Source organism: Nelumbo nucifera, chromosome 6, assembly GCF_055504915.1.
Source record: "Nelumbo nucifera cultivar China Antique chromosome 6, China Antique-T2T, whole genome shotgun sequence".
Lineage (NCBI taxonomy): Eukaryota > Viridiplantae > Streptophyta > Magnoliopsida > Proteales > Nelumbonaceae > Nelumbo > Nelumbo nucifera.
In genome coordinates, this window is record NC_142654.1 from 29,180,768 (window position 1) to 29,459,633 (window position 278,866).

General features: G+C 38.9%; 7 protein-coding genes and 2 pseudogenes across 29 annotated transcripts; 2 read left to right on the forward strand and 7 right to left on the reverse strand.

Annotated features, from left to right (window-relative positions):
• Positions 1-8,062: 8,062 nt before the first annotated feature.
• On the reverse strand, positions 8,063-10,465 carry LOC104598495 (squamosa promoter-binding-like protein 8). Its single transcript, XM_010260589.3, has 4 exons — positions 10,122-10,465; positions 9,167-9,884; positions 8,737-8,900; positions 8,063-8,603 (listed from the first exon to the last, which is right to left on the reverse strand). The coding sequence occupies exons 2-4, from the start codon at positions 9,757-9,759 to the stop codon at positions 8,446-8,448; spliced, it is 915 nt and encodes a 304-aa protein (XP_010258891.1). The 5' UTR covers positions 9,760-9,884; positions 10,122-10,465; the 3' UTR covers positions 8,063-8,445.
• Positions 10,466-44,404: 33,939 nt separating this feature from the next.
• Positions 44,405-57,177, reverse strand: LOC104598494 (P53/DNA damage-regulated protein). Of its 3 annotated transcripts, none has more exons than XM_010260585.3 (5): positions 56,645-57,177; positions 56,405-56,549; positions 52,561-52,653; positions 52,202-52,469; positions 44,405-44,903 (listed from the first exon to the last, which is right to left on the reverse strand). In XM_010260585.3, exons 3-5 carry the CDS (start codon positions 52,642-52,644, stop codon positions 44,755-44,757), a joined length of 501 nt encoding a protein of 166 aa, XP_010258887.1. In that variant the 5' UTR covers positions 52,645-52,653; positions 56,405-56,549; positions 56,645-57,177; the 3' UTR covers positions 44,405-44,754. The 3 variants fall into 3 exon arrangements, with proteins under 3 accessions (XP_010258887.1, XP_010258889.1, XP_010258890.1); XM_010260587.3 differs by having other exon boundaries at positions 56,444-56,549; positions 56,645-57,175; XM_010260588.3 differs by lacking the exon at positions 56,405-56,549 and having other exon boundaries at positions 56,645-56,785.
• A 9,732-nt stretch (positions 57,178-66,909) lies between these two features.
• On the forward strand, positions 66,910-129,023 carry LOC104598493 (O-fucosyltransferase 29-like). 2 transcript variants are annotated; one of them, XM_088889666.1, is made up of 10 exons: positions 66,910-67,163; positions 67,540-67,904; positions 69,780-69,870; positions 97,771-97,847; positions 98,684-98,772; positions 99,871-100,060; positions 101,213-101,394; positions 123,756-123,858; positions 124,227-124,555; positions 128,498-129,023. In XM_088889666.1, the coding sequence occupies exons 2-10, from the start codon at positions 67,656-67,658 to the stop codon at positions 128,775-128,777; spliced, it is 1,590 nt and encodes a 529-aa protein (XP_088745792.1). In that variant the 5' UTR covers positions 66,910-67,163; positions 67,540-67,655; the 3' UTR covers positions 128,778-129,023. The 2 variants fall into 2 exon arrangements, with proteins under 2 accessions (XP_088745792.1, XP_088745791.1); XM_088889665.1 differs by lacking the exon at positions 66,910-67,163 and adding an exon at positions 67,182-67,424.
• On the reverse strand, positions 79,367-81,266 carry LOC104598682 (NADH dehydrogenase [ubiquinone] flavoprotein 1, mitochondrial pseudogene; annotated as a pseudogene).
• A 665-nt stretch (positions 129,024-129,688) lies between the features above and the next one.
• Positions 129,689-171,651, reverse strand: LOC104598491 (protein SWOLLEN 1-like). Of its 14 annotated transcripts, none has more exons than XM_088889658.1 (18): positions 170,924-171,071; positions 167,102-169,014; positions 166,295-166,702; positions 165,876-166,034; positions 160,334-160,722; positions 159,744-160,222; positions 159,262-159,314; positions 159,050-159,172; positions 157,181-158,964; positions 156,868-156,976; positions 154,703-154,883; positions 146,407-146,474; positions 145,928-146,043; positions 144,960-145,823; positions 141,781-141,883; positions 141,326-141,671; positions 130,802-130,857; positions 129,689-130,295 (listed from the first exon to the last, which is right to left on the reverse strand). In XM_088889658.1, exons 1-16 carry the CDS (start codon positions 170,944-170,946, stop codon positions 141,655-141,657), a joined length of 6,789 nt encoding a protein of 2,262 aa, XP_088745784.1. In that variant the 5' UTR covers positions 170,947-171,071; the 3' UTR covers positions 129,689-130,295; positions 130,802-130,857; positions 141,326-141,654. The 14 variants fall into 14 exon arrangements, with proteins under 14 accessions (XP_088745784.1, XP_088745783.1, XP_088745785.1 ...); XM_088889657.1 differs by lacking the exon at positions 130,802-130,857 and adding an exon at positions 141,005-141,209; XM_088889659.1 differs by lacking the exons at positions 130,802-130,857; positions 170,924-171,071 and adding an exon at positions 171,113-171,651 and having other exon boundaries at positions 159,050-159,157.
• A 12,246-nt stretch (positions 171,652-183,897) lies between these two features.
• On the reverse strand, positions 183,898-241,158 carry LOC104598490 (electron transporter, putative (Protein of unknown function, DUF547)). 4 transcript variants are annotated; one of them, XM_010260577.3, is made up of 12 exons: positions 240,906-241,158; positions 240,534-240,618; positions 239,590-239,665; positions 239,347-239,448; positions 206,047-206,163; positions 196,044-196,406; positions 188,790-189,112; positions 188,217-188,316; positions 188,056-188,115; positions 187,801-187,887; positions 185,873-186,013; positions 183,898-184,333 (listed from the first exon to the last, which is right to left on the reverse strand). In XM_010260577.3, the coding sequence occupies exons 3-12, from the start codon at positions 239,653-239,655 to the stop codon at positions 184,004-184,006; spliced, it is 1,689 nt and encodes a 562-aa protein (XP_010258879.1). In that variant the 5' UTR covers positions 239,656-239,665; positions 240,534-240,618; positions 240,906-241,158; the 3' UTR covers positions 183,898-184,003. The 4 variants fall into 4 exon arrangements, 3 of the variants coding, with proteins under 3 accessions (XP_010258879.1, XP_010258878.1, XP_088746070.1); XM_010260576.3 differs by lacking the exon at positions 240,906-241,158 and having other exon boundaries at positions 240,534-240,857; XM_088889944.1 differs by lacking the exons at positions 239,590-239,665; positions 240,534-240,618; positions 240,906-241,158 and adding an exon at positions 228,091-228,298 and having other exon boundaries at positions 239,347-239,435.
• Positions 241,159-253,984: 12,826 nt separating this feature from the next.
• LOC104598489 (putative aquaporin TIP-type RB7-5A) lies at positions 253,985-255,670 on the forward strand. The gene is made up of 3 exons (XM_010260575.3): positions 253,985-254,212; positions 254,328-254,578; positions 255,081-255,670. Exons 1-3 carry the CDS (start codon positions 254,086-254,088, stop codon positions 255,453-255,455), a joined length of 753 nt encoding a protein of 250 aa, XP_010258877.1. The 5' UTR covers positions 253,985-254,085; the 3' UTR covers positions 255,456-255,670.
• A 146-nt stretch (positions 255,671-255,816) lies between these two features.
• LOC104598703 (putative aquaporin TIP5-1) lies at positions 255,817-259,793 on the reverse strand. Its single transcript, XM_010260883.2, has 3 exons — positions 257,736-259,793; positions 257,382-257,632; positions 255,817-257,278 (listed from the first exon to the last, which is right to left on the reverse strand). The coding sequence occupies exons 1-3, from the start codon at positions 257,863-257,865 to the stop codon at positions 256,886-256,888; spliced, it is 774 nt and encodes a 257-aa protein (XP_010259185.1). The 5' UTR covers positions 257,866-259,793; the 3' UTR covers positions 255,817-256,885.
• Positions 259,794-259,937: 144 nt separating this feature from the next.
• LOC104598488 (eukaryotic peptide chain release factor subunit 1-3 pseudogene) lies at positions 259,938-267,892 on the reverse strand (annotated as a pseudogene). Of its 3 annotated transcripts, XR_016077382.1 has the most exons (4): positions 267,690-267,892; positions 260,997-262,463; positions 260,762-260,885; positions 259,938-260,427 (listed from the first exon to the last, which is right to left on the reverse strand). The product of XR_016077382.1 is annotated as a eukaryotic peptide chain release factor subunit 1-3 pseudogene, transcript variant X2 (transcript). The 3 variants fall into 3 exon arrangements; XR_016077381.1 differs by lacking the exon at positions 259,938-260,427 and having other exon boundaries at positions 260,479-260,885; XR_016077383.1 differs by lacking the exon at positions 259,938-260,427 and having other exon boundaries at positions 260,479-260,888.
• Positions 267,893-278,866: the final 10,974 nt, after the last annotated feature.

The following is a 278,866-nucleotide window of genomic DNA, read 5'->3' on the forward strand; positions in this document are numbered from 1 at the left end:
CGTGTATCATGAGACTTGAAATCCAAACTTCAAGGAAGTAGAAAATTTTCAGATGATTCAGAAAGAAATTCCAATAAATTATGACTATGTTTGGATATACTTTTACTTTTATACTTTTAATAGTACCAAAGTACACTGTACATAAACTGTTTTTACTTTGGTATTTTTGTTGTGAAAACTGTTTGGGTAAAAAATTTTGTAAAGTATGCTTTCCAAAATAGAATCATTTCCTATTTGCTAAAACCACATTAGCAGTCATGTGATTCAATTGATCTTACATGTGACAAATACCATAGTACCCATGATTATCCACCTGTATGCATTGAAGATACACACACAGGCCACGTGTGCATATCATGCACACAAAAAACTGCATGAAAACCATGATCATGTTAACTATATAGGAAAGGGAATGCCATAGGAAAATAACAGATAGTATAGCAATGCAGCTGTTAAGTAATGGGAAATAACAATCAATAACGAGAATGCCAAAAAATAGGGGAATCACAATATGCTGATTGATGAAGATAGTCCATTGAATAGTGGAACAAATGGAGAAAAAACATTCAAAAAGGGGAGAACATGAAACCAGGAACCCATACCTGCAAGTTTTCTACCGTTCATGGCGATTCTAGCGAAGAAGTAGCAGTGCCACAAACATACTATGCTTCCAGCGACAATTTCCGATGGGTTTGTGGTTGGAGATAGGCGACGGCGGAGCAAGAACTCACGGTGACAAGAAGATCTAAGGCATGAAGACAACATGCAAATGACGACTCTTCGACCGAGCGGTTTTATCGAAGGGTGGTCACACATGACCACCGCTCACACAAAAATGGAAGCACAATTTCACCAAAAACACGAAGTAATAAAAGCCAACTTTGTGCTTTGGTGGGTTTTCATGCTTTTAAGAAATATGAAAGCACAAGTAGAAAGTATGCCATCCAAACGACATGTAGTGATTTTTGTACTTTTATACTTTCAAAAGCATGAAAGTACTTTATAAAAATCTATTCAAGCAGAGCCTATCTTTCTCCTGATCACTCTTTCATCTTTCTCTCATCTCTCTCTTATTATTTCTCAACTTTCCCCTAACAAAACTACAAAACTGAAGTTAATGGAAAATAGAGGAAGATGATCTTTATTTGTTCATGGAGTGCTACTTTTTGGGTGCAACAAAATAAGTAGCTTTGAAGCCCAGAGATGGTAGAACTAGAGTGAAAGAGTTTTGCTGGGATGGAACTCCCTTTGGATTGATTGTTCATCCTTGTGTTTGAAAGTTCTAGGGGATTGATTCCAATGGTTCTCTTGACTCATTGCACTAGTGAACAGAGAATCTTGAGAGAGAGGTTGCAAGCTTTATACTCCATTTAACTGCCTTGGATTTAGAGGAAAGCTCTACTTTCCATTTAACTACCTTAGATTCAGAGGGTAGATCTCTATATCTAGAGATCCAAAGGGAAGATCATGGTAACCATTGATTCTTAAGAAGGTGGAGAGAGAAATGGAGAGGAGTTGTATTTGGAAGATAAACAGGAGAGAGAGAGGTCGTGGTAGGGTGGGGATAGAGACACTCAGGATCTGCTACCCACAAATTGTTTCCACATCCCTACCCCCATAGCACCACCATCATGTATTGGGAACATCTCCCCATGAATGACAAGGGAGATATTTCCAATGCGACATTGTAATGTCTCATGGGTAGAGATGTTGGAACAGCTTGTGGGTAGCAGATCTTGAGTTCGGATCTACTCCTCACAAAGCATGCCTAACACCAACCTCACACCACATTTCAGCCATGCATCTGGAGCATCTTTGTAATTGTAAATTTTTATTCACAAGAGGATGTTCTCAATGCACAACTGAAACATGTTGTAAGGTCAATGTGAGACGCGCTCTATGAGGAGCATATTCAAGCCCAGATAGAGATGCCAGTAATAAATAGCATCAAGCCAACACCCTGAATAGAAATCAAAGAGAGAGTGAAAAGGTAATTTGGAAATTTTAAAATGTTAAATAAGCACATGGCAGTCATGTGAGAATCTTTTCAAAGTTAACTTACATAATACTATTGGAAGGGGCAAAGTGTTAGAATGATGGAATTTGAAAGTTTAGGGGGCCTTTATCTCTACCCCAAAGTACATAGTACTAATCCTTAATTAACCCAGGAGTTTGCTCTGGCCACGTGACAAGAATTTTTAGACTCTAATTTGGTCCATCAAGAGAAAATTCAGGACAAATTTGTGGGGCTATTTTCAGCCACATGCCGATTAAACCCTTGCTTTGTTCACCTTATTTATTGATGTTTTCTAATCCGATGTGTTTTGAACCGAGGACATACTCAGAAAGTCCCACCAACTAGACAAGGTCGCGGTGAAAGAACGAAGCTGCGCACCGAGACCTACAACCAGGAGAAAGGTCAGAGGCCCGATGAGTTATTCCCTGAGTAGGTACTCCGATGGTCAAGTCAATAGGATTGAGAAGGACATGGCCAGGTCGAGCAAGTTGAAATAGCATTGATCCAGGCCGAAGAGATAGTGCAAAGAGGTATTCAAAGAGTGTAGTTTCAAAAGTCATTTACCTTAAGTGGGGAATACCTATTTATAGTTGGGCGTTTGTGTCCTAGATGGATAGAGTTTCTGGGGTTGTCAAGATGAGGGTGTCCATCGAGTTCTTTGGGAGGTTTCCTCTTCCCTAGTGGAGTTCGCATCCTTGTTTATGCAGGATACTCTTTCTTAGTCGTGCCCTTCCATTACGTATGGCGTCGACGTGGCCTAAGAGGGAGGCAACCACGAAGATAGCCACATGGCATCCTTGGCCAACTCAACCATCACCTCAACACCAATACCCCAATTCTGAAGTCGAGGAGTGTAGTGCTCAGTTCCAGCTAGGTGTGGAAGAGTTCTACGGTCTTCGACTGAGGAACTTTAGTTTCTTCGAGTTGGTTGGCCTGGGTAAGACTGGTTCGCTGAGTGGACCAACTGGTTCAACGCTAGTGCATTTCTGTTACAGGTCAGCAGATGCATCATTTCGTCTTCCCAAGGTCACGCATGTGCAAAGTGCAGCATCAAATCAGCGTCATTGATCTGGTTTGATTTAGACTGTTGGTTGCCTTTATAAACAAGGGGTAGGCAAGCCATTTCAGTTTATCATTTGGGAAGAGTGTGCACCTTGGAGTTCGGATGATGTTCCTTGCTCGATATCTCAGGTGTCCTGATCTTTTTTTTCTTCAATAAGATATTTTCCACTACGTCCTCCCTGTCTTCCCTTTTCACTAAGTATACTTTGGGGGATAAGAGTGAGGGTAGTCCTCGGCACGAGGTGACTGAGGTTAGGGTACCAGAGACCGATGCCAATGCAGCTGAGGTCGGTGACGAGGGTAACACTGAGGTCTGAGAGGAGATTGGTGTCAAGGAAGCGGATGTGGAGTCGGAAGAGCAAGCCTTGAGAGGAGATTTGGGGAGTGGTTTGCCTCAGCTTCATAAAGCCTTTCTCCACCCAACCTGGCTCAAATCAGGGAAGTGTATCGCATTCCTGAGGAGTATGAACTAAGGTGTCCTAGGATAAGGGAGAGGGCCACTTCAGCCTGTCCCGTAGAGATTAATGTGTACGTCCACAGTTTGATTGGCGACCTCAGGTTCCCTTTTGATCCTGGGGTAGTGGTCGTCTTAAGGTGGTATTGGTTTCTCCTATTCAATTGATGTCAAACTCGTTTTGGTACCTGGTTGAGCTACTTTGTTACTACACTCTCAAAGGCTATTGAAATTACCCTGTCGATGTTTAGATACTTGGTGTTCGGCCTAGCCATCAAATCATGGCAGTATGTTTGGCTTTACTTATTCTTCTTTGTTTCTCTTATTTTGTACTAGCTATTCGGTGCCCTTCAGTTGGTTTGTTCAGTTGGGGGCCTTGTCGACCACCTCCACGGGCTACCACGATTTATGAGTCGCAAGAGATCGAGAATGCTCAGCTGAAGGCAGAATTGGCTGAGCTGAAGTGCGGCGTCAAGGAGAGGGACGACACTGTTTTCAAGCTAAAGTGTCGCGTCCATGATCTCAAAGAGGCACGGGAGGTGCTGAGGAAAGAGCTTGAGGAGGCCAAGGCAAAGATAGCTCGAATGAAGGAGGAGGGCATCACTGAGTATAGAGATTCGAAGGCTCATTAGAACGAGTTGGATGACTATGCTACCGACTCTTAGCAGGAGGGATTCACTCTCTGTCAGTAGCAGCTGATGCGTCAGTTCCTAGAGGTGGACGGTGTTGTTCAGGGGTTTGGCCCATTCAATACTGAAGAGTTCGATCATGGAGATACTATCGTTGCCAACGCCCAAGAGCATGCCAAGGACCTCTAACGGAAAATCGATAGGGTTCACAGGCTGTGCTCTTATGCTTGTTCTCAAGCTAGTCGAGGTCTCAGACTTCTTGTCAGATGGTTGGGGCGTTTGACTTCGTCGCCTCAGTCTTTAGTTGGCCAAGGTGCTTAGCTTGATGCTCACCAATCGAGGTCTTCAGCTTCATGGTCTCATTCTTGCATTGGCTGAGATCTTTAGCCTAGTGTCCTCAGTCTTACGCTGGCAAAGGTGCTTGGCTTGATGCTCACCAGCCGAGGTCTTCGGCTTCGTGGCTCGGAGTTCGATGGTGCACGGAGTTCGATGGTCGTCCTCTTGCCATTCTGTGGCAAGGACGTCATTCCCACGGTACCCATCGATGGTTTGTCCTTGACTTAAACCATTTGTGGTCTGTTGGGTCTCGTAATGGTTGTTAGGCCTCAGCCGTTATAGGTCGGTCGAGTCTTTGATGAGGATGTCATCATGTTGCGACCATTAGTCAACACGGAGTTCGGCCACTGGAGATTGGTCAGACCGTGTGCAGGCATTTGGTCATCTATGCTTGAAGGAAAATTCTTTATCCATTGAGTTTGTACAGCTCAATCACCGTTAGTGCTCGGCACCTATTGTCGTCACTGCATTTGAATTCCTAACACTCTTGCTCTTTAGTGTGGGTCCTCCATGCTTAGTTGTTCTCCTCTCTAGTGGCCTTCCCGCCCGAGATGATGGCGATGACCCCGACGGGTGGAGCTCAGGCTGGGGGCTTGTTAGTGAGGTGTGGCTCTTCTCTAGGTTTATTCTCTTTGATGTGAATGAAGCCACGAAGGTATCCACGTCGGATGAGCTCTTCCAGGTGGTGAAGAAAGGTAATGGAAGCTTTTAGTCTCATGGTTGTGGTCTCGGTGGAAATCGCAATACTTGTCTTGATTTCTATTGTTGCCCAGGGTTTTCATCTTCTCATGCCACATAACAAAGTTGTGATTGCGGATTTGCATTAGTATCTCGGCCCGTAGAGCATTAAGTGGAGTGAAGTTGTGATACGTTGAGGGCGAGGTCCTCGGTCTGTTGTTAGGTCGGCAATCCTACTTCTTGGCATCTCGGTCCAGTCTTCGGCCGTCGTGGTTACTATGCTTTCAATCATTCATATACTTCTACACGTGCTTCATGAGCACGTTCAGGTTGGGTGGAGGGTTCTTTTGCAAAGCGAAGTTGAATATTAAGGAGCACAGCTTGCTCATAACGGCAGTCACAACCACCGACTGGTCTATAGATGGCTACTGAGCATTGAGGGCCTCGACCTTGAACCTTGCCAAGTATTCATTCCCTTAGGGTCTCTTCCTCCCTCTGTCGTAATTGCATGAGGATAGTCGATGTCTTCAAATGCCTTTGGCTAGCGATGTACTATGCCAGGAACTATGTCTCCAACTACACCCAGGAGGATATGGACTTCGGCAGAAGGGAGGCATACTAGGTTCTGCTGACAAAGGCCTTGCACATGATACCCTCGGAGGTGTCATGCAGCACCATTATCGCCTTGAACCCTTCAATGCGGTCTTTTGGGTATGAGGCCCCATCATACTTCTCGAACTGAGGAGACCACCATCCGCCTAGGGGAAGTTTGTTGACAATCTCTTGGACGAAGATGGGCTCTTTTGCGGGCTGCTGACCGTGACGTTGCTCTATTGGTTGGGCCATTGGAGGGGCTGCATTTCAATCCATTTGGCTGCTTTCCAACTCGGCCAGTCGTTGTCGTAGGTCCTTGGCTTTAGTGTCTCTTCCCGCTAGTGCCACGTTGATGGACTTCTTTGCTTTCGGAGATGCTTGCCGATCTTGGATTAAGCTGGATTCGGCTATTGATATTGGGGGCTATTGCACACATTGGCAGTCATTCTCACATCAGCATTCTTGTGCCGAAGCAATGTGATTTATTGCAGGCATCGCATGCATGAGGTCGATCTGGGGGGTTGGACCTCTAAGATGGTTGCGAACACTCATGGTCGGACTGGGCCCCATTCCAACCTGTGTGGCACCTTTTGGAGTCCTCGGTGCGAGGATCGACTGTGGCAGGCGCCTATGCGGCAGGGCAAGTGGCTTGGGGGTGTGCGCCGGTTGTCCCAATGTCTCCACCATGGTGAGGATATGGTCAACTTTGTACTACATGGCAAGGAACTGTTTAGGGTCAACCATTATCTGATGTTGGGGATCCCAAGGCGGAGAGCTACGAAGTAAGCGGGATCCCCGAGATGGGTAACAGGCTCCAAAGTGGTCGGATGTGTTTTTAGGCATGGTTGCTTTTAGTGCACAAAAAGGGGTTTGGGAAATGACTTTTTGTACATTTTCCACAGACGGCACCAATCTAATGCTATATGATCCAAGGTGTTCTGAACCGATGACATAGTCAGATAGTCTGCCAACTGGACAAGGCTAAGGTGGAAGAACGAAGCCACACACTGAGATCTACAATCAGGAGAAAGGTCAAATACCCAAGGAGTTATTTCCCGTGTAAGTACTCCAATGCTTTAAGTCAGTAAAATCGAGAAGGATGTGGCCAGGCTAAGCAAGTTGAAATAACGCTGGTTCGGGCCAAAGGGATAGTGGAAAGAGGTATTCAAAGTGTGCAGTTCCAAAAGTTCCTTATCTGGAACAGGGAATACCTATTTATAGTTGGCATTTGTGTCCTAAATGGATAGGGTTTCTGGGGTTGTTTTGATGAGGGCATCCGTCGAGGTCTTCGAGAGGTTTCATCTTCCCCAATGGAGTTCGCTTCCTTATCCATGCAGGATAATCCTTTTTAGTCATGCTCTTCTGTTACGTGTAACGTCAACGTGGCCTAAAAGAGGGGCAACTGTGAAAATAACCACGTGGCATTCTTGGGCAGCTCAACCATCACCCGAACAGTTATCTCCCATATTCCACATTAAACCATGCATACACTATAATGACAAAACCGATACTCCTTAGTCGTGTTTATCCATTATGCTTAACGTCAACGTAGCCTGAAAGAGAGGCAATCATGGAGATAGCCACGTGGCATTCTTGGCCAGCTCAACCATCACCCGAACAGTTATCTCCCATATTCCACATAAAGCCATGCATACACTATAATGACAAAACCTAGATATCTTCTCTTAATCAATGGAGTCACGTTGTGGATTACACTAAAGTTTGAGATTGCGTTTGGTTTGATAAGAAGCTAACGAATTCCACAGTGCCTTATTTAGTTATTTTTCTATCAAAACCCAAATACAACCTTAAGATCAGTGAGTACTAGAAGCAAGAGCAAGATCCGCTCTATGGGCCTACAGGGGCCTGGATTTGTGTCTGTGGACCGTGTAACCCGTCACGTGTTTTAAGGATTGAGAAGTCCGAACCACAAACTGTGTGGTGTAGGTCCCGTCTTAGTTCACCAATGGAAAATCAGAGTAAACACATAATTCTGCTCCTTGTTTGGAGCTTTTCTTTAAAAGGCATTTTAGGAGCTTTAATTGTTTTTTGAGCTTCCATGGGAACCTCTTTTCCTGTCCTTCTCCCACAACCATGCATTTTTAGTTAAAAGGGGAAACTAAGGGATGGATGGCGATGATCTCGATGATCTACATGGGCCGATTATGGGCCCGTTGATTAATTTTATGGGATTAGGCCCATTTAATTTTATGTCATCCTGATCGTCTCAAAATGGGCCAAACTCCCAGGAGGTCCCTCACGTTGAGTCCACGACATTGCCATATCCAAAGATATCGAGAAAAATCAACAAGAAGAAAGGAAAAGATACGTTGCAGACACATGAGTAATTCCTGCAACTACACAAAATTCACTCAATCACTCAAACAAGAAAAATAAAAACTAAAAAAAGATTAAATATTTGCAACCCCCCTCACCCACCAACCAGAGACTGAAATCCTGAAATCAAATTTCTTAACAACAGAAGGAGATCTGCTGCATTGATGTTTTCTGTAAGACCATCTTCATCAACGTTAAATCTAGCATTTCAGGAAAAGAAAAAAAGAAGTAGATCGATGATAAGTAGAAAGAACCAGGTGCAATTCCTCCCTCACTGCTTCTCTATCTCTTGCTCACTGCTCGGCCTCTTCATCCCAGCTTCAACCCTGAACATGACGCTAGTACATTCTAAAGTCGCCCAGTTGCGTGAACAAAGAGGTTGACGACGACGCCGGAGCTTGGTGTCTCGGCCTGAAACAGTCCAACGACATTCGGGGTGGCGACACCGCAACCGTCACTGTTGAGGATGACTGTGCTCCGGACTCCGGCGAGGACTCTAAATTCATGAGTAACAACCGACAAACAAAACCCAGAAATTATATATTTCAGTTCTTATGTGAACTGTGAAAATGATACAAATCTAAATTGGGAAAATGAAGACGAACGAAAGAAACCCAGTTAAAGCTCACTGGCAGGATTTTCCGGTGGAGGAACGTTAGCAGTTTCCAGCTGGGACTGTTGCTGCTGTTGAGTCTGTGGCTGGGGTTGTGATTTTCTCCTCCGACGGTTGTGATCGGCCAACCGTTTTCTGCAACTTCGCTTCCCTTGATCGAACTCCGACAGAAGATGAAACCTGATCTCAGTACAGAATACTTAAATATTTAAGTAACTGAATAAACTAAAATTATCCTTCTCTTTGGCGATTCCCAGTATAAGAAACAGAAGGAACAGTACGTCGATGGACATTACGAAAAATTTCCTGGACTCAAATGCCCTCGGGATTCCCCTACGTACGGCAACGCCAATCATTAGCTCAACACAGGAGCTCCCGAGGGCATTATCGTCTTTCTAAGTGTATAATGCAAGATGAACGAGAAGGGTAATTTTGGCATTTCGAACCTGCTACATTGTTGGCAGAAGCGCTGAGTCAACCCGGCTGCTAAAACAGTAGAGGCCTTTGAGTGAAACTCGCAGACCTTGTGACGCCGGTGATAATGCTTCGCGTGCGTCAAGTCGGCGTTGCATCCCTCGGCCTGACATCTCGGGGAGTTGGACGCACCCGCTTCGATGGGCCTCGACCGGCGGTACAACCTGTTGACGAAATCGTCTTCCGCCGACGAGAAATACGTCCGACCACCCAAATTCAGCCCGATTCTGGCTGGAAAATCTATTCCCCTCGGGCCGCAGACCTCCTCGGTCTTCGGCATGACCAGGAAGCTAGTGGGTCCAGCGACATGTTCCGGTGGCGGAGGCTGCTGCGGGTAAGCGAGGGAGTAAGGTCGTGAGTCGTAGAGGGACTGGAGATGGGTTTGGTTCTGTTGCTGCGGTTGTTGGAAGGGATGAGAAGAGAACGAAGTCGCATGAGAGAGGAAGCTCCCCGCGAGTGTCTGGTTGTACTGGTCGAAAATCTGGCGCGTTTGGTCGGAATCCTGTGCTGGCTCCTCCCCAGACAGTAGCATTGCAGATGGATTACCCCACTGGTAGTCCAGCATTTCTGCTTTTCGTTTCTTCGTCCGAGGAGAAAAAGTGCAGAAAAAAAAACGTACCCTCTGCAGAAACGTAGCACTTCCGGCCAGCTAAGACGTCATTTTCCGGTCGTCAGACGGGACTGTTCAAACTGTACATGAAAACACCAGGGATAGAGTTAAACTGGAAAAAGGGTTTGAGCAGAAGATGTGTCAGCTTTCCTAGGGAGATTATTGAGCAAAGAAAGAAGCTTCATTTTCTCGATCTTGGGTCGACCTTTTTACGATTTTTTTAATGGGTTTACTTCCATTCTGGGTTTCAATCGCTTTTACGGGCATGTCGGTATTTCAGTTATCTTTTATTATTTTTATGGATAAAATGTTCATACCTGGTGGTGCAGACTCCCAGAGAAGAAAACCAAGCCATAACTGAAACCCTGTTCGCCATTAGAGCTTCTTCCCTATTCAGTAATGGCGTGTGCGTCAAGGCAAGAAAGAAAATACATTAAATAAAAAAATCTTTGTTCTTGTGGATCTCTTTCTATTCCTAGATAGAAAAGAAAGCTCTGATCTGAGAGGATCAAAACCGATCCCTTTGACAGAAACAGAATAGCTCAGCTCAGCTCAGCTCAAAATCGCCACCATTAAAACACTCCCCCGCTCAGTCGCTCACTCTCCTCTCTCTCTTACCCTAGGGAACTGAGGCATTAGGCGGCTCGAACACAGCTCCGTCCTTTTATTGTTTATATAGAAGATTAAATTACGACAGTGACCCCTGATAGTAAAAAGTTTACCTGGAAGCCATTTGCCGGAAATAAAGCTCGCAGTACCTCTCCCAACTTTCCAAGACGACCCGTCCAGGGTCCAGACGGATGAAGTGGCTGAACTGAAGACTGAACGACCAAAATCTATCAACAGTACTTAAATTATTATAATATCTCTTATTAAGTAGCCCTACTAAAGGACAAAACAATAAATCAGTGAGTTCAGCCACTTCAGCCATTATCGAAGGGACCATTTAAGTGTGTTTGACTGGAACAGGACAGCTGCCAAAGGACGAGACGAAATGGTATCGCTACCGACCGACCGCCCACCCAATTTTATAGCGTCGGTTGACGAAACTGTCCTTGACGGAAATGAAATTTACCTTTTCAGTTCGGTCATTCGAGTTCCAGGGGAGGACAGTACGGTCATTCGAGGCCTTAACGTAGGCGGTACAAAGCGAGGGAGGAGTCTCTCCGAGTCCGGGTTAGAGCTACAGCCTACAGCCAGCAGAGGCTTTACGGGGAAGCCAGCTGGCACTTCCATTCAAACGATAACAACGAGACGTAGGTTTTTCTGAGTTTACGAAAGCCTACCATGTTTAACGTTCTTTTCACCTTGCTGCTTCCCAAAATTTACTGAATGCCCACCCACCTAAGTTATGTTTTTACTAAAATACCCCTATCTGTCCTTACTCCTTGCCATGCCTATTAATGCGTGCATTGATGATTCACCAATATAAGGGTTTTCATATTTTCCAAACTGAACCGGAACTACTTGTTTTTAAAAAACCATGAATTGACATTAAATCGAAGTCAACCGGTTAATCGATTCATCGGTTTGGTTTATATTATAAAGAAATATATATATAAATACATATAATATATTATATTATAAACAAAAATCTATACCAAAAAGAGTTTTTACCAAGGTTTTTAAAATCGAACCGGCAAACGAACTGGTCAGGGTCCGGTTCCTAGGTCGATCAGTCCAATCGTTTAAATCGAACAGTCAGCCTGTTCTGACAAAAAAAAATTAAAAACGGTCAAAACCGTTGAATGGTTCAACCACCTGGATCAACAGTTTACCGACCAAATCAATGTTTTTTTGGTGAAATAACAGCTCTGGGGTAAAACGGAATTGGTCACCTGACTTGATTTGACCGATTTCCGATTTTTCCAGTTCAGTCCGGTTTTGAAAACCATGATTTTGACCGATTAAAGCATCGCCATGAATTTTAATTAATATCACGATATCATGTTTTTCCGGTTTCATAGTTGAAACAAAAATAATATATTATATATTATAAACATAAATATAAATATAGATACTGATTGATTCGGTTAACCATTGGTGTTTTATATTAATTGACCAAAATCGAATCAATATCTTTGGTTTTTCATGCCAAATAGAATCCGAACCAACTGGTTTGATTAACCAGACTTTTGAGTTCAGTTTCATTAATTAGATTCGCTTTTTCAGTTTTTGATGATCACCCCTAACCAATAATAATACTATTAGAGTAACATCAATGGTTATTTACAAATTTGAAACTGTTGTAGACCCAGGCAGTTGAACCACGCTGATCCAAACAAAGCTAACCAGTTCACTGGTTTTGTACGGTTTTGATTGTTTGGTTGAGTTGAACCGTTCAAACCACTTTCGAGGTAGTTTTCAGGAGGTGGGTTTTGGAAACATTGTCAAAAACATGTCGATGATAGCCTCAGTCGGGAGATCTCCTTGAATATACGAGAGAACTCACAGACTGAGTACTTTGAGACTACATTGGTCCACAACTCTCTCTCTCTCTCTGATTTATTATAAATTATAAGAATCCATATGTAAACAGTTGGTATGGAGCTCACTTACTAAACACTTAGTAGCAGAGGGATGGTTCGAGGAAGTGTCTCAAACAAGGCTGGAAAAGACTCTCAACATCTTTCAACTAGCTATGATACAATTTGTTGATGGCGAACTCTGTTTGTCTGGCCCAAACTAATGATGTTGATAGACGGGTTGTGTCTAAATTGTCCTTCTTCTAGTTGAGTGATGAAGAGTAGATTCGAAACCCCCCCCCCCCCCAAAAAAAAAAAAAAAAATGAAAATTTACAACAGTGCATTAGAACTCCTCACCACGTCTTGTTTGTATCAATGAATTTGAAGTTGAGATCTCCTGCCAACAAATGTGATCCGATGAATCTCTCTATAAGACTGGGATCCATAAAAGTGGAACCCGCTGCGTATGATATGTGCAGTGTCGAATCATGTTGGTAGGTTTTTGGGACGTGTTTTCTTGATAGGAGATCCAGCTAATTAACCTAAGATTTCTACTACCGTGCAAAAATGAACAATTGTGACACATTAGATTCTAGTATCAATCAATCACATTAAAGATTATTTATTTTTTTATTAATTCACATTTTACAAGATGTATTTATCAATCACATTAAAAATAACAACCGTGATGTCTTACTTTATAATTGATTAATGTTTTTTGTTTTATAGTGCATTTTTTGTACCATATCATCTGTCTTGATATATTAATAACATGAAAGGGATAAGAACAAGATTGCTTTCTTGATTCCCAGTAACAAATTTCTTGAACAGTGAAGAAAATGCTGAGTAGATTCTCAATTGAAATAATCAAAATCTCCTTAATCTGCTTCATGATATTACAATGCTACTCTGTGCTTGTTTTTAACTACAAATGTAGATCTATCCACTATAGTATTTAGACCTGGGCCTTGCTAAATTTTCAAACTAATTGGGTATTATGTAGAATTAAGAATTTGATAAAATCCTAGGCTATGCTGGGTTTGATGGTAAATAAAAGAAAAACAAAAAGTTAGGGAAAGTTCTTAATAAATTTTGTGAAGTTTCTTGATAACTTTTTTGTCTTTTTCATGTTTTCTATCAAATCAAATACAGCCCTAATAAATAATACTAAAATCTAAGACCTTGTTCATTTGTAACTAAGTTATTTACCTTACTTGGGTATAGGAATGGCAACAGGGCGGACAGGAACAGGGAGTTTTTCCCCATCCCCATCCCACAAAAATCTCTATTGCTTTTCCATCTCCATCCTTGCGAGGATCCCTATTCCCTTTGATTTTTTATGATATCAATCATGTTTTTGTTTTTACTTTTTATTTCATCTAAAAAATTAAAAATAAAATAATTGAAATTTACAATCTTATTAAATAAGATCAAAATATATTAAAACATGTTCAATGATATATTTTAAAAATATTATATAAGCGAGGATCCCTATGGGACGGGGATCATGGGCCCGCTGGGCAGGGAATACTCTACCTATCTCCTCTAATGGGGATATAAATTTATTCATTTATGTTTCCACAGGAGGAAAATATCCCATCCCACCTGATTTGGGGTTGGTCCCCACAGGATTGGGGAAATGGTAAAAATTGCCATCCCTACTTGGATAAGTATTATCTGATGAAGCATATTTATCTGTGTTCTTTTGTGAAAAAAAATGTTAATTGGGTGGGTGAGAATTTTCTCTTGATTATATGATGGTATAGGCATTTTAATCCCACCAAGCTCAGCCAATTTTCCCCCTCCATGGATAAATAACTTACCCATTTGGATGATAAGTAAGCCTTTCCCAGATAAGGTGCCAAAACACACACTTGGGGGAAAGTTGACTTTTGGGACTCATACTTAGGCCTTGTTAAGGCAAGTGTTTCTTAGGTCAAATCTGCCCAAGTAAGCAAATTTTCTGCCCAAGACCTTATTAAGGGGTTCTTATTGTTTAATCCATTCCTAAAAATTCTAGCTCCACCGTACAGGTGGGATGAATCATGACCATGAATCGCTTGGGATTTTTATTATTCAGTCCACCTTTAAAAATCTTAGTCCATCGTACAGGTGGGATGAATCCTGACCATGGATCGATGTCAAATCCGTGGGCAGAATACAGTTTATAGGGGGGCTATTAATAGACTAGTAAGAGGCTGTAATTTCATATTTCTGAGGTGGATTGCGGTCTACTTATCCCAATTTTTTTAATGCATATATGCAATTAATAATAAAATGAAAATGATGTATTTTTTTATTTCTCTAAATGGTCCGGTATTTACAAACTGAATCTATGATTATCCATTTCCATACCTAGAAAGCCGAGTTGGACCCGGTTCAGCTATTTTTGAACCCAACCCCTATTGAATAGCCCCAATGCAAGGTATCAGGGCAAAAGATACCTTTTTGCCACACCTGCAAAATAGTAAAATTTATGGAAAACAGGGAAAAACCTTAAATTGACTGAAACTCTTCAGTCTTCAACCAAGCGTAAAAGATCATGCAACTATGACCTTGAGATTTGAAAACCTTAAAATAATATAGAAAAAAAAAATTACTGAAGTGGTAAGTAGGACAAGAATTACCGACCTTCAGCCCTAGAAATAGCCTTTTTGACTTTGGCTCAGATACCTTATGGGCCTTTTAACAACCCCAACCCCTAACCTAAGACTAAGGGGCTTGTCAATGTGACTCCAAGTTTCCAACTAAGTACTTGAGCGTCCTGAAACGATACCCAAATCAAAAGTTATGACCACTTTTCAGTTTTCACCTCAAAGAGTTACCCCAATTAGACTTAAAATTTTTTTTTTCTCTTAGTTGCCAACACTCTAATGATTTGTGCTTCAAATTTTGTATTTATATGTTCACTTAAGAGCCTAGACCTTAAAAGGCAAAGGCAAAGGCAAAGGCAAAGGCAAAAGCAGCAACCTTCCACATTGTAGTTGGATATTGAATAGTATAGATAAATTAAATTAAAAATGAATTATTATTATTATTATTATTGTTATTATTATTATTATTAAATTAATTAAAAGTGATTTTTAAAAATAAATAAAAAATTAATTGTGTGAAACTTGAAACTATGACAAACAGAGAATAACTAAATTTTGGTCTTCCATGTTTTTAAAAACTCGAAAAGACCGTACAAAAAGATTTGCCAAACACCCCCTTAGTAAAAATACAACATTCAAACTAACTTTACTAATTGGCACAATATACATTCCAAATATATATGAACATATATATTTAACTTGATAACTTGAATTGGTTTGGGTAGGGATAGATCTATATCTGATCAAATTATAAATGAATTTAGACAATTAAATACCATTTGCAGCCCTAAATTACATACCTATATGACTAGAGTTGTTTGAACCATAATAAATTTTAGTTGATATTTTTGTGATTCCTTTTAATCCAGTATAATTACTAGACAGATTTGACTCCTAACCAAATAATTGGGATTAAGGTTCTGTTTAATTTAGTTAATCTGTATTTTTTTATTACTACCTTGAACTATGAGATTCAATGCCAATGACTCAGTTGTCAAGATCACCACTTGGCACCCTATAAATAGGATGAAATACGCGAAATTGCATGCTCTCCATGGTATGGTTAGACTCCGGATCATCTGCCTACGAGTACTTTGACCACGTCTACTCACAACACACTATCCCCGTAAATTGGAAATATCTCTCCCTGTATAATATCATGTTGGAGGATGAGATGTTCTCCATGTATGGCTGCGATATTATGGACTCGGTTAGTTAGTGGGTCTCATGTGCACCTGCTTTGCCCCACCCCGGATTCCCCTTGTTGTATGGTATGTAATAGTAGTACTCAAAAAAAACAAATTAAATTTCAATTATTTTATTAATTAAATTAGTTTTTTAATTGTTTATGTTACCATTTTGGAATACTAGTATCATTCATTTAAACAGGTAAACAACTCCTTGTTAAGCTTTTAAATCAAAGAAAGAAAAGAAAATCCACTTTAATAATATTTATTGATAAAAAATAAAAATGACTTATAAATAACTTCTATAATGATTCTTTGGTTCACATACGTACATCACTAAAGCTAACTTTAATAATTAATAAATTTTAAGTTTATGGAGATATAATTGTCATAATGAGATAACCCATTTTAAATCCAATTATAAACGTATGGAATTCAAATCGCTTTAATTGAATTGAATCCGAATCCGAATTTGTAGAAGCAGACAATGTTCAATATATCAATACGATATGTATCGTATCGTATCTTTTGCTAAAAGATACACCTGTAAAATTTTGGGAAAAATTAAAAATAAAATACAAGTCTCAAATTATCGATACACCCATTTTTTGTGCGTATAAGGATGTATCGATATTTTGAACCTTGAAAGTAGATGGCATTCGGAGGTATAGGAGTATTTCAAACAAAAACTCTGCACACGCTCTGAAAGTAAAGACATCCAGCCACACTTTGGGAACATCCTCCATGAAGAAGAGGAGTTTTTAATTGCTTGAAGGAGATATATCCAGGCTCTCATTTGACTTAGCAAGGAAGAAGTACGAAGTTCTTGTTTTAGGCTTTTTTGTGAAAAGTCTTAAAAGCCTAAATCAGCTCTTAGTCATGGTTTAAAGTATCGATATTACACGTCCTATATTGGGTGTATTGTATTGTATCTTTTGAAAAAGATACGTTCTGAAATACCTGTTTCTAAGCGTTTCGGAACTCCAATTTTTTAATACATATTTTTAGATTCCCAAAAAACCAAAATTTGAAAAAAAAAACTAAAAAAAAGTAGAGTCTCGGTCGTTTCTAAGTACCAACACGATATTGCCTATATGCATATCATATCTACCATTTTTGCATGGCGCTTTGCCTCTTGATAAGTTGATATGGTCATTAGGAAGGTGTTCATTTGGCTTCAAAGTGTAACTGTTGTGGTCAGCCTTGTATAGAAAGCTTAAGTCATGTTTTTGTCAATGGAGTTGTTGCTAACCAGATTTAGTGTCATTTGAGTAACATCTTTAATATTCCCCTCATTTCAGGAAGTAGACATGTATTTGGTAAATGGATTGCTTAGAAGTCGGTTTAACTCTATGAGAATCAAATTTTCTCATACACTTCGGGAAGGGAATAGATGTGCAGACTTCCTTGTTAATCTAGGAATTATGAAAAGAAGTAGACATGTGTTTCACTCTTCTCAGGATCTTTCTCGGGATCTCTTGAACTTCATGATAGGAAGATTATATGCAGCTCCCAGTCCTTCGATTACGCGGGCTACATCCTCCCCTATAATTCTATTTCCTTTTGAGAATGACTGATCAATAAAATTCCTAGTCAACCATTTTTTTAGGTTGCCCATTTCAGTCTCGTTAGCTTATCCAGAGCATGCCAAAGCAGTTAAAACAGCTTAGCTAATTGCCTAGGGCCCATTTGAGAGGGCTTCTGCATGAATTGAGCTGCATCGAGTGAGCTCTTCTAAGAGGTTACTTGAGAATTGAGATAGCTTCCCTGGAAAGTCGATTTTATGGGTCATCTAAGCCTATTTTCAACTTTTAGATTTTTACCAATCATATCTTAATAGTGTTCTAGGTTCCTAAGTTCCTGTAATGCAAAAAGCCGCTACATGAAAGCCCTTCCATTCCAAACAGGCATCTATTCGAAAGAAAAATTCAGGGAGCCCAATTGGTTGTGTTCTTGTTCATCCTCTTTGAATAACTTATCCAGAACACCTTGCCAACATTATCTGTATCTAGGCACCTAGTGGTAGATTTTGAACAAACATACATAGCTTATACAAGGTTTAAAATGTCATCATGTACCATACCAAAAAATTGGGTATCATGTGTCAATTGTCTAATACTCCTTTGTTCGATTTATTATTTAAAAATAGGTTTGTTAGGAGGGAAAATTAGAGCTCAAAATCTCAAACTATTAATATTCCTTAATTGTTGATATTTTTCATTTTTGGGTTGATCAATAAAAAATAATACAAGTTTTTACACTTCACAAATATATAAATTATCTTGTCATATAATCATAAGTATTTTGGGTTTATCAATATAATATAAATTGATGTTGTTACATGAAATGTCAAATTTGATGTTTCAACACAATCTCCCACATTATCTTTTCAGTTGAAATGATAAGGTCTTTCTTAAAAAACGACAATGATGCTAAATGCAACCTTAGTCTTCGAGCTTTATATTATGAATGCAGCTGAGCCAAATAGCTTTATAGCAGCTGGACCAAAGCTTATCATTCAACTCAGCTTTCCCAAACGATTTTGGGTTCAAAGTTCAAAAGCTGATGGGGGAGACATTGCATGAAGTATGTACCATGTATTATTTGGGTCGGAACTAGTATGAGGACTAGTAAGGGTAATAGGAATTTTTATATATTTTGTAGAGCAGGAATTCTGGAAAAGCCTGACACAGATGCTGACCTGCTTTGCACGGAATGCTTTTATTTCATTATTAAGAGAGAGAAATAATACAGCGACGACTTTCCGGCACTTCTCAGAGAAAGCTGCTAAACAACGAATATGTGCAACTCTTGGACTTTTTTCGCCCTACAGACAAGGGTGGACCCACATGAAGACCAACTTTGTCTTCTAACGTGTCTTTTCTACGGGTCCCACATCGTCTGTGTGTTTAGAGAGAAGTTTCCCAAAGTTGCATCACTCGTTGTTTTTACTTAAAAACTCTAATCTTAGAGATCAGGTGGTTAAATGTCCTCTGATCGTTCCGGTTCTCTGTGAGGATCATCTGTTACGATGTGGGCCCGGGTTGCTGCACAAGTGGCGAGGTGGCGAAGCACACCGAAAATGCCCATTCCTCCTTTTTGTTCTTTCTACTGCGTCTATCAAACGGGTCGGGTCTGGGTCGGGAAAGAGTAGGATTGGAATCAATCCAATAAGAAATAAGCCTTGATTCTGTTTGATACTAATTTTCAAGGGTCAGTTATTTTTGTATTAGAGTTATTATTCAATGTTAAATTAGATGTTATGTCATCTTCAAAAATTCAAAAATTAATTAAAAATCAGAAAATCATCAAAAAAGGATGACCCCTAAAAAGGGTTGATTTAAAGAATTGATTTTTGGCCATTTTCTGAAATTCACCAAAATCAACTAACCAGACAGAAATTTCAAAGCTGATTCCTCTAATGCTGACATGGGTTTGATATGGTAGTGATTTTTAAGAAATCTTCATTGATGTGAAACATTACCTGTATCGGTGGTTTTTAAAACCGGACAGTTGGATCAAAAAAACTGGAAACTAGTCAGGTAATTGGTTCCGTTTTTCATCAAAACCAGATTTTTGCCAAAAAAACATTGATTTAATCAATAAACCGTTGACCCGAGCAGTTGAACTGTTTTTTAATTTTTTTATTTTATAATCAGAACGAACCAATTATTCAACCCAGAAACGAAGCCCCTGACCGTTTCGTTATCCAGGTCAGTTTTAAAAACCCTGCCTGGATCACTGTTATATCCAAAAATGGAACTAATAAGACAATTAGGCTTGACTTGATAAACCCAATTATAATAAACTTACTCAAAACGACAACTGACCCAATTATAATAAACCTTAGATGATTTGAGTCAAATCTGAACTGATCTAAAACCGGTAATAATCGAAACAATAGATTAAAAACGGCAACTGACCCATCGGTACAGATTCTAGGACCAAAACCAGCTCAATCTATTCGGATCCATCAGACCCGACCTATTGACCCAGATATCGAAGTACTTAACCACCTATGTGTTTTGATCTCACTCCTTTTGTATCGAACCATTCATGGTCCAGGTCCCACTCTCTGACATCACTAGATGGACGATTACTTTTCGTTTGACTTCAGTCTACTATGGTCCACGTGTACGGTAGACAGGTATTGCATCCAATCGGGGGCAAAAAACTTCGTTTATTTTCTAATATTAAATTAAATTCATTTTTGCAAAAGAAAAAATTAAAAAAACAAAAAACAAAAAGCCGTAGAGCCGATAGAGGGCTGGAGGCCCATCCTTCGATAACAGATGAATGGTGTCAGAGGCTCAGAGACTCAGAGGTGGTCCGTGGTCCGTGGGCACGAGCGCAGGGGGACGTCCTGTACCCCTGGTCACCTGTGAGGAAAGAAACGCGCCACGCCCACTGATCCTCGCCTCTCCATATCGTCCGTCCACGTTGTCGACCAGGATTAGCTCCACTCGGGCCACTGTATAAACGTACGATTTTAATTCCCACGTGTGTCCTTTTTCTCATCAGATTTAAATGCAAGACGCCACATTATGTTGACACGTGGCGTCCGATTTTGGACTCTTGGTATGCTAACTCCGACTAAGAAAATGTCGATCATAATGTCAATCCGACTAAGTAATTTAACAAGGAAAAGCAAGTAACATTAATTTCAGAGACAAGACTGTTTTAGTACGTAACTTCTTGTTACCTAATTACCTCTACAGGACGGTTGACAAAAAGTTTTGACCGTAGTCAACGGCTTTTAATATTTTTAGTCAAAAATACCCTTTGGTTAAGTTTGATGTGTTTAGGTGTTGTTTGGCAATTTTTTGAAAGATCTCAAAGCCAAAAGACATAGTGAACTTTTACATAAAGATGTTGGTAGCCTACAGCCTGTTTGGTTGGAGGTGTATTTTTTTGTACATCTTTATGCATGATAAGGCGAAATAAGTGGAAAAGCTCCATTTGGAGCTTCTCAAAAATAGCCCAAATGGATTTCTCACATTTTTTTCAAGGATGTATCTTTCGACAGCTAGATCTTTTCCCGATCAAATGGGAAAAGACGAAAACATGGGTTGCCAGGCTTCTAAAAAGCCGACAGCCCACGTGAAAATACGTGGCAAACCGGGCTTTAGTTATTTGTTAAATGTTTAAGTAATTGTATTCGTCAATTAATTAGTTATTTAGTAATTAATAGTAATTATTTAGTATTATTAATAAATAATATTTATTAATATTAATAATTTATAATATTGTTGAACTAATTAATACTATTCAATAATCATCATTTCATAATATTAAATTTATTATTTATAACTATTCATTCAATTGTAAGAGCAATAATTAATAGTATTAATTAATTAATAGTTGTGATAATTAATGAATTTTCTATTATTTATTATTAAATAATTAATAATTCTTAATTATTAAATTATATTAATATTTTAATTTTAAATTAATTGTTCTGTCAACGAGGTGGGCCAAGATTTATTTGTTTGAAACAGGGGTGCTCACAATAAACAAGGATACATATTTGAAACCAAACCAGTCCTTTGGCCTTAGGGTTTTGAGAATTGCCGAATGAAAAAGAACCAAATCAATCGGTTAACAACCAGTTTATTGGTTTGGTTTTTCGATTTTCATTTGTTTATATTTATATTAATATTTTATAAATGGGAAAATCTATGATGCAGAAAATATATGGTATGGAAAGAGTTTTGACCAATCAAAACCCACCCAATTTTGATAAATAATATCTTATTCATTACCATCGTTTATGATTCCAATTTATTGGCCAAATAGTGTTTGGATATCATATCTTTTCTATATCATAGTCGAACCCTTTATAAATATACTATATATGGATTATATATAACATATGTAAAAATGTTTTACATATATACACACACTGGTCAGTTAGTCCAATCAGAATTTTTCAATTTGGATTAATAGTTTCCATTTGGTTTTCGATTTTTCGGTTTTTATGAGTACCCCTAAACTTGTGTTGCCCCCTTAAAACCTTAGGATTATATAGTAATTTAATTAATAATATCTAAATATAGAGTATCTACGTAAACATTACTTCAGTGTGGATATAGGTACAAATATGAGGTTAACAAGTCAAACGTCAAAGTATAGCTTTACAACAACAAACCAAAACTAGAAAAAATAATTAAACCAGAGCTTACTAAATTAAAATCAATTAAAGTAACAAAGCACCAACCACATCCAAAGTGAGATGTTTTACTTAAGAAAACTAGGGTTGTGTCGGAGGCCCTTTGTAGAAACATCAAATTGACCTTTCAGTTGAAAGCAATAATGGCACTAATTATTCTAGTTGAAGTGAATGTCATAGTCGTTGATGTGACAAAACATATCTTTCACCAATTTGTAAAATTAATTAAGGTTGTGTTTTAATGCAATGTAAATATTTATCGATCTAAAATTATTCTTTCTCTCTTTATTTACTTCAATTCTTCATTCTCTTTGACTCTCTCTCCTCTCCCCCTTCCCACTACTCCCAATTTGCTATCCCAGCACCTCTCTCTTCATTCATCTTCCTTTTCATTGGTTTCTCTCTCCCCCACAACTCATGTCTCTCACTCTCTATAACAACCTAACTTCTCTCCTTAATTAGTACAATATTTGTTTTATTCTCTCCTTCACTTCTATTTTTAATTCCCCTCTATTCTCTCCATTTTCCAATAAAAATAGGGTCATAATTTATAAATATTTAGTTTTCCAAATCAAACAATATTTATATCTATAGGCATGATTTCAAGCAAATTAAAGAGAATTTGTTGTTTCCTATATATTCATGGCATTTTCCAATAGTTAAATAATCTATTCTTAAATAATAATCTATTGTTAAATAATTCATTAGTTATAAAAATTATGAAATAATTGTTTCAGAAATAATCCATTGTTTAACAAATATTAAATAATTTAATAATCTACAAAAATTAATAAATAACCCATTATTTAGTAGTTTTTTGTTATTAATAAATGTTCAAAATTTCAACGTTTACCATAACTTACATTAATCATTGCAATTTAATAAATTTTTACAATAATAATTTATTGATAAAAGATATTACTAATTAGCACAATTTACTAATTTTTATACAATAAATAACTATAGTTAACAACTATCAAATAATTTAGGGTAACTCTTTAACTAATTGTAGGTGCATAGTGCCCACCCAGTCCTTCAAGGTACAGTAAACATTGGATTGATACCACATGGGCGCCGTCTATTAGTCTATAGCCAATCTTTCCTCTACAATGTACCTATAGTGCATCTGAGGTTTGCGATGAGCCCACAGCGCATTGCAGGACTACGATAAACCTGCGGTTCATCGCATGCTCACGATGAACCTATTCTTAGCTCAAGCCAAAGCAAACCCGGGTTGAACCTGCAATGAGGTTCACACGCACTCGCCCCTACGATAAACCCTTAATTGCTACATAGGTCTAATAAGACGTCGTCCGCCAGACGGTAACGTCACTAGCACCACGTCAGTCAAGTGAGACGCACAAAGGGTAGTAACACACGTGGGTTATGAGGATCTCCAAGTGAAAGAAAAGTCAATCCTCGGAAAGATCCCCATAGGGACATGTGCTGAAACCCCAATAGTGCCCTTAATGATTAATAGCAAATCCAATATTTCATTTCCTAGTAGAAAACCAACACCTCTAACTCCTTCCTTTCAAAATCTCGGGATCTCCCCCATAAATAGAGATCCTTCTCATAATGAAATTCATTCAATCTCCGGGTATCCTCATCATTGATCTCCCATCATGTCACTCTCCCTTTGTGCCCTAGCCTCTGGATTAACTCCCATGCTTTCGGTCTTTCTCTGTTTTTCAAAGAAACCACCTCCCTAGCCTATTCGCCACTATGCCTACACTAATAATCCATAATTATTTTTTAAATGATTAATTAAAAATTAAGAAATCAATCTATGAAAAAATATTCTCCAAAACTATTTAAATAATAATCCATTATTATTATTCAACTAAATAATTATTAAAAAATTAGGAAAATTAAATTAGGAAGTTAATCTATCAAAAATTGTTTTATAATTATTTAAATAATAATCCATTACTATTATTTCAACAAATAATTATTAAATAATTTAGGAAAGTTATTAAGTCTATCCACATTGATCTAGACCACTTGGTTGACTTCAATCATACCTGGTTTTACATTAATTAACAACAAATGGTTTACTTTTAATTTAAAATAATATAATTTACCATAATTACCTTGGTTTACTATAATTACATTTGCTTTGATTAATAGTAAATAATTTAGGCTTAAAAAGTAAATAATTTTCATTATTTATTATTATTGTAAATAATTAATTTACTATACATTACTATTAGTCAATAGAAATTTTAATAATTTTTTGGAAATTATCATAAAATAGTGTAATTTATTGTTATTTAATTTACTTTTAGTTAATTAGTTATAGAAAATTATTAGAATTGTAAGGATGAAAACTTTTCTTGTAAAACTGGGGCCCTACCCCACCCCGAACGAGGAAAGTTTTCTCAAATATTAAACGGGGACAAGGCATAGACGAGATGGGGACAAGGAAAATATTTTTTCCCCAAACTAGGGATGGGGTTTGCATATAATTCCTCGAACCTGATGGTAAATTAGTAAAATATTCATAGATTTAATATTGATTTTTAAAATATCTCTAAGTTTTCCTCATATCCTTATAATCCTAGGATCCTATAATCCTATTTATAAAATATCCATAAATTAGATTTTTTAGGTGGTTATCTCAAGGTGGGAAAAATTTGGGGATCCCCATCTCCATAGGGGATTGGGTGCCTCGCCCTAAACCCTTCCCACCACTGGGGTCAAGGCAGGGGTAGAATAGAGTGTCTTAACTTACGAGGGCAAGGGACAAAGAGGGGTGCCCCATCCCATGCATCCCACAAGACCCTGCTAGTTTCACATAGAGGGTAAGTGGATAACAGCTTATATTCGAAGTGGAACCTTCATTTTCCTTATCCATTGCAAGACACAATTGTTGTGAATCTGATAAAAGATTGAATGTGGGAGGTCTTTCGTAGAAACATCAAGTTGATATTTCAGGTATAAACATCAATGACATTAATTATTCTTAGTTGAAGTGAATCTCATGATCATATTGATATTGATGTGACAATACATATCTTTAACCAATTTATATTAATCAATAAAAATGTACCAATCACAAAACTACTTAACAAAGGTGCATTAAAGAATACTTGTGATACATTAAATCAAGATTTCAACTAATCATTATATAAAGGGAAAATCTATGATGTGGGAAAAAAACGTGTAAGAGAAGGACACGTCAATTAAATGGAGTCATTTTTTTTCATAATTGCCCCCACTCAAATAAAATAATAGCATGTCAATTAAAATTTGGCTACTTAAATGGGATAATTTTTTTAGAAACGAGTAGGAAAGAAATAAATAAAATATATACAAGAATGACACCTATGTTCCTATTCCATGTAGACCAAGAGATTTGGGATTTAGGGTTTTAACTTTATGTTTTGTTGTCCTTTTGTTTTTTTTTTCATCCTTTACAGCTCAATCCCATCACTCTATTTCGTTCCCCTCAAGGTTCAAAATATCGATATGTATTGGTTGATATGTATTGTATCAGTAACCTCCCAATACATCCCTATAGTGGGTGTTTTAGAGTCTAACATGGTTCAGGGAGTAGACGGGCCTTAAACCAACCCCTCTAAACTGGTTTAAAAACTAAAAAAAAATAAAAGCATAGGTTGATGCAGGCCAATATGCTCCAACTGGCATATCAGCTTGTATTGATATTTTGTATTCTACCACTCAAACCTAGCAATTTTCCTTGTCCCCATTAGGTATCCATCCTCCACACCGGATACCCTACCCCCACTGATCAAAGGTCTTGGATCCGCCACTGGCCAAATATAACATCAAATACCTTCTATGTAGCTAGAACACAACTAGTAGAGATCTCGGGTATTTCCTCGAGCATCCATTAAGGAGATTGAGAGCATGTCAAGAAATTGGCATTGGCTACTGAAAATCCATTGATGATCATAATCACTCATCAAAAGTTCAAAACCAGGTCATGAACACCAATCTAAATACTAAACTAGAGAAGTACAACTTAATTAACAAACAATCAGAATCACAAAATTGAATTACATTAGAATCCAATCAAAATCCAAAAATGAATATTTTTTAAACAATTCTCTGGTGTTTAACATATGCAAGCTATAACTTTTTGTTTTCTTTTTTGGCATGAATGCAAGTGCTAACTTTTGGTTTTGAAATAAAGACTGCTTCAGCAACTTTTCCTTGATGGCGCTCTCATCTTCGTTTGCCTCTGTTGGGCTTGGCCTCTAGGGGGTCATAGGATTTGACTTCTTTTCTGTCTCACCTCCATTGACTAATAACATGAACCAAATATCAAGGGCTTTAGCCTTCAATACTCAAGCCCAATATTCTTTTCTTCTTTCAAAAATAGAGTTGTCTTCTCTTCTGTAACCCAAAGATTGTGTATGTATTGGTCACAGTTGAAGTATTTATACATGCTAAATACATAGGGATAGTTAGAATGAAATACAGATACAAAGTTTGAAATGAAAATATAGTTTTCTTTTCTATTTGATTTTCAACTTCAGTTTTTATAATTTAAACATGTCATAGATTTCATCCTTAGTTCTCATAAGGTAAATATAGGTATATCTTGAAAAATTATCAATAAAGGTTATGAAATATCACTTATCTCATCTAGTTAATACACCATTGAATTCATAAATATCAGAATGAATTAGTTCTAGAAGTTAAAAATTTCTCTCAACACTTGAAAAAGGTTTCTTGGTCATTTTAGATTTTATACATATCTCACGATTTTTATTTAATTCATTACTATAAGCAATTAAACCAATTTTGCTCATGTTTTTTATGGATCTAAAACTAAAGTGTGCTAATCTATCTTGCAATAAAGAAAAAGAATCAACAAAATAAGTAGGACATTTTCTTTCATTAATACTAAATTTGAATAGATCATTACAACCATATCCCTTTCCAACAATCATCCCATTGGACAGTATTAGTTTGTCGGATTCAAATACAACTTTGAATCCTCTCTTACAAACAAGATTTACTGAAACCAAGTTTTTTCTAATGTCAGGAACATAGAGAACATTTAGGAGAGAGAGTGTCTTTCTAGATGTGAAGTTCAATTCCACGTTGCTCCATCCTGCAACTTTGGCACATGTTTGGTTTCCCATCTGTACCTCCTAGCCATCAGTCACTTCTTCATATGTCTTGAACAAGGACTTGTCTTTGCAAACATGAACCGTAGCGCCTGAATCAAACCACCATCCAGAAGATGATTCTGTCATATTGACTTCAATAATCATGGCCACTAGATTGTCTTCCACCATGTTTGCAGACTTGGTTCCACCTTTTCGATGTCGGCAAACTCGGGCATAGTGCCCCTTCTTTCCACAAACATAGTAGGATCCTTTGTTATTGTTATTCTTCTTGAAGTTCTCGTCCTTCTTCTTTACTTGTAATGTAGGATTAGCCTTCTTCAATCCATTTTCCACAAAATTAACCTTAGAGTTCAGCATACCGGTCAATGTCTTATCCCTACTTTCTCTAATCCGGGACTCTTCTTCAATGTGAAGGTGTTGTTGAATTTACTCTAAGGTAAGTTCTTCTGCCTTATGCAGAAGCTTCTTCTTATAATCCTTCCAAGAGAGTGGAAGTTTGGCAATTATTTCTCCAACTTGGAAAGATTCAGGAATGATGATATCAAGGGATCGAATTCTATTGACTATCACCTGTAGTTCGTGAACTTGCTCCAGTATGGGCGTATGGTCATTCATGGTGATGAGAGTTCATTGTAGAATTTGTAAATCCGATTTAATAAGGCATTCAATATATTTTCTCAGCACAAAAGTAAATTATCTTTTCGTTTTGCTCTTTCCTTCTTTAGCATTCAATGTCATTTTCGGTGGGTTCAAGAAGTTGTTGCAAATTTGGATCCATGAGAAAGTATAGTTTCAATGTGGTCAGAAAGAATATCATCTTGTCTTGCCATCGAATAAAATTTGCTCCATCAAATTGGTCAAGTTAAACAAGGTCTTGATTCATCATCTTGATCGAATTCGTGCTTCCTTCTACCTCCACTACAAATTAACATTCTAAAATGGTTAGGAAATTGGGGTCATTGAAATTTTGAGGAGAAGCTTTGAGGCATGTCTAAAGACACTGTCTTTAAAACGTTATTTTCCCCCACTCAACTCCATTGAATTTGTTGTTGGGTTATAAGCAAATCCATTCTCAGTATACAACAGAGCCTTGGGCAAGAGTCTGCAACCAGCAAAGTTAAAAATTCTCCAAAGAAACCTTCTATTAGATAGTAGTAGATCGAACAAAGAGGGACAAGAATGATTTTCGAAAAGCTTGGGTGTGCATTTGCTTGATTCACACTCCTTAAATAATTTCTAAAGAATCATGGAGCAGAGGAAGGTATTAGTTCAAAAAAGTTCCTCTTGATCACACCTGATCGAATCGTGACCATTGAAACATCAACAGCCAGCCTCACACCAAAAGTCAAAGCCGCTCTAACTAAAGCGCCTCATTGTGCCACACACACACGCACGTGTGTTGCATAGTAGCAAGCCTTCATAAGGACTGTAAATAAGCTCCTATTTAAAAACTCAAAACAAGTTTTGTAATTTTCCAATGTGGGACAAGTTGAAAACTGGTTTTAATAAAAGAATAAATTATTTTCCAAGACATGTGTGCAGGTGTGTTTTTCATGTAATTGATCAACCAAACCCCATTGGATTTAATCTCTAATGAGATTAAAATCCAACAAATTCTTCTGATAGGATCATGATAGCAACGATACCCCTTGTGTTCACTGTTGTAACCAATGAATGTACAAAGAGTTGATCGAAAATCCATCTTGTGTTTGGCGTAAGGGCGGAGGTAAGGGTAGAAATTAAGCACACCCAAAAATCTGTAAAATAGGATAATCTAGTTCCTTGTTAAAAAGTTTATGCATAGAAGAGTCACCATGAAGAGACGCAATTGGAAGCCTATTAATTAAGTAAATTGTTGTATTGACAGCATCATCCCAAAAGGATTATAGGAGAGAAGCCATGCATGGAAAGTAAGGCAAGTGTCGATTCAATAATATGGCGGTGATGACGTTCACCCGTGCCATTCTATTCATGTGTGTAGGGGCATGCACGTCGATGAACTATTCCTTGGCCTTGTAATTAGAAAGGGAGTGGTATTCACCTCCCCAATCTGAAGATGCCAAGAACATGACTTGCTAAAATCATCCGAGAAGACCACATAATATCAATATCTATTATTTGATAATACGAGAGTCAGGCCCCAAACATATAATGGTCCTGAAGATACTAATGCAGATGATAAAAAGGGTAACTTATGGCTTTTAGCCATTTGACATGACTCACAAATATAACTAGAATGGTTGTTACCATGAACAGGAAGCCCAAATCATGTGATAACTTGGCGAAGAGCTGCATGACCAAGACGTACATGCCGAGCTCGGATCTCCTGCCCACAGAAACTCTGTCCACATTTACCGCTGCCACACATGGAGAGCATCTCATCCTCTACATAGTATTATGCAGGGGGAGATGTTCCTAGTTCACGAGGGGTAGTGTGTTGTGGGTAGACGTGGGCAGAAAATCTAGATGCAAAGCAGTACTATCCCCGACTGATCCTTAATCAAGAAGCAATCTTTATGAAACTCAAAAGTAACAGCATTATCTTTAATTTGGTGAATTGACTCACTAATAGCAAGTTCTTGGAAATATGGGGAACATGATATATTGTTCAAAGAGAGAGGATGATTTTTGTATGATAAAGCTAATGAATCAACATGATGAATAGATAAGGAGTTACCATTGCCAACTTTCCATCTGAATCTGGATAGCAATTCAGATCAACGGTAGAAGTGCTATTGTTTGTATTAGTCCCAGTGTGATATGCTGCTATTGTTGGATGTTCTTTGGGCTATTCTCCATGGTATGCTAGGTCATCATATCGATGTCTGCATTGCAATGCTCCATGGCCTTCCTTGCTACAAAACTGGAATATAATGGATGAATGAGTCCATCCACCACGATCAGATGAAGAGGGTCCATCACGTTCCCCTCTTCCCCATCCACAACCTCTGTAGCCATGTTGTCACGGGGGTAGTTCTACAGTGGAAGAAACCCGTGTGGCGTCCTGGCCAAGGCAAGCCAGGACAAGCCTTTTTGCGCTTAGAGGCTAGGAGTTGCCCGATGGGATGGCTCCACCAAAGTCAGTAGCACTGGATCATGACCTCAAGTCCAATGGCCGGGGCACTCTCCTGGCTCAGACCGATCCATGGGAGGCGTCGCTTACGTGCTAAAGGGGGACAACCATAATGGAAGGCGACCATGCGCCGATGAGGTGACTTGGCACCGATGTAAAGGGTCTCCTGTATGCCTATGATGACAGGCACCTGTGTGCCATGATGATAGGCGACCGCTTGGGCCGGAACACACCCGTGCGCTAGGGGCAACGGGATAGCTCAATCAAATTGGGCAAGGGGCTGGCGAGGTGAAGGGACATGCTTGAGCCAAGCCCGCATGCCAAGCCTCCCTTGAGTATCGGTAAAGCAGTGCCGGTCCAACACTATCCCCATGAGCAAGTGTGCGCCCATGAGGAACCCTGGTAGCCATGCTAGCCGTTAACCAGGGCCGCCCCGCAAGGGGATGAAGGTCTAGGAGTGCCAAGGTTAGGCACCCAAGGAGGTCGACCACCCCTACTCAAAGAGTACGTTAAGCTTTTGGTGGTCTGCCTGAAGATGACATCAGTTCTCCCAAAAATCTTACAAGCAAAAATGACAGGCATGTCCCTAACGTAAGCCTGCCAAGCGTAGGCAAGGCTAAGCCTGCTTTGAACCGTAATAGGCTCCCCCACTCAATTCATTGTCGTCCTCGACAATGACTCCTTCCGTGAATGGGCGTTTGAGTCCCGCGCCATCCACTCTTCAGCCAGTTCCAGGGCTCGCCTGGCCAACCCGGGTCTTGCCTATATTGGTGTCCATTTATGGGGACGGAACCATTTCACCATGCCGGCCTGCCTGGACTTCACCCCCAGTGTCGAGGTTACTCAAACCGCGCAATGGCTATGCCGTTGAACTGTGAAAGAAGGGCCCTCAAAGAAATGTGTGTGGTGCTTCGCGGAGGTCCGTCCCATGTATCATCTTACCTCAAGGCTCAACCGTCTTCTTGGTAGCTTTTCGGTGATGCTACCGAACACGTTGATAGGTCTACTCCTCATGTTGGCGATGACCTGGGTACCCTTTCACCATGCTGGCCTGCAGACTTCACCTCGCCGATTCCGGTTACTCAAACCTAGCCGTGGCTTATGCTCTCTGGGCCCTCGAAACTACGCTTCGCCTCGCCGACTCGGGCTACATCTTCACTCCGAGGGGGCCCCACTAATACTGCTTCAAGGAGACCTGACCGCTTCAAACGCGAGAGTGGCAACTTTTACCCATGAGTTGCCAAACATGCACTCGCCTTGTGATAAGCTTCTGCTGCTGCAAGTGTTCAACTTGAAAACTGAGCATGTCCACCTGATACTTTGCTGGTGTAGGGCCGCCATGCTCCAACGGCTAGCGTAACCACATTCCTAACAAGGCCCACGCGTCTGCCCCCGCATGAGGACAACAACCAATGCGTCTGCAACCGCAAGGGAAGCTGTTTTAGGGTCATTGGAATGGGAACGCGAACATTGAATGGCCTCTTGATAGGCCGGATAAGTAATCTGCTCGGGCAGTGTACCCACATTCCTATCAAGGCTCACACGTCTGCCACCGCATGAGGACAACAACCAAAGCGTCTGCAACCGCAAGGGAAGCTGTTTTAGTGTCATTGGAATGGGGACACGAACTATGAAATGGCCTCTTGCCAGGCCTGATCTGAAATATGCTCGATCCTGGGTGGAAGTGCCTAGGGACCGCACCCCACAAAATGCTGCTTGTCGAAATGACCGCTTCAACTGGCTCTGGGCTAATCTGCTGAAAACCAACTGTTGTTGCAATTAGCCAACTTGCTCTGATACCAACTGTCACGGGGGTAGTTCTACAGCGGAAGAAACCCGTGCGGCGTCCTGGCCAAGGCAGGCCAGGACAAGCCTTTATGCGCTTAGAGGCTAGGAGTTGCCCGATGGGATGGCTCCACCAAAGTCAGTAGCACTGGATCATGACCTCAAGTCCAATGGCCGGGGCACTCTCCTGGCTTAGACCGGTCCATGGGAGGCGCCGCTTACGTGCTAAAGGGGGACAACCATAATGGAAGGCGACCATGCGCCGATGAGGTGACTTGGCACCGATGTGAAGGGTCTCCTGTATGCCGATGATGACAGGCACCTGTGTGCCATGATGATAGGCAACCACTTGGGCCGGAACACACCCGTGCGCTAGGGGCAACGGGATAGCTCAATCAAATTGGGCAAGGGGCTGACGAGGTGAAGGGACATGCTTGAGCCAGGCCCGCATGCCAAGCCTCCCTTGAGTATCGGTAGCGCAGTGCCGGTCCAACACTGTCCCCATGAGCAAGTGTGCGCCCATGAGGAACCCTGGTAGCCATGCTAGCCGTTAACCAGGGCCGCCCCGCAAGGGGATGAAGGTCTAGGAGTGCCAAGGTTAGGCACCCAAGGAGGTCGACCACCCCTCCTCAAAGAGTACGTTAAGCTTTTGGTGGTCTGCCTGAAGATGACATCAGTTCTCCCAAAAATCTTACAGGCGAAAATGACGGGCATGTCCCTAACGTAAGCCTGCCAAGCGTAGGCAAGGCTAAGCCTGCTTTGAACCGTAACAATGTTGTGGTTTTCCTTGGGACTGATTGTTGTTGGGAGAAAATTTAGAACCTGCATGCATGAGTGATGTTAGTACCAATGTTTAGAAAACCGGATCAGACCGGTCAGTCAAACTAGTTGAGCCATGACCCGGGGTTTTGACTGGTTCGGTCATACTCCAATAAGCGGATTTGCTCAAAACCTATTAAAAATCGTTTAACCAACCGGTTTAACCAAAAAACCGGTGAACCGATCCCAATTTCATGAAACCGCCCGAATCCATACATAAGTGAAATTTTAAAATGTTATTAATAAGATTTGAACTAAGACGTCTTATTTTTACAAATTACTTAATTACCACTAATCCACCTCTTTACTTATACTAATTAATGACTATTTATTATACATATTACGTTATTATACACGTATTTTAAAGAAAATGTAAGTTAAAAGGCTTGGACCCTAATCATTTGTTTTAAAAATTAAGAAGCTTTTCATCCATCCATCATATTTTTAAGTACATTAAAAATCATAAAATATATTATATATAATATTTATATGATCCATAATATATATATGCCACATCATCACAGTTTGACCTACAATTCGATCCCATTTGAACCTCTCCCTTCTCCGATTCTATGCCCGGTCTGATTCTCTGGACATTGGTTAGCACTAAGAGCAGTAGTATCATAAAGTTGTATATGTTGTTCCAACCAAGATTCATGATTAAGCAGAAAACCAATGAGATCATCAATTGTTAAGGAATCAATGTCTGGGCAATTTGCCATTGTTGTAACTAGTGATTCATAGTCACTAGTTAATCCTGCAAGGATACATAAAATGAGATCATGTTGAGGAAATAAATCAGAGATGGCTGAGAGCTTGTCTGCAATGGCTCGATTTGCACATAGTCAGTAACAGATAGAGATCCTTTGCGCATGGTTTGTAACTGACGACGAAGTTAAAGAATCTGGCACAGGACTGAGTGGAGGACTTATTGAGAGCACTCCACACGTCTGTTGCTGTCTTGAGACCAACTACTTGATTGAGAATAGTCTCCATGAGTGAAGAAATCGCGTTGCACCCAATTTTCATATGTTGGGTTTGGTTTCTTCGTTCTTGGAGTGTTCTCATCATCAAATTCCTGTGGTGGAGCTTTTTCTATTCCTTCAACGATCCCCATTAATTTGTGGATCTTGAGAATTGGTGTAATTTGTGCTTTCCAAGCTAGAAAGTTCTCACCCATTAGTTTGACCGGGATGCAATGGGTTATGTTTGAGAACTGAAATGAAGAGGCCATAGTGGATTGTATAATTGAATCATTGCTAGTGGCAGATGAGGATGATGATCTGTTGAAGGAGCTCGTGGTGACTTTACGACCTTTAGTTCTAATACCTCTCAAAGAATCATTCAACCTAAAAGCTTAACCTGTTAAGTGAGGTTCTTGAATAGATTTTATTCTCTAGCATTCCCCCTCATCCGAAAGCCCATTAGACTTGAAGTATGGATAGCATAGACCCTCCCATACTTTATGCTGAAACTTAATTAATTATAATGGGGTGACGAGAATCAAATACGAGACGACTTGATCAAAATGACTCTGATACCATATAAAGTATTTATATATATGCTAAGTACATAGAGGTAGAGTTTGAATGAAATACAAATATGAATGAAAACATAGTTCTCTATACAATAGATTAAAACTCATCAGTTAACCGTATAGTAGATAATGCTTATCTTTTAGTGCTCTTGAGGTGTACAACTCTATCCTTGTGACGTGGCGATAGAGTCTTTATTAAGAAAAGATAAAGACAAACAAAACAATGGAGAAAGGCAACTAAACCGGACCTCAGCACAAGGAATCAGAAATAAGGGGTTTTATCATTGAAAGTTGAAACCAAGGAAATAGGTAAAAATCATGGACCAGTCTGATTCACATAAACAGGGGTTTAGAATCAGAATTGAAATGGACCATTCTGATTCCAACTGTTTGATTGGGTGGAAAAGGAATCTCATTCCCAAGTGAGGGGGAGGGAATAGTCATTCCCTCAAATCAGGGAATGTCTTTCCACTAAGAATGGAAATAGGATTCTGACTCTGCCCATCCAAACGGTTGAAATCAGAATGGACCATTCTTATTCCAATTTCAGACCCCTATTCCCACGAACCAACAAGCCTAAGCTCTTGACTTTTTTTTTATATTCACTCATTTTTTTAATGGGTACGTAGTAGACTGAATGTGATGGAAGATGAATTAGATCTTGAGGTGGTGGGGAGATGCTAATACTAGAAGATTGATGGGGCATGAAACGCAATTGATAAATGGATGATAGATGATGGCAATGTGGGGATGATAACAAATGAAAAGTGATGAATATGAAGAAAGAAAGATGAGTGGATAGGTATTCGTTCATGCACGTATGTATGTATGTATTTTTGTTAGTCCACATTCACATAATCATGTATTTGATGATGAGAAAAATCATTCTTAGCTTGGATTAAATTGATCAATGATCATATCATAGGGTTCTTTCACGGCATACTTTATGGCAATACCCTTTGATGTGCGTACTGTTTGTCAAGGCTGTAAAAAATGCTTTCAAGATTAGCTTAGATCGTTGAGGGCATGAACGAGTGAAGAACGATGCAACACTATCAAGTTGCAATCGTCTACAGTTCTATTCATGGTATATATTGGGCCAATCATGATGCACCACATCAGTTCTGTACACATGGGTCCTGTTCCCACATCAGGCTGACATGGGATATAACTAAGAATTGGGATCTGCTCCTCATCTAGGGCGTTTCACAATAATCTCACAGGCACATCCACCGTTTTACGGGAGATGTTCCCAATGCATGGTGGTATGTGCTCGTGAGGTAGGTGTGAGGCACCATGTGTGAGGAGCAGATCCGGTCCCTATAGCCAAGGTTTAAAATATCAACATGAAGGATATGTAACCCTTTTTCTATTTTTATTCACATGAACAAAAGGAGCAACTCAATGCATAACGTTCCGGTCAATATGGAATTTGGGGAGAAACAGATATGTGCAGCCTTACCCTACGAGTTCGGCTTCTATTAGGGCAAAGTTGGTACTTGCACCATTCAAACAGCCCTTTGCAACATTGTATGGGAATATCTCCCATAAAATAAATGACATAAATATGGAAATATTCCCAATGCAAGGCTGTAAAACCTGTTGGAACGGACTTTTCCCAAACCAAAGCCGGACTCTACCCGTATTGCCCTGCACATACAAAAGATGATGTTTCCAAGATTTGAACTCTACACATATACAGATGAATAAAAGTATATAATATTTTAAACCATTAAGGAGGGAAAGGGGGTTTCACAACATCATTTTTGCCATATCAACAAAAACAATACAATTTTTCTGATGTAGCAGTTATTTTTATTTTCAAAAACAAAATCAACCATTTTACTGAATACCTCTAAAATGTTCAAACTTGGTATTTTTCATATTCAATAGTCATACAATGTGATACCTATCAATACTTTAAGCCTTGACCGGCTTTAATTCCTTAATTAGCACCCAGAGGGCTTATAACCAAAGAAACTATTCGGCTTTAGAAGCATGTTCATGTTTCATTTTCAATATAGAATATGCATGGAAATGGGTGCATTATCATCTGGGTCCCATTTCCCAAAGTCAGAGCCATCCAGAAGCAAGAACAGACCATTCTTTGATTTTCATTCCTTTTCAAGTCTGAGATGTGACCGCGTGGGTGTATGTCTGTTTTGAATAGGCTTTATTCACTCAAACGTTTTGAACGGTTTTGATGCTTTCTTCCACTGCTTTCAAAATCGGACCCGACCGGATGGTCAGACCAGAAAAACTGGGAATTGGTCACTTGATCGGTTCTATTTTCTTCCAAAATCGCTTTTTTCCCTAAAACCGTTGATTTTGATCAGTAAACCATTGAATCGGCCAATTAATTGTTCGAATAGTTTGAATGGTTTTGACCATTTTCCATTTTCTTTTTATCAGAACGGGCCGGCCATTCGGGTCGAACGATCGAACCGTTCAAACCGATAACCGGACCCCTGACCGATTCGATCACCGGTTCGTTTTTAAAAACCATGCTTTCTTCCATCAGACTATCTGTCCACGTCCTATTCACAATCAGAATCCTAGCTCTTGCACCTCAAAAGTAGAGAGTAGCCTTTACTGTTTTCTTGATGAATTCCAAATTTCCTATACTTCTTTTCACTGAAAAAACAGAGAAAGGGTTTGAAATTATCTATATATCTTATCAAAATAAGGCAAATCATGAATTTGGTGCAATACGGCCTACAAGAACTGGCTGGAGCACTTATAATTGTTCAGATCCACAAGGAGTCAAGGACCCACGCACTTATTTGAATGGGAGACGATATAACAGGCCAAAAATAATTGGAGGGGACAGTATCTTCCTGCTTTATTTGTTCAGATTGTAGAATACAAGTTCTCAGAAGGCTGCAAAAAGAATGCTCATCTGTTATCAGTTGATTAAATAGTGTGATCAACTGGGATCTAAGTCCATCTCTAGCACAGTTTTAATCAGTTAAGTGGTCGTGGGGGAACTGGGGATTGATGCATTCAATTCATCAACTCAGTGGGAGGAGCCATGCATTAATCCTCTCAACCCAAGACAAATGGAAAATTGTACCTCATAGAATGGACTCAGATACGACCCTGCAGCCCTTACAACAAAGAGGATTCATTAGGTAAACACTACACAATTACTTCTGCTTCGTGCTGAGTCTGCTGACTTCAATGCAGCAATACTTTTTTTTTTTTCTATGCGGCTTTTCCTCGAAAACTTGGAGGGCCCAATTACCCTCCAAAACATTGAATGTGAAAGGTAACTCATCCAAGCATGGGCTGGGAAGATGGTTGCATATATGCATCTCTTTAGCTTTACTGTACAAATTGGATAATGCATGGGAGAGAAAAAGCTTGCATGCAGCTCTTAGAAAGCTACAAAAATTAAGAAATAGAGCATGCATGATATAAATTTTTAGGCTCTTTGTTTATAGTGTAAATCTGAATCAGGTACAACTTAAGCTCAGTTTAGAAAGTGTATAAATACAAATATGTAGAATGCAAAATCTTACATTTTGTATTATTTTGTATGTATTTATATTTGTACTTCTTCCAAACTGAGCCTTAGCTTTTGTCCATTTATTTGTAACTATGATTTGTACTCTTACCTAATATAAAATTTGTACTTTTTGACTCATTACATTCATTTGAAAATGAAAATTTTATATCCCAAAAACCGATGCAAAATTTGCACCACCCTCCTGTTACTTCAATTTTCCCTCTTACAAAATGGAGACTATATTATCTTAGTTTTTACTCACTCCAAAAGAAATAATCCTCCTCCTACCTCTATTCTATTTCATATTAGTGGAAATCACATCATTTGGATTCCTATATTTTACTTCTCATGAACAAATAAGACAAATGAAATCTGAAGCAAAAATGAACTAGAATTCACATTCAACCTATTTGCACTTTCATGCATTTACTACAACAGTACAAATAAAATTGGCACTTCAAACTAACTGGGTATTATGTACTAGTCCAAGCTCAAAGTGAGATTATGCCTCCATAGGAAAAAAAAAAACATGTACAATTACCAAATAAAAAGTATAAATAATGTTTCAACCCAAAATCTCTTCATGGACGAAAAATCAATGGTACCAAACACAACCTAAAATAGTCTCTAACCAAATAGAAAATCGGCGGTTGATGCCAGGATGGCACCATTAATTTCTCAATCCGAATTTCCTGCCCACAACTCTCTAAACATCACCATTTTGTATTGTGAGACGTGCAATTGCACTAGTGCAGTATACTATCGATAGAGAAAGTGAGTCCCTTTGTCACCATTTCTCCATCTACCTCAGAGTTTTCTCAATTGTCAGAATATCTGTTCATCAGATCATTGGTCATTTCCTGCCACGAAATTCCACCACAAAACAAAGAAATCTATGTCATTGCCATATTTGATTTCAAATCTCAGAAATTGTCCTTCTGATTTCAATTTACAAGCTGAAAAAGAAACTTTCAACTCTGAAAACAAGGTACCACCTCAGTAGGCCATGCTTCTTATTTTTTTTATTTGTATACTTCTGCCAATGTATTATGTGGACTCTCACTCTTTAAATTTGAAAATAGATTCCACTATTTTCAGACTGTGATAATGGTGGAAATACATTAATTTGTGTGGGGTCTGTTAGAGAAAATACTGACGAACACCACCTAAATTGATAAGACTGACAATCATGAATCTTGGACCCCTTTTCACCTTTTAACCACCATACACTGGTAGGTATCTCCTACACATTCATAAGCATACAGAATTGTACCAGATTTTGTTGCCCAAGGCCACAGCCAAACCAAGGCTGTGTTTGGCAACATTTAATCAGTGACCTAGAATTAATGAATTATATCTTTTTCCCTTTATTAATTGACATGATATGGGATGGACTCAAGGACATGATAAATTTTCAAGGCAAACCCTATGATGGGGCCCTCTATTGATAAAGTAATTGGCAAGTGGTTGGGCGGGCCATAACCCAAGAGTGTACCATGCAAGGTCTCTACCCATCTTAACTTTCCAATTTATCAAAAAAAATATATATATATTCAGCCATGGCCATTAAAAGGGAAGAAACACAGTCAGACAGAAAAAAAAAAATTGGGTGAAAGTAATAAGAAATGATTTAAAGAATCACAATTTTATAATATAAATTAAATTAGATGAATTCATATCTATTGTTACTTCGTGTTTTGTATTCTAACAAAGGACCAACTTGTCCATGTTTAATTATGGCTCATAGAAAAGTATTGCAACCGCAGTTGCAATCCCTTAGGTTATGTTTGGTTTGAAGGAAAAGGTAGGGAAAAGAAGAGAAAAGTAGAGAAACTCATATAAGGTTTGTAAAGGTTTCCCTACCTTTCCCTTTCTTTCCCTACTCTTTCCTTCAAATCAAACACAGCCTTAATTAAACATGGACACACCAGTGATGGAAAATAAAAATAAGGCAGATCAAGTGATGTTTTGAGTTTATTTCCATCTCCAGTGTATCCATTTTCTCATCAGATAAATGGTTTATTTCCCTCAATTTGCTGAGAGCTGTTAGCTGACAAAAGATAGAAAACCCATTACTTCCTCTTGCAAGAATACATAGAGACAGGATCCCGAATTTTGGATATTGAGCCATATTTGTAGATGTAAATTAGAAGATTTCACATCTGCAGTGACTTCCCTACGACCCTCCAATTAAATACAGATGTCTGATGTTTTGAATTCTATCAAAAGGACTGGCTTGTCCATGTTTAATTATGGCTCACAAGACAGTAGGTTGCAGAAGCAGCAGCAGCAGATGATGATGAACCAACATTGACCCCCTAAAATGGGAGAGAGTACGGTCTCAATACTACCTTGCTGCCCTCAATGAAACATGGAATAGCACATCAGATGATGTTTTGAAATTGTTTCCATCTCCAATGAATCCCATTTTCTCAGAAGCAGCAGATTAATGGTTTATTTCCTTCAATTTGGTGAGGACTCTTGGCAGACAAAAGATGAAAACCGGATTAATTACTCTCTTGCAATATCCATATCAGTCCTTGACTATCACCATGTGATGGGCTGTTTGCGTCCTCCTAGCTCCTTGGTTTTCTCCTTGCACAAGTAACTCAGCTTTTCCATTAATGCACAATAGCCCAAAGTCGGTGTCATTTACTCCCAACAGCATTTTTTTTCTTCCTGCTCAGTCAATATCTCAAATTCTGATCATTGAATGATTGACATATACATAAATTGAACAGATATTGCACGGTGACTCTGTTTGGTGGACCCTCTCCACTCCTTTTCTTCCTGTATTTCCCATAGCTGACCATTAACCATTAAATAGCTAAGGCCCATCTTACTTCCGCAGTCTAGGATTCCTTTTCCACTAGAGTAACTGCTTAGATGCATCTCTGCACCTCACCTTATGGAAATAGAAAGATCAATTTCTCCTTTCTGGGTAGAAAGAGTCAAAACATCCAACAAATATGTAGAAGATCCTGATCACAAAGGAAATGTGTCTTAATTACTCACGTACAGATGCTTTGAATAGAGCAACCGCAATTCAGTATATATGCAACACGTTAGTTGGTAACAGGGGTGGATTCGAGCCAAATATTTGGCTATTCGAGCTCTTCTCGTTGAAATTGTCTTAAGCTCGAGCTTGATCTTGATTCAAGTTAGAGGCTTGAGCTCGAGTTCGGCTCGGTTCAAAGCTCACAAGTCCAAGCTCGGCTCGACTCCAGCTCGACTGCAAGTCAAGTTTTTTTTTAAATAATTAAAATTATACAGATAAAAATATTTTTTATTTTACATACAAAAAATTATAAATTATAAAATTTATTTACTATTATACCTATAAAAAATAAAATTATATATACATATAAAAAATGCTTTTGTTTTACATACGAAAAATAAGAATTATAAAAATTTACTATTATACATAAAAATAAAAATAAAAAAATATACATATATGTATATGTATATGTATACATATATGTACATGTACATGTATGTATGTATAATAAACGAGCCTATATATCAGGCTCGAGCTCAGTTTACCGGTTCGTGGCCACCCCTAGTTGGTAAAACAGGTTTCTTATTACAAAGTAAGCATGTGCAAAATTGTTTGTTACGCCAGATATCTAAACTGGTAAGAGACTATTCATCAAACAATCTTCTTTAATCGTTATAGTTAAAAGTTCAATGTTGAATATCTACACCAGTAATGGTTATGGCTATGACTAGGGGTGTCAATGGACCGGGTTTGGGTTGGATCCTATCCAAATCAAAACTAATTTGAACAGGTTGGACAGTCCAACAAGATATATATTGAATTGGACCAGTCCAGACTAAATGGTCCAAAGTATTTATTGGATTAGATTAGACCTAGTCCATCTGTAATGGATTTATATTGGATTAGGTTGGGTTAAACCAATATCTGGTCCATTGATAAGAGATAAGAGTAGGGGTGTCAAGTTTGGATTAGACACAATCCAAATTAAAACCAATTTGAACGGTCTAATAAGAAATTAAATTGGACCAATCCAGTCCAAAATATTTAACAATTTGGATTGGACCTCATCCATCTATAATGGACTCATATTGGACTAGATTAGGGTGGACCAATATCCGGTTCATTGACAACCCTAGCTATGATTTAAGCATCTCTCCTCCAAGAAGGCAAGCACTCTACTGACAGACACCTAATCAAGTTGTCCATCAACTTGGAAATAAAGGTTCAAAATTTGAATATAATACGGATTACATATTCTTCAGTGATGTCCATTTGTGTTCACCTCTACCTTCAAGAGTAGAGAGCCTCCGCATAAGATTCAAAATATCAGTATCATGTATCTTTATGGGTAAGTTTGAAAAAGATACATATAGTGATGCGCTTTGGATATACATAAATATAAATATGGTGAAAGATATGGATATCTTAAATAATTGGATATCACACAATAATTTTACTAATGATAAATTGTTACTTATTTAATGTTTTTCTATAAATAAGAACTTTTTTTCTTCAAATGATCAATATATTTTGATTACTTGGTTAATGAGAACGAAATGATTAATTAATAACTTACAGAAAAATATAATTTTCATTTAAAAATATAAGGTCCATCAGAATTTCTAAAAAAAACATAATATGTACTTCAGAATTTTCAATTAGTAGTCACTAAATATTCATATAATTATTTTATTATTTTTTATTTATGTGAATAACAAAAATTAAGAAAAAACATCATTTTGACAAATTGTTGTTGGACCAATGGGTTTAATAAATAAATGATAGAAATCATTTAAGACATAAAATAAATTGTTTTTGTAACTTTCATATTTTTCTTTTTTGGAAAATCCATAAATCTACTAATATCATAAATCTAACCACAAATCACCATAATTTTGCAATTGAAATACCAAAATACATGGATCTACTAAACATACTCTTCTTGACTATGCAATTGGGAGTCTTGGGACTCTCTCCAATGAGCTTAGGAGACAATAATGTAGAATATAGGACATAGGAGACAATGACATGACCAAAAGCTCCAACACATGTTAAAGACTAAAAACACAAATTCCACCAACTCGGACAATGTCATACACTGGGGAAAAAAATAAAGATTCTATCAAATAAAACTCAATTTAACATTTTATCGGCCAATACAATGCCATACATGTGATACTATACAGTATCACATTATATCGGCCAATACAATCTAATACATGCAATATCATGCGGGCACAGATGGAATGCTTGGCACCTTGTCCAATCCACCCATGCCACAGCTCTTGGCTTGGATAGCAATACAGTATTCCCTGTATCAAGCATAACCTATCAATATATTGAACCTTGCCTCTACCATATTCATTATTCAGTAATCAATTTATGAAGAAAATACTTAGGGTTAGATAACAGCTGAAGTGGCTGATAGGTTATGCTTGTTTGTTTGTCTTTTGAATGAGTTTTGGAGGTTGTACACCCCTTAATGGCTGAAGCTGAAATTTGATAGATAAATATACCATTGATGATTATTTTATCCATTAAAAGACAGCAATAAATCTTTCAATTTAGCAACTTCAACTATTATCAAATGACCCCTAAAACTGCTTTTGATTTGATAGAAAATAAGAGAGATATAGAGAATTGAGGAAAGTTTTCAAGGAATTTTGCAAAAATTTCTTAATAAAATTTTGGTGTCTAAATTTAACAACCTGGACCATTAATAGGGCTCTCTGCTGCATGTCACCTTGGTTCATACAAATTCCTTGTAACAGTATTAGTGCTGATTGCTGAATGAATTGTTGAGCCCAGTTTTTTTTTTTTTTTGATAAATGAGAGGAATTGTTGAGCCCAGTCGACAGTCCAATTATCAACCATGGACAGCCAAAGTTAGTAAAATTCCTTAAAAACTTTCCCTCAACTGTTTGTTGAGGCCCATAATATAGTTACTTTCCGATCAAATCAAATATAGCCTATGTCACTCATATTACTTTTAGGGTAAATTTTCAATTAATACATGTACTTTGGGCCTAGTGTCATTTTGATTTCCAAACTTTAAAATGTGACAATTTAGTATCCAAATTTTAAAACATGTCAATCCTGGCATTTGAAAAGATACTACATTTTGCATTGGGTTGCATGCATGGGGTGTTGGGGAAACATTAAAAAGCGTTCTCAGAAGGTATTTCCATACGGTGTTTAATGCACTGTGTTCAAAATTATATAGTAAATTATTGTATAAGTGTTTTTTGTGCTCAACCATCTTATTTTATTCCTGATATCATGATTCAACTTTAAAGCTTGAAACGCAGCAGAAACAAACACCATGTCAGTTTGCAATTTAGATATAGAAGCAAACCAAATATTAAGAATAAATTAGACAAATGTATTAATGGGTAAAACATATAATTGGGTTCTCCACACAAAAGATTTGGATGATCCCTAATCAAACAACAATATATACAATTAAATTCATGGTTCATAAAAATGATGGAAGATGCATTAAAGCAAAAACTATCATATTTCATTTCTGGAATCCCCTGACACACAAGAAAAAGAAAAGCTAAGGTTTGCACAAGAACATGCGTTCCTCTCCCTTCTCCGAGTACAGACTACAGAATGGTAATATACCAATAAAATGTGCAGAAATACTTCAATCTAGAAAAAGAAGGCTACCAGGACCAAGGAGGAACTATCAAATTTTGGTACAGATTTACTTGGATTTATCACTTAGGGTCACTAGAGATCTAAGCACACCTGGACTGATCCTGTCAGCAAGAAGCCCTTTTTCTGAAATCCATAAGGATTTCTCCTTCATGTAGCTCTGTAGTTTCTTCGTGTCATAATCAAGATGTGCTTGATCTGCATTACACCATAAGGGAGAGATCTAAGAAATCCACAATCTATAAATAGCTTAGAGAAAATGCATATAGGTCAAGTTTTCTCTAACTAGGCTTGTGACCTTAACATAACTGTCGGAAAGAAAGTTACTCCCTTTTTTTTTCGGATATTTAAAGAGTAATTGTATATTTGTATTTTTATTCATTAGTAGAAGAGACATGAAACCATATGTATGTATACCCACATCACACCCACCCACCCTCACAGACACACACACATACGAGGGATTGAATCCAGAAATAACAGATTGTAGAGTGTAGACAATCTTCTTCAAATGTTATTTAGTACATTGACCTTTTTTGTTGTTGTTTAATACATTGGCCTTACTAACTTAAGAGTTTCAGAGTCATTTTCCCAGCTATGGCCATAAAAGTCACAGGAGATTTCAGAAAATGTTGCCCTCCCCCTCTTTTTTTTTCTGATCAACAACTAGCAACTTTCATTATATAAAGGAGAAAAAGATACAGAGATACAGATTGTTGCCCCCACATTTCTAAGCAATGTTGTAAGACTTGGACCAGACTGGCTGGTCAGACCGTGAGACCCAGGAACCAAAGACCACTCCAATTTTTCAAATTGGTCAAAATCCGGTGGAACCATTGAAAACCAGCCAGGCTCCAACGATCCAGCTGGTTTTCATGACCCACCCAGGTCACTAAATTGTTACAAACTTGAAAATGATAATGGAAAGATTCTAACTTGAAACCCCTTAATCATGTATACATGCTACCATCAGTCCAAGAGATGCAAGTCAGACCAAGTTAGGTTTTGCTGAATGCAATAGCTTTTCAGTAGGCTGTGGAACCAATAATAACGCTCCACACCAGTTATAAAATACATGGGACCAACAAACATTCAACCCCTCATTATGGGCCCCATGTATTTTATCACTAATGTGGGGCATTATCATTGGTTCCACAGCCTGCTGAGCAGCCAAAGCATTCAGCTAATCCGGATTCCCAAAAACTTTGGGCTGGGTTAGGATTGAGTTGGGTTCAGGTCAGGCTCAAGTTGGGTTCAAGTTTGGGTTGGCCTGACTTCTCAACCTCCTTTTGTCAGATTTAATTATTTCCTCAATTCTAAGGGTTTATGTTAATTCAATATTTAGCATTATATGTGTAAAAGAACATTGTAATCAGGTTTTAGGGGAAAAATTTCCCTTTTGAATTTAAAATTTTTGACATATAATGTACGTGCATACATATATGGATAGATAAAAAGTATATGCATCAATATATACATACATAAAATACTTGCAGCAAAAAAGAAAAAAACATAAAGATGCATGGTTGCATATACAATACATGCATGACACATAATATACACAAGTACTTGCATAAATAAACACATTTATATAATATTTATACATGCAAATATGAAGTTAAGTCGGGTTGGTCAAGGCCTCAACCCTAACAGCTTCAAACCACCTTACAATGAAGCTCATCTATCTGATCGGCTGAAGAGTCGAGGAAGAATATGGTGTCATCAGCAAACTGGAGCAAGGGAATTTGGTCTCTGCCCCCCCCCCCCCCCCCCCCCCCTCACTTTAAACCCTTGAATGAAAGTATGAAACCACCATCTGCAGCCTGATAATTGAGTTTGCTTAGGAATCTCATGCTGACAATACAACTTTTTTAGCTAATCTCCAACCTTAAAGTGAATTTTAATAAAAGTAGTGTTGTGGCTGTTAATATGGAGGAAAAAAAGGACCATAGAATTAGCTGAGAAATGGTGAGTAGAAGCAAGAAGCTTGGTGGGTTAGGACTGGGCAATTTACAAAAGAGGAATGCGGCTTTGCTCGGAAAGTGGCTTTGGAGACTGCCTATGGATAAGGATAAACTTTGGGCTAAGATAGTGGTAGGCATTCATGGGCTTGCAGCTAATGGTTGGGATGTTGGAATACTGACTACTGGGGCTACCAAAGCCTCCCCTTGAAAGTCCATCCATGCTATTCTCCCCTCTTTCCTACCTTTTGTCAAGTATGACCTTTGTTTTGGTAATCTTATAAAATTTTGGGAAAATGTTTGGGTAGGTAACCTCTCCTTGAAAGATAAATTCCCCTTTGTATTTGCCCTATCAAGAAAAGATAAACTTGTATCCTCTTTTCTAGTTCCTTCAAGTTCAAGAAATGGCTTTGATTGGGATCTAAGATTGAGAAGGGGTGTGAGGGATTCGGAACTAAATGATGTTTTCGACTTGCTTCATATCCTTGATGGAGTCTATTTGGACTCTTCAAAACCTGGCAGTCGTATTTGGACCCTTTCCTCCTCTGGTGTCTATTCATGTGCTTCTTTCTTCAAGCCTCTTATTCAACCTTTTAAATCATTGGGGTTACCTTTTCTGATGAAGGAGGTATGGGGCATTCCCATCCTTCCATGAGTTGGAGGTTTTTGTTGGGAAGTCTTCCTGAAAAGAATTAATACTTGTGATTTACTCCAAAGGAAAACAACTAAGTGGTGTTTACCCCTCATTATTAGTGTGTTATGTGTAAGGCTAATGGAGAAACTTGTTTTCACTTATTAACCTCTTGCCCCTTTGTAACTTTTATTTGGAAGTTGTTATTCTCGTAGTTTGGGTGCAGGGGGTCTCCCCCAACTAATGTGCAAAGCTTGTTTGGTTCTACTCTTTTGAAGTGGCTAAAGAAAAGGGGTCAAGTGTTATGGAAATATGTAAGGGCTGCAGTGAGCTGGACCATTTGGGAAGAAAAGAATTCAAGAATGGTTTTAGGCAAGGAAAGAACTAGAGGCTGATAGAAACCATCATGGTGAGAGTGGTTCATTGGGTAAAGTCTATGGAGTTGTTTGCAGATTTATCAACAGGTGGCATCATGGAAAATTGGAAGGAAGTGGCTAGTTCTGATTGTCATAAGTCCAATACAAGCCCTACTTGATCTCCACCAATGATTGATTACATCAAGCTGAACTTTGATGGAGTAATACAGGTAGCCCAGGTCCCTCTAGTATTAGAGGGGTGTTTAGAGATGGTGAAGGCAGAATTATTGGACTATTTTCAGGCCCAATTGGAGTAGGTGACTCCTTAAGGGCTGAGGTTATGGCTGTTAGAGGGACTACAAAAGGCAAAGGACATGAACGTAAGAAAACTAAGGTGATTCAAAGCTAGTAGTGAAGTGGTTGCAAAAGGAAGAAAAGGGATTCTGGGTTTTTAGTGCACAATCTTGAGCTTTCTTAGAGGGTGATGTGTGTCAGTACGGCACTCAAGCCGGTCATGGTTTCCCTGGGAACTAATCATGTGTCTGACACCCTTAGAGCAACCTCTGTAGTCGCGCTCTATGCTCCTGATTCGGTCTCATGAAGTCTGATTAATAGGGTTTGATATGCCTCATGAGGTGAAACTAGTCTAACCTCGTAGGGCTTAGTTCACAAGGTTGAACTAATATAGCCTCCCAAGACTTGATTCACAAGGTGGAACTAGTCTAGCCTCATGAGGCTTGACTCACGAGGTTGAACTAGTCTAGACTCGTGATGCTTGATTCACAAGGTCAAACTAGTCTAGCCTTGTGAGGCTTGACCCGCAAGGTCAAATTAGTCTAGCCTCACGATGTGGTTCACAAGGTCGAATTGATATGCCCTCATGAGGCTTGATTCACGAGGTCAAGCTGGTCTAGCCTCATGAGGTTTAATTACCACTCTTATGAGGTTTTGTAAGGCTCTCTCCGACCTCGCAAGGTTGCATTCTTCTGCATCTTGATGCACCACTAGGCATCAGTTCTGCTATTTTATCATGAATCTCGTTGTACATGTTGATGAGGTTTTACCTTTTTTACTATTAAACATATATCGATTGTCTCACGACTAACACTTTTGTTGTTGGTCTTGGGAAGTGGCTCCCACTTCAAAACCAACAACTTCATTCTGTGGTTGTGAACCATCTAAATCCTCCATTAATCTCCCGCTCTCTAAGTTGCATCCTCCCATTTTCCCCCACCAGCTTCTTCCATGTGCCTAACATTAAAAGTATTTTTTCCCCTTCCAAAATTACATTTTTGCCCTTAGAACACACCCCTCCATCATCTTCCTCTTTCGAATGACCCTCCAACTTCCCCTATTCACCAAAGCAACAGACCTAAAGCTCCAAACCAGACATCTCTTTCTCCCATCTTTCTTCTCTATCGTCAAAGCTTGCCCTGAAGTAGGTGTTATCCTCTCCTTCTACATAAATCCTCTGGTTATATTTCTCACCTGCAAAAACCAAGACCAAGGCATTTGGAATGTCAGAGGTCACCTCAGTCTCCATAAGAATCCTTGCAGCATCAACTTTCTCCCAATTCATGTTTCTTTCGTCGACACTCAAAAATTTACCACAGGAATCCCCAATCACCATGAAAGTGTCAAGGTTCCACACATGTAGAGAAATTCCCAAGACGTCAATCCACGTTGCTCTCCTTCCGCCATCTTAAATAAGTCCTACCGCTGGGAGCCACCAACTTAAAAGTATGTCATAGATAAACAGAAACAGACCCCCATTAAACCTTCTTACTCCTGACACTCTTTTTTTAAGATAAATAAAGAAAAAAATTATTGCTAAAAGGAAAAAACATTACATCATAACTAGGTGACAAGATGTCACCGCCACCAGATTACAGTAACGCAAGACCACAAAAAAGCAACAAAAAAAAAACATTTCAGTATCAAAACAGATAGCAGCATTCCTTTTAAGATTTCAGAGAAGTCCAAAAATCAGTACTGAAGTCATTTTTCCGCAGTCTTTGAAACTCTGGAAGCAAAAGCACCCAACCAATAACTGTCGAACTAATAGCTGCTACCTTCTCCTCCATACTTTTCTTTTTCTCCTCAAAGATCCCTCTATTTCTTTGCTTCCATATTTCCCAGAAAACAGCAAAGGGAATATATGTCCAAAGGATCTTAACTTTAACTCCACCTCGGATTCTTGGCCAACAACTAAAATTTTCAGTCGGATCTGCCAGAGGGCTTCTGTCCACCTTGAATAACTTGAAGAAATAGGACCAAACTGGATATGAAAAGCTGCTATGAAGCAAAATGTGAGACACATCTTCCTCATCAGCACAACACAGCACGCATCTACTTGGAAACTGCAGACCTCTGAATTTTAGGTTATCCTGGGTTAGAATGCAACCTCTCACAATTAACCAAGCTTCAGCCCTAGGTGGGACAGGCTTACCCCAAACACCCCTAACTGGATCAGCCTCCACCTGATTTCTGATCAGTTCCGAGTACATTGACTTGACTGTAAACTTCCCATCCTTACACTCTTTCCATAAACTGACATCTGTAACTGAGGGATTGATCTCCAAAAAGGGGTCCTCTGAGATTTGATCTCCAGACCACAGCATCATTTACTACTACGTAGCAAACTGAAATTGACACTCCTTTCTTACTCAGATTATATAACCTTGGGCATAATTCAGAAAATTTCCCCACCCCTGACCAGTCATCTTCCCAAAACCTTATACTCAACCCACTTCCTACTTTCCAAGTATAGAAAGGGATAATCAAAGGGTTAAAACTCATGATACCTTTCCATACAACAACTCCAAACGAGTGTCTCACCTCCTTTGAATTCCACCCAAAGTTCATCACCCCATACTTACAAGTCACCACTCTCCTCCAAAGATCCTCCCTCTCTCTTCCAAACCTCCAAACCCACTTCCCAAATAAAGCTTTGTTGAAGATTCCAACCCTTTTCACTCCTAAACCCCCATCTTTTTTGGATCTATAAACCAACTCCCACTTAACCAAGTGTAACTTCTTTCTCTCAACCCTAGCATTCCACAGAAATTCTCTTTCTAACCTTTCAATCTCTCCCACCACTGCAGCAGGAGCTTTAAGTAAAGATAAATAGTAAACCAGCAGGGAGCTTCACCAATGTTAAGGAGGTATTTCCTGACAGTCTTTTTTCTGCCCCATTCAAACTCAACCCAAGCTGCCACTTTCTCCTCCTCCAGCTCCACACCAACAAACCTTCCAACCAAACTTGCTCTTAAGATCTTCATCCTCTCGTTGAGCCTCCCAGCTTGATTAATGAGCAGTTAAGAGTGGTTTAGCATGGTTAAATGGTGGTTTTGACTTTTGGGGGGGTTTCTAATTTTGTGAATTTTATAAATGAATTTTTACAAAGTTTTGTGGATCGCTAGGGGTTATGCATGAGATTCAATAAAGAAAATGGTTGAAGTTGAAATTCAACTAGGAGGGAATTTTCCTATCCATTGGTTGAAATTTTTTTCTTGCTCATTAAGAAAAACAAGGATTTATAGAAATACCACTCTTTCTAGATATTTCCAAAAAGGGTAATCTCTGTGCAGTCCTATATATTCCTTGCACATGAACTGCACAATCAGCATTGAGGGGGAAGTGGCCAGTTCCAGCAAACTATCTCCCCCAGATTTAATGTGTTGAGTTGTGTTGTGGGGTTGGATTTCTCATCTGATATCTAGATCATGAGTTATTTCAAGGAGTATTTGACAGAGTGTGTTTGACATAGGATGTAGGGGTTGATTATAGGTTTGGTTTCCTTCTTTTCATTTTAGAGTTTTGTAGGGATGATTTGTTATTGAAGTGGAGTAGGATCATGTATTCTGGTGCCCAGTCATATGGCTCCCAAAATCATCTAAAAGGAGTATTCTTTAAGTTAACGGCCAAATGGTAAAAATCAAGTAGGGTCTGATCACATCCCTAGAGTCTCCATGTCTATATTTTCAGAATGGCATAATTCAAGCCAAATAGGATTGACAGTAAATTTTCTTTTATTTTTTTGATAAAAAAAGGTATTGTATTACTCATATCAAAAAACAAAAGGTTACAACCCCCTGCACAACAAGGCACTGTGCAGTGCTCATGTCCCTTCAATTAATTTGATAATTATTAGCATTCAATTTATATAGTAAAAAGGTAATAAAAATATTTAAAGTAGGTTAACAAAGTATCAAATAAGATTTGTAATGTAAGAAGTCCTTTTATGAGAATTTGTAACATAAGTTGGCAGACAACAAAAATAAAAAATAAAATTTCAGCTATGTAAGGGCCGTTCCCCAATGTTGGTCCCAACTATTCGGGGTCTTAGGAGGAGGCATTTTTTTGGACAAAGTGACCACTCTCAAACTCAAACCACATTCTCATGCTTGTTAGCCTAAGATTTTCCCATTGAACCAAGCAACAGCCCATAGTTCAGCTACATAAAAACAAATAATTTTGAAAATAGTAGCTTAGTTATTTAAACAGTGAACCTAAAATTCCTTTAAGTGATAAAATGCCAAAAGATACCTTTCTCCAAGATGGTATGAGCTGCATGAAATGGAATCCGTGCAAAGACATCTGTCCCTGGGAACATCATCCAAGTACGCTCCGTCGCATCATGGTTACCACATGTGGTGCATACCTCCTTCACCAATGGCCTTGACTGTAGTCCCTCAATCTCCCTCATTATTGATTCAAAAGGAGATGGAACACTGGTTTTGGTAGTTCGAGCTCTCTTACGAAGTGCTGTTAGTGCTTCTCTGTTTCCATTCCTCACTCTATCATTCTCAACTAGCTGCAATTTCCATGCCAAAATACTTAAGGACAAGACAATCAATTGGTATGCAAACAAGGATTTATATTTATAACGCAATATTTTGCTAAACCTGGTGTCGGGCCAAAAGAAGATTTTCAGCTTCAATCTCAACCTCAGTTAACTTCTGTTGTAGTTGCTTCATATCATCATCCATTTTAACCGTCTGTATAATAAAAATAAAGAACATAAGAACAGATGTGTCATATGTAAGCAGCAAAGGAAGATACATGTCATTTATTCATTCAATGTCATGCAGCATTGTTTGTTTGGCCTTTCTTTTCTGCATTATTTAAGGTGTTGTCAGTGTGAAAGTGTGTCCAGTTCAACCAAAGGAGATCATCACTAAATGGACAAGATTGACAAGCAGCAGGAAAGCTAAAACATTTTTAACAAATCATTCTTTTTGCAGTCTGTTGGGGATTTGGAGAGAATGGAACAAATGGATTTTTGAAGAAGGCAAGAGATGAGGTCAAGTTAATGGTGGATATTGCGTCATCATTTGTTGTGTGGGTTTTTGCTCATTCTGAATTTCAAAATATGAACAGATTTGATTTTGGGGAGAAGTTGTGGGAGACATCAGAGTTCTATAGTCAGTAGCTAAAACAGTGTGTCCAGTTCAACCAAAGGAGACCTTCACTAAATGGACAAGATTGACAGACAGGCAGCAGAAAAGCTAAAACATTTTTAACACAATTCTTTTTGCAGTCTGTTGGGGATTTGGAGAGAATGGAAGAAGTGGACTTTTGAAGAAGGCAAGAGATGAGATTAACTTAGTGGTCGATATTGGGTCATCAATTGTTGTGTGGGTCCTTGCTCATTCTGAATTTAAAAATATGAACAGATTTGATTTTGGAGAGAAGTTGTGGGAGACATTAGAGTTCTATAGTCAGTAGCTCTTTGTTTGTGCTCTGTTGTTTGTTGTCCCTTTTTTCTGGTGCTTGGGAATCTTTTGATATATCGACACTTATTTGTATCCATTTTCTTTTTTTTCACTGTCAATAATATAATAAAAATGTGGAACTTGAATGAACAGAGAAAAGAATAATCTTTTCTGTAAAATAAAGTGTTGAAAATCAAGATTTGATTAAAGAGATCTTAGGCCAACACAAGCATTATCATCTGCACACAGAGAGAGAGTAACAAATGATATTTTCCACAAAGTACTTCATAAGCTTTTTTTTTTTTGAGATAAGGTAAAGTATATTTGTATTAAATAAAAGGTCCTTGTACAATGAGAAACTGTACAAAATACATCCAGAAGGACCTCAAAAAAGTATAATCAAAAGTATCTTCTTTAAAATCAGTATGTATAGACATCCAACTCCTAATAGCCTCTACAGTCAAATTGATGACATCGGCTTCTGTAGCATTTTTGTGCTCAAAAATCCTTTTGTTCATTTCTGACCACACAGCTCACAGAACTGCCAAAGAGATGGAGGACCAGCAGATTTTCCCTTTATTAGTTAACCCAAGTAGATGCCACTCCTCCAACAGAGCTCTAACTGAGACTGGCATGCACCAATTTAGATTCAGGGATTTCAAAAAGTGATTCCACACTGCTGTGCTGAACTTGCAGTGTATGAAAAGATGCCTAGAGGACTCCACCTCCATATTGCATAGGCAGCACACTAAATCTGAAATATTAAAGCCTTTTTTTTCAGTAACTTCTCTTTGGACAGACACCTCTCCAAAGCTGTCACCCAAACAAAAAACTTGACTTTTGATGGGGCCATATTCCCTCAAATGGCCTGACTGGGGAAAGGGAGTTCATTCTTCCCCTATAGAAAATTGTAAAAGGGTTTGTAGAAGGATTTGACTGTGAAAATTCCTGACTTATTCCATTTTCAAATTCTTGTATCCTGCATCCGAAGATTTAGCTACTGGTTTTGTAACAAAGCAAGGAGGTCTGCTATCTGCTGAAGCTCTCAATCATTAAACCAGCAGTCTACTTTCATTCATCATGAAGGAATCAGCCACTAAGGCTTCTGTTTTTGTTGCCACATTGTACAATGCAGGGAATAACACTTTTAGAGTGCTATCACCAATCCAATTATCTAACCAGAATCTGATTCTTCTTCCGTCTCCAACTCTAAAGCTGATGCATATATTGAACTGCCTGGAAGCTCTACAGATTCCTTTCCACACACCACAACCGTAAGTCAAGGAGGGCAAACCAGCATCCCACCCATTTGTTCCTTAAGCCATATTTCTCCTCTATGACCTCCCTCCAAAGCTTGTTTTGCTCAGTTGAAAATCTCCACAGCCAGCTGCCCAACAAGGCTAAGTTGAAAAACTTTATAAGTCTTATTTCCAAACCTCCTTGTGACTGGGGCTGAACAGTGAATACTAGTGCAAGGTTCCTCATTTCGGCTCAATTTTTTGGGGTAAAAGTTGTTAAGTGGCCAGGACCCCTCGGCCCATGACAAGTAAACACGAGCACCTCGCCAAACAGGAAGGGCATAACATCCTTGGCCAAGCACGCCTCGATAATGTTGGCCGCCCAAAGGACAGTCCCCAGGGCACCCCTATAAAAGTCAGCCAGGTCGGCCAACGTATACCCTTCGCCCCGAGCACCTCAGCGGCATAAGGCCAGCTTGACCCCTCGCCTCGAGCACCTCGGCGGCATAGGGCCAACTCAGCCCTTCGCCCCAAGCACCTCGATGGCATCAAGCCAACTCGGCCCTTCGCCCCATACACCTCAGCGACTACCAACCACCTCGGCTCCACAACACTTAGCGCGGTAAGCCAGGAATACAATGACCGCCTCGGTGGTTCACCTCGGCCTCGCCTAGTTGATCCTCGAAAGGTCAAAGCCGAGTGTGAATGTTGGAAAACGGGCTCACTTGCCACTTGGGCTGGAAATGGAGTCACCACCCATCAAGTAAATGAAGGGGAGGTGATAGGACCTCCGAGATTTACATCAAGAAGCACTTTTGATTTATTAGTAACTCCATTGCCTGAGGTACTGGCTAACCAATGACTTGGATGGGAGAGGGAAGGGGTTAGGCACCCCTCTCCCGGGTCCAATAGGTGGGGCCCACATGAAAAACCCAAACAAGCATAAACACAAAAAAGCAATTCTTCAATCAGATAAATAACAAGAACAATCAATAACCAACATAGGAAAAACCACACCACAATATTTTTTATATATTTGTTTATTTATTTTTTATTTGAATGTTCTTGTATTTTTATTTTATGATGTTATTTTTATTATTTTATTTTTTTTATTTTTCATGTTTGTATGATTTTTATATTTTATTATTATTTATTTTTCCTTTTTTTCGTTATTACCATTTCTACTGAATTATTCTCCCTTGCAAACGCATCCTATCAGTTAAGCTAACATACCCGGACTTTGATTACAGCTGTTATCATAAATCTTCACTTTTATTGTATTTTTTGTCGCAACTTTTATTATTATTTTTTAGTACTATCCCTTTTTTTTTGTTTCAACTCTGGTTTGTTTTCTTGCAACCGATACCCCTCTTCGTTCTAACTTAAGAATCCTATCCACTCCCTTATCTGCTACCCCATCTCTTCCCTTATTCTCTCTTTTTATTTATTTATTTTTTTCGGATGTAGGATCTATTTACTTACAAATTATTATTTATTTCTTCTTTTTTTATTACTATAACAAGAAATCTTTGTGGGAGGAATCGAGCCAGTCGTCTTCTCCAACTTCGGCATCAAAGATATTGAAGAATAAAAGAAAGGGAAAGGGGGGGTCTCCGGTCTTGAACTCTAGAGACCGGATTCAACGTTTGTTCAGTCTGAACTCAGGTAAAATGAAGAGAAAAACAAAACCAATAGCCTGCATGGGTCAAACCTCAGCTATACTAATCGAGCATTGAATTTAACATTGTCTTGAATATAAGGAATAAAAGAAAAGAAAACGGAAATTAAGAACTTACTGCTAAACAAACGGATGCTTCGTTATTGGAGAAATTTACCAATGAAAGAAATCAGCAACAGAGAAAGTTAAACGAAACAAGATGATTAAAACGCTGATCCATCCACAAGATGGCAAAGGATGATGCGGAGGATGACTCTGTAGAGCTTCATTGTCGTCCCCAAAACCAGCAGAGAAATGGAGTAAATACGACAATAAAAAGAAATAAAGAACGAAGAATCGCAAGTAAAACGGGATTTACCTGAGTTGAGATGTTGGCCAGAATTCAAATGATGCAACAGGGAGTATCGTGGTCTGATTCGATCTGCTATTGTGTATCCTCTAGTCTGAGAATGAAACGGAACAGAAGATTAGGTAGGTGAAAGCTAGAGGAGCTGAGTCAGAATGGGGAAGGATGCCTTGCTGCTGCAACTGATTCGAGCTGTTCAGTCGCCGCCTCTCTGTTTTCGTCGAAGAAGGAAGACGATGAACTGTAACTTTCTCACTTTGCACGATTTCGGTCGATGAGAGCAAGGGAGCAAGGAGCAAGAGAGAGGAGCACAGAGAATAATGAAATGGAAGAGAAAGGCCGGCGGGGAGGGAATCACCGCTGATTCACCGCATCTGTCGAGGGGTGGAAGACGATGAACAGTTCTTGTCTGATTTATTTCATTGGAAAGAGAGAATGAGAGAGATGAAGAGTGAATGGCCGGGAGCGGGAGATATTGCCGCCGCTGGTTGTCTTCGTTCGAACGGGGAAGAAGAAAAGACCCTCCCTCCAGTTCTCCGGACTAGGGCGAATGAAGAGCTTCGGTTGAATTTACATGGGACGCAGGGGCATTTTCATAATTTTTGGGAATCCGAGGGGCCTTTTAATAATTTCGTAAAAGTCTGGTCGAATCGGGTCAATTGATGGTCAACCCGGGGTTCTGGATGGATGGCTGAGATTTTGGTTCAAAATGGAGGGCTGAGATGGGTTTGACCATAGAGACTGGGTTTGTGTGTGTGGGCTAGCAAAATTTGGCCCAAATGGAATCTTTTTGGATGAAGGGGTAAATGAAGGTATTTTTGGCTGAAATTTTATAGGATGGGGTTTTCAGACATTTTGAGTTGGTTGGTGGGATCAGATTGGCCTAACTGGGCCTGAATTGGGCAAATCTAGAAATGGCTCAATTCAGTTAATCAAGGGGCTCGAAATGGAATCTTTATGCGATGAAGTGGCAAACAAATGAAGCTTTGGGTGAAATTTCACAGGGTAGGGTTTTTAGGCAATTTGAGGTGATTGGAAAGGTTTGATTGGTTTAAATGTGTTCGGACCAAGTGGATACAGGTTATGGGTGTAAGAAGGGTCGATATGGAATCTTTGTTTGATAGACGGGTGAACGAAGGAATCTTGAGTTCAAATTTCATGGGTAGGTATTTTGGGAGGTTTTGGGCCTAATGGTTGGGTGTCGATTGAGGGCCATCGGATAGGTATTGGGTAGGTTTAACAATGGATCTGGGGGGTTTGGTGGTGAAAGTTGGGGTTTTTGGGGTTTTGGGCGTTTAGGAAGGATCAGAAGGGTCTGATCGGAGGTTCGGGGTGAATTGGAGGTTTAAGAGACCGACTGAGCAAAAATCAGGTGTTGACACCAGGAGAGCTAATGGCAACCCCCTTCCCCGACAAGGAGATGGGCCCAAACCAGCTCGGCCTCGGCCAATGCCCTCTAACTTCCTAAAGCAAGCAGCCAAGTAACAAGCCACTTCGAGCAACAAATTTTACTACTTGTGACCTCTCAAAAGGAGGGAGCATAGACCACTCGGTAAAAAAAATACAAAAAGAAAAGAGACGTGCGATGGCACAAGATATGCAAAAAAGTGCATTTTCATTAAACGTTCAATGTTCAGCAGATTACAAAAACTTCGACCTTGAACAGGGAGGTCAAACCCCTTTACAAAAACATGTATAGGCAAAAAACAAAAAGTGAAGCACTCAAGGAGCTCAGGCATGTGGGGCATCGCCCTAGCTAGGGGGCAGCTGGGTCCTCGACAACAATAACGTCAACAGGATTCTCATAAGTGCCCTTGAGAAGAAGGGTGTTAGGGAGCACCTCCAAGTCATCCACTTGAAACTCAGGGACCAACTTCAACAGTGCCTTCTTGGTATCTTCGATCCCCTCAAAGTAGGCCTCGGCCGCATGGTCTGCCAGGCACTTTTGGTATTCCAACGTCCGCTTCCAAGCAAGGATGGCACCTTGAAAATTGGCCTCGGCCTCGGCCTCCGCAACACGCTTGTTGGCCTCCAACGTGACCCCGTCGAGACGAACTCACTCCATGTCTATTTTCTCCAACTTTCCTGAAGATGAATAATGTGGGCCTACTCTGCCTTCAGGTCATCCTCAAGTATCTACTGAAGTTGCCTCTCGTCCATCAAGGCCTTAAGGGTGTCATCTCGGTTACTCTCCACCGAAGCAACCCGCACCGATAGCTGCTCGTTCTTCTCATCGGCTCGGTCTACACAGTCAAGGAGGAGGGTGACCTGATTTCCCAGGCCAACATAATGACGGCAAACCTGTAGTGAACACCTACTACAGTCAAGCAAATGAAAGCAGGCTAGGAGAAAAAAAAGTCAGGAGTAGTTAAAGCTTACCTCAACCAAGAAGTCCATCCCCTGATCCCGAACAAGGAGGGGTCTGTTTGCATCATGCCAAGACGATCCCCCTAGGGGATCATCCCCTTCACCAGAGCTCGGCCAACCCCATCAGTATCGATGGAGACACCCTCACCCTCGCAAACATTCCACTTCGGCCAAAATACCCATACGAGGTGTTGCCCCTCTTCGAAGCAATAGGGGCGTCCCTCCTTCTTTCGCCACCTTCGGCAGGACGGTCCTTATACGCCAGCTTCTTTGTCGGGGGTGCACTCGGTCGGCCTCTTCCTCCCCACCTCCTTTGACCAACCTCCATCTACCGGCCTCTTTCCTCTGTCGCCCCCTCCACTAGTGGGGGCCTATGGTTGAGATGTTCTCTCGGCGGTTGCGACACCTCTCTCTACACAAGCACGCGCCCTCAATTCTTTGGCAAGCCTCCTCGGCGTCTGCCCCAATGGCCCCTCTCTTGGAGCCTTCTTCTTCGCCAAAGCACTCTCCAGTAGCATGCATTTAGCATCCAACGGCATCTCTGCAAGAAGAAGCAAGAAATCAGTACCAAGGGGAGCTCAGCCTCTAATAGGGGCTTGGCCCGGAGCGTTCCCAACACAAGGAGATGGGTTAACACAATGGCTTCATCGACCCGAAGCGTCGACTTAGGCTTCTTGGCAGGCAAGTAGATCTCCCCCCAGCTCGAATTGAAAGACCAACCCTCAGGACAGGAGATGAAGAAGAATTTACTCTTCCAATTGTTGATAGATGACGGGTTGTCTACAAGTCGGCCTCTCCGAGGATGGAAGTAATACATGCCACCCTCGGTAATGTGTGCCCTTGAAGCAAAAAGGGCGTGGAACACCTTCAGCACCAGGTCCACGCCCCGAAGCCGAGCCACTACCAACATAGCTATAATAGTCCTAAGGGCATTTGGGGCTAACTGGCTAAGAGTGACCCTGTACCACTTCAGCAGCTCGGGGATCAACGGATGGAGGGGGAACTTGAGGTCAAACTCAAGGAAGTTCTGATAAACACATATCTCCCCCTCCTCCAGCGACCACGGCCAGTCACCAACATCTAGGACCCTTAACTTATAGACTGAGGGATGTGGTACCTCTTGGCTAAGGACTTCACCTGGTCAACGTCTAGGATACTGTCATGCTCCGAGTGCGGCAAACGTTGTATGTGCACACCTCGGGTGGCATAATCGGTCACCGTTCTCGGTCTCAGCTTGGGAACTGGTTCCCCCTGAACCACCAAGGGGGATCCCTCGGCCTTCGTAGGCATCACGGATCCGACACTCTCATGGGGAGACTCTTCGTCCCTTCGGCCGTACTCGGCATCACCGGGGCGATCCTCTCCCTCAACACTTCGACCTCGCGACGCAGGGCCGAGATCTCAGCAACCGACAGAACTTGGCTGGAGCCGATAGGCGAAGGGTTCAGAATGAGCTCGCTCCCGAGGAATTTGGAAGTTCATAGCATTCTGGGCTGGAATCATAGTAAGACATGGTGAAACGTTTACCTAGGACGAGGACGATGATGAAGAAGTTCTAAAGATGAGAGCTAAAGTCGATGGCTCTAGGAAGCAAGGGTCTTGAAGGCGAATGCACTCAGGAGCAAATGTGGGGGAAAATGGCGACTAAGGCCCCTGTTTATAGAAAAATGGACGGCCCAGATCGTGCCCAATCCAACAGCCATGTAGCAATCGCCTCCACGGCCTCGTCTGCACGTCGGCACGTGTCTCTCACCTTGGGAAGACGAAGCGACGCCAAGCGAACCAACCGGCCGACTCACTATGACCCGTTGGCTCGACCAATTAGGCTGGCCCAGTGACAACATAACCCGGTTCACCCATAACTCATCTCCTCCGTGACCGCTTGGTGAAGACGAGCTTCACCCACGGGCGATCGAGTCACCAACTTGGGCGCCCAAGGCGCCCAACTGAAGGTCCTCGCAGCCGAGGTCGAGGTAGCAATGAATTTGCTTCGCATCAGCACTGGAACAAGACAATGGGGCAAGACCTCTTCCTCACCCACCTACCAAGGACAACCTCAAAGTCGAAACCAAGGCCTCCCCATGGGAGAAGCCTCGCGGCTCACCCTAGAGAGGGGGAGAAGCAAAGTCAAAATGACGCCACCATAGGCCACGTCACGCTTAGAAACCCAACAATGTTGCCTAACACCATTGGTACACTCCCTTCAGCCAAAGCCGAGGCCCTCGCCCCGGACCTCCACCACGGCCTCAAGAGTGGGGGCAAATGATGTAGCGTGTTTGGTTCATCCAATCGCAACCCTACACGTGTCCCAGGGTGCACATCAGGCCGAGACCAATCAGAGCTTGTTCATGCCCTGTTTCAGCGGGCCTCACGGAACCAATGGCATGAGGTCACATGGCGGCCTAGGATGTCCGCGTTCCCCACGTACGGATTCCATCTTGACTGTCTGGGCTCCATAGCCCCTAGTTGACCTCAAGTATAAATAGGAGGTGACCCCCTCCAGGTAAAGGATCTGAAACTCAAGCTCTCTCACCAATCTCTAAGATTACCTGTTTCCCTGTGGCCTCGTCTGGGTGCCCCTCGTCCTCCTGATACCTCATTACCAACTTGATCATCGGAGTCCTCACCTTGGGTCTCCACCCGAGGCCTTTGACCCCTCAACCTTACCTCGACTCAGGAAGTGAATTTACAATGTTGACCTCGGCCAATCCGAGCATCAACAGTAACCAATAGATAGAAAAAGGGAAAGGTGTGGCATGGGTAAATAAAAAGTAGGGATCTATATTATTCCAACCTATTCAAACTCAAACTCTTAGACTCTATCTAGGACTCTATGTAGTCTATCTTAGTCCATCTCAAACTCTATCATAACATAACAAATTCTATCTTACTGAGAACTCCTAATCATCCTTATCATAACAACCCATACATCAAGTCTTATTTCAATTCCCTAACACGTTGCAAGCAGCGGTCACACAACAAATTTGCAGTACAGACAACAGCCATGCTACAACCACAAGTCGTGTTACAGACAACAACTGCATGATTACAAAGCAACTTCAATTATTTCTCTCAACGGGCTTCGACGGTTGGAGAAAAGGCATGTATGGGGTTCGAGCGAAATATTGAAAGTGGATGTGGAGGGGTTTTTCGTTGCTACAAGTTGCAGCAACGACAGTGATGAAATAGGGGTGAGAGGGAGAGAGAACGAAGGGGACAGCGAGAGGGAGATCGGGTGTGAATGCAAGGGACAGGGATGTGGAGAGAGAGAGAGAGAGGCTAGTGTTGTATTAGGCTTTGAAAGTTAAAACTAATACAAGTACAGGGTAGCCCTCAACTCACATCTGCATCTATTCAAAGCTTTTCCTCGATCTATCTTTGCCACATAATTAGAGGAGTATTTATGACACTGTCATGCGAAAGATAAGCCTCAACAAAATGCCAAAAGTTTTATTTTAAAAATTTAAAGAATAATGATAAGCAAAATAGCCATTTTAATCATTCTGTAAACGGACACTATCAGTAAAGAATATTTAGTCAATTGTCAAAAACAGTAGGAGTATTTTAAGACATTTCAGTATAATTAGTCAATTTCCTAAACCTTAAGGGTGGTTTAAGAAATTTGCTCATAATATATTATAAAGTATCACGTGTGTTATTTTTATGAATATATTAACTAGGTTTATTAAATTACACAAGCTTTACTAAACGAAATTGACGAAAAATGTGACTTTTTCAATGATTTTTACACATGAAAAAATTTACATCACTTTCCTCAGGATTTCAAATTAACCATCAATACATGGTCCTAACAACATTCAAACTAGACTTGCAGCTATATATTGGGAACATCTGCATTAGCTTGTTGGGACAACCTTGATGGCATTTGTTGGTAGCAGATCCCAACCGTTCTCTTAAAAGGTTAGGAAGTTAAGAGGATGAGAAAAATAAGATAAATATTTATCGATGTTGTAAATAAGAAGTCATAAACACTTCAAAGAACATTGTATTCAAATTTTCTCTTGTTTTTATTTTGTAGCGATTGAGGGGAAGGAGGGTTGTAACTCATTAACTTGTGTTGTTTCTAACTTTCCATAGATATTTTAAAAATTCGACCCGGAAATTTTTTTTTTCTTGGTGAATGTTTGATCAATTGGATTGAATAGGTCAGATCACAACATCATCATTCAAAGTAACTACTCGTTGTCTAGTCCATACGTGACATAAAACCAAAGATTAAGCGTGAAAAATTTTGATCAGATTAAATCCACACGATTCATCATTAGAGTTTGAATATGTTCAAACACCCTTCCAACATGATTGGAAATCCTACATCTAATTAGATACTAAATTAGCAGGGACCCGTGAGATGTACGAACTTTGTTAAGTGAAAGTTAAACAATAGAAATATATAATTGTTTTATATTTTAAATTTTTAATAATCAATCCAATCGAATTCAACCCAAGTTTGTTGGTTTTCTAGTATTTCTGATTAGCTTTGGTTTAGCAATTTTCCAATTTGACCAAGTTAGGTTAGTTTCGATTTGACCATTTGTAAACCGATCAAAATTACACCAACTCGACCATATATATATATTAATATTTGATATTTTAAATATCAATTTTAATGCGAAAAAGTGGGAAAAATCTCATATTTCTTAGTCTAAAATATTTTATATCATCAGTTTATTTTTTAATAATGCCACTGTAATTTATTAAATTTAAACTTACTTTCAAGTTTAAATCTTTTAAACAAACAAACCAAATTGAAAATAGACCCAAACTGGTACAACTCGAGTTGGCGGGTTTGCACTAATGGGCAATTGGTTTTGGGTGACAAACTCTTGACCTAACCAGGTCGATTTGGTAGGCGAAACAGCCTAAAACCAAACTGAACCAATCCTTGAACACTCCTAATTTTAGCTAAATTAATAGTCTAATCTCTAATAAATAACAATAGTTTAATATTCAATAATTATTGGAAATTTATAGAAAAATATACAATTATTGAAAATAAATTGATAATAAAAAAATAGATATATAATAAAAATACAATAATTACAAAAATGCAATAAATACTGAAAATATATTAAATTAGTCAATAAATAGTGTAATTTCAAATAATAGTTTAATCTCTAATAAATATTAATCAATAGATTATAAAAATGCATAATTACTAAAAATAAATTTGATAACAAAAATACAATAAATTAAATTTCAAAAGTTAAATAGTAGTTGTTTAATCTCCAAAAATTATTGACAAATTATTATTAAATAACAAAACAAAAATAGATTTATAAACAATTATTGAAACCATGTTTATCCAAAAATATAATAAATAATTAATGAAAATAAAATAAATATTAATTTTAGTATATATATATATAATGAATATACAATATTATTGTAAACTTATTACTAAAAAACACTCCTAAAACTATACCAACGGGCCATTGTAGTCGCACATTAGGAATATCTCCTTTGTCATTTATAGGAAGATATTCTCAATATACAGTTGTAATAACTAGTTGAAACTTGTTGGCACCATGTATTGGTAGTCGATCCAAACTCGGATCTAGTTTTATAGTGAGTTAGTAAGGTGCCAATTGGATGTTGGTAAGGCTTACTATTGATTGTAGCCAAGACTTCAGGATTTCACATTGCACCTAGCACAACATGCCCCACAGACACCCCACAATACATCCAACATTGTATTGGAAACATCTCCCAATAACAACTATGGGAGATGTTCCCAATGCAGGCTTGGATGTACATGTGGAATGTGTTTTGTGGGGTAAAGATTCAAACTACAACCGGAGATCAAATCTCACCTGTTCTAGAGATGGGGGCTATCACCTGTTTTAGGGGATGGGCTACCCTATCATGGCCCATGGAGTTAAAAAACACAAACTATATGGTTTTAATTTAATGGTGAGACTAGAGAATGACCCTGTATACTAAGTACGGGGTAACTAAATGTGTGTATAATTTAGGGCCTATTCGTTTTCTCTTAATTCTTATCTCTTAAGAGGAATATTTTAACTTTAAGAAAAGAATTGTTGTTTGTTTCATTTTCTACAACTTTTTGTTTTCCTTTTATACAAGTAAAATAATACAAAATACAAGGTTTTGCACTCTACATAATTGCATTTGTATTCCTTCCAAACGGAGCCTAAGGTGCAATCATACAACATTTTGTTTTACAACGATACTCCAAAAAGACAAGAAAAAACTCTCATATATGGGGTCAAAATGGATAATTGATAATTTTCATAATTCATAATAACATTCTCTGCATTCAAAGTTTAGAGGAAAGAAAAGTTCACTAATACCAATATACCTCTTAGGGGGCGTTCTTTTTTTTCGGATTTTGAGAGGGGGGAAAGTTGGTTAATGGGATTTTGGTTCCCATTGACCAAGAATCCCATGTTTTTTTTATTTTTTTCCAGATTTATGTGGGGACCAAGAAAAGTTTATTTTCCTGGGTATCACTTATCCAAGTAAGTGATACCATTCTCCTAGGTGGGTAAATAACTTTTTCCATCTAAGGGGAAAGTTGACAACACTTGAATGGGACAAACATGCCCTTTTTAATAATGGGTCTTTATGGTTAAAATTGTCATTGCCTTATTTACATGAGAAATAAAATAACATGGGTAAATGCACTTAAAGTGTTTCCCAATAAAAAACTTACCCAGGTAAATGCACTTACCCGAGTAAGTAACTTACCAAAAAGCAAACGGGGCCATATGCAATTATTATACTTCCAAATGTCAGATTTTAGAGAAAATGAATTGACCCTTAGTTTGGAGTTTACTATTTAATTATAAAAAATTAAAAAAAAACTAATATGGGTCTTGCATATTTGTAATTGGCAATCTATTCTGACTTATTTTATTTGAAACCCACTATTAATTTATGTTTTTTTTTAATTTGATTTAAGATGTTAAATGAGATCTCATTGGTAAACAATAACCCACTTTATTTGGTATTTTCTATTTATCTAATAAATCTATGTTGAGTTATTTATTTTAAAAGTTAAATTATGTCACTTTAGATCTCCTGCCTGCGATAACTCTGCTTGTATGGGCAGGAGACCCGGACTCAAATTGTGTTGCTTCCTAAAAGTTAAATTATGTCACTTTAGATCTCCTGCCCGTGATAACTCTGCTTGTATGGTCAGGAGACCCGGACTCAAATTGTGTTGCTTCCTAAAAGTTAAATCAAGTATGTAATTAATAAATTAAAGTATTTTCTTTTTTTAAAAAATCATTTAAAACAAACATAGGTTTATGGTAATCTTTTAATAGGTCCCACAATTTGTATTTAATAGACTATGGATAAACATGTATTAAGCTAATAAATAACTATCTATTAAGAATGTTTAGGAGTGGAACTACCAACTTTTTGAATTCTATTTATTGAATTAATAGGATGCCACATGTCTGATTGGTGGTAATGGGCTGTGAGCTTTATTAGCAATTTCTTAGAAAATGCCACGTGTTTAGTTTTTTAGAAAAATGAGAAGGCCACATGTTTGAATGGTAGGGGGGGGGGGGGGAGGGTAGCCTGGTAATGGGCTTTATTAGCAATTTCTTAGAAAATGCCACATGTTTAGTTTTTTATAAAAATGAGAAGGCCACATGTTTGAATAGTAGGGGGGGTAGCCTGGTAGTGAGCTTTATTAGGAATTTCTCAAATTTTGTCACATGTTTAATTTTCCAGAAAATAAGAAGACCACTTGTTTGAATGGTGGTAGTAGATTGTGGGCTTTAACAACAACTTCTCAGAAAATGCCATGTGTCTAGATGTTCAGAAAAATGAGAATGCCACATGTCTGAATGATGGAGGCCGTAACTTGAAGACCTTCATTTAACATATATATATATATGTCACATCCAACTCTCGTCATGATCATCCCAGCAAGATCACATCAGCGCCCCACATGCAAATCACAACATGCATTTAGAACAATCTTTTGTACTTGTCATTGGGAGATGTTACCAATACACGGTTGGAATGTTCTATTGGGGCGCCAATGTCTAACTCCATCCTGGCCTTGTCCTAATTAACGTGGGTCGCTGATCGTTAAATCATACTACCAAATCTGCCCCTACTCTACTATTGTATTTCCACAAAATGGCGTCATAGTGGTCGCCGTTAGGTTAGTTATTTCTCTGTCCTTGTAAACCGGAAAAATATTGCCCTCTTAACCTCTCATCTTTGCCTAAAACCACTACAAACTGCACTCATCTTTCCACCCCTCTCATCTCAGCTCTCGTATTTCGAAGCAAATTATCCGATCACCCAGGAGCTCTCTATCTCTCTCTGCATTTTGGAAGGCTTTAATAAATTTGTTGCACGATTAGGGTTTCAGAAAAGTCGGATTGCCACCTCCATTCATCACCTTTAATGTCTCTTCTATGTATTAGATTCCATTCGCATAGACCTATTAATTCCAATGCTTATGAATAGATCATTCACCTCCTTCTTTAATGGTGTCCTTGAAACTATTGCTATGAACCTATCTTGTGGTCCAGGGAAAAAAGCACAGACAGCCAACAGCTTAATGGAGATCGGTCAAGATTTTGTTTCACGTCTTATTTGGAGATCTTTTTTATGGTTATTATGAAAGCGAGGCCTTGTCTGGAGCTCAATGGGCGTGCGGAGGGCGCGGCCGTGTACTCTCCAGAGATTGATGCTCTCTTCGGCTAATCTGGCTTTGTTACATTTGCAGAAACAGTTGCGCTGGAGATCACACAAGAAGCCAATCTCTCGGTCCATTCTGTGTGGTTTGATGCTTTTTACTTTAGGTTTAATTTCGCTTCTCACTGGACATTTTGCTACTGATCTCGACTGGTACTCTCAGCGTTTGATAATGACCGGTGCGCTGTACTTCAGACTGGTACGTTTCTTGAGCATTACACTCCATTACAACTTTGTCTTTGTTGTCGGGGGAGTGAATTGCAGTATTATTTCTGTCTTCATGCACGTGTGATTAAGTTGCGAGAATGTTTATATATTCTTAGAGGCACTGAACTTTGGTTGCCCTCCTTGGCTTTCAACGTAGTTGGTATTTTCCTTATCTTCTTCTATGCACATCAAGGTCAAGGTTACTTAGTCCAATTATGATTGATATCATACTTATTCAGGGTGATTGGAAGTTTTGTTTCATTGCTTTACTGGATTCCGATTTATTTATTTTCTTGCGTAGGTAAAACAAGTGAGTAATTGTAATACACGAAAATTTTGGAACATTCATAGTGGTTGGTATCCATAAGCAAATCGTTTTTTTTCATATCTCACTGGTCTGTTCCGTCTTCTAAGGTTTTTTTTGAGGGCTTCCTTGGATGTCCTTGAAACACTCTTATTTTTCTTAATTAGAAATGCATAGCATAGCCCCTGTATGTGAAGTTGTCTTCTTGTTCTTTTGTAGCATTTACCACTTAACAGATATATTATTTTTTGATAGCAAATAAAAGAAAATTTCTTTCAAATGAAGAGGAGTGCAAATGTACAATACCGTACCGTATAAGGCAATGAGCTAGCACCCAACTTCACAATGAAATGCATCTATAAAAACTAACATTTTCATATGAGTAATCACTTTACAACATCAAGACTCAGTCCAAGGATGTATCTCAAAAGCATGAATAAAAAATGGATCTATCCACCCCTCAAAAATCTGGTAGACACCAAAATCCAGTCAACAATCATTTTTCTAACTTTCATGTATGATCTATCTACGTTCCTTTTGCTATTGTTATTATCATCTATATTATTAATAACAATGTCACTATTCAATTTATTCCATTAAGTTCCATTTGCTGTTTGATATCTTTCATGAAGCCTTTCTCTCTTCTTTTCATTCATACCTCTAAATATTGTTCTCTTTATCCATTATTCTCATGAACATTGAGGCAATAAACAAGTACTTTCGATGTTTTGCTTGGGAAGGAAAAAAATGAGATTGGTTGAAAAGTTACATATTATAGATCACACACTAGATCTTTTATAATGAAAAGAATAGATAAAATACTCTACCGATTGCTGTTTGATATCTTTCATGAAGCCTTTCTCTCTTCTTTTCATTCATACCTCTAAATATTGTTCTCTTTATCCATTATTCTCATGAACATTGAGGCAATAAACAAGTACTTTCGATGTTTTGCTTGGGAAGGAAAAAAATGAGATTGGTTGAAAAGTTACATATTATAGATCACATGCTAGATCTTTTATAATGAAAAGAATAGATAAAATACTCTACCGAAGCTTTTATGTAAAAAATGAGTTAAATGGAGAAGTAAAAGAAATGGCAATATAATGTGCAATGGCATTATTTCCAAATGGAAACACGCTGTTTGGGGTTCTCAATAATAAGCAAATGTATTGTATTCATTTCCCATCTCATATATACCATTTTAGATGTTGTAGAAACACCTTATTATTTCATATCCCTGTACTTTTCCCCATTTTTCTTGAGATCTAAACTTGATTAAAATGGGTGCACTGTAATTCTTAGAATTAGTAAAATCTGTCAATGTAAAAAGCCAGAAGTTATAGTTTGAAAAAATATGTTTTTTTCCAAGCATGTAACTTGTGTATAAGAACCATATTTCCTCAAGTTCACCGTCTGATAGTTCTAGGTTCATGTTAGATCTCCCTCCTTGACAGATCAGTTCCCTGTATCTTGTGTTGATAAGAAAAGTTATGATCCCAACTTTGCTTGTTTAATTGAATTGTTATTCCTTATATAGCACTAAAGTCAAAAACTTTGCAGAAAGGGGGGCATTATGCACCAATCAATATATGGAAGTCAACATCTTCAAAGTTCTATTATGGATGTAGTAATAGAAGCTCTCATTTCACTTGTAAGTTGATTTCTTAATTTGTTTGGTTACTAATAAAGAAGTGAAATTTCTGTTCAAGCTCCCAGTAACCTCAGGTAGAATTGTGTCTAGTGAGCAGGCAACTGTTCCACCACTTCTTATTAAAAAAAAGCTATTCAAATGAGCTTTTGACATGTAATCTCTAAAAATTAAATTAAGGAAGACCCTGTTAATACTAAGTCATTATTGTGTACTCCTTCTGTTCAACTTTATTGGATGCTCTCTGCACTTATTGTGAAAATAGTCTTAGACAACCTTGTATGTAGTGTTTCTAACTTTCTATGTGTTTCTTTGGGTGTTAACCTACTTGTTTCATGCATCATTATGTTTCATGTCGTGTTATGAGAAACATAGAAAACATTATGGATGATTGTGATGGATAAGAATTCCTTAATTCATTTTGGACAACTAATAGGTGGGCTATAAGGAACTGGAGTGAATGGTCTGATAATTTTGGTCTTAGTCATTTCTTAGAGTTTTGGATTGTGAAAAAAATAAAAGAAGCAGAAAAGTTGGGCTTTATGGTTTAAGGTTATGTGACATGGGTAATACATGTGGTTAATGGTGTTAGTTTGTGTGAAAGAGAGAAGGCATGGAGAAAACCAAGAGACTTCAGATATGTTAGAGTTGATCAGTATGATCGAACCAACCTAGAAAATAAAATTTTTATTAAGTGAATGGACAAGATTGTCCTTACAAAAGAAATAAAGGTATAGTGTTGTACAAGACAGAACACTAATATACACACCTACTAGTTTACAATAAAGAAAGTAAAATTATAGAACTATCCTCCATCTTCTCTACACTCCCTCTCAAACTGATGCTGGGTAACAAGCATCAGTTTGTTCATAAGAAAATTATGTCGGGCTTTGGTCATAGCTTTGGTGAAGAGATCTACGAGCTGCAAGCCCAAGGAGACATGTGGGAGAGAGATGTGACCTGCAAGAAGAAGGCCGCGGATAAAGTGACAATCTACCTCAATATGTCTAGTATGGTCATGAAATGCTAGGTTGGATGCAATTTTGATAGAACTCATGTTGTCAGCAAACAAAGAGATGGCAAATGAGTGATCAATGTCCATATCATGAAGTAGAGCCTTGAGCCAAACTATTTCACTGCATACAGAGGACACTGCTCTATACTTTGTTTCAGTAGATGACTTGGAAACCGTTTGTTGTTTCTTGCATTTCCAAGAAATCAAAGAATCACCAAGAAAGATACACTAGCCAGTAGTAGAATGACGAGTGTTAGGGCAACCTGCCCAATCAGCATCTGCATAAGCTCGGAGCTAAGTAGAGGAAGAAGATGAGAAAAATAAGCCACGAGACATTATTCCCTTGATATAACGAATGATCTAGAGAACTGTTGAAAAATGGGGCTGACGTAGATCAGATACAAACTAACTCACAAGCTAGACAACATAAGAAATATCGGTCTAGTCATAGTCAGGTAGATAAGACCACCTACAAGCTGTCGATATAAAGCAGCATCAAGAAGGAGCTCACCCTCATCCATACTCAACTTACGGTTAAGTTCTAGAGGTGTATCCACTTGTTTGGAATTAGTTAAGTGAGCTAGTGCAACTAAATTAGAGGCATATTTTTGTTGGTTGGCAAAATAGCCTTGAGGACATCGCTGAATTTCAAGGCCAAGAAAATAGGTGACCAGCCCAAGATCTTTCATTTTGAAGGAGTTGCTGAGAAGGAGCTTCAAGTTATTAATACCGTTCACATCGTCTCTGGTGATAAGGATATCATCAACATATACCAGGAGGAGAGTCAACCATTGTGCTCGCTTGAGGGTAAAAAGAGAGTAATTTGAAGCACTTTGCTGAAAACCAGCCTCCAACACCACTGTATGGAAGCGGTCAAACCAAGCTTGTGGAGCTTGTTTAAGATCATACAATGATTTCTTTAGTTTACACACCAAAAGAGGATTATCACAGTATCTAGGAGGTGGTTTCATATAGACCGTCTCTTGTAAATGCCCATGAAGGAAATTCTTGACATCCATCTGATGAACTATCCATTGTCTAAGAGTAGTGATGGCCAAAAGTAAACGAACAATTGTCATTTCAGCCACTAGAACAAAAGTTTCATCATATATAATCCCATATTCTTGCTTGTAGCCTTGAGCAACCAAGTGGGCCTTATATCTGTTAAGAGTACCATCTAATTTGAGTTTCACTGAGTAAACCCATCGGCTACTAATGATGGAGGCATCTGGGGGAGGATAGACAAGTTCCTGGGTATCATTCTCCAATAAGTTCTGAACCTCTGTCCATGGCATCTTTCCAATGCTTAACTGGTATAGCTTGATTGTAAGACTTGGGAATGTTTGTGGAGGACAAAACATAAAAAATGAGCTATGACTAGAAAAGAAGCCATAATGGTCAGGTGGGCGAGAAATATGTGAAGATCGACACAAAGGAACAGGTGAAGGCAAGTCAACAAGATGAGAAGAGGAACTTACAGTAGTGATGGATAGAGGAGAAGAATGACCAGTCATTGGTGCTGGAGGTGGAGGCATAGTCAATGAGTGAGCTGGATGCTTCTTAAAATAAACCTAAAGTTGCTGAAGACTGAGAGGAGGAGGATCACCTACAGATCCAAAATGATGCAAAATAGAAAAGGATGGTGCAAGTAGTTTACTAATATATTCAAAGAAGGAAAGGTTCTCAGGAAAAATGACATTACAAGATATGCACAATCTACGGACTTTAGGATCATAACAGAGAAATCCCTTGTGTTCCATACTATATCCCATGAATGCACACATAGCTGATTGGGCTGTTAACTTTGTGCTTTCATGGGGAGGGAGATGGGAAAAGCAGACATAACCAAAGATACAAAGCATGGACAGATTTGGTGGACGATGAAACAAGGCCTGATAGGGAGAGGAATTTCCAAGGACAGAAGTGGGAAGAATATTAATGAGGTGTACAGTAGTGCAGATCGCCTCCACCCAAAAGGTAATGGGAACATGGGAGTCTTGTAATAAGGATCTCACTATACTAGCAATGTGATGATTCTTGCGCTCAGATACCCCATTTTGTTGAGGTGTACCTGGACAAGACCTCTGGGACTGAATGCCATGTTGTTTGAGATAGGTTTGAAACTCACCATACTCACCATCAAAGTACTCTCCCCCTGAATCTGACCTCAAGATGCTTATAGTACTTTTAAATTGGGTCATAACCATAGCATGAAAGTTCTTAAATGTGGAAAGATTTCTGATTTCTTTCAAAGAAATTAAACCCATGTGTATCTAGTACAGTCATCGATAAACAACATAAAATATCTGTGGCCCAAGCGTGAAATAATAGGAGACGACCAAACATCATTGTGAATAAGGTAAAAGGTGTAGAAGCATGTTCAGTAGAAGATGGAAAAGGCAAAACATGACTTTTACCTATGCCATAAGTACCACACATTATTACAAGAAGTAATAAACAACAAACAAGAGTCTGATGAAGCTTTCTTATTTTCAAATTCTAGGGCAAACAACCTCCCAAGCTTATGCCCCTTCCCCTTCAGCTCTCCAGTGTTCTGGTCCTGGATAACCATCACGAGTAAACAAAACATTATTGCCATCATTAACAAGTTGTCCAACAGAAATAAGACTAGTAGTCAACTTAGGCACAGAAAAGGTTTTGGGGAGATGTAAGGATGTAGACTCAAAAGTGGATAGAAATAAATCATTACAACTACATACAGGAAAATAATCACCATTAGTAGTAAAGTTCTTTAGTCTGTTATGGGCCTTTAGTTATTGGGCCTAAACCTGTTTTATTTTACTTCATTATGTCTAGGTGCCCCATCACTAATTAGGGGCATTCTAGTCTACTTCTGTAACTTCTTATTGTAAATATATATAATAGCTTCTAGGGCCGACTGAGATAGTTTGCTGCCCATTCTCAAACTTCTTCTCTTCTCTTCTCTTCTTCTTCCTCATCTGCTGCTGTACTTCAGCAAACATGGTATCAAAGCTCCACTTTCTGTTCTTTTTTCTTTTCTCTCAGTTCTGCTACTGTGAAGAAGCCCTAGGACTGATCGTAGACAACAGAAAGGTCTGTGTTTATGGTTTCTCTTGGCTATAGGGCCCAAGGGGAGTTTTTCCCAGAAGTTTATACCCTATCAGTGGTTCTGCAGCAGTTAGTAGCCATTCGGCTACTAGAGAGATCTGTGTAGAACAAATCTAGGTAGAAGGACTGAGTGGACAGTCCTAGTTGTTGTCTGGGAGATTGAACAGTTTGCAGAGGGTGGTCACAACCCAGGTTTGGCTTCCAGAAGTGGTGTTTTTTGACCTTCAAAACTGCTCTCAGCCCAGAGCTGGTTACAGAGAGTGCTTCAGTCCAGTTACAGAGGGTGTTATCAGCCTAGTAACAGCTCCAGTAAGTCTGAAATCTTGTTCCTCTTGTTGAGATTACAGCTGTGGTTACTGTAAGAGGAAGAATATGTCTTTAATATCAGGAGAAGTGACTTCTAAGGACAATAGGACTGGTGGGAGGTCTTCAAACTTGGAAAACACAAATTTGCATAACTTGCAGATCACCGGTGTGTTGTTAGATGAATACAACTTCAAAGAATGGTCAGTTGCAGCCAAACTTTTCATTACTTATCGGGAACTTATGGATTATTTAGATGGACAGAAGAAGGAACCTAAAGAGGTTGATGCTGATTACTCAATCTGGCGTAAGGAAAATGCTACTGTTATGTGCTGGCTGCTTGCCTCAATGACTCCAAGAGTGGCTAGGACTGTTCAGCACTTCCCTACTGCCTCAAAGATTTGGGAGGTGTCTAAAACCTATGGACACCGGAAGAACAATGCAAGAATTTATAGGCTAACCCAAGATATTGTTGCATTGAGACAAGGGATATGTTTGTTGCAACTTACCTTGCAACTTTAGAAGGACTATGGGAAGAACTTGACCACCACCTTGTACTTGATTGGGAAGATACAAGAGATAAGGAGAGACATGATAAACAAATTGAAGAAGGCAAAGCTTTTAAGTTCTTGGCTGGCCTAGACCCGATGTATAGGGCTATTCATAACAAGACCCAAGCCAACCAAACTGACCAACCCGGTCCGATCCAACCCAAGTCGGCCAGTTTTTCTTCAGCATTGGTCGGTTTCGGGTTACAAAAAAACATAAACCGATGGTTGTGAAAACCGAAACCGAACCGACTTAGATATATATTATATATATAATATATTTCAGATATATTATATATATATCTGATATATTTCAGTTTTAATATATATATATATATATTTCAGTTTTAATATATATTTTAGATATATATATATATATATATATATATATATTTGGGGAAAAATATATATATATATATATATCAGCTTTATTTCGGAAATATACATATTATATATAAAATTTCTGATATATAAAATTTCAGCTTTAATCCATCAAATCATTTTTAATTTCCAGGCATCCAGCCTTTGCTTCTTAGACTTGAATCCTTTACCGTTCGCATCGAGAGAATCATTCACAAAACCGACCCAAATCGACCCAAACCGACCCAAACCGGCTCAAACCGACTAGGTCGGTTTTGGTTTCATTTTTGGTTCCATCAAATCATTTTTAATTTCCAGGCATCCAGCCTTTGCTTCTTAGACTTGAATCCTTTACCGTTCGCACCGAGAGAATCATTCACAAAACCGACCCAAATTGACCTAAACCGACTAGGTCGGTTTTGGTTTCATTTCTAGGTAAACCGACCAAGTCGGGTCGGTTGGAAAAACACCAGTAAACCGACCCAACCCGACCTGTGAACAGCCCTACCGATGTATGAGAGCATAAGATCCAAAATCTTGGGAGGGGATGAAATTCTAGATTTACATCATGTTTACTATCTTGTAAGGAATGAAGAGGTTAGAAGGAAAGAGGTGCAAGTTGACACCCAAGTACAGCCTATTGAGCATTCAACCTTGATTTCTTCAACCTAAAAAGGGGGCAAGCGTTCAGACAAGAGGCATCTCAAGTGCTCTCACTGTGGAGGTGACATACATTTGAAAGAGACTTGTTGGATTCTTTATCCTCACCTGAAACCAACTGCATTAAGGAAAGACAAGAAGCCTCAGAAGAGTCAAACAACAAGTGGGAATGTTGTCATAAGTAACAATGGTGAATGCCCAAAGAACACACCTACAGTTGCACCTCCTCCTATGGGACAAACTACTAATTTCTGCACATTAGGGTCCTTTGATTTCATCGCTGATGAAGTAGAAATCCTTAGTTGAGCCATGGCTCGTCTAAGGAACAATTCCTCTGCCTCCACCTCTCTTGCCAGATCAAGTATTGTCTCTGCTCACAATGTGACTAGTCCTATAGTGTCTAATTGTTGGATTATTGACTCCGGTGCTACTAATCACATGAGACACATGTCTTCTTTATTTTCTTCTTATCATTTGATGTCTGGCCACGATAAAATGAGAGTTGCTGATGGTTCCCTCTCCACCACCTCTAGAAAAGGGGAGGTTGACCTAAACAAGGATCTCTCTTTTAAATATGTTCTACATGTTCCCAATCTTGCTTCTAACCTCTTATCTGTTTCTAAGCTTATCAAAAATTTAAACTGTAGCATAACATTTTTTCCTATTCACTGTATCTTTCAAGAAATATTGACGAAGAGAACGATTGGGAGCGGTCATGAGTTTGGAGGTCTCTATTATTTTGATGCAGACATCAGTTCAACCTTACAATCATCTGTTGTTAGTGGTTGGGATAATGAGGAGTCAGTATCTAGGTTACATTTGTGGCATGCTAGACTAGGTTATTTACCTTTTTCTTCAATGCAAGGATTGTTTCTTGAGTTGTTCAAGTGTGTTTCGAGTTAGAGTTTGGTTTGCGAAGTGCATCAGTTGTCAAAACAATGTAGAACTCTTTATCCAATTTCTATTAATGAAATTCAAGCTCCGTTTGATTTAGTTCATTCTGATGTATGGGGCCCTTCACCTCTTATCTCTATAGATGGGTTTCATTACTTTATTAGTTTTATTGATCACTATTCACAATGCACATGGATCTACTTGTTAAAAGGGTGTGATGAAATACCACGGATAACCATGGCATTTTGTAAAATGATTGAAACTCAGTTTGGCAAGAAAATTAAGCAATTCTGTTCAGATAATGCTGCTGAATATTTTGAAAGCTCCTTGATCTGTTCATAGAGGATGTAGGCATGTTACATCAGTCATCTTGTGCTAGTACCCCTCAATAGAATGGGGTTGCTGAGCGCAAAAATAAACATTTATTGGAGACAGCTTGAGCCTTACTATTTCAGCACAAGGTTCCCAAGCACTATTGGTCTCAAGCAGTCCTTACAACATCGTATCTGATAAATTGAATGACATCTAGGGTGTTGGGTATGAGAATTCCTTTCTCAGTCCTTTGTTCTAACCTTCTAGATTTCCCTCTTCCTCTTAGAGTCTTTGGCTGTGTGTGTTTCGTTCATGTCAAGGATCCTAAGAAGACTAAGTTGGATCCTAGGGCTATAAAAGGGGCCTTTCTAGGGTGCTCTACCACACAAAAAGGTTACAAGTGCTATGATCCAGTTACTAAGAAAAAATATGTCACCAAGGATGTGGTGTTTTTCGAGTCTCAGTCCTATTTCCAGTCCTCCAGGAATCCTCTTTAGGGGGAGACTAGTAGGATGGAAGATGATTCTTCTTCTTCCTCCTTCTTTATGCCTCTTTCAGCCTCGGGTCTTCCATATTCTCCTCCTGATCCTCCTAGTTTTAGCTGCCCAGGTGAATCTAGTGAGACTCCCACTGAACTTGTTATTGCTCTTGACTACCCAGGTGAATCTAGTGGGACTCCCGTTGAACCCGTTACTACTCCAGATGTTGAGGATGCGACTGATAACACTAATAGGCAGCAAAAAGATATGAGAATTCCCTACAGAAGAAAAAAAGATCCTCCAACTTATGGCAACAACCAATCGGACTTGGACCAATTTGTTTCATTGGTTCCAAGTAATCCTATCAACTCATACTTCTGATTTGGATCTTCCCATTGCTCTTCATAAGCCTACTCGCTCTTGTACTACCTGACTCCCCATTGCTGAATACGTTTCTTATTCATGCTTATCTCCTTGTTATTATTCCTTTTTGTCTGCTCTTTCTTCTATTCATGTTCCTGCTAGGTACTTAGAGGCAGTATCTGACCCAAGATAGAGGGAGGCTATGAATGAGGAAATGAAAGCCTTAATGAAGGCTAGGACTTGGGAATTAGTGGATCTACCAGAAGGGAAGAGCATTGTGGGATGTAAGTGGGTGTTCACTGTAAAGCATAAGGAGGATGGGTCCATTGAAAGATATAAGGCCAAGCTAGTGGTGAAAGGGTTTACTCATTAGCTGCAAATTTCTCATGGGAGCTACATCAGTTGGATGTGAAGAACGCTTTCTTGAATAGTGATCTACATGAGGAGGTATTCATGAATCCTCCACCTGGTTATGATTTTGATGGGAAGGTATGTAGGCTAAGGAAAGCATTATATGGACTTAAACAATCCCCTTGAGCTTGGTTTGAAAGGCTTTGTGGGGCCATGAAGAAAGTGGGATACACTCAGAGTGGTGCAAATCATACCTTGTTCATAAGGAAATAGGATAGCGGGCTTACAACACTTATAGTCTATGTGGATGATATGGTGATTACAGGAGATGATCTAGAAGAGATAAAAAGATTAAATGAGTTCTTGGCATCTAAATTTGAGATCAAAGATTTAGGCCATCTGAGGTACTTTCTTGGAATTGAAGTTGCAAGGTCACAAGAGGGCATTTATATATGTTAAATGAAGTATGTCCTTGATCTTCTAGAGGCAACAGTTATGATGGGGAGTAGACCAGCAGATACTCCAATAGAGCAGAATCATTATTTCCAGGAATCGATTGGAGAGGATGTTATGTCCCAGAAACTCACACACAGTTCTCAGACCCACAGCAGAGTTCACACAACTAGAACATCAACAAAAGAAACTGGTATTCATAAGAAACATTTAACAGTTGGTCGGTTCTTCGAGAGACCGCCGGCTTTCCCAATCACTCACAATATTCTTCACTCAAAGAAAAAGCATACCACCCCTCATCCCCCAAAGCCCCTTCTTATACTCTTCTGATAGCATAATTGACTCCCTCTATAAATGCCCAACTGGCCTAGTTATAAATGCCCAAAAACTCTTCTTATTCATAACTGATATAGCTATAAATGCCCCAAGACTCTTCCTATTCCCTTTTGACCTCCTCCATAAATGCCCCATGTCTAATCATCTCCCCCTTATGCTGCCTTTTCTTTCTCCTAGCATACGTAAGGTTAGCTAGGGGCCTATCATTACCCGCCGCCCAAAGTCTAACCTTGTCCTCAATGTTAAAATGAGGAAATTGGTCTCGAAGCAAGTCAAAAGGCTCCCAAGAACCTTCAAAATCAGGCAGGCCCAGCCAATGAATAAGCACTTCCAAACTAGTAGCTCCAGGCATAGTGGATGGACGCACACCGCGCACTGATATGTCCCTGCACAGGCCAAGCAGCAGCATCGCCCAATGCACAGATGGTGTGTCTGCTTTGTCACCTCTTGAAGCATGTCTATTTCCTCCAGCTTCGCGTTTCCAACCTTCAGCCTCTCCATGATCCTCCACAGCCATCCTGTCCCCTCCTTGCATGGTGTGCACTGCCCACAACTTTCATGCTTGTAGAAGTAAGAGAGCCTAGCAATTGCATCCACAATATCAATTGACTTGTCCATCACAATTACAACAGCTGTCCCTACACCCGTTTGGACAGCCTTGAGTGCATCATAATCCATCAACACGTCATCACATATGTGCTTTGGAATCAGTGGAACAGAAGAACCCCCTGGTATCACAGCAAGCAAATTATCCCATCCCCCTCTAACTCCTCCACAGTGCCTCTCTATCAGCTCCTTCAATGGAATACTCATCTCCTCTTCAATTGTACAAGGCTTATTCACGTGGCCTGAGACACAGAATAGCTTTGTCCCAGAATTGTTCTTCTTGCCAAAACTAGCAAACCATTCAGGATCACGCCTTAAAATGGTGGGGGAAGCAGCCACAGTGTCAACATTTGTAACAGTTGTTGGACATCCATATAGCCCTGCATTAGCTGGAAAAGGAGGCTTCAACCTTGGTTTTCCTTGTTTTCCTTCAAGGCTTTCCAACAATGCCGTCTCTTCTCCACAAATGTAAGCACCAGCCCCATAGTGGATATGAACATCAAAATCATACCCAGATCCACATGCTTTTTTTCCCAAAAGTCCAGCTTGATAAGCTTCCCTCCTTGCCTTCTCAAGGTTTTTCCGCTCATTTACATACTATCCCCTTATGTAGATATAAGCAGCAGTGGTCCGCATACCAACCCCTGCAATCAGGCAATTCTCAAGTAGTTTATGTGGGTCATGGCGCATAATTTCTCTGTCCTTACATGTTCCTGACTCACTCTCATCAGCATTGACAACAAGATAAGAAGGACGGCCATTAGATACTTGTGGCATGAAAGACCACTTCAGGCCAGATGGAAAACCAGCTCCACCATGGCCTCGAAGACCAGATTTCTTCATTTCATTGACAATCCAATCAGAGCCCTTAAGTACCAAGTCTTTAGTTCTATACCAGTCACCCCGCTTCATGACACCTTTCAGGAAAGGGTCGTGCAACCCATTAACAAATGCTTCTTCAAGGACTGATTCCGGCAGGTCACGTAAGGGAGCGGAGAGCACCTCGAATTGGCGACGATATTCCTTAACAGTAGAAGACTGATGTAATGAGAAGAGCTGCTCCTGTAAATTACCCTCCTGAGTCGATTGAAAACGTTCAAGGAGGAGCTCTTTGAATTCTGTCCAACCACGAAAAGGTTGCCGACCATCTTCCCAGTAATACCACGCCAATGCATCACCCTCTAAACAGACAATTGCAGCTCGCAGACGCTCCGCCGGAAGCAAGCCATTAATCTCAAAATAGCGCTCCGCACGAAAAAGCCAACCGTCTGGATTTTCCCCATCAAAAATAGGTAGCTCCAACTTCCGAGGAAGTGAATCAGAAGTATGTTCCGGGATTGACACTGAAGGAGACGTCGGGAAAGCTGCACTCTTCCCTTTGTCAGCCGCACGACTTGATGCGGCTACAGGAGGAGCAATGTCCGTTGTAGACAAAGGAGCTGGCAAGGTCTGTTGTTGAAGCAATGGATCAAAACGTCTTACCAAGTCTTGAACGCCTCCTTCCAAGGATGTGATCTTCGAAAGTCCAGCTGTTATCTCATCGGGTAAGCCATCCACTTCAGAATGCAGAGAAGTCAAGCGTTCTTCGAAACCCTTCACCTGCGATGCCACTTCCTTAGCTGTCACCATGGCTGAGGAAAGACGAGCTCTGATACCACTGTTATGTCCCAGAAACTCACACACAGTTCTCAGACCCACAACAGAGTTCACACAACTAGAACATCAACAAAAGAAACTGGTATTCATAAGAAACATTTAACAGTTGGTCGGTTCTTCGAGAGACCGCTGACTCTCCCAATCACTCACAGTATTCTTCACTCAAAGAAAAGCATACCACCCCTCATCCCCTAAAGCCCCTTCTTATACTCTTCTGATAGCATAACTGACTCCCTCTATAAATGCCCAACTGGCCTAGTTATAAATGCCCAAAAACTCTTCTTATTCATAACTGATATAGCTATAAATGCCCCAAGACTCTTCCTATTCCCTTCTGACCTCCTCCATAAATGCCCCATGTCTAATCATCTCCCCCTTATGCTGCCTTTTCTTTCTCCTAGCATACGTAAGGTTAATTGGGGGCCTATCAGAGGACTACCTTGATAAAGAAAGATACCAAAAGCTGGTGGGAAAATTGATATATCTATCTCTTACTCAACCTGATGTAGCTTATGCAGTACATGTTGTCAGCTAGTTTATGCACTCTCCAAAGATTCCTCATATGAAAGCAATGGAAAGGATCCTCAGGTATTTGAAGGCATGTTCGGGAAAAGGAATTTTGTTTAAAAAGCACAATAAAATTGGAATTGAGGTGTTTACTAATGCAGAATGGGCTGGATTAGTTGGAGATGGGAAGTCTACCTCTGGATATTGTACATTTGTTGGGGGAATTTGGTTACTTGGCGAAGTAAAAAGCAAAATGTGGTTGCAAGATCTAGTGCAGAAGCTGAATATTGGGCTATGGCACATGGTGTTGCAGAACTGTTGTGGCTTAGGACTCTCCTTGGTGAACTCGGGGTGAAGGTTGATGGGTCCTCTCTGTAGAGAAGATGGGCCGAATGGCCCATAGGCTGTTTATCCTTTCTTACTGTCTATGTTCCTTTCTGTAATGGGCCTTATTCTGGGCCCATCCTTCCTATGTTATGTTCTTTGTAATTTCTTGCCCAACTAAGGGCCCCCTTGTAATTATTCAAATTTAACATAATAAAATAGTGTTAGGGTGTTAGAGTGAGAGTATGTTCGAAACTCTCATACTCTAAACCCTCATTGCCACACTCTCAAGGTTTGTTTTTCTTCTTGGTATCAGAGCAGGCCTGAACTTGGCTTAGACTCTCATGTGGGTGTACTCCAGCCGACTGCATGAGAGTGTTCTAGGGCTGGAAGCTTCAGCTCATGTTGCCTGTTTCTTGGAGGTCATTGGAAGGTGCCCAAGACTCAAATCTCTTGGAGAAGTGGTTCAGTGACCAGGAAGAATTAGAGAAAAAAAGGGGGAACTGTTCGGTTTCTGATTTGAAGCTTAAATATTGTAAGTTGTGCTCAGATTTCTGAGTTATTTTTTTTTCTGTTTTTTGGACTGTTGAATTGTCCGAAATTTCCTTGAAAACTGTTCAACTATTCGGCTGTTTTTTTAATCTGGTTTAACCCATAGATTTCTGGGTTGTTTTCACTCCTTTTTGGGACTGTCAAGCTACCGAAACATCATTGGATTCAGTTGCGAATTGTTGCTTCTATTTGGCTGTTTTTGGGGCTTGTACAGACTATTCCTGAGGCTTTTTCTCACCTTTGACAGTGGGGTCTTCTCTACTGCCCACACTGTGTTTGTAAAAAGACCTCTTCATCAATACGGATTGGTATTTACTCTCTTTGGGTATTTTTTGGTGATTACCTAGAAGTCCCTGATTAGAAAAGGAACTTCGATTGGGTGCACATTGCTTAGAAGTTTTCTGATTACTTCTTGAAAGCCGAACCAAGCTGTTTTTAGTGTTTCGTGTAGATGACAAGGTGCTGCTTCAGACTTGGTTCTTACAGCTTCCGGGTGTGGTTTGGCCTTGTGTATTGCTGTCTTGAGGTTGGTTGAACTCAGTCCTAGGTCATCCTCATTCAGTACACTTGTAGAAGTCGTTTGAAATCCTATTTGAAGTGTTTACATGATGGACTCCTCAGAGATTGAAAACAAGAATGTTGCTGAATATGGACAGGTTCAGGGGACTCTAGTTGATTCTTTATTGACTGTGACCACAGTTAAACTAGATGGAACTAATTATCTAGCATGGTCACAATTGGTAAAGATTTATATATGTAGTAGAGGAAAGTGGGGGTTTATTTCCAGGAGCAAGAAGGCTCCCCCAGAAGATGATCCATCATATGAGAAGTGGATGCAAGAAAATTACACTGTCATTGGGTGGCTTGTGAACTCAATGCAGCCACAAATTAGCCAACACTACCTATGGATGAATTCAACAAAGGAAATCTGGGACAGTGTTGCAGAAACCTATTCCCAAAAACTAAATGTGGCTAGAGACTATAAATTGAGAAGTGATGTGAAGAATTTAAGTCAAGGGGAGAAACCTTTAGCTGTATACTTCTCAACTCTGAAGTCTCTGTGGCAAGAAATTGACCTAATAGAACTTGTAACTTGAGACACCACCAATGATGCAGAGACCTACAGAAAACTGGTTTAAAGGAACAGGGTGTTTGAGTTCTTAACCGAACTAAACCCAGAATATGATATCGCAAAACAAAATATTCTATCCAAGGAGAGTGTTTCATTGTCACAAGCATATGCATTGGTGAGCAGTGAAGAGAGCAGAAGGGCTGTCCAAGTTCAAGGGGCTGGTATTAGTGAACACTTTGCGAATATGGGGGTTAAACCCAAAGGGGTTGCTTGGACTTCTAGTGGCTCTGGGAAGAAAGAAGTTGTATGTGAGTACTGCAAGAAGCCAAAGCACACCAAAGACAAGTGCTGGAAATTACATCCTGATCTTGTTCCCATTCGGTTTCAGAAAAAACATGATAGTAAAAGGACAGGGAGTGCAAATGTGGCTGCTGGTCCAGATAGTGATAAGTACTATACTGAAGAGATGTCTGCTTGTGCACAGTTGGCAGCCATGAAAGCAGAATATGAAAAGTTTGGGAAGATGATCAGTCATCTAGAGGGTGTGACTTCTTCTTCCAACCCTTTAGGAAATTCAGCTTCTTCTGCATTTGCTCATTCAGGTATAAGGGCTTCTACCAATCATGCAACCACTTCAGGTAATCTTAAGATCCCTTGGATTATTGACTCAGGTGCTTTTGATCATATGACCAACCTTTCTACCTTGTTTGTTTCATATGATTTGCTTTATGGACGTGATAAAATCACTTTAGCCAATGGTTCACTTGCCCCTATTTTTGGCAAGGGAACCATCAAGGCTACAAATTCCTTGTTCCTACCTTCTGCCCTTCATGTACCTAGACTAAATACAAATTTGTTGTCTGTAAGTAGTTTAACTAAGTCATTAAACTGTTGTGTAACTTTCTTTCCTTCCTATTGTGTTTTTCAGGATCTGGAGTCTCAGAAGGTGATTGGGAGTGGCCATGAGGCGAACGGAATATACCTGCTTGATACTTTCGGACAATGCCCTGATCATCCTGGGAATGTTGCTTTTGGGTCTGTTTCTTCAGAGTCTATTAGTCGGATTATGTTGTGTCATCGTTGTTTGGGTCATCTGTCTTTTTCTGCCTTGAGTCATCTATTCCCTGAACTGTTTAAGAGAATTAGTTTGTCCAGTCTTCATTGTGAGTCTTGTGAATTATCAAAGCATTGTAGAAACAATTATCCTTTGAACAATAAAAGATCTTCTTTTCCTTTTAATATTGTGCACTCTGATGTGTGGGGGCTTTACCACTTACCCTCTATGGGTGGCTACAAATATTTTATCTTGTTTATTGATGACTTTTCTCGGTTCACTTGGATATTCCTGATGAAATCCCATGATGAAGTTCCAAGATTTGTAAGACAATTTCATGAATTTGTTCTAACCCAATTTGATACCAGGATTAAAATTTTCAGATCTGACAATGCAAAAGAATATTTTGAGAAGAACTTATCCTGCTATCTCTCTGACATGGGGGTTATTCATCAATGCTCCTGTGTTAGGACCCCAAAACAGAATGGAGTTGCTGAAAGGAAAAATAGGCATATTGTTGAAGTTGCAAGAAGTATCCTATTTGCCTCACATGTTCCTACAAGGTTTTGGGGTGATGCTGTTCTCACTGCTACCTACCTTATAAACCGTATGCCATCCAGGGTTTTAGGGTTTAAGTCTCCCTTCAATCTCCTTGATCCGGACAAGGACCTTTTCTCTATTCCTCTTCGTGTCTTTGGCTGCACCTGTTATGTACATGTTCCAAGTGTCCAAAGGCATAATTTTGAACCAAAAGCCCACAAGTGTATCTTCCTTGGTTATTCCCCCACACAGAAGGGTTACTGTTGTTTTGATCTAAAGACTGGCACTCGGTATGTCTCAATGGATGTCACCTTTGATGAGCTTTCTCCCTTTTATGGTTCCTCTCCGGAAGGACATTGTCCACAGGGGGAGGATTTGTCATAGGTGTTTGCTCTTCCTTTTCCTGTCCCAGTTGAGTCTTTTGATGAGTCTGCTTCTCCTTCAAATGAATCAAGGGCGGATTAGTCGTTCCATTCTCCCTGTTCCAGTGTTCTTCCTTCTTTACCTCCTCGCCCTATCCTCAATCCCAAGGTGTATCAAAGGCAAAGATCCAGAAATGAGCAGGTTGTTTCCCCTACATCACATGAGCCTCATACACTTCCAATCACAGATAAGACAACAGGTACTGTTTCAGCACCCTTGTAGCCATCCTTCCCTGACCTTGATATTCCCATTGCTGTTAGAAAAGGAAAACGGAAGTGCACTGCACGCTGCATTTCCAAACACCTTTCTTACAGGTTGATTTCACCTTCATACTTTGCCTATCTCTTTTCTGTTGCCTCTAACCCTATTCCTAGGTCTGTGTCAGAAGCTTTTAATATTCTAGAATGGAGGGATGCTATGAGATCTGAAATTGATGCCCTACACAAGAATGACACATGGGAAGTGGTTGATTTTTTTGAAGGGAAGGATCCAGTTGGTTGCAAGTGGGTCTTTACTATCAAATATCGAGCTAATGGCACCATCGAAAGGTACAAGGCCAGGCTGGTTGCAAAAGGCTATACACAGACATATGGGATTGATTATCTGGAGACCTTTGCACCTGTTGCCAAGATGACATCTGTGAGGGTTCTTCTATCTTTAGCTGCTCACTTTGACTGGCCCCTTTATCAATTGGATGTGAAGAATGCATTTCTGAATGGTGAATTACATGAGGAGGTTTATATGTCTCTTCCTCCAGGGATGTATGGAACAAATATGAAAGGAAAGGTATGCAAGTTGAAGAAATCTCTTTATGGACTAAAACAGTCCCTTAGAGCATGGTTTGAGAGATTTAGAACAACACTTGTTAACTTTGGCTATGTGCAGACACAGTCTGATCATACTCTTTTTGTGAAGAGTAGTGGACCTCTGGCAGTATACCTCATTGTGTATGTAGATGATATAGTAGTGACTGGTAATGATGTTTCAGGAATTCATGATCTCAAATCTTTCCTCCATACAAAGTTTGAGATTAAAGATTTGGGGGAATTGAGATACTTCCTTGGCATAGAAGTTGCTCGATCCAAGGATGAGATTCTTATCTCCCAAAGGAAGTATGTTCTTGACTTGCTCTCTGAAACTGGGAAGATGGGTGCTAGACCAGTTGCTACTCCTATTGATATGAGTCATAAACTCTCTGCCTCAGATGGTACATTGTTAGAAGACAAAGGAGTCTTCCAAAGACTTATTGGGAAACTTCTGTACCTATGCATGACTCGGCCAGATATTGCATATGTTGTCAGTTGCATTAGCCAATTCATGCATGCTCCTCGAGGCACTCATATGGCAGCAACAGAGCGAATCCTGTGTTATTTGAAGGGCTCCCCTGGAAAGGGAATTCTGTTTGTCAAGCATGGTCATATGAAACTTGAAGCCTACACCGATGCTGACTGGGTCGGAAACATTAATGACAGAAGATCTACTTCTGGGTATTGTAGCTTGGTGGCTGGTAATGTTGTTTCTTGGAGAAGCAAGAAACAATCGGTTGTTGCTCGGTCTTCAGCAGAAGCAGAATACAGGGCCATGGCACATGGAGTTTCTGAACTATTATGGCTAAAATCATTGATGGAGGAACTTGGGGTTGAGCATGACAAACCAATGATGTTGTATTGTGATAATCAGGCTACCATCAACATTGCTCACAACCCAGTGCAACATGATAGAACTAAGCATATTGAAGTCGATCGACACTTCATTAGAGAAAGGGTCTTTTCGGGTGAAGTATGTCTTCCTTTCATCACATCTGAAAGACAGTTGGTAGATTTTCTCACCAAAGGCATTCCCAAGGCAAAACTTCAGCATGATACTAGCAAGCTTGGCATGATTGACATCTATGCTTAGCTTGAGGGGGAGTGTAGAGAAGATGGGCCGAATGGCCCATAGGCTGTTTATCCTTTCTTACTGTCTATGTTCCTTTCTGTAATGGGCCTTATTCTGGGCCCATCCTTCCTATGTTATGTTCTTTGTAATTTCTTGCCCAACTAAGGGCCCCCCTTGTAATTATTCAAATTTATCATAATAAAATAGTGTTGGGGTGTTAGAGTGAGAGTATGTTCGAAATTCTCATACTCTAAACCCTCATTGCCACACTCTCAAGGTCTGCTTTTCTTCTCTCTCAAGCTGTATTGTGACAACAAGGCTGCCATCAACATTGCAAATAACCCAGTTCAACATGATAGGACTAAGCATATTGATTGATCAACACTTTGTAAGAGAGAGAATTGCCTCGGGTGAACTTTGCTTTACTTATACTCCCTATGAGATGCAGGTTTCTGATGTTTTGACAATAGGACTATCTTCGGTGAAGTTCCTAGACTTACTTGGCAAGCTAAACATGACTGACATCCATGCTTAGCTTGAGGGGGAGTGTTGGTTTGAGTGGTTAAATGTTGGTGGGCTTAGTTTATCTTTTATGTTTAAGTTCTATAGTCTGTTATGGGCCTAAACCTGTTTTATTTTACTTCATTATGTCTAGGTGTCCCATCACTAATCAGGGGCATTCTACTCTATTTCTGTAACTTCTTATTGTAAATATATATAATAGCTTCTAGGGCTGGCTGAGATAGTTTGCCGCCCATTCTCAAACTTCTTCTCTTCTCTTCTCTTCTTCTTCATCTTCTGCTGCTGTACTTTCAGCAAACAAATTCCTTTTCTTTAATTGGGAGGTGGGGTGGGAGAAGTGTAAATGCGGCATTGATTATTTCATGTCTTGTCATTGAGTAAAATAGCAAAAAGCCCTTCTTTAAACTGATTTCTTCTTAGATTCCATGATTATTCTTATCATATTATAACCAGGGTGGGTTGAAGCAGTAAGAAATGATTTAGTAGCTTGTAATTTAAAAATTGGCATTTAAACCAAATGGAATGGCAAAACAGGAATCATGCAGCCAAATATATAACTATATCTATATCTATCTATCTATCTTTCTATTTATATATATATGCATATATTTATATGTATTTATATGTATTTATATGTATATTGATAACTGAGGGTGGGCCATGGTGTAACAGTTGGGTTGCTCCATTGTGACCTGGGTGATCAGGGTTCACAGCCTCTCTGTATGTACAGGGGTAAGGCTGAATACATCTGTCCCTCCCCAGATCCCGTCATTGGTGGGAGCCTCGTGCATTGGGCTGCCCATTTTTTATATGTATATTGATAACTGAAATATTTCATTAAAAATAGAACCACCACATTTCTCACCAAGGTGAGCGGCAGGCCTGAAGTATAAAGCTAGCTCCTAGCATCATGGAACCTAAAAACAATAGAGAAAAGAAAAAGCAGTTACAGATTACAACCCGGCCTCTTACAGCCCCTCTTCATTAAGAAGAAGATGGGAAGAATTACAACAGGAGTGATAAGAAACCACCCCAAAAAGCAAATTCAAACACCCGCAGCATACAACCTTATAAAGAAAATATCCTCAACCTCCAAAATGAAGAAGAAAAACAAACGAGATTGAAATCAAGAAGAACAAACAGCCCCTCCTGTCGATGCCCCTTTCTTCTTCCAAAGTTGTCCTCTGTTTTCTTCAACTTCTCTAAAAACCTTTGTAGCAAATTCCTCAACCCCGCCGGCGCTAAAACAAATCCCTAATAATTTGCTTACCTCTACCTCCATGTTAACCACCTATTCTAAATCTAACTCACTTTGCACAACATGAGTTTCATCCATGATCACCTCCTTTTCTTTAAGGGGTTCAGTCAAGACCTCCTCACCTCTTCTTGCTATTTCTTCTATAGGATTTTTTCTACATTTTCTGGTTCCCATTGCTTGACTTGAAAGATCTTTTGCACCCCCTCCAACATCAAATCTTTCTTTCACTGACTCCTCTTGTTAAAAGGAGAAACAGAAACCACTTGACCCTCACCAACAAGCTTAATCTCTTTCGAGCCACCTCCTTGACCATGCTTGAGATCACTTAATCTTTCACTTTCTTCCTTAAGTAAACCCTTTTGAACTTGTTGGAAGGGCCAGCACTACAAACACCTTTTAACCGAGAAAAGATCTTCATAACTTGAACCAACTGGCCATTTTTTGGGCCTTTCATCTTTTATGGACAAACCAAAGCTTTAACTTTGCCCGCTTTCGAATCCTCAACCTTGGCACTCTTCACCCTTCTGCTTCTCAATTCATAGCCCAACCTTCGAACATATATTTCAAAAAACTCTCTTGATTCCCTCAATTTTGAATCTGAAGCCTCAACCTTAGTCTGAAGAGTCTCCACCATGTCCTCACCACTGACTTCACGCCATTTGACACTTCAGATGAGAAAACCTGATAAACCCCATTCTCAACTGACGAACCAGATGTAACATCTCCTTGTCCCTTCTTCATCCAAACTCCTACCTTTTGGGAATCACCAACTCCACCCTCAGATGATAAACACTTTATTAGGGAGAGGGTTAAGATGGGAGACATTTGGATCCCTTACATTATTTCTACAAATCAATTGGCTAATGTTCTCACAAAAGGTGTAGGCGCTCTCCAAGACATTGATCTTTGTAACAAATTGGAAACATAGTTGTCAAGTGATGCCTAATTGCCTTGACACCCTTGGAGGCTCACCTCGCCTAATCGTCAAGCAGTTTTGTACATTGTGTTATAAAATAATTTTATATTCTTAAATTTTTTGAGATTATAATTATAAAATAGACATTATTAAACTAAATATTCATTTTTTGTGTTTATATACTAATCTCTTTCTATTATTTTATTCTTTGCTAGGGTTTAATCAACACAAACATTGCTAAATGTTGTATTTAACCCTCAAAGACTTCAAAACCTGAACCAATAAGTAAGGAAGAACTTAAAATTTTGTCTAAACAACATATTATTCTTCTTCAACTTCTTTTCTTCTTTTCCTATAAAATATAGGGGTTCAGCCCCCATATTTTTTTGAATATTCTTTTCGTTCTTCTTTTTCTTATGAATATGTTGATTTTCTATATTTTAACATGAACGTTATACTTATGAAAATTATGGATAATTATCAAGGAAACATGGTTATGGAACCTGGGGAACTACCCTAGGATATATATGCATGTTTTTTACTTGAAAAAATAATCGCCTGGGTGACAAAGCACTCCCCTATCACCTAGGGCCTTGGTGCCTTGAAAACTATGTTCTCTATTACCAAGTTTATGATTGGGATGAATGGGGGTATTGGCTAGTTTACACCCTAGCTTACTAGTATCCTGGAGAAGATCAAGGACATACTTTGGGAGATGAAGATGCCCTTCTTGGTTGGCAACCTCAATCCCAAGGAAGTATATTTTAGGGGACCAAAATATTTCATCTCAAACTGCGTGGCTAGAAAAATTTTTAATCTTTATGTTTCTTCAACTTAGTCACCTCTGATAACAATGTCATTGACATATACAATGAGAACAACCAATCTCTTATCTTCCCTCTTCACAAACATGGTGTGATCTCACTGATACTGTCTAAACCCCATCTATTGAACAGCTTTGTTGAAGCGGCCAAACAAAGCCGTTGGTGACTGTTTCAATCCATACAAGGACTTCCTCAAATAGTACACTTTCCCTTCACTTCCAATTTCACAGAATCCTAATGGTTAAACCATATATACCTCCTCCTCCTCGAAGTCGCTATTTAAAAAAGGCATTCTTCACATCAAGTTGATGAAGTTGCCACCCTAAATTCGTAGATAGAGATAACAAAACTCTTATTGAGTTCATCTTTTCCATAGGTGCAAAGGTCTCGATGTAGTCAACCCCATTAATTTGAGTAAAACATTTTCCAACCAGCCGGACCTTGTAACATTCAATTGAACCATTTTCTCCATTCTTCACAGAGAAAACCCACTTGCAACTAAGGCCTTTGCAAAGGCTCCGAAGTCTCTTTTCCATAGGTGCAAAGGCTCCGAAGTCTCTTTCTTGTGTAGGGCACTTATCTCCTCTTGCATAGAATTAGACCACTCAAGGGATGCCAAGGCCTTTGCAAGGGTTTTATGAATAGAGACACTATAAATGGCTAAAATAAAAGCATGGTAAGAGGGGGACAAGGAATCAAGAGAGGCAAAAAGTGAAATTAGGATTAGGGGGAGAACAATACCTGTCTAAGGGATAGGTGGTAAGTGATTTTCCTCCAGGGAGCTCATTGGTTCAGGTGGAGCACTTTCAAGTTCCTCCACACCTTTAGGCACATACTGGACCTTTTGGTGCTGCTGATCACAAATAAAGGTCTACATCGGATTAGATGCTGGAAACAACAAAGGATGGTGAACAAATTTCCTCTGCTCTCCTAACTACCACATGTCTCCCCCTAAGGAGGGTCAAGAAAGAAAGACTGAGACTCAAAGAAGGTGACATCCAAGGAAACATAGTACTTGGAAGAGATGAGGTTATAACACTTGTACCCCTTTTGAGAAGAAGGGCACCCTAGGAAGACACAAGGAATGGATTTTGGATCAAGTTTACCTTTGGATGGAGATAGGTCATGAACAAAGCATTTACATCCAAAAATCCAAAGGGGAATAGAAAAAAAAAGAAAACCAAGGAAAGAGGGGCTGGCATGGAGCCTTGTGCTGAAGAATTTTTCTAGGCGTATGATTAATTAGGTATGCTGCTGTAAGGACGACATCACCCCAGAACTTCTCTGGAACATGCATTTGTAACATCAAACCATAGGTAGCTTCAAGCAAGTGCCTACTTTTCTAGTTAGCTACACCATTCTATTGTGGTGTCCGAGGACATGAGCTATGATGAAGCATGCCATTTTTAACCATGAACCAGTTTAGCCCTCTTTCAAAGTATTCCTTTACATTATCTGATTGGAGAATCTGAATAATAGCATGGAAATATGTATACATCATATGATGAAAGTCTTTAATTACTTGAGGCACTTCACCAAAACATAACAAATAGATCCAAGTACAGTGAGAATAGTCATTGATATTTGATAAAGTTTATAAAATAACAATAGCCCCCTTAAAATAACACAGTAGCAGGGCCCCACACATTTGAATGCACAATTTGAAAAGGAAATTTTAAATGCTTAGTTTTTACTAGGAAGGACACTTACACGCACTTAAACAAAAAAAAAGGAAAAAGACACTTTAAAGCTTCAAAAGATATATGGTCCAAACGAAAATGCCACAAATAAATTGACTCTTAATAGAACAATTAGAAAGACTCGTAAAGACTACAAAAGAAGAATCCCTTAATTTGATAGCAATTTCCAAAATGTAGAGGCCATCAAACACACAACGTTCACCAGTTGTCCTCCCCAAAGTCAAATCTTGAAAGATACAAGAAGTAGGAGAGAAGGTTACTTTACAATTCAAAGACCATGTTAAACTAATAATAGAGAGAAGACTAATGGGTAAATTTGGAACATGTAGAAAATGGGTCAACACAAGCTTGAAAGGAAGTGAAATAGTTCCTTGCCAAGCAATGGAAGAGAAGGATCCATTTGCCGGTCTCACCTTATCCCTTCCTAACAAAAACTGATAAGAGGAAAACATATTGGGCTTACTGATCATGTGATTAGAAGCCCTAGAGTCAATGACCTAGGAATTCCTAGTAGCAAAAGTAGCATGAAAAGTAGTAGCCTAATTACCTGAGTTAGTCGCAAAAGAGGTGGAGGGATTAGAGGAATTTCCCTTAAGTTGGCAAAGTGCCTTACCAAATTGTTCAAGAAGGGAGGTGATATGATCATCCTTTGGGCCAAAGCTTTGAATAGGTACCATAGTGGATGGAGAGGTCTGCTCCTCTTGACTAGGTGTGCTGGTCACAACATTGGTTGGACTACTAATCCTTTGTAGGGTTGCAACTTGGGCGGGCCCAACCCAAGCCTAGACTGACTCAACCTACAATTTTACATGGCCTGGGCTTAAATTTTTGGTCCTCGGGGTGGGCTTGGGCCCAAAAGTTTGGGCTAGGCTTGGGCCTAACACTTAGGAAACCCGAGCCTGGCCAACCCAAGCTCGACCCGATTATATACATCTATATGTGCATATGTTGACTCATTTGCATGCATACATGCATATATGTATTTTTTTAATAAACTATACATATATGCATACATGCATAAATATACACACATGTGTATCAATTTTTAGTGTGGGCTAATTGACTAACCGGAGCTCGGCCCAAGCTCGAGCCCAACCCGAGTGCATCAAATTTTAGTGTGGACTGGGTTTGGGCTGAATAGTTCAGGCTTGACCTCAGGCTGGGTCTAGGTTCAGGCTTTAGGCCTAATTCCTAAGGTTGGGCTTGGGTTGAGCTAAAACCCGGCCTAGCTCGCCCAACTTGCACCCCTACTCCTTTGTTGGTTTCCATATTTGTTTTGTTGGAAGTTTTTGGCTTCCCAACAAAGTCCCAAAAGTGTTCCTTGGTGTATCTCCTCCTACCACAGTGAGTACACCAAAGTTTATCATTATCTATTTCTTTAAATTTCTTAGTCTTCTTGAAATAATCACCCTTTTAAACTTTTAGAAGCCAAGGCAATTTTCTCCCTCTCACCAATATTCATAGCTTGCCTCCTAGACTCCTCTGGCTCTGGCTGAACTGGGGCATAGGCTTCCTGGAGAATAAGGCAAATCCTTACTCCCCAGTCTTTGAACTCTGATTAGTTCATAGATAGGGTTGAGCCAGCTAAGAAGGTATACACCCTTCATTGAGACAGTAATCTCCTATAACTTTAGCATTCTTTGCATCCTTCCAGGCAATGGTTTGGTGGTAATCCAACTCCTTCCACATGGTAGTGAGTGTGGCATAATAGGTGGATAAACGTTTATCCCCTTGTTTACAAGTGGCAGACTCAATTCGTAACTGGTAAACCCTAGCATGGTGCCTTTGCTCAGAGTATGTAGCTTTAGCATGATCCCACACCTCCTCAGCCATTTCAGTCCACATAAAGTTCTTTCTAATTGAAGGATGAATGGATGAGAGAAGCCAAGTCATTGCCATACAATTCTATTGATCCCACTTATCACATGGATGGGACCCTTCTCTTTTGGTTTAGCAACATTACCTGTCAAATAACCAGTCTTCCCTCTGTTACTAAGAAACAATTTGACACCCTTAGCCCAGTCAAGGTAGTTAAGGCCTTCAAGAGGGACAGTTGGAATGGAGGCAAACATATTATCCACCTGATTTAATATCCCAGGCTGAGATCCTGTGACAGGTAAAATAGCTGAGTCTTCAGTAGCCATTTACACCTTTTAGCAAACATTTAAACTGCAAACACCACCAGCCGACCCCACTACAAGTTCCTTAGACTCCAAGAAATTGCCAACACTGGTTACAGTCCTGGAAACATTATAAACACAAAAGACCTTGCCTCCAGCACACAACATCTTGGCCAAGAGACCCAAACAGGAAACAGAGAGAGGTCTTAACTGAACCTCTTTGCATCTACTCCTTGCTCACAGCAATGAGTCCTCTTGGTACAACAACCAAGAAGGAAGAAAAAAGGAAGAACCCTACCTCTCGATCAGTCCAGAAACAAGTACCACAACTTCTTGAAGATGATATCAGTCAAGGAAGAAGAAGAGGGGAGAAGAAGTTGAGAGGGCCTAGTCAGTTCGATCAGGAATGTGGCTCTGATACCATGTTTTCTGAGTATAAAGTTTAAGAGAAAAGAGAGGAAGTGAGACATGGAAAAGGCTCCAATAGAAAAGTGGGTGGCGGCCCCTTCTATTGATATCAAAAGGCAGAACTTAAAAAGGGGCAAAAAGACAGAAACTCCCTTAAAACAAAAAACATTTATTTATATTTTTTTGATCAATAACTGAACCAATTCATTAGATGATTAAGAAAAACAAAGGTACAACAAGAAACAAAGAAAAAAGGGTGAGGGATAAGCTCTCTTAGCCCTCCCCACCAAGAGCCAACTTACAATAGAGCCCAAAATAATGTATCCCTTCCCACCCCTTGTTTAGCAAGTACATCAGTAAAGGAGTTGGCACTTCGCTTTACCCATTAAAGTCTCACTTCCATATTGTGTCAAATCTAAATCTTCTTTTTTCATTAATATAACTCCAGAAACCATTTTCTCCTTGTTGGTGCCAATAGATTACTAGCTTGGAGTCATCCTCAACAATTATCTTTCTAATATTTAGCTTCTTTGCCCTTTGTGCTCCTTCCAAGACAGCCATAATCTCTGCTCTGAGTGAATCACCTGTACCTATTGGCCCAGAGAATAATGCAACAACTTTTCCTTTTTCATTTCTGAATACACCTCCAATACCTGAAAGACCCAGATTACCCTCGCTACTTCCATCGAAATTCAGCTTAATGAAGCCTTCCACTGGCGGGAACCAAAGAGGCTCGAGAACATCCTTAGCAGGAGCTGAATCAGCCACATCTTTCCAATTTCCAAGCAGCGCATCTGTAGATATGCCTTCAAACAGCTCCAAAGATTTTACCCACTGCAACACTCTGATGGAAATAACTTCAATTAAAGCTTCTCTACTTCTCTCTTTTTCAGAAAAATATCCTCAAGTTCCTTTCTTCCCAAATTGTCCAGCAAACAACTGCTCTAGTACACCTCCAAAGTATCCAACCCCTCTTCTTTGGCTACCTAATAGCTGAAAAAAAACAAACTTTGTGTATCCAGCGGGGTAGTCCACTTACGACCAAACAGAGAGAGAAACCAATCCCAAATGTACAAGACAAAGGGGCAGGAGATTAATAAGTGATAGCATATCTCACCATTAGCCTTACAAAGAATGCACCAGTGTGGGGATAAGAACCAATTAGGTCTTTTTCTTTGAAGTAGATCGCAAGAGTTGACCCTTTCCCAAAAGACCTCCCAACAAAAAGCTGCAATCCTAGGAGGAATAGGGTTACCCCAAACTTCCTTGACAGGGAAAGGTTGCCCATGATTTGCAGAGAGTTGAACTAGACTCTTAAAAAAGGAGTCACAGATAAAGGAGCCTGAGGGAGAAGGGGCCCAACAAAAAAAATTATAAACTACCAGAAAAGGACCACAAAAAACATTTATTCTGTCAATGTTTTTCACAAAATGTTCTCTCCCCAACCCTGGTACACCCCACAAAAGATTCTTTCTTGTGATCCTGGAAGTGTTGACTTATATGCAGCATAGCCTTTCTCAAAATACAATGCTACCATGAAGTTTGATCTAGGCCATCAAAAAGAACACAAAGAAAGAATAGATTTGCAATCCACTCAAGCACCCTTTCAAGTTCAGCAGACTTGAGAAAAAAATCTTTTTCTTTTTTGTTTTTTAAGAAATCTTCTGCAATTGTTTCTTTCCCATATTGATCATCACCCTGTAACTATCCTTGGGAATATCCAACAGTATACTAATATTGTCTTGATTAATTATTTTCAATTCTCCATCAAAGTACAATGTTGGACAAGAACAGACCTGCAAATCCATTCAAGCACCTTTTCAAGTTCAGCAACTTTTGAGAAAAAATATATATTTTTTGCTTTTTAAGAAACCTTCTGGACTTGTTGCTTTTCCCATATTGACTATCACCCTGTAGCTACACTTGGGAATATTCAACAATATACTGACGATGCCTTTATTGATTATTTTCATTTGGCCATCAAAGCACAACGTTGGACCCTAACACCACTTGCAGTTTGAAGTGACTGAGACCATGTGTTAGTAGGATCTATCATCTGAGTCTACTTTGAGTTTTTGACTTTTTCATGGAAAATGTTGGTTGTGCAGGATATCTATGATATTAAAACATAAGAATGATAAGTTTGAATAATAATTTGTTTAGTTTATGGCAAGAGAATGACAATATCTAGATGTTATTGACTATCGGATTGCTCATGTATTTTTATTTGCTTGTGCAGGATATCTATGATATTAAACCCAAACATAAGATTGATGAGTTAGAATAGTAATTGTTTAGCTTCTACAAGAGACTGAAAATATCTAGATGTTATTGACTATCACACTGCTCATGTATTTCTATTGCTTTTCTCAAATGTAGATGCTGTACATGAGCAGTTTTCTGATCGCTATTTGCTTATTGCAACAAGTGGAGGGTTAAACCAACAAAGAACAGGGGTAATCATACATGTCTTGTGTAGGATATGTTGAAATTTTCATCTGATCACTAGATAAAAATAATTTTATTCTCATATGTATGAATAGATTTGTTTGATGCTAGATTTAGGAAAAATGAACAAACAGTGCCCCTACAGAACCATTATGGGACTATGAAATGCCTAGGGATATTGTTTTTTCTAATTAATCAAGTCCTTTTCTGTTTTGGATTTGTGTTTCTAGTTCAGGGACTTGTTATTGCAGTTGGAGAATCTATTTTTACATTTTCACATTAGACATTATGCATTATTGCCTTTTCCACAGAAATGTAGTCGTTGACTCCTGCTTCAGATTGCACTAACTTTTTGTAACTACAATCTTCTAATATCAATAATTTTGGTTCTTAACTTCATTCTTCATAAGTGTTTATGTTATTTTACTTTTGAAATTAATGTGAAATTTGTGTTGGTGGCTTTGTTTCTGACTGGTACACGTAGAAGTCAGCTAAAGTTTGACCTATGCTATGCATGTTTTGCACAGATGGTAAGACGGTTAATATTAACTTGTGTAGATTTTGGGCTAAGCACCCAATAGACTGCAGAACTCCAAATGGTGAATTCATGCCACTTATATGTTGGTAAATGAATAATGTTGGAATTTATTTGTTGTTGACAATTTGAATGCTTTGAGTGATGCTTATTCTTAGTCTCTTTATATTTAGCATTAAAATGTTAATTATATGGTTCGTGTAAGTCTGGTGATTATAGTGCGCACCATTTAGAAAAATATAAAGTTAATTTCTTATGTACTACAATTTTCTTCTTTGCCTTACTCTTATAACCTATTTTCATAATCAGATAAGTGATGCTGTGGTCGTTGCACGTATTCTGAATGCTACACTAGTTATACCACAGTTGGATCATCATTCGTTATGGAAAGATGATAGGTAAGTTCAACTTCTGCAGCTTTATCCAGGTCATATTACTTCAAGGCATCACCTAGGTAACAAGGTACCCTTAGTTGAGCACCTTGCATAAATGCCATAGCTTATATAAAAAATGTGCCTACCTAGGTGACAAAATCACAAAGGAGGTGCCTTACTGTAATAGGAGTTTTTTGAGAGAAGATAACAGATTTCATTAATAAGAAAGGGAGGGATGCATACGAGGAGATGTACAAGGCCTTGCCAACCAAAAACAAAAACAAAAGCCCACAAATTACTTGGCATTGTATTTGCATTATACAAACATTCTCTTCCCTGCCCAGATTTTGCTAAATAATCTGCCACTTGATTTAACTCTCTGGGAATCCGTCCAAAGCTACATTGCAAGCATGAGGACATCTCACAAATTTCTAACAAAAGAGAGCTTCCAGGAACCAGAGGCATGTCCACGCCTTATTGTAACAATATTACTATCGCTGGCTACTTGTTACAATGTGTGTTAATGCATCCTATCATATGTTATGTATATTGTTGGTGCTTTATTTAAAGATTTTGTTACTAGAATGCGGGTTCAAGTCTGAGAGCGGCCACTTTGTGCTAAAAAAATGCTGAGGTTAGGTCTGTATCCAGTTCACCCCTCCCAACATCCCAGATAGCTGGGATCAACATTGGGTAATGAAAGCATATAAGATCCAAGGGTTTGGAAGAGAAAAAGAAAGAAAAAAGAGAAGGATAAAGAGTTTTCTTCTTTTTTTTGGTGGTTTCTCTCTCTTAACATAAATAGAAAGGGATCTGACCCTCGTTCTTTTCTCCTTTGCTACTCTTAATTTTTTTATTAGCACAAAGTTAAAGCTTTCTTTAGTTGCTAATTTTCTTTTAACATGCAGTTGATCTTTTTAAATACTTATAATTGTGTTTGAAATATTAAAATTAATTGATTTAAAATGCTATTTCCTTTTAGATATGATGTTTTATGATCTTTTGCTATGTTGCCTAGAATTGCCTAGATGCCTTGACAACTATGCTACTATCTATGATTTGTTCAACTATTCAGGTTGCTCTTTACTATTAGCTTATGAGGGATGCCCCAATGACATGCAGTGACTTCGAGAGTGTTTTTGATGTTGACTGGTTCATCTCTTTTCTCGCAAAGGATGTCACCATTGTTAAGAGAGTCCCTGACAAAGTAATGAGGTCAATGGAAAAACCTCCATATACAATGCGCGTTCCAAGGAAGTCGACTACTCAGTATTATCTGGAAATGGTTCTGCCAATACTTAAGAGAAGGCGTGTAAGAAACCAACATAACTAATTTGGTGATTATATTCTATATTCATGCTCTATTCACAATGTGCTTTTCAAAATATACTGTAAACCATTTTGTAGAGTTCTTTGAAATGTAATGCCTCTTAGAAGTCTTGGTTTTGTATATAGTTTCATTCCATGGTTCATGAAAAAACTCGGGGAAAATTATGGTTTTGCCCCTTTTCTCTTTATTTCTTTTTTTGTTTTTTGTTTTTTGATTTCCCTATTTTACTTTTGAATTTTTGAATTTTCAGTGATACAAAACCAAAACATGCCTTTCCCCCTTTTTCCCCATTTTTTTATATTTATTTTTAGGATTGGAGTACTATCATACCAACTTAATTCTGCAGTTTGGACCTTTCTTTGATATGAAATCATCAAAATTACCAACATTTTCATTGGTATGTTGTCTAAATCTATTATCTGGTATGCTCATTTATTTTTTTTCAGAATCAATTCTCAGGTGTATTCTTTTAACTAGTTACAATTAAAAAACATTTAACCTATGCATTCACTAAACCAGTTATAATTGATTGGGATTGTGGTTCCATTATGCTTTCTACATCAATATTTGTTTCCAGTCTTATCTTCATTGTTTAATGTTGGAGGATATCTACTTATCAGAAAAAAAAGAAGAAGAAAAAGAAAAATGCTGGAGAATATCTGTTCGAAGTTTCTAACATGCCAGACACTTGTTAACATGACACTCATGTCCACACATATTGGAAACATGACCTGTGAAACATGCACATTTGTACCTCAACTTCTATCTAAAATAAGATGTAGGTAAAGGTGTTTTAATTCCCCTCAGGCTACATTTATTCTTTTCTTAAATTTGGTAAAATTCAAAGTGCCCAATACATGTATGCATACACATAGTTGTGTCCATTTTTCTGGGCCCTGAGGGCTTGCTGCATTGTCTGTGTCTACATATCATCACTTAGAAGATTTGGCATACTAGCTGCTTGGAAGCTTCTCAAGTTATCAGCTTTTAGTTAAAATTATGATTATGATCTCTGATCTTTCTGGATTATTAGAGCATGATGAAAAAATTTTCAGCAATTCTCTTACTGCTTTGTGTTGGGACTTTCTTCCATAGCAAGTGAGTAAGCCAATTAACACTTGAAATGTTTTGCAGGTTGTTCAATTAACAAAATTTGATTACAGGCTTGCAAATAACCTTGATGATGAACTACAAAAGTTGCGTTGCCGGGTGAATTATCATGCATTGAGATTTACAGAACCTATACAGGAACTTGGTCAAAAACTGGTGATGAGAATGCGGAAGTTGGCCAACCGTTTCATTGCAGTCCACTTGAGGTATCTATTTGCTTGGAGACTTGGGAACTGGATTAATTAGGTGACTTCTTTCATAAAGTTGAATGGCACTTTTCATGAATTTCTATGTGTTTTTGAACTTCGGAAAATGGTATTGCTTACCTAACCTGATTTCTACTTTTTATTTTCGCAAGTTTAAACCATAATAGTCTACTGGAGATAAGACAGACTATTTTTTAAAGGTCCATTGAATAAATATTTTATTCCCTTCCCCCATCTCAATTTTCCTCAAGGGGTTTGTGAATTTTTTGCGTTCATGACTTGTACCCTAATTACTTATGTTGAGAATGTAATGTATTTGAGATTAAGGGTATTATTGTCTTTTCAATTATATTTCTATTTGGTCGCCTATTTAGAGGTATTATTGTAATTCTGATCTAAAGTATGAATGGATGTTTTTGGGTAGCGAACAATAACTCACCCATTCCATTCAAAGGAACCTCTCTCTTCTCTCTCTCTATTCTTTTCTCCTTCTGTCTTTTCACATTTGCTACTTGGTATTAGAGCTTCTAAGACCAAGGCCCTTCTACCACTGTTTGTAACTTGCAGAGGGACTTGCTGATGTTAGAGTGCCACTGGGTGACGTCAGCAGTCCATACAGTTGGCAGCACCTTTGAGTGATTCTGTTGAAGGTTGGTTTGCCTTCTTTTTAGAAGAATTTTGGTATATTTTTCTTAACCATTGGAGGATCAAGGATGTTTCAGTATTTTTCTGAATTTTTTGGAGAAAGATTGTTGAAAAATCCAGATTTGTTTTATAGGATTTTTTTGCTTGATTAGGGCTTTTTCAATACATGAAACCTGCAGTGCTGGGGTTGTTTTCTATTTCTAGATCCACAGGAAGTGGTTTCATACTTTTCTGAGCCCTAGATAATATTTTGGAGCATTTTTTCTAATCCTATTTTGTCACCAACTGGTTTTTTTGCCCCTGTTTGTTGCTAATCTGAGTGTAAACCCATTTGTTTTGGGTTGTTGGATTGCAAAGGAGTATTTGGGGTGTTATTCAGTTGGTGAGAGGTAACTAGCAGTTGATTGTATGAGATGGAGCCTTCTAAGGACACCCAGGTACCTTCCAGTGTCTTTCCTGGAAGCATTGATACTTTCAGTAACCAGATAACTACAATCAAATTGGATGGGATAAACTTTTTGGAGTGGTCCCAATCAGTCAAGCTTACCATTGGAGGTAGAGACAAGCTTGGATTCCTCTCAAGGACATACAAGTCAGTGACATAGCCTTGAACCCTTTAAAACCTAAATTCACAAGTAAGAAATAACTTGAAGATTTTATCCTATTGACACACAAGAACAATCAATAGGACCTTTTCTTCATCATGATCTTCTTCTTCCTAGGACTAAAACAAGGGCTCAGCTTTGTATGCTTTTTTTTCTTTCTTATTTTTCTTTTCATAAATATGTTGATTTACTATATTTTGATATGGGGTTTATACTTATTTGTGAGGATTATGGTAATTATTAGTTAAAAGATTACTGCTTATTATTGTGAAATCTAAGGAACTGCTCTAGGATTTATATTTTTTTAATAAAAAAAACTCATCACCTAGGCATTTGCCTAGTTGTTGCCTAAGTGACCAGGTGATAAGGTGCTCCCTTATTGTCTAGCTTTGCCTTGCCGCCTTGAAAACTACGGATAAGGAAGTAAAGCCAAAGCTTGAAGACCCCAACTTTTCTAAGTTGGAGCAAGAGAATCTTATAATGATGTCCTGGCTTGTGTGTTCTATGCAGCAACCACACATTACTCATGATGTAATATTCTTAGTCATGTGTCGCAAGGGCATTTTAGTCTTTTTATGTATTTATTTTTTAGTTGCCCTACAATACACACACACACACATATATATATCAAAGACGGTGTTGCTAGCCTGATATTTCGGCTCTCTCACATTTTTTCTTCTTTTCTCTCTTCTTTCTCTTATTCATTAATATGGTATCAGAGCAAGACAATGTGCTCTAGAATATCTTTTCTTCTGATCATGGTCTTTTTTTTCCTTTTTTGGACTGAGAATGGAAAGAACAACCTTGGCCTAGGTCTGAGAATTCCATGTCCGCTTCCCACCTCTTTCTATCTTGGATGAAACATCAAGAATCATACTAGAAACCTGTGGATGGTTGGTTTGAAGTGATTTAAGAGGTCGGTGCTTTCTTTTATTGTATATTACATTTTTTTTTTGGATTGGAAACCTACAAAAGCCTACTTGGATTGAACAGGGACAAGTTCTGTACCACCCGTAACCTTAATTCTTGGTAGTTGTTGAGATTGGGCTGATAACATTTGTTTTAAGGAGGCAGATGGAGGATTTATTGCTTAAGGAGGAAATAAGTTGGAGACAGAAATCTAGGTGTAAATGGTTAAAGGAGGGGGGCAAAAACACTAGATATTTTCATTCAATGGCAAATGGTAGAAGAAAGAAGAACTCCATCTCAAAATTGGAAGTAGGAGGAGCAGTCGTATCCCACCCGGTAGAAATAGCAGAGGCTTTTGTAAATCATTTCAAATCTATTTTTAGAAGACCCTTAAATGAAAGGATTTGGTTAGAGAGTTTGGAATGGCCAACTCTAAGTGCAGAAAACAGAGAGTGGTTAGAAAAGTGATTTGAGATGGAGAAGGCAAATGAGAGTCTGGAGAGCTTTAGGAAATCCAAGAAGAAGGGAGCGGTTTGCAAACTGGACCTAGAGAAAGCTTATGACATGGTTGACTGGTCTTTCTTGTTGGAGGTGTTGAAAGGTTTTGGATTTGGAGATAGTTGGTGTAAATGGATTTGGGGCTGTGTTAGGAGTTGCCAATATTCTATCTTGGTGAATGGAGCTGTGGTGGACTTCTTCCTCGCATCGAGAGGAATAAGACAAGGAGACCCACTATCCCCTTTTCTTTTTACTTTGATTGCAGGTGTCCTTGGGAGATTGATCCATAGAGCGGACTCGAGGAATTTAATAAAAGGATGGAGAGTGGGAAGGGAGGAGGTACTACTTACACATCTGCAGTTTGCAGATGACACAATCTTGTTTTGTGAAGGTGGGGACATAAATTGGATCCGGAATTTAAAATTGGCAATACAACTCTTTGAGCAGATGTCTAATCTCAAGGTGAACTTTGACAAGAGCAGTATAGTGGGTGTGAATTTGAAGGAGAGGGAGCTAAGTGAATATGTAGGTGTATTAGGTTGTGCAATCTCAGACTGGCCTTTGACTTACTTAGGCCTCCCCTTAGGAGATAATCCTAAGAAGGAATGCTTTTGGAACCCGGTATTGGAGAGATTTGAAAAAAGGCTTTCTTCTTGGAGGAAGAATCATCTTTCCTTAGGGGGGAGAATCACTTTGATTAGGTCTACCCTTGCTAACCTACCTGTTTACTTCCTGTCAGTATTTAAGATCCCCACAAAAGTTTCTAACACTTTGGAAAAATTAATGAGGGATTTCTTGTGGGAACCAGGTGAGGAAAAGGACCATAGGGTGCATTGGGAGGTGGTAACTAGATGCAAAAAGCTAGGAGGCCTTGGGATTGGGAATATCAAGGAAAGGAACATGGCATTGTTGGGGAAATGGTTATGGAGGTTTCCATTGGAAAGAGATGGATTGTGGACAAAGATTGTGGCTAGCATATATGGGATGGAAGACAATGGTTGGGAACTTGGAATTATGGCAAGGGCGACAACTGCCCCTCCTTGGAAAGCCATTCATGATTTGCTTCCAGTTTTCTCCCCTTGGATCAGGTATGGTCTTATCTCTGGTAATAGAATAAAATTTTGGCAACACCATTGGATTGGGGATTCACCCTTGGTGGACCAATTTCCCTCTTTGTATGCTCTGTCAGATTTGAAACATGAACCCATCTCAACCTTCTTAAGCCCTTTTGTTTCTTCTTCTAGTTTTGGGTGGAACCTAGGCTTAAGAAGGGCAATTAGGGATACATACTTGGGATGCATGATGTCTCTGTTAATCATCCTTGAAAATGTCTTCTTGGACCCTAATAAGGACACCAGATTTTGGACCCCTTCCTCCTCAGGTACTTTCTCCTATGCTTCGTTTTTTGAAACATTAACTCAGCCTTCTATTCCTGTTAGGTTGTCCTTTCTGGTTAAAGAATTTGGAGTAAGCCCATTCCTCCTCGGGTTTTTTGTTGGAAAACTTTCCTGGAAAGAATTAACACAAATGATCTACTTCAGAAAAAGAGACCCAATTCTTGTTTACTTCCTAATAGATGTACTCTCTGTAAAGTTGATGGGGAAATTGGTTACCACCTCATGGTTACTTGCTCGGTCGCTAAAACAGTATGGGAGTGGGCTTTGTCCCTCTTTGGGTGTATTTGGACTCCCCTTGGGAGTGTTCAAAGCTTGTTCTCTTCTTCATTTTTTAGATGGCCGAAGAAAAGAGGGAAGATTATGTGGAGAAGCATTAGGGCAGCAGTATGTTGGTCCCTATGGGAAGAAAGAAACTCCCGAATCTTTTCAAATAAGGAAAGAACCCTGGAAGATTTATAAGATACAATTCTTGTAAGGGTAGTCCTCTGGCTGAAAACTATGGAGCTGTTCTTAGGCTATTCCGTGGATGATTTGGTAAAAAATTGGAAAGAGATAGCTACCTCTACCCTATGTAAGAGGACTCGTAGCCCTTCTTTGACCCTTCCTCCCTCTGGGTTCATAAAACTGAAGTTTGATGGTAGTTGCTTAAGGAGTCCAGGGCCTTCTGGGATTGGGGGAGTGTTCTGAAGGGATGAGAGATCCATCATATGGATGGCTGAACCCTGCAGGAAGGTAGGGCGAAATTTCAAAAATTTCTTTACTCCCATCCGGGAATCCTATTCCCAATTTAGAAAACTGCATCGTAAGATGACACAGCTTACGATGAGGCAGGATCAGCAGATAGTTCTTCACCAAGAACTTGTGATTCTTCAGCAAGAATTGAATGGGGTAGTGAGCACAACTTCAAAATTGTTTCTTCTAGCAAGAAACAATATCAAGATCAAATCCAAGAACTGGAGATCGAACAAGGTAGGGCGGCAAGAGCAGAAAGAAAAAGAACTAAAGGCAAGATCAATCTAAGTGAGTTGTCTTCTCTCTGTGTCATGTCTGGTGTCTTTTCCATGTCCGCCCTGCTCTCTATTTATAACCTTAAAGAGACAACCTCCTAATCTGATTAGGAGTCTTCTGATCCAAATCTTTATTTGGATATGAACTCTTTAAGTGATAAGGCTAATCCCTTATCTTATCTGCAGTTAAAGATCAACTTATTCCTAATCAAATTAGGAGTTTCCTGATCCAAATCTTTATTTGGATCTGGACTCTTTAAGTGGATAAGACTTATCCTCTTATCCTTATCTGCTGATCCAAACCTATATCCGCCCCTATTTAATTAATCCAATTAACCCAGTTTGAAATGGGATTTTAGGCTCATTAAGCTTTCAGGCTCACTTCCTTTTAATGCTGGCTAGCTTGGTTCTCTTTGTATGGCGTGGGACCCTAACATTGATTTACACATCAACCACATGGGTTCAACCTACCCTTTGTTACAAGGCCTGGCTGAATTCATTGTTGAATACAGTGAACCCCTGAGTCCATCACCATGGGCTCTTAATGGGCCCAACATTTACACTAAATGTTCCTTGGGTCCAGTCATCTTATGAAGGCCTAAGGACTGTGGGCAGATGCAAGATTAGCCCATCAGGTATAACCCTCAATGGTCTTACACTTAACCTCTTAGCCCTTAATGATCAAACACTACCCGACAAGAGAGAACCTCTCTCTCGGCTGCAAGGTATTGTACTGCACTCTACTCACATGGATCCCGGGAATTAAAACCTTTTGCAAACATTTTGAAACCATAATATATATAAGTATATCTCTATATAAATATATTTTGCAAAACCAAATTTCAAACACTTTTGAAATCCACTATTGGCAGTTTAGATTTCCATCAGAGAGAGTGCATTTTCCCGATCATTCGCTTTGTCTGACAAAGGGGTTGATCCTGTCACTATGATCACCCACTCAGATGATATCTCGGACTGTCCCAACATACCCAAGTTTTGAACCCTCTAAGGATCTCACTGATTGACACATCAAAGACAACCCAATCCGACACCTAGTGCAATATCATAATTGAGTCTAGGGGTCAGGTGTAACATTCTAGTTTTGCCCATCTATCTCCAAGGTCTAGGGCAATACTGGAATTTTGGTCCGGTTCAGGGTTTCAAGAAAACTCACACTGCATGTACCTCAAGTCTCACCCTGGCGGCTGAGACAAGCCACCCCAACCAACTTGGCGACACGTTAGTGTCAGGCTTGGTAGGATAAATCTCCCCAGATCTATCCAACGACTGTGAAGATTCTAAACTAACACGAGTCTCATATGTGTCCAGTTTAAGGGTATTACATACCACAATAACATGAATCAAATATGTACTTTATTCATTTACAATAAATGTCATAATGTATATTATGCTAATTGGAGCTAAGAGAATACACTGTCTAACAGCTCCCACTTGCACTTAGGTCCAATCGGGTACAAGCCGGAGTCCCAGACTTTCCACGTGTTTCTCAAACACTTTCTGTGTTAGTGGCTTAGTCAATGGGTCTACCACATTCTCCACTGATGCTACATTTTAATATCAATCTCCCGTAGATCCAGTGTTATCATACAACAGTGGAATGGGTGATGTACTTAATTCCAAATTCTAGAATGAACACCTTCATTCATTAGGCAACCTCACTTACGGCAATGTGCTCGGCTTGGGTTGTGGACTATTTTTCTTACTACACAGGACCCCATTGTAAAGATGTAACCAAATGTAGATATTCTGCCATTTGGATCTGACTAGCGGTCGGTATCAATATACCCGACGATCTGTAGTGAACTACCATCGAATACCAGACAAAACTCCTTTTGTCCTTCGAAGGCATTTTAGTATGTGTTTCACAGCGGTCCAATGGTCTTGTCCTGGGTTAGACTGGAATCTACTTACCACACTCACGGCCTAAGCTATGTCTGGCCGAGTGCACAACATGGCATACATGATGCTCCCTACGACAGAAGCATAGGGAACTTCTTTCATGCCCTCGGTCTCTTCAGGTGTCTTGGGAACATACCTTTGGAGAGAGTGACTCAATTTCTGAAAGGATCATTTCCTTTCTTGGAGTTCTCCGTATTGTATCTCTTGACTATCTTGTCAATGTAAGTAGATTGGGATAATCCTATTATCCACTTCGATCTATCTCTATAAGTCTCAAGATATAAGAGGCTCTTCCAAGATCTTTCATGGAGAATTGCTGCGAAAGCCATACTTTCAACGTAATTAACATTCCTACATCATTTCCAATGAGAAGAATGTCATCTACATATAGAACCAAGAACGTAACCTTATCTCCACTGGTCTTCCTATAAACACAGGGCTCATCCAGATTCTGCTCAAAGTCAAACTGTTTGACAGTAGAGTCAAACCAGATGTTCCAACTCCTAGAAGTTTGCTTAAGTCCATATATGGATCAATTAAGTTTACATACCATGTTTTCCTGACCTGCAACTATAAAACCTTGCGGTTGCTGCATATAGATATCTTCAGTAAGATCTCCATTCAGGAACGTGGTTTTGACATCCATTTGCCAAATCTCGTAGTCATGGTAATGCTGCTACAGCTAGTAGGATCCTAATGGATTTAAGCATGGCCACAGGCGAAAATGTTTCATCATAATCGATTCCCTCTTTTTGAGTGTACCCTTTCGCCACAAGACGAGCCTTGTATGTGTCAACCTTACCATCGGGGCCCTTCTTCCTCTTATAGATCCATTTGCAACCAATTGCTTTTACCCCAGGGGGTGGATCTACTAGAGTCTAGACTCCATTGGTCTCCATTGAATACATCTCAACTCTCATGGCATCTACCCACTTTAAGGAATGTATGTCTAACATAGCTTTCGTATATGTCACGGGATCCTCCTCACTGGTCGTGGCTTCCACCAAGTAACTTTCTTGGTCATAGCCGTAACGAACTGGAGGCTTGGATGCTCGGGTAGATCTCCTAGGTTGGTTACTAATTGGAACTTGTGGGACATCTCCCACTACCCCTGAGCTCTCCTCATCAAGAACAACTTCCTGACGATGATTGTTCAGGATGTAATCTTCCTCCAAGAAATGGGCATTTCGACTACAAAACACCTTATGTTTTCCTGGGTCATAGAATAAATACCTTACAGAGTCTTTGGGGGTAACCTACAAATAGACAACGACTGGTCTTAGATTCCAATTTGTCAGCACTTGTTCTTTTAACATGTGCCAGACAACCCCAAATCTTCAAGTGTCTTACACTTGGTTTCTTACCAGTCCAAAGCTCATAGGGAGTCTTCGGAACGGATTTAGTTGGAACCCGGTTCAGCACGTATATCGCAGTCTCTAATGCGTAACCCCAAAAGGATGTAAGTAATTCTGAGTGTACGAGAAGCGATCGGACCATATCCAATAAAGTCCGGTTCCTCCTTTCCGATACACCATTTAACTGTGGTGTAGCAGGAGGAGCTAGTTGTGATACTATCCCATTTTCCTTTAAGTAGTCTCTGAATTCGTCGGAGAGATATTCGCCTCCTCGATCTAATCGAAGGGCCTTAATGTGTCTCCCCAACTATTTCTCGACCTCTTGCCTGAACTCTTTGAACTTTTCAAAGGATTCAGACTTTTGCCTCATTAGGTACACATAACCATACCGAGAGTGATCATCGGTAGATGTTATGAAATAAACGTGCTGGTTATGTGTCCCAACATTCATGGGACCACATACATTCGTATGTATAAAGTCAAGTGTGCCTGTTGATCTTTCAGGTTTACCGTTAAATGGCCGTTTTGTCATCTTACCCTGAAAGCAAGGTTTACAGGTTGGGAGATCTTCTACAGTTAGAAAATCCAAAGGACCATCCTTTACCAACCTTGTGATACGATATATGTTAATGTGGCCAAGTCGGTAATGCCACAGGCACGTGGGATTATTCGATGTAGTTTCGGTTATATTTGTTTCCAGAGAGGGATGGAGAACATAAAGACCATTTTCAAGTTCTCCATATGCGAGGAATTTGTTATTTCTTTTAATAGTAATCACATTACTAAAAAGAACAGAATAACCATCCGCACACAGTTTTGAAATAGAAATCGAATTTCTTCTCAAATTGGGTACATAAAGACAATCTTTTAATGTAATTATTCCTTCTCTGAAATACAATTCCACAGTTCCTATGGTTGTAACTGCAACACTTGCAGAAGTCCCAAAGTAAAGAATCACTTCTCCGTCACTCAGTCTTCTACTTGTCCTGAACCCCTGCAAGTATTACATGCATGAGTAGAAGCCCCGGAGTCAATACACTAAGAAGCAGAAGTGACCAACATATTGGTATCTATGACAAAGGATTCAAAATTACCTTGTTTCTTGGTCTCCAGGTACTGATGACAATTCCTCTTCCAATGGCCGGTCTGTTTGCAGAAGTGACAGGCATCTGATGCCTTGTCCTTCTTCTGCCTTTTAGGTTTGCTAATTTTCTTCTGAGGTTTCTTCTTTGCCTTCCTCTTCTTCTTGCCCGATTTGCCACCTTCAACAAGCATGGCTATGGGCTCATCCTTCTTTATTAGTTCTTCGGCCCTCCGCAACATATTGCTGAGTTCCTGAAGGCTAACATTTAGCTTGTTCATATTATAATTCATTATGAATTGATTGAAGGAATGAGACAAAGAGTTCAGGATGGCATCAACTTTGGTGACATGATCTAGCCCAGATCCAAGAGCCTCCAATTCATTGATGTATCCCATCATCTTAAGACAATGGTCATGAACTAGCTGGTTTTTGGACATTTGTGTGGTCATAAACTGCTTTAGGACCTTTTGACGAGTAAAATGATTTTGCTCTTCATACATTGTCCTTGGACTATCCAAGATATCCTTGGACACTTCAATTTGATCGAATTGTCGCTGTATCTGATTGTCTAAGGAGGCTATGATGTAGCACCGAGCAAGAGAGTTTTTCTCTTCCCATTCTTGATATTCACTCCTGTGGGCCTTAGAAGTCCTATCACCCGGATGATCCGGAGTAGGGTTCTTAGCAACTTTGTCCAATTTCTCGGACGTCAGAACCAACATAAGGTTACGAAACCATTCAACGTAATTTGGGCCCTTAAACTTATTATCGTCCAACAGTTTGGCGAATTGTCCGTTTGCCATTTTTGATAAAAGGCAAAGCAAATATTAGTCCATAACCATATATTCATCTCTGAGATTTCCCTCCTATCTCAGTGACGAAGACTACGAATTGTCTCTGGAAATTTGGGAAATCACATACAGTGCATGGAGCCAACTGTTTCAGCTGCATAACCCCACCACCTTCTGTGAAGGATCACATCCACTCATCTCATGAGCTTTCCCTTTGTCCTCTGTCAGACAAGGTTCATTGCCATTTTAGATTAAACCTTTCTGTCCAGTAAGTGCTTACCCATCATATTCGTGAACGCCAAGATACCGTGAGAGAGTCTTCCATTTTAGGATAGGCCCCTTCCACATCGGTTTATGACGCCCCTATCATTTTATGAAACAATTCAACAGATCCAACAACAAATGGATAACCCAATTTTATGGTGCATCTCCTCATTACTGAAGGACCCTATCTTCATGCTAATGATGGAAGGCCTTTAGAGAATTCATCATATGAATCTCCTTATCACGTGCACTTATATTTCAGTGGAGGGAACAAAATATTACGCCCTAGTTTTATTTAGGTCAAACCAGAGTGGCTCCCACTAGTTTTCTCAAAGCCAGATTTAAATGGACCCTAAGCGGCTAGGGTTTCGAGGAAGCTGATGTGGGGCCCACCAAACGGGGAGATCATCCAATGATCTTATGGGCCATGGCAATGATGTGCATTCAGCCATGGTGTGCGAAAGAGCCACTATCGAAATAATCATGGGCCAAGTACTTATGGCCCATGTACGTAGCACATCATACATCCATACATCACATGCATAAAACAAATTGATCCAATCAATTAAAATATCTGTAAAACCCTTAATTAATTAGATTAAATCAATATCATCCCAACAGAGCCCATAATGTTATCATATAACATTATCTAGGTACATGGGATGTACTGCAAAAAGCAGTTCGGCCCATGTAGCTATATCAGGGTTGATTCAGTTTTATCACTTTAAAGTTAGGATTTTACAGAGGTGGGTCGAATTAAAACTTGAAGTGGGCCATCAACCCTCTGGCCTAAATCGAATTAGGGTTAGAAAAACCAACCCCATCGAACCAACAATTCGGTCCAACCAGTTTGGACCAATTCTGGTGTAAATCGGCCCAAGTTTTGGTGTCCAATTCAAGATTTAATTCAAGAATAATGATCTGAAAAATAAATTAATTCAAGATAATCAAATTATCAAGAAACTGAAATCAGAAGGCTGCACTGTGATTTTCTTGGATATCCTGCAAACCTACAAAGAACAGTTAATCGCAGATTGCAGAATTGATATTTGCAAAATCGCAGATCGCAAAACTCCTTTTTGCGAAATCTTCTTCTCCTCTGTTGCGCACTTCAGCAATCTTCAGATGGAAATAAAATAGAAAAACCTAATTTTTCTATTATTACTTCACATCGAATTCCTATACAATTTGTCTAAAAAAATTATTTACAGACCAAAATTGAATAGAAAAGAAATCGCAGGGTGCACCAATCTTGGCACCAAAAAGATTCGATCTCTATCACATGTGCAGCCCAAAAATTCAAGAAACATTCACATAATAATTCTATAAATATGCAGAACAATAAAGAATTATTTTCCAGATCATCTGCCCAAAATCTGGAAACCAATTTCCAGAAAAAAACGCCAACTGCGCAAATCGGGTAGAACGCCTTCTGCCCATTTGCGCAGATCCATTCTACCTGATTTGCGCAAATTCAGATCTGTTCTAATTTGGTTCAAGACTTAAAACTTGGCTTTGATACCACTGAGGGATGGGAGATCCATCATATGGATGGCCGAACCCTGCAGGAAGGTAGGGCGAAATTTCAAAAATTTCTTTACTCCCATCCGGGAATCCTATTCCCAATTTAGAAAACTACATTTTCAAGGTTCGTTCTTGTAACCAAACCGGACCAAATCTGAAACCAATCCAACACCTAGTGCAGTATCGTAATCAAGTCTAGGGGTCAGGTGTAACATTCTAGTTTTGCCCATCTATCTCCAAGGTCCAAGGCAATACTGGAATTTTGGTCCGGTTCAGGGTTTCAAGAAAACCCACACTGCATGTACCTCAGGTCTCACCCTGGGGCTGAGACAAGCCACCCCAACCAACTTGGCGGCACATCAGTGTCAGCCTTGGCAGGATAAATCTCCCCAGATCTATCCAACGGCTGTGAAGATTCTAAACTAACATGAGTCTCATATGTGTCAAATCTAAGGGTATTACACAGAAACATACCACAATAACATGAATCAAATCTGTACTTTATTCATTTACAATAAATGTCATAATGTACATCATGCTTATTGGAGCTAAGGGCATACACTATCTAACATGTTAAGGAATGAGGATGGGGTTATTATTGCCATGTTCTCAGGCCCAATCGGAGAAGGAGACTCTCTTAGGGCTGAGATTCTTAGAGCCCTGGAAGGTATCCAAAGAGCGAAATATTTGAACATCAGATGTTTGGTCCTTGAAGGTGACTCAGAGGTGGTGATTAGATGGCTAAAAGAAGAAGATAGTGGTTTGTGGAGGTATAACAATGAGAGGAAAAAATTCAAATGGCTGAGTAGGGATATGGTAATACAATACAACTGGGTGAAAAGGACTACTAACTCAGTTACTGATGGGTTAGCCAAGCAAGGGGTGAATAGGGAATCTATATTTTGGGCTAATTTTTAACTTTTCTCCAATGTAGTGATGGTTCACATAGTTTCACATCATTAATAAAGTTTCTTGTAAAAAAAAACATTTGTTTTATTTATAAAGTTTAGTTAGAGAGTTATTGGGCCCAAGGCCCATTAGTTTATGTTTTGTTAAGAGTGTTCACTTATGTTTTTAGTAGTAGCCAACTTACTAAGGGTATACTTGTCATTGTATTCAATTTTATTTATGACTATATAAGATAATGAAAGGGGTGGCCAGATCTGATTTTTTCGGCGTCTCTCCATTTTCTTCAACCTCTCTTACAATCTTTTATTTTTCTTCTTTCTATCACAGATTTCAAATCAGATCAGATCTTTTGCACTTTCTAGTTGGCATCAGAGCAACTTTAGGGATTTTTTGAGTTGTTCCATCATGCAGCCCTAGATCAGCCAATTGCATGATGAGTTAAAGAGCTGATCAAGGACTTAAAGAAAACCCAGTTTTTGGATTTTTTGGTGGATCTACAATCCCTTGTAGCAAGTCTAGGGTTTATCACCAAAATCAGGAAGAATTGGAGAAAGGGGAAAAATCCTGATTACAATAGGACTCTTCAATTTTGACCTAGGAAGTGGTGCTCCAGGTTTTTTGGATTTCTAGGTGTTTTCTGATGAGGGTAGTTTAAGTCTTAGGTTTTTTGGAGGTCTTTGGAGGGTGCGACAACCTCTTCTCTTCCTTTTACCTGCTCCCACGGAGAAGAAAATCTTGGTGGAAAGGGCTTCTAGGGTACCGGGGACGTGTTTGAGGCTTCTAAAGGGGATAAAAATTTTTTCTTTTCATCTCCAATTGATTTCCTAATCTATTCTGGGAGTTATGGAGTTGAATACAAATCTACAGGTAAAATGGGACTAGGTGGATGAGGTGCTAGTGACCTTTTCGTGGCAGGGACCATCACTACATTCAAGTTGGATGGTACAAACTACTTGGAATGGTCACAATCAGCAAAGATGGCCATCGGAGTTGGTGGAAATTGGGGTGTGTCACCAGTGGAGAGAAGAAACCTGAGACTAACTATACCTGATGGGTACAGGAGAACTACATGGTGATGACCTGGCTGTGCAATTCTATGTTACCCCATATAAGTAAGAACTTTCTATGGTCTAACACAGCTAAGGAGATTTGGGATGGAGTAGCAAAAACTTATTCACAGAGTAAGAATGTTGCTAGAGCCTACCAGTTGAGAAATCAGGTGATTGCTACTAGGCAGGGAGATAAGCCTGTTGCAATTTATTTTCCATTCCTCAAAACCTTATGGCAAGAGATAGATCGCTTGGAGACTGTGGTTTGGGAGAGAAGAAAAGATGCAGCCACTTATCAAAAGTTGGTAGAGAAGAATTAGAGTATTTGAGTTTCTAGCAGGACTCAACCCTGAATATGACATTGCATGACAGCATATTCTTTCTCGAGACAGTGTAACTCTCACTCAAGCATATGCCTTTGTGTTTGGAGAGGAAAGTAGGAGGAATGTGAGGATGAGAAGCCCAGGCCTTGAGCAGTTGGTTATGGTTTGCACAGTGAAGCCTAAGCCGAGTGGGGATAAGGGTGGCAATGAACCTAGGAAGGAGGACAAGGACTTGATCTATGACTACTATAAGAAACCTAAGCATATTAGATATACCTGCTGGAAGCTTTACCAACACCTTATACCGAACCGGCTCAGAAACAAGAAGGGAAATGTTAATATGGTAGTGGATGGTGATTCATCAGGACCACCTACTACAACTTCTCTAGAGTCTGTTGCAGCAGTTACAGTTAGGGCCAAATTGGAGAGATATGGACAATTTTTGAGTCAAAGAGACAACCAATTCCAGTTCATCATCAGATGGATTAGAAGGTAGTCATTCTACTTCGTTTGCATATATAGGTAGTTCACATGCCACTGCAAATTATGCATCCACTATAGGTAAGGGGGGACCTCGCTATATTATAGACTCAGGGGCTTCAGAACATGTGACCAATATTTCCACCATCTTCTCTTCATATCACCTCTTCTCTAATAGAGATAAAGTTTCCATAGCTATTGGATCACATGTTCCCATTGCTGGGAAAGGGTTTATCAAGATAATCAATACCATTACCCTGCCTTCCGTACTTCATGTCCCTAGATTGAGCACTTTTGACAAAGAATTTGAATTGTTTAGTGATTTTCTCTCTTGGTCATTGTGTTTTGTAGGATCTGGAATCAAAGAGGACAATTGGGAGTGATCGTGAGGTGAATGGAATCTATCCTCTTGATGTGCTTCCCAATCATCAAAGTCATCATGTTAGTAGGAATAATGAGTCAGAGTCAATGGGTCAGATTATACTTTGGCATAATCGGTTAGGGCATTTTTCTTTTGCTTCTTTGTGTTTTTTTGTTTCCAAAGTTGTTTGAGTATGCCAGATTGTCCATTTTAGAGTGTAAGGGTTGTTAACTTGGAAAACATTGTAGACATTCTTTTAAAGCAAGCAATAAAAAAGGTTCTTCCACTTTTGATATTGTTCATACTGATGTGTGGAGACCATATCATATTTCTTCATGGGTGGCTATCAGTATTTTCTTTTGTTTGTGGATGATTGTTCTTGATACTCTTGGATATATTTGATGACATCCCGTTATGAGGTACCTTCTTTGGTACTACAATTCCATCATATGGTGTTGACGCAGTTTGGGGTACAAGTGAAAGTGTTTAGATCAGATAATGCTAGGGAATATTTTGAGAAAAACCTCCAAAATTTTCATCAAGATTTCTCAGACCTAAAGAAATGAATCTAAATTCCCATACCTATTGGAAGAAGGTTTTGAAGATGGGAGAGTTCTTACCATAAAGGAGTTGGAGGAAGATTCTGAAGATTGAGGTTAAAACTTTTATTCTAGAAGAAGTTTGGACAAGGAAAGTTGCAGCCTTGAAGATCGTAGAGTTAAGGAAAGCCTCCCTGATTCTAGCAGGAAGAGCTGTTTCTTGGTTCCAAACAGTGCTGGAAGGAGCCAAAGAGCTAGAGTCAAGGAAGGATTGGAAACTTAGCCATGTTGAAGAAGGTAGGAGATATTTTGCAGTTAGGAGAGAAAACAGAAATGGATGATTCATTGGGGTTTACGAGTATTATGGTGAAGGACTTAGACAGCTAACTTGCTTTCCAGAAGGAAGGAATGCTTCTGGGTGGTTGTCACTAGCAGAGGCGTTATAGGAGTATTCACGAGTATCAATGTTGACCAAGAAGGAGACATTTCAGAGAGCAAAGTTAGCTGAACCAAGATGTGCAGAACCTTCTGAATACTCAAAGTCCATAGAGGAAAGTGGAGAAGTCTCGCAGTTTACCTTTGAAGCTGTGCAGCTGAAAGCCTGGTTCGTTGGTTATAAAGAATCTTGGCAAGATAAATTGGTGATTTTGGCAAATCAAGAGATAAAAGATTGGAACTGGCCAGCGAAGGATATCAAGGGGGTGTTAAAGCTTACAGTAGAGTTGGAGCTTGTTCCTTTCGAAACTAATAAGGTGTTGCTGATGTCTCCACAGTGGCCTTCAGAGTTTGTGGCTACTATAGTGGAGACAAAGCTAGGCCAAATCACGATCCAGCACTGGGCCTTCTCAAGCAATGAAAAATTCCTGGAATCTACACCTATTTTTGATCTGAAAGTCTTGGGATTGCAATTCCATCTTTGGTCGGAGGAGATATTCAGTAAGATTTCAAAACTTTGCGGAGGAGAACTGATCTCTTTTGACGCTTCAGATCTTCAGAGCAGTGAATTTGAAGTTGAGTGGTGCTAAACCAGAGTTGATACCGAGAATGGTAGAGGTATATACAGAAGAGATGGCCTTCAAGGTGTGGTTAACCTCTTCCATTGAAGCCCGTTGATGGAAGGAAGGGCTGGCCAGCGGGGAAGACTATTCTGATAAGAAAGAAAACAGACCACGTGGCAGGTTGCGAGAGGTCTTGCAGCAGGGAAGAGCAGGAAGCATCAGTAAGGAATTGAGTAACCTTGGAGGACAAAAAGCCTTGCCGCAGGTTCCTAAAAATGGAGTTCCTCACATGCAGCTGGCTGAGTGCAGGCCCCTTCTAAAGACCTTTGCACAGGTGGTTGCTTGCAAAGAAGGCCAACATTTAAAGAACCAAGTGCCAAGCAAGTCATCGGCAGGTGGCAGCCAATCTGGCAACTCAAGACAATAAACTGGGTCTATCTCCTTCTAGGACGAGTGAATGTTGTTCGACCTGTGAGAATTCGGTTATTATAGGCTTCGGCCTCTTAGCAGTGGCAACCTAGACAAGCCCCTCGTCCATTGCAGGAGGATTGCCCGAATCCTAGATACACAAAGGCAAAATCGGTTAACTCAGATGAAGGTGATGCAGACTGGGTAAGCTATGCAGATTCTGAGAGTGAAGATTCTTGGTGAGGTGAAGGATCTAAAGTTGGAACTATAGAAGGGGAGGAGACTAAAGAAGGAGATGATAGTGATAACCTAAATACTGAAGTCCTCTTTGGACATAATGGAAGCAAACAGCAGTGATACAATCGTGCCTAGGACAGTTATGGAGTTTGAAACTGAAACCCAGGGGAAGAGAGCTACTGTTCCTACACCATTAGAAGATCATGGGATCAGTAAGGAGATAGACAACGATTTCCAAAGGCCGAGCAAAAGCACTTGGAGTGGGGGTAAACAAAAGAGGTCAGGAAGAGTTCAAGACTTCATTAATGACATGGTAACTTCAAAGACAATCCAGGGTCCAGATCTTGTTCATACAATGGAGCAGGAAAACTCAACAGACCTTGAACCATTGGTTAATCCTTTTCAACCCCAGTTGTCCCCAGGTACTGTTGTCCTTTTAGTTTTTGGTACTGACCCTCTTGTTGTGCCTGAAGCAGGTTCTCCAGCTTCTATTCATCCCGTTGTCCCAAGTGCCCATGATTTAGATAAAGGAAGGGGGGTAGACATGGAACCGAAGTTGCAGATTAGAGGAAGTAGTGAGGAAGAAGAGGAGAAGGACAAAGGAGAAAGGATTTGGGAGTAAATAAAAAATATGTTTGAGACTCTAAAAAATCAGGAATTGGAAAATGAGGGAGTGTTATTAGGAAGGGTAGGGTCTGAGAAAGAGGTGACACAGTTAGGAATTAGTACTGCTGACCCTAGAAGTCGGGAGGAAGAAAAGGTGTAGTGAGGAAGAGGAATACTCAATAGCAAATTTTGTTGGGAAGTTAGGGTGTAAATTTAAGGATCCGAATGAGCTGAAAATCTTTGTTAGAAAACTTGAAGATGGGGGTAAGTCAAAGAAAAGGAAGTTAAGTGAGGCAGAGAGGTTGAGATTAGATATCGAAGGTGATAAAGAATTTAGTAGAAGAGGGGAGCAAAGAAGAGGAGGAAGGTAGGATGGGAAGAAAAAGGGGGAAGGTTAATTGGAGCAAATGAAGACAGTAAGCTGGAATGCAAGAGGGCTGGGAAACTCAAGGGAGTGGTAATTAAGAGGTGTTGAGGAAAGAAAAGCCAACAGTAGTTTTAATTCAGGAATCCAAGCTAGCTGTGTTTGATAATAGGTGGGCTAGAAGTTTATGGAAGGCTAGAGACATTGATTGGGTGGTGGCCCCTTCGTGGGGGGCATCAGGAGGTATAATTACTATGTGGAAGATGGATAACCACAAGCATGAGAAAATTCAATAATTTTATAAACTCCTTTGAGATCAAGGTTTTGCCTCTCCTCCACCATAGATTCACTTGGTCAAATCTTCAAAGCAACCCTATTTTTACATTCCAAGGACATAAGTGGAATTGTAAAAATTAAACGGGGACAGTTTTGGCAGAAAAAAATCAAAAAAGTGCTTATTGTTTAAGCACTTAAAAAAGCTGGAAATTTGGGCTTAAAAAATAAGACCTTATTTTTAAAATAAACACTTATTCCAGACTTATTTCCCAAACACCAATAATGCTTAATGGTGTGGTCCTGGCCCAAATAAGCACATATTTTTAAGCACTCCCAAACATGGCTGCATTCTAGAAAGAAGAAGGCCTTACAACAGGTCCTGATATGACATAGTGGTGGTACTTGGGATTTGGACTGAATTGAACACCAAGGGTATTTTTGCCATTTATAATTTTTTTCTGTAGGGTTCAATAATAGGGTTTGATTGTCTAGTTATAGTTTGTTTATGTTTAAAACTTCAAGTCATTGCATAAGTAGGATTAGAGTTATTGAGTCTTCTTTAAATTGAAATAGGATATGACAACTTAGTTTGAGTCCTACCAGGATTATTGAGTCTTTAACAGTTTGACTCCTAAGACTATTATGAGTCTAACAGTTTGACTCCTAGGATTATTATGAGTTTAGAGTCTATAAATATGTATGGACGTTTTACACGAAGGCAATGAATTATATTGAATTTTCTTCGGCTTATGCTAGCTATGGTGAGTGATTTCCATGCCCTAGAGTGATTCTAGGCACCCTATGAGTGATTCCAGGTATTTTTCTCTCTTCTTTCTCTCCCTATTTTCTCTCTTATTCCTTCAAGAATCCATTACAGCCATCGACAGCCATAAAACTCTGATCAAGAAGACCATTCAACATTCTCTACTCTACCGTCCAAGCATGTAGTTGTGGGAAGTACTACTCCCTTTGTAATTGGGGCATATTAACTATTCATCCTCAAGTTCTTCAAAACTCGAGGATGAGTTTTTTTGAACCAGGGGAGAATGATGAAGGAGTTGAAGAGTCAAAATTGGAATTTTATGATATTTTATGTATTTTTGGACAGTAGGGGTATTTTTGTCATTTTGCAATTTTCTGTGGGGTCCAATGATAGGGTTTTAATTGTCTAGTTATAGTTTATGTTTAAAATTTCAGAGTCATTGCATACGGAGGATTAGAGTTATTGAGTCTTCTTTGAATTGAAATAGGATATGACAGCTTAGTTTGAGTCCTACTAGGATTATTAAGTCTAATTGTTTGACTCCTAAGACTATTATGAGTCTAACAATTTGACTCCTAGGATTATTATGAGTTTAGAGTCTATAAATATATATGGATGTTTTATACAAAGGCAATGAAGTTTATTGAGTTTTCTTCAGCTTATGCTAGCTATGTTGAGTGATTTCCATGCCCTAGAGTGATTCTAGGCACCCTGTGAGTGATTCCAGGTATTTTCTCTCTTATTCCTTCAAGAAGCCATTACAGCCATCAACAGCCATAAAACTCTGATCAAGAGGACCATTCAACATTCTCTAAGGACTAGAACTGACCTGGTCCTACATCACACCCCCCCCCCCCCCCTGAAAAATGCACAAGGGAGTTGAAAGAAGAAGCACAAGAAAAGGAACCATCAGAAGAGGTGGTCCATACTGTAGTATCCTCTACAGATTGAACTAGAAAAACTGATTTGAGAACATCTAACAAGCGTAAAAGACTTTCACACGCATTATCCCTTAAACTTCTCCTGAAACCAAAGTCCCAACTCACACCGGAATGAGAGAAGGTAATGAATTGATACATGTCTCTGCTTGTAGTCAGAAAGTGAGTAAAGACTGGGAAAATGGGAACAGAAAGGAGTGTCACCCAGCCAAAGATCTTCCCAAAACAGAGTCCTGGAACCACAACCCTCATCAAATCTAATGAAGGTGAATAAAGTTGGATATACCTCTTGAATTTCTTTCCAAGGAGAGGTTGATGTAGATGTTGGAGCTACCTTTGCATCCTAGCCATTGTTTATCAGCCGATGAATGCTTTCAATAACCTTGTACCACAGCTCATCTCTTTCCAAAGGAAACCTCCATAACCATTTTCCTAGCAACAAAGTGTTTCTTTTAAACAAGCCCTCTAGCCCTAGACCTCCTTTCTCCTTTGTTTTGCAAACTTGTTCCCATTTTACTAGGTTGTCTCTCTTTTCATCCCAGGCTCCCAGAGAAAGTCCCCCATAAGTTTCTCTAACTCCCTTGCTACCCTCACCGGGACTCTAAAGGTGGACATGAAATAAACTGGAAGGTTTGCTAAGGTTGCTCTTATCAAGGTTATCCTCCCACCAATGGAAAGATAGTTCCTCTTCCACATAGCTAGCTTCTTTGTGAATCTCTCCACCATTGGTTTCCAAAAGGCCTCTGATCTTGGGTTCCCTCCCAAGGGTAGTCCTAAGTACTTAAGGGCTATTGCTTTATCTCACACCCAAGAGTCTCGGCTATCCCTCTTAAATTTTCATCTTCCAAAAACCTGCTACCCAACTCTTTCCCCAATTTATCATCAGAGTGGAAACCGATTCAAAGGATTTGATAATTTGCCGCAGATTTGAAACAGAAACTTGGTTTCCTCCCTCACAAAATAAAATGATACCATCTACAAACTGTCTTGTAGTAGTAGATATTATTTGTTCATCTAAAACATCCTCTGGAATGTCATTTGGAGCTGCAATAGTTGGCAATTTAGGTATAGGAGTCTTAAAAGAATCCACATGTCCATGGTAAGGAGTCAAGTCCTCAACATTGAAGATAGGATTAATTCCCATATCATCTGGAAACTCTAAAACATAGGCATTAGAACTTATCTTCTTGATGATTTTGTAAGGACTGCTACTCTTTGAGTTGAGCTTCTTGTACACACCTTTAGGAAGACGCTCTGGTCATATACGAACCATAACCATGTCTTCCTCTTGATAATTTGCCAACTGTCGATGAATATCATCTCTAGCCCTGTATAAATCATTGCTCAATGCATTTTTTCTCCTAACAACATCATGTATCTCTCTTATGTGCCTAGCAAATGCTTCTACTTCAATGCTAGTACATGTATCTGGTGGCAAGGTAACTATGCCAATTGGCCGCTTAGGTTGAATACCAGTCACCACTTCAAATGGACTTTTTCTTGTGGATCTATTTACTGAGCTGTTATAGGCAAACTCAGCTATTGGAAGCACTAGATCCCATCTAGACACCATAAAAGATCTCCCAAGCTTCTATTTACTACCTCAGTCTGACCATCTGTTTGGGGGTGAAACAATGTAGAGAATTTCAGCTGAGCATTGAGTAGTTTCCAAAGTGATTTCCAAAAATAACTCAAACTTGGTATCCATATCTGATACAACAGTAGAGAGTACTCATTAACATGGAATTAGTACATGTAAAATAGTATAAGATAATAGGAGCTTTTTTGTTTTTCAAAAAGAAAAAAAATAAAGCAGACAGGTATTTTTTGGTACCCAAACATGAAATTAGTACATTTAAATAATCTCAAAATTTATGAGTGTATCATACACGTAGCCATAAGAACTGTGCTGACATATCCATACAGATCAAGTTACACAGTAAAATTCTTTTCTCTTCCTCTTTTTCATATTAAAGTGCAGATTTTGTTTCCTTTTCTGTAATGGCATTGACTGCTTGGGACTAATTACATCCTCCTAGTAACCATTATCTGATTTATCATAACTTTCAATGCTTTTCTAGTTTGAAATTCACTATTCACATTCCTAACAGGTTTGAACCTGATATGCTAGCATTTTCTGGTTGTTATTATGGTGGTGGTGACAAGGAAAGAGCCGAGCTTGCTAAAATCAGGAGCCATTGGCCAACACTACCTGTGAGATGTTATCCTTCTCCTATTTCTATGAGTCACATTTCTTGAGGATACACCTGTAGGTCAAGATTTTATTTATTTATTTTGTAAAGCACATTTCTTGATAAAATCCTTGTGTAATTTTTGGTATAATGGAGGCTCACTTCTGTCAGGGCAAAATGACACTTGCATCTTCTCTTCTTTTTTTTTATAAATTCTCTGTATGAATCAGAAGAAAATTAGAAAAGAAAAACTCCTGACTCTTGCAAACTCTGAAAAGATTGATCTTATTACAGATTTTTCAATGCAATTTCCTGCAGCTAAAGAAATAATATAATAGTTATTGCTTTTCAAAAGAAAAAAAAATTAATTGTGTTTCCTTTAATTCACAGCCTTTGAGCCCTGATGGAGAGGGAAAACGAGGCAGATGTCCTTTTACCCCTGAGGAAATGGGTCTGATGCTGAGGGCACTTGGTTTTAGAAATGATACATACCTCTACGTTGCCTCAGGAGAAATATATGGTGGAAAAAAGACTTTGCAGCCCCTTAAAGACCTCTTTCCAAACTTTTACACGAAGGAGATGCTTGCTAATGAAGAATTGAGACCTTTTCTTTCCTTCTCGTCACGCCTTGCTGCCATTGACTACATTGTCTGTGATGAGAGTGACGTATTTGTTACTAATAACAATGGGAATATGGCAAAGATTCTTGCAGGTCGAAGGTAAGGGCAGAAAACTCATGAGTTCACTTCTTTTTTTAAGGAATACTTTTTGCATAGTTGGATGAAGACTCTATTTTCTGAACAAAAGAGAAAAAAATGGATTAATTCAATTAAATTTCTGGGAAAATCAAGATTGTTCATAGGCAGAACTATTTTTTTTATGAAGCATAAAAAAGAACTACTTTTTATTTATCTTTTTTTCACCTATATGCTGATTGCTTTCTTGGTTGGAACTTATTGACTTGTATTATTATTAGTTTTATCACTATTCATTGAACATTTGACTGAAAAGAAGAATTTACCCAAATTGAAACCTAGTTACATTATTTACAGAAACATCTATAATTTTAATTTCTCCTCCACAAGCCACTAGGATAGAGAGATACCTGTTCCAGATTAAAGAACTAGGCTCTTGTCCACTAACAACTGTATATGAGTCTATTTTTTCTCTATGGTAATATGGTTGACATCATGAAGCCATACTTTGGTCCTTACCTAAGACAAGTTTAACCTTTTTATGTCGTTTTGCTCTTAATTGATCTTGTTGAGTGTAAAAAATGAAGGTCCCACACCTGGTTTGAAAAGGCATTAATTCTTAAAACAAAAAACAGAAAATATGTGATTTGTCTCGTAGTTTATTTCTTGATTCTAAAAGAGAAACCAGAAATGCATTCTTGAATTTCTGGTTTCTGAAATGTATTTTCCTCTGGTTGTGGTATGTTTTATAAAGCATACACTATTCAAATAAGGATTCTGATCAAATGGATATAAATCAACTTTCTTTTTTTGTTTTTATTTATACTTGAGACCCAAATCCATTTAAATCTGGGTTGATATGATCCATAGAAGTTTTAAACTAACACTTGTAAGAGGTATATAAGATATTTTGGGTGTGTGTGTGTGTAGACGTGCCCCACAATGTCATAAGGTTGATAGTAGTCTATTCAATCTTATAGAAGTGAAAACATGTCTTTTGTTTTTGAAGTACCTTTTTATATTGGTTTCAAAAAAACAAGGTTATTTTCTCAATCAAATTCACTTGGCAGCCATTAGCCTGAGTGGAGTAAAACCAGAAGAGATCCCAAGGAAGACCCAAGTGCTTTCTGACCAGATGAGCTTCTCTGTATGGTTGGTAACAGCCATTGAAGCTACCTTGTGGAGAGATGCTCACAGAGAGGAAGACGAAGGGTTTGAAGAAGAAATAATACTTGGCAGGAAATAAGTGGATAGTTCTAAGGTGAATTGCACTTATGCGGATTGGGAAGACAAGACTTGGGCAGAGGAAAAGTTACGCAAACAAGGGAGTTTTCTTTGGTGTCAAGAAATGAAAGGGGATTGGCGTGTACCTGGCCATATGCTTAGGTGCTCACCAGTGGCAGTTTGACTTCTAGGACTGTGCAAAGTGTCCAAACATCAAGTGGTAGAGAGTAACAAATAAGTGTGGATCCAGGTTTAATGAGCCACTGTGTTTGGTTTGAGTGGAGCTTTCCCTGCGCAAGACATCTTAAATTGCCACATGAGGAAGAAGGATAGGAGTGAGATTGGCCTGTTTAGCTTGAAGCATTTTAGATAGGGGAGCAGTATCATGCAATGATGGATCATAAGTTGGATCTATCATCGTCTTTCTGAAAACAGATTACAAGGTTATGTGCATCTCAGCAGAGCCTTGCAAACAGAAGAGACTTCAAGAAGAGGTAGTATTCAAGGATACTAAAAGGAAGGTAGTAGCTTTCAGAAAGTTTTTTTTTCAAGGAAGTTTGAAGGAATGGGTAAGAGGAACTTTAAAGCACGGGAGTGGGTGATGACAAGGTTCACTTGTAAAGATGGATCAATCGCAGTGAGTGGCAACCTGAACAAGACATCTTTTAATGATAACCAGGTGTAGGCTAGGGTTGTTGCAGGGGGAGAAAAGTTGGGTACAAAGATCAATTGAAGGCATTGGTTGTAGAAGAAGATGCTATTTCTTGTGACCATTCCCCTGAGGGCAACATGCTGGAAATGCACTTGAATCTAGGGAGCTGCTTGGCAGACTTGGGAAGTCAGGTGGGGCTGGATTCAGAGAGGAGATGGCAAAGGAGATTGTTTTGGAGGCCAACAATTCCCAAAAGGATATTGAGTGGCAATCTGACAGTGATTTGAGCTCTTTAGCTGCAGAAGATGGGAGGAACGAACATTTGAGGAAACAAAAGGGAGCGAAATCTCAAAGTTTTCAAAAGTGACGTGGCGTTGAGGATAAGGTGGACAATGTTTCATTTTCCCAAGTATTCATATGAAAATTGGGGGTGAACTAAGGAAAGAAAAGAAATGCAGTTTCGTCTGAAGTTTTTAAAAAAAGTAATGATTCTTTGGTTAACTTGAAAAAATCCAATAATTGGCTCATGTTGCTAAAGTTTTTTGTCTCTTAAAGGAAGGGCTTATTGAGGTTGATCCTTGTAGTAAATATAAAAGGGTACTATAAAAGGAGGGGGATAAAGGAAAAACTAGAACTAAGAAAAGTGAAAGAATCAGCTTTAAATGTAGTTCATCTGGAAAAAAGGTGAAGGAAGAAAGAGGAAATGATTCAGTTACCCAAAAAAGAAAATGTTTTATCAAATATGGAGGAGGATTGGGGGACTGAGGTTGAACAAGAGGAAGAGAAAGAAGGTGAAGAGGCTAATGAGGATAGAGATTGATCGAGTGAGGAAAGGAGTATGGACCTGGATAATAAAGTGAAAACTGAAATCCAAATAAGCAAGTTGTTGGGATTATGTTTTACCAAAGGAGAAGAATTTGAGGAAAAAAATCCAGGAGTTGGAGAAGTGTGTGCTGAGAGAGGAAAGTTAGCAAGGGGAGAGCCCTCTGGGAAGGTTAATGGGGCTATTTTCTGCTATGAAATCTTAAAGGGAATTCCCCAGGTCTTGAGTTTTGTTTGGGCCTTGACAGTGTAATTTTGCTTTGTTCAATAAGGTTTTGGGGAGTTAAAGTCTGTACTCAAAGGGATGGGGAAATCTTCAATGTTTGGGGTGTGGGCTTTGAATTTTCTTTTATATTTACTATCAAAAAATTGTTTTTACTTCAAACTATGAGGGGCATCACTACCTGAAAGCATGGATACTTGTCAATAAGGAACCACATTACCCTCATTAAGAAGGCCCTCTGCTATTTCTCTATGTATCCTTTCATATTCTTTTTAAATAGCTGGTAAATAATAGGTACAGATCACAACAAGTGTATTATACCTGTTTGCATGTAGTAGAGGGTTCAATCAGTTTGATAGGCCGGGGTGAAGTTTGTTATCTAAGAAAGGAGGTCTACAATTAATAGTCCAACAAAACACAAGGTGCATAGCAAAAAGTGATTCATGGTGCAGCACATGTAGGAGTTCCTCATGGAGGTGATTTTAGTGATTAAGGATGAGGCAAAGAACTTGCTAACAACTGAAGAATAAACAGGAAATTAGGAAGAACGAGAACTTCTAATAACCCATTACTAATTCTACTAAACATTTACTTTGTAATCCCATCAGACGGGATTTGATCCCAAGTCTCCACTACAACCAACAGGAGACCTTACTAACCAGCCAGTTGGCACCATGCAACAATTCTCCCACCAGAGCTAGTGGGCACTGTCATAAGTGACTGGGGACAATAAGGTATAGGAAGCAAGACCTAGGAGGTCACCCAAGGACCCATCTAAAATATTTTGGCATTCATGGTCATGGAACTATCACAATTTTACCACCATGGAGACCTCTCTTACTGGCAAGAGTGGATGCCTTTTAAGTTTGCATGGACACTTGCATTTGGTATAATTTTTTTTTTATAATTATCACGGAACCATTTGAATTTATATGTACTGCATGTTCGTCTTCAATTTTGGGATTCTAGTGGTTCGTTCCTCTTCGTTGCTAGGTCATCCTAGTTCATTTTATTAATTTTTTTTGTTCCATGTCATGGATCATAGGAGGTACATGGGGCACAAAAGGACTATCAGACCCAATGCAAAAAAGCTGCGTTCGCTGTTCATGATGAGGCAGAAGATGGACTGGGATACATTTGCCATGAAGGTGAAATCATGCCAGAGAGGTTTCATGGGAGAACCAGAGGAAATGAGACCAGGACGAGGTGACTTCCATGAATTCCCGTCCTCTTGCATCTGCCGAAAACCACACAAAGATTATGTTGAAGATAGAAATAATACACTCGTACACAACAGCCAGTGGGACAGTATTCCATTGCCTTAAAGAGGGGATGAATCAGAAACAATATAACGAGTTAGGCCATGAACAAAAGCTGCACGGGTTTGACGAGGGAAGAATGAACAAATATTAAATACCTAATTATCATCATATGGAGATATTGACGAAAATTGGTTACTGTCGGATTAGAAATTACAAGTGGCAAATATCTGTTCTACATGATCATCATCCATCCCATCTAGACTCTTGGCTGAAACAATTTGTGCGGTGCTCATAAATCTTTGGTCCTCAAGCCGAGCATCTGTTCCATATCGTCTGGATCCAATGTTGATCTTTTCTTCTATAAATCCCTGATTGCAGTTCCAACAAACGCTAGATGATAAGACCCATGAAGAAAATACATTGTAGAGAGCGAACCAGCTAACATACCAATCAAGCCACCCGTCGTATTACATTGTAGACTGGTTGCTCCAAAACTCCCACACTTAATTCTTAACCAAGAAACCCTGAATCCTTGATGTTAAATATATCTGTGGGGCGAGTTTGAAAACCTATTTTGTTGAAAGTATGCCATGTTCGGAAGATTAAAATTAAAAGTAGCATATCACAAGATAGACCAAACACACTAACACGTTTAAATTTGAAACATTTCAATTCTTATTACAGCCCCATCTAATTTGTTAGAGTGTAGCTTTCATCGTAGAAAGGTTTAAGATATACATCAAGTATTATAAAAAAATGGTTTTCAAGGCACTGGAGCTCTTGTTGACATTTATATGCGTATGCAATGTCATACAAGACACCATCCAGCACTTGGGCATGCGCACATAGAATCCGTGCGAGTACGACATTGGATATCAAATTGTAATTAATGGAGGGTATTGCCGTATTGGTATCGTACTTGTGTCAGACATGCCGAAATATAAAGCAAGCATTAGTTTCATTGGAGAATCAGATTTCAAGTTTAAAAATCAATCCTGCAAATACTTATTTCACCCACAAATCAAAATTGTATCCCATTATCCCAAGGACCAATGCCACCGCATACATGACTTCATGTCGCTTTTTTGTGATTGATACAACACTTTTTTATTTGTTAAATAACAATCTGGCCGGAGGGGCCCGAGAACTTTATAAATCTAAACTCTGATGCATCCTTTGACAGTGGTGGGATTATTCAATCATCAGGGATCACAATGGTGGGATTATTCAATTTCATCATTAGACGGTGTCCTGTAGTTCAGTTCTAGCAGAAGCTTTGGCGTTTGGTATGGGTCTGGCCATATGAAGACACCTCATGTCCCTCCCTCTGCTATCATCGACGATATCAGGCCCTTGGTTCAGGACTTTGTAAATCTATGCTTCCATCATATCTTTTTCTTTTGACATCAAAATAGAGTAGTTCTTGTGATAGCCTATAAGGCACTTCCTGTTCCCGGCGTCCTCTGGGATCTCAATTATCTTCCTGGATGGCTTCTCACTTTCTCAGAGTGGCTTATGCGGATCTTCCCCCTCTCGTGGCTGACTTTTCTGTCTCAACTCTCAAGATAATGGAATCTTACCCTACAAGAGATGGCATTCTGGCATTTTAGTTTAAATTATCATCACCATTTGACGTCCAAGAACGAACTACGAAATGAATCCATAAATGAGTTCCGTATTGGATCAAGGGGATGTAAAGCCCCCCGCTCGAACTTGAACATGTTATATAGAGTATAGATAACAAATAAATAAATAAAATTGATCCAAGTAGAAAAGCTCTGATGAGACTGTTGGATACTTGGATCCAACGGGATAGAATGGTCCACCGTCAAAGTTCTAACAAGGAGAAATTTGAAGCTGTGTGCATGACAAGTTAGCATGGGTTATGGTAAAAAAGTAATTAAAATCAACATTCTTTTAATTCAAAAGACTAACGAAATGGGGGTACGTGTCATGCACAGTAGGCTTCAAAACAGCCCAGGCTGCTTGGACCCTATAGAAGGCCCTAAAAAGTTAAAAACTTTACTGTAACAGAAGACAAATGGACAAAGCGACCGCGAGGCCCTCAACCATCAAAACCATCTCACCTTCAGAAATACTCGGGACCCTAAAAACAGTTAAAAACCAATCTGAATTCACTGCCCTGAACCCAACCACAAAAAGTGCACATGAGACTTGACAAATACAAATATGGATAAAATTTAAGGTAAAAATTCTAATTGGGTATTCAATGAACTTAATTCGAATTGAGTATTACATAACCTTGATAATTTCTAATTACAATGGCTCTTTCCAATAAGTCTGATGACATGATTACATGAGAATCCTTTGACACGTTATTGTTTTCCCATGGAAAACAAAAATGGTTAAATTTCAGATAGCACCATGATAAAATTCCAGATGGGGGAAGCATTTCAGCATTAAAGTAGTCTCGGAGAAGAATAAGCCCCCAGAGAGGAAAAATGATGGAGAAAACAAAACACCCAGGTTTATCGCCCCCTGTACAAGGTATGATGTATACAACTAACAGATAAAATAGACTATTATTATTATTATCATCATCATCTAATATAATTGCCTATCTACAACATTTTAAACTGCATCAATCAAATGACAGTTTCTGAAATCACAGTACAACCCTCCACAGTTGGTAACATAAATCCATTGGAGAACATAAAAGAGATGCCAGAGTTTTTGGCCCGACCTCGTAATCACTCAACACGTGGCATAGGCAAACAAATCGGCACAACAGCGCACCCAGGGCGCAAGCACCAAAGGGAGGAAACCAGCAGTCCGAACTCCCTACTAGGAGCCTGAACTCCCTACGAGGAGCTCGATCTCCCTACTAAGAGCCCGATCTCCCTACTAAGAGCCCGAACTCCCTACGAGGAGCCCGAACTCCCTACTAGGAGCCCGAACTCTCCCTTAGGCCCCGAACCACACAAGGCAATGACCCGAACTGGCCCGCCTCATAGCAGTTCGGGACACTCCCCTATCCGAACTCAAGACTTCACCTCGCTCGCCACTCCAACACTTCGCCTCCAGGACGCCGAACTGAACAAACGTACAATACCTGACACCGAGGAGGTCCGTATCCAAGGGCGGCGCACCTGACTAACTTGGGATCTGACGCTTGATAGCCACAATTCAACGGTTACCTGCCACCGTCATCGCCAGTCGCAGAGACGGCTCTGACAAAAGGGAGCAGTGGCGGTTCTGTCCAGTAGAGGGGATGACACCCGAACTGGCAGGAGCCCAGAGGCAATCATACCCGACTTGACAGAAGCTTAGGAGTGAGTGCACGAGGTGGCTATAAAAGGCTCCCTACCCCCCAAGAACAAGGTACGTGAACTTTGCGCCATCTGGTTTTATCTTGCCTAAGAATTCTAACTTGAGCTTTGGAGCATTCATACCGGGTTCCCCCCGGAGCTTCCTCATCTTCTCTGTTTCAGGCTCCCTATAGCTCCGTTCAGAGGCAAGGTCGTTGACAGTTAGGACCAGCCGGATTGCGCACCATCAATTGACGTCGTCTGTGGGAAACGCTTCTAAAAGCCTCCCTCTAAACTCTCATAACCTCTTTTCTCCAAAAACCCCAACACTCATGGCTTCTTCCAGCAACGCCGAACGTGGCACGGAGACAAACACCACCGGGGAACAACTTCAAGTCCCCGTGGTGTGCGTCGGACAGTTCACCATCCCCCTTTCGGTGGATGGGATCCCCAGCTTGAATGCGCCACAAGCAGTGGTGCCCGTAAACCTTCCTGCCATGAGCATCCCCTTTCCTCTCCCTATCGAGACAACCTTTACTGAACCAACTGTCGTTCCCCTGGCAACCAGCCAAAACCGGTTGGACGACCTGATGCAATGCATGCGGGCAATGCAAGCCCAAATGCAACAATTCCAGCAACACCAGCTCCAGCAGCACCAAGTACTGCACAACATCTCCCAGTATCACCATCAACAGCAGTTCCCCCAACTGTCGCTGAACCAACCACTACTTCCACCTCGGCACCCTGCTCCAAAGCCGGTTAAGGCCTCCCCACAGGATGGACGCCCCCACCAGGGTAAAGCCTCCCGGCCCCAGAACCCCCCTAACAGCCAGGCCTCGTCCCCAGGCCGAAGAGAGAAAAATCACCCCCGCCTCGCAGCTCGCAGGCGGGTCAGAAACCTCGCCTGCAAGGTCAACACCTCGGCGCTCCAGGCCCGAGTTCCCGCTCACAAAGAACCGATTCAGCGCCCTGGCAGCAGACTACCAGCATTCCGGGCCCATCGAGCTCGGCAACATAGAGGCCAGCAGCGCCAGTACCAGGCCCACTCAACAACGAAGGCACCGGCGAAGTCGCCGAACTGCCACCTGTGTCCTACCCGAGCTTAGAGGTAACGAAGAGACGACCTCGGACGAGGTAAAAGCTGCCCCGATTCTCTCAGTTCCTTCCCCCCTCGCATCAGAACTCCTGGCGGTCCCCATGCCTAGAGATTTCAAGCTCCCACCTTTGGACAAGTATGATGGGTCCTTCGACCCCAACGACCACGTTGATGCTTTCCAGTCCCAAATGCACCTCGCCAGGGCCAGTGAATCGTGCATGTGCGTGGCCTTCACCACCACCTTCAGGGGGGTAGCCCGCACTTGGTACAGGAACCTGGCTCCCGGGTCGATAAGATGCTGGGCCCAGTTCGTGCAGGTCTTCACCGCACACTTTGTCACCAGCAAGCGGTGCCCCAGAACAGAGGAAAGCATCTTCGGAGTAGTCTAGAGAGAAGAAGAATCCATCTGGGGCTACATCAAGCGGTTCAATGAAGTGTGCTTACAGATACCGCGGTTAGACCCCGCGGTGCAGCTCGCGGCGGCCAAGGGAGGAGTAACGCACAAAGAGTTCAAATGGCACATGGTAGCTAACCAGCCCGCAATTGTGGCCGAATTCCTCAAGCTCGCGGATAAGTTCATGAGAACAGAGGAAGAAATCAACCAACGGACCGAAAGTGGGAACGAGAAAAGAAAGAGGGAAGGCAAGCCCTCCAACCCAATCGACAGAAAAAACCCGGCCCGGGAGTCGAAACCGAACCAGTCGTTCCGATCTCCCTTAGCAGTTCGAACGGATTACACGCCGTTAAACACGAGGCGGACCGAGATCTTAATGACGATCAAGGACGCCCCATACGTAAAGTGGCCACCTCGCCTAAAGGGAAATCCGAACGAGAGAAATAAAAATTTGTACTGTAGTTTCCATGGAGACCACGGTCATAGTATCGAACAATGTAATAATCTCCGGGACGAGATAGAGGGACTCATCCGTCGCGAATACTTAAGGAATTTTGTACAGCATGATAATGATAATAATAATAACAATAAGGAATGTCGGCAAGGGGAGCACGGAAAGGATGCCCCCGAATCTAGCAGCAGACCAGCCGAACCGTTGCAGCGACAGCCTCCGGAAGAGAGGCCAGTTCGGGGAACCATCCATGTAATTGTGGGAGGTTCGGTGGTAGCAGGGTGTACTTCGGCAGCGGCCCGGACGTCAGTTCGCGAAGCAGCCCAAGAGGAACAGAACCCCCCCAAAGAGACCAAAGACTGAAGAGTCAATCTTCTTCAGGGAAGACGATGCGCGAGGAGTCCACTACCCCCACGATGACGCGTTTGTCATTAAACTAAGGATCAGCGACTTCGAGGTCAGGCGCGTACTCGTGGATTCGGGCAACTCGGAGGACATCCTCATCAAGTCAGCATTTGACCAACTACAGTTACAAAAGAGCAAGCTGAAGCCCGCGAACACTCCTCTTGTGGGTTTCAGCGGAGAGGAAGTCAAGCCCCTCGGAAAAATAACAGTACCTGTGGAAGTCGACACATGGCCTTATGCGGTCAGACTCAACCATGATTTCCTGGTGGTCGCGACCCCTTCCCCATACAATGCCATAATAGGGCGGCCAATTACGCATATCCTGCGAGCAGTAGTCTCCACATACTATTTGGCAATGAAGTTCCCTACAGACTTCGGTGTGGGGGTAGTGCGGGGCGACCAGCTCAAGTTCCGCAAGTGTTATGTTGCCGCCCTGAAGGGAAAAACCAAGGTGGCCGATGACCTTGAACTGGAGCGGCCTACGGAGCAAGGCGAGGAATGAGCTTCGCCCACAAGAAACGGTCGCAGTCCCGACTTCAGCTACAGACCCAGCTCGCACACTACAGATCGATGCTTCCGTCGAGGAACCACTACGAACCGAACTGGTGAGTTTTTTACTTCAAAATTTAGATATTTTTGCCTAGTCTGCGACCGACATGCTCAGTATTAACCCCAGCCTGATAACTCACAAACTTAATATTGACCCTGTTGTCAGACCCGTTAAACAGAAGAAACGCAACTTAGCCTCAGAGTGCTGGAGGGCGGTCGACGAGGAGGTCGAAAAGCTCCTCGTAGCAGATTTCATAAAGGAAGTCCATTAACCGAGCTGGGTAGCCAACCCAGTGCTGGTGAAAAAGGCAAACGGCAAGTGGCGCATGTGCGTCGACTACACCGACCTGAACCGAGCTTGCCCGAAAGATTGCTTCCCCCTCCCCAGAATTGACCGCCTAGTGGACGCGACCTCGGGACATGAGTTGCTAAGCTTCCTGGACGCCTACTCGGGCTACAACCAAATCAGGATGGACCAGTCCGATGAGGAAAAAACCAACTTCATAACCGAGTTCGGCCTGTACTGCTACAAGGTCATGCCCTTCGGATTAAAAAATGCCGGGGCAACCTTCCAAAGACTTGTAAATAGGCTGTTTCGGCCCTTGATTGGCACGAAGATAGAATGTTATGTAGACGACATGGTCGTCAAGACGCAGTTTTCACAGGAATTAATACAAGACTTAGATTCTGCATTCCAAATCCTGGGTCATCGAACTCAGCGAGTACGACCTCCAGTACAAGCCAAGAACTGCTATTAAGGCCCAAGCCTTGGCGGATTTTATCGTCGAGTGCACGTTTAGCCTCGAAGCCCCTGAGCCGGTCGAGCCCGAGATCCCCAATTCAGGCGAGCCCGGAGCTCCCAAGCCAATAGAGTCTAAACCCCGTGAAGTAGCAGCCAGTGTAGCATCTCTCCTGGTTAGGCCAAACGCGAACTGGGATGAGGAGCCCTGGATCCTTCACGTAGATGGCTCCTCGAACCAGCAGGGCAGCGGGGCTGGAATAGTATTATGCGGCCCGAACGGAACGAAATTAGAATACGCATTACGCTTTGAGTTCGCGGCATCCAACAACGAGGCGGAGTACGAGGCACTGATAGTCGGGTTGAACCTAGCGCGCAAGGTCGGAGCAAAGCACGTAGTTATCTGCAGTGATTCCCAGCTCGTGGACAACCAGGTTATGGGCGAATACGAAGCACGCGAGCTCACTATGATTGCATACTTGGCAAAAGTAGAGGCTCTGCTCAACTTCTAGTCACACTTCATCAGGCAAATCCTGATGTCAGAAAACACACGCCCTGTCCCGATTAGCCAGCACGAGTCACAATGCCATGAGAACCGTGTACAGAGGACTTACCTCGGCCCAGCATTCTCGATGGGGCAGAAGAGGTCGCTCTCGTCCTTGAAGCAGAGTCGAGCTGGATCAACCCACTCGCGAGCTTCTTGCTAGATAGAACCCTCCCTACGGACCGCAATGCAGCCAAGAGGGTCAGTGCCAGGCAGCCAAATACGTCATAATAGACGAACGGTTGTACCGACGATCCTACACGCTCCCCTACCTGTGTTGCTTGCGACCTGCCGAAGCCGAGCTAGTACTCCGCGACACTCATGAAGGTACTTCGACAAGGATACTACTGGCCAACGATGAAGGCAAAAACCGTCGAGCTCGTCAGAAAATGCGACAAGTGTCAGAAGCATGCCAATATCCACCATCAGCCTGCTGCCGACCTCAAGTACCTCACCAGTCCATGGCCCTTAGCACAATGGGGCATCGACCTCCTGGGGCCATTCCCGCCAGGAACAGGTGGGAGAAAGTTCCTAGTGGTGGCAATAGATTACTTCACAAAGTGGATAGAAGTTGAACCTCTGGCAACAGTCACAGCCCGAAACATACAGAACTTCTTTTAGAAGAACATAGTATGTCACTTCGGACTACCTTGGGTACTGATCTCCGACAACGGCAAACAGTTCGAGGATATCAAGTTCCAAGAATGGTGCTAAAATATGGGAATTTGTCAGAACTTCACATCGGTCGCACACCCGCAGGCAAATGGTCAGACAAAAGTAATGAATAGAGCCATCCTCCGCGGACTGAAAGCACGACTAGACCGAGCTAAAGGGTTGTGGGTGGACGAGCTACCAAGTGTTCTGTGGGCTCACCGAACTACGGAAAAAACCGCCACGGGAGAGACCCCCTTTAACCTCACCTACGGCACCGAAGCGGTAATCCCGGCAGAAATCGAAATACTTACACTGCGACTAGAAGCATATGACGATCAGACAAACGGAGACGAGTTACGCACCAACCTCGACCTACTGGATGAGGTAAGAGACCTCGCGCACATCCGAACAGCGGTCTAGCAGCAAAAAGTAGCTTGGTACTACAACGCCAGAGTAAAGAAGAGCTTCCGCGTCGGCGACCTGGTTCTCAGTAAGATGATGGTACCCGAACCCAGCGTGGGCAAACTCGGACCAAAATGGGAAGGACCCTACAGAGTAAAGAAAGCACTCGGGAGGGCATACGAGCTCGAAACCTTAGAGGGTAAGCAAGTACCCCGAGCATGGAACATCGTCAACTTAAGGCGATACTACCTATAGACCACCAAGCGAAGTGGATAAAATCGCCACCAAAGCCTAAGGGCTAGGATGCCGAGCTAACGAAGAAACCTCGGCATAAGCAAGCAAAGAAGGCCAAAGGCAAAACGGAGACAACGAACTAATAGGGACATTGGCATCTCAAAGACCACCAAAACAGGTCACGCGAGTGCGATAACGCGAGCAGGAAACAGATCAGACGTATGGTCAGTTCGGCAACTACGTTCAGTTCGGGAGAAAGAACAACCAACACTGAACCAAAAGAAAAGTCATTCCATTTCAAAGTAAGGTAGTACATTTCAAAAAAAAAAATTACAGGCCCGGAGTTACTTCTTCATTATCAGAAGACATTTCAACGATACCCGAAGGCCCTGCCTCGCCCTCGGAATCTGGCTCACCATCAGCAGCATTGGCCATCTCTTGAGTTATGTGCGAAGTGGATATGGCACTAATATCGAGCTCGGGGTACGTATTCCAGATCATCCACCAGCTTAGCTTGAAACCCTTTCGGTACGAATCCACCATTAGGTCATCAAAGCCCGGCGAGGCGATGTGCTTCACTACGACTCCTATGGCCTCGGCATCTCTCTGAGACCTTGTCTGCCTGGCCTCTGCAGCACGAGCAGCTACCTCAGCAGCTCGGGAAGCCGCATTAGCAGCTCGGGAAGTCGTCTCGGCAGCATGAAGAGCCTCTTCAGCAGCTCACGCCTGCTTCGAGCTCCTTTCCACCTGGGCCGCCAAGGCGTGGATAGAAGAGTTCACCTACCAAAAAGAACGAGTGATCAAAAGAACGACAGCAAGAAGGATAAAAGCAAAAGAGCTCGATAAAAAGTCTGACTTACCACCATGGCATGAGTAACAGCACGGCAGGCCACCTGGTGCAGAGGGAGATCAGTCCACGCCGCGACCTCCTCGAATTAAATGGCTTCCTTACTCTTCTGAAGAGATTAGGTCGGCGACAGCACACTCATGAATTCCCCTGGGGCCCCCGAGCCCAAGGGCCCAGCTCGCTTACGAGCAGACCCAGAGTAAGCAGGAGCACCAGAGTAGGTGGGAGCCCCCATGTAAGTAGTCTCAGCATACAAGCCCCTTGCCGCTTCTTGCATTGGAGGAGCCATCTCGAGCTCCCTGGGCGGATCCCCTGACGGGTAGTCTAGTACCTCGGGCTCCGCATCCCGGGGCAGCTCGGCACGAGTTCGCTTAGCGACTCGCTTCCTCCTCTTCATGCCTTGAAACAAGCCCACCACGAGTCCCTCCTGAGTCCATCACACCTGCAAAAAAGAGTTCGACATCAGAAAAAAGCCAGACAGAGCAAAATAGAACCTCCCGTCAGGGGATCCGCCAGATACTGTTGGCACTTTAGCCCAAGCCGCGCCCATTGCCGGAGGCCCTTCACCGTCTCTTTGTCAAGCGTAACACCGGAGTCAGGGGCGGCCACCCCCCACCCGGTCTGAAACAGTCACCTCAGCACACTTCGCACCCCAAAGTAGTCCCGCTTCCACGCGGGACATTGTTAGGAAGATCATGTAAAAGCTTAAAACCCGGGCGAGGAGACAAGTAATACGCCCGCCTACGCCCGGGGAGGAGACCCGCTTGCTTCTTAAGCATTAAGATGGAATAGAAGATCTCCAAGTCTAAAGGAAAGCCCTGTTCGCTAAATAGGGAGATTGTCCCCACCAAATTACGAATGGAGTTCGGGTGAAGCTGGCCGACCGTAACGCCGAAGTGATTCAAAACCTCGACAAGGAGGGGATGGAAAGGCAATCGCAGCCCCGCAGCGGGCTGCTCACGGAATATCACGATCTCATCAGGACTGTGTTCCCAAGGAAAGCTACCCGAAGGTATGAAATAAGCGTACTCCCCAGGCAAATTGTAATAGGTAATAAGGGATTGGAGCCCCTCAGGCGTCATGGTCGAGGGGGCGAACTTGTCTAACGTCCGACCCCGACGAGAGGTGTACACCAAACTACCCGAGGCGACTCAACCTACGGGTTCGAACTCTTCCTCGAGCTCTACCTCCGGCTCGCTATGACTATCAGGGAATGCGACTCGGTTCGTAGAACCTGCATCTGACCCACTTGAAGAACCGTCTGAGCATTCCGAGCTAGACATCGAGGAGAGAAGGTGGATTCCAGAAAGGTACTCACCCGGAAAAAAGCTTGAACAAGACTACGGGAACTTGAACGAGCGAAAACCTTGAAACGCGAACTGAAAGCCTGGGCGCGAGTTAAAACTTGGACGCGAGCTCAAGAGGCAGCACAGAAGTGACAAAGCGACTGGAGTCCCCCACTATTTATACCCACAGTGACCGAGAAGCAACAACACAGATCAAAGCCAATCCGACGGCCTGCAGTCGCGCTGATCGCATGTCCCCTGAGACCGAGACATGATTGGTGCACGTCTTTTTGAAACTGACAGAGCGCCGGCGCATGTCTTTCTGAAACTGACAGAACGACAGTGCACGTCTCCTCACATTAAAAGCGACAACGGCACGTTTTCAAAATTTGAAAGGACGCCTGTTGTCACGTCTCCCAGCGGCGCTTTTTGATTTTGAAATAAAGCGCGCACCGTCACGTTTGGCAGCATTTGTAGGCAGGTCAGCGCGTTTTCCGTCTTTTGGGCGCTCAAAGAAACTAACCCTGACAACGCACCTCGCGCTATCAGTCAACCGAGATTCGAAGTACGGGACAAATCCACCTGCCACCTTGCGAACTCCCCGCACCAAGGCAAGACCCTTAGCACGAGGAGTGGGGGGCAATTGATGAAGATTTGGCCAGACCTCGTAATCACTCAACACGTGGCAAAGGCAAACAGCTCGGCACAACAGCACACCCAAGGCGCAAGCACCAAAGGGAGGAAACCAGCAGTCCAAACTCCCTACTAGGAGCCTGAACTCCCTACAAGGAGCCCGATCTCCCTAATAAGAGCCCGAACTCTCCCTTAGGCCCCGAGCCACACAGGGCAATGACCCGAACTGGCCCGCCTCATGGCAGTTCGGGACACTCCCCTATCCGAACTCAAGACTTCACCTCACTCGCCACTCCAGCACTTCGCCTCTAAGACGCCGAACTGAACAAACGTACCATACCTGACACCGAGGAGGTCCGTATCCAAGGGCGGCGCACCTGACTAACTTGGGATCTGATGCTTGACAGCCGCACTTCAACGGTCACCTGCCACCGTCATCGCCAGTCGCAGAGACGGCTCCGACAAAATGGAGCAGTGGCGGTTCTGTCTAGCAGAGGGGATGACACCCGAACTGGTAGGAGCCCAGAGGCAATCATACCTGACCTGACAGAAGCTTAGGAGTGAGTGCACGAGGTGGCTATAAAAGGCTCCCTACCCCCCAAGAACAAGGTACGTGAACTTTGCGCCATCTAGTTTTATCTTGCCTAAAAATTCTAACTTGAGCTTCGGAGCATTCATACCGGGTTCCCCCCGGAGTTTCCTCATCTTCTCTGTTTCAGGCTCCCTGTAGCTCCGTTCAGAGGCAAGGTCGTTGTCAGCTAGGACCAGCCGGATTGCGCACCATCACCTTCCATCAGTGACTCCAGCACCATCTAGAAGACAGCCAAGGTCAGTGCTAATTTACCCCGACTTCAATTGTTTGAGATGACCGGTTAATCCCCATGAAGCCTTCTCAACAGACTTGAAAAGGATAAATTTGTGCCAAAGGAGCAGAGCCTGACTATAGTATCTTCTAAGAATAAAATGATGCTGGAGCCACTAACAAAGATGACCTGTACAGTGATTAATATCTCAATTCCAACACATACTCAACTGGAATTAAAATTTTGGTGCAATCTAAATTTTCATAAGCCCAAAAATACTACAAAAATTGTATAGAGAGTCATACCTGTGGATACATGTCAACAGGCAACGAGGGCAGCATATGTTGTCCTGATCACCTTGAATTTGTCCCTGAAAAATGCCGAACTAAATGTGCATGGTTTCCTATAAAATATTTTCTTTGGGAAGAAACCTAGAGAAAGCAGTGCTCATACTAGTTCAAAAAAAAAACTAAATTTGGTATAAGCCTCTTATCGCACATTACATGTGAAACCCAAGAAAAAATAATGGTTTTCCATGGCTCTCTCCTAAAATCTGACAATTACTATTTACACAAACTACAGAAGATATTTGGCACTCAATGGTTTAGTTCTTGGCACATGGCAGAAGCTCCTCTTAGCTGTGGTTATTTCCTGTTGCAATGAAAAGGGTTAGATTTGAATGTTGCGGCAAATGAAAATTACAAAAGACAAGAGAATTTACTGTATATTTTCAGAAACAACACAGAGATGATGTGTTTACCCCTTGATGATGGAGCACTTCTATGTTGAGTTTTGGTATTCTTGTCATGTGGAGCAGAAGGTATCTTGGAGATAATATAGGAGCTCTGTAGCCCTTCCAATAGCTGTAGGCATGAAAATAATGTGTCAATTCACATCAAAACATGCAAAAGCTTGCTGGCTAAGGCATATCCATGCATAACGCCAAGAAAAAGGAAATGTCTCAAGGCAAATAAGGAATCATCATCCTATAAGTCATAAATCTGTATATAAGATATTAAGTATGCACATAGGATACTTCAAACCACAGCCAACTCTATATCAAAAATCACATCCATTGTTTTGGTTGATATGAAGACAATTCAATAGGTAGAGAGAGAAACTTGGGTGGGCCTGGGTTGAACAGTTCTTAAATTTTGAAGGGGCCCAGCCCATACAATGAAAATTTTGAAGGGGCCCACTCCAGGGTATCCTCACAGGGCCAAAAATTTTCAACCTTAGTTTCTAAAGAATTATATTATTTACTCCAACCAAAAAAACACAACAACGCCACATAATCCAACATTCCTAAGACTACAAAATCAGCCCCCCCCCCAACAATGAATTAGATAACACTCCTTCCATTAGCATAGTCATAGAACTTCCATATATCCAACACCTTAATGCAACTCAGCCCTCCAATTTCCAAATTATTCGTTTTCCTCTAATTATCTCCCTATACTCTTCTGTGAGCTTTTCGGATCTCTTTTTGTTTTGTCAATGTCAGATGCTCTCTTAAATGGATCTAGTATCCATGTTGGTACATATATTGGATTCTGGCAACCAAATTATTTGGATTCTTGAAGAACACTTATATGAGACATTTTCCGCTCTTGCCTTTATAATTTCACATGAACAAGTAGTAAGTGCACACAATAATGATATTCCTATAAAACATTATTAATTAGCAAAGATAAAATATAACTGTATAGATAAATAATGTTAGAATTGAAAAAAAATTAAGGGAGAAGTACAAATCAGCCCAGCTCAGAATTTACTAGGCCCAAAGTACAGGGGGGAATGCATCCTGACCGTGAATTGATGCCAAATTCACGGGCAGGATGTGGTTTATAGGGGGGGGACAGGGCTAGTTGTAGGGAGGGCTGGAATTCAGAACTCTGCATCGTGTGTCTCCGTACTTTTCCCAAAAATTAACAGCCATTTAAGAGTTGCAACTTTTTTATAGACATTTCCCACAAGTTCTTTTTAGTCTTATTGAGTCAGACTCCTGGAACAGTACCCTTCATCCACTCAATAACAATGTTCAAAGATTTTATATGACAGATGTAACAGTGCCCTTCATCCACTCCAAAAACCAAATGCATCTTAATCTTATCAAAGAATACCCAAAATGCCAAAGAATTTATTTAATTTAAACCTCTGGTTTTACTTTAACATTCTACGTCCAGCTCATTGACACTCTGCAACCCTTTAAACTGTTTCTTAACTCCCTAATTGATACCTGAAATCCACAATCTTAAGCCAAAAAGGAATTCAACCCCTCTATTTTTTCACTATAAATAATTGTAGCAATTATCTGGAGTAGTGATCCCTTCTGGTTTAGGATCCAGATTCTCTCTTGAGAAACCCATTCAAAGAATACCAAAAAAAGAATCGCAATATAGTGACTGTCTTCCTATTCAGTTCTTCAGAAGATTTCATCAACCTAGAAATGCAAGTACCCAACACAACTAATACAGATAAGAGTTCCTTATTTTTGGATGTTCATGTTGATATTGAACTCCTCTCCATTTACTTACCACTAGAAATGATCAAATCATTTGAAACCCTCTCATGCATCTTTCCATTCATCAATTTAACCCTAAAAAAAAATCCTATCAGTCTTAGTTGGGAAGCCTTTCTGGAAAGAGTGTGGTGTCAAGATCATGGGGAGATGTGTAAGGCCTGCAGTATGTTGGACTGTTTGGGAGGAGAGAAACTCACGAATTCTCTCAGATAAGGAGAGAAGCTTGGAAGTAATTTTGGAGACTATTCACATTAAGGTGATACATTGGTTGAAAACTTTGGAATTGTTTACAGATGTTTCAGTTCATAAGATGATAAGAAATTGGAAGGAGATTGAAGATTCAGCTTCAATTAAGAAGACTTCATGTTCTTGCTGGACACCACCTCACGGGTTTACCAAACTGAATTTTGGTGGCAGCAGCATGGGCAATCCAGGACCCTCCAGAATAGGGGGAATGATAAGAGATGAAAAAGGGAATCCGTTAGCTATGTAATCCAGTCCAATTGGGGTGGGAGATTCCTTGAGGGCTGAGATTCTAGGAGATCTTGAAGGGATACAAAGGGTCAAGGACATGCATATTAAAAAATTGAACATAGAAGGTGATTTTGAAATTGTGGTGAATTGGCTAAAAGAGGACAGCAATGAAAAGAAGAAATTCAAGTGGCTGACTAAGGACATTGAAGTTCGTTGTACATGGATAAAGAGAAGTGCAAATTCATTGGCAGATGGTTTAGCTAGCAAGGGGTGAACAGAAACTCTCTTTTGGGCTGTTTTGTAATTGTTTCACGGTTTGAGTGTACATTGGTGAAGTAGGGAGTTTAAGTTTCTTTAGCTCCTCTTCGACGTAACTCCTTAATTTCTCAATTATTAATAAAATTCATTGTTATTGATTAAAAAAATAAACTGGTATGTTCACAAAAAATCCACTATTTTCTCTCCAAAGAAATACACCAAAGTGATGCCTGAATTTACAAAGCAAGTACTAAATGATTCACTAAATGTGCACTTAAATTCAAGGCTTCAATTTCATATCAGAACAAGTCAACTCCTAGATAAATACCACAGAAACCAAATTTCATGTCAATGCAAACCTTTTTTTTATCAATAAGTACATCATTTCAATTCATTAATGGATCAAAAAGTGTACAATATATAAGAATTACAAGAGAAAGAAGAGTCAGTGAGTGAGATAAAACTTCTTATCTCTCCCCCAGCTTTTCTTCAATTACAAGAGTGCCTAGAATAAAGATTTTCTCCCCACCCCTTGTTTTATAAATACATCAGCTAATGCAAACTTACCAGGCACATTTTGCAGAAACAAAAACAGATGAGTTCAAAAGGTTTGCAAGATCAAAAGAATACAATGGTAATGAATATACATAAGATTGTATCAAATAAGATGCATAAGATTGTACCCTTGATGTTGGCTGAATCCTCCGATTTGATCTCCGAGGCTCAATGACATCAGGAACTTGTTTTGCAGTATTATCATACTGACCAGCATCCTTTTCTTCACTTCTAGCCAACTTCTGACCAGAAGGTGCAGCTTTTCCTTTAGTCCTCAGGGTGGTTTCAATAGAAGAGGACTTCTTCTTGGAGGAAGGAGCATCAGATGCACGAGCAACTGAAGAAAATAAGGTTGAATCCTCGGCGGCTTTGTTGTTATCAGAAAGAGAACAATGTTCCAACTGGTTTTTCTTTTCTGACATGTGTTCATCATGGCTAACAGAAGCTTTGGTATGACCATGCACAGTGCCATCCTTTGAGACAGAGATGACAGACATTGAAGAACTATCTTTCTCAGAATTGTTTCCACCTGTTCTCCCTGACTTAAGCAGCTTGGGCTTGGATTTAGATGCTTGTTTTCCTGCAGAATCAATTTTCCAAGTATTTTTCCATCCACGAGGTCCTGATCCTTGAGGTATCAAGTACTTTGTAAATTTAATTGAATCATTTACTTCAGTTGTCTGGCCACCTTTATCTACAATATAATGTTTGCTTACTTCCATGAATTTCCTTTTCTTTCCAGGTTTAGGAACACCGAAAACAACCCTAGAACCTTCCTTCTGCAAACCAGTCCTCTTTGTTCTGGGAGCATCAGAACTATTTCCTTCTTTGGTACTCTTCCCAACAGTAAACATTTTTTCATTAGCAGATAAAGCCAGAGGTCTTGCCTCCTCAGGTTTCCCTGTATTGTCTATGCCACTCACCTCAACTGCAACATCTGTTTCAGCTCCATGTCTTCCCAACTTTGGCCGCTTTTCCTGAGGAGAATCGCCCTAAGCATTGTAGCAAATGAGTCAATAGACACCCAAAATTTTATACCAAAATAAACATTAATCAGCCAGATAGCATGTGGTGTAAAAAATATTAACAACCAGACCTCGTGAACATAGGGGTTATCTTCCCTTGAACGGGACCATTCAATCCATTGCCCATCCTTCCAAAAGAGAGATGGTCGAAGATGCCAGGCTTTAACAACCAATGTATCACCTTGAGCTGAACAAGACATTGAAGAGAAATTGAACTTTCACAACTACAAATTTTACATGCCATGGGATGAAATCAAGAAATTCAAGTAGTTAACAAGAAATATGAATTTGAGATAACAATGGGTGGGAAGACCAACTAATACTATGGCTGTTTACTTAGTCAAGAGGTGGAAAATATACATCAGTTGTACTGGACTATGTTGTGATTTGTATTTTCAGTTTGTTTATTTTCCTGTTCTCTCCAAGGGCTGCTTGTAATGCTAGATCCTCTTGATTTTAATAAATTTGTCCTTTATCTTGCGAAAAAATCATATGCCATGGCTACAAGAACTCCACTTCAATGGTAAAAATACAGCATTAGATTTCATACCTGGAAAATGGACAGTCAAAGACGTTTCATCTTCCTTGCTCTTTTCTGTAATAATTCCTTCCCACCAGCTGAGAATATAGATACAGACACAAAAAAAGTTAATTCAGAGAAATTCAGAAATTTTAATAAAATGCAGTCATCAGTTACAAGGATCTGTGCATGTACGTGCAGTTATATATTTATAGACAACACAAGTACAATATGTTACTTATTCAATGAGGCAGTAAATATAGGAAAAACCAAGCAATACTCACTAAAATTTATGCAGTCTATTGTGACAGTACAGCTCTAAGGTGACAAATAAGATGGTTTTCTTCAGATAGTTTTAATATTGATTTCCTTTATCAATAACAACATTCAAAGATTTTATATGACAGGTGTAACATAAAACGTTACCAAACAAAAACATAGGAAACAGACAAACTAAAGAAAAAAAACAGCTATTTCCCATATGTTCTGATAAACTATTTCCTGATCAAAAAGGAGAAAAAGGAATAGGGATTGAGTCCCCTAAACATTACTTTTGGTATAGACTTGAATACACTGATGAGAGAAAACAGGGAGGCCTATGATTGCTTCAAGACAGCATGCAACTCAATGTGGTTTCTATCCACTATTTGAACAACATTATCAAATCTGCAGGAGTCAATTGCCAAGTTTTCTCTCACACTGCCTACTGCAAGCCTGGACTGAAGAGGGCTGTGTCAGGTTGGAAACTGGCATAGAAAACATGAACCTCACTCCTTAAACATCACTATTTTGGACAAATGTGGGTGAATAAGCTAATCAAGAGAAGAAGATTTTTTTAGATACTTATGATGCAAGAACCTTATCGGCATAGAAGGAACATGTTGGTTGAACAATGAAAACCAGGTCAGTTAATACTGCATGTTCCTAGGAGAGAGACCACATTTCTTTTCTTTCCTATTTTTTGATGTGGGGGTGGTTGATGCCTATAAATTTTTGCACATGGTAGAAGAAATCTTTTTTATCAGCAAAGAAGAATTTTATTCAATTAAGAGAAACAGTTACAGAATTACAGCAAAATGGAAAACAGGCATTGCACCACAAAATGTTCCAATAAATCCCAGAAAAGCTACTGCCTATAAACTCCCTGTTTGGCTAATGAATCAGCCATCCCATTTGCAGTTCACCTGATCCATGTGAAAGAGACATTGAGTTCCCTTTCTAGGATTTCAACCTCCCTTAGGGGATGTCTATGAATCCAAGGAGCATTGCCCCATGTATTGGTCATTTGGTAGGCATCTTTGTTGATTAAAGGTCTAAAAGAACCAAGCTGAGCTGAGCTCTGGCAGCCCAAACTCGTGACTCGTCTCTGCCAAGCCATTCAAGATATGGTCATATATAACACATGTGGTGGGTTTAGGATGGGGAAGGAGCAAAAGTGAGGTTTTGAAGGTGTTTAGGTAGGGGAGAAAATTAGTTGTGAGTGCAACATTAGCAGAACAAGATGCAACTTGAAATAAATATATAGTCTATATTAGGGAGAAAGACAAGGTGCTTGTGATCACAGCAAAAAAGAAGAAAGGAAAAGGGGGAGAGATTGAGATAACAAACCTCACAAGACCAAGAAAGACAATTTTAAATCAATTAATATTCATTCCATATCTTGTTGAGTGAAGCCTTGCAACATTGTTATAAAGCTCCAAGTAGGTTACACCTGAAGTTTCCTTAACACACTAAAGTACATAATAAACATGAGAAGTAAGAACCGGCAACTTAACGTCAAGAAATGATAGATTACCAAGAATCATAAACCACAATTTTCACATAAATTATACTGCTGTTTTTGAATACCAGATTGGGGAGCTTCCGTTTTACCATTTGGGTATGCTGGTTGGGGCCAAGTCCACTTCAGTAGCTGGTTGGAGGCCAATCATTAAATGAGTGGAGAAAAAACTAGACAGGTGGAAGGCTAAATACCTCTCTTTAGGGGGAAGAATCGCACTGGTTAGGAGTGGTTTATCAAGCTTACCAACCTACTATATTTCATTGTTAAAAGTTCCAGTAGAAGTGGCAAAGAGAGTTGAGAAAATTCAAGGAGATTTTCTTTGGGAGGGTCCCCCCCCCCAAGAAGTTACATCCAGTCAACCAGGATAGCGTGTGGAGGCTGAAGAAGGGTGGTGGTTTGGGGATCAGAAAATTGAGAACATTCAACAAGGCTTTGCTTGGTAAATAGCCGAGGAGATTTGGATTAGAGGAGAGGGATTCGCTTTGGAGAAGAGTGATGGTGGGAAAGTATGGAGTGGTGACTAGTGAGATTTGGGTGGAAATCAAGGGAGGTGTCCACTTCATTTTGGGTGAGTGACTGAGTGTTTGGGAAGGAATTATGAAGTTTAATCAAGAATTCAAGAGTTTAACTAGGTTTTTGGTAGGGGATGGCGTTAGGATAAAATTTGGGGAAGATGATTGGTGTGGAGTGGGTAATTTAAGTGAGCTGTGCCCGAGGTTATACAGGTTGGCTGGTAATGATATAACAATCTGCCAATGCTATAAGATGAGAGAGGATCAGTTGGTTTGGAGTCCTAAATTCAGAAGGCCTCTTCTGGACAGGGAGGTGGAAGAATTTATCAGGCTCCTGGACCTGGACGTGCTTGAAAAATTAAAGGTGTGAAGCTGCATTCTGATTGCTATCTGTTCCACCATCTGGAAAGAGAGGAACAGAAGAGTGTTTGAAGATGAGCATTGGAAGATTGAAAAAATTGTGGCAATCATTGGCAAGTGTTTAGCAGATTGGGTATTTATTCTCCCTGAACTTGCACAACTCCCGATCAGATTTAGGAGTTAATTTTTGGGATGTTCTTGAGTTACAAAATTGTAATTGTGGAAGTTTCTTTTGATTTGTCCCTTCTCATTGTTACCTTAACACCAGAGTAGATTGTAATTATCTTTTTATTTTAATGAAAATTTTCTTTTTATTATCAAAAAATCACTATTAATAGTAATTGCACGTATTACTATAAATAGAAAGTATTTGAGTTATAAATAATTTAGGTTTTCACAAAGAATTGTAAATTTCTAAAAGACTGAATCCATAATTCCTTTTCAATTTTAGTTCCTGTATTATCTGGTTTGTTATCCTTTGATGCAGGAGAAAAGATTATGTATTTTTTATTCAAATGTTGAATAATAGTGCATTAAATAGGTGGACATGTAATAACATTGGTGGTGTAAAAAAACATAATGTCTAGCATGACTTGGTGGCAATGCAACAAGGAGAAAAACACATTGGGATGGACCCATCCAGTAGACATGATGAAGTATTGCAGAGTTCCAATGGTTTGAATGTTTAAGAGATCCATCTGACAGACTGAACAGTGAATACTGAGTTTCAGACTTTTATAAATTAGATTTTTCCTAGTTAGTTTAGTGTGGTCAAGGCTTTGTAAGTATCTAGCCTGCCCAAGAAAGCCAAATGAAACATGAGGTTGTCCTTATCCAGTCTTTTCCTACCCAAGGATCTGGCCTTGCTTCTTGGAAGAAAAACTACCTATCTCTTGGAGGAAGAATCACCTTAATGAGGTCTACTTTAGCTAATCTGCCCATTTATTACCTTTCAATTTTTAAGGTACCTACAGGAGTGGCTAGCAAATTGGAAAAACTAATGAGGGACTTCCTATGGGAGCCAGGGGAGGAAAAAAAAAGGATCATAGGGTTAGATGGGAGATGGTGTATAGGAGTAAGCAGGATGGAGGGCTAGGTATTGGGAATTGAGGAAGAGGAATTTGGCTTTGCTAGGGAAATGGTTGTGGAGGTTTTCATTGGAGAGGGAGAAATTGTGGGCTAAGATAATTTGTAGTATTCACGGGCTTGTAGGGAATGGTTGGGACTCTGGGATTCTGGCTATGGCTACAAGAGCATCACCCTGGAAATCCATCCAAGCTATTTTGCCTCTTTTCTCTCCTTGATCAGGTATGACTTGCACTCGGGTAATCTAATAAAGTTTTGAGAACATGTTTGGGTTGGGGAGACCCCTTTGGAAGACCAATTTCCGACTTTATTTGCAATCTCCACCTTCAAAAATGAACCAATTGGCACTTTCCTTGTTTCCTCAAATTCAAATTCTGGGTTTGGATGGAACTTGGGTTTGAGAAGAGCACTCGGGGACACAAAACTGGATAATATTTCAACTCTTTTGTCCATTCTTGATGGGATTTTTCTAGAGCCTACAAAGACCTTCCGGATCCTTTACTTGTGCCTCCTTCTTTAAAGCCCTAATACAACCAGAAATTCCTATTGGTTTGTCATTCCCTGTGTGAAGGAAGTGTGGTGTAAACCTATACCTCCGAGGGTTGGGAGTTTCTGTTGGGAAGCTTTCCTAGAAAGAATCAACGCAGATGATTACTTCAAAGAAAAAGACCCAATAGTTGTTTATCTCCACACTAGCGTGTTTTATGCAAAGTTGCTAGTGAGTCTGGTTACCACTTACTAATATCTTGTGTTTTGGCAAAAAAAAACTTGGGATTGGTTTGCTTCTTTGTTTGGGTGCAGGTAGATATCTCCAACTAGTGTACAAAGCTTGTTTTCCTCTTCTTCTATTGAATGCTCAACAAAAAGATCAAGAGCTATGTGGAGATGCATGAGAGTTGTTGTTTGTTGGACATTATGGGAAGAAAGAAATGCAAGGATCTTTTCGGAAAACGGGAGAGGCTTGGAAACTATGGTAGAACTTATTTGTATAAGAGTAATACATTGGTTGAAGACAATGAATGAGTTCACAGATTTTTCAACAAATGATATGTTAAGAAATTGGAAAGAAGTTGCTAGCTCGGTTTCAAGAAAGAAGACTTTGAATCTCAATTGGAACCCACCACCTCTTGGTTTTATCAAACTAAATTTTGATGGCAGTAGCATGGTGTTAGGAACTGCCTAACTCAGGGACTCTTTCAAGGGAGCCTACCTCCAGAATGAGAGAGAGAGAGAGAGATAGAAAGGAAGAGAGGTTGTATTCCCAATTCAATAATCGATTATGTTATTTATACACTGCTGTTACATTGCTGTTACAATTCTGTTATACCAGCCTCTCCCCTTGTCTAGTTTGTCATTTAGTTTGTTCTAGTGGTTGGCTGTTAGTTATATTCTTTAAAGGCTGACGTGGCCTTTTCTTGTACACTTATATTCCCTTTATTTGTGTCTCAACACATGGGGAATCCAGGGCCTTCGGGTATTGAGAGGGTACTAAGAGATGAGAGAGATCATGTAATAGCTTTGTTCTCTGGCCCAATTGGAGTGGGAGACTCCTTGGGGGCTGAGGTGTTAGCAGCCTTGGAAGGGGTGCAAAGGGCCAAAGAAATTAATGCGAAGAAACTAATTATAGAGGGAGATTCTGCGATTGTAGTGGACTGGTTAAAAGAAGACACTTCTAAGATGTGGAGCTACAACAATGAGAAGAGAAAGTTCAAATGGCTGATCAAGGATATGGAAGTCCAATGTACTTGGGTAAAAAGAAATGCTAATTCCTTTGCTGATGGATTAGCTAGGCAAGGGGTTAATAGGGTTTCTGGGTTCTGGGCTCAGTTGTAAGTTTTTGTGTTTTTAAGTCAGATGTATTCCCATATCTTATGGAGTTAAGAATTTTTAGCTCCTATTCCTTCTAACTTTATTCCCTTGTTAATGAAATCAGTGATTATTGATAAAAAAAAAAAAAGTTCTAATGGTTTGAACGTTTAAGAGATCCATCTGACAGACTGAATAGTGAATACTGAGTTTCAGACTTGTATAAATTAGATTTTTCCTGGTTAGTTTGGTTTGGTCAAGGCTTTGTAAGGATCTGGCCTGCCCAAGAAAGCCATATGAAAATTGAGGTTGCCCTTAGCCAGTCTTTTCCTTGTGGACCCAAAGGTATCCTGAAGTGAGTGAAACCCTTGTATTCATTGGCATGGCAAGAAAGCTAGAGTTACTTCCACGCTACAGGATTTCAATGGATCAGAAGGCTGTGCCTTGTCTGCCAGTATTCAAGATGCTCCATCAGTGAAAAAGTTGAAGCATCAAGGCAATTGTTATCCAACCAACAAACATTTGGGTGGGGTTTCTGCTTAAGGGGCAAACTTTTTTCCATCTTGTTATTTATCATTCATTGTCTCAATTTCAGGCTCAAGAAGAGTGGGAAAGGGTAGTTACCATAGTTGATCATTTGAGTGATCACGCAGCAGTGAACAAGGATTGGGAACTGTTTCACTAGTAAACTTTGTGAAGTAAATGTGAGGTGTGATATGGAGGTAGAGGAGGAAGGAGAGTCTTTTTCCACTGACCTGTCTTTCGCTTCAACATCTAATGCGAGTTAACTGGATATAGTTGGGATTATACATCATGACAAGCCAAGCAACAAGCTCAAGGCAATAAAAAGTATGGTTGACATCAGTGAAAACTGTGTTTTCCTTCATGGATGAGATGCTCAGTAAGAGGAATTCTTGCAAATATCAGTGGGACATTGGAAATGGAAAATGGAATGGTTGGTTTAAAGTAAAGGATGCAATTTCTTGGAGTTCATAGAGAAATAAATAAATAAATGCCACTATGTAAGCACCTTAATCGCTGAAACTGAAGTTGGGTGGGCCACTATGTCATTGAAAATTTTATTATTTAATTATTTTAACAACTAAAATAAAAAGCAACGAGTCTTTCAGTTAGCAACTTCAGCTATTAACAAGCAGCCCCTAAGTTGAACAACAAGAGAGGAGTAGTTAAAAGACTGGTCTTACAAGAAAACAGGCATCAAGTAAGGGTAGAGGAAGGGGAAGAAGGGTAATCTTTCTTCAGTCAGTCACTCTGGGTCTTTATTGCTGGTTTTAAGTCAGTTCCTTATGGGTGGTAAATGAAGTTAATTAATGGTTTTGTTAGTGTTTCTTAGTGTACTATTTTCTTTTTCCAGTTGAATTTATAGTTTCCAATAGCTTTTGGTGAAATCTTTAATACAAGTTAAGGTTAGGGAGTTGTGATCTTATTATTAAATGCTGTAATGTTTTTTGTTCAGATATTGGGTGCCCAGTGTTTTAAAAATGCAAGGCGCAAAAATAGCGCAAGGGCCAATTTGCGCATGAGGCGCAAGGCGCAAAAAGAGTGCAAAAAAAAGTGCCAAAAAATGCAAAAAATATTAAACGCAATGTTAATAAAAAAATATAAACTTAAGTTTTAAAATAAATGTTTTAAAAAACCTATTATCTAAAATTAAAATACATAAACATAACATGTAAAGCTTATTCAAGTGAAAATTTAAAAAGAAAAGCAACCATATAAAGCATTTTCAAGCATGTAAAACCCACAATCTCTTTTTTTCCTTAATCGCATTGCTTCAAGTAGCTAACGTGATGTAAAACATATTGCATTCTTGATTCTATGAGTTGCCTTTGTACCACGCCCCTCGAGGCAAGCCCGAACAAGTTTGTTAGGGTATGAACTTCTTATTTCTCACATAAAAAATAATGATTTTATAACTTTCATTGCCTTTTAAGAAGATATTTTATTGCAATGAATGAATGAACAACATTAGCAAATGGGGGGTTCTCAGATCACGCCTAGGTGCACCAGGTGTGCGCCATTTGAAAGGGGTGTGCCTAGGACCTGGGCGAGGCACATACCCTAAAATGCGCCTCGCCTGAGGCACGCCTTTTAAATCACTGTGGGTGCCATGAGCTGTTAGTTGGATTAGGGGGGCAATGTTTCTGGAATTCTTTTTCCTTTTAATAGTAGGAATCTTCTTATCCTTATAAAAAAAACACACACAAAAAAGTCTAGTATCCATTCAACTGAAGAACAAAAAACCCACAACAATAATAATATGTATACCTCCATCACTATGTTTCTTCTTGCCAAAGCAATAAAGTAAATAAATGAACCAAAATTAGAGTGCACAAATGAATTTTATAAAAAATGCTAAATTACATTAACATGGGTTGACAAAAAAAGACGCATTATGGAGGCAAGCAAGGAATGCATTGCTTCTTAAAATAGCCCAACCCGAGCTAAGCATGCACAATTAGTAACTAAAATTAACTGAAGCACAAGTAAATTTCTAACCAACATCCCCAAAATGGTTCTCTTATGATCCACTCTAATAACAGAATGGCATGCAATAAATTATCAAAATAAACAGAATGGTATGCAATAAATTATCAAAAAAAAAAAAAAACTGAATGGTATGCAATAACATACATATGTTGCAACTCTGTAAGCACCAACATGCTACATTTACTAAGCACTCTAATGGAGGGAGAAGAGAAAGCCACTCTCTGAATAAAACAGAAAGAAAAAGAAAATCAAGTTGATAGATGCTTACCCATCACGTTTCCATGCATCCACCCTATCTCCAACAGACCAAGCATAGTCAACAATGGCTGCTCTACGTCGCTTTCTTGTCTTCTCAAATTTCATGGCAGTCCGAGGATGAGCAATCCGCACCCTTGGTGGTATATCACCTTCACCTTCAAGTGGCACCCACTCTTCTAGCTGACCAAAGCCTACAAAGCAAAGAAAGCAAAACAAACATGGAAAATATTTTCTTTAGATAATTGTGCCCAAAAAAAGATATTTGCACCAATACCTGTTAGCATGCTCAAAACAGAACATCCATGCAAGTATTTTGCAAAAAGGTATATGAAAAATATTTGAGCCACTTCAGGGATAACATGAATTTAAATAAGAAGCAATGTTTTTAAAGCTGTCCGACCATATTTTGTGAATCAAATTACCTCTCACATCTCCTGATTTTGGCATAAAAAAATACTTGATACCGTAGTATAGAAAAGAATAACCAAAAGAAAAACCCAGATTTACAGTGGACTCAACCCCTTCTATTTGCACTGGAAATTCACATGCTCGGTTTGCACACCTTAAGATGCTCATATTTGCTTGGATAATGTACTGAAGCTTCATGAAATTGTTTGTGCATAGATGATATCAGAAGAAAATGCCGTTTTATCACCCTTCACTGTTATAAGGGGTGTGTCATGTGTGGAAAGAAAGGAAAAAAAAATTGTTGTTGAAGTACATACAGCAGGAAGCAGGTGGTTAAATAGTAATAGAAAATCTAGTGGGCACATATATTTCGGTTCTCTAGATTTTAAAAGGAAAATCCAGGACAGAATTAATGACATCTTGATGGGGGATGGTGGAACAACTGTCTCCTATATCTGAGGTGCTTGGCATCTTTGTATATGCAAATTCTCCCCCTATTCCATAAAGAAACAATTGTTGAAATTAAGGATAGAAATAGTTTTTTTCTTTTTAAGAGATCAAGGATGGAAACAGTTTTTTAGTACTTTTTAGTTGTAAACTTGTAATGTACCTCACTACTTTGTAATTGTATATTGGTACCAGGCTACCAGCTAAAAACTTGCTCATTCACAGTACCTTTTGTGCACCTAATATACAATATACATACATATATAAATCAATGTTTTCAAACAGCAGTCAAAAACGCCAGTTGGATTAATTGCCCCGATTTCCAGGTGTGCATGACCCCCGAACCACTTACATCCAAAAAAACAGACTTGGCCAATGAAAAAGTGACCCAGCCAGCAGAACAATTGAACTATTTATCCTGGTCAGTAGGTCATGGGTTAGACATCAAATCTCTTTTTTCCCACTTGTAGACATTTCCATCATTTATAACAAGAATTCCCATTTATCACACTTATTTTTGCTTAATATGATTATGATGAATATATAATATTTGAGACGTGCCCAATTTTTCTGCAAATTTTCTGAAAGTTTCAGTAATTTTATCTATTTTTTGTATTTTTATTATTTAATGGGAGACTTCACAGGTTGACTCAATTGACCCAGACACTTGAACTACGGACCTGCCACCCAGACTAAAAGGAGCAACATTATACTAATCAGATAAAAAGGAGGACAAACTATACAGACTGCATAAGGATTACGGAAGCATGTTTTGCAATTTCCAACACCAATGAAAAAAAGAACTTTGCAATTGCCCATGAAATTTTTATTTTGAAGGGTTCCCAAGATATGAATCAAAGAATTTATATAATTGATAATACACAGATTTATTAAATATTGGCAACAATTCTGCCAGAAAACATCATACGTCAACAATTTAAGAAATATAATTTTACCAGATCTAAGCACAAGCATGAGATAATTCAACTAAAAATACATCATCTGGGCATTATTTGAAAGTTATGTAACCTATAAGGCCATTAATTCTTTAGAGCTCCATGCTAATAATATATATAGAAAAAGTTAATGCATTATTAACTGAAAAGTATACAAATGCTTCCCTTGTACTATAAAGTTTTATGCCATTTCAAAGTTTACTACAAAACTCCCATTTTTTTAGGATAGAAATTCCCTAAAAATTTAAATTATGAACCTCTGGTGGACAGGAAGGGGAGAAAAACCATTACACAAGTATAGAGATAATTAAAGAAATATAAAATATACAAATATATTATTTGGGCATTAGCCCCAATTTTTTACCTTCATCAGGCAGAACTTCAGTGTAACAAACATAAGCTTGTCCATCCTTCAAACTTAGTACCTTGGCAGCAAACCAGGCCCTCCTAAAACCATCCTTGTCAGAAAGAACCTAAAAAATATTTCAACCACATCAATATATAAAGACAAAAAGAAGAGTATGCAGCTAAGAACACATCCATCAGCAATAAGCAAACTTTTCCAAGGTAAAACAATAGCATAAGAAAGATTTTGAAAGTCAATTTATTATTTTTCTCCAGAATGAAATCACAATTTAAAATGTGACAGAATTAAGTAAAATGTTCAGCTCACAGACCTCTACAACAGAACCCTCTTTAATGCTACTCTCTTTTGAAGACCTTGCTGAGTGATTTCCTTCATGGTCCTTATTTTGGAAAGGAACAGAACCAAATCTTGATCCAATCTCAGATTCAGAGACAATCCCAATGGCTTTGGCAGATTCAGATGCTTTACGACCTTTTTGTCCCCCCAATCCCTTTTCGCTGCTCCTAACGCCATTCACCAATCCCATGTGGTTCTCCACCAGTGGCCTAGACAGCTCTTTTGAAGATAACTTTCCCGGGTCTGTAACTCGTTCTGTTTCTTGCTTCCTTGATGACTGCTCATTCAAATGAGAAGCAGAATTATCAAGACCTTCTCCAACACAATCCAGGTTAGATTGTCCTTCATTTGTATTGCTTGACTTAGAAAACTTCTCTGAAGAGACTTGTTGTACTTTCCAATGACCATCTTGACCAGCTTCTACTAAATCATTCATTGCCAAAGGTATAGGATCACCCATTGCAATAATAGTTCCTGCCTGTGATACAGCTTCAGCTGCCAGTTCAGCAGCTTTCACCACTGCATCCAGGTTCTCTGCCCTCTTTGTGGCAGCTGAAGCAGCTTGAACCCTTTTCCTAGCAGCCTCCTTTGCAGCAAAAATGATTGAACTCGAACTGTCGATCTTATCTCTACACTTCAAGATTGATGCAGGTGTTACCATTCCCATATTCTTCACACTATCAGAGAAAGAAGCTTCAGTAGTTTGAGCATGATGCCCAGTTCGTCTTGAGAGTAAAGCCTCATCAGCCATCTGTTTAGCTTGCAATGCAGCATCTGTTGCAACCTTAGCAGCTGCTGCTGCTGCCTTTGCAACCGAAGCAGCTGCTGCTACTGCAACAGCTGCAGAAGCTAATTTAACTTCAACATCTGAAATCAAACCAGAAGTCTTCTGCACATTTAGCTGACTCCATATGCTCTGGTTGTGCCTGACTGCAGTAGCAGCAAGAGCAGCAGCCTCTTCTGCTTGTTGCTTAGCTTGTTCAATTTTACTGCATGACTCTTTTGAAAAGATAACCCTCTGGTCCAAGTCCTGACCCCCTATTATCTGGTGCTGTGTCAAAGATGTGGATGAAGCAGTTAAATTTGCAGTAACAACTTTAGCTGTAGAGACGGCAGGGGTTATGGTAGCAACAGAAGTAACTACTGCAGCTGAAACTGATCCAGTTTGAGGCTGGGCAACCAAAGAGATGCTGCCATCTTCTTCAGAAGCTAGATTCTTTTTTCTCTTTCTAAGTCTTGGATCAGCAGAACCATTCTTGCTAGGTGACACTGTTGTTCTTTTTGCCTCAAGCAGAGGTCCAGGACCCCCAGAAGGAACTGAAGAACTCAGAGGGGAATGCTGCATACCAGAGGTTTGAGGTACTGATAACTCTCGGATAGAGGTCTGACCAGGTTGTGAAATGGGAAAGGCAGAGTAATGAGCACTGGCATCAAGCACTGAAGTTGGAGGAGAAACAATCCAGGGCACAGCAGAAGGGGCTTGAGACAACCAGGGGCTGGTATTTCCCACAAATTGCCTTATGTGCGGAGACTGATAAGGATGCAATGGAGAAATTGCCTGACTAGCATCCAGAAGTGAGCTGCTAGGCTGTAATCCATCACGGGAAGGGGCTGAAATACTCCACAAGGGGGGTGAAAGGGGAATTGCAGGATTTATAGTTGCTGAAGGATTACCCTTACCACCAGATCGACTAGGAGTACAAAGGGTTTTGCTTTGGAGAGAACTTTGCCTACTTGATTGTTCAGAAACCCTTGAACCTGCAAATTCAGTTCTTAAATGCCACTAAAGACCAAAAGCAAACTATGCTGAGATTTAATGCAGATACAGAGCAAGAATATGGACCTAGATGTGATGGCAGAGGAGTCTCAGGATTACTGTGCAAGCATTTCTGATTGTGAAGCCTCTCTAAGGAGGCATGCCACACATTATCCCATAAGCTTCTTCCACCATCTGTGAAGTTCAATACTATTATAACACGTTAAGTATTTGGTTGATAAACAAACAAATAGAAATTAAAAGGGAAGGTTAATAAAGTGTGGAGCATAAACACGAACCAGAATCACCAAAGGCTGCAACCATACATGACTCATCAGGTGCTGTTCCTTGGCTGCAACAACAATACAGAACAACCTTATATAAGAATAATCAAAGGGAGAAATATATGATGGCATATTCCAAAATCTAGTCGCATAACCCAGTGTAGTCCATAAATAGAACTGTCTATGTGACACATGCAGGTTGAACAAACCACTTAACCGATTGCAAATCAATTAGCTGGTCGTTCAAAAAACATAAAAAAATAAATAAAAAAAAAAAGATTGAATGCTTGACAGCATCATATGATCTCTCTTTGATATAGATCTCCAAGATGGGACTCATAACACCCTGTATGTTTTCCAACATGCAAGGATAGGATGAATGTTGAAAATGGTCAACAAAGCCAGCAAATCATACATAACCATAACTAAGAAACACCCTTGATTTGTGTGCTATGGTAAACCTATGATATCTATACATTCTATCAGCAGTGACTCACATCAAAGATCCATAAACAAAGATCTGAGCACGCAATTGCACTTGTTGTAAATCTGTGAAAGGCTGCAGAAACAGCAAGGATGGGGAAGCTGAATTATTCAAATCTGGCAAGGTAGATGTCTGAACAGTTGGAACACCACAAGGTTTTGCAACACTGCCTTCAATATACCCATAGGATCTCATTTCTTCACCTTGAACAGCCTGGCTTAGTGTCCCACGTGAGCTAGAAGATACATTGCATGAATTTCCACCCCTATCCTTTGTCTGCCTGGGAGGATCTTTTAAAGACTTCCCATCTTTAGCAGCTTCTCTGTCAGTTGCTTTGCCAGATCTTCTCCTACTTTTAGGCTCAGGTGTACCCTTAGAACTAGCACGTAGATCTTCCACTTCAGATGCTTGATGGTTTCCCTGAGAAGTTTCTTGTAACACCTTAGGATCCATTTGGCTTAATCCATATGTTGTTGGAGAACCTTCCACGGCCTTAGCAAGAATCAAAAGGAAAGAAGCTAAATTATTTAAAAATAGAAAAGAAAACAAAAAAGTAAAGCAAATACCTTGACTATGTAAATAAATAACAAAGAAAAAAACTACCTGAGGAAATTCATAGGGCTGAATACAGGGAAATGGTCTCCATCCCCTGTCAGTCTCTCTGTCAGGCAAATCAGCTTGTGCACTCACCTCAAAAGTGAAGCTTCTATCATTCTCAGTCGCATCATTCCCTTTAAGATCATTAGCGCTAGATCCCATTTTACAGCCTATCTCCTCCACAGAATCAGAAACACAGGCATTCTGGTCTAACGAACCATTCTGCCCCTCCTGTTTTTCTTTGTTATTTTGAGTAAGTTCACTTGAACTAATAACAATGGGTGAACCACAATTACATTCATCAGAACCTGGAATACTATCTCCAACTCCCAGAGGATGGTCTTGGAAATCAGCAGCAGGTTTAAAGGAGACCTCACTACCATTTACAGGAACATCTGCAAAGATAGATCTGTACATTAGAAAGCTGGTAAGAGTCGATGTCATTCTGCCAATGAACAAAGAATTAGCATTGCTAACTTTTTTTGACTGGTAAATATCAACCTTTTTTAAATTATGAAAAAGAAATTTTATGTACAAAGCCAAGACTGCCAGACATTCCCCAAACCCAAGTGGTTCTCTTCTGTACCCCTAATTTGCTTTGCTTTTACATACAATCTTTTGCACATTATATGTTACACTGCAATTTCCCAAAAGAGCAGCACTATTTGGGATGTAGTACTTGCATTAGTGAATATAGTATATAAAACTGATAAAAAAATTAATATAGCATATAAGTGTGTCAGAGTATGTGTATGGACTATAGTTTTGTTAACACCCAACAATATTGGGTTGAACCATCTCATCCTAGTCTGTTTTAAAAGCTTCCTTCTTCATATCTTTAAATTCTTCCATCATGAACAACCAATCCCTAACATAGGGGGTGTCTATCCACACTTTTGTGCAAGTGACTAAAAACACATCCAAAGGCTTTCCTATTTTATCTCTTGCACCCCACAACACTACAAACAGTGACATCCACAAAATGCACCCTTCATCTTAGAGCAGGCAAATGCTCTGCCTCAAAGAATTGCCTATATATCTTATGTTGTCAACTCAAACAGAGAAAATAAGTTGGTTACTGATATGACTGCAGCTAGTAAAGATTTAAGGATTTTTCCATAAAGCCCATCATAGGAATTTTGCCTTTTGTTCTTTTGGAGTAAGGCATTAATTAGCATTGCATTGCAAATTGCACAAAATGATGAAATTACAACAATAATAGCGCAATAAATAAAAAATAAATAAATCAAGCTGGAAATAAACCATTTAGGATTGGAATGAATTGATTTGTGGAGGAAGAAGGTCAAAGTGATGATTGACCAACTTCCAACTGTTAGACAGTTTATGCCCTTAGCTCTAATCAGATTGATGTACGGGTACATTTATTGTAAATGAACAAAAGTACATAATTGTTTCATGTTATCATTGGTGTTTTTGTGTAATTATCCCTTAAACTGGACACTTATGAGACTTGTGTTAGTTTAGAATGTTTCCATCCGTTGGATAGACTTGGGGAGTTTATCCTGCCAAGGCTAATACTAATGTGCTGCCAAAGAAGTTGGGGTAACCTGTCTCGGCTGTTGGGGTTAGACCCGAAGCATATGTAGTGTGTGTTTGGCACTGAACCCAGACCATTTTCCAGTTATGCCTTGGACCTTGGAGGCTGATGGGCAAAACTATAAAGTTATGCATAACCCCTAGACTTAATTATGGTACTACACTGAGTGTCGGATCGGGTTGTCTTTCATGTGCCAATCAGTGAGATCCTTTGGGGGTCAAAACCTACGTATGTTGGGGAAATTTGAGAATTCACTTTAGTGGATGATCATAGTGATAGGATCAGCCCCTTTGTCGGACAAAGTGAATGATCGGAACTGCACTCTCTCTGATGGAAGCCAAAACTATCAACAGTTGATTTCAACCGTGTTTGAGATTTGTTTTGCAAAATACATTTATATGATATACAAAATTATGATTCAAGAAAAATGTTTGCAAAAGGTTTTTAATCCCTAGAACCATCCGAGTAGAGAGTGCAACACTGCACCTTATAGTTAGGGGAGAGGTGATTCCCTGTCGAGCAGTGTTTGATCATTGTGGGGTGAGAGGTTGAGTGTAAGAGACCATTAAGGGCTTTTTACCTGATGGGCTATATCTTGCTTAAGTCCATTATCCTTGGGCCTTCATAGGATGGCTGGACTCAGGGATCATTTAACTGTAAATGTTGGGCCCATTTTGAGCCCATAATGATGGACTCAGGGGTTCACTGCATTTAGCAGTGAATTCGACCAGGCCTTTTTTTCAGAAGCTAGGCCAAACCAATGTGGGCTTAAGTAAGATCATTGTTGGGGTTTGGCGCCATACAAATTGAACCTAAATGGGCCAGCAACTATCTTGGGACGTGAGCCACTTGCTTAATGGGCCTTAGGCCCATGATTAATATGATTAATCAAGATGTCACGTGACAGCTTAAGCAGTCATTTGACATGGGCAAATATGGATTTGGATATGGGTTGAAGCACCCATTCTCATAAGAGGATAAGGCCTATCTATTGATAGAATCTAGATCCAAATAAAGATTTCGATTACAAATCTCCTAATTTGATTAGGAGTAGCGCTCTTTTAAGGCTTATAAAAAGGGAGAGGGTGAACTGCTCCGAATCATCTTTTGCTTTCAGTTCTCTCTTTGCTCTTGCCGTCCAGACTACCCAGTTTGACCTCCAATTCTTGGACTGATTTTGACCAGTTCCATCTTTGAATTTTGCAAGAAAATTACAGAGAAAAACTGTGTCCATCTCCCTTGTTCAATCCATCCAGTTGGATTGTAGTTTTGCTGAAAATTGCATTACTGAACCGGCTTCACTCCAAGTTGTGCCATCTTCAGTGGAGGCTGGTTTTGGGATTCAATTTGAGCATGAACTACCACTTTGGGAAGCTACATCTGTGGATTCCATATCAGGTATTCTTCTCCCTTCTTTTGGTTTCAAATATGATCCGGTTTCGGTGCAAGAACAATCCTTGAAAAATGCAATTTTTCTAAAACTAGGAATTCAATTCCCGAAAGGTGAAAGAAGATTTTTGAAATTTCACCCAACCATCTAGCATGGTTCGACCATCCATATGATGGATAACACCTTCCTTCACCAACAAGAGATGAAGACCCATGAACCCCTAGGTTCTTGCTAAAAGAGGCAAATGCATTGGCTCCTAGCCCTAACTGTTCATTCAAGTTAACTAACCCAACTCACCTAATGATTTTGTAGAAGCATTAGCAACAGGAATAGCAAGATTGCAAGTATTAACTCTTTACAAGAAGACCTCCAAACAGAAGCCTCCAATCCTTGGAGGAATAGGTTTACACCAAACCTCCTTAACAAGAAAGGGACAGACCAAGATATTAGAGGGTTGGGTTAGAGCCTTGAAGAATGAGGCACAATAGAAAACACCAAGGAAGAGAGTGCAAATGTGACTGTCAGAGCAAGAAGATCCAAAAGAAAGAAGAAAATTTAAAAAAAAAAAAAAAAACATCAAGGCCCTGAAGCAAATCCAAAACATCATTTAACTCTGAATCTCTTACACCCCTTCACAAACCCAATCCCAATCAAAACCACTTCTTGAGCTTGAGAGAACAAACCCAATCCCAATCCCTTGCAAGCTCTTCTTTGTATCTCGATAGGGCAAACACAAAAAGAAATTTATCTTTCAAAGAGGTTCCCCATCCAAATTTGTTCCCAGAAATGTATATTGATTCCATAACAAAGATCATACCTAACAAAAGGCAAGAATAGAGGCAAAACAACATGGATGGCCTTCTAAGGGGAGGCACCATTAGCCCTAGAATGCACTCCAGCATCCCAACCATTGGTCACAAGTCCATGAATGCTTAACACCAGTTTTGCCCAAAGTTTTATCTTTAACCACAGGTAATATCCACAACCTTTTCCCCAACAAACCCACATTCCTTTGCAATAAGTTACCTAACCATAGACCACCAGACTCCTTAATCCTACAAACCACTTCCTAGCTAACTCTATGGTCCTTTTTCTCCTACCCTAGCTCCCACAAGAAATCCCTCATCAACCTTTCCAATTTTCTTCCCACACCCACTGGCATCTTGAACACTGACATGTAATAAGCAGGCAGGTTTGCTAATGTGGACCTTATTAGAGTGATCCTTCCCCTAAAGACAAGTAGCTCTTCTTCCAAGCGACAAGATTTTTTGTAGATCTTTCAACTATAGGATCCTAGAAGCTACTCTTTCTTGGATTGTCCCCCAAAGGCATGCCCAAGTATTTCATTGGCCATCGAGACAGCTCACATCCCAAAATGTTTGCATATTCTAACATCTCCCTCTCATCCATATTTATACCACAAATGAGAAGAAGAAATTCAAGTGACCAACTCAAGATATGGAGGTGAAGTTTAGTTGGGTTAAAAGAACTACTAATGCTTTTGCCAATGTTCTAGCAAAACAAGGGGTGGGAAGAAGCCAAATGTCTTGGGCACAATTGTCATTTGAAATTTGCATTTTCGGTGAGGAGAATTGAAAAAGGTAACCTTTCCTCTGTCGCCTAATTTTCGTATTAATTAATGAAATTCTGTTATTGATCAAAAAAATAGGGGTAGCAAGGTAAAGTCTGTTATAGGGGCATCTAGTCTGGCAAACTTGCAAGAAGATGATAATATGCACCTTCTGACTGACAAGCCTTAGCTGTTATATAGGGTGCAACATAGACAAGTTGGGTCAGCTTTAAGGCCAAGCCAAGCCCAAAACAACTCGAGCTGGGCTTGGGTAAGGGACTTTAGCAGGCTTTGGCAGGCCTAGGCAGGTTGATCAAGCTCCAAGGCCTTCTTGCTCATTTTTTGCACTTCAACCTTTCATTTGAGTTTTATGGCCTAACTTAACAAAAGAATAAAAGAAAAACACCTATTAGCATGCACAATATATATATATGTGTGTGTGTGTGTGTGTATGTTTATATATGTTTGTGCATGAACCTGGACCCAAGTTAATCATATAAATATTGTAAATACACCATAAAGTGTATTTGATATTGTAAATGACAGTATACACATAATAAGCACATATATTGTAGAAGGCCAGACGGGCTTAGGTTGGGTTGGCTGCACTTGATTCAGGCTGGAACATCCTGAGGTCTCAACCCTAGCCCAACACAAGTTGAGGTCAAGTCCAATATTTCCGGACCAAGCCCAGCCTAAAGCCTGAAAATCCCAGACTAACTCATGTAAAAGCTTGGACTGGGTCAGGTTGAGCCCACCCAAATTGCAGCTCTGTTGTTGTATCAGTTTCATTTCCCTGGAGTGTGGAATTTCCCATAATTAATGAAATGATATTTACCAACCAGCTGGTTGGTAAGGTATCCTTCTGGTCATAGTGGAGACTTGGGATCGAATCCCGCCTGCACCTGGTTTGGGGGGTTATGGGTTGGGGGATGGGCTACCCCCGTTGTGTAGCCCTTCAAAAGAAATTTAAAAAAAAAAAAAAAAGATACAAAAACCTACAATGCATCAATAAAAAAATGTATTTCACCTTTGGCATGCACAAGGATGTTCTGTTGGTCATTGTTGCCTCCAGCTACTAAATTAGATTTCTTTTCTTCCTTATCCTTTAGTCCAACATTATGGGAGGACACCTCTATGGATGGCATTTCTGTCTGTGTCAGGTTCTGTCCATGATCAGGATTTCTTCCTGCAGAGAGGGAAATTAGAAAAGGATGTGTGACAATAGAGTTCCAGTACCAGGAGTTAAACGTATCACATTTTTCTGTAGTTAATGCTGAAAGACAGGTCCAGTTAAAAATACATGTGATAGAAACAACATATCTCTAACTTTTTCCTTTTTTCCTTCCTTTTGTGGAGGTGGGGTTGGAGATGGATGCTGAATGACAAATGCTACTTCCTTTTTATAGATAAAATACCAGTCAATTTCCCTTTGATGCAACATAATACCTGTGGTTTTCGAGAATGACTCTTTGCATTTCTCAGCAGAAATTCTTGTATCACCAGCACCGTTGTTTTCTTTCAGAACTGAATCATCGATACTAGGTTGAGTTTCCAATTCACCAAAGTGGTCTTGATTAACTTTGTCAGCTACCACAGCTTCAGGTTCATTATGGAAATTTGTACCAACAGTTTCAGTGGATAATGAGGACTGGGAAAATGACTCAGGCAGTTGCTCTCCAACACCATCACAAGATGCAGGTTTTTCATCTTCAGAAATAGAAACCGGCTCACTTGGCATGGAAGAGCATTCATTTGTAACCAACAAACTTGGTCCTGTAAGTGTTTCAGTTACAGATTCTTCTCTTTTTTCCAAGCAAGTGAAATTCCCAACACATAAAGATGACTTGCCATCTCCTGGAAGAAAACAAAAAACAGCATCAGGATCTTTTGCATGGGATTAGATTGGCAACCTCCAAGACAAATCCAGTTGCGGCAACAATGACAAAATGGGATGGGGGAGGGAAGATAGTAAAAATTAAGAACTGAATTGGGGACCATGACAAGGTGGCACATCCCAAGTTATCATTCAGGTAGTATATATTTTAAAAGACAAAAGCACATTATATATTGATCTTACATTATAAAGAGAGTTACCTTTTGTGTTTTTTAACTAGGCAATCAGGTCTATTAAAAATGGAATGTGTCAAATTGGTTAACAAAGCTAAAGGAAATTCGGAGGGTATTTAACTTTTTTTATAAGCATGTGGGTATTTTAACTTCAGGCCATCCTAAGATAGTGATTGAATTTTATACCTGATTCATTGCCAATAAGCGGATCAGACTTTGATACATGAACAACCACATCAGCTTCAGCAGTACATTGACCATGAGATAAAGATGCTATGCACTTGTCCATAACAAGAGAGCCAGCATTTTCACTTTCATTGTTACCTGAACCAGTAGTCATCCTCTCATTCTCCTTTTCAATAACAGGAACATCTTTATGAATATTACAAACATCACTGGGCTCAATGACCGAACTACTTCTACAAGTTTGTGATGATTCAACATTAACGGAAATTGAAACATGATCCTCTGAAGTGTCATTATCACACTGAACTCCCAAACCATTATGACCATTTTCTATATCTTCAGTTGCTTGTGTTTCATGTGTTATGTTAGTTGAGGAACAGATCTCTGCCATCAAAATGGAAGGACTTCCAATATGGCTATTGCTGCTAAAGTCAAACTCGGTTTCAAGCAGTTTGTTGTCTTCCACTTTCAATAAAGATGTCTCAGTATTACAGACCGAAACACCACATTCAAGTTTGTGGCCATCATCTTCTAACAAGTGTTCCTGATTCCCAGAAGATACAATTGGGCCCTGTCCCTCTGTTATCTGTGCTAGAGAGTCAATCTCCAACACTGGACTGGATGGAATTCCTTCATCACTATCACAGATGTTAACAGCAGTTCCTTCAAGACTATCATCCCCTTTTACCAACATAGATGAAGAGTCATGTGTCTCTACAATTTTATCACCTATCTCACCACTTTTGGGCAAAACCACAACCTCATTTTTGCTGACCTCAACAGGTTGTTCAGAACATAAACACTCACTGCATCCTTCCTTTAACTGCACTGTGGAATCAACATCCAGCACAGAGCTTGAATGGTTCTCTAGATTATTGGCAATAGTTGCAACTGCATTTCCTTTACAATTTTGATCATCCAGATGAACATCCTTACTCAGAACTTGGTCTTCCACATTTTTCCCAGAATCAAGTTCTTGCTTAGCATCCTGATTCTCATACGTGATAATCTGCTCAGAACCATCCTTTGCCTCCTGTTGATTATCTTGGGTGTTAAACTCATCAACACTTGAAACAAGACTCTGCACAGAGATAAACAAGTTATCAACTTGCATGCTCTCAGATGTTGCTGAATTGTCCTGTGGCTTGTTTTCCTTAGATTTAACAACCAGAGAACCATCTTCCCTCTCATTTGCATCACTGCATTTTTTGTCAATTACCAGGTTACCCTCACTCAATGGTGAGGTCAACTTTTCACCAATCATACTTGGATCCAAATCTCTCAAACTTTCACAGTCAGATTTTTCACATTTTTGAGTTTGAGGTGTAGCCTCAATCTCAACCTGGGGCAACATGTCCACGACATCCTGACTTAACCCTGAAAAGCTCTCCAGACACTCATCAGGTGGTAATATAGGGCCTGCATCTATAGTATCCCCAATATTTGATGGAGCGGCACCATCTTGATTCAAAGTGGGTTCCATTTGACTAGTTAATCTACCGACTCCATCACAAGCATCTGACTCCTTGATAACAGTTTTTCCTGTGATCATTTCATCCTGCCCAACAGATTTCAATAACATTTCAACAGATTCTGAGGATGTAGCCTCAGACCAAACATTTTCGTGCCTCGAAATAGAACAAGATTCAGTAGCACCTGAACTAAATTCTATCCCACTATTTCCCCGTGAGAACTCTTCAATCCACTGGTTTTCTTCTTGACCTTGGATACCAAGTAAAACCTCAGTTTCAACCAAACTATCAAACCTTAGGTGGACATGAAGACTGTCATCCAGATCAAACTTGGGAAGGGCATATGAACGTAATCCTGGAGGAAATTTGGTATTCTCTTCAGCACCTAACTGAAAATTCTGGTTTTGGAAATCATTGTCATCATAATCCATGGGTGCATCCCTACAACAATGACCATGGGGAACAAGAGAAAGGTATATTATTGATTACTTGCATCAAATTTCCTAGTTTATAACAATTATACATAACAAAGGAAGAAAACAGGATATACATCAAAAGTCATGTCCACATGCTTTTTCCCCTAATCAGCAACAAGATCAAATAGATTTAAGGATTTGAAAAAGATAAAAGACAACATTATAATGACACAATACAAAAAGACCAACTTAGCAACATCACAATGGGTCAATTAAAGAAGAGAATGCCCTACCCTGATATAAATAATCTTGATTCACCTCACTCTCTTGCTAAGCTGCCTCACATGCTTGATGTTGTTAAATAATTATTGAAAGATTAGCATTCAAGTATGGCTTCTCAGAAGCCATTGTAAAACCATATGGTAGACCTTAACCATAAATAGTAGGCCACCATTTGTCTGAAAATTGACATGTCTTGCTCAGTGAATCTGCATACAGTTAATTGCCACAGGAACCAGTTGCCTTTTAGGCAAGAATGATCTTATGAACTAATAAAAATCTAAAATAGAGTTTCTTCCGGAACTAAAATCAAGTTGATACATACATAATAATAAGATTCAGCAGAGTTTCATGAACTATAGGTTGCACGCACTCTAGGTCAGGCCAAGCCAGTCCAGCTACACTACCTTAATAGTTAATTCACAGAGGAAGAAACCTCTTAGGCTCAGTTTGAGAGGAGTGCAAATACAAATATGTACAGTGCAGATACAAGGTTTACAAATACCATATACAAGGCTTTGTGCAAATGTGTATTTTTACTCTTCCCAAACTGCACCTTAGTTCTAGGTTTTTACCTGCTGCACATGTCTGAACTTCATATCATGACTAATAAGCCTTTTGGCATAAAATACCACTAGACAAGAGGACATAAGTTTGTATTATATAACTCCTTAGGTCTTCTGCATTTAGTACTAACCTACCATAACTTCTCAAATAATTATTCTTTTTCATGAACTTGTCTTGCTGAAGGAAAACATGGTCATGCATAGAGATTTATATATTACATATATGACCAAACCAACAATGTTTCATCACCCTCGAAATAAGGCCATGGATGTAAAATCCAGCCCGTCCAATAAATGCTAGGTCTACCTTCATGGTAATTGTGTTAAGATCTTATTTGTCTCAAAGCCTTGCACCCCCTTCATTACGTAACTACCAATTAAGACTTCCCCATGCAAGAAAAGAAGGAGAGGAAGCAAAAAAAAATACCGTGGTTAACCAATAACACGTGTTCGACAATACTTTGATTATAATAATGTAGGCTTAAAAACTTTTAACATTGCAAATTGCAATCCATTCGATGTCTACCATTGTTGTTTAACATCATAGACTTGGTAGTGAGCACTAAGTAGCCAAGTTATGATAATTTTAGATATGAGCATATGCTCTTAAGACATTGGCAGTAACGAACAAAATATTATGGCCAACCATCAGTACATTAGCAAGAACAGATGGAGCGAATTGTATCTACTTATTTGGTGCACTGCCAAATAACCCATCATTGCCAATGACAAAAGAAAAGTATGACATAACAGAAATATAAACAAGGGGGAAAGAAAAAGGCATTTCATCAGTTTGAAAACATCACAGGCAAAAATCATTAGCGCCAACAAACTATGACTGCCAAAAAATACAAAATAGTAGTAACTACCTACTGTCATACATATGAACATGAACAAATATTGATAACGAACTCAAAGGAACTTACCAAAGTTCCATTTCGTGTAGCGTAACATAGATAGACTTAAATGACACTCAATTTTCATGTACAAACCTATAAAAAAATAAAACTTTATAACTTCACACTCAAAACCACTGCCCGCAGACGACAGACCATAGTTCCCCGTGTAAAGGGCGGAGATGGCACTCACCTAAACTCACTAGCACAACACATACGTAGTGGGAAAGGACAAGCATTTACGCTGAACTAACCAGTCACCATTAGAAACGAAACAACAAAAACCCTAGCTTAGTTCCCTGTGTTCCTCTTTATTTCTCATATCAACACTAGAGAGAATTGTACGTAACATGTGGAGCATCGAAAAGGGAAGGAAGAATACCAGAATAAGCAGGTGCAGGTCTAAGAAGCTATCTCCCTCCATCCGGTGACGAAATCGTAGTCGTTGATCAACCAGACCCTAAATCCTACGGACACTCGTAGGCTCATTTCCCCAGGGCAAAAGCTGCCTTAAATGGCAAAAAGGAAGTATCTTTCGGCAAAGAAACCCTAGTTTTATGACTTATCGACATGAATTCAACGTTTCCGGGGAACACCAACAGCCGGAGTTCGCACTTCCCAGCGGATCAAGCATAAGATTTCCGGTAAATCGAAGTCAATCAAAGAACTGAAAATAACAGAGTGAAGAAACGGACGAGTGATCCCTCTCCAGGTGACTTCGCTCACTCTCTGCTTTCGCTTTTCGGTATTTCGTTCGATCATTTTTTTCACGCACGGCGGCGTGGGAAAGTGAAATATGTGTGATAGCGATTTGCGATCTAATTCAAATATATTTGGAAGCATATAAGAATTTTGAAAAAGATTAGGAGTGATTTGATTATCCAATCCCCATCCATATAATTTAGGGAACTTGTCTAAAAGGCAGCATGAGTTTTCAGTATTTTTCTTAAATTTATCATAAATTTATCATAATTTTTCGAAATGTTTAAAGTTCACAATGTCACCAATTTGACGTTAAAATGACTAATGAGTGTTAATATATTATTATTTTATCTATTATAAAAATATATATCTATAAATTTATAAAAAAATAAAAATATTTTAAATATAAAATACATAAAAACACAGAAATTATAACAAAAAATATGGAAAACTATAGGAATTGAAAAACAAAATAAGAAAATAAAAATTATAGAAAAAACACCTATAGAAAAACATAACAATTGCAAATAAATAACAAAAATTACAGAAAATTTTGTAGATTGTAGAAAATATAAAAATGTAAAAAAACAGAAATTGTAACAAAACATTGGAAATTATAACAAAACAATAAAACTGTAAAAAAAACAAGAAAATTGAAAACTGAAAAAGACAAAAAATCAAAAAATATAAAGATTGGATAAAAACAGAAATTGCAAATATACATAAAATGATAAAAATTCCAAAATTATGTATTATAGAAAAAATTAGAAAATTGTAATAACACAAGAAAGCGATAAAATTTTCAAAAAGATAATAAAAACCTACACAAAAATACATAAAATGATAAAATAAAATAAAATATCAACTAAAAAAAGCAAAAATTAAAAAAATATATATTTTTTAATTATATATTTAAAAAACAAAAATTACAAACAAACTAATAAAATTATAAAAAATTTTCAAAAAATAAACAAAAATTAGACATTAAATCCGAAGATTATTGCAACAAAAATTCAAAAAATATTTCAGACTTAGATAAAAATTTGCAAAAAAAATATTTTTTGCATCAATTTGTAGAACCCTTGATGGGAATTTTCCATATTCAAAAAGATTACATTGCAAATCTATAGTACTTTAAAAATTACAAATAGAGTAATTACTTATTGATATAAAATGCGTTGAAGAGAGTTAATTTTAAGATATTCAATGCATTCAATTATCTCTCATTAAATCCAACGTTTAAGGTATTAATTTGCATTCACCTTTATTGAATCATATATTTAAGGCTTCTTTGTTTCTACTCATTGTTAAATTCTACATACATAACAAATTAACAATTCCAATAACATAAAAACTTATACTTTTAAAATCTACCCAGGAAAAAAAATAGTGTTTTCATATAGGTGGTGGTAAGAAATCAAACCATTTGGGTTAAATGGGCTAATCTATGTTGTCACAATTAAATAATAAAATAGAAAATATATATAAAATGAACAAAATATATAAAAATTAAAAAATGGGAAAGTTTTTAATATCATATATCTGGCATATTAAATAATAATAAGTATGATAAACAATGTTTTAAAAATCGACCCGGATGCTGACCCACTTTTGCTTTCGGCCACAGGTCACTAGTTCGACTATCAAGGTCAAACAAGTCAAACTACTCTGTATCAACACTATGTGTGTGTAAAAATGCATATTTTATCAATAATCAATATTATTATGTTTTACACATATCATTGTTATGTTTTACATATATTTATTATATATGTATTATATATGTTTTTTAGTTCCGTTTTAAATTTTTATTTATAAAAGATATTAAAATTTACAATTTGGGGCCAAAAAGGTTTTTTTTGTAAAAAAAATAGTAAGGCAATGTGCACAATGCCCTTGGGACATATAAATCCTAAAAAGTTACTAAAAAGAAAAGATAACCTCAATCGGACATTGGAGTGCAAAGTTATGGCTTCCAAAAGTTTGCACATAATTAAATGTGCAACATGCAACTTATTTATTGGGTCAATCAGGTCAATGGTTGAACTGCCCAAGTTAAACAGTTTTTAACCAAGGGGGGTTCAATAGAAACAAACCTAAAATCAAGACCGAGTGACGGTTCGAACGGTTCAATTAGGCAAGTCAATAACAAGTTAAAAACATTGATTATAAATAATAAATGTTTTTATTAGTGATGGAAATGAAATGTAAAATTTAAAACCAATTTGAAGTAAAACTATTTTCCTATTATCTCTCATTAAATCTTATATCTAAGGTATATTCTCTTATTAAATCCTATATTTAAGATATATTTCTCTCATCGTTAAATTCTACTAATTAATCCATAACATTAATTTTAATAATATAAAAATAAATATTTTGAAAACAAAACCATTTTCTTCCCTCTTAGTGGTGGGTAAGCAATTCAACCACTTGAGGTTAAATTCATTAATAAATAATGCTATAATTAAATAATAAAAATTAAAATAAATAAAATATATAATACAAAAAAACTATACTAACAAAAAAAAAGTATGAAATGTAAGAAGTATTTTTGTAAATGATGAAAATGGAATGCCAAAATTAAAATCAACCTAGAAATGAAATGATGTCATAGTCAAATAATAAAATTTTTAAAAATAGAAAATACAAAGAATCACAAAAATAAATATTATACATAAGATATAATTTTATCAATAATGGAAATGTAATCCAAATTTTAATGTCAACCTATAAATCAAACTATTTTTCTTTTTGGGTCGTGGGTTAGTGGTTTTGGGTCAAATGGATTAATTGATGATATAATAGTTAAATAATAAATATTTAAAAAAATAATAAAAAAGTTCAAGTAATCAAAATAATATATAAAAATTATATATTAATTATGTCAAACAAAATTTAAGTGTGATAAGTAAAAATTATTAATATTATATAGATGAAATATATAATTTAAAACTGATCCGAAAGCAAAGCTGTTTTCTTTTTTAAATGGTGGGTCAATGATCCAACTTCGCAAAGAAATTCATGATATCATGATTGAATAATAAATATTTAAACACAAGAGATATAACACGAAAGATAAAAAAAGTACGAAGTTTTGTCAAAGACATTTTGGAACATTTCTAATATTATATAATTATCATATTAAATAAAAAATAATTATTAAAATAAAAGTTCGTTTTGTTTAAGACATAAATGGAATAAAAAATTTAGTAGTAGCATCAGTAGTAGTAGTAGTAGTAGTAGTAGTAGTAGTAGTAGTAGTAGTAGTAGTAGTAGGTAGTAATTGTTATTGTAATTTAAAATTTCTACAGGTGCACATTTAGTAAAAGTATTTAAGTTTATTTTTAACCATATTGTCACTTTTATTAATTTCTAATTTCTATCCTAGCTATGATATATCTAAAATTAAAGTAATTAATATGAAAAAAATCCATACATGCAACACACGTGCTTAATTACTAGTGTTTCAAAACCTAAAAAATCTTTGAAAATTTTGATTGTCTTCTTTCAAATCTTCAAACAATAGATCTGCGCGGCAACAATCTTCAAACGAGAGAGAGAGGGTGGTGCAATGGCTATCTTCAAGATTTGAGTGAGAGAGAATGTGCTACGGTGGCGACAAGGTCCAAAGAGGATGGTGGCAGCGGCTACCTTCAAGATCTAAGCGAGAGAGAAGGTGGTGCAACAACAAGATTTGAAGAGGGTGGTGTGGTGACAAGATATGAGCAAGTAGAGGGTGGTGCGGTTACCTTCAAGAACGAGAGAGAAAATGCTACGGTGGTGGCAAGATCTGAGTAAGAGAGAGTGATGCAGCGACTACCCTAGAGAAGGTGGTGCGGTGGCCAAATTTTAGCAAGAGAGGCAGAGAGAGAGAGAGAGAGAGAGAGTTTCGGTTTAACCCTAACCTAAATGACCCTTTTTCCCCTAACTCGTCATTCAAGGGTAATTTGGTCATGAAAATTGTTATTTGTGCTGACATGGCCACTTCTGTTAAGAAACATTAACGATGCACTAACGGAATGTGAGTAAACTCACTGACATGGGGTTCCCTAGACGTTTTGAAAAGTTGTGGTGAGTTTAAGAGAAATACTGAAAACTCATGGTGAGTTTTAGACAATTGCCCTGTAATTAAAAAAAAAATAGTTTGACAAGTGTGAGAGGACCAAGAGGGCCCCACAAATTAAGAGTTGTGGACCCCATAGGGGAAGGGAAAGGATCTAGATCAAAGACCGGCTTTAGTCAGTGCAAGGCTCATTCGAACACCGCCGAATAGCCTTTACAGCCTTGCATCAGGGAACATCTCTGCACTTCTATGCTTTATTTCATGTTCCCAATGCAAGGCTATAAAAGGTGTTCGAATGGCTTTGCACTGACTGATTCCAGTTTCTCTAGACCCATCGACGTTTGGATTTCAGAGAGTTGGTCATTGACATATAACACTCATGTAATTTTTTCTTTTGGTAATAAGACAATTGTATTAAGAACAAAGAAGAGATTACAAAGAAGGTAGTGAAACCAACCAATTTGCTAGCCAAAGGGGTATAGCTTCAGTATATACACCTATTTCTAACAGCCCTTTCTTTGCAAAGTTGTGAACTAGCAAATTGTTCTCCCACCTATAGAAAGCAAAAGAGTAGTCCAAGTCTTTACATTCATCCAAAATATCTTTACAAAGAAAGAAAGCATCAAAAGCTTCCAAGGGATTCTTAGATATCAGAGCCTGTACTATGATTTTGTTGTCGCTTTCAACCACAAAGGACCCCTACGGCCTTTGCTAACCTAACACCTTAAAGGCAAGCATAAGCTTCTGCTTAAAGAGATGAAGCGGTTGTATTTTTATGAGTCCAATCACCTCAAAACCCACAAATGAATGTATCATTAGATAGAGATATTTGGAAAATCCAAACCCATTAATTAAAAACCCGTTTAGATTCCTGTAAAAACCTAGTTTGTCAAAAATCCAAACCAAGGAACTAAAACCCATTAGAATCCCCTACGTACCTGCATTTTATTTTCCATTTATGCTAGGATAGCCCTAGTATTTGGGTAATGCAGATCACACTTACATATAGAGTGTCTATTGAATGATTGTGAGAGAGGTAATTTCTTATTTGAAGCTATGCACGTAAGACAATTGTTTCGTCTTTATGTCCCAGACCTAAGATTACATAGATTTTGGAAATAAAAGTGGCATGAAGAATGCCCTGATTCTCAATGCGGTTTTGTATAGTTACATTTAGAAGGATGCCCTAATTCTCAATAAATTGTAAAATAAAAGCCATAAGTAATTTCAGTTCTTAACACTTCAAAATGGTTATTATGGTCAAAACATTTTATCATAGACTATTCTCTAAAAAAAAATATTGGTGATAACTATGAAGAATATAAACTAAACATGACAGGAAGTGAACCTTGAGAAGCTTGCTTGGTGGAAGCTAAACATGACAAGAGAGGAACCTTGAGAAACTTGCTAGGTGACATGTTTGTTGGCACATGTCATACTTTTGCCACATGCCAAGTTTATGAACACATGTCATACTTTTGGAGATGCAAGTTGCATACCCATGCCATGTCATCATATAAATAAATTGCATGTACATTTATAGTTGAATAGTTTTTTACAATGATTTTCTCACTAAATAAACATTAGAAAAAAGACTTTCCTACAAAAAATTTCTCAATAAGCAAACACAGTATGACTAACTAAGAAAATATTTTTTCATTTTCTCATCCCATCTTTTTTCAACCTATTTTCTCAACAATCAAACAGACCAATAAGCAATGATAAGCATAGAATGGAATTTGGGGCTTCTAAGGCCTTTATTGCTTATCCAACTAATAATGGATATTGAAGTGGAGAATAGATATCAAAAAAAGTCAAGTAAAGACACAATATCAATAAGAAGTTTTGAAGTTCCAACTAGTTTGATGACAAGCTTCAATAGCCATAAGAGTGGATTTTGAACCTGATTTAGTGTAAAACATTTGTAATCTCTTTCCAAAGCCGTAGGATTTAAGCTAAATGGATCCAAATAAGTGTTCCCATGGTTTGCAGTTAGATTTGGAATCAGAATCAGAATGGTCTATTCCCCCTACCTGTTTGGTTCAAACATGAATCGGAATCAAAATTAGAATGGGCCGAAATGGATTCTCACTCCCAAGGGAAGGGAGAGAATGACCATCCCCTCGAATGGGGGAATACCGTTCCATTAAGAATGGGAATTGGGTTCCAATTCCAAATTACTATTCTCGTGAACCAAACATGCCCTAAGTCTTTCAAAACTGAAAACGATTTTGGCGATGTTTGATACTAGTGTCGATTTCTTACCACATTAGAGCCACAACAATGATTCAAAAACCATTGATGAATCTTCTGTTTGGTTGGCCAATTTTTGAAAACCCGACAAGTCATTCAAAAACAATTATTAAAATTGGGCCAATTTCAGTCCTTTTATTTATACTGACAAACATTCTAATTGTTTGTCATAATTATATACATTTTGATTTATAAGCAAACTTTTTCTTCTTAACAGTTGTTTGTCAATCACTGTTAACCCAAGATGTTAAACCCCTAATTCTAATAGTTTTGGCTTGGGTTGGCTTCACGTCTATATCAAATGTATTTATGTATAAAAGGACATAGTTACCATGTTTTAATAAAATGTTGTCTTTAAATTCAATTTATTTTTGTCATACTTTTTTTAGTTCATGTGACTACACGACGTGGGGAAGCCCACTCCCATACCTAAACCCCTTGATCATTGTGGCAATGGAATTTGATCATGAATCTCGGCTATAACCCCCTAGAGACCTACATATATATATGCAGATACATATGTGAGCTCAAGGAAACTCATTTTCGGCTTAAGATAAAGAATCACCACTCATTTTTTTGGAGGAATCAGGTCGTCACATTAAATTTAGAAAACAAACATTTGTTTTGAAATATTGACAAATAGTGACTTCATTTGCCCATTCAAAAGGCATTATACCAAAGAGATGTTGAGTTCAATTGGATTGGGAAGGGGAAGGTGTTAGGCACCCCTCTCTATAAGTTGTAATGATAACCCAATTTTAAAAATTATTTAGGCTTAACTTCCAATAACTCTATCAAGAAATTTGTCAAGATTTTAAAACCTTGTAAAAAATGCTTCCAAATCCTTATAAACTTGATTTGAGGTGATGTTATTAAGAATCGAGTATTAATTTCCTTAAGACCCTCATATTTATTCCTCTTTACCCAAGTCTATAAGAAGTTGTGAATGCAACTTTTCCAAGTTTTTAAATCTTCAAGCAACCCATAACTAAAATAAGCAAATGAACTATTCAAATTTGATACTAGGTAATCTAAAAAGAACATAGGAAGCAAGAAAAAATAATGAGAGGGCTTACCTTTCGATTTTGACATTGACAAATAGTTTCCAACAACTGAATCATGATTAAATGGCATTTGAATGAGTCATTGAACTTATGAGATGCTTCTAGTTGATCTTCCAAATGAAATAGGAGAGGTATTTATGTTCCCTTAATGCCAATTGAAATTATGAAGTGCCTATGGGGGCATATGGATCTTTATGGGGCGAATTTGAAACCTAAGGGTTTGTTTGATTGTTGAGAAAGGAATGATAAAAGGGAATATTCCCGAATTATTCTTTCTATCTTGTGTTTGTTTACTGGTAAACAGTGTTTTGGGATGAGAAACAAGAGGGACACGGGATCCCAAAATTAAGTGAGCGGTGCGACCCCGGTGAGAAAAGAAAAAGCTAAGAAGATTTTTTGGGCAATTGCTTGAGGAGCTCTGAAGACCAACATTACCACCCTCGGTCCTCTTCTCTTCTTTGCAACTCTAGTGGCGAAGAAGCTGTTCAATGCAAAGGTGAACAAATAAGCAACCTGATCATCCATGCTAGGGAAAATAGCTCTGAGATGATTGAGCAGAGGCGTAGAATCGGCCGGCGAAGGAGACGATGACAAAGCAGCATAGATGGGCCTAGGGGGAGAGAATCGAATCGGAGAAGTAGAAGAGGAGCAACGGATTCTCTTAAAAGAAGAAACAAGGGTCGTTGTTGGCAGGTCCTCAAAGAAAGATCTCTTGCCGCACACTATGGTAGACATGTTGCTATAGTCTGCTCATCTTCTGAACTCGCAGCGAATCCTTCACAGTCGATGATCCCTCCCTCCTCTTCCTCCGACTTTTATTCTCAATCTTTGAATACCACGACGAAGACGATGACGATCGGGGAGGGTAGGGGGTGTTAGGGTTTCTGAGCAGCTGCTTCTTAACTCTTCTTCTTCGTTTGGTCCGTCGAGTTAAATGCGATTCAAAGCTTTTGATTCATTAGAATCAAAGTTTGGTTTCTCAACTTTTTCTTCTCTCCAGGTTTCGCTTTTGCTTTCGCCCTCTGTCTCTCTCTCCTTGAACGGATGCCTTCCGTACCTATAGGCGATAAACACCTAAGCAGTGCCTTGTCAGGGGTTAATTCGACTCGATAGTCAACTCAATACTGAGTTACTGAGAAACGTTTTAACTTGTCATCAATCTGGACTATTAGGTTTTGGTCAACCACATAAATTCAATTGATTGGACGGCTTCGATTGATTATGAATTTCAAGTAAATCTGGGTCTAATGCATAATGAGGAGAGATGGGTTTGGGCTTCTGGGCCCAAATTTGCCGCCTATCATTCTTTGTTTGGTGTAGATGCTAATACCTAATAGGGGTGTTTTTGTTCCGGTCCGGTCCAGATGGGCCGTGTAAGCCCAAATAAAGTATCATATATGGTTCGGTCCATTTTGGCGGTCTATACCATATTACCATATAATGAATACAAAAATTGTCTCATTTAAATTCATTGGTAATACAAATTTTGCATCTCAAGAATTAATGCAAAATTTGTCCCCACTCTCAATTAGTGGGGACATATCATCCTGCTACTTACCTAATTCTCAAACAAATAACCCTCTTATCTCCATTCTTTTTTTATTTGATGTCATCCTCCTGACCTCCATTTCCTATTTTATTTCCCACAAACAAATAAAATAAGAGCAAAATAAACTTGAATTTGCATTCAACCATTTACATTCGTTTGCATTTACACCACTGCAAACAAACTGAGCCTAAGGCTTAATTTGGAAGGAGTACAAATGTAAATATGTAGAGTGCAAAACCTTATATTTTGTCATCCCAACATTTGGGGGGGTGCAAGTTGTCATAAAAGTAAATTACATGCATTTTTATAGTTTAGCATGATTTTTCTCCTATAAATTTTCTTGCAAAACAAACATTAGAAAGTGGATTTTCTCACAAAAATTTTCTCAGCAAACAAACACATTATAACTAACTGAGAAAATAAATTTTCCTCTTCTCATCCCAACATTTCTCATCCCATCCTTTCTCAGTCCAATTTTTCTCAGCAATCAAACAGACCCTAAGGGTTCAACATTTGGTGATTTATTGTGAGAACAACGAAAATGATAACTCTTTAAAGTTGGAATGCTTCTATGAGATCTCTCCTCTCTTTTGGACTCAAATTGGGTCCCTTTTATAGAGACACAAGGGCAAGTTAAGTCTGAAGCTCGCCCAATAGCACGACAAGGGTTCCAATAAGACATTATTCATGCAAATGGTTAATGATTAAAATGAAAAATGTTTGTAGTCAACATTTCATTTTGGATGCAGTGTTTTCCTCGATTTGGGCTCAGTTTCAAGGGGGTGGTGCGTTCAAAAAGAGTGTAGGGTGTAGCTAATATGGCAAGCTTGAATTTTGGGATTCCAATGGCGTCGACAGAATGTAAATTGGAGTTAGTCATAAAGGATTTTTAGTCTTTTCCAAGTTTTAGGTGGGGTGCATTTTTTTTTTTTTTGGGGGGGGGGGGTGTCAACCGGAGGACTTAGCCCCATACTCTTGGAGTCTCAAATTGAGGCAAACAAATTGATGATGTAATCCAATGCATCAAAATGAAATCTTTCAAGTTTGATGATCAAATAGGTGAATTAAGGTGGTGTTTGCTACTTTGACCATTTATTGGATAAATTTTTGTACGGGATTTATCTTGAAAATGAGAAGAGTAATTGATAAATGTTTTTTACTGTTGTTTGACATCTAGGCATTGTTAGGCACCGCATATGTTGAACAGTAAGTAAACAATCAATAAGGTTTACTAAAATGAAATATTGGTTGATAGTGGGTCCAAAAAGGAAGTCTTGTGATGAAATTTGGTGGGTAGATATTTTTGAACGTATAGATTACGATGGAATGAATAGACTTTTTGATTAGAGGTATTGATTTAAGATTTGGTTGAGATTACCGTCCTAGCTTATAGTTGATTAACCAACGGGATAGCTTGAAAAGAAACATTGCTTGTTGTAAAAGGAAATAAAGGAATTTATGGCCGAAATTAGATGGGTAGATCATTTTAAGGTTTTTCAAACTCCATGGGTGGGGTTTGGTTATTTGAATTGTAGATTTTGATGTGATTTTGTTGTAAACATTGGATTGAAATTTTTTATGATCAAATGGTTAAACAATGGGACTTTTAGCTGAAATTTAGCATGCTGGCATAAGTTAAGATGTTGAATCATGTAAAAAATCAGATTTGGTAAAGAATTTGTTGATATTAGTCATTTTAGTTTTGTTCATCCAAGGTTGCATGAATTGAATATTGGCAATTTTATGGTTGATTATTATAATTTGAAGTTAAGATTTGATGGATAATCATACACTAATGTCTTCAAGGTGACGAATGTGTTGGATTTGATTTTACAAATAATAGCTTTAAATATTGCATTGATTGGACCTGTTAAAAGAAATATTGGTATGATGAATGATGGATTATTGGAGCTTGATTGTGAAATTTGATATACATTCAAGTTTTAATATCTTAAATATAGGGGTTGTGTCTAATTTGGAGGGTTTGGATGAGGTAGGCATGAAGTTGTAAGCACGTTCAATGAGCACTTGAAAATTTTTTTGACACCTATCCCTTAAAATACCCTCACGCCACCCTTGAAAAAGATTAATGCCCACTTTCGATAGTTGTCAAAATATTTATCAAGTGGTCACTTAACGTGCTTACTTTGATGTGCCTACTAGATCCGGTCCCTAATTTAGATATCAATGCCCATATAGTATCATATATTGACTTTTGCCGTTCTTGTTAATTGGGATTGTTGAAAATGATGTGATTTTGTTGGAAATTGAAGGTGAATTTTAGGCATTTTGGTGTTATGAATTTACGAGCATGGTTTGATCAAGTATTTGGCATGTGGACATTGCTGAAAAAGAAAAGGAATTTTAGAAATTTCAGATTTAGTTACCTTTCAAATTTTGGGGTCTTGAAAGTGGGGATAAAAATGTAGGACAACGGGATTAAGCAAAATTTGAGTATTGACAACATACATGCATACATATATAAATGCTTGCAACGAACAATGCAAAAATACATACATACATTTAATGATGCATAGTTGCATACATATATCTAAGGGTGAAAAGGAGCACCTAGGTAGGATTTGTTGCTCACACTTTTGTGTATCACTTGCCATGTAACAATCATGAATGAACACACTAGTGTTTTGTATGTGACGGGATCTGCTCCTCACAAATGGGCGCCTCACAGGCACATCCGCCGTGCATTAGGAACATCTCCCGTAAATAATAACTAATTAGTACGGGAGATGTTCCCAATGCATGATGAGATGTGTGTGTGAGGCACCTGTGAGATGCCATGTGTGAAGAACAGATCCAGTCTCGTTTTGTACACATGAAGCCAACATGCTAGTGCACAGGCGTGTTCACTTGTGAATTGTGATTGATTAGGTAGTAAGTCATACACAAGTAACACAATCGTGTGAGTAGTATATCCAGGCTTAGAAAAGGGTAGTTCATTTTTATTTTATTTTTTTCTGAACAATACAATACAAAAGGGGCTGTTTGTTCACGGCTGATTTTTCTTGAACCATGATAGGTGAGCATTGATTGTGTGCTTATTTTTATTTTTATTTTTTGGATTCATGGGCTACACAGGTCTGCACTGCAACAGATAGTCATTTTAGGCCCTAAATCAAAATTTCCCATGGAAGATTGTTTCAATGTGGTGAATAAATAAAATAATGGTCAAAATCACCCACATTATTTTTGTTTTTACAAAACTTGTTATTATGTTAATTTTAGTTCGGGATGATGTTATACTAGTGCACATTAGACTCAGTTTGGAAAGAGTACAAATATAAATATATGTATATTCCAAATGCTTACAAAATAATACAAAAATACAAGATTTTGCACTCTAAATATTTGATTTGTACTCTTTCCAAACTGAGCCCTAGGAACAGCAATAGATTTGTGTGAATCCTTTGGGAGGTCTGAGAAGATGGCCTATGATATCTAACATGTGATTCATGTCGTATGTGTTCCGTTAAAACACTACAGTCAGGTTTAAGTACAGAGTAGAACCATGCAGATTGAATAAAATCTATACATTGAAGGATTGCAGGTCCGTAACAAGTTCTAGTATTTGATTTTCTCCCCCCCCAGCAAAGACAGCTCAATCAGCTCAACACAAAAAGTTTATACCCACCATGGTTTCTCCATTAAGTCCTTTGAGAAGATGTAACGGAACCTTGTATTGTAAGGTAACCACTCTACAATCTGTGATGTTTTCCTCTTTGTTTTACAATCAGTGCATTTACGAATGGAATCATGGAGCTTCTTATCGACATTCAGGGAAACCCACTTGAGAAGATCATCTGAGGTGATGGAGGCCTCTTTAGCGAACCTATCTAGCAGTTTGGGTAGAAAGACATTTCTTGACTTCTTCACCATTACATTAGCTTGAAGAAACTCCTTCTTGGCTATTTCTAGCTCCTCCTTGATATTTTTTGCAGTGTAGACTTTTAACTGCAAGATGCAAAAGATGTTAGTACGAGAAACCCATTGGCTCAAGGCACTTGATTTTGCTAGGTGGGAGTAGGGATGCAAACGGATCATATCAGATTTGAATCAAGGTATATTCGAATAAGATCCAATACACTATAGATCCGATCTGATCTCATAAATACTGATTTGAATTTGAATCTGATGAGGATGTCGGATATCCGATTCCGAATCTGATCTGATTTCATTAAAAAGCTAATAAATTATTAAAAGGAAAAGAAAATATAACAGCTTAAATAATGAAAAACAAAAAAATACAAGTATTTCTACCATATATATACATGTTTTTTTTTATAAAAATTTTATAAAAATGTACAAAAATGCAATATAAAATAACATATTTATAAATAAATAAATGATCCGAAATAGGGATATCTGAATCCAACAAAATAGGACCAGACTTTGGATCAGATTGGATCATGATCCGATCCATTTGCACCCCTAGTGGCAAGGTAGCCAAGACTGGAAAACCACACAGGGTTCAAGAACAACAATAACAACAAAAGCAACTACATGGGGAACTCTGCACCATGCATATTACAATCTTGCAAAAGTTGAATTAGAGAGTTTTTCACTTTGGGAGCTGGTATATTTGACAATTCACAACCTGTGTGAATTCAACTCCTTATCAAAGAAAAAGAAAGATGGTGGTTATTCTGGCTATAGCTAAGCCATTATGAATTAATAACAAGAGGAACAGTTCTGTGGTAAGGTCCAAGTCAATCAAGATGACATTTTGGTAACCAATAACTACATGGTTAATCAGAGTTTTTTTTTTTTGAGTAATTATGCACTAATAATGCACACCCTATGTATCTACTGAAATTGCCTCCAATTGTGCCTTTTACACTCTGAATGGCATTAGTAGGATTCATTTGCACTTGGAGAACAATATAATCAAATTGAGATCAGATCATTTACATGATGCCCACAAAGAAATATGTAGCAAGCCCATCAGTAGGCAAGAAATGCTTCAACAAGGGGTTTTGGTAAATTCCATGGTATAGGTGTAATTACTGAAATCACCTTTACGTACTGGAAATTACCAAATTAGACTCCTAGTTGGGTTGTAACGGGACACCCCATGGACATCTGCAAAGAGGATATTAACTCAAAATTGGGCTAACTACATAAATACTTACACAAAACAATCGAATTTCAGCCGAGTTCAGAGTTATATTAGAAAACTGCAATGATACCAAATGGTCTTCAATCATTAAATGTCTTTTGAGTATGAATGAAGAGCTCTGCAGATTCTTTAGCTAGGTTAGATATTACTGGGGATTTTCTATCATGGAACAAACAAGGACTGGTAGCAGAGTTGTAATTTGATGATGTAGCTAAATTCTGTTTCTATTTATCATGCTATCCCTTTTCTGGATAATAGAGAGCTACTGCCTTATCATTAACAAAATTCCTATTATTATTCCTTATAATTTTTTTTTGGTTGTGATTCAGCCACAGTTTGATTATAAAGAAAACTGGTTAGAAACAACAAGTTACCACAGGATCTGAAGAAGCTCCAGTACAAAGGGCAAAGCAGATGAGTGGTTGAGAACATTGGAGGCCAAATCTTGAACTGAGGAGTTGCCTTTCTTCTCCAGATTTCTTCCTCATGGCAGTTGAAAGTATGGTCTCAAACCACTGCAAATAAATAAGAATAGATAAACATACATGACAATAAGAAAATTTAGCATGGTTCCCAGTTTCATTCACTACAAATGAATGTATAAAAATTTGGCATGGTTCAGAGGGGTTGGTTTAAGGCCCCGTCTACCCTCTGAACCAGGTCAGACTCCGAAACACCCCCTGTAGGGGTGTATCAGGAACTTTGAACCTTGGTTTTAATCACATAATGTTTTTTCCTAGCGTAAGTTTTGGGCATCCACACTTTTTTGGTTCAACTTGACTCTGGTGTCATTAAATAGGTTTTCCAATTTGGCAGTGTATCAATGATGAAATTCTGTTTTAAATACCTAAGTAATTAGATATAGGAGCCTTTTAGTTGCTTTTTATAATTCTAGAAATAAGTTGTAAGGGCTAGCCTACCCAGTGATTTCAATAAGAAGTATGTTGTAACTGAACTTCAGTGTTCGAATGTGGAATGAGAATCATGAATCAACCTGTAACTGTTAAGTACCAGAATGGTACAACCTCTCCTGTCTCTTGTCTCTTGGTTCCTATCTGTTTTTTGACTTCTCTTCTTTATTGTTAGTACAAATTATCAACATAATATTTTTATTATCTCCCCATTCAAATTATGAACTATTGCTATCCAGAAATTTCTGATCTTAATTCATATAGCTTTCCTCCATGCAATCCTGTGCAATATATGTAAAGTGCACTGAAGAGAATGAAGAATGAAGTTCAGGTGGATAGAATAAGAAGAATCATCATTACAGAAGAGAGCATGAAGGATCTTGATGTGCAAGTAAAGCTTAGAAGAGCTTGGAGTCTTCTTCCTACGGAGAGATGTAAGAACCAAGGAATATTTTCATATGGTTGGGAACAAAGAACTCTGGGATCAAGAACAGGCTTAAAGATAGTTGAGAGAATTATGTTATTTCTTTGGGAGGAAAAAGCCTTTAGTGGATGTCAATTGTAGTGGGGGTGAAAATATTGTTGATAATCTGCAAAATATATTTAATTGGGATAAATTGGAGGACACAGTTGTAAATGAAAAAGGAAAAGAGGGGCTAAGGAACTGAAACTAGATGAAGAGGGAGAAGACACAAAGGGAGTAAGTTGGTGATTAGTTATCTGCGCTTTTTTATATTGACGGCAAGGTTTGATGCCTTGACTTGGAAGCAAGGGTCCCGTTGGACGGCAGGCTGGCAGGGATTCTTCTTGCTTGGTATGGTTTTTCTTTGTTTGTAGAATGAATTGGGGGAGGAGGTATTAGTGATTGGGGGTCATTTTGATGTCTTATGTTTGATACCCTTCCTTGTTGAGGGTGTCAAGGTTCTTTTAGGATTCTTCTGTTCTGCATAGGCCTTTCTTGAAAGTGGGGGCTGTAGGTGTATTTTTTATTATTTCTCATGTCTTTTCCTTTCGCATACAGCTTGCACACATTTTCCCTTTTGCAATAAATGCATAATTGTGTTACTTGTAAGATAAATGCCATATAAAGCTATGTTGCAAAACATCACGAGTGAGATAATCATGCCCATATAATACTTTTTTAGTGAACCATATCCAGAAAAAGAGAACTCTTTTGTAGTTCACAGGATGATTTTGGTCAAAGATATCTTTTGGGAGATGGTTGTGAAATCGACAGTTCTGCCAAATAGTATGATTGTCAGGTAACTGAGAGAAAAATTTTCACCCATGAAGCATAATTAGATAACTTTTCCAAAGTGCATATGTATGTGTGTATGTATACAGGAGAATACTATCACTATGTGACATAGACATGGAGAATAGGTCAATACCCTGCCAATTCGAGGGGTACGGAAACTGAAAATAGATTGCTCTATGGCATCTGCACTAATTACATGGCCACCAATGCTGTAAGCAGCCTGCATGAAATCCATCAATGTTTTGATACAAGTGGTGAGATCCACATAAAATTATGATTGTTCATTCACTATGTATAAAATTAGACTGTTAAAACAAAATAAGGTCATGATACATGAAATTCATTAGTGCAATTTAATCCCAAATTGAAAATAAAAGAAAGAGGTTACCTTGTGAAACAAGGCCATCCTTCTCATTGAACCATGTGAAATCCCATATGCTAAATATGCCTACAAAGGTTATAAGAGAAACCATTATATAGATACAAAACACCATATACATATAAACATAGAGGGAGAAGGAGCGCTATTTCCAGTTACAAAATATTTACATGCATAACAAGAGAATTGTACACATTAATCCAAAATGCCATTTGGGCATTGCTTCCCATTTGATTCACATTGACCCTCTCCAGTTGTTCCACTAGAACCCTGAAATTGGCAAAAGTGAAAGAATATTAAAACTGGTATTCATGTAAGGGATAAAATAAAGAGAAAATCCAATGCAACCATCGGTAGGCCACAACTACGTTTTCATGACAACATATTGAACAGGAGTATATGCTGGGTGTGTGAAAATCACTGTTTGATGTATCCTATTCAGGATTTTGTAAGCCAAATAGTTATCATGACTAGATAGAAAGTATGCAAAAGTTTGTGTGAAATAGTTCACAGTATCTCATCAAACCATCAACAAGGTGGTGAGTTGTGATGATTTCACAAATTTTTTGGTGGATTTTTCAGATGCTGAGTTCCTTATTGCATGAATGCATTTACCAAATTGCTTTCACTGTGTCCTATTCTAATTTCTACCTAATGGGAACTTTGAACCACTAAAACAAAAAACTGGAAGATTGATATTCTATTATTTACTGCTTGCTTCTTTCAACCAAGAAACATCCTACCTATAGTTGTTGATAGGATAAGATGCATGAGAGAATTGATTCTTATCAGTTGATATCCAAGATATTTCTACCATGGATTTGCAAGACAAATCTCTGTCCTCCACAATACCACGTCTAGGGAGGACAACACTAGTTGATGATCTGGACAATAAAAGAGAATGGTTCTTTTCTGGCTTCATAGATGTCGTGCTTTGTATCCAGCAATATATTGCAGCCATACACCTGACCAGATCCTCAGATAATTTGCTTGGGCAGTGGTAGAGATGGTCCTTCAAGGTACGCGTTAAAGTTGTTCTCTCCATACCTGGTACCTTTTCATGAACCTGCATCAAATTGAGAAATGCATTTTGAGAGTTGAGATAGCTAAACTAGCTATTGTTTTGCATTCTAGAAGTACAATGCATGATTTATGGATCAGGTAGTTATGCATACTGTTGGAATAATGTTAAAATAACTTAGTTGCAGATGTTAGGGCCTGTTTGGCTAATTAAAGTGTTTTTTATTTCGTTTTTTTATTTCTGTTATGTCTGTTATTGTACTCAGGGGCATAAGGGTCTTTTCCCTTGTTATTTCTGTCGCCCTATATATAGTAAAATAAACACTGGCGCCGCCAGTACTGTTACATTTCAAACCTTCTCTCTTCTCTCCTCTCTTCTCTTCTCTTCTCTTCTCTTCTTCTTCTCTTCTCTTCTCTCCTCTTCCACTTATCTCTGGCCGGCTACACTGTCAAGATGGTATCAGACCGGAAATGCTGATTAAAAGAGAGCAGATCGATCAACACTACTGTCAAGAGAAGATCGATCAACCCAAAGAACAGATCGAACAGACTAGCAGAAAAGAAATCTGATTCTGGACTACAGAATAGCTACAACTGGTACAGTTCTCCCTATTTTTTCTCTTCTTTACTCTTCTTGGTCATGTGCCGAGTGAAAACCCTATGAATCTGGGGCGGCTGAATGCTGTCGAATTCTGGTAGGTGGGGACTGATAAAACTATACAGGTCTGAAATCTGCCGAATATTACCTCAGTTTTTGTCCAGAATTTGGTACTGTTTGTGCTCAATCTGGTTGGTAAACCCGAGTGTGTGGGTGTGAACTGAGTGGAGCATTGTTTTGTGGAGTAAGGAGGGGTCCTAAGTCCGGTGTTTGGGACTGATTAACTGCTTGACTATGTTGACTGAGAATTCTGCTACTTCAGAGATCTCAGGGAGCCACAATGGAGTGAGTGGGGGAATGGATATGAGCTTTCCCATGGCTGTCATTCCCTTTGATGTTCTGAATTACCTTGAGTGGTCTAGGGGGATAAAACTCTACATCATTGCTAGGGGGCGAATAGGATACATCAATGGGAGAGTAAAGGAACCGAAGTATGGAAGTGCTGAGCATGATAGGTGGAACCAAGAGAACAGTATGGTGATGTCTTGGCTCTTGGTTTCAATGCTACCACGTGTAAGGAAGACTTTTATGTGGGCTGAAACTGCTTGTGAGATATGGGAACAAGCGAAGTCCACTTATTCAGAACAGAGACACTATGCCAAGATATATCAACTACAAGATGAATCTTCTACTTGCAAGCAGGGGGAGAGGAGTCTCTCGATGTACTATTCTGATTTGACATCAATATGGAAAGAACTTGATCACTATCAGAATGTGAATTGGAAGTGTGATGAAGATGCAAAGGCCTCTAAGTCACTTGTATCACAGCAACGCGTGTTTGCCTTCCTCCTAGGGCTGAATTCGTCATATGAGTCCATCAGGGTACAGATCTTGGGTAGTAAAGACTTGCCATCAGTCCAGGAGGTGTATGCCTTGGTGCAGTCAGAAGAAAGCAGAAGAAGTGTGATGAATGGTGTAGAAGGGGAGTCAGTTGCCCTAGCGGTCCGGAGAAATTCAGATACAAATGTCGGAGGTGGCTTTAAAAGGGGTGACACTCAGAAAAAATCAGAAGATAAAAGCAAGCTTTGGTGCACTCACTGCCAGAAGACACGACACACTAAAGATACATGCTGGGATCTCCATGGAAAACCTAAATGGGCACAGGATTTGGGTAAGAAGTCGGCACCGGATCAGGGCAAGAAACCAGGCCAGCAGAATCAAAAAAGGTATAACTCAGCTAATATGGCATCGACAGAGACTAGTCCTTCCGTAACTCAGGAGAGACATCCCGGTTCTGACCCTAAGGAAGATATTATCAACTCCTTCCGTGAACATTTGGAATTGTATGGTAGGACTCTCCGCCAGGTGGATTCTGGGCCTACTCCTTCTACCTCATTTGTGTCTACATCAGGTAATGCCACAGCCTTCCATGTGTCATCTCATACTATTGATTCACCTTGGATTATTGACTCCGGAGCCTCAAATCACATGACCGGTAAGTCAAATTTGTTCCAGACATATAACCTTATCTCTGGGAGAGATAAGGTAAGACTGGCTGATGGTTCTTTTTCTACAATAGCTGGCCGAGGCACCATATCTCTCCCACTTGGCCTTACTCTTCCTAATGTCCTGCATGGTCTGAAATTACCTATTAATCTGTTGTCCATTAGTGGTATTACTCACTCTTTGAACTGCTCAGTCACCTTTTTTCCGTCTTCATGTGTGTTTCAGGATTTGACCTCGGGGAAGACGATTGGTAGAGGAAGCATGGTGGATGGTCTCTACGTGTTGGAGAATAATGCTGGTCTAGTGGCGACTGAGTCCACAAGTTCGTCAAGTGAGAGTCAGGCCTATTTATGGCATAGTCGTTTAGGTCATCTTTCTTTTGAGTCGTTAAAAGTTATGTTCCCAAAGTTGTTTGAGTCCTTGTCAGTGAGTCAGTTACAGTGTCAAACTTGTCAGTTGAGTAAGCATTGTAGAAGTTCTTTACCTCTAAGAAATAAAAGATCTGAATTTCCATTTCATATTGTTTATTCTGATGTTTGGGGCCCTGTTACTCTACCTACTGCGGCTGGCTATAAGTATTTTGTTACTTTGATTGATGATTATTCTCGATACACTTGGGTTTACCCTATGCGATTTCGAGATGAAGTGCCACAAATTGTGAAAGATTTTCAACGCATGGTGTTCACTCAGTTCCAAACGGAAATTCATATTTTCCAGTCGGACAATGCAAAGGAATATTTCCATAATGATCTCACGAAGTTCTTTGCTTCGAGTGGGTCACTTCAGCGAAGCTTTTGTGCCAGGACACCCCAACAAAATGGTGTGGCTGAACGAAAAAACCGTCACCTTCTCGAAGTTGCTCGTGGCTTGCTGATTCATATGAATGTGCCAAAACAGTTTTGGATGGATGCAGTATTGTGTGCGACATATATCATCAATCGCATGCCCTCTCGGCTACTAGAGTATAAGGCCCCACATCAGCTCTTGTTCCCTACAGCCCCGCTGTCCACCATTCCGATGCGTGTTTTTGGGTGTCGTTGTTTTGTCCACAACCTGTCACCTACTCGTGGTAAACTTGACCCTCGGGCTATTCCTTGTGTTTTTCTCGGTTACCCTTCATCTCAAAAGGGGTATCGTTGCTATGATCCCATTGCCCGCAAGTACTATGTTTCCATTGATGTCTCATTCTTTGAGAGTCAACCGTTCTTCTCAGTTTCTCCTCAGGGGGAGAGTAGGGTTGAGGAGAAACAGGCGACGACTCAGATTCAACTACTACCTCCTTTACCTGATCCTCCTCCATTCCGGGTTTTTCATCGTCGCCATAAGAGCTAGCAGAGTTCAAGAGCCGTGGAGCCGGACACTATGCAACCAACATCATCGGATTCACCCGAGGCAGATCCGTCTCATCAGCCAGGTACACTTGCTCCCATTGCTCCTTTAAATGTTGATTCACCTGTCCCCAATGATCTTAATATTCCTATTGCTAAGAGAAAGGGTGTTAGATCTTGTACCACTAATCATCCTATCTCTAACTTTGTGTCCTATGAGCATGTTTCACCTTCGTACCGTGCCTTTCTCTCTTCTGTGGATAGTGTCTCCATCCCTAAGACCATGGCAGAAGCTTTGTCAAAACCTAATGGACAGATGCAATGCAGGAAGAAATTGATGCCTTACACAAAAATGGTACGTGGGAGTTGGTAGATCTTCCTGAGGGGAAGGAACCAGTGGGGTGCAAGTGGGTGTTCATAGTGAAACACAAAGCTGATGGAACTGTTGAAAGGTACAAGGCTAGACTGGTAGCAAGAGGCTTCACACAGGTATATGGAGTGGACTATGCAGAGACTTTTGCTCCAGTAGCGAAGATGAACTCCATCCAGATTCTCCTTTCCTTAGCAGCAAATCTTGACTGGGATCTTCACCAATTGGACATCAAGAATGCCTTCTTGAATGGTGACTTGGAAGAGGAGGTGTACATGACCCAACCCCCAGGGTTCTGTGCCAAAGGCAGTGAACAAAAGGTGTGCAGGTTAAAAAAGTCCCTATATGGGTTGAAACAATCACCTCGGGCTTGGTTTAGTAAGTTCCATTTAGCAGTCCAACAGATGGGATTCAAACAATGCCAGTCAGATCATACCCTGTTTGTAAAAAGAGGTGAAGGTAAAATTGCAGCTCTTATTGTGTATGTGGATGACATAGTGATCACAGGAGATTGGGAGGCTGAAATCCAGAGACTAAAAAAATTCTTAGCCACTAAATTTGAGGTGAAGGATCTAGGCCCCTTACGATACTTTCTTGGAATTGAAGTTGCCCGCTCTCACAAGGGCATCTTTATTTCCCAACGGAAGTATATACTAGATCTACTAGAAGATACAGGCAAGTTGGGGGTAAAACCATCTGATTCACCTATTGAACCTAATCACCATCTGGGAGACAGTTAGGGAGAGTTTTTGAAAGATGTAAAGATGTTCCAGAGACTCGTGGGGAGACTTTTGTATTTGTCTATGACCAGGCCGGATATTGCCTATGCAGTGGGTGTCCTTAGTCAATTCATGCACAGCCCGAGGACAACTCACTTTGAGACTGTAGAGAGGATCTTGAGATATCTCAAGAAGTTTCCTGGAGCTGGTTTGATGTTCCAGAAACACAGTCACTTAAAAGTGGAAGTATATACTGATGCAGATTGGGCAGGAGCAGTCAATGACCGAAAGTCTACCAGTGGTTATTGTGCCTTTGTAGGAGGAAACCTTGTCACATGGAGAAGCAAAAAACAAAGTGTGGTGGCTAGATCCAGTGCTGAAGCAGAGTATAGAGCGATGGCTCATGGGGTTGCAGAAATCATGTGGATAAGAAATTTGTTAGGTGAACTGGGTTTCGCAGTAAGCAATCCTACGTCACTCTACTGTGACAATAAAACTGCCATCAATATTGCTGCTAATCCAGTTTTGCATGATAGGACGAAACACATTGAAGTGGGCAAGCATTTTATCAGAGAGAAACTTGAAAGTGGAGAAGTGTGCACACCATATGTCAGCTCGGAAGAGCAACTTGCAGATATCTTCACCAAAGGTCTTCATCATGTGCGGCACAAAGATTTGTGTGACAAGTTGGGCATGATTGACATCTATGCTCCAACTTGAGGGGGAGTGTTGGAATAATGTTAAAATAACTTAGTTGCAGATGTTAGGGCCTGTTTGGCTAATTAAAGTGTTTTTTTATTTCTGTTATGTCTGTTATTGTACTAAGGGGCACAAGGGTCTTTTCCCTTGTTATTTCTGTCGCCCTATATATAGTAAAATAAACACTGGCGCCGCCAGTACTGTTACATTGCAAACCTTTTCTCTTCTCTCCTCTCTTCTCTTCTCTTCTTCTTCTCTTCTCTTCTCTCCTCTTCCACTTATCTCTGGCCGGCTACACTGTCAAGACATACATCTGTAAACTAGTATTTTATTCATGTGAAGGACGTGCAAGTTTTTTCTTTATGATATTGACGAGCAGATACTTATATTAGTTTTTCATTTAAGAGTAAACAAGAAGAAAAATCTTTGATCCTTTGGTATGGGTAGAAGAATTCAATTTAAGTACAGACTATAGTAGACATCAATTCCTCTTCTGCAAGCAAAAAATGCAGAAAGAAGAAGAACAGAGTCTCAAAATTTTGAATGAATCAATAATTTTCAGACTCTTAACATGAGTACAACATTAGTATTTCTTCCAAATACTAATGTTGAAGGGCTAGGGATGTTAGGATTATCAAATTTCTATGACTTATTTTATAGCTACCAAGAATTGATGCATAGATTGAATCGTGCTAATCCTTCTACTGGGACCAACATTGGGTAATGGACATTTAATTATTATACTGATGATAGGTGCAAATGCCATCTATACTATACAATTTTCTTTTTCTTCATTTTTCATTATTTTGCTTTTCTGGTTTTTGGCTGTCCATGGTTTCACCCTTTCATTCAAATTTCATGCAATTCACAATTGGATCCATATTTTAGCTGAAACTAAACAGTAGTTCCTGTAATTTCTTGATTTTTATTAGAAAAAAACTTTCCTGAAATAAATTGAATGGTAAAATTGAATTACATAATTTCTCTTTATAAACTGACCAAATAAATATGACTCCAGCAGTTGATGATCCATTCTCTGGTCTTCTTTCTCTTATTAAATACTACCTACAATTTTCAAAGTAAAAAATTCTTTTTGTTTTAGGAGAAATTTTCTTATTCATATTACTCTTTATTTTTAATTGTATATATACATTATATTCTATACATAATAATTTTTATTTTTACTAACATTTATATTTAATAGCCATCTAACTTTTATGTCATACTATGTATTATTTATTAATCAATGAAATTATGATAAAAATATTTATTTAAGAATAAAAAGATTAAGTCTGAACTTTCATACGAAATGTTAGAAAAAAAATAGTTTAGGGTTCTGGACTCAGAAATAACTGAGATTTCAATGACTTAAAAGCTATGGCATGCAATCAGAAACATTTTTTTTTCAGAAGTTGAAATTTAAATGGAAGATTTATTTTCTAAAACATTCTTGTTAAAATGATCTCCTGACTATCTGAAACAGAGAGTACTTTTCCGAGCAAAACTGAACTGTTGAAATCATAAAGGGAGGAAAGAACACTCAGCTATTACTGTAAAGCTTAAATGTTAGCAGAAGAAATGGCCATTACAAAGAATATTATATTCAAGTAAATAAATCATCAGACAAACATTACACATAATTATAATATAGTAGTTAAAATTCAAAAGAAAAAGGATCTCAAAGACAAATTTGCTATAAGAATAAGAAAGAAAAACTAGATAGTTCTAACAGGTGATTTAGAATGTATATCTCATACCTTAATGGGATCTGCATAATTGTTCTTGACATGAATGTCAGTTTTCCCATTCAGAAGTGAAGCATGTCTAGACTTTGAATGCAACAGCACGTTCTTTTTCCTGGATTCCTTTATAGAAGCCAGAACTTGGAAAGGTTGCAATGGAAACTTTTTCGTTGAGGAGCAAAATGCACTTGAGATTACGCTTGGGTGTTTTCTTACTTCATTCTTTGGGTGGGCAGGAGATGTAATGCCTGAGCTTTGACCAGAAGGTGCACCGCTAATACAATGATCAAATATGCTTCTGTAGAGAGATAGAACATGCTGTTCACGGTTTGCAACCTCTTCTTCAAGTAACTCTATTTCAGCTATCAACTCTTTTGTCTGAAAAGAAGGGTAAGAAAGAAAAAGAAGAGGTAGTAAAGGAAAAAGAATTGCCATGGTGCACATTTGAAAGTGTATACTCTATGATTAGTATTAACAATAAGTAATCCTGAATATAGCCATTGTAAGGAAGAAAACAAAACAGGTGGTAAAGGCAACAAAATAGCCATAGCATACATTTGACAACATACAACCTATAGTTAGTGTTATTATTAATCCTGAGAACATCCATGGTACACCATAGTAAAGGGAAGCCCAGTGCACAAGTCTCTCATAAATGCAGGGTCTGGAGAAGGACAGATGTACACAGCCTTACCCCTGCACATACAGAGAGGCTGTTTCCAAGATTTGAATCCTGGTCACCCAGGTCGCAATGGAGCAACCCAACCATTGCGCCAAGGCCAACCCTCTATCCATGGTACACCATAGTAATAACATATAATTTGTGTGAACAATCCAAAGAGTTCCTATGAGTGGAAAAAATCTCTATTGGAGAAGAGTAGGTGTGGGTATGGATGAGAGTTGGTTACGGTTCTGGTATCACAGTAACTGGTGTTAGATGACAAAAATTATTTAATTAGACACTAAAGAAACTTTTCTTCTCACAAGTTTTCCCAATGACAAAATTTTAACAAATAGAACGATAAGCTTGAAATTTAAAATTTTGGGACTTGACCAGAATTTTACTTCATTGACAGCCTCAGGCTTGTATACTTCTATGTATTATCTGAAGCTGGATTTAAATATCCATCCTGTACCAATTTTTTCCCTTGTTTACAAAAGGACATAATTCGTTTACATCAAGAAGTGATAAATATCTTCAAGTCCTTTAAGACAAAACATGCAATATTATTATAGTAGGATCTGTATGCTCCTAACATGGTCTTCGATAATCAAGTATTGTGTTCAATTACCAACCTGCTTGTCCATCCACTGTTTGCATGGACCTTATTGAGAAAGCTTCACCATATCAGTTTTAGAATGTTGGGTTTTTGTTCCTCGAGTTTTGAGTGCATGTAAGGAGGTCCATGTGGGTAATTTCCACTTTGGGAACTATCATAGTGCGTTATGTTGTACATGTTCTCTGGACAGGATATGTATACAATTAGCCTAAGCTGTTCCATCCAGCCTATGTTATCAAGAGGGCTTTAATAATCCATATAGATTGGATCATATTATGCTTGAATTTAAAGGGTGATGGATCTCAAGTCACTTGTGTGGAGACACAAAAGCAAATATGTGGGTGCTTGTTAGAGAACAAGTTTATTGAACTTGACCCATTAATAGAATAGTTACATGGAATCTTGTGTTAATAACTGCTTCTTTCATCACATTTGTGTAGATGATCCCTAGACCTAAGGCATCATGGATGCCTTGTGTACGAGCCTCTATCGTTTGATGGTGCAATCACTAATACCCTAATCAAGGGATTTAAGCGTGCACATACTGGCTAAGGTGACTTGCACATGGAGGCATGTGAATGCACAAAATAGAATCCATCACCCTCCATGAGGAGGGAGAATGTCCTATGCAACTGAGATTGATGTGAATCATGAAGTCCTTGGCCAAGGTAGTATGGTCTATAGAAAGGGTTCCAAGTGTCACCATATGAATCATCATCAGTTCAATGGGACATATGATTGAGCTAGTAGGGTTTGACATGTTCACCATGACCCTTTGATCTTTTGGGATATTGTGTGATAGAAGGATCTGACTACATGGTAACTGTAGATGGAAAGGTTCAATCCATCAGTTCAAACTATTAGGGTGGTCATGATATATTATTGCTAGGTGTCACTCATGATTAGTAGAACCCCTGTGAATAACGGTGGATTGTTTAGAAACAAGCGATAACTAAAAGTTTTAATTCAATTCAGATGGAAGGAGTTCCATCTAAAATGCCAAATTAGTTCAGCATTAATTGCCACTACTTAAATAGTGTTGAACCTAAGAGGTCACACACAATAAGGGGTAAAAACAGTCAACGTAATAGGGACAGGTGTAATCACTAAAAAGAATTTTAGTGGAGGGACCTAATTGTAATTATCCACAACTTAAGAGTTAAGTTTTGCTAATTGTACTTAGGACCAAGCTCTATATAAGCTTGCATGGGGCGGTCTTAGGGTTTAAGAGAGAACACAAGAGAGTCTTAAGAACTAGTAGATTGCTAGCACAATCAAGAAAGGTGCCACCCCCCTTTACATTCTTCCTTTTCTCCTTCTTCCAATGTAAGGCCATAGGAAAAAACCTCCCAGGATTTTTGACAGTGATATTGAATTCGATCCAAGAGGTATGTTTATAATTTTTATTATATCGGATTTGTACAACACCATGGGCGTGATCTTGGTAAAATCAAGATTCTGAATTTTATATTTCTGCTGTGAATTAATTAAAGAAACCACTAGAATCTTTTCAGGCGGGCCATGAAAACCATATGGGTCATTGAAACCTATCTGGTTTTCAACGGTTCCGTCAGGTTTTGATCAATTTGACCAGTTTTCTAGACAAGGTATTAAAAAACCAAATGGCCTCTGGTTCCTGAGTCTCATGGTCTCACTGGACATCCAGTCCGAGTCTCACAACATTGAACCATTGAGCTGACACCCCAGACGATGATGACCGGATTGGGTTTTGGAATAATGACATGCCAATGAGTACAAAATGTTTAGTCTCAAACCCTCTTATGGTGCCACATGGATTTGGAGTCTTTCCTAAGAAAATTTCAATCCTAAAGGATCAATGCACTTAAATTTCACATAAATGGGGTCATATTTATTTGTTAATGTTACGAAATTATAGTCTGTAAATATGTAGTATTAGCCCAATTAGGAATAGCTTGATTATAGGAATTATTCTTTCTTTGATTTTCTTCCTATTTAGTATCTACAAGGCTGTATGATTTTCTTCCTTTTTTGTATCTGCAAGGCTATATGATTTTCTTCCTTTTTTGTATCTGCAAGGCTGTATGATTTTCTTCCTTTTTAGTATCTACAAGGCTGTATGATTTTCTTCCTTTTTTGTATCTGCAAATTTATTTGTTAATGTTACGAAATTATAGACTGTAAATATGTAGTATTAGCCCAATTAGGAATAGCTTGATTATAGGAATTATTCTTTCTTTGATTTTCTTCCTATTTAGTATCTACAAGGCTGTATGATTTTCTTCCTTTTTTGTATCTGCAAGGCTATATGATTTTCTTCCTTTTTTGTATCTGCAAGGCTGTATGATTTTCTTCCTTTTTAGTATCTACAAGGTTGTATATATATGTACTACTTTCTCAATAGAAAGACATCAATTTCTTCTAATTCTTGTTCTATCACATGGCATCAGAGCTGGAGACACCAATTCCAGTCTAAAACTAATTTCTGGTTTTCTTCCCTCTGCTGCCCAAGTGAGCAGCTTTGAATTCTTTACGTTGCCCAAGTGAGCAGCAGCTGTGATCTCTAGGCCGCCCCTACCAGTGGAAGCGGAATCCCAGATCGGCCTACCCACCTTCACCCATCTCTTCTTCACTTCGATCGGGAGAGGGCTTTCAAGTCTGCAACAGGTCAGAGAGTAGCACAGCAGCCTCGGTGTTACTCCTGTGGTGTTTGTTTGCCCATCAGGAAAGTCTTTCTTCTCTGTTCTTTTTATACAGTTGATATTTCGGTGCTGCCAGTTGTGGTTTCTTGCTGTTTGGGTGTTGCATCTGCTGCCGATTCTGTTTTATTGGCTTTGCTGGTTGTTAAAAGTTTATTTTCCTGTGTTTATGATGGCGGTTGAACAAAAGAACTTGGCTATGCCTAGTGTTATCCCCATTCTGTTTAAGATCACTGAACAAAAACTAAACGGAACTAATTATTTAGACTGGAGTAAGACTGTTTGTTTGTATTTACGGAGTATCTCTAAGGACAACCATCTGACTAAGGACCCTCCTACTGATGAGACCCGCACTGAATGGCTAAGGATTGACGCTCAATTGTTTTTGCAAATCTGCAATTCTATTGAGAATGAGTACGTCGGTCATGTCTCTCACTGTGAGTTTGTAAAAGAACTAATGGAATATTTGGCTTTTCTGTTCTCTGGTAAAGAAAATATTTCCCGTATTTTTGATGTTTGCAAGACATTTTATCAGGCTGAACAACAGGATCAGTCTCTTCAGACCTATTTCATGAATTTCAAGCGCACTTATGAAGAATTGAACGCCTTGTTACCCTTCAGTACTGATATCAAAGTTCAGCAGACTCAACGTGAACAGATGGCTATTATGAGTTTTCTGGCTGGCCTTAATCCTCAATTTGATGGTGCTAAGTCACAGATTTTGTCTAATCCTGAGATTACCTCTTTAAAAGGGGTCTTTACTAGGGTCCTTCGTACAGATACTGGTTCCCATACCTCACTTGTACAACAACCTAGTGCACTTGTCAGTCAGAATAGTGGATCAACTGGCCGGTCTCGTTCTTAGAATAGTAGCAGAGGTGGCAGTAATAGGGGTTGGAATGCTGGAACTCAGGCCACAGGGGGAGTAGTTTGCTACTATTGTCATGAACCAGGACACACTAAAAGGACTTGCCAGAAATTGCTAAAGAAAAACCAGAAGTCTTCTGGGTCTCAGTCAACTCATGTTGTAACTACGAGTGATGCTCCTCATCCATCGTCAAATCAGACCATTACAATTTCTGCAGATGAGTATGCGAAATTTACCCAGTATCAAGAGGCATTAAAGAACTCCTCTTAGTCCATCACGCCCTTGCTGAGTCAAGTAAAACCAATACATGTCTTCTTTCTTCTTCCTCTTAGTGGGTTATTGATTTTGGTGCAACAGATCATATGACAAGTAATCCTAGTCTCTTTTCCACTTTCCAATCACACACTTTTCCTTCTTCAGTCACCTTAGCAGATGGTTCTATTTCTTCTGTCCTTGGTTCTGACACTATCAATCCCACACCAACACTTTCTTTGTCATCTATATTGAGTTTACCAAAATTTTCTTTTAATTTGGTATCTATTGGCAAACTCACTCGTACTCTTAACTGTTGTATCTCATTCTTCCCTGATCATTGTCTATTTCAGGATCTTATGACGAAGAGGATTATTGGTAAAGGACGAGAATCAGAAGGTCTGTACATTTTGGATACCTAGGAACCTCAGACCATTGCCTGTTCCAGTACTTTATCTCCTTTTGAAGCTCATTGTCGGTTGGGGCATCCATCTTTACCTTTGTTAAAGAAGTTATCTCCTCAGTTTCATGATGTATCTTCTTTAGATTGTGAGTCTTGTCAGTTTGCAAAACATCATCGTCTATCATCTGTTTCTCGAGTTAATAAAAGGGCTAGTCATGCTTTTGAGTTAGTACATTCAGATGTTTGGGGACCTTGTCCTATTATGTCTAAGACTGGATTTCGATATTTTGTTACCTTTGTGGATGATTTTTCTCGTATGACTTGGCTTTATTTAATGAAATCTTGTTCTGAGTTGCTTTCACATTTTAAAACCTTTTGTGCTGAAATAAAAACCCAGTTTGATGTGTCTGTACAAACATTGCGAAGTGATAATGCCAAAGAATATTTCTCTGATTCCTTCCAGACTTACATGACTCAGAATGGAATTCTCCATCAATCATCTTGTGTTGATACTCCATCTCAAAATGGAGTGGCTGAGAGAAAAAATAGACATCTTCTTGAAACTGCCAGAGCTCTTTTATTTCAAACACATGTTCCTAAATAGTTTTGGGCTGATGTTGTTTCTACAGCGTGTTTTTTGATTAATCGCATGCCTTCCACTGTTCTAAATGATCAGATCCCTTATAAGATTCTATTTCCTAATAAATCTGTGTTTCCTATTGAACTTCGTATCTTTGGATGTTCTTGTTTTGCTCGTGATGTTCGTCCGCAGGTTTCCAAATTGGACCCCAAGTCATTAAAATGTGTCTTCCTGGGATACTCTTGTCTCCAAAAAGGGTACAGGTGTTTTTCTACTCTCTTGAACAGGTACCTTGTGTCAGCTGATGTTACATTCCATGAACATCTTCCTTTCTTTACTGCTCCATCTACACCTGTGTGTCCACAAGAGGATGATGATCTACTAGTGTATCATGTCACCGGTCCAGACGATAGTGTTGTTCCAATACCCCCACCACCACCTTCTCAACCAAAACTACCTATTACTCAAGTCTATTCTCGACGACCTAATCCTCCTGTGACAAGTCCGGCACCGATCTCTTCTTCGTCATCAGATCCAATGCCCAGTGATATTGATCTACCTATTGCTCTTCGGAAAGGTAAACATCAATGTACTTATCCAATTTCCTCTTATGTTACCTATGATCGTTTGTTCTCTACTTCTTGTTCGTTTGTTGCCTTTCTTGATTCTGTAGGGATTCCCAAAACTGTTCACCAGGCTTTATCCCATCCTGGGTGGCGTGATGCCATGCTTGAGGAAATGAATGCCTTGACTGAGAATGGTACTTGGGATCTGGTCGATTTACCTGCTGGTAAGAAAGCGGTTGGATGGAAGTGGGTCTTTGTAGTCAAATTTAATTCTGATGGATCAGTGGCTCGCCTGGTGGCCAAAGGCTATGCACAGACATATGGAGTGGACTATTCTGATACTTTCTCCCCTGTGGCAAAATTGACTTCAGTTCGATTATTTATTTCTCTGGCAGCTACATATGATTGGCCACTTTACCAACTTGATATTAAAAATGCTTTCCTGCATGGAGTTCTTCAGGAGGAGGTTTATATGGAGCAACCACTTGGGTTTGTTGCTCAGGGGGAGTCTGGGAAAGTTTGTCGTCTTCAAAAATCACTGTATGGACTAAAACAGAGTCCTCGAGCTTGGTTTGGAAAATTCAGTCAGGCAGTAGAGAGGTTTGGGATGAGGAAGTGCAAATCTGACCATACTGCTTTCTATAAGCAGTCCACATTTGGCATCATTCTACTTGTTGTATATGTAGACGATATTGTTATCACTGGGAGTGACACGAAGGGAATCTCATCCTTGAAATCCTTCTTGCAGAGCCAGTTCAATACTAAAGATTTGGGGCACCTAAAATACTTCTTGGGGATTGAGGTGGCAAGGAGTAAGAGAGGCATTTTCCTGTCTCAGAGGAAGTATGTTTTGGACCTGTTAACAGAAACTGGGAAACTGGGAGTCAAACCATACAATACTCCAATGCTTCTTAACCAGCAACTCACAAAGGATGGAGATGCTTTTGATGATCCTGAACGATATAGAAGATTAGTTGGAAAGTTGAACTATCTCACAGTGACTCGTCCAGACATTGCTGACTCAGTTAGTATTGTAAGTCAATTTATGTCCTCTCCTACAGTGCATCATTGGGCAACCTTAGAACAAATCTTGTGTTACTTGAAAGGAGCTCCTGGACGGGGGATACTGTATCGGAATCATGGTCACAATAACATTGAGTGTTTTTCTGATGCGGACTGGGCAAGTTCCAAGATTGTTCGAAGGTCCACTACTGGCTATTGTGTTTTCGTTGGTGGTAATCTGGTTTCGTGGAAGAGTAAGAAGCAAAATGTGGTGTCGCGATCTAGTGTAGAATCTGAGTATAGAGCAATGGCACAAGCTTTGTGTGAGGTTATGTGGGTTTCTCAACTCTTAATTGAGGTCGGTCTTAAAGTCTTAGTTCCAGCGAAGCTATGGTGCGATAATCAAGTTGCGATTCATATTGCTTCGAATCCAGTTTTTCATGAACGAACTAAACATATCGAGATAGACTGTCATTTCGTTCGTGACAAAATTCAACAAAACTTGATCTCTACAACATATGTAAAGACTGGAGAGCAGTTAGGAGATATCTTTACAAAAGCTCTTAATGGAGCTCGAATTTCTTATATTTGTAACAAGCTGGGCATGATTGGCATCTATGCTCCATCTTGAGGGGGAGTGTTACGAAATTATAGGCTGTAAATATGTAGTATTAGCTCAATTAGGAATATTTTGATTATAGGAATTATTCTTTCTTTGATTTTCTTCCTATTTAGTATCTACAAGGCTGTATGATTTTCTTCCTTTTTTGTATCTGCAAGGCTATATGATTTTCTTCCTTTTTTGTATCTGCAAGGCTGTATGATTTTCTTCCATTTTAGTATCTACAAGGTTGTATATATATGTACTACTTTCTCAATAGAAAGACATCAATTTCTTCTAATTCTTGTTCTATCACAATTAACAAATTCATTTATGTTTAGTGTCTAATTAAGGATCTCTTGATGGATTAATCATTACAATAATAGAGGCCAGTCTCACTTCTCATGAGCTTTCAATAAGTTGTAATTCCCTTTCTAAGATGTAAGATGAGACACCATTTATTTCAATTCTTTATTATGATGAAGTTCAAAAAATAATCCTCTGTATGTAAATTATTTGGCTGGTTTTATCTAGCCATAGGTTTAATTTGAAAGCTGCCAACCAGATGTATTGGCAACTAATTTATTGCCTATTTGTTCATTTTCTAAGTGTTTTTGACATTTTAAATGATAAAGAGGGAATAAAATATTTCGACATCAAATATCAGTTACTTAGAAGTTGGATTATGGGGGGTGATGATGCTCCTATTGAACTGTACCTGTCAGTACACATGCGTATGTGTATGGAATTTCGTATATGAAAATGTGCTTGCACTTGCACTTGCAGATCATCAATAAAGTGAACGTGAGACATTTCCTTTATGCTGAATAGAAACTGTAGATATACAAACATGGGATCTAAACTTTCTACTGTGCTATGTTCTTTTTCTGATTTAATAACCTTCTTTGATCCATTAATGATCAGAAAATAATTTAGAAGTAAGAATTTTAGCAATTGGATTAGTACTTTAGTTGGACCATGGTTTTAACCGTAGGAATTCCCAAAGGTAATTATGTTAAAATGACAATCCAAATTTGGAATGGAACATAATGATCATTAAAAATACGTTTTTTTTTTTAAATATTGCAATAGGTCATTAGAACATTATCAATGGTGCCTTTACAGTATTTATTGATGGCAAGTATTTGCATTGATTTTATTTAAATATCATCATCATCATCACCCAATCCTTACCCCAACTATATGGGGTCGGCTACATGAATCCTGTTTCCACCAATCAGTTCTGATTTTTATTTAAATAACATATCTTCTTGAATTCACAATTGCTAACCTTTTTGCAATCCATTCATTTGTGCTGGAAATCTTGCAAAATCTACTTCCTTTTGGTACCAATAATTTTTTTTCGTATTTCCATGTACATGCCGGTATTCATGTAAAAATCTATGGGTGTAAAGTTTGCACCCTTGAGTAATAGCAAGTGTGATGGTCACTGGAACCTAAGGGATTCCTGCAATCAAATGCATTATTATGTAATAACATTGCATGTGGGCAAAGTTTTCTCTTAGACACAGTGCCTTAAGTAATTTCAGTTACTTGAATTCTTTTCTTATTTATATTTCCTATAATTAGCCTTTTTTCATATGGTCAATGAATGAGAAGCAAGAACTTTCATGTTTTGCAGGATTTATTTTGATTGGTTTATATTATTCTGAAGGATTTAGAAAAAAAAGAACATGCTGTTGCTAAAAATAGTATATCATTAGAAAACATGAATAGTCACCTTTCACTCAACTCAGATTCTTTGATATTTCAGTTTTTAAGTAATACCTGAGCAGCAAAGTGCCTGTGTCCAGGAGATAATGTACTAGAAGCTCGGCCCATTGATCTCTCAAGCATAATTCGCATAGACTTCTCTTGCTGCAAACGCAGTTGTAGCTGTTCAATCTGTAAGGTCATGCATCATTTATTTCAGAATGTACCGGTATTGTACAAATTTGTGGTACAGTTGAAATTATATGACAAATAATTTAACGAAAGCATAGATACTGCATTTAAACTTAAAAAAATGATGATATGATAAAAGAAGTTATTGGGTTTAATACAGTAGATGAAGGAAATCATTGGTCCTAGATATAGTTGAAAGTAATATGGTATTCAAATATGTTGAAATATTCAGCAGTTTTTTGTTTCCTTTTTATTTATCATTATTAGTTAGTGTTACTGGGCCGAAGGCCCATTAGCTTATGTTACTTTTAAAGTCTGTTTTAATGTTATTAGCAGCAGCCGCCCTATTAAGGGCATATTAGTCATTGTAATGTATTTTATTTGGTAAGTATATAAGACAATGAGTGGGGCGGCCAGATCATTATCGGCTTCTCCCATCTCTTTTTATCTTTCTCCTCTTCTCTTTTCTTCTCTTCAAGAAACTCCTTTCTTTCTCTCTTTCTACCACTACTATCAAATCGGGTTGCAGATCTGAGTTTTCTACTAGATAGCTATCAATTGTGAACAAGATTGTAATAAAACTTGTACATAATATGTTACTCTCTTATTGTTCTATTGTATTAACATGCTTAAGTTATATATTCTTGAAGAAAACTGAAGAGAGGAGAGCTTGAGAGTTCGGCAATGAGGGTTTGAGAATGAGAGTTTCGAACCTACTCTTTCTCAGCACCCTAACACTATTTTATTAAGATAGATTTGAATAATTACAAGGAGGCACTTAATGGGCAAGAATTTACAAAGAACTTAATATAGACAGAATGGGCCCAGAATAAGGCCCATTACAGAAAAACATAAATAACAAGAAAGAATAAACAGCCTATGGGCCATTCGGCCCATCTTCTCTACACTCCCCCTCAAGCTGAGAATAGATGTCAATCATGCCAAGCTTGCTGGTATCATGCTGAAGTTTTGCCTTGGGAATGCCTTTGGTGAGAAAATCTACCAACTGTCCTTCAGATGTGATGAAAGGAAGACACACTTCACCCGAAGAGACCCTTTCCCTAATGAAGTGTCGATCAACTTCAATATGCTTGGTTCTATCATGTTGCACTGGGTTGTGAGCAATGTTGATGGCAGCCTGATTATCACAGTACAACATCATTGGCTTGTCATATTCAACCCCAAGTTCTTCCATCAATGATTTTAGCCATAATAATTCAGAAACTCCATGTGCCATGGCCCTGTATTCTGCCTCAGCAAAAGACCGAGCAACAACCGATTGTTTCTTGCTTCTCCAAGAAACAACATTACCAGCCACCAAGCTGCAATACCCAGAAGTAGATCTTCTGTCATCAATGTTTCGGGCCCGGTCAGCATCGGTGTAGGCTTTAAGTTTCATATGACCATGCTTGGCAAACAGAATACCCTTTCCTGGGGAGCCATTCAAATAACATAGGATTCTCTCTGCTGCTGCCATATGAATGTCTCGGGGAGCATGCATGAATTGGCTAATGCAACTGACTGCATATGCAATATCTGGCCGAGTCATGCATAGGTACAAAAGTTTCCCAAAAAGTCTCTGAAAGATTCCTTTGTCTTCTAACAATGTCCCTTCTGAGGCTGAGAGTTTATGACTCATATCAATAGGAGTTGCAACTGGTCTAGCACCCATCTTTCCAGTTTCAGAGAGCAAGTCAAGAACATACTTCCTTTGGGAGATAAGAATCCTATCCTTGGATCGAGCCACTTCTATGCCAAGAAAGTATCTCAATTCCCCCAAATCTTTAATTTCAAACTCTGTATGGAGAAAAGATTTTAGATCATGAATTCCTGAAACATCATTACCAGTCACTACAATATCATCTACATACACAATGAGGTATACTGCCAGAGGTCCACTCCTCTTCACAAAAAGAGTATGATCGGACTGTGTCTGCACATAACCAAAGTTAACAAGTGCTTAATCTCTCAAACCATGCTCTAGGGGACTGTTTTAGTCCATAAAGAGATTTCTTCAGCCTGCATACCTTCCCTTTCATATCAGTTCCATACATCCCTGGAGGAAGATACATATAAACCTCCTCATGTAATTCACCATTCAGAAATGCATTCTTCACATCCAATTGATAAAGGGGCCAGCCAAAGTGAGCAGCTAAAGATAGAAGAACCCTCACAGATGTCATCTTGGCAACAGATGCAAAGGTCTCCAAATAATCAATCCCATATGTCTGTGTATAGCCTTTTGCAACCAGCCTGGCCTTGTACCTTTCAATGGTGCCATCAGCTCGGTATTTGATAGTAAAGACCCACTTGCAACCGACTGGATCCTTCCCTTCAGGCAAATCGACCACTTCCTATGTGTCATTCTTGTGTAAGGCATCGATTTCAGATCTCGTAGCATCCCTCCATTCTGGAATCTTAAGACCTTCTGACACAGACCTGGGAATAGGGTTAGAAGCAACAAAAGAGAGATAGGCAAAGTATGAAGGTGAAAGCAAACTGTAAGAAAGGTGCTTGGAAATGCAGTGTGCAGTGCACTTCCGTTTTCCTTTCCTAACAGCAATGGGAATATCAAGGTCAGGGAATGATGACTCCAAAGGTGCTGAAACAGTACCTGTTGTCTCTTCTGTGACTGGAAGTGTATGAGGCTCATGTATTGTAGGAGAAACAACTTGCACATTTCTACATCTTTGCCTTTGATACACCTTGGGATTGAGGATAGGACGAGGAGGTAAAGAGGGAAGAACACTGGGACAGGGAGAATGGAATGAATGATCCACCCTTGATACATTTGAAGGAGAAGCAGACACATCAAGAGACTCAACAGGGACAGGAAGAGGAAGAGCAAACACCTGTGACAAATCCTCCCCCTGTGGACAATGTCCTTCTGGAGAGGAACCATGAAAGGGGGAAAGCTCATCAAAGGTGACATCCATTGAGACATACCGAGTGCCAGTCTTTGGATCAAAACAACAATAACCCTTTTGTGTGGGAGAATAACCAAGGAAGATACACTTTTGAGTTTTGGGTTCAAATTTATGCCTTTGGACACTTGGAACATGTACATAACAGGTGCAGCCAAAGACACGAATAGGAACAGGAAAAAGGTCATTGTCCGGATGAAGGAGATTGAAGGGAGACTTATACCCCAAAACCCTGGATGGCATACAGTTTATAAGGTAGGTAGCAGTAAGAACATCATCACCCCAAAACCTTGTAGGAACATGTGAGGCAAATAAGATATTTCTTGCAACTTCAACAGTATAACTATTTTTCCTCTCAGCAACCCCATTCTGTTCTGGGGTCCTAGCACATGAGCTTTGATGAATAACCCCCATGTCAGAGAGATAGCAGGATAGGTTCTTCTCAAAGTATTCTTTTGCATTGTCAGATCTGAAGATTTTAATCCTGGTATCAAATTGGGTTAGAACAAATTCATGGAATTGTCTTACAAGTCTTGGAACTTCATCACGGGATTTCATCAGGAATATCAAAGTGAACCGAGAAAAGTCATCAATAAACAGGATAAAATATTTGTAGCCACCCATGGAGGGTAAGTGGTAAGGCCCCCACACATCAGAGTGCACAAAAGGAAAAGAAGATCTTTTATTGCTCAAAGGATAATTGTTTCTACAATGCTTTGACAATTCACAAGACTCACAATGAAGACTGGACAAACTAATTCCCTTAAACAGTTCAGGGATAGATGACTCAAGGCAGAAAAAGACAGATGACCAAAACGACAATGACACAACATAATCCAACTAACAGACTCTGAAGAAATAGATCCGAGAGCAACATTCCCAAGATGATCAGTGCATTGTCCCGGAGTATCAAGCAGGTATATTCCGTTCGCCTCATGGCCACTCCCAATCACCTTCTGAGACTCCAGATCCTGAAAAACACAGTAGGAAGGAAAAAATGTTACACAACAGTTTAGTGACTTGGTTAAACTATTTACAAACAACAAATTTGTATTTAGTTTAGGTACATGAAGGGCACAAGGTAGGAACAAGGAATCCGTAGCCTTGATGGTTCCCTTACCAGAGATAGGGGCAAGTGAACCATCAGCTAAAGTGATTTTATCATGTCCAGGAAGCAAGTCATATGAAACAAACAAGGTAGAAAGATTGGTTATATGGTCAGAAGCACCTGGGTCAATAATCCAAGGGATCTTGAGATTACCTGAAGTGGTAGCATGATTGGCAGAAGCCCTTATACCTGAATGAGCAAATGCAGAAGAAGCAGAATTTCCTGAAGGTTTGGAAGGAGAAATCACATCACCCAGCTGACTGATCATTTTCCCAAACTTTTCATATTCTTCTCTCATGGCTGCCAACTGTGCAGAAGCAGGCATCTCTTCACTATCTGGCCCGGCAGCTACATTTGCACTTCCTGATCTTTTACTATCATGTTTTTTCTGAAACCGAATGGGAACAAGATTAGGATGTATTTTCCAACACTTGTCTTTGGTGTGCTTCGGCTTCTTGTAGTATTCACATATAACTTCTTTCTTTCCTATGCCACCAGAAGTTCCAGCATTCCCTTTAGGTTTAACCCCCATATTGGCAAAGTGATCACTAATATCAGCCCCTTGAACCTGGACAACCCTTCTGCTCTTTTCACTACTCACCAATGCATAAGCTTGTGACAATGAGACACACTCCTTGGAAAGAATATTCTGTTTTGTGATGTCATATTCTGGGTTTAGTCCAGTTAAGAACTCAAATACCCTGTTCCTTTCAACCAATTTTCTGTAGGTCTCTACATCATTGGTGGTGTCCCAAGTTACAGCTTCTATTAGGTCAATCTCTTGCCATAGAGACTTCAGGGTTGAGAAATATACAACTAGAGGCTTCTCCCCTTGCCTTAAATTCTTACATCACTTCTCAATTTATATGCTCGGGCCACATTGAGTTTTTGGGAATAGGTTTCTGCAACACTGTCCTTTGCTGAATTCATCCATAGGTAGTGTTGGCTAATTTGTGGCTGCATTGAGTTCACAAGCCACCCAATGACAGTGTAATTTTCTTGCATCCACTTCTCGTAGGATGGATCATCTTCTGGGGGAGCCTTCTTACTCCCGGAAATGAACCCCCACTTTCCTCTACTACTACATAAATCTTTACTGATTGTGACCATGCCAGATAATTAGTTCCATCTAGTTTAACTGTGGTCACAGTCAATAAGGAATCACTTGGAGTCCCCTGAACCAGTCCATATTCAGCACCACTTTTGTTTTCAAACTCTGAGGAGTACATCATGAAAACACTTCAAATATGATTTCAGATGACTTCTACAAGTATACTGAATGAGGACGAGCAAGAACTGAGTTCAGCCGACCACAAGAAGGCAATACACTGAGTTCAGCCTTCAAGAAGTAATCAGAAACTTTTAGGCACTGTGCACTCAGCCGAAGTACCTTTTCAAATCTGGACTTCAAGGTAACCACCAAAGAAATAGCCAAGAAGAGTAAATACCAATTGGTATTGTTGAAAAGGCCTTTTTACAAACACAGTGTGGGCAATAGAGACAACCCCACTGTCAAGAAAAGAAAAAAGGCCTCAAGAACAGTTCGTACAGCCCCCCAAAAACAGCCAAATATAAGTAACAATCCACAGCCTTGTTACAAGGATGTTTCGGCAGTTTTGACAGTCCAAGAAGGAGTGAAAACAGCCCAGAAATTTCTGGGTTAAACCAGATTCAGTGGCAGCCGAAGGTAGTACAGAACAACCAGAAATTTTCGGACACTTCAACAGTCCAAACACATCAGAAAATAACCCAGAAATCTGAGCACAACTTACAGTTTCGAGCTTCAAACCAGAACCGAGTTGTTCCCCTTCCTTTTTTTTCTTTGATTCTTCCTAGTCACCGAACCACTTCTCCAAGAGATTCCAGTCTTGGGCACTTCCAATGACCTCCAAGAATCAGGCAACACGAGTCTAAGCTTCCAGCCCTAGAATATTGAGGTTCAGGCCTACTCTGATACCATGAAGAAAACTGAAGAGAGGAGAGCTTGAGAGTTCGGCAATGAGGGTTTGAGAATGAGAGTTTCGAACCTACTCTCTCTCAGCACCCTAACATTATTTTATTAAGATAGATTTGAATAATGACAAGGAGGCCCTTAGTTGGGCAAGAATTTACAAAGAACTTAATATAGACAGGATGGGCCTAGAATAAGGCCCATTATAGAAAAATATAAATAACAAGAAAGAATAAACAGCCTATGGGCCATTCGGCCCATCTTCTCTGTGAAAATTTGAGAGAAAAAAATGAATTGATTGTATTATCTTGGAAGGAGCATATACACAACTTTATATAGAATTACAGAGCTAATTTACAGGGTGATAAAATAGGAAACTAACTTTTCCTAAAAAACTAATTTCTATATCAGTGAGATTCTCCAATTAATAATATCCCATGATTCTAGGAAATTAAGTTTCCTAAACTGATGGACCTAAAATTATGGAGAATCAATCAGAGAGTCAATCTTCTACTTTCCAACACTCCCCCTCAAGTTGGTGAATATGCATCTTTCATTCCCAGCTTGGAGATAAGTCCTTGGAATGCCACACTACAAAGCCCTTTTGTCAGCACATCTGCCAGTTGACCATTCGTTGAGACGTATGAAGTGCAAATTAATCCGCTATCCAACTTTTCCTTTATGAAATGCCTATCTATCTCAATGTGCTTTGTCCTGTCATGTTGGACGGAATTGTGAGCAATGCTAATAGCTGACTTGTTGTCACAGAATAATCTCATTGGACCTTCCCATCCATAGTAATTCACATACTCCCTGAGCCATTGCCCTGAATTCTGCCTCCGCACTTGATCTAGCTACCACATTATGCTTCTTACTCCTTCATGTCACAAGATTTCCTCCAAGGAACGTACAGTAACCTGTAGTGGACCGCCTATCCATGGGAGAGCCTGCATAATTTGCATCGGTGTATGCCTCTAGGGTTAATCCAGTGTTTCTTTTAAACAAGATTCCTTTGCCAGGATTAGCCTTTAGGTAATGTAGTATCCTATAGACCGCTTGTAGGTGAACCTCTTTCGGGTTGTGCATAAACTGGCTAGCCACGCTCACGGCATATGCTATGTCTGGCCTTGTGTGGGCAAGATATATAAGTTTTCCTACTAATCTTTGGTACATTTCCCTATTCACGGCTGGATCTTCATTTGCTTCTCTCAATTTGTGATTTGGCTCAATCGGTGTGGAGGATGGTTTGCATGCTAACTTTCCTGTCTCTCTTAAAAGATCTGTTACATATTTCTGTTGTGAGATAAAGATGCCTTCTCTGGAATGAGCTACTTCAATCCCTAGAAAATACTTCAATCTCCCAAGTTCTTTTATTTCGAATTCTCTGACTAGGCATCTTCTTAAGGCTTCCTTCTCCTTTTCATCATTTCCTGTCACAATTATGTCATCGACATATACCAGAAGAGCCGTGACTCCCCCTGCATCCGAATGCTTTATAAAGAGTGTATGATCTCCCTGACTTTGTTTGTATCCGATGGCAAGCATAACTTTAGTAAATCTTCCAAACCACGCCCTAGGTGATTGCTTGAGACCATATAGTGCTTTCTTCAACCTGCAAACTTTATTTCCTTTTAGATTTCCTTTGAAGCCCGGAGAAATATCCATGTATATCTCCTCCTCTAAATTACCGTGAAGAAAAGCATTCTTTACATCAAATTGCTCCAAGTACCAGTCGAAGTTAGCTGCTAGTGACAACAAAATTCTTACCGTATTCATCTTAGCCACTGGAGCGAATGTCTCCTGATAGTCAACACCATAGGTTTGTGTATATCCTTTTGCCACGAGTCTTGCCTTGTATCTTTCTAGAGAGCCGTCTGACTTGTACTTTACTGTGAAAACCCACTTGCAGCCCACGGGTTTCTTTCCTGGTGGTAGGTCAACAATTTCCCATGTTTGATTCTTATCTAGAGCCTGCATCTCTTCTCTCATAGCATCTTTCCATTTCTCATCAGATAATGCCTCAGATAAAGTATTAGGAATATGAATGGTGTTTAGACTAACTAGGAAACTCCTATGTGATGGTGAGAATTTTTTAAAGGACACAAAATTTTCTAAGGGATATAAGGGATGTTTAGTGCATTCTCTTGTGCCTTTCCTAAGGGCAATAGGAAGATCTTGGTCAGATGCTAATTCAGAAGAAATTTCTGGAACTGTATTTACCTCATTCTCAGGATTAGGAGTTGAATCTTGAACCTGCACAAGATTAGGATCCTGGTTTCTTCTTCTTGAATATACCTACAATCTCATAGAGTCACAAAGTTCATCATTCTCTGTCATGGGTCTGGTATGAATGGGTGAAGAAGCTGGTTTGGTTTGAGGTGGTTCGATAGGTGCAGATACGGATTGAACTGGTATAGATGTTGAGTTTGGGTGTTGAGAAACTGTAGGTAGACCAAGCGGGAACAAATCTCTGTCCTTATCTTAAATGAATGACAAGGACTCCCCCTGAAGATAAGGTTGAGTGAAATATGGTGTTTTTTCTTCAAAAGTGACATCAATAGAGACAGAATTTTTTAGTAGGTGGGTGGTAACACTTATAACCCTTTTGGGTGGACGAATAACCCACAAAAATTCACTTGACGGCTCTTGGATCTAACTTCCCTCTATTATGGGTATGAACATGGACAAAAGTAGTGCATCCAAAGATTCTTGGGGTGAGATTATTTGTTGTACGTAGATCGGGATAAAATTGAGAAAGTGTTTCCATTGGTGTTTTAAATCCCAACACCCTCGAAGGTAATCGATTTATAATGTATGCGGCTGTAAGCACAACTTCCCCCCAATAGGTTTTTGGAACATGTTGGTGGAAAAGTAAGGCTCGGGTTGCAGCTAGTAGATGACCATTCTTCCTTTCTGCTACTCCGTTTTGTTGTGGAGTATTAATGCAGGAGGATTCATGGATAATCCCTTCTTTTTGAAAATATGGGGATAAAGTTTGGTTGAAATAATCCCGTGCATTATCCAATCTAAATCTTTTGATTCTGACCCCAAACTGATTTTGGATCATGTTATGGAAATTTGGGAGTATACTACTTACATCTGATTTAGATTTAAGAAGAAAGATCCAAGAGACCCTAGTGCAATCATCAATAAAAGAGACGAACCATCGTGAGCCAGACACATTTAGAACTGTGGAGGGTCCCCATATATCACTATGGATCAAAAAGAATGGGACTGAACTTCTCTTGTTACTGATTGGAAAGGGCACACACTTGTGTTTTGCAAATTCACACACATCACAATGAAAATATTCAACACTCAATCCTTTAAACAAGGAGGGAAACATAGTTTTCAGAATTCCAAAGGATGGATGTCCTAGTCTAAAGTGATGAAGCCAAATGGTGTCTTTGTTGGATGATGAAAGGAATGACAGAGATAACTTATCCTGGACAATATTTGATTTGCATGATTCTTCAAGATAGTAGAGTCCATTCTTCTCCTTAGCAAGTCCAATCCTCTTCTCTGAATCCTGGTCCTGAAATATACAGTAAGAAGGATAGAAAAGCACATTACAGTTCATGTCATGGGTGAGTTTTTGGATGGATATCAAGTTAGTGGACAATTTTGGAACATGAAGGACACTTTTTAGTGTAAGTGATGGATTAATATGGATATCCCCAAGGCCAGCTACGGTAGTAAGGGAACCGTCTGCAATGGCTATTTTCAATTGCTTAGGCAGGGGGTATAAGTGCTAAAATGTAGTGAGGAGTGAGTCATGTGATCTGTGGCTCCTGAGTCAATAACCCATAAATCCCTAATAGGTTCATCTGAGACATTTAGTCCGTGAGGAATAGAAAACTTACCTGAGATTGCAAGAGAGCCTGCACCACTAGGTTTCTCCAATGATCCTAGAAGCCTCCTTAACTTTTCGATCTCCTCCTTATTGAACTCGGTCTTGTCTGGAGGATTTTCTTGGCTCGGCTGATTTGTGGTGAAGTTAGCTTGACTTTGACTCTTCTGTTGTCCTCCTCTGTAGCCCCATTCCCTATTCGATGGTTTACCATTCAGCTTCCAACACTTCTCTTTGGTGTGCCTTGGTTTCTTGCAATAGGTACACCAAAGAGACTCCTTGTTGTCCCGTGCAGAGGACAGTTGAAAAACAGCCCACTTGATGTGTGGAACTGTTTGAGATTAGATGCAAACCAGAAAAGAGAACAAACAAGAGAAGTAGAGAAGAAAGAGCTGGCGGCAATGAGTGTTAGAGAGTAAGAGGTTCAAACATTACCTCTCTCTAACACTCTAAACATCTTATTAATAAGTTAATCTTTGACAAATTACAGAGAGGCCCTTGAGAGAGCAGGAAAATACAAAAAACAGAATAATACAGAGTATGGGCCCAGAATAAGGCCCACAACAGAGAGAAACATAACATAACATAACATAACATGAACTAACTGTCTATGGGCCATTCGGCCCATCTTCTCTACACTCCCCCTCAAGCTGAGCATAGATGTTAATCATGCCCAGCTTGCCAGTGTCATGTTGAAGCCTTGCCTTGGAAATGCCCTTGGTGAGAAAATCTGCCAGTTGTCCGTCAGAAGTAATGAATGGAAGACACACTTCACCGGAGGAGACTCTTTCACGAATAAAGTGTCTATCAACCTCAATATGTTTGGTTCTATCATGTTGTACCGGGTTGTGAGCAATGTTGATGGCAGCCTGATTATCACAGTACAACATCATGGGTTTGTCATGATCTACCCCAAATTCTTCCATTAATGACCTTAACCACAACAATTCCGAGACTCCATGTGCCATGGCTCTATATTCTGCTTCGGCGGAGGATCGAGCCACAACTGTTTGTTTCTTACTCCTCCAAGAGACAACATTACCAGCCACCAGACTGCAATACCCTGAAGTAGATCTTCTATCATCAATATTTCCAGCCCAATCAGCATCCGTATAGGCTTCGAGTTTCAGATGACCATGTTTGGCAAATAGAATTCCTTTTCCTGGAGAGCCTTTCAGATAGCACAAAATCCGTTCTGCTGCTGCCATATGGGTATCTCTAGGAGCATGCATGAACTGGCTAATGCAACTGACAGCATACGCAATATCTGGCCGAGTCATGCACAGGTACAAAAGCTTCCCAAGAAGTCTCTGAAAGATCCCTTTGTCTTCCAACAAAGTTCCATCCGAAGCTGAAAGTTTGTGACTCATATCAAGAGGAGTTGCAGCTGGTCTTGCACCCAATTTTCCAGTTTCAGACAACAAATCAAGGACATATTTCCTCTGGGAAATAAGAATGCCATCCCTGGATCTGGCAACTTCTATGCCAAGGAAATATCTCAACTCCCCCAGATCCTTAATCTCAAATTCTGTACGGAGGAAAGACTTAAGGCCCAGAATGCCTGAGACATCATCACCAGTCACTATAATGTCATCAACATACACAATGAGATACACTGCTAGAGACCCACTTTTCTTCACAAAAAGAGTATGATCTGACTGTGTCTGAACATAGCCGAATTTAACAAGTGCAGCTCTAAATCTCTCAAACCAGGCTCTAGGAGATTGTTTGAGGCCATAAAGAGATTTCTTCAGTTTACATACCTTTCCTTGCATATTTTTCCCATACATTCCTGGAGGAAGACACATGTAGACCTCCTCATGTAAGTCACCATTCAGAAATGCATTCTTTACATCTAACTGATAGAGAGGCCAATCAAAGTGAGCTGCCAGAGATAAAAGAACCCTTACAGATGTCATCTTAGCAATAGGGGCAAAAGTCTCCAGATAGTCAATCCCATATGTCTGTGTGTAGCCCTTTGCAACAAGTCTGGCCTTGTACCTCTCAATAGTCCCATCTGCCCTGTATTTAATGGTAAAAACCCACTTGCATCCAACTGGATCCTTCCCTTCAGGCAAATCCACCACCTCCCAAGTACCATTTTCATGTAGAGCATCCATTTCTGCCTGCATGGCATCTCTCCATGCTGGAATCCCAAGAGCTTCTGATACAGACCTAGGAATGTGGTTAGAAGCAACTGAAGAGAGGTAGGCACAATATGAAGGGGAAAGTAGGTCATAAGAAAGGTGTTTGGAAATGCAGTGTGCAGTACACTTCCGCTTTCCTTTCCTAACAGCAATGGGGACATCAAGATCTGGGAAGGGGGATTCCAAGGGAGCTGAAGCAGTACCTGGTATCTCATCTGTGATTGGGAGGGTATGAGCCTCATCTGTTGTAAGGGAAACCACTTGCTCATTCCTGGATCTCTGCCTCTGATACACTTTGGGATTATGGGTAGGACGAGGAGGTAAAGAAATAGGAGCACTAGGACAAGAGGAATGGAGTGGCTGATCCTCCTTCGATTCATTTTGTGAGGATACAGATTTGTCAGGAGACTGAACTGGGACAGGAAGGGGAAGAGCAAAAACTTGTGACAGACTCTCCCCCTGTTGACAATGTCCTTCCTGAGGGGAACCATAAAAAGGAGAAGGTTCATCAAAGGTAACATCCATAGAGACATGTCCGGTGCCAGTCTTTGGATCAAAACAACAATAACCCTTTTGTGTGGGGGAGTAACCGAGGAAGATGCATTTGTGGGCTTTTGGTTCAAACTTGTGTCTCTGCACACTTGGAATGTGAACATAACAGGTAGAACCAAACACACGAAGAGGAATTGGGAAGAGATCCTTATCTGGATGAAGAAGACTGAAGGGGGATTTAAACCCTAAAACTCTGGATGGCATACGGTTTATGAGATAGGTAGCAGTAAGTACAGCATCACCCCAAAATCTTGTGGGAACATGTGAGGCAAATAAAAGGCTCCTTGCAACTTCAACAATATGTCTATTTTTTCTCTCAGCAACTCCATTTTGTTCAGGGATTCTAACACAGGAGCTTTGGTGAATAACCCCCATGTCAGAGAGATACAAGGATAGGCTCTTCTCAAAATACTCTTTTGCATTGTCAGATCTGAAAACCTTAATTCTGGTACCAAATTGAGTCAAAATAAGCTCATGAAATTGCCTCACAAGTCTCGGGACTTCATCTCGGGATTTCATTAAGTATATCCAAGTGAATCTAGAAAAGTCATCAATAAACAGGATAAAGTATTTGTAGCCCCCCATAGAGGATAAGTGGTAAGGCCCCCACACATCAGAGTGTACAATATGAAAAAGAAAAGAGGATCTTTTATTGCTCACAGGGTAATTTTTTCTACAATGCTTTGACAACTGACATGACTCACAACTGAGACTGGACACACTGACTCCCTTAAACAGTTTAGGAAGCAAATGACTTAAAGCAGAAAAAGGTAAATGACCCAACCGACAATGACTCAACATAATTTGACTGACAGACTCTGAAGAAGTAGAACCGAAAGCAGCATTCTTGGGATGATCAAAGCATTGGCCAGGGGTGTCGAGCAAGTATATTCCATTCGCTTCATGGCCACTCCCAATCACCTTCCGAGACTTCAGGTCCTGAAACACACAGTGAGAAGGGAAAAAGGTTACACAACAATTCAATGACTTGGTCAAGCTACTTACAGATAACAAGTTGGTATTTAACTTTGGTACATGAAGAGTGGAAGATAAAGGTAAAGAGTCTGTAGGCTTGACAGTTCCCTTGCTAGAAATGGGGGCAAGAGAACCATCCGCTAAGGTGATTTTGTCACGACCAGGAAGCAAATCATATGACACAAACAAAGTGGAAAGGTTGGTCATGTGATCAGAAGCACCTGAGTCAATGATCCAAGGGGTCTTGGGATTACCTGAGGTAGATGCATGGTTAGCAGAAGCCCTTATACCTGAGTGAGCAAATGCAGTGGTGGCTGGACTTCCAGAAGGGTTGGATGATGAAGTTACACCTTCAAGCTGGCTGATCATCCTTCCAAACTTCTCATAATCAGCTTTCATGGCTGCCAATTGTGCACTTGCAGACTCAAACTCTGTATCTGTACTTGTGGCTGTATGTGCACTTCCTGTCTTTCTACTGTCATTCTTCTTCTGGAATCGGATAGGGACAAGACTGGGATGCAATTTCCAGCACTTGTCCTTAGTGTGTTTCGGCTTCTTGCAATATTCACACACTACCTCCTTCTTTCCTGTGCCACTGAGGGCTCCTGTAACCCCTTTGGGTTTGATTCCCATATTTGCAAAATGATCATTGATACTGACCCCTTGAACCTGCACTTGCCTCCTGCTTTCTTCACTGCTGACCAAGGCATATGCTTGAGACAATGAAACATCTTCCTTGGACAAGATGTTTTGCTTTGTAATGTCATATTCAGAATTCAGTCCTGTCAAGAACTCAAAGACCCTATTCCTTTCAACCAATTTCCTATATGTTTCAGCATCCTTAAGGGTATCCCATGTCACGGCCTCTATCAAATCAATCTCTTGCCATATAGATTTTAGGGCTGAGAAGTATGCTGCAAGTGACTTCTCCCCCTGTCTTAGGTTCTTCACATCACTTCTTAGTTTGTAAGCTCTGGCAACATTCAACTTCTGGGAGTAAGTTTCTGCAACACTATCCCAGATTTCTTTAGCCGAGTTCATCCACAGGTAATGTTGGCTAATCTGTGGCTGCATTGAGTTCACAAGCCACCCAATCACTGTGTAATTCTCCTGCACCCATTTCTCATAAGAGGGATCCTCCTCTGGGGGAGCTTTCTTGCTCCCAGAGATAAACCCCCACTTTCCTCTACTGCAAATATGAATTTTTACGGATTGTGACCAGGCCAAATAATTGGTTCCATCCAGTTTAACTGTAGTTACAGCCAACAAGGAATCAGTTGTAGTTCCCAAATTATGTCCATATTCAGCAGTGCTCTTGTTCTCAATTTCTGAGAAGTCCATTATGTAACAACTTCAATTAGGGTTTCGGCAGGCCCTTAAAAGTGATCTGATTTCAAGGAACTCAGATTGAGTTGAACAATAGCAAACACAACAACACACAAAACTCAGTTCAGAACTGACAGCCGTGAGAACCAAGTTCGGTGGCAGCACTTTCAAAGAGGAGAAACCTTGATTCAGCCTTCAAGAAAAAGTAGTAGGCCTCCAAACAATATGTATTCTTGGTTCCCAACAATAATTTCCCAAGGAGAACAAAGAAAAACAGTCCACAGTACCTAAGAGGACTTTTTACAAACACTATGTATGCAACAGTCAACACTTCACTGTTAACAAGCAGAAATCACTTCAAGAACACTTTGTCTAAGTCCAAGGAGCAGCTGAACTAAAGTAGAGGCTTGTACCACTTAATTTAGATCAGTTTTTAGCAGTTTGGAAGCCCAATAACAGCCGAACCACACTTCCAGAATAACCCAGAAATCAGTCCAGCAACAGTGGGCCGAATGGAGGTGTGCTTTGAATGCTTTAACAGTCCTCCCAAATAACAAAAATAACTCAGCAAAGAACTGAGAAAACAACTTACAGTATCTCTGGTTTGAACTTCAAACCAGGCCGAACACTTTCTCTGAGCTAGCTTCGAAATCTAGCTTCGGAATCCCTTTTCTCTAATTTCAAATCAGGCTGAAAAACTTGCTCTCTGATTCCTCCTGGTCACCGAACCCTTCTCCAAGTGTATAGAAACTTGGGCACCCTCCAATGACCTCCAAGAACCAGGCGGATGACTGTAAACTTCAGCCCTAGAACCTCCTCATGTAGTTGGCTGAACTAGAACCACATGAGGGACACGCCAAGCAATGGCCCGCTTTGATACCAAGTTGAAAAACAGCCCACTTGATGTGTGGAACTGTTTGAGATTAGATGCAAACCAGAAAAGAGAACAAACAAGAGAAGTAGAGAAGAAAGAGCTGGCGGCAATGAGTGTTAGAGAGTAAGAGGTTCAAACATTACCTCTCTCTAACACTCTAAACATCTTATTAATAAGTTAATCTTTGACAAATTACAGAGAGGCCCTTGAGAGAGCAGGAAAATACAAAAAACAGAATAATACAGAGTATGGGCCCAGAATAAGGCCCACAACAGAGAGAAACATAACATAACATAACATAACATGAACTAACTGTCTATGGGCCATTCGGCCCATCTTCTCTACAGGACAAATCTGTCTTCATTCCTTCCAGTATTTTCGGTTGTTCCATCCTTGTAGTCATGGCTGAACCTTCTAGTACTTGGGGTTCAAGCATAACCCCCCTATGGCTTTCTTCAGCACGAATCAGAGAAATAGTCTCATTTAGAGATGGTACCTCTTCTTTGCCGAGAATCTGGACCCTAACTTGATCAAATTCTGCGTTGAGTCCTGCAAGAAAGTCATAAACGCGATATTTTTCGATAAAACTCTTTAGGATTGCTGCATCCGCTGCACATTTAGTCTCAATGCATCGATAATGATAGAGTTCTTGCCACAGGTTCTGCAGTAAATTTGCATACTCGGTAACTGTCTTGCTGCCTTGTTTAGTTGCTCCAGTCTTGACTTTGATTTCGTACACTTGTGCTGCATCACGTGCTTTTGAATATGTTTGTCGGACGGCATCCCAGATCTCTTTAGCCATGGATAAAAACGTACACGTGTCGCTGATTTCAGGGTTCATTGAATTCCATAACCATGACATGATCATGGAGTCAGCTTCGTCCCATGCATCAAATCTTGGATCTCCTTCCTTCGGTCTCGTCCCTAAGAAATGGCTAAGTTTTTCTTTTCCCTTTAAATATGTTCGAACAAACTGAGACCACTTCAAATAATTTTTCCCGTTCAACCTATATGCTGCCTGAATGTTTTGCAGGTTGCCAGATGCTTGATGTGAGGAAACTTCTTCTGATTGTGCAGTGGTATTTGATACAGTGATTTCTGACATATTGGGCAGGCTTCAAGAAAGAGAGAAAAACAGACAATGAAGGTCTGAAAAACTTAGTAAGGGTTGGCGATGAAGGCCTAAAGAATCTTTCAGCCAATGTAAAAAAAAAAAAGGTAACTGTAATGCTCCACCAAACTGATGAGTGGATCGAAACCACTCAAAATCAAAACCGACCCAAACCAAACCAAAGGGATTCAGTAAATCTGCTCTGGGCAACACCAGATCTAAGATTTCAGACTGATCTGATGTCTCTACAAAGAGATCCAAGAAAAAAGGATGAATCCGATGGCATAGCAGTCCAGAAGAAGCAAAAATGTAGAGTTCAGATCTGTAGCTGATCTCGAAGAAGAATCAAGGACACTCAAGAACCTCCCAAATACTGTTAGAGAGTTCTTGAACCAGCAACAGAGATGACCAAAGAGATACTATGTGTGGATTAAGTCGTGACCAGCTCTGATACCATGTGAAAATTTGAGAGAAAAAAATGAATTGATTGTATTATCTTGGAAGGAGCATATACACAACTTTATATAGAATTACAGAGCTAATTTACGGGTGATAAAATAGGAAACTAACTTTTCCTAAAAAACTAGTTTCTATATCAGTGGGATTCTCCAATTAATATCCCATGATTCTAGGAAATTAAGTTTCCTAAACTGATGGACCTAAAATTATGGAGAATCAATCAGAGAGTCAATCTTCTACTTTCCAACATTCTCTACAATTCTCATGTATTATATAGCTCAACGGGGGCATTTCCTAATTGAATATATCAAATATCATTCTAATAAAATAGAGCCCTTTGGAGGCGGGGGTACTCATTGGACTATGCCTACTAAACTCTTTGTCTTTGTTGTTGTACAATCCTAGCTTGACAGGTATGGTAGCAGTGGTAGCTTGAACCAGGTTTTGTTGGTCCTTCAAACTTGTCCAGGAAACCTAATACGACATATGGAAAGCATTCAGAAACTCAAGGTATTTTTACATAAATCATTCCAAATGAAGGGCCGATTCCAAACAAGTTGACACTCCAATGGAGCTCAATGTCAAGCTTTCCCGTGATTATGGATAACCTTTGCAAGATCTATCTATTTATCGAAACCTTGTTGGTAGTCTTATTTATCTTATAGTCACTCGTCCCAACATTGCTCATGCTGTTCAAGCTATTAGCCAGTTTGTTTCAGCCTCACCGCCCACATCTTTTAGCTGTTTATTGCATTATTTGGTACCTCTAGGGGACCTCAAAGAGAGGTTTACTATTTCCTTCTTCATCTACAGATCATATTCATGCTTATTCAGATGCTGATTGGGCAGGCTGCCCAGAAACATGTCATTATACAACAGGATGGTGCATTTTTCTCAGTGACTCCCTTATTTCATGGAAGTGTAAGAAACAGCCCACAGTTTCAAAGTCATTTGTGGAGGCTGAATGTCGTGCCATGTCTGCAGATTGTAGTGAGATTATTTGGCTAAGGGGTCTTCTACAAAAGCTTCGTCATCCTCTCACTTCTCCTACCCCTCTTTACGCAAACAACATGATTGCCATATGCATTGCCTGTAATCCTGTCTTCCATGAATGCACGAAACATGTTGTGGTTGATTGTCACTTAATCAGAGATCAGTTTCTTTCTGGAACTATCATGCTTCCTCATATCTCCTCTGAACTTCAGCTTGCCAACCTCTTTACCAAATCTATGATTCATGCTCGCCATGAGTTCCTTGTTGATAAACTGATATTTACTCCACATGAGTGTGAGGGGGAGTGTGGACAAGATTGTAATAAAACTTACACATAATATGTTATCTCTTGTTGCTTTATTGTATTAGCATGCTTCAGTTGTACATTATCATGTATTATATAGGCAAACAGGGGCATTTCTGCAATTGTATATATCAAATAGTAAAAAGATGTGGTCTTTGCTAGTTAGATTGCTGCTTTTATTTCAAGTAGAAATCTATGAGATAGATAATGAACCAGAATGTACCTGTTCTTTAGACATGACACAGGTACCACAACAATCTAAAAGATTCATATGTAGTTCTATGATGATTACAGGGGACTGAGGAAGTACCATAATGAATTAATCATGAAGAAAGTGAATTGGACAAGCACGAAAGAAATAACAAAAATTTACCTGAATAAAGGATGTGACAGTATTGTTATTGGACATTAAATGGATGTTGTCAGTTTACCTACTCTGATTTCCCTAACATGTATGCTAGTTGTCTGAGGTACCTTTCTCTTAGGCTATGTTTGATTTGAAGGAAAAAGTAGGGAAAGGAAGGGATGTCAGTTTCAGTTGAAGAAGAGAAGAGACAAGAGAGTCACACAAAAATGGATGGGTGTGTACAGTACCACACACCCAGAAAAAGATATTTATATATTAATGTGAGAATGGACAGTTTTGTCCTTACAAGTGTGAGATGTGTACAGTAATGTACAAAGAGATATACAAAAGAGCCAAATAAAAGAAAGTAAAATTATAAATTTACCCCTCATCCTCTCTACACTCCCCCTCAAAATGATGCTTAGGTAAGAGCATCAGTTTGTCTACAAGAAAATTGTGTCGAGTGTGTCATAGCCTTAGTAAAGTGATCAGCCAGCTGAAGATTGGAAGACACATGAGGCAATGTGATGTGACCAGTAGTGAGAAGGTCTCAAATGAAATGGCAATCTGCCTGTATATGCTTAGTCCGTTCATGGAAGATTAGATTTGAGTCAATTTTGATCGCACTCATATTGTCAGCAAACAAAGGGATGGGAGCGGAGTGATCAATGGTCAAATCATGAAGAAGAGCTTTAAGCCAGACAAGCTCACAGCAAACAGAGGACATGGCACGGTATTTGGCTTCAGTAGATGATTTGGAGACTGTCTGTTGCTTCTTACACTTCCAAGAGATGAGGGAATCACCTAAGAAAACACACCAGCCAGTGGTGGACCGTCTGGTGTCAGGGCAACCGGCCCAATCAGCATCAGCATAAGCAGTCAACTGAGGAGATGAGGAAGATGAAAAGAAAAGTCCATGAGATAAGGTGCCTCTAACATATCTGATAATTCGGAGCACAACAGAGAAATGAGGTTGTCGAGGGGCTGATACAAACTGGCTAACAGAGAAATGAGGTTGTCGAGGGGCTGAGTCATAGTAAGGTAAATAAGGCTTCCAACAAGTTGACGATATAATGTAGCATCGGGAAGGAGTTGTCCATCATCCTTACTGAGCTTAAGGTTGAGTTCCAATGGGGTATCAACTTGCTTCGAGTCAGAGAGATTGGCCATCTTAATTAGGTCACTAGCATATTTGTGTTGATTAACAAAATATTCTTGAGCACTTCTGGTGATCTCAAGACCAAGAAAGTAGGTCACAGGACCAAGATCCTTCATTTTGAAGGATTGACCGAGAAGTTGCTTCAACTGAGTGATCCCTTCCAAGTCATCACCAGTAATAAGTATATCGTCAACATACACTAGTAGAAGAGTCACTCCTTGGGGACGACGAAGAATAAAGAGGGAATAATCTGAGGCACTCTACTGAAATCCTGCTTCAATAATAATCCCTTTGAACTTCTCAAGCCAGGCCCGTGGGGCTTGTTTAAGCCCATATAAGGACTTCTTTAGTTTGCAGACTACAGTAGAATCATCACAGTAGCCTGGAGGAGGCTTCATATACACTGTCTCATGGAGATTCCCATGAAGAAAGGCATTCTTGACATCCATCTGATGAACAGTCCATTGTTTAATAGCAGTGATAGCAAGAATAAGCCGAACAATAGTCATCTTAGCCATCGGCACAAACATTTCCTCATAGTCGATGCCATGTTCTTGTTTGTACCCTTGAGCAACAAGGCGAGCTTTATATCTATCTAGGCTCCCATCAGAATTCAAATTGACTGAGTATACCCAACGGCAACCAATAATGGAGGTATCTGGTGGAGGAGAAACAAGCTTCCAAGTATCATTTTCCAATAGGGCCTGAATTTCCAAGTCCATTGCAGCTTTCCAATGCCCAATTGCTGTAGCTTGTTGGTAAGACTTAGGGATATCTGTAGAAGACAAAGTAGCAGAAAGGAAACTATGGATAGCAAAATATCCATAGCGGTCAGGAGGATGAATAACTCTGGAAGAGCGTCATAAAGGAGTGGGAGTAGGAGGTGAAGGATCACTTACATGAGAAGTAGATGTGGATGGTATAGGGTTTGAGAATGTCAGAGGAACAAGAATCGGGGTCGATAAAGGATGAGGAGGCATAGGCATTGGTGCAGCTGGATACTTCCTGTGATAAACTTGAAGAGGCAAGATTGAATCACCTGCAGGAGTAAAGTTATGTAGAATAGAAAAGGATGGTGCAGGTAATTTAACAACATATTCAAAAAAGGACAAATTCTCAAGAAAGATAACATTTTGAGATATATGGAGACCCAGAACTTTAGGATCATAATAGAGAAATCCTTTATGTTCTAAATTGTACCCCATAAAGGCACACATAGCTGATTGAGCAGTAAGCTTAGTGCGCTCATGGGGAGGAAGATGTACAAGGAAAATGCAACCAAAAACATGAAGTGTAGAGTAGTTTGGAGAATGGTGAAAAAGACAATAGAAAGGTAATTGATTACCAAGAACTGAAGATGGAATGGTGTTAATGAGATACACAACAGTGTTGGCCGCCTCCACCCAAAAGGTAATGGGAACATGGGAGTTAAGCAGAAGGGATCTCACCATACTCAAGATGTGTCGGTTCTTGCGTTCAGCAACTCTATTTTGTTGAGGAGTTCTTGGACAAGATCTTTGGGATAGAATACCATGTTTCTTAAAATAGGTTTGAAATTCTCCATTTTCCCAATCAAAATATTCTCCCTCCGAGTCAAAATGTAGAATACGAATGGTGGCATTGTGTTGGGTCATTATCTAGTGCAATCATCAATAAATAAAACAAAGTATTTGTATCCAAGTCTAGATATAACAAGAGACGACCAAACATCACTATGTATTACTTGGAAAAGAATAGTAGCATGCACAAACGAAGATGGAAAAGGTAAAATATGACTTTTACTAAGACCACCAGTTATGCAAGATTTATCAATATTCTTAGAAACAGGATTAACAGTAGGAAAACAACCAGAAGAAAATAGATGATCCAAGTTCTTAGCATGTGTGTGGCCTAAACGTCTATGCTATAAATGCCACACATTATTTCATCGAGAATGTAACACATCACTAGTAGTAGAAAGAAAACAAGATGAGGATGTAGGTCTCTTCTCGAACTCAAGAGCAAACAGCCTCCCAAGCCTACTCCCCTTCCCCTTCACCTCCCTAGTGCGCTGATCCTGTATGACACAACCATCACGAGAAAATAGAACCAAGTTACCATCATCAACAAGTTGACCCACAAAAATAAGATTGGTAGTTAACTGAGGAATAAAGAAGGTTTTAGGGAGATGAAAGGTAGAAAGAAATAAATCATCACAACCAACAATCTTTAATGACTCACCACTAGCAGTAATAATCTGGTCATTAGAAAAGTAGGGTTTAGGAGTCTGACCAAAGGAGGCCCCGGTCATATGATTTGAGGCTCCAAAATCTATAATCCACATATGGCTAGGATAGGAGCAAGTGGTAGAAGACTTACCAGACGGGGCGATAGTAGAGAAGGCAGATGAAATAGCTGAAGACACAAGTTGTCGTATCTTATCCTCAGTCAGAGTACCAGAAGGCTCCCCCTTTGAGTCTGAGTTGGATGAGACAGTAATGTCAGATGAAGGCTCTGTAACTGTCTGAAGTGCCTTGTATTGACCCTTCTTGAGAGGTCGGGTAGGGCATTCAGTAATGATGTGACCTTATTGTTTGCAGTAAGTACAAAAATTCCTTTTCTTACAGTGAGAGGCCACATGTCCAAACTCCTTGCACTCATAGTGCTGCATCTCGGAGAAGTCCTTTTTTCCCTTTGGCTTGGTAGCTAGAAAAACTGTATCATGTCCATGTTCTTTCTTGCTGTCAAGGGAGGGCTGAGTGTATAGTCTAGTCTCCTCCCTTAATAGTTCACCCAATATGGTGTCCAGGTTAGGCACATTTTCCCTGGCGAGTATGCTGGATCTTATCAACTCATAGTCAGGTCTAAGGTGCATAAGAAAGTGCACGATCTTCCTTTGATCGAAATGCCTTTTCATAGTTGTCACACAATAGTCAGTTGTTATGGCCCTAAGATGAACAAGTTCATATTCTGTCCACAGATTAACAAAACCAGCTTAATATTCCTATATTCTTCTCTCCCCCTAGGTGTATGAGAATATGTCCATTTCAATCTGATGTTGTCTGGACATATTTGACTGTTGATACACCTCAAGGTAGTCATACATCTCCTTAGCAGTTTTCAGGCCTCTCATAGGAATAGCTACGTCGACAGTGACTGAACTTAATATCCAGGAAACTATTTGGGCATTACTGATTTTCCACTGTTTCAGCCCTTTAGCATCTGTAATATCAGGAATGGTTATGGTACCATCCAGATAGCCCCACATACCCTTCCCTTCAACAAAAAATTGGAAATGAAATTTCCAGAGAGCATAGTTTGTTCCATCGAATTTCACAGATATGATGTCACTCCTTTCAGATCCCATATTCAGTCAAAAAACCAAAGGAAGACTATAGAAAAGATGATAACAATCATTAGAAGTCAAGAGGAATACCTTGAGAAAGAGATTAATAATAACCGGGAATCACTGAGACCCTTAGAATAAGAAAACAAAGTCTGAAACCTCAGTCAAAAAATCAACAGTCCAAAAAAGGAAACTGTATCTGTGAAATTTCATTTCCAATGAAGAGATATTTGAATAGCAGATAGGTCTGGTCTAGGCAACACCAGATCTGAAGTTTGGCCCTGATCTGAGATCTCCCAGGAGAGATCTAATGAAATCTCTCCTGCAGAGTTCAAACTCTATCTGTACAGCAGGTAGGGTTGATAAAAAACAATCCTATACACTCCACCAGTTGAAGGGTTCATTAGATCTCAGTAGAGAGATGAGATTACAACCCACAGAAAGTGATAAAGAAGCAAGAATAAGATCAGAGAGCAACCTGTTCTGATACCATGTCAGTTTCAGTTGAAGAAGAGAAGAGTCGAGAGTCACAAGAAAATGGATGGGTGTGTACAGTACCACACGCCCAGAAAAAGATATTTACATATTAATGTGAGAATGGACAGTTCTGTCCTTACAAGTGTGAGATATGTACAGTAATGTACAAAGAGATACAAAAGAGCCAAATAAAAGAAAGTAAAATTACAAAGTTACCCCTCATCCTCTCTACAAGGGAAAGGTAGGGAAACCTTACAAGGTTTGTAAATGTTTCCCTACCTTTCCCTTCCTTTCCGTACTTTTTCCTTCAAACCGAACATAGCCTTAACTAACATCATATGGATAGGTCCTCTACCTGCAGTTATATATCCATGTAATTTATCTTGACTGGAGGTGGAATATTCCTCACTCCTCCAAAGGAAATGAAGAATATAGAATTTAATGGATGTTTAGGCTATGTTTGGTTTGAAGGAAAATGTAGGGAAACCTATACAAGGTTTGTAAAGGTTTCCCTATCTTTCCCTTCCTTTCCCTACTTTTTCCTTCAAACCAAACACAGCCTTAATGCGCAGGTGGTTAAATATGAAAATTGATTTGCAGGAACCAGGAAAAGATTTGCATATATTCTAATCCAGTATATTAAGGGTGGAAAGAACACATTGAATATGGTTTAAACTTGACAAGTAGAGGCAGTAGAATCAAGGAAATATAGATAATTAATGGGATACTAATTATGTAATGTTGAAGTTGGCATAGCCTAATTTTCTTGTATTCTATCTCTATTATTTCTTCTTTACCCATTCAACCCTTATAAAGAATTTAACTTCTAACATATGTACTATAATTAGGATTTAAGAGAATATAAACTAACCAAAAAAATGGCTAACTATATCATAGTAGATATGCATACTTGACCAAAATGCTATGCACAGTATGAAATACAACCCGATGGGAACTTCCAACCAGATATGCATGTTTCTCATTCTCTACTCCTAATTGTTCACAGAAATTAGCATCTGACAAGAGGTACTAACATGCCAAGATAAAGCTAAAGCTCTCTTAGTAACAACGATAAAGGTGGTGGCATGCAGTGACAAGTTATCATATAAGGCTCGAAGTCCATATATTGCTTACTGAATATATATGTGGAAAGGCCATTATCCAAAACTAGTCACAGCTACACAGGGTCTTGAAAGGGATGGGCTAGATACAGACTAACATTTCCACCAAAAATAAAAGATACAGACCTAACATCTGACATTTTAGCACAAAGTGATAAATCTCAAGACTTGAGCCTGTTTTCTCATGATTGTCAGCCCCAGATTTTAAACATTGCATCAAACAATTAATGTCCCTAAAACCTGGAAAATCTACTTTAAAAATAACAAAATTATAGCTGATAAGGGCAACTTTTGAGCCCTAATATCAATAAAAGTAATCATTTTAATATAATTTCTAAAATAGGTTAACTTTTTAAAAAATATATCAAATAAGGGCAGAAACACTATTCATCTTCTTCCTCCTCCAAACGACTTCCGCCCCAACCCCATGAACCTCAATGACCACCATCCATCAGTGCCATCGCCGCCTCCAGCAACATCGGGCAATGCCTCCGCCTACCTCCGCCTCCACCCACCCCCCTTTTTTTTATAAATATGTGTCTACTTTTAAGTACATAGCAGAGCTTTTCCACCATGAAAAATGTAATAGAAAAGCTTCAACATTTACAGTACTGTAAGAAGTAAGATCCTTGAGAAACAAGAACAAGAGGAAAGGAGGAAAGAAGGAACAGAGAGAGAACCCAGAGAAGAAAGAAAAAAAAAAGGAAAAATAGGGTTCTGTAGATTACGTATCAAGGCCTTGATAAAGATTCATAATTCAGTGTATCGAATGAGCTCCATTTGTTGTTTAATGAATTGGGATAAAACATCGTTAAATGATCATTGGACGGGATGGTTTCCAAACCCTGGAACTCCACCGGTTGCCATGCCAAATTTGGCACAGCTGGGGCTTCCCACCAGAATGCATCTTGAGCGGTTCCATCACTGACTAAAGGTTGAAACCCAGAACTACTGTTTGATTCCTGAACTGTAAACTGTGAAATTCACTCCTGTTTTTGCTTGCAGTCAAACTCAAGTTGACCTGGAAACAGCTGCCGAGGTTCTTTAATCAAGTGGGCATCAATGGCCAGATCTGTCTGGCTCTGCCAGTCCACAACGTTTGAATCTTCTGCTAATTCATTCGAGTTGGAAGAGTGGAAATGTTGAGAGACGCATCGACCTCTTTTTCGCTTGAAAATTCAGGTGTAGCAAGTCCAGAACCCAAACTTGAATTCTGATTCAAGAACTTGGCAAAAACAATGGCAAGATCGATGTTTGAAGCATCCGTGGCTGCTGTTGTTGGCACCACCATTGGATTCGCAACCGATGACGGGCCATCTCCAGAAAAACCGAGGGAGATGGAGACAGCTTTGGTCGGTGGAAACTTTGAAGATTTCGCTCGACGGGTTTTCCGGCAACCGCCACCAATAGGTACATTTCGTAGAGATCCACCTTTGGTCCAGTACCTTCGACAACCCTTACAGAAGTATCGAGGTTGTGATAGGCTGTAGTTGTTATAGTAACAGAATTTTGTGTTTGCAGAGGCACATCGAGGGCAGTTGGGAGCTACTTCGACGGTGGGCTTCCATCTGTGATCCATCACTGAGGATCTGGATGAGCATGGGAGCATTTTATCACCTGATATGAACATCATTTATGAGCACAATTGAGGAGGGAATATAAAAGGGTATATGGACTTGAGAACTATGGCTAGGGGAACGCCGGAGGAGAGTGGGACTTGTTTGCTGAAATAGAGCTGTCGAATGAGAGGAGAAGAAGAAGAAGAAGATATGAGATGGGCGGCAGAAGTGTTCTCAGCCAGCCCTAATCTATTATATATAAGAACATTACATAATGTTACATAAATAGATCAGAATGCCCCTGATTAGTGATGGGACACCTAGTCAAAATAAACACTAAATAAGATTAGGCCCAGTAACTAAGGCCCAATAACTAATGACTTAAGACCCAACAAAGATAAACATACAAATTAAGACAGCCGAACCAACACTCCCCCTCAAGCTAAGCATGGATGTCAATCATGTTTAGCTTGCCAAGTAAGTCCACGAATTTCATTGTAGCTAGCCCTTTAGTCAGAACATCTGCAATCTGCATCTCGGAGGGAGTATAAGGGATGCAGAGTTCTCCTGAGACAATTCTTTCTCTGACAAAGTGACGGTCTATCTCAATATGTTTCGTTCTATCATGTTGCACTGGGTTATTTGCAATGTTGATGGCAGCCTTGTTGTCATAGTACAGCCTGAGAGGACACTCAATCTTAATTCCAAGTTCACCAAGCAGGATCTTAAGCCATAAAAGTTCAGCAACACCATGAGCCATAGCTCGATATTCGGCCTCTGCACTAGATCTAGCAACCACATTCAGTTTTTTACTCCTCCATGTAACTAAATTTCCTCCAACAAAGGTGCAGTACCCAGAAGTAGACTTCCTGTCCCCAATAGAGCCAGCCCAATCTGCATCAATATATCCTTCAACTTCAATTTTACTGTTTTTCCTGAACAAAATCCCTTTCCCCAGGCAAGACTTCAAATATCTGAGGATCCTTTCCACAACTTTCATGTGAGGGATTTTAGGAGTGTGCATGAACTGACTGACAACATGTACGGCATAAGCAATGTCAAGGCGAGTGAGGGACAGGTAAATCAACTTCCCCACTAGCTTTTGGTATCTTTCCTTATCAAGGTAGTCCTCTCCTACTGACTCCTGTAGACCATGATTCTGTTCTATTGGAGTATCTGCTGGCCTACACCCCATCATGCCTGTCTCTTGAAGAAGATCAAGAATGTATTTCCGTTGACATATATAGATGCCCTCTTTGGATCTTGCAACTTCAATCCCAAGAAAATATCTCAGTTGGCCCAGGTCTTTGATCTCAAATTCAGCAGCCAAGACCTCCTTTAGTCTTTTAATCTCTTCCTGATCATCCCCTGTAATTACCATATCATCCACATAGACAATAAGTGCTGTAAGTTTGCCATTTCTCTTCCTTATGAATAGGGTATGATCTGCCCCACTTTGAGTGTAACCCCCTTTCTTCATGGCCCCACATAGCTTCTCAAACCAAGCTCGAGGGGACTGCTTAAGGCCGTATAGGGCTTTTTTCAGTCTACATACCTTCTTCCCAAACCCATAACCTGGTGAAGGATCCATGAACACCTCTTCATGCAGGTCGCCATTCAAGAAAGCATTCTTCACGTCCAACTGATGTAGCTCCCATGAGAAATTTGCAGCTAATGATAATAGAACTCGGATTGTGTTGAGTTTTGCCATCGGAGCAAAGGTTTCTTTGTAGTCAATCCCTTCTTTTTGAGTAAACCCTTTTGCTACCAGTCTAGCCTTGTACCTTTCAATGGACCCGTCCTCCCTATGCTTCACAGTGAACACCCACTTGCATCCAACAGTGCCTTTCTCTTCTGGTAGATTCACTAATTCCCAAGTCCCAGCTTTCATTAAGGCCTTCATTTCTTCGTCCATAGCCTCTTTCCATTTTGGGTCAGATACTGCCTCAGAATACCTGGTAGGAACATGCACAGAAGAGAGAGCAGACACAAAAGAACGATAACGAGGAGACAAATGTGAGTAAGACACAAAATCAGCAATGGGGTGTCTGATAGTACAAGAACGAGTAGACTTACGAAGGGCAATAGGAAGATCCAAGTCAGAGGAACTGATAGGATTACCTTGAGTTTCTGAGACAGGTTGATCCGAGTCCAATTGGTTGTTGTCATGAGTTAGAGGGCCCTTCTTCCTTCTGTTGTAGGTGATTCTGATATCTCTTTGCAGCCTGTTGGAGTCTTCAGTAATATTTGCAACATCACTAGTAGTAGTTGGTACAATGGGAGCCTCACTAGATTCACCCGGGATACCACAACTAGGTGGATTAGGAGGAGAAGATAGAAGGCCTGAGGTAGAGAGAGGCACAAAGAATGGGGGAACAGAAGAATCCTCTTCCATCCCACTAGTCTCCCCTTGAAGAGGATTCTGGGAAGAATGAAAATAGGATTGAGACTCAAAGAATACCACATCATTTGTGACATATTTTTTCTTAGTAACTGGATCATAACACTTGTATCCCTTCTGAGTAGGGGAGCACCCCAAAAAGATTCCCTTTGTAGCCCTAGGATCCAATTTGGTCTTCTTCGGATCCTTGACATGTATAAAGCATACACAACCAAAGACTCTCGGTGAAAGAGAAAAGTTAGGAAGATGAGGGCAAAGAACAGAGAAATGAGTTTTCATCCCCAATACCTTGGATGGCATTCGATTTATCAGATATGATGCAGTAAGGATTGCTTGAAACCAATAGTTTTTTGGAACTTTGTGCTGAAATAGTAAGGCTTGAGCAGTCTCCAATAGGTGCCTATTCTTGCGTTCAACAACCCCATTCTGTTGGGGGGTACTAGCACAAGATGACTGATGAATCATTCCAGCATCCTCCATAAACAGATTCAAGGACCTTTCAAAGTATTCTGCAGCATTATCTGACCTGAATTGTTTGATCTTCGTGCCAAATTGTGTTTCAATCATTTTGCAAAATGTCATGGTTACCCGCGGTACTTCTTCTCGTGCTTTTAATAAGTAGATCCATGTGCATCGAGAAAAGTGATCAATAAAACTGATAAAGTATCGAAAGCCATCAACAGAAATAATGGGAGAGGGGCCCCAAACATCAGAGTGGACTAAGTCAAAAGGAGCTTGAATGTCATTACTCGAAGTTGGATAAACAGTTCTACATTGCTTTGATAGTTGACAGACTTCACAAACTAACTCTTGACTTGAAACACCTTTGAATAATTCTGGAAACAACACTTCCAATGATGAAAACGGTAAATGACCTAGCCTAGCATGCCACAGATGTAACCTAGCTATTGACTCCACATTGGACTGACTACTAGTAGCAGATGTTTGTAAGGCCGAACTGATGTTTGCATCAAGGTAGTAGAGACCTCCACACTCATGACCGCTCCCAATCGTTCTCTTCGTCAATCTGTCCTGAAAGACACAATGAGTAGGAAAAAAGGTTATGCTACAATTCAAATTTTTGGTAAGCTTTGAAACAGATAAGAGATTTGAAGAAAGATTGGGAACATGCAAGACAGATTTGAGTGAGAGGTCCTTGCTTAGGTCAACCACTCCTTTCCCAGAGATGGTAGAGAGAGAACCATCAGCAACCCTCATTTTATCTTGGCCAGACATTAAATGATAGGAAGAAAATAGAGAAGACATGTGTGTCATGTGGTCAGTTGCACCAGAATTAATAATCCAAGAGACAGGATCAATAGTACTAGATGCACTAAAGGCAGAGACAATACCTGATCTGGCAAGGGAGGAGGATGGAAGAGAATTGGTCCTTAGACGGGCTAGGGCCCGGCTAAGTACCTCTACCTCATCGGCAGTAAAACCCAAGGGCCCGGTTCTAGGGGAATTAGTGGTCTGTCCCATGGAAGAGGAAGTAACTATGGATGAGTGTTTTGAACCATCATCACTTTGACCCGTAGCCAGATTCACACTTGCAGATTGACCCTTCTGATTCTTCTTATCTTTCCTCAATGCAGCTAGTTTCAGATGCGGATGGAGAACCCAACAGGTCTCTTTCACATGCCTTTCCCTTCCACAGTGGGTGCACTTCAGATGTCTCTTGTCAGAGTGCCTGTTTCCCCTTTGATATGTAGAGATTAGGGCCGAATGTTCCACAGACTATTCAGCTAGTTTAGTTTGAGTATCAACCTGCATCTCTTTTCTTCTCACCTCTTCATTCCTCACAAGGTAGTAAACATGATGTAAGTCTGGCATTTCATCCCTTCCCAGAATTTGGGACCTTATGCTCTCATATATAGGATCTAGGCCAACTAGAAACTTAAATGCTCTACCCTCTTCAACTTGTTTGTCATGCTTTTCCTTGTCTCTGGCATTCTCCCAATCAATAATAAGGTGGTGATCTAACTCTTCCCATAGTCCTTCTAGTGTAGCAAAATATGTTGCAACACTCATATCTCCTTGCCTCAAGGCAGCAATGTCTTGATTCAGTCTGTAAATTCTGGCATTATTCTTTTTCTGCCCATAGGTTTTAGAAACTTTTTCCCATATCTTGGCAGCCGTGGAGAAATGTTGAACAGTCCTAGCTACTCTTGGAGTCATTGAGGCAAATAGCCAGGACATAACTGTAGCATTCTCCTTGCGCCAAGTTGCATATTCAGCACTCCCCACTTCGGGTTCCTTCTTCTGCCCGTCCAAGTAACCAGTGAGTTCCCGGGATGTGATGAAAAGCATGGCTGAGACAGACCATTCTCTGAAGTTGTACTCATCCAACAACACACTTGTGATCTGTAGGCTGTGCAGATTTGGATTCTCCAAATTAGGAGATCTCCCACAAGCCCTAACATCTCTAGAAGACACTTCCCTGGATATGGAAGGCATCTTCTCTTACTCGTAAATGTCAAGACTGTAAACACAATATATAGTGAACTGTTTCACACTTACGGAACTTGCTGCACTGTAAACTCAGTCCTGAGAACCCGACACAAAGCTGAAACACCGAGTACTGCATTGCACACTGTGCCCTAATTACTGTTGTCACAGATTATAATCTGTTGTGCTACCTTCTGCTGTGTTCTAATCACTGCTGCCGCAACCTGCAACTTGCTGTGTTGGCTTCTACTGTGTGCTAAGCACTGCTATCGCAGGTTATAACCTCACCCACGAACAGTTCTACGACTGCTGAGATTAGTCCTTCCGCCTAGATCTGTTCTACACAGATCTATCTTAGCCGAATGGCTACAGTCTGCTGTACTGCATCTATTAGGGCATCAGCCTCTGGGTCTAACTCCCCTTGGGCCCTACAACCAAGGGAAACCCTAGATGTAGGTCCAGCTGTGTTCTACGACCAACCCTAGGGTTTCTTTGCAGCAACCAAAAAAAAAGAAGTGAAAGAGTTAACTGCGAGTAGAAGAAGAGGTGGCTGCTGTAACCAGTCGAAAGATTAGCGCTCTGATACCATGTTTGCTGAAATAGAGCTGTCGAATGAGAGGAGAAGAAGAAGAAGAAGATATGAGATGGGCGGCAGAAGTGTTCTCAGCCAGCCCTAATCTATTATATATAAGAACATTACATAATGTTACATAAATAGACCAGAATGCCCCTGATTAGTGATGGGACACCTAGTCAAAATAAACACTAAATAAGATTAGGCCCAGTAACTAAGGCCCAATAACTAATGACTTAGGACCCAACAAAGATAAACATACAAATTAAGATAGCCGAACCAACAGGACTATTGATACGATGAGCCGTGGTCGGTTCGTAGGGCTGGGGCAGAGGTGGGCAGAGGCAGCATTGCCAGAGGTGGGCAGAGGCATTTCCGGAGGTTGCTGGAGCCGCCGGTGGCGTTGATGGATGGTGGTCATTGAGATTCATGAGGCTGGGGCGGAAGTGGTTTGGAGGAGAAAGAAGATGGACAGTATTTCTGCCCTTATTTGATATATTTTTTTAAAAAGTTAACCTATTTTAGAAATTATATTAAAAGGATTACTTTTATTGATATTATGGCTCAAAAGTTGCCCTTATCAGCTATAAACATATAATAGTCTGAAAGGGAACTCCAGATTCAGATACAGGATGTGGAACTTGTCTTTCTAGAATCCTTATTGAATAAAGAGAATGGAGGAAAGACCAATATATTAACCTTATTGGTTACTTGTTGAGTGGTGCAAGAAGAGAGAGAGATGAGTAGAGTGGGGAGAGAGGTGAAAAAATAATCTAAAATTGGGATAGTTTTCATATTGACATAAAGCAAAAATATATAGAAGACAAAATCACTGAAATTAACTTATGTACAGTACATTAGTTTTGTGACTGTTCAAAAGAAAATCTAAAGAAACTTCAAATTTGACAAGCATTCTTCTTGGAGGTCTCCAATAGTTTCTGCTGAATCCTTTTGTGGTGTTACCATGGACTTCTTTTTGAGATGTTTAAGTAAAAAGTAATGTCATAGAACCAAATCTTACATGGTAATAGGTTTCTTTAGAAAAGATCATTTCCTACATTTTTTGGTCAATATGCCTTTACATGATAATACATGTATTCTGTTCTTGTATAAATAAATATAAGAACAAACATGCAGTTACAACTTACAATTACAAATAAACATACAGCTCCGTGTAAAGTAAGATATTCAATGCTTACATCTTTCACCAAGGAAGCTTGATGGCTTGATGAGGTTTTGGTCTTAGTATCACTTGCACTCTGATGGAGAGGACTTCGTGCCCTGTAAATTCTGGTGATAGACTGCAAATCATAACAGGCAAGTTTTGAATCTTCTTTCTCAGTTCTTATTATAAGTCCCCTCTTCAAAACACTAGTATGAACTATAAACTGGTTATATGGGATAATCAATGGACAAAAGCAATTTAAGAATTGCAGTCTTACGTGTGATACATCCAAGTCTCTTCCCATGGAATTTGGAACTCCATGTCCTGTGACATCCAAGTTCATGTCTGAAGCACTGAAATAAAGCATTGTTTTCCTATTTAGAACCATAAAAAAGAGAGATGCATGAACCTTAAAACATGGTTCATTTTGAATATAAACTTAAGAATAGTTTTTGGTATACTTCAACATCTCTGCTTCTTTTGAATGATTTGCAATGTGCATTGAGTTGCATATTCTCAATTTATAGACTCTGAATGTTAAAAGAGGTACTACTGTCTTCTGTGCCACAACATGTCTCAACAAGCAGCACAAGAAGGTTCAACGAATCATATTAAGCTCCATTCAGTCCATTGTAGTGATCGTATGCATAATTCTACCTACCATTTATGTAGACTATGCAGAAGAATTCTTGACCAAAAAGTATTATAAGAACATGAATAAGAGAGTTTCTAGTATCAAATGCTACCAAATGCCCAATAGCTTGTCGACTATAAAAGTTCACTACTAAGACCAATTAAAACTTCCTGAAAAATACTAATCTCTGCTAAAAAGAAATTGTGCTTCCAACTAAAATTAATGGGGAAACCCTTGTCCTCCATGACCCTACTTCCTTGGAACCCTAAAATCCACCCAAAGAACAATTGACCTCTCAGAATCTACTTTTACTGAAATGTGAAATATCCATAATGCAATATTCATCTTATAAAGCCACAACCAGATGCTTCAGCTTTGTATTTGCAGGAATTTAACCGAAAGAAAAATGGTAAAAATGAGTTCTTATAAACAAATATAATGGATATAAAATTATAGCAGCAACCTTTAGATCAAAAACCGATCTCCTCTTATGTGAAATGTCCTTCCATGGGTACCAACTCCAGGCAAACAGATCAACAAAAATAGATTAAAAAGAAAGCAATATTGAAAAACCCAAAAATGCCTACCTCTTAGTGCGCCTATGCTGCGCTTGACCACTGGAACAAGCACAAATTTCTTCCTCGTCTCTTTTTGAAACTGTTTCTTCATCTCCTACAGTGCAACCATCCATTTTTCAATCTCTTCAGCACCCAAAACTCTCACATTCTTCTTTACAACATCATTAAAAGATCAATAATAAATTCTAATAAAAATCCGACAAAGACTGTAAATATGATGATCCTTGTAATGCGTATCAGAGAAGAGGAGGAATTTGAGGAGACATATTTGGAGATTAAAGGAGTTTTCTAAAGGTTCTGCTTTACCCAAGGATTATTTTTATAAGAATTCGAATTTCAGAGACGGTGAAGGAGGGAATTTGGTGTAATTATTGCACTTACTCAAGAAACCTGGCTGCTGCAAGAATTGAATTCGAGGACCCTTGTGTCGTTGAAAGCATTTAATGGCGGAATTTAATTCTACAGGCCGTCCCTCTGCTGTCGCTGTCCCTGTGTTTTCTCTGCTCAGACTTGTTGAAGGCCAAAAATGAAAGAGAAAACGGCCACTGGCCCAAGATCAAACAAACTTTCAAAGTTTTCAATTGAGTAGATTATTTGTCCGCGGGGAATCTACTCATCTAGTAGACTGAGTACGCGTGGCATGCATGCACATCATTAATTAATGGGCCCTACTTACTGTTGCATCGGGTACGTTTGATTCCCCCGCTTTTTTGTAATTTTGTTGCATGGTTAGTTATATTCATGTTCCAGTACTGCCGCTAATACATATAATATCCATATCTCCCGGCGCAACACAGAGATGAAATAGTATTTTCACCGACAATCATTGTCTTAAAAACCGACCCAGAGGGTTAGAACTTAGAAGCTGCGAACCGTTTTTTCCTCTAGGTTAGAACTTAGAAGCTGTGAACCGTTTTTTTTCTCTAGGTTGCGGGTTACCGGTTCAATTGTCTGAGTCGAACGAGTCAGACTTCTATTTTTTTCATTATTTGTAAAATTGAAATTAAAAGTAAAAAAGTTTTTTTTTTAAGAAATACATAGATGATAGATCATTCTGATCGGATAACCAAACTCAAAATTATGGATTCCGGAAGTTTGTATGTACATGTAGCAACCCATGGCCATTGGTTTCTGGGTTGATGGTTCAACCGTCTGATTTGAATGGACAATCCATTTTAACAAAAACAATTAAAAAATTAAAAAAAGACCAAAACTGTTGAACGGGTCGAATGGATTGATGGTTTGACCATCTGAGTCAATAAGGTATTGACCAATTCAACAGTTTTTGGCCGAGGATTAGGTTTAGGATAAAACATAACCGGTTGCCTGGATGGTTTCCAGTCCAAATGGTCCAACTGTCCGGATCAACAACGATTCGAAAACATTAATCAACGATTCAACTGCTTGAAAACACTGCAGAGAATAACGGTGATGGTTCAAACAGTTCACTCGTGACTGTTCAGGTTAGATTGAAAACACTACAGAGAATAATAAAATCTTAAGATCAAGTAAATGCTTGATGAGAATCGGAACGTGGCTCATTCTAGCTATGAAGGTAAATTCAGTCACAATACTCTCAACTCCCAGTCCCAACCAGCCAATTCTTTAGGCAGAGAAATTTACCTTTAATGGTGGGAATGGGTAAAACTTGGCGCCATTTAATGATCTGAAATGAATGAGAAATGGCCGAATGGGAGGTGAGCTAATTATGGGAGCCCTATGGCTATCTATGAGTATGAGATTTATGGGCCCTAGGTCCTAAGACATATTCATATTTGTACGTGACCCATCCTATATTTTTATTAGCCGTGAAAATGCACCCCTTATGACTGTCTGTAATAGTGCCAAACATTAATACCTAGCTAACTAGCTTGTCCTATGAAACCCTTCTTTTCAAGCAAAAGGCAAATTCCATTAATCAAGCACTCATGCTGTATACCTCATTTGGGGTAGCCTTTACACTCTACCAACAAGGCAAGTTCCATTAAAGATGCATGTAATTTAAAAAACCTTGCAAGTCTCACATTGGCATACATCATTGCAAGTCAAATTATTTTGAGAATCTCCTAAATTCCTCAAGCTCCCTCTGTTAGGTTTGAAATTAATTCACCAAACAAGATTTCTGAGGACGATTTATTAAGTTGGCAAGATGAAAATAAATTGATGGTACCCGTTACCCAACAAACAGCACCTAAAATGCTTAAAGGGTATACATTTTAGAGCACTCAAATCAAAATCCATTTATTGAGGAAGTGACCGAAGGATCAAGGATTCCTCTTACCAACCATCAGCGGAAAAAAATTTGTTGTCTAAATTGGACAGCCTAGGCTGCAACATGCCTCTCCCAACACGACACCTTGGTTCGAAGTTCAAACTCACTGAACAGTATCGGTGTGGATGCATTGTTGGTGCCCATTTGGGGGGTTTCACGCAGCAACTTCCTTCTGAATTTGTAGGGTGGGTCCTACATGAAAAGGTTAGAAGCTATATTTGATTAAAAACTTGTAAAGTCTAAATACGCTTTTATTGAGGTAAGAAATAAGAAGTCAACTTTATGATGGAGCTAGTTTTGGTAGCTTCTTCGAAGTGGTTCAGTTAATGCAGCTCAATTGAAGCTGCATCCCTCCTAAACAGACTCTAAGGTGTTATCGCTGTCATGTTGGAAAAGCCCTGTTGACAGCCTACAATGTTGAATTTAGACAGCCAAAGTTTTTTCTTTCATGCAACCATGCCATTAGCATTGCTATGGCTGTGTGGAATTCATATAGACTAATGTGTCAGTGTTTTCAACTGGTATCAGAGTTAAAATCAGCCTCCACAAGGATGATGACATCATCATTTCTGATATTATCACGAGGAGATGTTTTCAATACATGACAGAAATGTGCTGTAGGACGTTGTGGGGGGCTGATTTGATCTCCCCATATTGTTGATACGTTCCTTGAGCTAATAAATAAGAAGTTAACTTTCTGATGAAGCTAGTTTTGGTAGCTTCTTCAAAGCGGCTCAGTTAACACAGCTCAATTGAAGCTGCATCCCTCCCAAATAGGCTCTAAGGTGTTATCACTGTCATGTTACCTGTTGACAGCCTACAATGTTGGATTTAGATACCCAAAGTTTTCTTCTTCCATTCAATTATGCCTTTAGCATTGTTATGGTTGTGGAATTCATATGGACTAATGTGTCACAGTGTTTTCAATTCATCATTGACCCGGACTGTTGAACCGTCACCCAATTACAATTCTAGGTCTGGGTCTCGGGAAATCGGGAAATCCTTCAAAAGTCGTTCAACCCAGGCAGTTGAATTATTGACCCATTTGACTCAGCCATTGGATCACGGGTTGCATATACAAACTTACAAAGGCCATAACTTAGCATTTCCATTTCTGATTGAGGTGATATTTTCTTTGATTTTGGGTAAATTTTTGAGATCTATGTGTTCCAAGGATCCAACCAAAGGCACTTTACCCCCTTTTTTTTTTGCCAAAACCCCATTTTTGGCCTCAAATAATAATGTTTAGCATTTTTACAAATTAAAAATATAAATTAAATATAAAATAATACTTATATACACATATATTACATGTAAAATATAATTATACATTATTTTATTAATACAATATATGTTTATACCTATATATATACATATACATATTTTATATGTATATATAAATTTCTAATGTTTCATCGATTGACTTAGTTGACCCAAATGGTCAAACCGGTGATCCATGACTCAGAGGCAAAAACTATACAGCCTCTAATTTAGTTTTTAAAATATTGATGTGTCATATGTAGGGAGAGCCATGTGGACATCACAAGCTGTGGAACCTAGACAACCCAATTTTTGCCTGTTAGGTTCTGTTTGGGAAGAATACTAATACAAAGATGTACAGTTGGAAACCTCATATACCATATTTCTAAGCCTTGTATTTGCACTTATCCCAAATTGAGCTTCAAAGGTATGATTTTTAGTGATGCGTATGATTTTGCTAATGTGGTAGTTGCTTTTGTTTTGAAAATTGTAGTCATACACGTGAACACCTCTCTTAAATGTTTTAAACTTTTTTGCAAATTTGCAAGTAAAATATCAATTTGATATTTCTATAATTATCCTTATACAAAATTCCAACTCTGTCATTGCATTGGCGTTTTTACATAAACAAATAAATATAACAAAAACCCCAGCATAATATTATAGTGATGATTTTGTAATTTCAAAGAACTGTTCATCCTAAAAGCTTCCCTTGAATAGATTTTGGTGGCGTTTGGCAAGTCTTTTCACGTAGTCAATCTTTTGGGTTTCGACAAACTTTAAAGACCAAGAATTAGTGAGCCGCTTACCAAACAGTCATTATCTTTAAAAACAATACCCTAAAAGCTCAATATGTTTTTTGGCCATCTGGGCTGCTGGAAGATATTTCAAAAAAGACTTGCCAAACAACACCTTTTATTCTCTAACACACCCCCTTACACAAAAGCCCATAGGACTTGAAGTCTGGATAAGTGTGGGCCCATCCATACCTTGTGTTGAAATTTAATTAACTATAATGGAAACAACGAGGATTGAACACTAAACCACTTGGTCAAATAGGCTCTGGTATCATCTCAAAGAACCATTCAACTTAAAAGCTTAAGCTTTCAGGCAAGGCCCTTGAATAGATTTTTATTCTTTGACATGCAACATTTGTTGTTCGAGGCAATATTGTAAGACTTGGTCTAGACTGAAAATTGGCATGTTCTAGAGTCATGGTTTTTCTGATTATTCACCGGTTCCTACATAATCCGTACAACATTGGCTTAAGGTGCATCCAAGTCTTAAGCCCAGTTTGTTGTGTCTTTTTGCACGGTATGTCAGCTATTTACAAGCCCAACAGACTACGATTTGGTCTTTTCCTATTTGTTTTGTGGTAGATCTAGCCGCTAAAAGATGATGCATTGAAAAGATGTGAGAAGCCCAAAACGGGCGATTTTTGGGAAGCTCCAAATGGAGTTTTTGCATTTTTTGTCTATTCATCTTTGTGTAGAAAGACTTGCCTTAACCAAACGGCCTTCAGGATGCTTAGATCTTAATGCAAAAGCTTAATGCGTCTTTTGACTATCAAAGCTACTAGAAAATCTTCCCAAAAAGACTTGCCAAATGATCCCTTAATCATCCACATATGTTGCTCTCACATCACAACCAAAACACAATATGCGAAACCCTTAACCAAAAAAAAGGTAAAATCTCCTCAACTAATCTTCTATCTCCATTCATTTCTAGCTTCTAAGTACAACAATATAGCCATCAAATTTGATTGACATAGCAATGACCAGTTTTACCTTTTATATGGCCAGTTCTCCAATAGAGTTCTTCCATCAACCCCAAGAGATACTTTCCCCTCCAACCCTTCATATCTGTGATGTGGAATATAAGATATTTGGTTGAAGGACCACTGGTAGCAAATCCTAGGCCATGCTTGGGAGTGCTCTTATTTGGGTCGGGACCACACCATTAAGCACTTATTGGTGTTTGAAAAGTAAGCCCAAAACAAGGGCTTATTTTAAAAATAAGGGCTTATTTTTTAAGCCCAAATTTTCAGCCTTTTTAAAGTTCTTATACAATAAGCACCATTTCAATTTTTGTTTTCTTTCAAAATTATCCCCAATTGAATTTTATAAAAGTATTTTCCTAAAAGTGATTTTGTAAAAGTACTTTTTTAAAGTGATTTGATAAAAGAAAGTAAAACCCAAAACAAAATTAAACTAGAATTTATACTTCCATGCATTTATACTAGTGCAAATAAAATTACACTGCAACCAAAAACATCCTTAATATACAATTTTACATGCATGCATGAAAATCACCTCTATATAAAACCTTCCTTAATTTCATCCTCTTTTTCATAAGCAAAATAATTCAATAATTCATTAACTAAAACAAACTATACACATAAAGTTCTAGCCATTCAAGAGGTACATCCCATCAGTAACGGACATTCTCACTCAAACAGCCCCCAATTCGGCCTTTAATCTTCATTGAACATATAAAAACATCCCAATCATCCACCACCTTGGCTGGGGTTTGGTAGATGTGAGGCATAAGAAATTAGAGGAAGGGAGGAGTAAGTTAAGTGGATATTCACATGTAAATCTTGGGTTCACCACAAGATTTACACGATATTGATCAAATTGTCAAAAATAAATCCAGACTCCTGTTAATGGATATATAATATATGAGATTGGATTAGCTGAACGCTTTAGCTGTTGAGAAGGTTGTGAAACTAATAGTAACATCTCACACCAGTCATAAAATAGAAGGGTCCTACAATTATTCAACCTCTTAGTGTGGGGTCCTATGTATTTTATTACTAGCGTGTAATATCATTATTGATTTCGTAGCTTGTTAAACAACTAAAGCATTAAATTAATCTGAATTCATACGAAGAGTTGCATGGTGAGTCCGAACCCATAAGTGGCACCTCAGCGTCACATGAGGGGCAGGTCGCAGTTTAAGCAGTTCGGTCTAAGCCGACCAGCCCGACCTACATCTCGACTGTTGGAAGATCAATGGGTCGCTCTACAGTAGAGCGGAGCACATCACTTCGAGAGAAGCCCATGACTTCAGATGTTGGCTTGACCTCCTCGACCTGGGCATTCAATGACCTAAGTAGCCAACTGACCTCCGGGGTACCGACCTACGTGGCAAACTGTCCTTATTCGGTTAGCACACCTATCAGTTTTGAAACAGATGGTGACATGTCACCCACCTGATAGGGATAATCCTGCTCCCCGCATGCTATGGAGAGACTAGAGGAGGATCCTTGCAAACGCTGATGGAACGTGCCCCGAAGATAACGGGCCAATAAGGCCTATCGTCTTGGATATCAAAGACATAGCTTTTGGACCTCGAGGCCTATAAAAAGGCACCTTTATGCCTTCACAAGGCACATGTGACTAAATTCAAAACTTACTATAACAATCAAGGTACATGTGACCCCAGGTACTTTGATTGCTTATTGTTTTGTAGATCCGATTTGTGGCCTTAGCACCCTATTGTCAGAACTGTTCTCTAGTAGGGATTTAGGGTAGGATCGTGTTACAACACATACAAAATAGGGTCAATTAGGATTTGATGAATTATTACTTTTTTTATTTATTTTTCAAGCTGAATTATTTGTACAAAATGGGATTTATTCCTCATTGAGCATGCCTCGCACCAACTTTAGGAGGTGTAAGGCTAGGTATTGGAGCGGTCTCTTTGAAAGGTGAAGAGAGTCCTCGGGTGTGGGGGAAAGATGAAGGTCCTGAGGTTAAGGATCTGGGAGAGTTTTGGGATACTCGAGAGTATTGGGTGACAAATGCTTGGGATCGGATGAGCTTCAATACGCAGAGGATCCCTATTTATGAATTTCAATACAAGGAGGATTGTGTGTGCTTCTATGGTGTTAATCATGATGTTTGGATGTCCATTGAGGGTCTGAGTGAGCAGTACGTACCTACACCAACCTTACAACCCATCACAGCGGTGCATTGGAAAGATCTTCCATTCTTCTATGTTATCATTATGGGAAGACATTCCTATTAGAGAGGCAAGCTTGTTGGTTTGATTTGAGCTATGCAGGCATAGAAACATAACACCTGTGCTAGTCGAGACTCCTCCATTTAAACTAAGGGCCTATTCATTTGCTTTGAAGTCTGACATCTAAAAGTGCAATAATTACATTAAGAGGTATATTGGTATTGGTGAACTTTTCTTTCCTTTAAAATCTGAATGTAGAGAATGTTATTCTTAATTTTGAAAATTATCAAACATCCATTTTGACCCATATATTAGAGTTTTTGTTTATCTTTTTGGGGGTATCATTAAAAAACAAAAAGTTGTATGATTGCACTTTAAAAAATGAGAGATACAAAGAAACAATCATTTTTTTCTTAAAGTTAAAAAATTCTTCTTAAGATATAAGAGTTAAAAGACAGGCCCTAACTTTCTTTTTCACCCTAAAGGTAAAATTTTGATAGAAAAGTAACTGTGGGTTTGTTCAATAGAAATACATATGCTTATATGGTTGGAGTTTATCATATAAATAGTTTGCTTTTTTTTATTTTTAACAACTTTATGTAACTAGCTATGATCTGTTGAGATCTAGCCCGTTCATCTATACTATATTATATATCGACTCAGTTTACGTGGCATCTTAATCTTCTTCTTCAAATTTTGTTCTAAAATTTCTATTCCCGTTTTTACAATGTTTTGAATTTTTTTTATTATTTTAAAGCCATGTAATTGAGCTCTTAGACCAATCAGATCTTTATACTTTACCGTGAATAAGATTGTTGTTCTCACGCCAACTAACCCATGATCCCTCTCAAAATAGGAGAGGTGCTAATCCACGATTGTGTTCATTACTTTTCATCAAACCGGGAGCTTCACCATGAATGAACAGAAAGAGAACCAGTTGGCGTGAGAACGATAGAACAATAGTGGTAATCCAGTTCTATATGTTAGGAGAGTGCTATTGTTCTCTCTGGGGGACAACAGAACAAACAGAGAGCAAATAGCTAGCTCACTTTTTTGAAAATAATAGTTTGGGATTTGTGGGGAGGCATATGAATGATCAACACCAAACACAATCCAATCAGCGGTTGTTCATTCTTCCAGCTTTCCAGGTATGCCTTTCACATCATTGGTTTAATCTACTAGCCATTTACGAGGTTTTAATCGCCCACGAAGTCGTTGGACGACGTTTGGGAGGGAAACAAGGGTGAATATCTCACCCCTGTTTTGGTTAGTACATCTGCATTAAACTATGATGATGTTTGGAAGTGTGGACGTTTTTTGGGGCCAATTTTTAAGAAAAAATGTCCATACTTGGAATACCCGTTTTAAAAAAAAAAAAAAAAAAACGCTTCTGCCATGTAGGCAGTGAGCAACACTATGCTGTTTGGTAATGTAATTTTCATCACCATTTTTCATGTATATACTGATAGGTAAGCACCACATAGGATACACATCAGTCAACCGTTGGGGGAAACGGTTCACCGATGCATGAAATGCCAAATTACATCGGTGGGGTCCCGATTTACAAAATATGCCTGATTTTTCAATAAACACCTGGGCGTTTGTTGAAATGCCTATATTGATCCAACCTGGTACCGTTTTTTTTGAAAAATGGCCACAATTCCAAACATCCCCATATATGTTGTCAGGTTAGGAAAATGAGTTCAATGGGATGGATTTTGGGCAGCCGCTCCAAATCCAATTCCAAACTCACTATTTAAACTTATAAGTTAGTTCACCTTTAGTCTAATCACACCGATCCAGTTCTTTTTTAACAAGCCAGTCCATTTTGTTTAATTGATTTTGGTTCGTTTTTAGAACCGTTCCAGTCCAACCAGATTAATAAATGAATTAACTAATAAATTACTAATGAATGAATTAATAAATAAGTATATTACAATAATCTATAATTAATATTTTAATTAGCGAGGCAATAATTAATAAATTAGAACAATTAAAGCATTACTATTATTGATAAATTTATTATTTATAATTACTAACCAACCATATTCATTTAAATTTACAAAAATAATAATATTAATTTCTGAAAATAAACACAAATAATTAATTTATTAATAAATTACTATTAATGTTTTTATCAATAAATCATTATCAATAATTTCTAAAAATTTTAGTATTTGATTGTTGGTAAATGATATTGAAATAATTACATTTCTAAAAATTACAATTATGATTTCAGATAATTATAAATTATTGATCAATTTCATTCGAAAATGAAAGATAGTTTAGTGTAGATTTTGGAAATTATGGATAATTTATTGATTATTTAATAGACTACTGAAATGATTGAAAATTTATAGATTATTCAAGCAATAAATAATTATTGAAAACTAATAATTAATTATTCAGAAAAATAGCATAATTCTCATTATTACATTTTCAGAAAATTATTGATTAATTTTAATTGAAAATAACAGATAAGTTAGTGCAAATTTGGAATTTTATGACATTTTTTAATTTTTGGAATATTATGGAAAATTATTGTAATTATTGAAAATTTATAATTATGTTATCATAATTTATAATTATTTAATTTTTTATTCTTATCAACGTAATTACAATTATTACACTAAAATAATTGTTTGTAGTTTAACTAGCTAATTCCTTTTTTTCATAATCTCAAACTGTAATTCCCATTATCTAATAATTTTTGAAAAATTAATAATAGAAAAAACTGTGAATCTTGATTTAAAATAATGGAAATTAATAATAATAATTATTGTTACATAATTAAAAATTTTCTATTTTGTATCAATTCCAATAATGTAAGTATTAAATTACACAAATTTCCATTATTTAAAAATAATTACTACAGAATTATAAATTACAATAAAATATGTTATTTGAAATTACTGTAATTACAGTAATTTTGAAATACAGAAATTCCAATAATAATTATTAGTGTAATAATTACAGTTTGTTTCAAAATAATTTTATAACACTAATAAATCTTATTGGAATTTTATTGTAATAATTCAACTACAATAATTATTGTAATGAAAATTTTATTTCTAATTACAGATTTGCTTTTCATATTAATTTTATTACAGAAATAATTATCTTTGAAATTTTAGTGTAAATTATTATTTTACCGAAATTTATAACAATAATTATTATAGGAATTTTATTGCTGATAATAATTACAGTAATAATTATCAGTGAAATTTACATTTTCAGAAATTTATAAATGTATTTTTATTAGTATAATAATAATTTTTAAATTACATTATTTATTATAGTAAAATTTGTTATTCTCAAAATACTGTAATTACTATAATTTTGAAATAACTGTAATTCCAATAATAATTACTAGTGTGGTTAAATTACTTGTTTTTCAAAATAATTATTACACTAATAATTATTATTGGAATTTTAGTGTAGTAATTAAATAGAGTAATCATTATCATATATATTTTACTATAGTTAAAATTTCTTAAAATTAATTTTATTACACTAACAATTAAATTGTGTTATTTTCCAGAAAAATTACTAGAAATCAATAAATATGCAAAATTTTCAACCAATATTTTTATTTAAAAATGGAATTTAAAATTAATTAAAAATTTAAAAAATTGGAAAATAGTCAACAATTATATCTCTAGGAAAGAATTGGTGGAGTTTGCAAATTTTCAAACAAAATATCATAATTGGAAAATTTTGGAGAAGAAAATAAAAAATATATTAATGTAATTTTGGAAAATTTCTTTAAAATGCAGTAAATAATTATTGGAATATTTTGGAAATTTGGGAAATTTTATTACATTTGATGGATTTTGGAAAATTATTTAAAAATTGTGTGATTTTCATTTTAAATTATTAAAGATAAATTAGTATTGGTAAAGGAAAATGGTAATTTGAACCAATAATTACACAAATTATTTCTGTTATTAATATAAATTATTATAATATTGGAAATTTTAGAAAAGGAAATTATTAATTAACTTATATTGAAAAAATAAAATATAAATTGGTGTAATTTTGTAAATAATATATTTAAAAAGAGAATAAATTATTTAATATATTAAAAAATCAATAGTTTAGTATACTTTTGAAAATTTACCAGCAGCCAACATTCAATATATCCTTTTTATCCTTTTACCAACAAATTAGACATTGGGTTTTCCCGTGCATCGCACGGGTCCTCTGCTAGTAAAGCTATATGTAGATTCAACCCACTATAGTAAAACTGAAACAAAACAAGATAATTCCTTTGTAAGCTGTATATACATTTTTAACAAATGTTAGGATTGGACCCCTCTAATTATTTGGACCGGTTTTGGATTGGACCCCATCCAAACCAAAATCAATTTGGACGGATTGGATAGACCAACTAGACATATTGAATTGGATCAATTCAGATTTAATGGTCCAAAGTATTTATTAGATTGGATTGGACCTGGTCCATCCACGATGGATTTATATTGGATTGAAGCAATATCTGGTCCATTGATAAAAGGTAAGAATATCGATGTCAATAGACCAGGTTTGAGTTAGAATTAATCTAAATTAAAACAAATTTGAACAAATTGGACAGTCTAAACATTGAACTGGACCGATGCAAAATGGTCCAAAATATTCGTTGGATTGGAGCAAATCCAATCTGATTGACCCCTATTAATGTATATAAAGCCTATATCACAATGTAACATATTCTTGTACTAGTTTTAGTGGATCCTTACTCAGTTCATGCTCAAAAATTATTATAGGTCCATTTAGATAAGTTTTTGTTGAGCCTTGAGCTGTGAAAAATAAGATTGAACGAAAAAGTGTTTGGAATATTCAGTAAGAACTGCTTTTTTAAAATATTATAATCTAAAGCCAAAATATTTGGACTCCAAAACACAAAATCGGAACTTTTCTTTTGAGCTGGGCTCTAAAAGTACAAATGTGAAGCTTATCCAAACGAAAACTTTAGGGCTGTTTTGGTTTGTGGGAATAGGGTTTGTAATTGGAATCCAAATAGGCCCTTTTTTATTCCAACTGTTTGATGGGTGGAATTGGAATCCTATTCCTATTTCAGATAGAATCACATTTTCGTATTTATGGGAATAGTCATTCTATTCCCTTTCCGTGGGAATGAAATCCCATTTCAACTGTTTTCAATTCTTATTTCGATTCGTGATTGAACCAAACAGACTGAAAATAGACTATTCCGATAATTCAAAAGGATTTCAATTTCGATTCTGATTTTAAGTTCGATTACAAACCAAACGGACAAGCCATTACTTATACAATAATAGTTTGATGACAATTCAATTGCAAAACGACAAGCCTTTACTTATACAATAATATAAATCAATCACTGAATTGATAACATTTTCTAAGAATATATGCATATGATGAAAGGGGTTGGACTCACATCCACATTACACTTGGAACTCACCGTCCAATCACCACCGATATGGAGGTGGAATGGGGCTACAGTGATATTGAATCATTGATTAGATTAAGAAGTGTTGAAAGTCATTAGAAATGCCTGGAGGATTGTGGGACCGGATCCCACGATTGTCACCTACCCACAATATAATTTGGCTTTTGCGTTTTGACCAAAGAAAAAAAAAATAGATGACATCAGACTACTCATATTTGTGGCGAGAAAGCTTTCTCCTGCTTGATGAAAATATTAACAGATTTGAGGTCATAAGCTTTTCAGGTTGTCCTATTCAAGCCCACTTACCACAAATTGGTCGACTATTAGTTACGAGTTAAGCAGTTGTCCTTATGCTCATACCTCATAATAATGCGTATAAAATCAAAACCGGACGGTGGGTCGGCAACCAATCTTACGGCCTAAACCCTGTGGGCCCCATGGTCGGCGCCGGCTATGGCCCATCCGGCCAAACAATCCACACTCCCCTAACCTTAACGTGCATTGTTTTATATATAAACCATGACACACAGGCCATGAGTCACACCAGTCGATCGATCTTCTCATAAACTACAAGCTGATCGATCTCCTCTATTCCGGCTAGTATCTCCAGTCTCCCTCGAGCCTTGAGAAAAATGGTGAAGATATCGTTGGGAAGCTTGTCTGACTCATTTGCTGTTGGTTCTCTCAAGACTTATCTCGCAGAGTTCATCGCCACCCTCCTTTTCGTGTTCGCCGGCGTCGGATCGGCGATTTCTTACAGTAAGTATCTGGTCGTATCAACTATCAACAAGGGTTTGCCTTGTGGGAGTGGTTGTTGTTTGGTCACAACGTTTCAATGTGGAATGACAATGACAATGACAATTTCTGCTTGCAGGTAAGCTCACCTCGGATGCTTCGTTGGACCCTCCTGGCCTTGTAGCCATAGCCGTGGCTCATGCCTTTGCGTTGTTCGTGGGAGTCTCCATGGCAGCCAACATCTCAGGTGGCCACTTGAACCCAGCTGTCACCTTTGGATTGGCCATTGGAGGCAACATCACCGTCCTGACTGGCATCCTCTACTGGGTTGCACAATTGCTTGGCTCCATCGTCGCCTGCCTCCTCCTCCACTTTGTCACCAACGGCAAGGTAATTTGATCATTTGATATGTAATGGAATCCCAACTGACGGGTTGGTCGGTCTGGGAGCAACTTGGGCGGGCCCAACCTGAGCCTGGACCGATCTAACCAGAAAATTTACACGGATTGCACTTGGATTTTTCAATTCTCGAACTTTTTTTTTATTTTTTGGGCCGGGCCTAAGCATAACTGGTAGGGAACTTGAATCCGGCCCAAATCCATCCCAACTATATATATATATATATATAGGATATATACATGTGTAATTTTAGAGTGGGTTGACTGATCAACCCGAGCCCCACCCAAATGCTTCAAATTATAGTGTAAACAGGGCTCAGGTTGGGAAGATCTGGGCTTGATCTGAAACCAGCCAACCTTTACTCAAATCTTAGGATTGGGCCTGAGTCGATAATAAACCCAGCTCAGCCTGCCCAATTTGAACCCCCTAAGTCCTATGTGAATCCAACCCATGGTTTTTCTTACCCCGGTTCTGTTGTTCCGGTTGTTGACAGTCAATTCCGACTCACAGCGTTGCATCGGGGATGTCTGCCATCGAGGGTGTAGTGATGGAGATAATTATAACCTTTGCACTGGTGTACACCGTCTATGCCACCGCCGCTGACCCGAAGAAAGGCTCACTTGGGACAATAGCTCCTATTGCAATTGGGTTCATCGTTGGCGCGAATATCCTGGCAGCCGGTCCCTTCAGTGGTGGATCAATGAACCCGGCTCGATCTTTTGGACCGGCAGTGGTCAGCGGAGACTTCTCCCAGAACTGGATCTACTGGGTGGGCCCACTCATCGGGGGTGGCTTGGCCGGTTTGATTTACGGTGACGTCTTCATCGGGTCATACACCTCACTCCCGGTCTCCGAGGACTATGCTTAAGCCTTGGAAGGGCAACGAGAGAACAATGAAGTAGAAATACTCCTGGGTTTTTTAGTATGGGAGTTCCTTACTGGGTGGAATAAGAAGTGTGGATATGTCTGTTTGTTTCTATCCTTGTCTCATTGTATGCGCAAATGTGTGATTATTTTCTAGTGTATTTGACTATTTGTTGTGAAAATGAATGGACTTGCGGGTCGGACCGCTTCGTGATGCAACGCTTTTACTGCTCCACATCATGGGAGAGAAGTGTGGTTATTTCTGCTATCTACGAACCCGATAACAATTGAACAACCCATGATTCCATGTGACGATTCCTTTAATATTGGATCCATTGCCGCATATACAGTGACCAACATCAAGATCAGACGTGCCAATGCCATGGTGATTGGTGGAGCCCAGCAACTGAGCCACCCAGTAGCAAATGCCATTTAAGATGCTGATATACCCTTCTGTGGGTTTTCTTATTTGTTCTCTACTCCTCACAGAGAATACGGATCTGCTCCTCCAAAGCGCTCCTCACACCACGTCCCACCTGTGCACATTGGAAATATCTCCCGTAGTTGGAGTTGTTACTCATGGAATGCATGGTGCATGGCATGTGCTGTGAATTTGGTGTGAGGTGGCGCTTGGTGATGACCTGACATCCATTTTATAGCACATTGCTGCTGTACATCTGGAACATTTTCTTAGTTTAGTATTTCATTCATGGGGTGGGATAGGATCTGCTACCAACACATGTTCCCATGACTGTCCCAACCGGCCACTGCAGTTGCACATTGAGAATATCTCCCGGACTCTGATCTGCTGCTCACTACTTGTTCCCACATCCTTACACACGGGACATATAGTAGTGGGTAGCAGATCTGGAGGCCTCCCTTGTCATACATGAGGAGGAGATATTTGTAATGACTGGTTGGGTTTTGGGACAGTGTGGAGAGCGTTTCTTGGTAGTACATGTAAGAGGATTCAAGAGGAAGAGAGAGACCCGGATTCCCTGTAGCCCTGGGCACACATGGGTCTCATGTCTTTATATTTTAAACTTCTGCTCGACACTAATTTGCCCCTGTTCAGGATCCGGTTGCTGAATGCCAAAGCGTAGAAGTTTGGACTTGAGTTTTCAATATTATCTAAAGCGGCTATAAGCTTTTATTTATTCATTAAAATTCATACCCTGCTGGTGTTGGCAATATTCTTTATCCTAATTCCACTAACAAATCTAAATCCATCAAGATGACCCGAATTCGATCTGTTTCAATATGGATCCACCCATTACAATGGATCCTATTTTAATACCAAAATAGAAATGGCTGAATATTGTTGTAGTCTGCATAAACATTATCATCAATTTGTCTTCATATTAGATCAGCTAATTAAAGAAATTTCGGGGCTTAAAAAAACAAAAAGAAATTTCTGTTACATGCATGTGTCATCTAGTTATACCCCACAACTACCTCCACCACACCATGAGATGAATCCGAAGGAAGCTGAGGAGGGAACATCACATTGTCATAGACAAGGCCAGCAATCGCTGCCCCGATCAAGGGTCCGACCCAATAAACCCCTTGGTTCTTGAAATTCCCACTAATGAGAGCTGACCCGAATGAACACACCGGGTTCATGGATCCACCCGTGAACGGTCCCGCGGCCAAAACATTGGCTCCCACAACTAACCCGATCGCAACGGGGCCGATGACACCAAAAGAACCTCTCCTCGGGTCTCCGGCAGCGTAGACCGTGTATACCAAAGCAAACGTTATCACACTCTCCACCACAGCTCCTCCGAAACCGGTCATCTCCTCCGCTATCGCATGGTTCGGAATCGCCTGCAACAACCACCAATTAATCCTCTTTTTCCCTCTTGAGAAAGGATCGGAGATGGCTATCTATCTAATATTAGATTTGTATATAGAAGAAAACTTTACTCACTTGTCCGGCGGTAGCCACCCTCAGGAGCAGACATGCCATGGTGGAAGCCAGCAACTGTGCAACCCAGTAGAACATGGCTGTCAAGACGCTGATGCGCCCGCAAACGGCCATCCCAAAGGTCACAGCGGGATTCACGTGGCCCCCTGAGATGTTAGCAGAGATGTAAACTGTTGACGATAGTGCAAATGCATTAGCAACGGCGATGGCCACCAGAGCAGAGGGAGAGGACGACGCATCCGGCATTAGCTTGCCTGTTAACAAGAAATAACAAATCGATTCAAATTAGTTTGGCTTTCTAGTTGTGTTGTCTGTGATTAGCGAGGAATGGTAAAGCAAGAGTACTGAAAGACTCACGGGAAGACATGGAGGAACCGACAGAAGCGAAGATAAAGAGGAATGTGGAGATGAACTCTGCTAGATATGATCGGAGGGCAGCAGGAGTTACAGACTGCCGGAGACAGGCGCCTAGCATCGTCGAAGCCATTTTTATGTTTTATGGGTTAAGAAATGAATAAATCTGGAAGGAATCACGATTAATGTAATGGGAGATTCTTAAACTGGAAGGAAGAAAGGAAGGAATCAGAGTCGGTGAATGTAATTGGAGATTCTTCTGTTGGTTTATCAGTGCGAGGCCGAGGAACTGAGGATTGAGGAGAGTGTTTATATAGAACACCCAAGATTGTGAAACAAAGGGGCGCGACGCTCTCTAGAGTCCGAAGCACAGGTTCATGAATTCAGATTTTAACTGCCAAAGTGACGTGGCAACTTTAGTCGTTAGTCGTTAGTTTTTAGAAGAGCCGTTTGGCAGGCAGGCGCCTTTTGAAATTGCGCATGTTATCCCTCTCGACCCCGCCATGTACAATGGGCTACGAAGCCCAATCAGGAATGAACACGTCAGTGATCCGTATAGTTCCCAGATCACGTTAAATGAGTACTTAATAAATATTTTAATAGTTGTAAAAAGTGTTCGTTTAACATGTTTACAACGTCGTGCGGCTCGTGCCTACCTGGCTTGGGGTGCTCAAGTTCCGACAGTGTCTGTCGCATGGTTAAAACAGTAAGGGGTTATTGCCGATAAGGGGAATTTTGGCCCTTAATATCAATATAAATAAATTTTAATATAATATTCCGAATAGACTACATTTTTTGAAAAAATATCAAATAAGGAAAAGAAAAACTGTTCACCTCTTTCCTCCTCCGAATGGTGAACAAAGGTGACAAACCTTCCCCACCTCAGAGTATGCTCCCACCAAGTAATTTGGTGGTTCCATAGAAAATAAATAAACCCATATTAGCATTTTGGTGTTAGTGAGTTCTGTGAAAAAAATAGTTCCCGAGTGGTTCATTTACTTTGGTAAATAATAACCTCCTGAAATTTTGAATAAATTACTTATCCATTTGTGCTGAAAATTGTTAATATGTGATGGGATAATATTGTTATTTCAATAATGTCACTTTTGTTTTGGATAAAACAGTCACTGTACAACTTTATCTAAAGAATAAAAGAACACTAATAAATACACTTATTAAGTGTTAATAATAAATGCATTTATCCAGGTAAATGACTTATGGAGACATGGACAAGGCTTCATCACAAAACTTGTGCCCAGATGTCCTCACAACCCTTACAGCCATGCATTGAGAATATCTCCCCATGAATAGAAAAATATAAATAAGATGTTCCTAATGCACGGCTGCAAGGACTGTGAGGGTGGTGTAAGGACAGATTTTGTTTGGACAAAATCTGAACTCCTATATTGTTCTCCTGCCTAGTCGTTGAATGTGGTGCGTGTGCAACTTAGGGATGCAACTTGGTCAGCCCAACCTGAGTTTTTTGTTTGGGTTGGGTCTGAGTTTTTGGGCTTCAAAATAATTAACGGGCCAGTAAATTTGGGCCTGACTTAAATTTAGGTTGGGCTTAGGTGAGGATAATTCTGTGAGGACCAAATCTATATCAGCTTAAGTTGACACCTTGGGTAATCTGAGCCTGGCTGACCCAGTAAAATATGCATGTGCATAAGTCTGAAATCTGTATATACATTTGTAAATGAAATTTGCACTTCAATTCTACTTTTAAATTGGGTCATAAATCCTAATAAAAGATAATTATACAGAAATACATTTATAATTCTTTAAAACCCACCCAAGTCCGGATAAGACCCACCTGACCCACCCCAAGCTCGAGCCTAGTCTGAGTTATGACAAAGCGGACCATCTGGACCCGTGGGGGGAATGCTAAAGCTGAGAGGAATGGAGTAGCCTACGTAATCAGGGGAAAAAGAGGGGCTTTAGTGGGATGGATTCCTGGTTTTTCTGATATGTTTGGCTCTGGTTAAAGAGTCGGAAACAAAATGGTGCCCTTTTGTCATGGATCTAGAGATAGGTTGTTCTTTAATGATGAGAGGGGGATTGTAACGGTGATGGTTTTGACATATGGTAATGAACAAATGAAGGAGAAGGGGGAGATGAAAAAGGAGAAACAAGAAAGGTGAGGATGAAGAAGCCATAGTTTTTTCGTGCAGAAAGGAATCGATAGAGAAATTGAAACTTAGAACAAGGAGAAAATGAGCATATCCGTGCATTAACTGCTCCTTTTGTTTTGTATTACAGGAGAATCAAATTGAAACATGAATGATAATATAAAGTAAGGCACAGCAGTGCCTAGAAATAGCAGAAAGATGCAACCTGTAGGATAAAGCAATCTTGTGCTTTTAACTTGGCCAAATAAAGTGAACGACCTCAAGTTCTAACTTGACCATAGGAGTTGCAGAGAAACAGTAATCTCGTTCATCAGCTTCTCCGTTTTCTACTTACGCGTCTCTCTCGTGCTTATAAAAATTGCTCACTGTCACATGTATGAAGTTAGAACCCGTGCCAAGCTGACATGATTGGGAGTGCAGAAAAATGTGCATGACCGAGAGTACAGGTTATCCGGATTCGGATCAGATAGTGGAATGGCTAGCGATGATTCACAAACCGCCCTCAAACGATTAGTCATTAGACTCGTAACTCGAGCTGCCTTCGAAATTTGAGCGATCCACAAAGTCTATCCATTAAAGTATTAAATGATTAGAATCATCAGATGCTGGCTTTGAAATTTGTAGAATCCGAAACAAACCAATCAACATAGGCTGCATTAACTAAACATTTACTACTTTTCAGAACTCTTTATGGCTCCCCCCAAGATAAGGAGAAACATCACGCTTCAACTCAAGACAAATGAGAACAAAGAGGCGAGACTCCAAGGTGAAATATGTTGTTACTAGTAGTGTTTGAACTATGTTACTAGTATAACATAAACTAGTGAAAGGAAAAGGTTTCGAGATACTGATGCAAGTGTCTAATGGATCATGACACTATAACAAAAGTAATCCTACTACCTATAATCTCCTCCAACCCAGCAAAAAAATACTGTAATTTTGTTCGTCCAGCAAAAACCATCGCCAAATACGGAAATACCACAACCATACTACGTACCATCCATTCCAGAAAACAGACAAGCTCCTGCTACCCAGAAAGAAGGGAAAAAGACCCAATTAGAAACCATTTAATTCTTAGACATAATGCTAAAGAGTGTAATAGTGAAATGCAGAGGAAAAGGATGAAGCAGCAAACCTCAATGTTCTGTTTAACGAGCAATAGAATAGCAGTGGCGAGTGCAATTGACTCGCATACCCGGTGCAGTCGTTTAGAGTTTCCTTCTGCACCAGCATTGAGTAAGGGTTGATTGATTGCTAATCAGAATCGTAAATTTCTCCATCATCAGAAATCTCATCAAATGACCTCATGTCAAGCTGGTAGCGAAGGATTCCCCCAATACCACCAAATCCCCTGCAGAATTGAGACCCTTCTTGTGATTTGTTGGTAACAAACTCAAGACTGCAACCAAATCTTTTGTACTCGTTAGCAAACCACTCAAGTAGTGACATCTTCTCCTGAACCTCCAATTCTGCACCAGTGGCTTGATCCCGGAAGTTATTTTGATCAGCCTCTTGATCCTTGTTCAGGTGCTTTATGACGATCTCACCAGTGGAGCTATTTTTTAGGGTATACCTGTTAATGTCCAGACTTTCCCACACAATAAGTGTTTCAACAGCACCCATTTCAAGTGCTTTCAGTGTGTCATCCACACCAAAAACATACTTCCCGGTATCCTGGCTGATTTCTTCAAAGTACTTCCCAATCAAGCGCTTCTCCTGAATGAACTTAACATTGGATAGGATCTCAGAGGATAGTTCAATTGCCTGATTGAACCCATTCTCCCCTCCATAAGAAACATCAACCACATTAAGTATCTTGGCCTGGAGACGGGGATCAAACATATCTGACTGGCTCAGCTCTGTCTTGAAGTCAGCTGACCCAGCCAGTATTAACCCTGCAACATTTGGCTGGCTGGTAGCTGGATTGATGAAGAATTGTGTGGCAAGCTCAGCTGTCTTTCTCACATAGTTGTGCCGTTTCTCCATACGAAGACGGGCAAAACGCAGAGCAGACTGTCCTCCTCTTCCGTGTTTTTTTGGGAGATCAACAGTGAATTTGTGGAGAACCTCACGTGTGTTTCCACTTAATGTCCCAAAAAGGGTCCCATTTCCATCCATGACTATAAACCCAAATTTATCATCAGATTCCAGGAGTTCATTCAAGGCCTCAGTGTGGAACTTATTATCACAGAGGTAGAGTGATGCGTTTATGGGCTTGAAAGGCTCAAAGTCAATTGTTACCTTTTTTTCCTTCCCATCTTCAGTAACAATTGTTCCAGTGTACAGAACCAATCCATTTGGTGGAACCTTATTATAAAGCTTCAGCCTCTGCTGAGCAGAGGTAATGGCGCCCAATACTGACTGGCGGTTAACCCTACTTTTGATGTTTGAAGCAGTTCCAAATTCATCACCCAACATCTTAGTAACTCGAGATATTTGATCACGTGGGGGCATAATAAGTGAGATCATGCTGGTACCATTACCTCTTGCAGCTTCCAGTGCCTTGATCAATTTCTTGATCTTCCATATCTCAATATTCTTATCAGTTTCATGACCATCAGCCATTTTAATTGGTAAGCACTAGAAAAAACAAGACAAGGAGCTGCAAGCACAAACATATAATCAATTCAAGTTGCATGTTACAAAGCCTACACACATGAATAAAGAGAACCAGAGAAAATTACACTGGAAGGCAGGAAAAAAATTTACGACATATTTCAACTAATCATACTATGACATACTTTTTTTTTGATCAATCATACTATGACATACTTCAACCCTAAACATTCTGATCTATGAGGAACAAGCAGGATCAGACAAAAATAATTTAATTTTGGAATCAAATGGAGCCTAAGCAAGGTTGAAAGTATCGATATGATACGCCCCGTATCGAGTATATCGAATCATATCTTTTGGGTACCAAAACACCTGTTTACATGTGGTTTCCGGAACCCCTTTTTTAATTAAAAATACATATAAAAATATATATAAAAACCAACTTTTGAAAAAAAAATTAAAAAATATAAAAGCACAAGGTTTAGTACCAATACACCTCTGCTGATACACAGAGTTGCATCAATACTTTGAACCTTGAGCCCAAGGAATAGAGCATCAGGGAGAAGGCCTCGTTTCAGCCAAAGCAGGCTTTTACTATTTACTTTGTACTGTGAAACCCATTTAGTAAAATGAGTTTGCAGACCATGCTTTTCACTATGAAAAGCATGGATAAGTATGTGGATAGAGTAATTCACTTCCATGCTTTGACATTAGACCAACTATTCAACAATGCAATTTGGAAGTCTCTAAAGGACACATGGCTACATCAAATGTGTTATGTGGCATACATGTGATATGGTAGTATGGTACTATTTTTATACTTCCAAAATGTGACATGTCATTCACAAGTTTGCCACAGCCCACAGAGCATCAATAGTTACGCCACATTGCATGCAACTATGCTTTTTCCTACTTATTGATCTTTCTGCCATGTAGCATCTCATCGAGGAATAGAAAGGGTAGAAGACAAACAAAAAAAGGTAGCATGTGAGAAACAAATGACTTCTTAAAATCAAAAGTAAAAATGCTGACGAAAGCTCAAAACCAGAAATTCTAACTTCATTTTTTATGCTTTAATGTACTACTTTTACCAACATATACTTTTGAATATAGGCACATCCAAATGCCAAATGTACTTTCAAACTATGTTTTACTTTCAAAAATACAAAAATACTTTAAAAAGGTCTTTCCAAATAGTATCCAAGATTACCACATTGCAAAAGCATGGGCTTCTCCTGGGTCCTAAACTACTACAACAAGGCAAAAATTTTGATCTCTATATCTAAAATCTGAGCTTTGCTGACTACTAAAGAATAAATTTTATAGTAAACAGAAATAGAGAAAAGATTCAAGAATAAAATAAAAATGTCTAAAGATTCACTTTTTAAGTTTCAGTCGCTCTTTCTTCAATAAGTGAGTTACTATAGGATTTTCCATCCTTGTCCTCATCCTCATTATCAATTATCATCACCATCTAACCCTTATTCCAACCATATGGGGTTGTCTAGATGAATCCTGTTTTACTATTCCATTCTGTTTAATGTCATTGAAATTGTTAAAGAATGAGAGCTTAAATCATTTCTTACTACTTCAACCCATCCCCTTTTTAGTCTGACCTTAACCCTTTTTGCCCCTTCAACCTGCAACAGATCACTTTTTCTTACATGGCTCAGTACATTTCCAAGACCAGAAATCAGTGTCTCTAGTTAACCATCAATAAATGTTAACGGTAATGGTCATTGAGAATCTGATCAAAAGGCCTTCTTTTGGTAAAGGTGGAAGGTTTCAATCAACCAAATGACCAATGCTGTAATACTTGGATCAAACTGGGCAGTACGACTGTCAGACTAGAGAACTGGAGGGAATTTTGGTTTTTAAATTCCGGTTTTTAGTTTTTTTCCAAGAGACAGTCTGATCCACTGTTAACCGAGCCAAACTGTTTAAAACCAGCTAGATTTTAGTTACCTAACCAGCTTTCAACGACCCACCCACCCAGGTAACTGCTTCATCATACATTGTAAAATGATAATGAAGGGAATTGAGCTCACCTCCTGTTTACAAAGAATTGCATATTACCATTAATCCACAACATCATTTGTGTTTATTTTTTGCTTCTTTAATGCTCATGCAAGACTTGAACCTGAATCACTTGAATGAAGATTAGGAAAAAAGGTGGCTACAAAGATGATTCACATGTTAAAGTATATAAGATATTATATACATGTGTGTGTGTGACATAATGGGTCACTGGGTCAACCCAATGGTTGAACTGCTGACCCACGACCAAGTAGCCTTTCCTGTTTGATGAACAGTCCAAGTCTTACAACATTGCTAAACATGAATCTATAAGCTAGTGCTTTTGGATGCCTGATGGATCATCCGCATGTCTTTACGCATCTGCATATAGTTGCATGTGTTGAGGATGGTTTATGAAAGGCCTAGGCCTTCAATCCTAATGTTATACAATAGATCCAGTTTAGAACTCCTATATCCAATGGAGAGAAAGCAAAAACCTCCAGAAGCTACTGTGCTGTGTCTGTTAACAGGTCTCCATCTCTCATAAACTGTGCTTGCCTTGGCTCTTGATGGGAAAATGAGAGTTAAAGACAAAGTATTACAGAGGGAAAATTATGGCACCATAAGTTTTTACATTTTCTTGGCATACTGAAGGTCATGTGCAATCTCTTCCAGTTCTCAATAAATATTCACATCAAATAAATCTAATTAAAAACCTAAATAAAGTATCATATTGGAACCAAGAAACCACATTACCATTGCAATATGCTCTTTTCGGGGTATCATCATAATATAGTCCTTTATGCACGACACTTTAACATTAATTTTTAGCTTCTGAACTACTAGCAATCAAAGGTTATATTTCTTTAAAAGCTAGTATAATCTAACTTTCTTAATTCAAGGAATATGTAATGTACAATATGTTGAAGCCATCTAGTAGGTAAAAACAAACACAACCCATGCATCTAAAATTTATTCTTAGCTTAAAAAAAGCATAAATCCAAATCTTACAGTTGAGGCACTACCTCATATTCCAATCATCATAGAAGTGGAGATTAATTAAATTGTCTTAAAGAATTATAAAAATTAAAGGCTCAACATGCATGAAATAAATAAACAATAACAAATTAGAAACACATACTCAAAAGTAAAATTTTTCAAAACCCCAGAAGATCATACAAAGTAGTGCATAACTTTTAAGTTTCATCAACTAGCAGATAACTAATGCAAGCCTTTTGAACTAGTCTCATAAGTAAACACCTGTTCACATGGCAACTCATAGATAGAAAAAAAGAAAGGAGGAAAAAAATAACTAGTTGAGTGTTACTTGTTCAGACCTTGACCAGGTCTGAGCTTCCCAAGTCTCTCTATGCTGTTAGGGAAATCTGCAAGGGTCCTACCACCTTAATGATTGGTAGTTTTTTATATTCTGGGATGCTCTGAATAATATTCTGCATTGAGGATTTGCACTTGTGGGCTCAGGTAAATATAACAGATCAGACCTGCTTGCTGAAACTTCCCTCCATAGCCAAGCGAAAGGTTTGGTACCACCCAACTGCATACTACACTTACTGTACCCTAATCCCCTGCCCATCCTTCTCAATCCATACTCCTAAATAGATTGGGATAGAATACCACCATTGACTATTCCCATTCCATCCTTTATAATCCCGGGGCCTTTCTGCAATGAGATATTCCAACTACAGAAGCATATTCATGCAGATCACTCTTCCACTTCTCTTCTTCAAATTTGTCTAATTAATGGTTACCACCATTAATATCAGGCAAAAGTATCTCCACATTATAAGTCAGACATAAAATTGTTTTCAGAAGGAGTCATTAATCATTATATGGTATAATGGTAACATCTCAGACTCTGAGGGCGGCCACTTTACGTGAAAAATTGCCAATGGTTAGGACCATAATAAGTCTACCCTTCCCAAGACCCCTGATAACTAGGACCAACATTTGGGTAATGGCCCTTTATATAATTTTTTCAAAAATTCCCTTATGATTGATATATATTCTCAACAAAACCAGATTAAAGCCAATAAATACTTAATGATCAACAATCTTGAACAGTAATTCATTTAAAACAACATGCTTAAGCATTTGGTGGGGGGGAGGGGGGGCAGAGAGGGAGTGTGTGAGATTCAATAAAAAAATAAAATGGTAAGCAATACCATTGGGACTATGCTACTGAGATTATACTCTATTTATAAATAATAAAAGGCGAACATGACACCATAGCCCAAAACAAAAGCAGCAAGAAAATATTAGACCTAATTCAGAATAAATGATAACACTAAAAAATAGATAATAGAAAGACTAATAAAGTAATAATGCAAAAATCATAATGTAACGGGCAACATGAGCATATGAGTGTAGATCTGCGGTGAACAAAAACACTGTAAGCCAATGCTGAGTTGCTTATTGGCGTTGGGCAACTGGCCAGCTTCGTAGGACTTTGGAACCCATGCAACAGAAGGGTATTAATCGCTCATCTGGAGAGATGTCTTTAACTCATAAGAAACATAGCTTTGGCTTACAGCACCTGTGGACATCAGACCTGAGCTCTAAAAATACTGGTGTTTAGCATAGAAAAGTGGAAGTTGTAGATTACTGATAGAAACTAATTGGGAAATATATATATATATATAAGTGCAATAAACACGACTCAAATGAAACACCGATGAAGCAAAAATCCGCAACGGTTATAAGTACAAACATAGCAGTTATCCTACGGACGGAACCATCTTGTGTCAAGGAACAAATTCTCAAGTTCAATAATCATCACATGAAAATTATAAAAATCAACAATTCAAAAGTAGCACGTCCTTGAAGCATTAAAACCCCAAATCAACCAAACATGCGCGCACACAAACAGATGGTTTAAAAATGGTAAATTCCTCAAAGCGATCGAACCACAAATAAACTCCAAGACACTGACACGCAAACGCACCGAGTTAACCAGGAATCAGAAGCTCCAAGACAAAGACACGCAACGGTTGAGATCATAAACTAATCAAAACAAACCCTAGCTTACAAAAACAGGAATTGAAGCCAAATAGTAGATATATCACAAAACCAAACAACGGTAAAGACCTCAAACGCATATCCGCATAGATCAAGCTATTATAAACTAAAGACAGCTGATAACAAAACCTAAATTCTATAATCCATGTCGAGCAGATATCATCAGCTAGTCAAAAAGAAAAAAATAAATCTATAATTAGGGAAGAAGATATAGATATACCTGATCCGAGAGTTTCCGAGACTAGGGTTTTTCCTTTCAAGCGGTTAAGAGGAAACCCTAATCCAGAGATGCCTCTGAGGAAGAAGGTCCAAGGGGGAGATAAATACGGCCCGCACTGAATCTGTTCCCCTTGGTCTGTCACTCACTCTTGTCTAATTGCTTCCCTTCGGCTGATTGGAGGTATGGGGTATCTAGCCTGAGTCCAACTGTCCAATTTGTCTTGGCCTTTTGTTCCTCTCCTCACGAATAGACCCGATCCATCCTTTGGGTTGGGTGGGCTGCCACATTTTGGGCCTCTAAACGGGCCGGGCCAAAATATCCCAAGCCCCCCCCCCATTTGGGTAGGTGGACTGGAATTCTTTTAGGTGTTGGGCTAGTACTCATCTCCTCAATTCTGAATTGTCATGTCAGAATGCCCATTGGGCCTATCTTCTCCGAGAATCGTTGTTCTCACGTCAACCTCAATTCCGAAAGCATGCTGAGATCAAGTTTTAAAGTATTGGAGACGTTAATTCTATCAAAAGTAATTTTAAGAGACTTATCAGGATACGTCTTGGATACATATGCATATCGAAAAAAAAAATTAAGATAGGCTTGGAAATATTATAAATACTTTAATAAAGCATAAAAATTGTATCAATAAAATTAAATATAAAACCCTAATATATTTTAATGGTTTTATGAAGAAATATATTATAGTTAATTATAATTTTATTAAATATCCCATGCTTAATTATAATTTATAACTTATAATCTTAAGTTTTAATGTTTTATGGAATGGAAAAACCCAACTCACCTATCCAACCATAAAATATGCATTGACACAACTTTTAAGTGAAAATATAATTAATAATTATTTATTATTTAAATAATTTTTATTTATTATTTATTTCCAAAAATTATAAAAAATAAATAAACATTATATAATATATTCAAAAAATAGTTATTAAAGAAGAAATTTCAATTGTTTTGTGGATATGATAGATGATCCATAGAATTATAATATATTCAATCATTGTGATCAAATGATAAAATATAACTAATTAATTATTTTTTTAAATTCTAAAAATATAAAAAAAAATTATTATTAAGGAAGGAATTTCAATTGGTCTGCGGATATAATAGATCATCTATAGAATTATAATATATTCAATTGTTCTGACCGAATGATAAAATATAATTAATTATTATTTCTTTTTTAATTCTAAAAATATAAAAAATCAAAAAAATATTAAAGGAAATTTTCAATTGCTCAATGGATATGATAGATAAATCCATAGATCTAAAAGATATTTAGTCTTTATAAGCAAAGAAAAAAATTACATTTTCAAATTTTTTGTTAATTTATATTTTCTCCAAATATCTTCATGAAATCTCCAAAAATCTATTGATAATACAAAAAAAAAATGTGATTTTGAGTGTATGAAATGTAGATCAACATTCAAGAAAAAAAAAAGAAATCACAAGATATTATAAAAAATTAAAAAAGTTACCTATTTTTGTCATATTTTTCAAAATTTGAAAAATCTTCAAAAAAAATTAACGATTCACACTTATTTCTTGCAAATTTTTGCAAATCTAGCACTCTAGGAATAAGGTTTGGGGTTTCAGTCATTTTATAGTGAAAGAAGACTTATTTTAGGGAAAAGAAGCTTGATTTCCCCTTTTATTTTTTTTCAGTTTTTTGTCGTATCTTCTTCATTGATACGCTACCGATACACCCCCAATATGGGTCCGATACACATGAAAAAAGACGAGACACTCAATTTTTGTGTGTATCCTGTATCTATTTTTCAAAGATACAATATGATACACCCAATACGGGGCGTATCGTATCGAAATTTTAAACCTTGGCTGAGATGTGTTGTGAGGTTAGCGTAAAGAGCATTTGGGAGATGAGATTCGGATTATTTGGGATCTGCAAACCACAAATTGTTACCACTATATCCCTACCCACATAACACCACCATCATGTATTAGGAACATCTACTCATGAATGACAAGGGAGATGTTTATGCATAGGTATAAATACATATTTTATCAACAAATAATGTATAATTATATTCTACATGTAATATATGCATTATTTTATATTTAACTAATATTTTTTTATTTTTTTATTTATAAAAAAGTGCTAAAAATGCAAATTGAGACAAAAAAATGAGGTTTTTGCAAAAAATAGTAGGGCAAGGCACCTTGGGAAGCATAGATTTCAAAAAGTTACCCAAAATTAGAAAAAAAAAGACTACTTCAATTAGACATTGGAGTGCAAAGTTATGGTCTTCAGAAGTTTACGTACACATTTAGCATGCAACCCATGACCAGGTCACTATGTCAGATGATTTTTGACTAGGTCAACAATTTTTTACCGAAATCTTAGATTTTAGTAGAACTAGACTCAAAATCATGGAAAGGTGACGGTTCTAATGATTCAACCAACCGGGATAATGGTGGGTTCAAAACACTAATGCAAGTCAAGTTGACAATTTGAAGAATTTCAATTACATCGGGTTCAGGTCACATTTTGGGTGCATTGAAATTTTAACAATATCTCAACCCAATCTAAGTTGCACTTCTACACTACTTTATATGTCAAGCTTTGGAGGCCCTTGGTATGGTGTCATTGCATTTTGGGTTGATCAATACAATTTTGTATGAGAGAGATTTTTCTACAAAAAACATTTTAAATTCATCAATACAAATTGTTATTTCTATCTAAAATTAAACTAAAACATCAAATTTGATGTTTCCCGCACATGTATTTTTCTAGTTGAAACAACATTTATGAGGCAATACACGCCTGAAAGTATATATATATATACTTTCAAATAATGGGAAAATTATCTAAAGCCTCGCCCTCACTGTATTCATGAAGTCTAAAACTTATCGTTACTTTTAGATATATACTAAATCTCCAATGACCCCCCTGCCAGATATATACCAATAAATTGCCCACAAAAATACAAAATTATTATTGGTGTACCAATTCAAACATGTTTTCTAATATATCTGCAACACCTTAAATGGCCGAAGAGACCCAATAGCTCATATATATGGTCAGTCAGCGTCCCTTCATGGTGGTAACAACTTTTAGGCTCCATAGTAGTAAGGTCAGCAGAACTCAAATGTACCCTGCTCCGAAGAAAAATACACTTATGCTCAGTTTGGAAAGAGGGCAAATGCAAATACGTACAGTGCAAAGCTTTATATTTTATATTTCTAAACCTTTATTTGTATTGTACATATTTGGAAGCAGTATAAATATAAATACATAGTGTAAAATCACGTATTTTGTATGTATTTGCATAGTATACATTTGTGTTTGTATTCCTTTCAAACTGAGCCTTATAAATCAAAACTCAAAACAGAATTAAACAAGAAGTTATATTCTTTTCATTTGCACTTCCATATATTTGTACTAGTTCAAATAAAATTGCACTGCAACCAAACACAGCCTATGGATGATCTATAAATGAAAAAAATGGTAAATTGTTTAAACCTCTCCTGAAGTTTCTGACTGTTGCTAAAACCTCTCCTGAAGTTTAGTAACTGCAACCACTTTTCCTAAACTTTCTGATATAGTTGCAAGTAGAGATCCTCTGATAGAATCCTCTAATAAGAAGTACAAAAATGTCAAAAATATAGTGATTGATATAAAGGGCAAATTTGAAGAATAAAATCAATTTTGTAAAAAAAAAAAAGATTGAAAGGGTTTGGAATAGCGATTGTTATGAAGAGAAATTTTGAAAAAATAAACATTTTAGTCAAAATTAACTATTTCATGCCTCTCGTCAGAGATAAGGGTATCAATGGACTAGTTTTGGATTGGAACCCATCCAGTCCAAAATCAATTTGGACGGATTGGACGGACCAACAAGACATATTGGATTGGACCAAGGTTCAAAATATTGATATGCCCAATACATCGGTAGAGGTGTATCGGGCGGTATCTATAGTTTTTTAGTTTTTTTTTCAAATCCGGTTCAGAAGGACTGGTTTAAGGTCTGTCCACCCCCTAAACCAGTTAAAACCCCAATGCACCATTTGTATGGATGTACTAAGAAGATCCCAATACGATACGTATCAACCAATACAAGCCAAAATGTGTCGATATTTTGAACCTTGGATTGGACCAATCTGGTCCAAAGTATTTATTAGATTAGATTAGACTTGGTCCATCCATAATAAATTTATATTGAATTGGGTTGGATTAAGCCAATATCTGATCCATTTATATAAGATAAGAATATAGGTGTCAATGGACCGGGCTTAGGTTGAAACCAATGTAAATTAAAACGAATTTGAACAGATTAACGATCAAAACATTAAATTGGAACTGTCCAAAATAGTCCAAAGTATTCATTGGATTGGATTGGACCAAATCTAGTCCAATTAACACCCCTAGTTAGAGATTCTAGCAAAGAGGGTCCACTTGTGATTATGTAAAAAAGTTCATAATGATTACAATTATCGAACTTAAGGGGTGGTTTCATCGAAGGGCAAAAACTTCAGAACGGGATCTGCTCCTCACACTTGGGTGCCTCACATGTACACACATGCACATTCACCGTGCATTGGGAATATCTCCCATGAAAAATAACTTGCAAGTACGGGAAATGTTCCCAATGCATGATAGGATGTGCGTGTGAGACGCCCTATGTGAGGAGCATATCTGGTCTCAAAAACTTCAAGAGATGTTGTAACAATTTATCCATAAAAAAAGAGATGGATGGGCTCCCTATTCTATTTGATTCAAACAAAAATGAGAATAAGAATTGGAATCAACATAAATGAGATTTTATTCCCAAGAGAAGGGCAGGGAATGGCCATTCCCTCAATTAAGGGAATGCCTTTCCAACAAGTAGGGCTGTTCACAGGTCGGGTTGGGTCGGTTTACTGGCGTTTTTCCAATTGACATGGTCGGTTTACCTAGAAATGAAACTAAAACCGACCCAGTACTAAATAAAACCGACCTGGTCGGTTTGAATCAGTTTGGGTCGGTTTTGTGAATGATTTTCTCGGTGTGAACGGTAAAAGATTCAAGTCTAAGAAAGCAAAGGCTGGATGCCTGGAAATTAAAAATGATTTGATAGATTTGAACTGATATTTTATATATCAGAAATTTTATATATAATATGTATATTTCTAAAATAAAGCTGAAATATATTATATATATATAATATATATCTAAGTTGGTTTGAATCGGTTCGGTTGAAAACTAAAACCGAACCGAACCATCAGTTTATGTTTTTTGTAACCCTAAACCGACCGATGCTGAAAAAAAAACCGGCCAATTCAGGTTAGACCGGACCGGGTTAGTCAATTTGATCAGTTTGTATCTTATTGAACAGCCTACCAACAAGAATAATAATGAGGTTCTAATTTCACTCAATCAAACAATTGGAATCGGAATAGTCAATTCTGATTCCAATTGCAGACCCCTATTCATACGAACCGACTATTCCGATTCCAATTCCAGACCCCTATTCATACGAACCGAACGGGGCCTAAAACCACTCATCACTAGAAAATCTAAAACTTCTCTTGATCTTGACTTTTTAGATACCTCCAAATGAACACTCTGTCAGAAATATTTATTAAGTGGCCTATCATTTTTTTCTTCGCTTCATGGGTAGCCCATCCCCACCCCACACAATAGTGGTGTGCCATTTAGACATGTGTATAATATAACTAGAACAAGTTAAATGACCGATGGCCCAAATCCAATAACTCAGATGATCATTCACGTCCCTCCATCTATATGAGGTATGGAGTCAAACCTGTGTCCTATAGACTCCGTCATAAGGACAGTGGATATCACATGCACCCTGCTCTGACCCCACTCCACCTTCCACCCCTACCCAAAACCACTATTACAAGTGAAAAAAAAAGTATGCCACCGACTCATAAATAAGGGATCCAAATGTGACAAACCCTTGGGCATGGGGACATGGCAATAATCATGTGTGTGGATTAATTAAATAGACGGTCATGGTCTTTGTATAGGTCTTTGCAACTATTAGACAACTCCATTTAATGTATATATATATAGTATCAATTTTTTGGTAAATGAAAAAAAAAATAGGTTGGATTAGTTTTGCTTTAGCCATTTATAAATTGATTAAAATGAATGATTCAATCATAGATATATATTAATATTTTATATTTTAATATAATTTTTAATACATGAAAGTGGAAAAATTACCATATTTCTTAGTCTAAAATATTTTATATCATAAATTTAATTTTGAAATTTATTTGTAATAATGCCTGTATTTTTTAATTTAAATTTATTTTGTAGTTTAAATCTTTTGAATCGAGAACAATTTGAAAATCGATCCAAACCGATAAAACCTGAGTTGACTGGTTTTCACTAATAGTTAGTTGGTTTCAGGTGACTAACTCCCCAATCAAACCAAATTGATTTGGTTGGCCAAAATGCCTACAACAAAATTGAACCAACCTGTGAGCATTCCTAATTTCAACTAAATTAATAGTCTAATCTATAAATTATTAAAAATTTATAGATAAAAACACAATTATTGAAAATATATTGATAATGAAAATACAATAAATAACTAATAAAAATACATAAGTACTAAAAAATATATTAAATTATCCATCTCAAATAATAGTTTAATCTCTAATAAATATTAACCAATAAATTATAACAAACATACAATAAGTACAATAAATTAAATTTAAAAAGTTTAAATAATAGTAGTTTAATCTCTAATAATTATTAATTTTTTTGTTAAATAACAAAACAAAAATTGATTTATACATAATTATTGAAAATGTATTTATCACAAAAATGTATTATTTACTATATATAAATATATAATAAATATAGGTGGGTGATGAGAAAATTTAAGTGGCTAACATCCAATTTAAATAATGTTTGAGATTACACTACGAGTGTAATCTAAAAAGGAGGCTAGAAATATTTAAATAGTGTTTTATTTTTTAATGTTAATTTTTTATTATCTGAATTACGTTTAAATTGAATAATCCAGAAAATCATAATTTATATTGTTAGTACATAATTTGGTGATGAAATTTGTAAAAGTATAAAATTATTAATAGTATAAATATGATTAAATATATTATAATTATTTTTTGTATTTTTAATAAATACTTTAAAGTTATTATATAGTTTCATCAAAATATTTAAATAACTTTTAATTTTTTTAGTTCAAACTTTCTTTAGATAGATATAGATAAAAAGTGGGGGAGAGGATAAATAAGAATAAGAGATAATTTAGGAGAGAAACTCTCTACTAAATTAGAGATAATTTAGAGATAAATAGGAATTAGAGATAATTTAGGAGAAAGTGGGGAATAGTGGGGGAGGGAATTTAAGAGATTTTAGGAAAGGATATTATTTAAGTTATTGGAAGAGAGAGAGAGAGAGAGAGAGAGAGAGAGAGAGATTTTAGGTATTTTTAGGGAAAGGAGGGCATATCATTGGTTGTATAAAAATGACATGAAATAAAAAATAAATAATTCAAAAAAAGGAGAAAATTTCAAACCCTGTTTTACACTTAACCAAAATTTAATAGAGGATAAAGTGGTGAGATGCATAGAAAATGCCTCTTCTTAATTGTTATGATGCTACTCTTCCACATTGAAAAATGTATCATGATATCTCTTAATAAGGGAGGAATTGCAATATCCATTGTGGCGTCGATGAAAATAAGTTGATCACTATTTCTATAATTTGTAATACATATTTAGGGCCTTGGTGAAGCTAAGTACTCATGAATTTATACGTCTTTTACATCATTCTTTCTTATGATACCAATAATAATGAGTTCATTGCAGGTTTGTGGTGCCCTCGAGCTCATCGCAAGCTTGTGCAGGCTTTGAGCTCATCACAAGTCTGTGCAAGTTCTAAGCTCTTCGCGAATTTGTGCTGAGTTGTGAATTTGTAGCAGGTGTTTTTGTAACATTAGTTTAGCGCCCTTTGTACTATTGCAATCATGGTGAACAACATGTACCTTCAGGTTGGATTGGCCCAAATCCAACCTAAACTCAGCCCAAAAGAAATAGGGTTGGGTTGAAGTTTGGGTTTGGGTTAGGGTTGAAAAGTACGAACCCCACTAAACTTTAGGATGGGTTAGGGTCAAGTTTTAACCAACTTGAGCCAGACTTCATACTAGCATATATAAATATTTTATAAATATGTATTTATGCATATAAAAAGAATGCTAATGTATTTATATATGCATATATATATATATATTGCATGTATGTATATATATATATATATACATATTTATTATTATATACATGTATGCATGTATATATATTATATGCCAGAAATTTTAACTTTAAAGTCATCTTTTTTTTTTTTCTAAAACATGATAAAAAGGAAATAAAGAAATCGGGCCAACTCGAAACTAACTCGAATCCAATCTGATCATCATTAGGTTAGGATTGGGGGCTCAACAACTCGATTTGTTTGGGTTAAGGTTGACCTCAATCCGACCTAACCTCACCCGATTTGCACCTTGGCAAGCAAAAAGATTTAAATCTAAAACTGTGAAAGAAAGAATTTATCGTGTATAAGTAATGCCTAACCACGCTCTCTTTAAGAAAAAAGAAAAGAGGAGAGAGAGGTAGAGAGATCATGTCACCTTTATGTATCCTTTTTAGGAATGGGCATCTGTTAGCAATAAGCAATTTTAGACATGCCATAGATTTGTTCCACCTGTCCTCTATACTTGAAAGTTTTTTAAAAATGGTGTGTATAAATGCATGTTGCCAATGTGTTATGGACATGTGGTACAAACTTATGATACATAGCATTGTTAGTAGATCTCCTCCCTTTTTTTTTCTATTTCTCCATGGCTTAGTTTGGTAAGAGTGTATATACAAATATATACATTACAAATACATATAAAATAATACAAAATATAAAATTTTGCACTCTACATATATGTATAATTGTATTTGTACTCCTTCTAAACTGAGTTTTAACATCATGAATAATGGAGATTGGTCGATTTACATTCAGTAGCATTGGGGCAATGAATTCTTTTGTGGTGTTGGATTATGGCTTTTAAAACTCACTCGGTGACTGAACCAGTTAGGGGTTCAGTTACCGGTTTGAACGGTTGGCCCATTTTGACAAAAAAATTGAAAAATGGTCAAAACTGTCCGAACGGTTAACCAACCGGTTCAGTGGTTTATTGACCAAAATCAACGGTTTTGAGGAAAAAAGCGATTTTGGGGAAAAATAGAACTGGTCAAGTGACCAGTGTTCAGTTTTTCCGGTCCGGTCCGATTTTGAAAACTATGTGTTGAATAACACTAATAGAGTTTGATATCTCAAAAATTTGTTTTTTAGATGTTGGATCAAATGTCTAACCACACTTTTAAAAAGCATGGTTTTTAAAAATGAACCGGTGATCAAATCGGTCAAGGGTCCGGTTACCAGTTCAAATGGTCCAACCGTTCGACCTGAATGGTCGGCCCATTTTGACAAAAAAATAAAAAATTTAAAAAAATTGGAAAACGGTCAAAACTATTTGAACGGTTAACTGGCCAGTTCAACGATTTACTGACTAAAATCAATGGTTTTGGGGGAAAAAGTGGTTTTAGGGAAAAACAGAACTGGTTAAGTGACCAATTCTTGATTTTTCTGGTCCAACCATTTAATCCAGTCCGATTTTAAAAACCATACTAAAAAGTGATAATAGATTTGATTTAGTAAAAAGTGATTGATGCGCATAACACATTTAGGCACGAGGTGTTCTTCCATCAAGTTTTCACACATACATCAGCCATGCACTATGATCTCATATGTGCGAAGTCATTAAATGGTGTGGTTACCCAAATGCACCATGTCATCCTTTTCTTATTTTTTAAATGTAAAATTTAAAAAATAAAATTAAGAAAATGGATTTAACTAGCTATGATATAGACATGATATCGAAAAAACTTAGGCTGAATTTGAAAAGAATATAAATGTAAATTTATAGAGTATAAAACCTTATATTTTATATGTATTTACACTGTACATATTTATATTTGTACTCTTTTCTAAACTGAGCCTTAATGTTAATCAACCGGTATCAGCCAAACGCATAATTTTTTTTTTCTAATAAAATATGATTTGGAGAGGAGAAACGAACTAGGGAAAGGAGATGTTCATAGCCTGCATTTTTTTCCACCATCGGCTAGTTACTGCATAACCACGTCAAGATTATGTCCCAATTCTTCAAAATCCCTCTTTTTTCGTGTCCAACACTCATTTTATAACAATTCATAGCAGTTCTTCACATGTCTTCTACTGACATCTCCCAAATGTGTCACTTTTTTGTTTTGTATGTATTTGTACTGTATGTTTATAATTGTACTATTCTCACTATTCAGCGACTATTCCCAAAGAAGCAACATCGCCTTCTTCATGGTTTTTAAAATCGGACCGACTGAATGGTTGGTCTTGGACCGAAAAATTTGAGAATTGGTCATCCGATAGATTTCATTTTATCTTTAAATTTTTTTTTGTCAAAACTGTTGGATTTTAATCTCATAAGAGATTAAATTCAATGAGTTTGATTGATCAATTACATGAGAAATTGTATTTAAACACTTGATTGAAAAATTAGTTTTTCTCTTACAAAACCTATATTTGAACTTATCCCACATTGGAAAATTATAAATTTTGTTTTCACTATTTTAATAAGAGCTGATTTACACTCCTTAGAAATAGTAGAGGAGAATATGAGGGTTTGATACCGCACAATACACGAGCTTTATTTTTAGTATTTTAATAGGAGCTGATTTACACTCCTTAGAAATAGTAGAAGAGAATATGGGGGTTTGATACCACACAGGCGCACTTTGCTTGCACTTCACCCCACAATTTGATCAGGTGTGATCAAGAGGCACAATTCAAAGTTAACAGTTACATTTTCTTCATACCTCTTCATAAACTATTTAAGGAACATGAATCAGACTTCAAAAACACACAATTTCGAAATCCACTTTCCAACAAAAACTATTGATTTGGTCAATGAATCAATGGTCAAATCGTTGAACTGTTGATTATGATAATGGTTTTTGGTTGTTTTTTTTTTCTATCAAAATGGGTCATCCATTCGACCAGGGAACTGAACCCAAAACGGTTCAGTATCGGGTCCGGTTTTTAAAAAACCTTGCTTTCTGAT

Bases quoted from the DNA above. Each gene is read 5' to 3' on its own strand.
- LOC104598703 (XM_010260883.2), bottom strand. From the start codon at position 257,865: ATGGCTTCGACGATGCTAGGCGCCTGTCTCCGGCAGTCTGTAACTCCT. The intron at 257,633-257,735 runs GTGAGTCTTTCA...TCTTGTTAACAG, and splicing joins CGGTTCCTCCATGTCTTCCC to GCAAGCTAATGCCGGATGCG. The intron at 257,279-257,381 runs GTGAGTAAAGTT...TGGTTGTTGCAG, and splicing joins GGGTGGCTACCGCCGGACAA to GCGATTCCGAACCATGCGAT.
- LOC104598493 (XM_088889666.1), top strand. From the start codon at position 67,656: ATGGGCGTGCGGAGGGCGCGGCCGTGTACTCTCCAGAGATTGATGCTC. The intron at 123,859-124,226 runs GTGAGATGTTAT...TTTAATTCACAG, and splicing joins GCCATTGGCCAACACTACCT to CCTTTGAGCCCTGATGGAGA. The intron at 124,556-128,497 runs GTAAGGGCAGAA...CATGGATCATAG, and splicing joins AAGATTCTTGCAGGTCGAAG to GAGGTACATGGGGCACAAAA.
- LOC104598495 (XM_010260589.3), bottom strand. From the start codon at position 9,759: ATGCTGGACTACCAGTGGGGTAATCCATCTGCAATGCTACTGTCTGGG. The intron at 8,901-9,166 runs GTTCGAAATGCC...TACTGAGATCAG, and splicing joins TTCTGCCAACAATGTAGCAG to GTTTCATCTTCTGTCGGAGT. The intron at 8,604-8,736 runs GTGAGCTTTAAC...TCATGAATTTAG, and splicing joins TCCACCGGAAAATCCTGCCA to AGTCCTCGCCGGAGTCCGGA.
- LOC104598491 (XM_010260578.2), bottom strand. From the start codon at position 170,946: ATGTGTTGTGCTAGTGAGTTTAG. The intron at 159,315-159,743 runs GTGAGTCACTGC...TTGTTGTTGCAG, and splicing joins TTTGTTTATGGATCTTTGAT to CCAAGGAACAGCACCTGATG. The intron at 146,044-146,406 runs GTATGAAATCTA...TGTCTTGTTCAG, and splicing joins TTTGACTGTCCATTTTCCAG to CTCAAGGTGATACATTGGTT.
- LOC104598494 (XM_010260585.3), bottom strand. From the start codon at position 52,644: ATGGATGATGATATGAAGCAACTACAACAGAAGTTAACTGAGGTTGAG. The intron at 52,470-52,560 runs GTTTAGCAAAAT...TGGAAATTGCAG, and splicing joins TTCTTTTGGCCCGACACCAG to CTAGTTGAGAATGATAGAGT. The intron at 44,904-52,201 runs GTATCTTTTGGC...GGTGTAATGCAG, and splicing joins TCATACCATCTTGGAGAAAG to ATCAAGCACATCTTGATTAT.
- LOC104598489 (XM_010260575.3), top strand. From the start codon at position 254,086: ATGGTGAAGATATCGTTGGGAAGCTTGTCTGACTCATTTGCTGTTGGT. The intron at 254,213-254,327 runs GTAAGTATCTGG...TTCTGCTTGCAG, and splicing joins CGGATCGGCGATTTCTTACA to GTAAGCTCACCTCGGATGCT. The intron at 254,579-255,080 runs GTAATTTGATCA...GGTTGTTGACAG, and splicing joins ACTTTGTCACCAACGGCAAG to TCAATTCCGACTCACAGCGT.
- LOC104598490 (XM_010260576.3), bottom strand. From the start codon at position 240,637: ATGGATGGTTGCACTGTAGGAGATGAAGAAACAGTTTCAAAAAGAGAC. The intron at 188,317-188,789 runs GTAGGATGTTTC...TGCCAATTTCAG, and splicing joins TATCCTATCAACAACTATAG to GGTTCTAGTGGAACAACTGG. The intron at 186,014-187,800 runs GTATTGACCTAT...ATTTATTTGCAG, and splicing joins GTACCCCTCGAATTGGCAGG to TGGTTTGAGACCATACTTTC.